We start from the raw sequence: 247,574 nt of genomic DNA, 5'->3' as shown, positions 1-247,574 counted from the left end.
AAATAACTCTATGACTCATGTGACAAATGCTTGGCTGCAACTAGCTGTAGGATAGCGTGGAGTTGGCATGGGTACATTTACAATTGCTTAAGGAGACTTAGAACTTTAGCTCCGGAAGGAGATATGAAAGTGATGTAGTTCATCCTGCATATTTAAGGAATCTGAGGCCCACACCGTAACCCTCTGCCCACATACATGAGTGCAGAATTGTGATTAAAATCATGATCTCTTAACTCCTATTCCAATTATTTTTCTCCAGGCTACTTTCTCTAGACTCAGTTTATAAGTTACTGGAATCTGATGCTTAAAAAAAGAAGATAAGAACACAATGAATTTACATGAAATTTGAGCACCTATGAACTACTTGCCACCTACAGATTTGGAGTTTAAAGTTTATTTATTTTGAGAGACGAGAGCATGGGGAGAGGCAGAGAGGAGCGGGAGAGAGAGGATCCTAAGCAGGCTCCACACTGTCGGCACAGAGTCTGATGGGCTTGAACTCATGAACCATGAGATCATGGACCTGAGCCATAACCAAAAGTCAGACGCTTAACTGACTGAGCCGTCCAGTCACCCTGGATTTGGATTTTAACTTTCTTACTTTTGCAGGCTTTTAACACAAATTTTCAAGCCTCCTGAAAATTTCCCTGAGGAAAGTTTAGAAGCAGCAGACTGAGAGAAAAAAAATATAATCTTGTCCCCCAACCAGGACACCCCTCAGTACCTTACCCAATTTGTCAGGGGTTTAGTCATCTCAAGGTCCTCTAACTTTGAATACTGGTAGCCATTCTTAATTTATTTTCCCTCGTCCTTACTTTTGGCATTCTCCCCCCTTTGGTTCTATTCTTACTCTTACCATTTGTTTCAGACTTTCTATGCTCCAAAGAGAGGATTTATACATTTCTTTCATATAAATTTTAAAGTCTAGATTCTCTGACTATGTAAAAATACAAGTGAGAAATGTATGTATGGAAGATAGGTAAAAGGGATACTTTGTGTTGTTGGGGTCTCTAAAAAAATCTGTTAGCAATCACTTTGTTAAGCACATACACACCTCTGCAGTTAAATTGTTCTCCAGCCTAGCACAGTCTTACTAAACTTTCTGCACTGTGAATGAATTATCCTTTAAAAAAACTTGATAAGTTTATTACTGAATGATTGCATCAACGTATACCAATAAAACATTAACTTTTACACATTGTTTTATGTACTTATCTAAACAGTATTTCACACGCCTTGAAACATTCAATCTTAAAGTCTTAAACTATTTCTTGTTACATTTTAAAAACAGAAAAGCTCTAATTTAACCCATATATAAATAGAAGTTTGATATATGGCAGAGATGGCTCTGCATGCAAGTGGGGAAAAGCACAGAAAGGAATGGCTATTTAATACATTGCTGCTAGGAGAAATGGTTACCACATGGGAAAAAATGAGATTAGATTTCTACATGCATATGGCATCATACATACAAATGAATTTCAGATTAACTCAAGACAAAAGTTTGAATATTAAAAATATATATCCATATGATCTTAGAGTAAGACAGGAATTCTTTTTTTTTTTTTTTAATGTTTATTTCTGAGACAGAGAGAGACAGAGCATGAGCAGGGGAGGGGCAGAGAGAGAGGGAGACAGAATCCGAAGCAGGCTCCAGGCTCAGAGCTGTCAGCACAGAGCCCAACGTGGGGCCCGAACTCACAAATCGTGAGATCATGACCTGAGCTGAAGTTGGTCACTCAACCGACTGAGCCACCAGGCGCCCCAACAGGAATTCTTAAATATGACATAAAAGCACCAACTATAAAGGGAAAACATTGAAAACTTGAACTAAAATTAAGAACTGGTATTCACCAAAAGGCACAACAAGGAATGTTAAGATATTTTATATATAACCCTTCAGCCAAAGACCACAGAGGCCCATGTACTTGAACAAGCTGAGTTCATTACTTACTTAGCAAGGTAGAAGACACACCATTGGTGTCTCAGGAAGAGGATGTTAGAATTTAGGGAAAGGTCTAAGGGAGGGAGAGTTCCCTCTAGACTGAGTCCTTTCAAAAAGCAAGGTTAATTCTATGATTAAAGAAGCAGCTTTCATAGCAATTTCCTAGCAAAAACCTGAGAACAAGCCAAATGTCCATCAGTAGTTATATTCACACAATGATATCACAGAACAGTGAAAATGAATTAATTATATCTATACACTGGATGGATGAGTGAAAAGAATAAATCATATGAGACCCTTAATAAATAATGCCATTTTTATAAAACTTTTATAAAACTAAATCTATTGGTTAAGGATTCCTACATATATGATAAAACTATAAAACCAAGTAGAGGAGAATAAAGGACAATGATTAACTCCTAGGTGAAGCTTGTGCCAATGGGATCCTTTGTGGTAGACAACAGAGCTGATTTCCACATAGACACAGTGCATGATTTAAGATAGAGGTTCTCAGAGTGTGGTCACCTAACCATAGTAACAGTATTATGTGGGAACTTGCTAGAAATGCAAATTCCCAGACCCCATTGCAGGTCTACTGACCCAGAAATTCTGGTAGTGGGACACAGCAATCTGTGTTTTAAGAAGCCCATTAGGTAAATCTGGCCCACACCAAAGTTAGAACCACTAGGCTAGGGCGCCTGGGTGGCTCAGTTGGTTAAGGATCTCACTTCAGCTCAGGTCATGATCTCATGGTTCTTGAGTTCAAGCTCCATGTGGGGCTCTGTGCTGACAGCGCGCAGCCTGGCGCCTGCTTGCGATTCTGTGTCTCCCTCTCTCTCTGCCCCTCCACCACTAATGCTCTCTCTCTTTCTCAAAAATAACATTAAAGGGGCGCCTGGGTGGCGCAGTCGGTTAAGCGTCCGACTTCAGCCAGGTCACGATCTCGCTGTCCGGGAGTTCGAGCCCCGCGTCAGGCTCTGGGCTGATGGCTCAGAGCCTGGAGCCTGTTTCCGATTCTGTGTCTGCCTCCTCTCTGCCCCTCCCCCGTTCATGCTCTGTCTCTCTCTGTCCCAAAAAAATAAACGTCGAAAAAAAAAATTAAAAAAAAAAACATTAAAAATAATAATAATTTAAAAAGAACCACTAGGTTAAATGTTAGGTTTTATTGGTGAAAAGGGAAGCCTACTTACAAAACTAAGGAGAAAAACACAATTTTCCCCATTCTGCCATCATCTCAAGGAGAAGTACGTTGGGGCCAGAGCAATGTGTTGGATCTTCAGTGTGAATTTGCATTATAGGAGAGGAATTCCATCCCCCTGTGGCTCTCCCTTCTTACAGGGCAAACTTAAAAGGAATCTTGTCAGTAGGGAAATCACTGGGGCACTAGTCTTGGTTTAGGTGCAACTATAAGACCTGTCCAAGAAAGTCAACTACCCAGTATCTGGGGACTTGATACTTTGGACTTGACTCATGTGACTTGACTCACATGGGAAACTTTAGTTGGAAGAAAGTAATAGTACCATGGCCACCTGAGTTCATATGCAGTCCTTCTTATGGGGAGACAAGAGATCTAGGCCATATTGTCTGGTTCCCCAAGAAGATACAGAGAGAACACCCAAGATCATTTTTGTTTGATTCTGTTCATTATGTCAGAGCAAGCCATTGGAGAGCACCAAAGAAATTGCCAAGTTATATCTTTCTTTCTCTGTCTCTCTCTAATTTTGGGTGATGGATATACTATTTATGTTATGATTCATAATGTACATATACAAATATATGCATTATTTGGACATGACAAATATATAAAATTAAAGTAAAAAATGTAAAAACTAGCTCTGTGGTAGAGGAGGGTCCCTATTTTCTCCTAACATATTGTGAAGTTCTTAGGGATTGAAAATGTACATTATGAACAATTAAATCTGATTTTTATTCCTAACCTAAAATTAAGTAACTATAATTTGTTTATTTTTGATGGTCAAATTGTCATATTTGGCTATTGGGAAAGGTTGATTATGATTTTTAACACCATCCAGAATTTTAAAAGCCTTTTAAAAATCCTTTATTCTTAGAACAAGATGATTTAGACCCACCTTGAAATTCTGTTTTGTTTTTTTTTAATCTCTAGGAAATGGAATCAGTTATTCTCCAAGAACTCTTAGTGCTTTTTAATGGAGAATACCATTTCAGACCAAAATATAGGCACTAGGTTTTAAATGTATTTGTTATTTTACCATTTTAAATTTGGGCTTTAGGAAAAGACAATGTGGTTGACAATTAGACAAGAATAATAGGTAGAGCTCATGTAGAAAGTATACAGTGACTATTCCTTTCTTTTTGTTTATGGTCCATATATTTCAGATTTACACTTATAGAGTAGAGATCTTGATGATTTTTCCTATTAGATTGTTTTAGCACAATATCAGTTATTTAATTTTTTTAAAGTCTGATCTAATATATAAAGAGCTTGGAAGTTACCATTCCATCCTATGTAAAAAGCTGAACAAAGTAAAAATTCAACAATTCTTCTTAGATCCATAAAAAAGTGAGGTCACAGAGAAAATCACTGCCCCCCCCCAAAAAAAATTGGGATTACAACCAATCAGAAAAGTAACCTCCATGGGAGCCAGTGCCAAGGTAGAAAAACAGGAACGGTAGTTGACAAATTGCCAGAGCTCACCATGGGTAAGCCTCAGACATAAAAACTCCAGGAGGAGCCAGTCATCAGGGAGCCCCTACACTTCTGTGAAATTTTACTTCCTGAAGCTGTACCAGGTTTTCACAGTCAATATCAGAGAAAAATCCCCTTGTGCTCCCAATAGGGGGAGGAGAAAAGGCACCATTTTGAAATAGGCCAAAACATTCTGTTCTTCTTATCAAAGTATGCCCTCAGATGAAACTATTTAACCAGATTCTAACTTGCTGGGGTTTTATCAAAGTTTAACTGACTAGAGGGAAATTTACAGCAGTTAATGCATATGTTAGAGGAGAGAAAGATATAAAATCATTCATGTAAGCTTCTACTTTAGGCAACCAGAAAAACAGGAGTAAAATCTAAGCAGGAAAAAAAAACAAGAATACAAATTGGAGCAAAAAATCAATGAAATTGAAAACAGGAGCTCAATAGAGAAGATCAATAAAACAAAGTTGGTTATTTGAAGAGTAATAAAATTGACAAATCTCAAGCCAGGCTAACTAAGAAAAAACGAGAGAGGACACAAATTACTAATATCAGAAATAAAAGAGAGGATATAATACAGATCCCATGAATATTAAAAAGATAATAAAGGAATACTATCAACAACTCTATGCCTATAACTTTGATAACCTCAATGAAATGGACCAATTCTCTAAGATATAAAACTTACTAGGCCTATATCTATTAAATAAATTGAATCAATAATCCATAATTTTCCCAAACAGAAAGCACCATGCCTAGATGGGATCACTCGTTAATTCTATCAACATGTAAGGAAGAAATTATACCAATTTTCTACAATCTCTTTTATTTTTTAAAGTTTATTTCTTTATTTTGGGAGGGAGAGAGAATGTGAGCAAGGGAGAGAGAGAGAGAAGGAGAGAGGCGATCCCAGGCAGGCTCTGCTCTGTCAACACAGAGCCTGACATGAAGCTCAATCTCGCGAAGCGTGAGATCAGAATCAGAATCAAGAATCAGTCACTTGACTAAGCCACCCAGCACCCCTCTACAATCCCTTTTAGAAGATAGAGCAGAGGTGTACTTAGCTCATTTTGTGAGGCCAGACATACCACCTTCCTAGAAATCTCCAAGGAGCCACAGCCAGCCTTGTACCACGTCTTGAAGTTGGATATTGTTCAACTTTGTTCTTTTCCTTCAGTATTGTCTTGGCTAATTTTGGGTGTTTTACCTCTCCATATAAATGTAGAATCAGTTTGTCAATATTCATAAAATAACTTGCTAGTATTCTGATTAGGATTGCATTGAATCTATAGATCAATTTGGGAAGAAAATAATCAATGCAGTGTAGTCAAAGAAAAATAGTCACAGAAATCAGTGGAACAGAATAGAGAGCCCTGAAATATACCCACATGAATATAGTCAACTGATTTTTTGACAAAGGAGCAAAGGTAATATAATAGAGAAAAGAGTCTTTCCAACAAATGGTCCTGAAACAACTAGACATGCACATGCAAAACAGTGAATCTAAATATAACTATTACACCTCACAAAACTGAACTCAAAATGGATCACAGATTTAAATATAAAATGAAAAACTATAAAACCCTTAGAAAATAACATAGGAGAAAATCTAGATTGCCTTGAGTTTGATGATGACTATTTAGATACACCAAAGGCATAATCCATGAAAGAGAATTGATAGGCTGGGCATAATTAAAAATTAAAAATATCTGCAAAGTGCCTAGGTGGCTCAGTTGGTTAGGCGTCTGACTTTGACTCAGATCATAATCTCATGGGTTCATGAATTCAAGCCCCGCGTTGGACTCTGTGCTGACAGCTCAGAGCCTGGACACCGCTTCAGATTCTGTGTCTCCCTCTCTCTGCCTCTCCCCCACTCATGCTCTGTCTCTCTGTGTCTTCAAAAATGAATAAATGTTAAAAAAAATTTTTTTTAAACTTGGAAGACCAAGTTTACATTTGAAATTCTTAGTCTAGTTGGAATTTTCTGCAGGAATATTGCATAATGAAAGCTTTCCTTGAGGAAAGGGATATACACACAAGAAGTACAGGCCAACCAATGCAATCTTGAGAAAGAAGAACAAAGCTGAAACCATCACACTCCCTAATTTCAAACTACACTGCAAAACTATAGTAATCAAAACAGTATAGTACCAGCATAAACAGACACATAGATCAATGGACCAGAATAGACAGCCCAAATAAAACCATACATATATGGTCAATTAATTTATGATCAAGAATATACAATGGGGAAAGGACAATCTCTTCAATAACTAGTGTTGGGAAAATTGAACAGCCACACATTAGAATGATATTAGATATCACAAAAGAATATTAGACCACTACCTTACACCATAAACAAAAATTAACTCAAAATGGGTTGAATACTTGAATATAAGACCTGAAACTGTAAAACTCCTACAAGAAAACACAGGTGGTAAGTTTCTTGACACTGATATTAACATTGAATTTTTGGATTTTATTCCACAAGCCAAGGCAACAAAAGCAAAAATAAATGAGTGGGACTACATCAAACTAAAAAGCTTCTGCACAGCAAAGGAAACCATCAATAAGATGAAAGGCAAATCACATATCCACATCCAAAATATGTAAATAACTCAGAAACTAATAAAATGAACAATCCAATTAAAAAATGGACAGAATTTCTAAACAGACATTTTCCCAAAGAAGTCATACAAATGAACAACAGGCACATAAGAAGATCTTCAATATCACTAATCATCAGGGAGATGCAAGTCAAAACCACAATGTGATATCACCTCACACCTCTTAGAATGACTGTTATGAAAAGAAAAAAAACAACACAAGAACTAACAAGTGTTGGAGAGGATGTGGAGGAAAAGGAACTTTCATACACTGTTGATGGGAATGCAAACTGGTGCAGCTACTATGGAAAATAATATGCAGGTTCCTAAAAAAATTAAAGATACAATTACCATATGATCCAGCTATACCACTTCTGGGTATTTATCTGAAAAAGAAGAAAATACTAATTTAAAAAAGATATATCACTTTGATGTTTATTACAACACTATTTATATTAGCTAAGATATGGAAAGAACTTAAATGTCCATTGATGGATGAATTGAAAAAGAAGACATGGTATATGTACAGTGGAATACTATTCAGCCATAAAAAAGGAAATTCTTCCATTTGCAACACCACGTGTGGACCTTGACCTTGAGGGTATTATGCTAAGTAAAATAAGTCAGAGAAAGACAAATATTGTATGATTTCATTTATATGAAATGAACACACACACACATGTGTGCGTGTCTCAAACAAAACAAACATAGATACAGAGAACTGTTTGGTGGTTATCAGAAGGGAAGGGAGTGGAAGGTAGGCAAAATGGGTGAAGGGGGTTAATTATATGATAACACATGAACTGGAGTTATTGTGGTGATTGCTTTGTAGTGTATACAAAGATCAAATTATTATATTGTATACTTGAAGCTAATAATGTTATGTATCAATTTTAGCTCTATTAAAAAATAAAGCAGCAGCAGCACAGGCTACCCTTAGCAGGCTTGCCAGAGGAAAGACTCATGATGTTCCTAAAGCATCCGAGGGCTACTGGACAAGGATTACAGATTTGGGGAAGCCCAAACATGGTCTAGAAGAGGGAGCATGGGTGCCAGATGGCACATCCTTCCAACCAACATCTTCTTTGCCCTTTGGAGAAAATGCAGATAGAAGAAGTTCAGAGAAGGATTATCAAAAACAGGGGATTCAGGATCTAAGGTCACGCATTTGGGCAAAAATCACTTATCAATTATTTATTAATTGTTTTAAATCAGGCTAATTGTGTTAGAACCCCAACTCTACTTTTATTAACTGTATGACCTTGAGCAAGTTTCTCAGCCCCCTGAATCTTAGTTACCTCAATCTGTAAAATAGAGGCAATAATATCTATTTGTAGGGTGTTAAGAGGATTAAATAGGATTTTGTGTAAAGTGCTCAATATTGTTTTTATTTAGACATTTGAACAGATCCAGGGCTTTTCTCCTGGACTTCGCCATAAGCATTTTTTTCTGATGCACATCCTGGCATACATGAAATAGCTTTCTACTTGAATAGGAATAATAGTGAAGCTCTTAATATTCCTGAACTGAATGCTATTGACTTTGACAACTATACGTTTGAAAGAGAGTACAAATCCAATCAATCTCCAAGTCTTAAGTATTTCTCAGATCCATCCATGTTTCACTGCTCATTGTCTTAATTTCTTGAGCTATCGGTAGTTACCTAGTAGAAGAGTAACTATATAAGCAACCAAGTACCTTGAAAAGTACCTAATAGAATCTTTTCTTCAAGACTCAAAGATCCTCTACCTTGACTGAAGACCCAGTTTTTTTAATTAATTAATTAATTAATTAATTAATTATTTAGAGATCTAGAGAGAGTGAGAGACACAGAGAGAGACAGAATCCCAAGCAGGCTCTGTGCTGTTAGTGCAGAGCCCAATGCAGGGCTCAAACTCATGAACTGTGAGATCATGACCTGAGCTAAAATCAAGAGTCAGACACTTAACCCAGGTTCCCTTGAAGACCCCATTTCTAACCTGTGGCTTACAGCGGAGACTTCAGGCAAGCATGAGAGAAAAAGAAATACCCTCTTGATGAGACTGATTGGTTGATGCTAAATGAGAATGAGGAGAGTAAACTTGTCTAAGAGGATGCAATACATAACTATTTAATAAGCATTTAATCAATGTTTCCCCAAGGGGGAAAAACATACTGTGGATAGTGAGGACACTGACAAATTATGTTAAGTTCATAATCTCTCAAATATGTTTATATAAGTAGAATTTACCTAAAGGTTGACCTAGAAAAGATTGAATTTTTCTTTTGACAACTCTTTCCATGCAGTTCTTACAATAATGTTGAAACAATTAAGAAATATGAAACATATATGGCAATCCAAAATATTTGGACCTTTTATTTATTTTTTGTAAGATAAAAGAATGAATCCTTGTGACTTCCCAGGGACCTCTTGGAAAAAGATATTTTACATCCAAAAGATGTTTTATTTTATCTTCTTAAATGTTTATTTTATTTTATTGAGAGATAGAGAGAGGCAGAGAGAGAGAGGGAGAATCCCAAACAGGCTTGGCTCAAATCTCACAAACTTCCAGATCATGACCTGAGCTGAAACCAAGAGTCAGGTGCTTTTAAACATCTAAGCCACCCAGGTGCCCCTATCTTAAATTTTTTAAAATCATCTTATGATTAAGCAAGATTTGGGGTGCCTGGGTGGCTCAGTCGGTTAAGCATCCAACTCTTGGTTTCGGCTCAGGTCATGACCTCATGGTTCATGGGTTCTCTGTGCTGACAGTGTGGAGCCTCCTTGAGATTCTCTGTCTCCTTCTCTCTCTGTACCTACCCTGCTCACTCCCTTTCTCAAAAATAAATAACACACACACACACCACACAAACTAAGTAAAATTTGCCAAAATTTTTAACATATTTCATTGCTCCTTTTTAGACTTCTTACCTGTGCATATTATGAACCAAGGCAAATAAAGTTAACTTTCTGCATAACTTCTATAATTTTGCTCATCCATTCATGTTTTTCTTCTATAACATTCTGCATCAAATACTTTAGAATAAAACTACTCTCTTCATGATTACTTGCCAGGATTGCACCTAGGATAGTCTTTATCATTCATATTCACAGAATACAACTTACACTTCACAGAAACTACTGGGAAGAGGCCACTGAGAATTACCTGTCTGTCACATGTAACAAGAATTCAGTGGACCAGTACAGCTCAGAAGTACACATAATATGGTCACACAGTCATCTCTTTCATGCTTGTGAATTTCACAATGACAGGACCCAAAGACAGAACCACTCTCTAACCAAGATAATGCAATCCAAAACTGTATGTATGAAAATTATGCATTTATATTCTAAATTACTTAGAAATTATCAGAGCATCCAAAGATAATTAATTAATTCAATTTAATATAGTTCAAGGTCTTAAAGTTAACATTTAAACTAACACCCTTTTAGAACATAATATATTCCTGATATTAAAATGTTGTTAGAATATAAAGCAATTTGATTAAACAAAATTTTTCATTGTTCCTTATCCTAAATATGTAGGAGTCATGATAGTATATTTAATCAACTCTATACAGAAAATGGTAGGAAGTTCAGATTAATTATTCTCTTCAAGAGAAAACAAATCCACATCTTTAAAAGAATAAAATGTACATTTGTATTTTACTTCACACTAATATCAGGAGGAAGGTATAGCCGGTTTTTAAACCTAAATTATCAAATAAGTCTGATTTGATTGCATGAACTTGATTTCTTATTTTTTTAAAATGGCTCTGAGTTAGCAGCTTCGGTGAGAATAATTTTTTTCTTTAAAATTACCACACTTAAAGTATTAGTTGTTTAGTTTCTTTATTTTGGGAAAAATTTGAAATTATTAGATTTATATTAATGCTTTTTAGTCTCTATAATAAGTTTTCTCACCATTGCCACTTATTGACATGTAGGGCAGACGATTCTTGGTTATGCAGGGCTACCCAGGACCTTGTAAGGTGTTTGGAAGCACACCAAGCCTCTACTCACTGGATGCCAGAAACACCTCCACGTTGTGACAACCAGAAATATCTCTAGACGTTGTCAAATGTCCTCAAGGGAGGAGAAGGGGACAATTGCTCCAAACCAGTCAGAATAGTGCTCCTTTATTTTAAGAGCTTTATAATTTATCAGTACATTCTAGAGGTAGAATTATATCTCACTCACAAAAGCAGAGGTAAAGGTGTTTTTCACTTGTAGATGCACCCAAACACAAGAATATTCCAGCTTCAGTTTGGCAGATTAGTGGTGGGTGTATCTTTAATTTTACAAGAAACTGCCAAACGATTTCAAAAGTACAAATGTTCTGTTCCTACCAGCAGTGTATGAAAGTTTTGGTTACTTTGCATATTTGCCAACCCTTAATAATATTAGCACTATTAAATAAATTTTAGCAAATCTAATAGTTGGTATCTTTTATGCTTTTGAGTTGCATTTCCCTAGTGACTAAAGATGTTAAACATCTTTCCATGTGCTTTTTTGCATTTCACTCTTTTCTAAATTGTCTGTTAATATCTTTTAATATAATTTTTTAAATTGTCTATGTTCCTATTGAATTGTGAGCATGTTTTATATATTTGGATACAAGTCCTTTGTCAGATATGTTTTTCAAATATTTCCTCACATTCTGTGGTTTGGATAAAGCTTAGTTTATCAACTTCTAAGATATTTGAACTTTTTAAAATTTTTTTAATTTTTAATTTTTTAATATGAAATTTATTGTCAAATTGGTTGCCATACAACACCCAGTGCTCATCCCAACAGGTGCCCTCCTCAATGTCAATCACCCACCCTCCTCTCCCTCCCACCTCCCATCGACCCTCAGTTTGTTCTCAGTTTTTAAGAGTCTCTTATGTTTGCCTCCCTCCCTCTGTAACTTTTTCTTCCCCCTTCTCCTCCCCCATGGTCTTCTGTTAAGTTTCTCAGGATCCACAAAAGAGTGAAAACATATGGTATCTGTCTTTCTCTGTATGACTTATTTCACTTAGCATAACACTCTCCATTTCCATCCACATAGCTAAAAAGACCATATTTCATTCTTTCTCACTGCCACGTAGTATTCCATCGTGTATATAAACCACAATTTCTTTATCCATTAATCAGTTGTTGGACATTTAGGCTCTTTCCATAATTTGGCTACTGTTGAAAGTGCTGCTATAAACATTGGGGTACAAGTGCCCCTATGCATCAGCACTCCTCTATCCCTTGGGTAAATTCCTAGCAGTGCTACTGCTGGGTCATAGGGTAGGTCTATTTTTAATTTTTTGAGGAACCTCCACACTGTTTTCCACAGTGGCAGCACCAGTTTGCATTCCCACCAACAGTGCAAGAGGGTTCCCATTTCTCCACATCCTCTCCAGCATCTATTGTCTCCTGATTTGTTCATTTCGGCCACTCTGACTGGCGTGAGGTGATACCTGAGTGTGGTTTTGATTTGTATTTCCCTGATGAGGAGTGACGTTGAGCATCTTTTCATGAGCCTGTTGGCCATCTGGATGTCTTCTTTAGAGAAGTGTCTATTCATGTTTTCTTCCCATTTCTTCACTGGATTATTTGTTTTTTGGGTGTGGAGTTTGGTGAGCTCGTTATAGATTTTGGATACTAGCCCTTTGTCTGATATGTCATTTGCAAATATCTTTTCTCATTCTGTTGGTTGCCTTTTAGTTTTGTTGACTGTTTCCTTTGCAGTGCAGAAGCTTTTTCTCTTCATGAGGTCCCAATAGTTCATTTTTGCTTTCAATTCCCTTGCCTTTGGGGATGTGTCAAGTAAGAAATTTCTGCGGCTGAGGTCAGAGAGGTCTTTTCCTGCTTTCTCCTGTAGTGTTTTGATGGTTTACTGTCTCACATTCAGGTCCTTTATCCATTTTGAGTTAATTTTTGTGAATGGTGTAAGAAAGTGGTCTAGTTTCATTCTTCTGCATGTTGCTGTCCAGTTCTCCCAGCACCATTTGTTAAAGAGACTGTCTTTTTTCCATTGGATATTCTTTCCTGCTTTGTCAAAGATTAGTTGGCCATACTTTTGTGAGTCTAGTTCTGGGGTTTCTATTCTATTCCATTGGTCTATGTGTCTGTTTTTGTGCCAATACCATGCTGTCTTGATGATTACAGCTTTAAGGTAGAGGCTAAAGTCTGGGATTGTGATGCCGCCTGCTTTGGTCTTCCTCTTCAAAATTACTTTGGCTATTCGGGGTCTTTTGTGGTTCCATACAAATTTTAGGATTGTTTGTTCTAGCTTTCGAGAAGAATGCTGGTGCAATTTTGATTGGGATTGCACTGAATGTGTAGATAGCTTTGGGTAGTATTGACATTTTAACAATATTTATTCTTCCAACCCATGAGCACGGAATGTTTTTCCATTTCTTTATATCTTCTTCAATTTCCTTCATAAGCTTTCTATAGTTTCAGCATACAGATCTTGTACATCTTTGGTTAGTTTTAATCCTAGGTATTTTATGCTTCTCGGTGCAATTGTGAATGGGATCCGTTTCTTTATTTGTCTTTCTGTTGCTTCGTTATTCATGTATAAGAATGCAACTGATTTCTGTACATTGATTTTGTATCCTGCGACTTTGCTGAATTCATGTATCAGTTCTAGCAGACTTTTGGTGGAGTCTATCGGATTTTCCATGTATAATATCACGTCCTTTGCAAAAAGTGAAAGCTTAACTTCATCTTTGCCAGTTTTGATGCCTTTGATTTCCTTTTGTTGTCTGATTGCTGATGCTAGCACTTCCAACACTATGTTAAAACAACAGCGGTGAGAGTGGACATCCCTGTCGTGTTCCTCATCTCAGGGAAAAAGCTCTCAGTTTTTCCCCATTGAGGATGATATTAGCTGTGGGCTTTTCATAAATGGCTTTTATGATGTTTAAGTATGTTCCTTCTATCCTGACTTTCTCTAGGGTTTTTATTAAGAAAGGATGCTGAATTTTGTCAAATGCTTTTTCTGCATCGGTTGACAGGATCATATGGTTCTTATCTTTTCTTTTATTAATGTGATGTATCACGTTGATTGATTTGCGAATGTTGAACCAGCCCTGCATCCCAGGAATGAATCCCACTTGATCATGGTGAATAATTATTTATATGCTGTTGAATTCGATTTGCTAGTATCTTATTGAGAATTTTTGCATCCATATTCATCAGGGATATTGGCCTGTAGTTCTCTTTTTTTACTGGGTCTCTGTCTGGTTTAGGAATCAAAGTAATGCTGGCTTCATAGAATGAGTTTGGAAGTTTTCCTTCCCTTTCTATTTTTTGGAACAGCTTGAGAAGGATAGGTATTATCTCTGCTTTAAATGTCTGGTAGAATTCCCCAGGGAAGCCATCTGGCCCTGGACTCTTATTTGTTGGGAGATTTTTGATAACTGCTTCAATTTCTTTGCTGGTTATGGGTCTGTTCAAGCTTTCTATTTCTTCCTGTTAGAGTTTTGGAAGTGTGTGGGTGCTTAGGAATTTGTCCATTTCTTCCAGGTTGTCCAGTTTGTTGGCATGCAATTTTTCATAGTATTCCCTGATAATTGCTTGTATTTCTGAGGGATTGGTTGTAATAATTCCATTTTCATTCATGATTTTATCTATTTGGGTCATCTTCCTCTTCTTTTTGAGAAGCCTGGCTAGAGGTTTATCATTTTTTTTTCCAAAAAACCAACTCTTGGTTTCATTGATCTGCTTTACAGTTTTTTTAGATTCTATATTGTTTATTTCTGCTCTGATCTTTATTATTTCTCTTCTTCTGCTGGGTTTGGGGTGTCTTTGCTGTTCTGCTTCTATTTCCTGTAGGTGTGCTGTTAGATTTTGTATTTGGAATTTTTCTTGTTTCGTGAGATAGGCCTGGATTGCAATGTATTTTTCTTTTAGGATTGCCTTTGCTGCATCCCAAAGCGTTTGGATTGTTGTATTTTAATTTGTTTCCACATATTTTAAAATTTCTTCCTAATTACCTTGTTGACCCATTCATTCTTTAGTAGGTTGTTCTTTAACCTCCATGCTTTTGGAGGTTTTCCAGACTTTTTCCTGTGGTTGATTTCAAACTTCATAGCATTGTGGTCTGAAAGTATGCATGGTATGATCTCAATTCTTGTATACTTATGAAGGGCTGTTTTGTGACCCAGTATGTGATCTATCTTGGAGAAGATTCCATGTGCACTCGAGAAGAAGGTATATTCTGTTGCTTTGGGATGCAGAGTTCTAAATATATCTGTCAGGTCCATCTGATCCAATATATCATTCAGGGCTCTTGTTTCTTTATTGATCGGTGTCTAGATGATATATCCATTGTTGTAAGTGGAGTATTAAAGTCCCCTGCAATGACCACATTCTTATCAATAAGGTTGCTTATGTTTGTGAGTAATTGCTATATATATTTGGGGGCTCCCGTATTCAGCGCATAGACATTTATAATTGTTAGCTTTTCCTGATGGATAGACCCTGTAATTATTATATAATGCCCTTCTTCATCTCTTGTTACAGCCTTTAAAGTCTTGTTTGCCTGATATAACTATGGCTACTCCAGGTTTCTTTTGACTTCCAGTAGCATGGTAGATAGTTCTCCATCCCCTCACTCTCAATCTGAAGGTGTCCTCAGGTCTAAAACGAGTCTCTTGTAGACAGCAAATAGGTCTTGTTTTTTTTTTTTTTATCCATTCTGATATCCTATGTCTTTTGGTTGGAGCATTTAGTCCATTTACATTCAGTGTTATTATTGAAAGATATGGGTTTAGAGTCATCGTGATGTCTGCAGATTTCATGCTTATAGTGATGTCTCTGGTACTTTGTCTCACAGGGTCCCCCTTAGGATCTCTTGTAGGGCTGGTTTAGTGGTGATGAATTCCTTCAGTTTTTGTTTGGGAAGACCTTTATCTTCCCTTCTATTCTGAATGACAGACTTGCTGGATAAAGGATTCTCAGCTGCATATTTTTTCTGTTCATCACATTGAAGATTTCCTGCCATTCCTTTCTGGCATGCCAAGTTTCAGTAGATAGATCTGCCGCTAGTCTTATCGGTCTCCCTTTATATGTTAGAGCATGTTTATCCCCAGCTGCTTTCAGAATTCTCTCTTTATCCTTGTATTTTGCCAGTTTCACTATGATATGTTGTGCAGAAGATGGATTCAAGTTACATCTGAAGGGAGTTCTCTGTGCCTCTTGGATTTCAGTGCCTTTTTCCTTCCCCAGATCAGGGAAGTTCTCAGCTATGATTTGTTCAAGTACACCCTCAGCCCCTTTCTCTCTCTCTTCCTCTTCCGGAATCCCTATTATACGGATATTGTTCTGTTTGATTGCATCACTTAGTTCTCTAATTCTCCCCTCATACTCCTGGATTTTTTTATCTTTTTCTCAGCATCCTCTTTTTCCATAATTTTATCTTCTAATTCACCTATTCTCTCTTCTGCCTCTTCAATCGAGCTGTGGCCACCTCCATTTTATTTTACACCTCATTTATAGCATTTTTTAACTCCTCATGACTGTTTCTTAGTTCCCTGATCTCTGTAGCAATGGATTCTCTGCTGTCCTCTATACTTTTTTCAAGCCCAGCAATTAATTTTATGACTATTATTCTAAATTCTTGTTCCGTTATATTGCTTAAATCATTTTTGATCAATTCGTTAGCTTTCGCTACTTCCTGGAGTTTCTTTTGAGGAGAATTCTTCCGTTTTGTCATTTTGGATGGTCCCTGGAGTGGCGTGGAGCTGCAGGGCACTTCTGTGCTGTCTGGGTAACTTGTGTTGGCTGGTGGGGCTGCAATCAGACCTGATATCTGTCCCCAGCCCACCCCTGGGGCCACAGTCAGACTGGTGTGTACCTTATCTTCCCCTCTCCCAGGGGCAGTGCTCACTGTGGCGTGGTATGGCCCCTGTCGGGCTACTTGCACACTGCCAGGCTTGTGGTGCTGCTTTGATGGGATCTGGCATATTAGCCAGGGTGGATCTGCAAGGTGCACAGGGGTGGGAGGTGCAGGCTTAGCTCACTGTGTCGTTGGTGATCCCCTGCAGAAGGGGCCCTGCAGCACTGGGAGGGAAGCAGGCAGACCCGTTGGAGGGATGGATCCACAGAAGCACAGCATTGGGTTTTTGCGGGGTGCAAGCAAGTTTGGTGACGGGAACTGGTTCCCTTTGGGATTTTGGCTGGGGGATGGGAGATGGAGATGGCTCTGGTCAGCACCTTTGTTCCCTGCCGAGCTGAGCTGTCTTCCAGGGCTCAACACCTCTTCCTCCTGGTGTCCTCTCACCGTCCCGCTCTCCAAGCAGAGCTGTTGACTTATAACATTCCAGATGTTATGTCCTGCTGGCTGTCAGAACTCACACAGTCCAGCTCCTCCGCTTTTGCCAGCCAGACTTTGGGGGCTCTGTCTTGCTGGGCGGGCTGCCCCTCCACCGCCCCCCCCCTCCCGCCAGTCTGTGTAGCGCCCACCACCTACCGCCCTTCCTACCCTTTTCCGTGGGTCACTCGTCTGCGCTTGGCTCCAGAGAGTCCGTTCTGCTAGTCTTCTGGTGGTTTTCTGGGTTATTTAGCCAGATGTGGGTGGAATCTAAGTGACCAGCAGGACGCGGTGAGCCCAGCGTCCTCCTACACCGCCAACTTCTCCAGAATGGATCTTCCTCTTTGATAAACATAGAGCAACATGAGCCTCCTTTCCTGCTTGCTTTGGATGTTATTCTGTGAGATGATATATAGAACAATGATAACCATCTTGCAACCATGAAAGGAAAGCCAAGAGAACCACAGAGAAATCTACATGGTTTCCTGATACTGAGCTGATGAATATACCAGTCCTGGAACCATCTATCTTTAAACTTCATTTTATGTGAAATAACAACATGCTATTGTTTTTGCCACATTTGGTTTAATATTCAAAATAGATCTTGATACATGTTTGTTATTTAACATATAACATATACTTGAGCTATCACTTTTGATACAAATTTCTTTAAAAATCTCACACAATTGCTACTTTTTTCTTCCTGTAGTTGTGTTTTGTTTTATCTATGTTGAAACTCTGTGGTAAGCATATGTATTCATGATTGATCATTTTGGTGGGTCGTTCCTTTTATAATTACAAAACGTTCTCCTTCCTATTAATATTTTTGTCCTTACATATGTTTTTAAAATGTGTAACCAGAAGTAGTTTTCCCAGTTAATTGAGATATGACTGACATATGGCATGGGGTACAACCTGGTGATTTGATATATGTATTGTGAAATGATCACCACAGTAAGTTTAGTTAACATCCATCACCTCACATAGTTACAATTTTTTTCTTATGGTGAGAACTTCTAAGATCTATCCTCTTAGCAACTTTCAAATATATAGTATTGTTAACTTTACTCACTATGCTATATATTACATCACCAGAATTTATTTATCTTATAACTGAAGTTTATACCTTTTGACCCCCTTACCTATTTTGACCCCACCCTTCTACCTCTGGCAACCGCTAATCCAATTTCTGTATCTGTGATGTCAGTTTTTTAGCTTCCACATGAAAGTGATATCATGTGGTATTTGTCCTTCTCTGACTTATTTCACTTAGTCTAATACCCTCAAGTCCACCGATGTTGGTGCAAATGGCAGAATTTCCTTCTCTTTTATGGATGAATAATATTATACTATATTCACATTGTTTGTTTGTTTTTTACCATCCATCCATTGATGGGATACTTAAGTTGTTTCCATGCCTTGGCTATTATAAATAATGCTGCAATGAACATGGGGTTGCAGTTGTCTCCTTGACATAGTCATTTCACTTCCTTTGGATACCCAGAATTGGGATTGCTGGATCATATGTTAGTTCTATTTGTAATTTTTTGAGGAAACTGTAGTGGCTGGACCAGTTGGCATTCCCACCAACAGTGCAAAAGGATTCCCTCTTTCCCACATCCTCACCAACATTTGTTATCTCCTATCTTTTTGATAATAGCCTTACATTATGTTTTGTCTGATACTAACATTGTTATAGTGGCTTCCTTTGATTAGCATTTTCCTGTTATACCTTTTGCTGTTTACTCTTTTCTTTTTAAACTATGTTTTCTGGGGGCGCCTGGGTGGCGCAGTCGGTTAAGCGTCCGACTTCAGCCAGGTCACGATCTCGCGGTCCGTGAGTTCGAGCCCCGCGTCAGGCTCTGGGCTGATGGCTCGGAGCCTGGAGCCTGTTTCCGATTCTGTGTCTCCCTCTCTCTCTGCCCCTCCCCGTTCATGCTCTGTCTCTCTCTGTCCCAAAAATAAATAAACGTTGAAAAAAAAAATTTTTAACTATGTTTTCTGATGACCAAAGGAATACATATTTATTGTTGACAATACTGAGGAGAAAAATCCAGGAAAAAAAAATCCAGGATTATTCCATTTAATCCAGGAATAAACACAGTAACATTTTATAATATTCCAGACAATTATCTCCAGGTGGGTATACATAGACATATAAAATGTTTATTTTAAAAACTAATTGTGATCATTTTGTATGTAACTTTTTAAACTTATTTTTTTTAATTTAACAATTGTCATCATTTCTTCCATTTTTTTAATACAACATGAAGTTTTTTAATTCTTCATAATTTTCATTATAGAGAAAGTCTTACTTTAAAGTATACTTACTTTAAAGTATACAATTATTTAGAATTTGGCTTTTCTACTTCTTAATGAATATCACTGTACATAAACCATTCCTTTGCTTTTGAAATTTCTATGTGTTTCTCTTGTAAAAGTCATTTGGACAAAAAAAAATTCATTGGTCTTATCTGAGAGTGTCATATAGGTGAACTGAATCCATTTACATTTGGTTTTAGGTACATTTTTCTTACTGTTTCTTTTTAGCTGCTTTTCTATCTTCTATTGGCTTGATAAAATTTTCTTTTTTTTTTTTTTTTTAAATTTTTTTTTTTTTTCAACGTTTATTTTATTTTTGGGACAGAGAGAGACAGAGCATGAACGGGGGAGGGGCAGAGAGAGAGGGAGACACAGAATCGGAAACAGGCTCCAGGCTCTGAGCCATCAGCCCAGAGCCCGACGCGGGGCTCGAACTCACAGACCGCAAGATCGTGACCTGGCTGAAGTCGGACGCTTAACCGACTGCGCCACCCAGGCGCCCCTTGATAAAATTTTCTGTATTCTGCTTTGCCCTCTGCTGGTTTAGAAGCTATATTGTACTTATATTCTTTTAATTGTGACTTTTAAATTTACTTAGAAGTTATGACTTTCTAAATACAGAATTCATGGGGTGCCTGGGTGTCTCGGTTGAGTCCAACTCAATTTCTGCTCAGGTCATGATCTCATGGTTGAGAGATTGAGCCCCTTTTAGGGCTCCACAGTGAGCATGAAGCCTGCTTAAGATCCTCTCCCTCCCTCTCTCTCTGCCTTTCCCGTTTGCTTGCATGCATGCATGCACGCTCCTAAACAAACAAATACATAATCCACTATTTTTCTTAAAAAATCTGAAATTATACAGTATCTTTACATGTCTTAAATGAGATAAGGAACTAACATGCCTTAACTACCACTTGAACATCCTCCTGTATGTGATAACTGGGCCACATTTGAAAATCATATTAAGTCTTATATGTCCTTACTGATTTTTTTGGCTCCTTTCTTCCTGATGGACTTTTTTTTTTTTTTTTTGAGAGAGAGAGAAAGTGAGTCGGGGAGAGGTGCAGAGGTAGAGAGGGAGGTAGGGTGGCAGGGAGGGGGAGAGAGAGAGAGAGAGGGAGAATCTTAAGCAGGCCTCACGCTCAGTGCAGCAGAGCCTGACAAGGGGCTAGATCCTGTGACTGTGAAATAATGACCTGAGCCGAAATCAGGGGTCAGACGCTTGACCACTGAGCCACCCAGATGCCCCTCCCCTCTGGACTATTTTAAGCCAGGTGAAGAATCATAAGCATTTCAGTATTCATCTTTTTAAAAATAGGTGTTTTATTAAATAAACACAATGTCATTATTATAACAAAACTAAAATAATCACCAATGTCATATAATCCAATTTCATAGTCACTTTTCCCCAGCTGTGTGTTTTGTTTTTTTTTAATCAAGACCAAACAAGATCCACATTTTACTCCTTCCACTGCTATCTCTGTGGTTATAATCACATCATCTCTCACAGGAATTCATTATAATAGCTTCCTAACTAGTCTTCTTCCTTCAGCTCCCTACCTCTTGAATCTATTTTTCAACACAGCACTCAGAATGATCCTTCTCCCCTGAAAACTCTCCAATAAAAGCCAAAAGCTGTACAATGAACTACAAAGTTCCATATAATCTGGTTTTCTGTTAATTTTTCAACCCCATCTCCTGTCACTTTTCCTCCTGTTCACTCCATTCCAGACACACTGGCCTCCTTGAAATATGAAATGTGCCAAGCATGCTTTCCACAGGGTCATTGTACCTGCTGTTACCTGTGTCTGGAATTCTCTTCCCCAGTTATCTGTGTGATGGTCTCCCTTACTTCTTCAGGTCATTACTTAAGTGTCTTTTAACTGAGCTATTAAAAATTAAGAACTTCCATCTCTTACCCTACCAGCCTGAGCATTCCCTATCATTCTTTTTATTTGTGCATAGCACTTGTTCTCTAACCTACTTTATAGCTTATTTTCTCGTTAGAATAACAACCTCCTAACAATGGTGATTTTTATGTTTCATGTACTGCTATATTTTTAGCATCTAGAACAGTGCCTGACATAAAAAACACTCAACAAATGTTGAGTAAATGAATGAATGTCTACTTACGTTTCATAACTTTAATTTTTATTCTTTAGTCTGCCTTTCAGGTTCCTGTAACATACTTATCTTAAAGTCCTTTTCAGGCTGTTCTAATATCTTCATCTTGAGTGGATTGAAATTTCAAAAAGTATTGGTTGGCTGTTTGTCTTATCATCCAGTTTCTTCATGCATTTTGAAACTTTGATTTACAGTGGGCATATTCTTTAATTTTTTCTTTCTTTCCTCTGGGTTCATCCTTTCTCGAAGTTTTAAGTTGCCTCTGAATTGTGTCCTAGAGACCTCAATTTAGCCAAGTGTTATATACTAATTCACTGTCTCAATTCTTTGATTTTCTATCACCAATTCTTTGGTGATAACTAGTGTCTTTGATGACACCAGTTACTAACTGAGCAAACCTTGGGCCCACATCTTCCTATGAGCTGGAGCCCCACGTATCACCTGGAGGTAGGTTTTGCTGTTTAGCCTCCTTTCACAAGTGGTGGCTGCAGCAATAGAGAGGAATACCAGCTTGGCCTTTACGTAGTGCTCTTTTTGTCCCCTTTTTCACTCTTGTTATTTTTGCCATCAAAAAAAAAAAAAAAAAAGTTTCACCAGAGGATCATCAATTTTATTCAACTTTTTAAAACTAACCTGCTTGTGGCTTTATTATTCCTTTCCTGTTTTTTGTTCCTTTTTTTTTTTTTTTTTTTTTTTTTTTTTTACTATTTTCTTTCTTCTACTTTCCTTACATTTTTAATTTTCTTATCTTCTTGAGATCAACACTTAGTTCATTATATTTGGGGCTTAAAAATTATCTAAAGGTATACATTTCTTTTAAAAAGTACTGTTATTGCATCTTGCAAGCTTTGAAATGTAGTTGCACTTTTAGATCTCACTACCCTGTCAGATTAGAACTTCTGGCTGCAAATTTCTACTCTGGACCTAGAGTCAGGCAGGCTGCTGCTTCAGCATGGTTCAAGGTTTCTCCTATTATTTTTTGCCCTTGGATATGTTTTTTGGTTTTGAACCCAATTTTTTATATTTATCATACTATGCTTCAAACACAGGGGGTGCTTTAGAGCATCCACTCACGATGTTATTTTATAGGAAGTCTCTGTACATCACGTACGTATCTTACAGCACGTAAGATAAACACATTTTTTATTTTTTCCTTCCACTTACTTAAAACTTTTTTAAGTTCTTATTTACTTAAGTAATCTCTACACACAATGTGGGGCTTGAACTCACAACCCTAAGATCAAGAGCCCTACACTCTTCCAACTGAGCTGGCCAGGTGTCCCATCATTCCATAAATTTAAATAGAACTTTCATGCATTCAAATCTTATCTTGATATAATTTTATCTTATTGTCATTCCTATTACCTCGAATATCAAGTTGCATCAACTGACAGATCCACTTGCATCTTTCCATGTAAGTCTAGACACGTAATGGATGTTTCCAGCAAACTTTGGAGGTCTTTTGTAAACTTAATCTTATATTCAGACAAGTTTCTTCTTAATACTGCTACAGGGGTGTTTCTGTTTCAGGGATTGTTAAGCTGTGAGGTTGTAGAGCTCCTCTCCACAACTAATTTTTTATTAACAGAACTTAAGTCCTAATTTGTTAAAATCTAAATAGAGATAGATTATGCTCAGACTTTCTAAGGAAACTCAGGACTCAGTGTTATGTATCAACTTTACAGGGGGAAAATGCATGTAACAAGACCTATCCAAAAATTTGGTTTGGTCCTCAGTATAAAATTAAATTCCTGGTAAATTATAGGCTGTTGTCCTGGTAAGTGTTTCCTGGAACATTTCCTACCCAAAGCCAAGACTTTCATACCTATAACCTAAGATTGTCCTGTTGAAAGTCAAGCACTTAAAAAAAACAGTTGTTTTTCTCTTTGAAAACTAGCTTTATTTAAAAAGAATCTGAAGCATAACACTATAGGAACAAACTTACAATACATATTGTTCAAGAAAGCCTGCCATACATAATTTTACCAATAGTAGGTCTAAATACTGATAAATAACATTCTTTATACAATGCACAAATGACATGTAGTATGAACCCTGAAAAGAATGGCCAACAATAAATGGGCCAACAATACATGGACTTTTTTGAAAGTGGAACTTCTACTTGTCTTACTAATTATCTGCAGAATAAAAAACTAAAATGTGGAAGATAAACTCCTCTTAAATTCTAGCATGGTGCTTAAGGAAGAAAGAAAGGGATCAAAAGCAAGAAATTAAAAGAATCAAAAGAAAAAGATAAATTGGCTTACCACTATTAATAGTAATTATTAAAAATAATTCAGAATTGAGAATTTTTGGTTTAATACTTGGAAGCCCTTAGACAAACTATCCATTATCTACTATATTCAATCAGTTACCAGCCAATTTTGCTTCTCTGAAAACTGTAACCTGTACAAAACCATATAAAGAAAATAAACAATTTGGGGGTAACCTAGTCATTTCATACTTGAAATTTTTCCACAAAGCAATTCCTGAATTAATTAATACTAATACTTCTTAAAACCTCTATGATTTAAATAGAAGCAGACCCATTTCTAAGAGATTGTATGTGAAGGTACCAGGAAAAAATAAATTTCTAACATGTAATTCTAAATTTTTAACCCTCAAAATAGGCCCATGAAAACATTAGGGATTCAAATAAAATATAATGGAATTATGCCACAGTATGGTTATGGTATTTTTTAAAATATTAAGAACTGAATCAGATTTATTGCTATGTCAATCCTATCAATAATTGACAACCAAGTGTACAAAATACACCACACAACAACCAAGCCAAAAATGATGCTGTATAGAGATACCATTAACATAACACAGGTAAACATTTATCTTATAATATACATCACTAATACAGCAAAGCCTTATTCAGGATAGTTTGAATTGATAAAAGTCTAAAAATTTGAATATTTAAAAGATATGCAGTTTAAGCACTCATGAGCATTCTTTTTTTTCTTTTTCTTTCAAGTATATAATTTCAAAAATACAAATTTCCACTGGCCAAGCATTATCAATTACAATTCTTCTGTGTACTTGTTTTAATGGCAAAAGAATGCTTTTGTATTCTCAAATGCTTTACAAAGCTATGTAGTATTCTTAAATGCTTTATAAGCTTCACATTTTTCTAAGATTAAACATTTTTCCTTAAAACCTTATGACTTTTATTAACAATCTTTTCATCAGATAGTACAAAGTAAACACCCTTCAAGTCTTTGTATCAATGGGTTACAAATTCTAAGTAAATTAGAGGAGTTTTATGGTATTATATAGTTTCTTAAAAAATGAAGATTAGCATTTCTACTTATTTTGGTTATGAAGAAGGAATGATATCTTTTTGTTGGAAGATCTCAGACTAGGTTCAAGTCTAGAATAATTTTAATGATATGGGCTAAAAAAAAAAGTCCTAATATGTACCACCAATTAAGATAATAATTCCTTAATGTTATAACTGTAAGAGGAAAACCAAAATTTTCAGAAGTATTATTGTATTATGAGTGTTAGTATTGCTAACACCAAATTTACCGCTCTCTCCATTTCAAACACGGCCATCTACTAATCCACAAATATTGATGTTTCACATACTTCATAGAGTAGCTTAAACATACCAGCGTAAGAAATAATTAGTATAATAGTAATTTTCCTTTGCCATTAGGAATAAATGTTGGACAAAGTCTGGAAACATTTATTTTCCAATTTGAATTACAGTAATTTTGCCACAGACCACAGCATAGTGCATGTGTTACTTTAGACATGCTCTAAGAACAAAACAAAAATTACTGCAAAAATACATGTCACCAATGTGGAACACACTCAGATTTGTATAAAAGTACTGAACTAATATCCCAAAAAGAGGTATATGTAAACAGTACATAAGGAAGAAATAGTTTAATATGAAACAGTCATTTAAGTCACATACCTCATGATAAGAAGCAGGACTTTCTTTATAAAAGATATTTTAACTAACAAGCAACATCATCTATATCATCTACAGAACAAGAAAAGTACAGGTATTTAGAATAAGTTTTAATATAATTGCAAGTAATGTATTTTGACAAACTGACAAAGATGAAGCTTATCTCGGGTTTTTCATTAAAATTTTCAATGAAATACAGGCAGGCCTCTGACGTATTCGTGTCTGGCTTATTGACAGCCATTTTTCATTTCCCCTAGACCATATGTCTTAGGAGATGTTAATGCCAGCCTTAGCCTCCTTACTCCAGGAGTACCTCTAGACTTCCACTACTGTACCAAAGTTGGAAAAATGCAGATGTGACTTCTATACTGCTCTACTGGATAAAGAGAATACAGAAAAGGGGAAGTTACTAAAATGTGGAAATGAGAAGAAACCTCTGAGTTCAAAAGTTGAGGAAACTATGAAAATATCCAAAAACCTAAAGGAATTGGGAAGTACTCTCAAGACAGCATCCATCAATTTGATAAAAATACTGCTTCCTACAGTACTTGAAATGTGGTCATATTGTCTGAAATCTTAGATATTAGATAAAACTTCATTCTGAATAAGCAGTCTTAAAAAAAAATGTTAATCCCACTTTCTTCACTATCTTCATTTGCATCTCGGTGGAAAGCACTTTTTTCCTTAAAATCTAGCCAGCCATAACCACAGAAAGAAATGGGAATTTTGATTGGAGGAAAAATATGGAATTTTGGAGCACCAGGCATCCAGTAAGGGAAGAGGCAAGCTGGCTTATATAGCATTCCACCGGAGGGTTTAGGATGTAAAAGGGCAACTAGGAAACACTAACACCAAGAAACTAAACTTACCTGAATCACATCAGGAAAAAGAAGACCTCTGTTTCTTTCTACCTCCTACACTGATTGGTTCCCTAAAGAAAACAGTGTTCAGCATGATACTATCGCTTAACTACATTATGGTTTAAATAAGCCTTTATGAGCTTTCCTAACAGTCTAATCATCTTATATAATGTTCCAAACCACTATTTACAAATGAACTTTGGGAGCCTGGATGCTCTTAACTGAACTTTTTAATTAAAAAAAATCTAAAATAGCACAAATGTTCATGCATATGAACTCTATACACTATAAAAAAGAAAGAAACTCAAAAATTCTTTAGAGCTCCCTTAGAAAAACCATTACTTACATATTTTTTTTTTTACTATTAAATACAATTACTATAGTATGGACAATAAGTACTAGCACTCTTAATATGTTCAAGACAAACAAGTTTGAAAGAATACTAGATGAAGACTCCTGATACTTATTTGGATGATTAAAGTTAGCAGAATTCATGGTGACCCACACTATTGAGGTTTTTTCCCTACCAGTAGGCAGAGATGGGAGTCTAAAAAAAAAAAAAAAAAAAAAAGATTGAATTTTTTTATTGTTACTCTAAGAAGAATAAGCACTATTACAAGAAAATCTTGCTTTATGTACATAATCTAATTTGGATTAACAAGAATCATAATAGCAGTACTCTAAAAGTATTTCACACCAAAGGAAAAAAACACTGATCACAAATCTAATTCTAAGCACTCTATCTGAAGAATAAATTTCTTTTACAAGCTAAGCCGTTTCAGCAATTAGTGAGTCCAGTAGCATCTAGAAGCAGTGAAATGAATAAAATGTGAGTTCTGAGAAAGGAACTGATGCATTCAAACTATCATGACTAGCTGTCGTGAGACAGCCTAGTTGCTGAGGGTCAGTCAGGTAAATAGACAAAACTTGAGAATGTAAGAGAAACTATGATTTCCTGTTCAATTGTGTGGGGTGTGTATGTGGGTGTGTATCTGTGTATATGTGTGCATGCAAGATGAGGCCTTTCACTGAAAGAAAAGGATTACATAAAAAAACGTGCAATGCTACTGGAAGGCTATTCGACCTATGTACATTTCTTCCTATCAATGAATATTTAAAATGTTTAGGGAAGCTCATCACTTGTCCTAACAAAGCCATAACAATTTGTTTAATAGCCTTATTTGGGTCAAATTGGACAAATTGGTACCTGGCCATTCTTATAGTTCATCATTTTTCCTATCAAAAACTGTCTAGATAATTTTTGACTTAGTGTCATATGGAGACAAATGTGGAACTAGTAAAGAAAAGTACTTCAAAGACATGAAAACATTCATGAAATATGATTTTATAGTTTTTCAGTGACTCACTGTCAGTCAACCATGAGTTTTCTTTTGAATATTTACAGATTCTTATTTAAATAAGGTGCTCTGAAGACCTAAATACTTGAATAAAAATTCAACTGTAAGTTTTTAAAAACAACTACTTGGAAATGGAAAAGAATCTCAATATGAATCAAGTATCTTTATACTAGCTTGGGAGAGGTTACTTCACTTTCACCCAACTACTGAAAGTGTAAGCAACAGATGGCTTAAGAAACCACAAAATCAATTTTAACAATAAGTACAACTCAAGTCCTACCATGAAAAATGTTAACTCCTGAGGACACTGTAAGGTTCTACTCAATATCTAACTGTATTATCATAAAAAATCATGACCCGATGCTAGGAATAAGCATTTAGCATGCAGTGCATCATTTCTTAAAAATCAGCACTTACTAGGATTTCAAGAACATGACTAGATCCTTAAACATTTAAAAAATTGTGTATCTCTAATAAAAACTATAATGTAAGCAAAATGGGATTTTCAAGTATGCTACTGAACACATCAAATGTCAGAGTCAGCCAAAAATACTGCATTTAACCTGCTTCAACTGGTGAAGATGTCACACAGAGGAGTACCTAGTATTAGAATTTATATCATTTCATTTTCTAAAACTGTAAAGATATATATTTTACAACTATATTGAAAATATTTTGTACTCACCTCTAACTAGTCACAGGTAAATGGAGAAAACCTTCTACTACTTTGTACCATATGAAATTGCTGTTTTTGTAGGTCAAAATTAAAACACTGTATTTAAAAAAATAAGTTTTATTCAATCAAAATATGTATGAGTATTAATAACTTTCTAATAAGATATTAAATATTTCATTTTTAAAAAATTTGTCATTTTTTCAGATATATAAATTGTTCAGATCCTCCAATTACTACTTCTTAATTGGAGAACATGTTGTTTCTTAAAAAAAAAGCTTCAAATGATGAAAACGAAGGTAGTTCATTGGATAAAGGTCTGGTGACTACAATGGACATGACGACATTGAATATCCCAATTGAATTAACTTTGCTTTCGCCGGCTTGTGACGTGTGAGGTCAAGTGCTGTCATGTAAAGTGTGGGCTCATGTTTATAACCAAAGTACCTTTCTTGATCAAAATTTTCATGCATAATTTTACTTCCTCAGCATATGTGCTGCTGTCGTTTCACCAGGGTTTAAGCAATAGTAATTATTCTTTTGCAGATCACCTATGGCCTTCAGAACATTTTTGGTCACAACGATGATGGTGCAAGTTTGGGAGCTTCAAAAATATCCAATATTGATAAATTGCCTATCAATTGGTCATATATAGTATCTTTTTTTTTTTTTTTTTTTTGGTCCACAGTTCATGATCCACTCTAAAAATATGTTTCTGCTTTTTTGAATCTTAATGAGTACACCTCCAACTGTCTTCATTCTTGATCATCTCCCAGGAGGATGTTCTTGGATTCATCTTTTCACTTTTCCCAGTCACAGCAGAAGCTCCTGTCTGCTTCAAGGCCTTGAATTGTTGTTTGTGAGTTAGCTCTCACCCTGGCTCTTAATTGGTCTTTAAGATGGATTCTGATCTCCCCTGAGGCCTCATTTTGAATCCAGATTCCCCAGAATAAGATTTTTCAAACCACCACTGAGTGGTGTTCTTTCCCCAGCGGAGCCTTGTAGGCCCAACTTGATATTTACACCTCATTTGCAGTATTGTCCTGGCTTGAAATCATATTAAAAGAAGTATCCATAATTCTTCTGAGGATACTATATTATTTATTTGTCTGGAAAACAATAAGAAAAAACTCAATAATCAAAAGAAATTGAAGAGTGAAGGGCATAACACTGTTACAATTCTAAATAGCACAACCAGAAACATACTTCACTTCAACTCTACTAATTGCAGTCAATTTTCAACTGATCTAGTATTAGCAATTTCATGTGGTACAATCCACAAGTCAATCAACAAATACTTACTGAGCATCTACTATATGCTAACATCTGTCTCTATCTGTACAAACAGATATCTTGGAAGACTGACTGAAAATAGGAAAGTCATTAATTTCAAGGACCCTAGTGGGGGAGAAATCTGGTGTCATACTCTATTATTTTTAAAACATCCATTAAAATGTATGCTTTCTTCCATGTTACAGCTACATATGCTTTTTTGAAAACATATGTCAAATAGATCCTTGAAAATTTTTGAACTGTTTAATGTAATATTGCCAAAGTTCAGCTCTGCAATGTACATTTTTCAATGATTCTAACTTTTAAAAGTCAAAACTTGCCTACATTTGCTATATATTATTTTGAAGCTTCAAGAGGCTTTTATGTTTATGATTAACAACAACAACGACAACTAACATTTATTTGTATAGTACTTTCTAAAGCACCCCCATATACATTATTCTCATTTAAGATAGCAAACAAGACAATACAAAATTTGCACTGGTAATGAAGTAGAATATTAACAAAAACTGAAAGGTAAATAATCTTTTTGTATGTGCATTTAAAAAAATAATGTAAAACATTAAAATCCTGTGTCACTGAGCCTCTGAAATAACACAGGAAAAAAAAATCACTTTAACTAATGCCTGTGATTAGCATCACTGCCCACTGCAGGCGGACCAAAAGTTTCTCGAGTACGCAGTAACTGGACATCTTTGTCAGCCATACAGGTATCACAGCCCCATACTGCTGATGCTCTGCAGTTAGGAGGCCATAAGCTGTTTCAGTCATTCCAGTGCAGATCCGATGAAACCATTTCTGACAAGAGGCTTCACATAAGATGGCATCCTGATCATCATTCACTTCATTTGTACAAATCCCACAAGGATACACTGGTCAGAAGAAGAATGGCCATGACGGCTTGGGTGGAGAGAGGATTATTGCTTTTTTCAGTGGTGCATGCATCTGGGGCACCTCTAGGTTGTCCGCGGCTTATTCTGGTTCCCATTTGCATGGCTGTTATTTGTAGCTTCTGTGGTACTGGAACGGCTATTCTCTTGATTTACTGCACTGTTTCGATTAACATTTTTTAATTCAATATTACTCTGATTCACTGTGTCATCCATATTTAAGTGAGGTGGATGAGCAGAGGAATTTGATTAGTGTTTTTGGTTGCTCCTTGACTAAAGTCTTGTTTTGGGGTGGTGCTTTTGCTTGACCAAAAGTGTTTGGGGGAGGAATAAAAGAATGATTAGATTCTAATGGAGAAGTAAAATTTGAATTATTTCCAGGGACAAAGTTAGATGCCAAGTCAGGGTTAGATACTTGGTTAGTATTCTGTGGAGGAATCTGATTGAAGTTTCAGCAGGATTTTGTCTAAAATGTTGATTAGGCATGTTAACATTCTGACTTAGTGCATTATTATAAGATGGATGTCCAAAGCTTGGATTATCATGTGGCCCAAAGTTAAAGCATGAGGTCGATTAAAACCCATGCCCAAAGGATTCTGAGGAAAATGGGTGTGGCTGATTCCTGAGTGAGTAAGGACCACAGTATGGGGAAGACATTCTTGGAGGAACGTGAGGGTGGCATTCTGAATGTGCTATAGCCTCCAAAGCCAGGATAACCAGGGCCAAGATATGGATTTGATGAAGGTAGTGGTTTATAGGAAATAGTATTATAGTTGTCATCAAATGGATTAGCAGCCACTAGATGGTCAGAGGTTTGGATTCGGTGGTGGAGCATACTCAGACAATGGAGGAAAAGAAGGCCCCTGAAATGAGACTGTAGAGTAAAATACATGTTTGAGCAAAGAAGTCATTAAAATTGTTATCTTAACATGTAAGAACCTAGTTTTAATCAAATTTTCTTGCTATGTCTTATGAAAATTTAATTCATCTGACTTTCAATTCCAAATAAGTTTTATATTTAATTATATTTAATGATTAAAATGTATAGATTTCTTCCATTTAGGAAAGAAAATAAGGCATGCTTTTCTGAGCTCAAATTCATTGTTACTTCAAATTTCAAAGGTATTTATTAACCTTCAAAAGAAGCTTAATTACATAATTTGCATTTAATATGCTTAACTTTAGTTCTAGAATTTTTCACTTAAAATTCTAACTAAAAGTACTGTTACAACCCCCCAAAAAAACCATAAAATTAAGTAACAATAAACAGGCTCTAAGTTTTTTACTGGCTTAACTTCAGGGAAGTAGCTATTAAGTATTCCCCAAGCACTACGCTCTCGGCCTCAGAATGGAAAAATAAACTTCCAGTTTTAGTCACACTGTAATTTTAAGAGGTGGTGGCCAAATGGAAAAAAATAATCCTTACACACAAAATACTTACTTGCAGTCTTAGAATAAAAAGAGTGCTTCAATTTACAGAAGATAAAGCCACAAAAGCCTGTTTTGATAACTATTTATTCAACCACATGTTGTACACAAAAGATGCCTCCCCCATGACTGCTCAATGATACGTACATACTACTAAATTATTATAACAGCTAAATATTGCTTCATGCTAAACCTATGTTCATATATTTTAAATCTTTTACTAAAACTACAGGCATCTGTGCTGTTTAAGTTAGTTTTAAGAATAAACATTTTAATTTGTCTGCCTACACTTCCCTCTTGCAATATCCACTCTAGGCCTATAGGCCAACAATAGCCACTAGTTACAGAATTAAAAAAAAAAAAAATCACTGCAGAATTCACTATTAGGTTACAAATGAGGAGGGGAAAAAAATCCATGACCAAATTTAAATTTACCTCATTAGCCTGATCGTATCAGTGAACAAAAATGGTTATCAAAGAAAATGTCAATTTACCTGTGTATTTGTCTTGCGTTTTTTCTTATCTGGGCTTCCTAGTTGTACACCTGGTCCTCCTAACCCATCCAGTCCACTATCACCACCTAAAAGCAAATAAAATCCAGATAACATTTCCACTTGTAACTGAAATCATTTTATATCTCTCACAGCAATATCTATCATAATTACCTGTTAATATGAGTTCTGTTTTTGTTAGATAAAAGCGATACTAAGTTTTTAAAAAATATCTTTGCTTTTCAAAAAGTCTTCCCCATAATTTCAGTCAGAAACAGTCATTCATCTCTACTCCCATGGTATTTTTTTACTACTCTTTCATTGAGAAACAAAGTCTCCATGCCACTCTTGAATCTTTAGTCATCTGGTTTCCTATCCCTGAAAGCAGCCACTAGTTTTCTGCTGTATCTTTCAAAAGACAATCTAGATAAAATTCCAATATAGAACCTTTTGTGGGTGTACACACACGATGGCAGACGCTCTATACACAATGACACTGTACATTTTCTTTCTACTTGGAAATCATCCCATATCATTACATACTGAACAGCTCCACCCCCTAATAACTCAGTAGTATTTCATAGAATGATTATAATCTAATTCATTGAACTACCCCCCTCCCCATTGATGGATATTTAGGTTGCTCCAAACCTTTGCTGTCTGCAATGAAAATCCATGTATAAATGTCTTAAAATACATGTACAAATCATTCCTAGAACTGGAATTACGGCATTAAAGGAATGTGGCCTTTAATTCTTAAAGGTATTGCTGAAGTACAATGCACATGAGTATTATTTTCTCAACAGTGTATGATCAAGCAAAAGCAAAAGCTTGACTGAATTCAAGAAGTTAAAGTTTATCAACAGATTTTTTTTCCATTAGAAAAACATTTTTTATTATGGAGGATTCTGGGTCATTTAAAAAGTAGACAGAAGAATAAAGTTATGTACATACATATATAGATACACATTTGTAATAGGTTAATAAATAAGTTCAGTGAGGTGACAGACAATTAGAGGAGACCTGCTCACATATGTGGATTCTGAGAAAGAGGTATTTAAACGGGGACCTAAAGGAGGAAAACAAATCTCTGAGTAAAGAGCCTAAGGAAGAGCCTCTAGGCAGAGAACAGCATGTGTCAAGATTCTTAAGTAGAAAGAAGCTTGATGTGTTTGGGAAATTTAAAAGAGGCCAGCGTGTTAAGGGACTCTGGAGAGTGCCACTAGAAAAGGTTAGAGACAGGCAGGGTCCAGATCATTTTAGAGCAGAGTAGACTGTGTTCCACTAAATTCTTATTTGAAGCCCTAATGCACAATATGATGATGTTTAGACATAGGGCCATTGGAAGGTAATGAAGGTTACATCCAGTCAGAGGATCAGGCCCTTATGATGGGATTACTGGCCTTAGGAGAAAGAAGAGTGTGCTTGCAGACCCCCTATGAAGTACAAATACAGGAAAGACCATGTAAGGATATGGGCAAGACGGTGGGCATCTGCAAATGAGAAAGAGAGCACTCATCAGGAAGTGAACTGGCTAGCACCTTGATCTTGGACTTCCAGCCGCCAAACTGTGAGAAAATTAATATCTGTTGTTTAAGCCACCCAGTCTATGATTTTTGTTCTTGTAGACCATGCAGACTAAGACACAAAGCCTTGTAGCTTATGCTAAGGAACCTGAATTTTATCTGAAGAACAGTGGATGATCATTTAAAGGTTTGAGTAGGAAAGTGATATGATTTAAGTTTTAAAAATATTATATTAGCAATTGTGTCAGAATGAATTAGAGATGGGACAGGGGAAAAAGCAGGGAGACCACTATTTTACAATAATAGTTCAGGAAAAGAAATGGTACTTAGCAATAAAGAGAAATCAGTATGTTGGACATAGTCCAACCACCTAAACAAAATGCAAAGCAGATTTCTGTAAGCGCTATTTAGAGAAGTTTAAATACTGTGAAGGTGGAAAACTGACAAACAACAAAATTCAGTAAGGATTCTGGATGTTAAATTAATATTTAATATTAAAAAGCTTTCTTATGTACAAACTAAAACCAGTGAAAAGATACAGCAGAAGAAACGCTTCATTTATAGGAACAAAACTAAACCAAAATGGGTAGCAATAAATTCTAAAAATGTAACAAGATCAGTATGAGTAAAAACTTTCAAAAGTCCTACACTGAGAGACATAGAGGAAGATTTCTAAAAAGTGGGTAGAGTATTCCCTATTCTGGCTAGCCACCTGGAACAAATAACATTTTTCTTTTTACCTCACTTATTATCCCAAACAGCCCTGTTGTGCCCTCCTCAGAGACATCAGCACCAGGTATTTGAGTCTTAGGCCCACAGGTCCACATTCCAAGTCCAGAGGCATTAACTAGCCTAAGCAGTACCCCCATTCTCAGATATCTGAGTTTAACCTCCACAGGACCTCTCCTGTGAATTTATATATCCTAATAATTTCAACTTCTTTCCTTTGTCCCACAGCCTTAGGAATGGTAGCTGTTCCCATAGTTGATATCTCTGTGAAAACTTTAGTAGCCTATTTTTGCCACTTCAGTTTAATGTCTATTAACAATACCTTTTTACTAAATTCTTTCTGTTAAAAACAACTGATATGGCCTGGCTAGACTCTGACTGATACATACACATCTCAAGTCCCACCAGCCAGAAACTGTCATTACTACTAAGTTAACATTATTCCAGACATCTAGCTTATGATCTACCTACCTACTTTTCCTTCTGGGTATACAGAGCAATAGTAATACCTTAGAAAGATAGGATACTGTTTTTTAAATAAAAGCATTAAATTTTAAGTTAATTAGAATTTAACAAAGGAAAAAGAAGTGAAACTAAAGAGTACATTAAAATGTTTCTTTACCATAAGAGAAGTTAAAAACAATTTTTTTTAATGTTTATTTACTTTTGGGGGGGGGTGGGGCGAGCACGCACAAGTAAGGGAGGGACAGAGAAAGAGGGAGACAGAGGATCCCAAGCAGGCTCCATGCTGACAGCCCAAAGTGGGGTTTGAACCCATGAACCCCAAGGTCATGGCCTGAGCTGAAATGAGATGCTTAACCAATTGAGCCACACAGGCGCTCACACAGTAAGTTGTTTTTTTTTTTTTTCAATGTTTATTTTATTTTTGAGACAGAGAGAGAGGGAGGGATCCCTGGGAGCAAAGAGAGAGAGGAGAAACAGAAACTGAAGTAGGCTCCAGGTTATGAGCTGCCTGCATAGAGCTGATGTAGGCTCGAATTCATGAACCATGAGATCAAAACCTGAGCCTACGTTGACAAACGCTTAACCAATTGAGCCACCAGGGTGCCCCTGCAATTCACCTTTAATCTGTTGAATTATCATCCTGTCTTTGAGCTCTCATTTTTTCATTTTTTGTTTTTATTAAGGTCTAGCACTTGAAGTACATGTATTTCCTTCTGTCTTTTAGGTTATAGGTCTTCATCTTCTACATGCTATTTCTTTTTTTTTTGTTTGTTAGTTCATTAGTTTGCTATAGTATGTTTGCACAGTTATGCTTTTTTTTTTGTTTTTTTTTTATGCTTATTATTTTGAGAGAGAGAGAGAAAGAGAGAAAGCATACACGCACATATGTAAGTGGGGGACAGGCAGAGAGAGAATCCTAAGCAGATTCTGCACTGTTGGTGTAGGAGCTCAGTGCAGGGCTCAAACTCATGAACTGTGAGATAATGACCTGAGCTGAAATTGGACGCTTAACCGACTGAGCCACCCAGGTGCCTCTGCTTTTATTTTTATCTTACAATCCTGCTTAGATCTTTTACTTGCTCTGATTTAACATAGGTGACTTTCTGACTTTCTTCTATTGGTTATATGCTATATCTATTGAGATAATCATGTGATTTTTTTTCCCTTTAAATTATTTATTTTAGTGTTCAACTCAAGAATGACATTCCTGAAATAAAGCTACCTTACTCACTTTTATATGTTATCATTTTATATGACTGAACATACTAATATCTTTTTAGAATGCTTGCCTATATTAGTAAGATTAACCTGTTGTGTTTCCTTGGAACATCCAGGTTCTTAATTCTGACTTTTTGTTAAGTGCACATCTACCTAGTTGGGGGGTAGAGTAACCCATTCACATGGGATGGTTTCCCTGTGTTCTCTGATTCAGTGTATTCCTGGAGACTTGTACCAGAGATTAGTCCTTTTTAAAAAAAAAAAACAAAAAACAAAAAAAAAACCACTTTTTGTTTTACCTCATTTTTTCCTTACTGAAAGAATGAGAAGATAAGAGTACTCATTGAATTTGCTTCTCCCCAGACTTGGGGTTATTAGTAAGAATTCTCAAAATTCTGTAAATCATCAGTAGCTTCCAAGGGCAGACAGTGCATTCTGGGCTGTTTCTACTTTTTTGGTTACTAAGAATAATGCTGCTGAATATTTATGTACAAGTTTTTTTTTTTTTTTATATATGAACATGTTTTCAATTATCTGGGGTATATAGCTAGTAATTGAATCACTGGGCTATATGGTATCTCCAAGTCTAATGTTTGAGAACTGCCCAACTGTTTTCCATAGTGGCTGCAATATTATATATTCCCAGGTAAGTCTGAGGGTTCCAATTTCTTCACATCCTCCCCAACACTTATTTCCTGTTGTTTTTTTAAGTACTGTCATTCTAGTGAGCATAAACTAGTATCTCATTGTGGTTTTAATTTGCATTTTCATAATTACTAATGAAGTTGAGCATCTTTTCATGTATTTATTTGATCATTATATATATATATATATATATATATATATATATATATATCTTTTCTTTAAAAAAAATTTTTTTTACACTTATTATTTTTGAGAGACAGACACAGAGCATGAGCAGGGGGAGGAGCAGGGGGGGGGGCGCACAGAAATCTGAAGCACGCTCCAGGCTCCGAGCTGTCAGCACAGAGCCTGACGTGGGGCTTGAACTCACAAATTCCAAGATCATGACCTAGGAAGAAGTCGGACGCTTAACCAACTGAGCCATCCAGGCACCCCTATATATCTTTTCTTTGAAGAAATGACTAGTCCAGTCATTTGTCTATTTTTTAGTTAGGTTATTTATGTTTTTTGTTGTTAAGTTGTAAGAATTTTTTATATACTCTGGATACTAGACTCTTATCAGTTATAAGATTTATAAAAATATTTTCTTCCAATCTGTGGGTTGTCTTTTCACTTTGATAGTGTCCTTTGACACACATATGTTTTTAATTTGATGAACTCTAATTTATTTATTTTTCTTTTGATTGTTTAGATAAAATTAGATTTATATACTTCTAAGGTACTAGTTTGCCTCCCTAAAATCTTATACACATACTGTCTTACTCAGCAGAACACAAAAGACAAAAAGAAAACTTGTGGTTCAAACGAAAGGAACTCCTATATTTAAATTCTTTGATGTGGTAGTAATCCCATTTCAGTAGATGGTATGTAAAGAACTAATAGTGAGATCCAGTCTACGCCTCAAAGTCATTGATTCAAAATCTGATGGTTCAGGAATGACTGAATCTATTACTAATTTATAACTTATTCAGTAACCTATATAAAATGAACTGATGATTACATATTAACAAACTGTATTCACTTTTCTTTAACAGTATATACTGACATGCTGAGCAGGGAAATGTGTTGTTCTCAAATCTGAATACCTAGAAATTTTGATGAGTTTGGTAGGGGAAAAGAATTAGCAATGATTTTAGAGGCCAAATAATAAAGTGGTTATATAAATAAACAAAGGTTCCAACATCAAAGTCCTATACCTCCTAATATCTGTCATGGTTATTTCATTATAACAAAATATAAATAGAAAAATGTAATTCCTAAAATAAAAACAATTACTAATAAATTAATCTCTAATCTCCAATCTAGAATATAAATTAGCACTCACAGCATTAATACTAAATAATTATAATTTTAAAATTAAAATGCTGTAATTTAAAGATGGGAAAAATGTACTCTTAATGGGATCTACCATCTTTGTTCACTTTCCAAAAATTTAGTAATAATTGCTTACGTTCACTGTAAGGAAAGGCTCTGACATTGGCAGTCATTTAAATAAACTTACTATTTTCAATTAATCTGTGAGTAAAATGAACTAAAATTCTTTTTAGAAACTGACTTTTTCTAACATTTCCCTCCATAAAGCAAATCTTCAAGTTCCCATTGGTGTCTGTTGCTCCATTTATTATTCATCTAAAGAGTTAACTACATAACACTTTCAATGGTTCTGACTCTTGGCATTACCCAGGTCCTTCTTGCTGCTACCTGTAATACTGATGGTTCTTCTCTAGGAGTAATCATTATGTTAGATCAGATTCATAGTCATCAGGGCTAATTACAATACAAGCTACCAAGAACTTCCATGATTCTCTTTAAAAATAAAGTGAAAGGTTAGAATCCAGGTTACAGGAAAGTGGTGGTTATTAAGCTAGTCACTTACATTACCCTGAGAACTTTTGGTACCACAACTTTTCTCTAGCTGCTCTACATATTTGCTGCTGCTAATTCTGCAAGGTAAATCATGACTATTCAGTCAGGAGCTGAGAACTGTGGGGTAGAGGACCAAGAAAATGGGAACTGCCAAAGCATATTATTAACACCAGCTACTGTGATACTTTTAATTTGTTAATACCTGAATTTCTTTATCTCATCTCTTAACTCCTACCTGCCCAGTAAACTCTGAATGCACAAGGGGAACAGACTGTGGGAGGATGATGACGAAAATAGAACAAGAAGCCTCTCTCATTTTAAGAAAGCTAAGGAATTTTCTCTCTCTAGATATTATTACATTATCCCACTTAATCTCAAGCAGAATAATTCTCTTACCTCTTTTTACCCTTTAACCCTTTTTTTTAGAGCTGGAAGTTGAAGTTATATGTTCTTTCATAGTCTTACAGGAGAGTCTAATCTGTTAAACAAGGAACTTTTTTCCCCATCTAAAGATTTTACAAATTAAAGATTTTTTTTATATGAAATCCATTTGTAACTGGAGATAAGCAATATGCCTCATAAAGAGTTCAAAGTAATGGTCATAAAAATGCTTACTGGACTGGAGAGAAGAGTGGAAGAACTCAGTGAGGGCTTCAACAGAGACAGAAAATACAAAAAAAAAAAAAAATCAGAGTCGAAGACTACAAAAACTAGAGGGAATCAACAGTAGAGGATGAAGAAGAATGGATCAATAATCTAGAAGACAGGTTAATGGAAAGCACCTAAGATGAATAGCAAAAAGAAAAAACAAACAAACAAAAAATGAAGATAGGTTAAAGGATCTCTTGGGCAACATCAAGTGAACAAACATTTGCATTATAGGGGTCCCCAAAGGAGAAGAGAGAGAAAAAGGGCAGAAAGCTTATTTGAAGAAATAAGAGTTGAAAACTTCCCTAAACTGGGGAAGGAAACAGGCATCCAGGTTCAGGAATCATACAGAATGCTTAACAAGATAAACCCAAGGAGATCCACACAATGACATATAATAATTAAAATGTCAAAGGTTAAAGACAGAGAATTTTAAAAGCAGCAATAGAAGTGAAAATGGTTACACACAAAGGAAATACCACAAGCTATCAGCTGATTTTTCAGCAGAAATTTTGCATGCTAGAAGAGAGTGGCATGATATATTCAAAGTACTGAAAGGAAAAAAACCTACAACCAAGAATACTCTAGCCAGCAAGACTATCATTCAGAATGAAGAGAGACAAACAAAGTTAAGGGAGTTGATCACCACTAAACTAGCCTTCTAAAAGATGTTAAAGTAGTAAAATCAATAGTATCTTAATTAGTTAAGAGGACTCAAAGAATAAAAAGATGTAAAATATAAAAACATATACGTAAAATGGGGAGGGGGGAATAAAAATGAAGTTCTTTTATAAAATGTGTTTGTATTCAAGGCGTCTGGGTGGCTCGGTTGGCTGGGCGTCTGACTTTGGCTCAGGTCCTGATCTCATGGTCCATGAGTTCGAGCCCCGCGTCGGGCTCTGTGCTGACAGCTCGGAGCCTGGAGCCTGTTTCGGATTCTGTGTGTGTCTCTCTCTCTCTGACCCTCACCCGTTCATGCTCTGTCTCTCTCTCTGTCTCAAAAATAAATAAACGTTAAAAAAAAATTAAAAAAAATTAAAAAAATTAAAAAAATGTGTTTGTATTTAACTGACCATGAAATTATTATAGACTACTATATTCTTAGGATGTTATTTACGGACCTCATGGTAACCACAAACCAAAAACCTATAATAGATAAACAAAAAATAAAGAGAAAGAAAGCCAAGTATGACACTGAAGAAAGTCCTCATCACAAGGAAAGAGCAAGAGAAAAAGGAATAAAAAAAACTACAAAAACAACCAGAAATCAATTAACAAAATGGTAGTAAGTATATACTTACAAAACTGTATGTAAATGGTCTAAATACTCCAACAAAAAGACACAGGATAATGGAGTGGATTTAAAAAACAAGACCCTTCTATATGCTGCCTACAAAAGACTCATTTCAGACCTAAAGATACATACAGATTGAAAGTGAAGGGATAGAAAATTAATATTCCAAGCAAATGAAAGCAAAACAAATAAACAAAAAACAGACTTTAAAACAAAGACTGTAACAAAGAACAAAGAGGGGCATTACATAATGACAAAGGACTAATGACAAATTGCATAATGATAAATGATAACTGCAAATATCTATGTGCCCAATATTAGAGCACCTAAATAAGACAAATATTAAAAGGGATAAACTGACAGTAATATAATAATAGTAGGGGACTTTAATACCCCACTTGTATCAATGGATAGATCATCAAGGCAGAAAATTAATAAGGAAACAGTGTCTTTGAACAATACATTAGACGAGATGGACTTAAAGATATATACAAAACATTCCATCCAAAATAACAGAACACACATTCTTTTCAGGGTACAGGGAACATTCACGAGAATAGGTCACATATTAGGCCACAAAACAAGTCTCAATAAATTTAAGACTGAAATCATATCAAGTATCATTTTCAACGACAGTATGAAACTAGGTATCAATTACCAGGAAAAAAAAAACTGGAAAAAGCACAAACATGTGGCAGCTAAACAACATGCTACTAAACAACTAATGGGTCAATGAAGAAATCAAAGAGGAAATAAAAAATACATGGAGCCCAATGGAAATGAAAACATAATGATCCAAAATCCTGGGGACACAGCAAGAGCAGTTCTAAGAAAAGAAATTTATATGGATACAGGCCTACCTCAAGAAATAAGGAAAATCTCAAATAAACAATCTAACCTTATAACCAAAGAGACTGAAAAGAGAAGAACAAACAAATCCCAAACTTAGTACAAGGAATTAAGTAATAAAGATCAGAATGGAAATAAAAATGAAATGGAGGCCAAAAGGAAAGATCAATGAAACCTAGAGCTGGTTCTCTGAAAACGTAAAGCTTACAAAACTTTAGCTAGACTCATCAAAAACAAAACTAAAAAAACAAAACAAAACAAAAAACCCCAAAACAAACAAATAAAAAAGAGAACATCCAAATAAACAAAATCAGAAATGAAAGAGGAGAAGTAACAACCAATACCACAGAAATATAAGGAATTATAAGAGACTACTACAAAAAATTATATGCCAACAAGCTGGACAACCTAGAAGAAATAGATGTTTCCAGAAACTTCCAATCTTCCAAAACTGAATCAAAAGAAACAGAAAATCTGAACACATACCAATTATTAACAATGAAATTGAATTTGTAATCAAAAAACTCCCAAAACACAAAGACCAGGACCAGATGAATTCACAGATGAATTCTACCACATACTTACAGAAGAGTTAACACCTATTCTCCTCACACTATTCCAAAAAATAGAAGAAGGATAGTTTCCAAATACATTCTAAAAGTCCAGCATCATCCTGACACCAACACCAAACACACTACTAAAGAAACCAAGAAACAACTGCAGACCAATATCACCAATGAACACAGATGCAAAATATTAGTAAACTGCATTCAAATACATTAAAAGGATCACTTACCACCATCAACTGGGATTTGTTCTGGGGATGCAAAGATGGTTCAACATCTGCAAAGCAATCAACATGATACACCACACTAACAAAACGAAGGGTAAAAACCACATGATCATCTCAACAGATGCAGAAACAACATGTGACAAAATTCAACATTTGTTCATGATAAAAACCTTCAACAAAGTGGGTTTAGAGGGAACATACCTCAAAATAATAAAGACCACACATAACAAACCCAAAGCTAACATCATACTCAAAGGTGAAAAACTGAGAGCTTTTCCTCTAAGATCAGGAAAAAGACAGGGATGTCCATGCTCAGTGCTTTTATTCACCATTGTATTGGACGTCCCAGCCATAGCAGCCAGACAAGAAAAAGACATAAAAGGCATCCAAACTGGTAAGGAAGAAGTTACACCATCACTATTTGCAGAAAACATGTGATACTATACATAGAAAACCTTGAAAGACTCCACCAAAAAACTATTCGAAGTAATAGATGAATTCAATAAAGTTGCAAGATACAAATTAACACTCAGAAATCAGTTGTGTTCCTATAAACTAGTAACAATTTAGCAGAAAGAGAAATGAAGAAAACAATTCCATTTATAATTATACCAAAAAGAGTAAAACACCAGGAGTAGATTTAATCAAGGAGGTGAAAGACCTTTACTCTGCAAACTATGAAAACACTGTTGAAAAAAATTGAAGATGACACAAACAATTGGAAAGATATTCCATGCTCATGGAATGAAGGCTTAACATTGTTACAATGTCCATACTGCCCAAAGCCATCAACAGATTCAATGCAATCCCTATCAAATGCCAATAGCATTCATTTTTCAGAGAACTAGAATAATTCCAAAGTTTGTATGGAATCACAAAAGACCCCAAAGAGCTGAGCAATCTTGAGTAAGAACAAAGCTGGAGGTATCATAATCCCAGATTTCAAGCTAAACCACAATAGCTGTAGTAATAAAACAATATGGTACTGGCACCAAAATAGACACATAGATCAAAAGAACAAAATAGAAAGCCTAGAAATAAACCCATGCTAATATGGCCAATTAATCTACACAGGACATAAGAATACATAATGGCAAAACGATAGACTCTTCAATAAATAGGGCTGGGAAAACTGCACAGCTACATGAAAAATAATGAAATGGGACCACTTTCTCACACTATACCCAAAAACTAACTTAAAATGGATTAAAGACCTAAATGTGAGACCTAAACCTACAAAACTCCTAAAAGAAAATAGGCAGCAATTTCTCTGCAGCCACAGCAACATTTTTCTAGATATGTCTCCTAAAGCAAGGGAAACAAAAGCAAGAATAAACTATTGGGACTTAACACACTAAAAAGCTTTTGCACAGTGCAGGAAACCATCAACAAAAGGAAAATAAAACCTGCTGAATGGGAGAAGATATATATAATGATTTATTTCATAAGGGTTCAATATCTAAAATATATAAAACACTTATACAACTCAACACTATTAAACCAAATAACCCAATTAAAAAATGGGCAGAATACAAAAATGTTTTTTCAGAGGAGACATACAGACGGCCTACAGACCATGAAAAGATGCTCTACATCACTAATAATCAGAAAACTGCAAATCAAAACCACAATGAGATATCACCTTACACTTGTCAGAATGGTTAATACCAAAGAGACAAGAAATAATAAGTGCCAATGAGGATGTGGAGAAAAAAAGAACTCTTGGGCCCTGCTAGTGGCTGTGCAAATTGGTGCAGCCACTGTGGAAAACACTATGGAGGTTTCTCAAATATTTAAAAATAGAAATACCACAGGATCCAGTAATTCCACTACTGAATGTTTACTCAAAGAAAACAAACAACACTAATTCTAAAAGACATATGCACCCCTAGGTTTATTGCAGCATTATTTACCAAGATATGGAAGCAACTTAAGTGTCTAATGCTGGAGGAACAGATAAAGAAGATGGGATACAAACACACATGCGCACACACAGTGGAATATTACTCAGCAATAAAAAAGAATGAGAGCTTGCCATTTAGGACAGCACATATGGACCTAGAGGGCTTTATGCTAAATGAAATAAGCCAGACAGAAAAAGGCAAATAACCACATTATTTCAATGGACCTAGAGGGCTTTATGCTAAGTGACATAAGCCTGACAGAAAAAGGCAAATACCACGTGATTTCATTTGTATGTGGAATTTAAGAAAACAAACAAACAATAAAAGCAGAAACAGACCCACAAATACAGAGAACTAGTGGTTGGCAGAGGGGAGGGGGATGGGGGGAAAGGAAAAGTGGATGAATGGGAGTGGGAGATACAGGCTTCTAGTTATGGAATGAATAAGGGGGATGAAGTTACAGCATAGGGAATACAAGAAAAAATATCGTAATAGCATTGTATGGTGACAGAAGGTAGCTATACTTGTGGTGAACACAGTATAATGTATACAGCTGTCAAATTACTATGCTGTACACCTGAAACTAATCTAACACTGTTGCCAACTATACTTCAAAAATGTTTTTTACGTATTTTATAATTTTTTCCTTCAAAAACAGATATGCTTCAGGGCGCGTGGGTGGCGCAGTCGGTTAAGCGTCCGACTTCAGCCAGGTCACGATCTCGCGGTCCGTGAGTTCGAGCCCCGCGTCAGGCTCTGGGCTGATGGCTCAGAGCCTGGAGCCTGTTTCCGATTCTGTGTCTCCCTCTCTCTCTGCCCCTCCCCCATTCATGCTCTGTCTCTCTCTGTCCCAAAAATAAATAAATGTTAAAAAAAAAATTAAAAAAAAACAAAAAACAAACAGATATGCTTCAAGAGTAGTTCAAATAAGAATGCATTCTAATATATGTGTATATTGGTTTAAGTACATATACTATGCTGATTAAATGACACAAACCAAGTCTGTCCTTCCCAAAATTTACATGTTGAAATCCTAATCCCCACTTTGATGGTACTTGGTGGTGGGGCCTTTGGAAGGTGATTAGGTCATGAGGGCAGAACCTCTGCCCTCTAGGATGAATGGAATTAATGTCCTTATGAAATAGACCTCAAAGAGCTCCTTTGGTCCTTACATGTTATAACACAATGAGAAGACTGCCCAGGAAATAGGCCCTCACCAGACACAGAATCTGCTGGCACGTTGATCTTGGACTTTCTAGCCTCCAGAATTGTGCCAAATAAATTGCTATTGTTTATAAGCCACTCAGTCTATGGTATTCTGTTACAGCAGCTTGAACTAAGGCAGTGTTTAACATAATGCCTGGCACATGGGGACCCTCAAATACTAGTTTTCATTTTGTTTTCCTTTATTTTTTTAAGTTTATTTATTTTTGAGAGAGAGAGAGAGAGAGCAGGGGAGGGTCAGGGAAAAAAAGAGAGAGAGAATCCCAAGCAGGCTCCAGAACATCAACATGGAGCCTGATTAGGGGCTTGAACCCATGAACCATGAGATCATGATCTGAAGAGAAACCAAGAGTCAGACACTTAACTGACTGAGCCACCGAGGTGCCCCCATTTTGCTTTCCTTTAGACTAAACTATACCATAAGCTCACTTCACTTCAATTTCTACAGTATTTAACAACCTATCAAAATATCTAATATCCAGCATTATCAACACATTCAGTGGACAATATCAGTTTTTCATAACAGCAAAGAAGTTTGGGATGTAATGTCAGTTTATTCCATCATTTACTATGGATGTGAACATCTCAGCTAACAGCTTTACCTTCACCTGCAACATGTACTTCTGTAATACTAGTCTCTACCATGGAATGACAATATTAGGAATTAAGATGTGAAAATAGTATTATAAGACTTTCTCATGCATTTGGTGAAATAGCCTTATATGACTGGAATGAAAGTACCATTATACCCTTTGTGATGCCCAGATCCTGGCATCTTAACCTGAGCATGTAATAAATATTAAATTCTGAAAACCCTCAACATCTGTGATTTAAGATTTTAAATATTTGTGGTTCTTGTACCAACTGTTCTCCCCAAACTAATGATCTTTTTATTGCTGAGGTGCATGAGTTCTAAAGTTGCTAACAAATGTAAAGCTTAGGAGGGTGGGTAAATGGCATTTGTGTACAAAGCTGACTCTATACAATAATGCCGCTAATAATAAACTTATTTTATTAACAAAGTGAACCAAATTTTTAAATTAAAAAATTCAGGAAAAATGGTGAACAAAAATGCAAATATTCATAAAAAATCATGTAATAAACAGTTTGTATATGTCCTTTTTGGCAAAATTATAAAATCTGAAGGGTTTCTGCTTTTTTAATTTTTCTTTTGGTTCAGTCTTCCCTGTAAAGGGAGAGAACCTTCATTTCTGTTGAGTTCATACCCACTCCCAATCAAAACAAGAAAAAATATGCTGTCAGTCTTTTACTTATTGATTAAATATACCTAAAAGTGAGTGCTGATCACATTACTTATATTTTAGAATGTATATTTTAGAATGTATATTCTAGTTCTGATTTTAAAAGTAAACAGATAAAAGTGAACCAGGCAAGGTTTAAAGTGCTTTATGTATATTAACACATTTAATCCTTTAAACAACTCTGTATTTAAATCCTTTAAATAACTCTGTAACCAGTGTTATCCTCATTTTACAGGAAACTGATGCACAGAGTTTAAATAACTTGCCAAGGACCACACAGTTAGTAAACAGGAGAAATGGGATAAGAAACCCAGCAGTCAGAGACAAATGCTGTACTAATTCTCAATATTGCTATTAGCATGTCTACGGAGACTGGGAATAGGAAAGGAGATCCAAAATCACTCTTGACCATGCATTAGGGATACCTTGAAGGTAAAGATGACTTAGACCCCTTGAGTTGCCTGGAATAAGAGTGTTAAAGAGAGAATTATTCATCTTCCCAAGAGGTAACTCCTCCACACCTCTGGGGAAAGCAAACTAGGAAGACTAAATTACCTGAATTTACTGAAACCTCTTTGTTAACATTTATCAAATTAGATTTCAGAAACATCTGTTGAGTTTATTTAAGTGTAGAAATAAAAACAGCAATTGCTCTCTATAAGGATCCCATAATCTAGAAGAAACAATTTTTCTTCCTTTTTTTGAAACTAAATGTAATGAGATAAATACTATGATACAGATGAGCACAGGATGTTGAAGGAACATAAGGAAGTCCCATCTAATAATGACTGAAGGAGGAGTATCAGGAAAGACATCCTGGGAATTTTCTTTTTCTTTTTTAATTTTTTAAATGTTTTTTTAAATTTATTTTTGAGACAGAGAGAGACAGAGCATGAGCGGGGAAGGGGCAGAGAGAGAGGGAGACACAGAATCTGAAGCAGACTCCAGGCTCTGAGCTGTCAGCACAGAGCCTGACCCAGGGCTCGAACTCACAGACTGTGAGATCATGACCTGAGCTGAAGTCGGATGCTTAACCAACTGAGCCACCCAGGCGCCCCCATCCGGGAGTTTTCAACAGAGCTGATGCCTTGAGGATGAGTATTCTATGAAAGGTGGGAAAAAGAGTGGGCAAGCCTAGCAGAAGGAACAGAATGTGCAAAGAAAGTTTTAAAGGCAAAAGAAACCATTACAACATCTACAGACCTGGAGCACAGGAGAGCATTTCATGGAATATGAAGGTTGGAGAATTAAGGGGTAGGCCTGGACCAAATTAAAAACGGTCAATACAAGAAGGCTGGATTTTTATCCAGAGACAATGGGGAACCACTAAAGAATTTTACAGGAGCGCCTGCGTGGCTCAGTCGGTTGAGTCTAACATCTTGTGGTTTGTGGGTTTGAGCCCCGTGTCGGGCTCTGTGCTGACAGCTAAGAGCCTGGAGCCTGTTTCAGATTCTGTGTCTCCCTATCTCTTTGCCCCTCCCCTACTCACACTCTGTCTCTGTCTCAAAAATAAATAAACATTAAAAAAATTAATAATTTTACAAAAAGAGTAACATGAATTGTGTTTTGGAGCACTATGGCAATGGAACACAGTGGGTAAGACTTTTAGCCCTAGAGGTCAGCTCTAGTTTTGCCACTTACCAGCTGGGTAAATTTGAATGTGTTACTTAATCACGTGTTACTTAACCTCTCTGAGCATCAGTTCCTCAACTATGAATGATGATAACATCTAACTCAAAGGGTTATTGAGAGGATTAAGTAAGATGATCCATTTAAACCAGTTAACAAAACTGCTTGGTAAGTACTCAATAGATAGTAGTTATTTATCACCAGTGGTGATTTGGAAAATGGATTTAGAGGGACAAAATAGGAGGCCAGGAAACCAGTGAGAGCTGCTATGATAATAATCAAAGAGATAAAATCTGAACTAAAGGAGTGGTTGTAGAAAGGTCAAAGAGATAGTGGATTCAAAACACCATAAGGACACAGATATTCTAGGACTTTGGGACAGTGCTGGGTGGGAGTGGAAGATGGGTTACTGAATAAATGATGTTCACCAAGATAGGGAAAGCGGGAGAAAGAGCATACTGGACATCTCACAGATAGATACCTTTCAATCAACATGTTAAAAACAAAATTCATTTATCTCCCTCTCATAAATCCACTCCTTTTATATTATCTTTACGGTTTTTCTCTTCTACCTCTCAGGCTACTCCTTCACATTCTGCTTTTCAGGGTCATTTTTCCCTTTTGTCTCCTAAATATTAGCATTCCCCAAGTTGCTTTCCTCAGTGCTTTTCTCTTCTCTCTTTTTACTCTCTCGGGTGAGCTATCTATTCCCAAGGTATCAATTAGTATTCACTTGTTTACTGATAACTTCCAGATCTCTATTTCTGGCTCAGACCACTTCTCTCAGTTCCAAACCATGTATATCCACTGTGTACACTGAAACATCCTGGGGGCATACTCACTTTCCTGATAATCTGCCTGGCCCTTATATGTACCAATTAAAAAAACAAAACAACAAAATCCCCCCAAAATCTTTCTTTTAGACTTTCATTGGCTCTTCCCTTCCATTTTGTGAGTACATAAGTTATGTTTCTTCTCCAATCATAACCCAAACCCTCCATATATTCACTCAACATTTTTTTAGTAAAGTCTACTTTTGTACTTTCATGACATTTCTGTGCTATTATCCCAGCCTAAAACACATCCTAACCCCTCCAATGTCACTGCTAACTCAGGTTAAAAACATTTTATCTGGAATGAATGCCTTAACTTCCTTCTTCATCTCTAGATTTGTCTTTCTTCATTCTTTTTCTTTTTTTCTGTAAGCCTCTTTATTTCGAATCCTGATGTTATTCCCCTTCTCTCCGCTGCAGAGACCTGACTTATGAGAAGGAAGTCTTGTCTGTCTCATCCCCAGCTTCCCACATTGAGTGCCTAGCACATGATACATATTTAAAAACATGTACTGAATGCTTTATTAATGAATTGCCCTCTCTTCTGCTGCTTTTCAGCTTCTTCTCTCTCCCTTTACATTGGGTTCCTCTTTAAGTATACAAATATGCTTAAGCCTTTTTTCAAGGGAAATAAAAAGACACTTTCTCTTGACTTTCTCTCTCTCTAAGCTATTGGCTATGTCTGTTTACCACCTTCCTTAAGTCACATCTTTATCACTTAATTTTTACTACTTTAACATGTGGTTTTCTCTCAAAAGTGCCTTCTTAAAACCACTGCTGATTTTTTGGACCTTTTTCTAATCACCCATCTACTTTGCTGCTCTTTCTACATAACTTCCACAAGGGAATATTCACTGTTTCTTAGAACTCTTCTCCAGGAGGCATTCCTTGATTTCCTTAAAAAGGGTAGGTTATATGTTCCCTTATTTCCTGTAGATGATCACAGTACTTATGTTATTCGTAACTGACTACTACTTGTCAGTCAGTCTCCTGGTCTAAAGATTTCCTGAAGACAGTGTTATGCCTTCTTAATACTCCCACTGTCTGGCACTATGACTGCTCTATAAATATTTGCTGAATACATGAATGGATGTTGTGATCAGATCCACACCCAAGAGTTCCAAGAACACTGCATAATGGGAATGTTGGTTAAAAGTAACATTCTAAGAAAAAAAGGCAGTAAAGTATTATGAGGAGCTATAGACAATCAGAAAGCATAAAGATATGAGTTACTTCATGTATTCACTCATTCATTTATTTGGTATTTACTACAGGGAAAGCAATGAAGGGAGAAACAGAAAGATAACCAAGATATTGTACCTATTTTCATGGATCTTTTTTTAATGTTTATTTATTTTGAGAGAGAAAGAGAGAGTGAGAGAGCACGAGCAGGGGAGGGACAGAGAGAGAGGGAGACACAGAATCTGAAGCAGGCTCCAGGCTTTGAGCTATCAGCACAGAGCCTGATGTAGGGCTCGAACCCACAAGCTGTGAGATCATGACCTGAGCCTAAGTTGGACGCTTAACCAACTGAGCCACCCAGGTGCCCCTCTTTTTTTTTTTTCTTAAAGTTTGTTTATTTATTTTTTGAGAGCCAGCAGCATGAGCAGGGGAGGGGCAGAGAGAGAGAGAGAGAGGGAAAGAGAGAAGCCCAAGCAGGACTTGGGGCTGGATCCCAGGAACCTAATCCCATCAACAATTGTGAGATGACTTGAGCCAAAATCAAGACTCTTAACCAACTGAGCCACCTAGGCGTCTCTCTTCGGGGATCTTTCTTATAATCAAGGGTTGAGGGCTGGGGGAAGAAAAGAACTGGAGTAAGGAGTAAGACACTTTGCCACTAAATAGCAATTCTGAATCTAATATTAAAATATCAGGACAAGTTTGAAGACCACAAATCAGCTTCCTCGGGTGCATTCACCTTTTGAATCTACATCTAACAGCAGCAATTCTCAAACCTTAGTGGGCCTAAGGAACACCAGGGGATCTTGTTAAAGATACAGAAAAATTTCCCTGAAATCCTGATTCTGTGGAGCCAAAAACTTACACTTTTTTTATTAAAATTTTTAAATGTTCATTTATTTTTGAGAGAGAGACAGAGTGTGAGCAGGGGAGGTGCAGAGAGAGAAGGAGACACAGAATCCGAAGCAGGCTCCAGGCTCCGAGCTGTCAGCACAGAGCCCGATGCAGGGCTCGAACTCATGGACCATTGAGATCATGACCTGAGCTGAAGTTGGATGCTCAACTGACTGAGCCACCCAGGCGCTCCCTAAAACTCACATTTTTAATAAGCATCCCAGGGGATATGATACTTTTGGTCTAAAGAATATAATACTGTAAAGTCCTTAGTCATTTATGTTGTCATAATTTTGCCACATCTGAGTTCCATCTATCATATCATTTTCTTAATAATTTCTTCAAACTGAAACTCTGGTGTATGTGTCTTAGCCTTATCCTAAATGAGAAGTTCTATATCTTGTATTTTTTATAATACCCATGAAATAAATACGTAACTATTTAAAAGTCTGTCTGTATACATGAGTGGATGGGAAACAGTTTAAGAAGCATTGCTCACAGTTTATGTTCTGCAAAGACCACATCCTGCATGTAGTCTTAGGATATAAATTACAACAAAAAGTTTCAGGGCAGTGAAGTTCAGCAGAACTGGGCTTCAAAAGAGCTCACGTAGAAATTCTGGTACCTTTTATAAACTAATCCAAAAATGTTTTTAAAATGAATGTTATAGTCACTACAAAGTGACTTATTATAAAAATCCCTCCTCATATTGACTTTTTATTTTAAAAAGTGCTTTGTCTTTTATTCTGGTACTTAACTCGCAGCATATTCTTGAGCTGACACCTGAGCCAACTCCCAACAGCTAAGGCACCAAACTTAAAACCAGTAGCTGAAACAAAATAAAGATGGATCTGTGTTCTTGACCCACAATAAAATACTCATCCATTTTATTTAAAATTACATTTGATTAAGACGGATAATTGAGTTCAAAGGTATAAACTTGAGAGCCCTCTTTCTTTTCCTTCAACCCCAAAGTCATTTATAATAAAAGGCAAAATAATATGGTAAAAATATCAGAGGAATAATTGTATCTCAGAAAGGTCTATTCCTTAAAGTGTTTGGCCACTCAAAACCACAAACAGAAAAGAAAGCTGAAATAGAAAACCTTCACTCAATGAAAGATTGTGCTTATTAGGCCTTAAAAACAATATTCTGCTTTAAATTACATTTTTGCTTAAATGGCTAAGAAAATCAATCTCTACCTAAATATTCGAGCGATGTATTTTGGATACCACATTGGCACTGTGTCACAATCCAGTTCTAGATGTTTAATCTCTAGTCGCATGGAACAAAAACATAGATGAATGACTGTGGTTCTTGATCTCTACATCACTTAAGTCAACTGCAAAATTTACCTTACTACTTTATAAAGCACTGATTTATAAAGCACTTTAACCTGTTTGGATGAAAGGACTATTACAATAGCCTCCTAACTAGCTTCCCTGCTTCAGCCCTTGTTCTCTACAGTCTATTCTCCACAGAGCAGCCAGAGAAACCTGTTGAAAACAGAAGTCAGATCACTCTTATCACCCTTTCTGCTCAGCTCATACTATTCACCTTTTGCTCACTCTCTGCCAGTTACCATAACTTCTTTGCGGTTGCTTGAATACACCAGGCAAATTCCAGACCCAGGGCCTTTGCACTTGCTGTTCTTTTTGCTGAGACTGCTCTTGCCACACATATCCATATGGCTCTGGTTTATCACTTCCTTTGGGTCCTGGTTCAAACATCACCTTCCACATGAGTCCTCTTACACATAATTGATACCTCTCCATCCTCATATGGATTTTCTAACCACTTTACCTGCTTTGTTTTTCTCCAGAGCACTTACTATGTGGTATTCTATATCTCTATCTTTTGTTTATCATCTGTTTACCCCACAAGTGTGTGAGCCCTGGCTGGGTGAAGACTCTTTTTGCTTTGTTCACTGTTAGACCCCAGTGCCAAGAACAGAGCGTAGCACACAGTACGTGTTCAATAAATATTTGCTTAATGAACAAACAGGGCTATTTCAACTTTGGGACTTTCAGCCTTAACCCTATTTTGAGCTGGAAATCAGAGCTGCAGGATATCCCCCAAATTTCCCTCCGGCATTTGGCATCTGTGAACTTACACGCATTATCTTTTGTCTGGTACAGCGTTCCCTCCGATTTCTCTCAGATAGTAAGGCAGCACAAAATTTCCTAACTAGGGTGCAAGGAAGAAGCAAACCAATCACGTATAAAATTGATTTTAGGTGATTCGATTCTTACCCATAAGCCAATAAAGAAAATGCCTTTTGAATTTATATAGTGTCTCCTCTTAAACCCAAGAAAAATAAGCTGTATATTTGTTGCCTGTGAGGGTGGGAAGGGGGGCTGGGAGAGACGCGAAGGCCCGGTACACCTTCCTCAAAGCGTCAACTCTTGAGCAGTCTAACTTACTTTTTGGGGGGTGGGCATCGTCCGTGGTCTCTGCCAGGGGGTGGTTTCTTTCTCACCCTTCGAGGTGCCTATTGTGCTGTCTTGCGAATGAGCTGAGGTAGGAGAGCGGGGTACGGAGGGATGCTGAGTGCGGCTTCAACTGCCGCCTAACACAAAGTCGAGGAGGCGAGGGCTCCGCGCGGGTGTCTAGGGGCGAGCGGGCGCGGGGGCTGAGCGCCCGGAACCGCAGCCTCGGCCCCGGGGCGCAGGCGGGACGCGGGCGGCGCGGAGTTAGGCCCGGACAGAGCCCCGTGGCCTCCCAGCGGCCCGGCACGCGGCCCCCGCGCACCGCACTCACCCCGGTCCCCCCAATCCCGCGCCCTTCCCGGTTACCTCGAACTCTCTTCAGCGAAATGGGATCCTTCTCCTGTTCTGCTGACATTACAGACCGCAAAGCATGACTCCCCCCCAGGCCGCGGGAATTCGGTCTCTTTGATGCTGCGGCGGCGGCTCCTCCTCCTCCTCGCGGGGCCGCTGCGGCTGAGAGGCGAGCCTCCGAGCCGAGGCGCGGCCGAGGGCGGCGGGGACGCTGGCCGACTTTGCAAAGTTTGGGAGGAAGACGAGGCCTCCGGGCGGCCGGGCAGCGTGCGGGGGCTGGCGGGGCTCAGCGGCGGCGGCCGGGAGCGCGGCCTGGGGGCGGCCCCCCGCCCGGGGCCGGCATGTGCGGAGGACGAGTGCGCCGCCGCCGCCTCCTCCCACTCCTTCTTCTTCGCCGCCGCCGCCGCCTCGGGAGCCGCTGACAGGGGAGGCAGGAGGCGGGCGGCCGGGCCCTGGCGGCTCACTCACAGCGCCCTCTGAGGAGGAGGTCTGCGCTCTCGCCGCTCCCGAGTCGCAGACACAAAAGCCCCCAGCCTGGAGACGCCTGCAAAACCCGCTCTGGGGCGGGCGAGGGACGTGGCGCGGCCCCGCGGCTTCCCCGCCCTGAGCTCCCCAGCCCCGCGCGGGGACGGACTTCGGGGGGCGGGGGCCGCTGCCTGGTCCCGCGGCGCCTGCCGCCACCGCCGTCTCGCGCTCCGCCTCGGCCCAGCCCCCACGGCCCGCGCGCGCCTCTCGCTCCGCGCCGGGACTCGCGAGCCCGCGGTCCTCGCAGCCGGGGCGGGCAGTCGCGCGCCGAGGGGCCGCCCCGCCCAGCCCCGCGCCTGGCCTCCCCTGTCGCCCGCCAGGCCCGAGGACGCCCGGCTCTGCGGCCGGCGCGCCCCGGCCGGGCTTCTGCGAGGAAATGGCATCTCCGAACTTCGTCGGAGGCCACAGCGGGCATCTTGGCCTCGCAGCCAGGGATCTGAAAGAGGAACGTACGATCCGAGAAAACTTTATAAGCGGGAGCTGGAGAGTTCTCGGCCGGCTTGTGGAGACCCACATTCCCCGACTCCGTGTCCGTGCTCTGGACACCTGTTTGTTGAATGCCCCAACTTCAAGTTTTAATGACTTGACTCTTCAAGAAAGAGCGTTGAGGAATTTCATACAGCCAAGGAGGGTGGGTAGGAGCGGTGAGAAGGCTGGACCTGATTTAGACGTTACATTTTAGGAGAAGGAGCCCTAGTGTGATTGTACTTTGGATTTGGTCACTGATTCCACATCCATCGGTTGGGCTGTGTGACCTGAGGCAACCTAGGCAACCTCTCTGAGTCTCAGACGTATGATCTTTAAAAGGCGGTGGGGCTGCATCTCTAACGTCTCATCTAGTTGTGACGTTCTTTGACTTTTACAAAACTGTTGTCCCTGTTCGTTGTTAGGTTTTACAGTTATCCTACTAAGGAGAATCTGCAGGCGCAGGCTTTGATCTTCAGTCAGTGAGACACTGGGTTTATTTTGATGTCATAATCACTGAAAAGCACTCATTAATCATGAGAGCTAACCGCAAACAAAAGGAGTCTCATCCTTTTGAGACAAGACCCCTAAAAGTCACTCAACTGCACAAAGAATTTCAGAAAGAAGGTGTAAACATGAAGCTAATGTGTAGTCTTAACAGCTGCATCATGGACAAGCACCATCGCCACAGATTCAGCTTTAAAAGACAGGATATGGTATGTGCAGGAGACAAAATTTACCCTTTCTCTAGTAAGTTTTGAGGAAAATTCGTAATTAGAAGATCCAAACTAGGATAGGCTGAGGAAAATTTTGTACAGAAGGCACATCTAAGGAGAAACTCACCATCCCCTCCCCCCAGCTGGAATGTAAGCTCCATGCAGACAGGAATTTTATCCACTTCACTACTGTATCCTCTGGTACCTGACAATGACTGGCAAGTGTTCAAAATTTTATTGTTGTTGAATGAATGCATGCATGAATAGACAGACTGGAAGTGACCGTAGGATGATGGGATTGACAGAGTTTTGTTCAGTGTGATAAAGCCTAAGCTAGTTGTATGATAAAGCAAATTGGGTCTTACATTCTACCTTGTTGAGAGATGAGCTTTGGAAATATCAGTCAGTATGGAAATGTAGAATTTTTATTACATAAACCTTAGTGCAAGGAGAGTGGTTGAGCAAAATCATTGCTAAGAGATTTTGAATTCTTTATTGTAATTCCCTAAAGCTAGAGACTCAGAAATAGTATGTAAATCAAGAGAAGCAAATTGGCCTTTTTTTAAATGATTCATCAGAAATAAAAAGACCATTTTACTTGGCTATGGATTTTTACATCAATTTGACTTCCAAATTCTGACTACTTAGTTGCTACATACCAGAATTACTTGGAGGGCATTCTGAAATTTCACATTCCCAAACCCCTCCCCAGATTTACTGAGTCAGAATTATTGGGAATGAGGTCTGGAAATCTGTCTTTAGATGCTCTCTTGGTGATTCTTTTTTTTTTTTTTTTTCAACGTTTTTTTAATTTATTTTTGGGACAGAGAGAGACAGAGCATGAATTGGGGAGGGGCAGAGAGAGAGGGAGACACAGAATCGGAAACAGGCTCCAGGCTCCGAGCCATCAGCCCAGAGCCTGACGCGGGGCTCGAACTCACGGACCGTGAGATTGTGACCTGGCTGAAGTCGGACGCTTAACCGACTGCGCCACCCAGGCGCCCCAAAATATATTTTTTTAATGTTTATTTATCTTTGAGGGACAGAGAGACAGAGCACGAGCAGGGGAGGGGCAGAGCAAGAAGGAGACACAGAATCCGAAGAAGGCTCCAGGCTCTGAGCTGTCAGCACAGAGCCCGATGCAGAGCTTGAACTCAAGAACCATGAGATCATGACCTGAGCCGAAGCCAGACGCTTAACCGACTGAGCCACCCAGGTGTCCCTAAAGGAAAAATATTTAAAGAGTCCATCTTAATTTTTATGAAGGATAAATTGGGGTTGAGAGGCAATGAATTGATATTCACACAATGCTAGTGTGCACTTTAACCTAGGAAAGATCCCTAAGTGACCCCATATCAATAGCACCTCTGGTTCTGGAATATGCTCTATCAAAAAATGGTGCCTTCCAAATTTTTGCTATCTTGCCTTTTTAAAAATTTTTTAATGTTTAGTTTTGAGAGAGAGAGAGAGAGACAGAATGTGAGTGGGGGAGAGACAGAGAGAGAGGGAGACACAGAATCCAAAGCAGGCTCCAGGCTCCAAGCTGTCAGCACAGAGTCTGATGCGGGGCTTGAACTCCAGAACCAAGAGATCATGACCTAAGTTGAAGTTAGATGCTTAACTGACTGAGCCACCCAGGCGTCCCGCTATCTTGTTTTAAATGTATATTTATTTTCAAGGCTGTGGAATATGGGGCAGAGTTTAGCTTCAAAATACCCTTGAAGTCATTCTCCTTAACCTCCTACATCCCATCCATAAATTGTATACATTTCATAAATTTTACCTCCTAAATATTTCTGAGATGTATTCTTTCTCTATTCCTGCTGCTACCAACCAATTCCAGCCATGACCATTTATCTCTGTTCTAGACTAATACACTAATCACATAGTAGTTTCTCCCACATTCACCTTAACCTACATTCAGTCCATTTTCTACTCTGTAGACAGAGTGCTCCTTTTTATTTCGAATTTTAGACTCATTATAGGTACAGGGAAGGCCTGTGCATTCTTACCCTGGCCTCCCCCAATGTCAACATCATGTACAACTATAGTACAATATCAAAACCCAGAAACTGACATTGGTACAATCCTAGAGCTTACTTACATTTTACCAGTTATGCATGCACTGATGTGTGTTATGTATGTTTGTGTGCATGTGTAGAGCTCTATGCAATTTTATCACATGTGTAGTCTTGTGTAACCACCACCACAATCAAGATATTTGACGATATCATCACCACAAGACTCCCTGATAGCAAGATTCCCTTGTATTATCCTTTTATGGCTATACCCACCCACTTCCCATCTCTAACTTATCAGTGGCAAGCACAAATCTATTCTGCATTTTTATAATTATGTTATTTCATGAAGGTCACACAAATGAAATCATGCAGTATGTATCATTTTGAGGTTTTTTTTCCACACAACATAATTTCCTTGAATTTCATCCAAGATTGTGTGTGTCAATGTTTTGTTCCTTTTAACTACTTAGTGATATTCTATGGTATGGATATACCACAGTTAAAGCATTCACTCATTGAAAGACTGCATGGGTAATTTCTACTTTTTGGTTAATATGAATAAAACCATTATGAACATTAATGTACAAATTCCTGTGTGAAAATAAGTCTTCATTTTTCTGGGATAAATGCCCAAGAATGCAATCGCTGGGTCGTATGGTTAGTCCATTTTTAGTTTGAAAGTAACTGCCAAACTATTTTCCAGAGTGTGGAGTGCTCTTTTTAAAACACAGAAATCATCCTGTCATCACTTTACATTAAACTCCTCAATGGCTTCCCACTGCTATTATAATTAAGACTAGATTTATTTTTTTTAAAGATGAACTATAAGGCTTATATAATATGATTTCCACTGATTTCTTCAGCCTCATCCTGTACCACTCCCCTTGCTTTTGAAACGCACTGGGCTTTTAAAAATTTCCTTCAACATTCTCCTGCCACAGGGGCTTTGCAAATGTTTCCTCTTTGGAGAATGCTTTTCTCTCTGGTCCTAGTCCAATGAACTCCAACTCTACTTTTTTTTCCCTTGAAGTATTTATCTCCTCATTGAAACCTTCTTATAACCTACCTCAGGTTCTGTTTTTTCATGTTCCTTTCCTTCAACACTTCTCTCAGTCTGAAATTACATATTAATTTCTGTGAATACCTGATTAAATTTTATCTTCACCTCCAGACTCTGAAATTCATCAGAGCCAGGGTTATGTTGATTTTTGCTTATTATTGTCTAGCACATATCAGGTGCTCAATAAGAATTTTTTTAAGTTTATTTATTGATTTTGAGAGAAAGAGAGAGAGTCAGAGAGGGAGGGAGAAAGACAGAATCCCAAGCAAGCTCCACGCTGTTAGCACAGAGCCTGGGCTCCGTCCCATAAACCGTAGCTGAAATCAAGAGTCAGATGCTTAATGGACTGAGCCACCCAGGCACCCCAGTTAACATTATTTTTTGAATGAATGAGTGAACAACATACTAGCAAAGAATTCAATGTCAAAGCCTTAATGTTCCATAATTTTGTTTATCCGTTATCTATTTAAGATGTATTAGCTACTCTAAAGCTGGTAGAAAAAAAGATAATTAACTACTCATGTTCAGGGTGGTCTGCTAAGCAATAGATTCCATTAACCAAATTTCAGATCCATATACAGGTTACATTAATACATTCTGAAATATACGTTACTTCAGCTAAGATTTATTTCTAAATATTTTTATTGGATAAATATTGAAAATTTTAAAAAGTGATTAATAGGCCATTTGTAATTCTTTAAAAATATTAAGGAGGCTTGCAAGTCAAGAAAGGAACAAATGTCTATGTAGGCCTCCAGCTTGATCTTTGTTTGTCGTATGAACCTGACAAGCCTTTTGCAAACAACACCCAAAGACTTTAATTTCACATAACCATCCTAAGAAGGTCTGTGGTACCTTTCCCGGGGCAGACTGGTTAAAAACATTCCTGGTTACGTAGAGGTGCCTCCAGTCAGGCACCTGTTTTTGATCTTTGATTTTAAAGGCAGTTAATCACATGCTTCTTCTGTGACAGCTGATGAAACCAATATGGCAAAGTAATGTGGGATTTTTGCCTTGTTTTGCTCTGTTTCTTACAGCAATGGGAAAAGAGGCAGATTTTTTTCAGGATGTAAATACTGCCAACATAGGCAGACTGCAACACTGTGGGTGCTTGAGAAATTTTTTAAGAGCATGTGGGAATGAGCAATATATGTGCATACTCGTGAATGAAACACAGCAAAGCAGGACTACCTAAGAAACATGACAAATCTTGGTGTTAAAACAACAAACTGTAAATATGGAACAATTGGCATTTTATGAAATATCTTTTAAAAGACAGAAAATGTGCCAATTTTAAGCCTTTTTGTTTTGTATGTGTGTTTGGAAGGAAAGAGTGGGAAAAAGAAGGCAAGGTAATGACAACTTTGTGCAATAACCTTCCTTGGAGTCCCCCCATTTCTTTGTACATTCACATTTTTTATGGAGACACAATTTACATGTTATCAAATTCACTGTTGTAACATGTACAATTCAGTGTATAGTATTTTATTCACTTTTTAGTGTATTTTCGTATATTCAGAGTTGTGCAACCATCACCACTATTTAAATTCACAACATTTTATCACCCCAAAAGGAATAAACTTATTCAATGGATTGCAATATTATTCATTTTTCCATTTTTGACACTCAGTTTGTCCCAGATTTGGCTATGAAGAGCCTTACAGCTGATTCCTGTGGTCTTTTGAACATATCTCATAATTCTTTGAGCACTTCCTTAGTTTCTGACACAAGATGTTCTAGAATCCAGTACTGTCTCTGCCCCGGCCCTGAAATTAGCAGTTTTCCCCCAAGAAGCCTTGATCCCTTTTAGTGGGGAATGATATTTAGAAAATAAACTCTGAGTACTTTGTTTGCTATTGCTACTGAAGTGTCACTGATTATAGGTTATTTTTTTGGGGGGGGGGAGAATGCAATGTCATATAGCTCAACTATATATATTAAATCATGAATGCATATCAATATACATAGATACCTCTAATTCTGAGTCAATTTAATGTGGTTTTCCCCTCTTTGTATTTTTCTTCTCCTACAGTGAGAAGAGTTCCCTGAGTTCCCATATTTATTAGGGCTTTTATTACAAAATAAGCAAAATGTAATAGACATTTCTCTAAAGAAGACATCCAGATGGCCAACAGGCTCATGAAAAGATGCTCAACGTCACTCCTCATCAGGGAAATACAAATCAAAACCACACTCAGATATCACCTCACGCTAGTCAGAGTGGCTAAAATGAACAAATCAGGAGACTATAGATGCTGGCGAGGATGTGGAGAAATGGGAACACTCTTGCACTGTTGGTAGGAATGCAAACTGGTGCAGCCACTCTGGAAAATAGTGTGGAGGTTCCTCAAAAAATTAAAAATAGACCTACCTTATGACCCAGCAATAGCACTGCTAGGAATTTATCCAAGGGATAGAGGAGTGCTGATGCATAGGGGCACTTGTACCCCAATGTTTATAGTAGCACTCTCAACAATAGCCAAATTATGGAAAGAGCCTAAATGTCTATCAACTGATGAATGGATAAAGAAGTTGCGGTTTATATACACAGTGGAATACTACTTGGCAATGAGAAAGAATGAAATATGGCCTTTTGTAGCAACGTGGATGGAACTGGAGAGTGTTATGCGAAGTGAAATAAGTCATACAGAGAAAGAGATAACCATATGTTTTCACTCTTATGTGGATCCTGAGAAACTTAACAGAAGACCATGGGGGAGGGAAGGGGAAAAAAAAGAGAGGGAGGGAGACAAACCATAAGAGACTCTTAAAAACTGAGAATAAACTGAGGGTTGATGGGGAGGTGGGAGGGATGGGAAAGTGGGTGATGGGCATTGAGGAGGGCACCTGTTGGGATGAGCGCTGGGTGTTGTATGGAAACCAATTTGACAATAAATTTCGTATTAAAAAAAACTCAAAAAACAAAATAATCAAAATGTGAAAGCACAGCTTTCATTTATAATTTCAAAATTATATTGACACACACAAATTACAAACACATGCACTCATGTATACATGTACAGACAACTTGAGAGTGTATCATCATTCATTACAATGAATTTTAGCCCTCTTTCCCCAAGATGCAAACCTCACTACTTCTCACTCTACTATTATATTATGGCTTCATTTTTTTGGATGGTAAAATTACTTTGCTTTTTAAGGGTTATAAATTAAAATGTAAATTATGGCTTATAATTAGTTAATACCTAATACAATAGATACTGTAGATAGCTCTTATAAGGCTTGGTTGGAGGGAATTGAGGTAAAAAAGGTTGAGACAGAGAGAGGTAAGGATTGAAGGAAGTCAGGGAGGGTTGAATAATACAAAAAGTAAAAATTTTCTAATTTTCAATTTTCTTTTATGTATGTATTGATCTCAGCATGAATATATGTGTAAACATATGTAGGCAGTATGTATAGTGGTATAGTGTCAGTATATGTATAGTGGTTAACCTTTCTGATTCCTGGATCCAGCTGCCTGATCTCAAATACTGCTTCAATGTATATTAGCTGTATAATGTTGGGAAAGTACTTGGCCTCTCCATGCCTCAGTGTCCTCATCTGCAACAGAGGGACAATAATAAGGTTGTGAGGATTAAATGAATTAATGTACATAAAGTGCTTAGAATAGTGCCTGATACATAGTAAGGGCTATGTAAATGCTTGTTATTATTGTATTTAGTCTCTATTTTCTTACAAAAATAGAATCAACTTATACATACCTGTTATGTGAACTTGATTATATTACATGTTTATTTCCACAACTATGAATAAAGATATGCCTTATTCTTTGCCATGGCATCATCATATTCCATTATATAGATATACTGTAATTTAATTTTTCAGTCTCTATTGATGAGACAGGATGTTTCCATTTTTCCTATTATAAACTGTGCTAAACATTCTTGTACATAAATTTTATTTTCTTGCCAAACTGCCCTGTAAAAAGTAAACTTATATATCCTTCAGTAACTTGTTTTTATTTCCTTCTTCCTAGGGGTCAGTGGTTTTCAATGTTTTTTCTGCTTCCATCCCATCCACAGCCACCGAGAGCATGTCCTGTCATCCAGAATATTTTGCATTAAATGATTCGTAGCAGTTCAATGGTGCAGCAGAGATGCAGAAGCTGCAATTTGTGTCTCAGTGGACTTCCTCCTTCTGTCTTTCCCTTCCTCCTTTCTTTCCTTCCTTTCTTCTCAGAGTAACAGAACTCTGTGTTTAGCTGGGAAAATGTCTGCCTAGAACGAAGACTCTCTTTTCTAGGGTGTCTTGCAGAAAGGTGCAACAGTTGACTAAGATCTGAGCAATGAGATGCAAGTGTCCTTAAAAGTGGGAGCCGTTCCCTTCTTTCCTGTATGTCAGCTGGAACAGGATGTGAATGTAATAATGGTGCTCCAGCAGCCACATATGACCGTAAATGAACTCAAAATGGAACCCATGCATACATGGAGTAAAAAGATAAAGAAAGCCTGCAACCCTAACACTGTTGAATCCCTAACCAGCCTTGCATTGATCACTTCCAGTCTTCCTGACAACAGAGAAGTAAACTTCTGTTTTGTTCAAGTCACTGCTATTTTCAGTTTATCTCTTTCTTCTTGTGAAACTGAATCTTAATAAAGGGTTATATGAGAATCTTGGGGTTGAGGGTTTGAAGGGAAGGTGTTTAGGGATTTGAAAAAGTCTCTTTAGATAAAAATCCCTGATACAGGTCTTGCATATGTCTTTTGCATATTTTTTAAAATTCTGAGTTTTTTAAAAAAAGTTTATTTTTGAGAGAAAGGGAAAGAGAGAGCATGGGGGAGGGGAAGAGAGAGAGAGGAAGAACCCCAAGCGAGCTGTGCACTGTCAGTACAGAGCCTGACTCTGGACTCAGTCCCAAGAACAGTGAGATAATGACCTGAACCGAAATTAAGAGTAGGACGCTTAATTGACTGAGCCACCCAGGCATACCTGTTTTTTTGTTTTGTTTTGTTTTTTTGTTTTTTGTTTTAAGTAAACTTCACGCCCAGTGCAGAGCTCAAGGCAAGGCTTGAACTCACGACCCTGAGATCAAGACCTGAGCTGAGATCGACAGTCGGAGGCTTAATTCACTAAGCCACCTAGGCACCCCTAAAATTCTGTTTTTAATACTTGTTTGCTGCCCTTGTGAACTGGAACATTAAAACATTGTATATTTAAATGGATTCTTGCCTTGTTCAAGCAATAATTTTTAATAAAAAAGGAAGCTACTAAATCTAACATTTGTAAATTTTAAATTTATTGAACTTACTTGGTGCTTTTGGCAAAATTGGGTGTCTATATATAGGAATCTGGTTCTCTAATACACTGTCTTGATTGTGGTTTTATAGTAAATCTTGGTTTATGGTGGTATGAATAGTTGTTTTTTTACCTGCTAGATAATACTCAACAATTTAACCAAACAATAGTTTGTTTAAGTTGTTCTCCTGAGGGACAGGTTATTTCTACATTTTTACCATTATGAATAGTTCTGCCAGGGACAATTTTGTGTTTGTTTTTTGTGCACATGTGCAAGTTTTTTTTTTCTAGAATAGGTGCCTAACAATGCAATTACTAGAAGTTGCCAAAATGCTGTTCAAAGTAATTTCATCAGTTTATATCCTCCTAGAAGAGTATAAGGGATCCTAGAGCTTCCCATCCTTGCCAAGTTATTATTGTCAGCCTTTTCTCATGTATGTCAATATCATGGGTGTGAAGAGTTATTTCATTGTTTTAGATGCATTTCTCTAATTACCAAATGGTTTGTAAGCCATTCGGATTTCCTTTTCTGTGAATTGTCTATTTAGATACCCACGCCCATCTTTCTATTGTGTGGCTTGAAGTTTTCTTATTGCTTTTTTTGAAATTCTTTATATGTCTGGATACCAAACCTGTGAGGTTGATATTTGCACATAGCTTCTTCCAGTACACAGTTTGCTTTTAATTGTGTTTAGGTTATCTTTAGTCATGGAGAGGCTATAAATTTTAATGTAGTTGAATTGTCCATCTTTTAGTTATAGTTTTTGCTTTTAGTTAAGCACATTTTTAAAATACATTTGCCTATCTTGATATAAAAATTTATTTTCTTCTAAAGTTTAACAATTTAGCTGTACTTTTCACAATCTGGTCTTTAAGGCTTTTCCCATTTCTGGCATAAGGTAGGCTTCTACTAATATTACCTTTTTCATATGGAAATTTCTGTGAGAAACCATATTAAGATTTTCGTTTGAACTGCCTTAAATATATAGATTTATTAGGAAGTATTGACATTTTTAAGATAGTGAATATTCCTGTCCATAAACATGTCCTATCTCCTTCTTTAAATAGGTGTTCAAGCATGTCCTTCAATAGAGTTTTGTAATTTTCTCCATGAAAGTGTTATACATATTTGGTATGTTATGTATTTTTTTTAAAGTTTATTTATTTTGAGAGAGAAGAGAGTGTGAGTGGGAGGGGGCGGAGAGAGAGGGAGAGAGAGAAAGAGAATTCCAAGAGAATTCCAGGGGCCCCCTTATGTTATATTCTTAATCCTTAATTTTTGTTGATATAGTAAATTATGCTTTTCTTTAAAATTACACATTCTAGGGGCGCCGAGGTGGCTCAGTCAGTTGAACATCTGACTTCAGCTCAGTTCATGATCTCATGGCTTGTGAATTTGAGGCCTGCACTTTGGATCTTCTGTCTCCTCCTCTCTCTGCACCTTCCCCACTTGTGCTTTCTCTCTCAAAAATAAACATTTTTTTTATTATATAATATAAATAATTTATATATAAGTATAAACGAACACTTAAAAAATTACATGTTCTATGGGCGCATGGGTGGCTCAGTCAGTTGTGCACCCAACTCTTAAAAAAAAATTTTTTTTTAATGTTTATTTTTGAGAAACAGAGTGTGAGTGGGGAAGGAGCAGAGAGAGAGGGAGACACAGAATCCAAAGCAGGTTCCAAGCTCCAAGCTGTCAGCACAGAGCCTGACATGGGGCTTGAACTCACAAACTGCAAGATCATGACCTGAGCTGAAGTCAGACACTTAACTGACTGAGCCACCCTGGTGCCCCCGGTGGCTCACTCTTTATTTTGGCTCAGGTCATGATCTCAGTTTGTGGGATCAAGCCCCACACCAGGCTCTCTGACAACTTGGGGCCTGCTGGGGATTCTCCTTCTCTCTTTCTCAAAAAAAAAAAATAAACATATTTTTTAAAATAAAATAAAATAAAGCTACATGTTCTAGGGGTTTGTTGTTGATATTTAGAAACTCATTTGCACTTTGTATTTTGATCTTATACCCATCAATCTTACTTAACTCCTCTATTTGGACTAATAGTTTGTTTATAGATTTTTCTTGGATTTCCTATGTAGGTGATCACATCATATACACATAATGAGTTTTGTTTCTTCCTTTGCAATCCTACCTACCAACCCATGTGATGTTGTCTAGCTATTATAGTACATTGTTAAATAGAAGTGGTAATGTTTTCAAGGTTCATCAATGTTGTAGCACGTGTCAGAACTCCATTCTTCTTTTATGACTGAAAAATACTCCATTGTATAAATACACCACATTTTATTTATCTGTAGATGGACATAGGTTGTTTCTAACTTTTGGTTATTGTGAATAATGCTGTCAATAAAAATTGGTGTACAAGTATCTGTTTCAGTCCTTGTTTTCATTCTTTTAGGTATACATCTGGCAGTGAAATTCCTAGCTCATATGGTAATTCTATGTTAAGCTTTTTTGAGGAAGCTGAACCATTTTCCAAAGTGGTTGCACCATTTTATGTTCTGACTAGCAGTGTATGAGGGTTCCATATCTTTGTCGGTATTTATTTCCTTTAAAAAATTAAAATTTTTATTATAGCTATCCAAGTAGGAGTGAAGTGGTATTTCATTGTGCTTTTGATTTGCATTTCTCCATTGACTAAGGATGTTGAGCATCTTTTCATATGCTTGTTGGCCATTTGCACATTCCTTTGGAGAAATGTCAACTCCTTTGCCAATGTTTAAGTTGGATTGTTGGTCTTTTTATTGTTGTATTTTAGAAGGTCTTTATATTTTTGCTTTATACAGTCAATGCTGATTTAGATTTATCCACATTTCTCTATGTCTTTGCTCATCATGGCTTTTTGGTAAAAACAGCTTTACTGAGGTATAATTCATATACCATATAACATACCCACTTGAAGGGTATGATTCAATGGTTTTTAGTATATTCACACAGTGGTACAACCACCATCACAATAATTTTAGAACATTTTTGTCACCCCAAAAAGAAACCCTATTCCCACCATCAGTCATGTCCCATTTTCTACAACCTCCAGTCCTGTGCAACCACTAGTATATTTTTGTCTCTATTGATTTACCTATTTTGAACATTCCATATAAATGGAATCACACAATACGTGTGTGATTCCAATATGTGGATTCCAATCCACAATATGTGGGTTTTTTGACTAGCTTCTTTCACTTAGCATGCTTTCAAAATTTATCCTTGTAGGATTTATCAGTACTTCATTCCTTTTTTTAAGTTTATTAGTTTATTTATTTATTCATTTATTTTGGTGGGGGGGAGGCAGAGATAGAGGGAGAGAGAATCCCAAGCAGGCTCTATGTTGCCAACACACAGCCTGACACAGGGCTTGAACCCACAAACTATGAAATCATGACCTAAGCTGAAATCAAGAGTTGGACTGACTGAGCCACACAGGCACTCCAGGACTTCATGCCTTTTTATTGCTGAGTAACAGTTCATTGAATTGATACATCACAATCCATTTATTCATCAGTTGATAGACATTTGGGTTGTTTCCACTTTTCGGCTGTTATGAATAATGCTGCTATGAATATGTCTGTACAAGATTTTGTATTTCCATTTCTATTGGGTATATACCTAGGAGTGAGAATTCTGGGTTAAATGACAACTCATTGTTTAACTGCTAAACTATTTTTCATGATGGCTGCATCATTTTACATATTTACCAGCAGTTATAAGTATTCTAATTTCTCCACATCCTTGCCAAAACTTGTTATTATCTGTCATTTTGATTATAACCATCCTAGTAGATATGGGATGATACCTCATTGTCTTTTTGATTTGTATTTCCAGCTCATCATTGCTTCTTGCTTCTCATATCTTCCTTGTGGATTATATTTCTTTCTTTCTGAAGTATATACTTTACTATTATTAAGCAAGGGTGGTTACATTCAATCTTCATCTAGAATTATGTTTATTTACCTTTAACATTTAAGTGATAGTTTATCTGGGTATAGAACTCCATATTGTAGTTATTTTTCTTTGTAATGTTTTGAAGATACTGTACCACCATCTTCTTGTTTCTTTTATTGTCACTGAGAAATCCTTTCACTGCAATCTGTATCATCTTCCCCCCACCACCTGCCTTTAAGTTCTTCTCTGTATCTTTGTTGTTCTGCAGTTTCACTAAAATGTATTGGTATGGATTTATTTTTATGCTTTTAGATTGAGATTTGTACTTCTTGAATCTGATGATTTCATAAATTACTAATTTTCTCTTTGAATATTGCTTATCCTTCATTCTCTTTAGTCTTTCATTTTAAAGTGGCTATCAGATGTATGTTGGATCTTCTAGGTTTACCTCTGTTTTATATTTCTGTTCATCTCTCTGTGCTGCATCCTGGATAATTTCCTTACATCTATCTTCCAGTTTTAGGCTATTCTTTCACTGTATTTTATGCTGTTTAACATATTTTCAAAAATTCAATGACTGTACCTTTTTATTTCTAGAAATTCTATTCATTTTCTAATATATTTTTTCTGTTATTTCTAGATTTTTAGTGGATTTTCAATATTTCTTAACCTTTTTATTTTTAAAAAAAAATTTTTTTTTCAAATTTTATTTATTTTTGGGACAGAGAGAGACAGAGCATGAACGGGGGAGGGGCAGAGAGAGAGGGAGACACAGAATCGGAAACAGGCTCCAGGCTCTGAGCCATCAGCCCAGAGCCCGACGCGGGGCTCGAACCCACGGACCGCGAGATCGTGACCTGGCTGAAGTCGGACGCTTAACCGACTGCGCCACCCAGGCGCCCCTTAACCTTTTTAAATAAGAAAAAAAACAAAAACAATTTTTAAAAGGAAAAACGATTAACTATTTATTGTTTTTCTAATCACAAAAGTAAATCTAACAACACACTTGTGGATGATGGATATCATGAAAATCCCTTCATGCTCCTACTGGTAGGTGCTTACTGTAACATCTGGGTATTTTCCTCCAGCCTTTTGGGGCATATACCAACAAACTGTTATTTATAAAAATGGGCTTATTCTGAAATATCATTGCATACCTTCATATTTCTTATCTTGTTATATATAGATGTGCCTCTTGTCAAATGGCTGCAGAGTATTTTCATAGTATGGATGTACTATATTTTATTTGAACATTATTGAGGAACATTTAGGCCTTTTTCCAAATTCTTTTTTACTCTTATCAGCCATGTTGCTATGAGAATCCTTGAGTGTTTATATGAGTGCCTGTGCTATCATTTCTGTAGGAGGAGGTCGAAGTGGGATTACTAGTTTGTGGGGTGTATGCATTTAAAACACTATTTAATACTGCCAAACTACTCTTTCAAAGGTGCAGCCAAGTCACCCTCCCTCCAATGGCTAATGAGTGCTCATTTTCCCACATCCTTGCCATCATTGGTTGTTATCAAACATTTTAGTTTTCCCAATCTGCTGGGCAAACATGTTTTTAGTGTCATTTTTAATTGCATTTCCGTGATTGCTGGTGACACAGAACACCTTTTTATTGGCTAGTTTAGTTCTTTCTCTGTGGATTTCTAATCCACTGCCAAATTTTCTCTTCATTTGTCCTTTTTCTTACTGATTTACAGGGTCATTTTGTATATTAGTGATATTTTCTTCCAGTGTCTCACTGGCCTTTTAACTTTGTTTATAGTTGTCTTTTACTGTACAGATGTTTTACATATAAAAAACAGAAACTTTAACCTGAACTAGAACTGTATCTATCTGGATGAGCCCTTAGCTTTTAGGCTACCTACTATTTAGTTCCTGAGGTGATCAGCCATCTGCTGGAAAGGGGAAGTTGTTATTTCCTTGCTGCTATTCAGTAAATGCCCGATGAAAACAATTCTTAGATGCATTAGTTAGGCTCTATTCCTTTTGCTTGGAGTGGACTCTATAATCATCCCATACCAGGATATAAAAGTCATCATTCTATAAAGTGAAAGCATTTATTCTCCATTCCCCAAAAGAAAAAGAAGGTAAAAGGACACATGTTTTCTTTTTCTTTTCTTTTTTATAACTAAGGAAAACTTTTATTTAAACTGTGCAATCAATCAGTATTTAGACAGCAGTTTCATAAACATTTTGGCATTTAAACTTTTACTCATTTTTGGCATGACCTGTAGGATAGTATATAAACTACCCTGGGGAGAGGGGAAATACTAGGCAATATTTACTATGATGCTAGAAAAAGAAAACAAACCCACATTATTAAACAAAATAAGTTTTAAGAAGACATTAAAAAGGTACATTCAAAATCAAGGCAAACATTTGCTTTCTTCATGCAATGGAGTTCACAGAGCTGATCCCCTGAGTCAAGTATAAAATTAAAATAGCTCAGCTCTAGAGTCCATTAGCTAGTCTGCAAATGCTGCCCTTACAAGAAATTGGTATACAGAGTGAAAGGATCCAGAACACCCATAATATGAAATAATATAGCTGGCTCCCACACTTTCATTTAATTCACATCTTTGAAAAAAATAGAAAAAATAGCGCATACACAGACATAAAATTTCGTCCAACAACAGCAACAAACAGACAAACTTAGGTAATATATGCCCTCTACTCTACTGATAGGCTAAGGCAATGTGTGTGTATTCAGGCTTTGCAAATTCCTTTAACAGGCTCAAGTTGCTAATCATCAATCATTTTCATTTGCAAACAGAATAAATAGAATGTGGTAACAGGAATAAGAAGGTTTTAGGTAAAAATTTAAAATATTTTTATTGTTTTAAAGACGGTTCTGTAGAAAAATAAACTTCTGTAGCATAAATTTTTAAGGATGGTTTAGGAGTTAGAACTGTGTCTATATGCCATGAACTACTTACAAGATATAAACGAGTAAATCTGCAAAGATGTTCAGATTCATGATAATCATTAATGCTTCCCAAGAAGCTTTAAAGGTAGACAAGTAATCTACATATAGATGCCAGTAGGTGTTGCCCTCTAGAAAATTCACTCCAAATAGTTTAGAGAACTGTTAAGACGTTTGGTAACCTTGAAAAAGTAGATGTTAGAGAACCCTAAAAGTGCACTTTCTCCTCACCTATCTACCCCCTCTGGGGATATTTGACTCTTTAAAATCTTTAAGAAGCCAAAATATCAAAAAAAAAAAATAAAAGATTTAGAGGAGCAGAGAGACATGGCTGAGGCAAGGCTCAGCCCGGGAAGTCCAGGGACATGATGCACTCTGGAGCCTGCACACTAGCCCCACAGTGGCTCCTGGCCAGAGTTGCCTACCCAGTGTCCTCTTGGGCCCTGGGCGGAACTGGTGAGGGTAGGGAGTTGCTGATGTCAAAAGGAAGGAGGATCCATCAAGCTGCTCTTTGGTGCTGAAGGCCAACTCACAATAACAGCTACAGCTCCCACTCCATAAATAAACTTCCTGTCTTTTTCAAGGATGCATGGCAATGGAACCCAGTCACTGCGCTGTGGGGGAAGCCTGAACCAGCCTATCTGGAGAGACCACATGGATAAGCACAATGGATAGGAACTAAGGTTCCCAGATGACTGTCACCATCAACACCAGATTGGCTGCTATGGCGATTCCTCTACAATCAAGATTCGGAAGCTGTAGGATCCTTATTGACATCTTACCTCATAGTACTCTATGTTCAGTGTAGTAGTCTGGAAGTAAGTTCCCTAGTATATGGTCTAATTTTTAACCAAAAAAGCCTCCACAATAAATGGAAACTGTAAGGAAAGAGAAGCCTGGAGGTCCTTGCTTTAGGTTTGAATTTTGACTATTGCTTGAATACCCAGGATTCCAGGAATGATGTCAGGCATCTAAGGCTAAAATTAAAAATTCATGAGTCCTGTTTTCATGGTCTTTATAAACTAATAGGAATAGAGAAGCATTAAACACAAATATAAATATAAAATGTAAATATAATTTTTTAAAAGTCATATTAAACTGATATTTTAAAAAGCAAGATATTGAATAATTACAGAGGCTATCCAAGTTAAGCTAGGAAGCTCTTTATAGAATGCTTTTCATAAGAAATTTCATTTATGGCAATTCCTGAAAGATATTTAAGTTTAGTAGCTGTGAGGGAATGGGGTACATTCAAACAAGTCTTAATTATCTCTGATGAACTTTTTTACTATGAAAAATCATGTTGTAGAAGAATACTTTTTTCCAGCTTTGTTGATATATAGTTTAAATTATGTAATACATCAGTTTAAAGAGTAAATTTTGATGGAATTTGGTAATTGTATACAGTCATGTAAATAACACCATAATAAAATGTAGAATAATATCATCTTTAAAAAAATGAAAGATTTAAATTGAGGTAGATGATTTCATGTTTAGTACTACTCTCAAAAAGTACTGTCAATTCCCATTTCCTCTTATAGATTTTCCTACATTACAGATGAGTGTTTAAATACTAGTCTTTATCTTTACAACCACTTTTGTCTGTTAGTTTTTGGTGCCTACATAGGCAATGCAAACATTTTTCATTTTAGCATAGGAAAAATGTCATTGAAAAGGCTGACCTGTAAAGGAAAAAAAAATCTGTTAAATGTTTCACACCCTCACAGAAATGACTTTCAGATTACAAGTATTTACACTGGAATTTCCTTTTAAGTTTTCAAAGTACTATTGCTTCCTTCTGCACAACAAATTATCCTCATTTCATGGACAGAGAAGGAACGGAGGTAGGTTAGGAACTTTCTTACTAGCCAATTCTCAAAATGGTAAGTGATTAGAATTTAGGTGCTCCAGTAACTAATACTTGTTCTATTATATGACCCTCCCTCAACTTTGCTCCCTCCTAAATTAGTGTGAAGATTTAATTAGGTTGTAATTCATATAAAAACCACTGACTCTTCAGATCTAGCAAGGAAGGATGATTGGTTACACGCCTGGCTTTTTCCAGTTAATAAATTCCTGTTTGGACACAGGGACTATAGAAAAATCACAAAAGATAAACTTCAATTCTGAATACTTAATATATCAAATGCTTTAATAGATAGGGACTCCAGAAACCATGACTACTCTATTTCTAATGCAACCCTAGGCACAAGCATCAGTTTTCAGGCATAATTTTGGCAAGAGAAATTGAAAGTTTGAACAGAGAAAAGACAGAGGTTAGGAGATGACAGGAGGTGAGTTACAGCTCAGTCTCCTAAATTCCCCTTGTGAATAAATGGACACAACTTAGACTTCTCTCTGTTGGTTGGCTATTACTATGTGGGCAGGCTGTGTTGACACAGTGGAACATACCATGAGCCTTGGTAATTAAATATAATTTCTTAGCTGAGAAAATGTATCCTAGTAGAAATCCTATCTTGGCTAAGCCACTTAACTAGCTGTGATCTTTGGCAAGTTAGATATTTTAAATGTCAGTTTCCTGATCTTTAAAATGGGGGGAAATACTTGTTTTGCAGAATGTAGTAGTTTGTAGAAATGAAGTGTGTGTTTGGCATACTGCAAATGCTCACTAAATCACATTATCTCTTCCTAGAGATTAGAGTCAAAAGCAGCTGACAAATGACCAGCACTCTTGTCCCTACTCAAAATGTCATCATGGTCTCCACCCCATGATGGAGATAGCTTTATCTCCTTAGTTAAGATATACTGAAAATTAAGGTAGAATTAGAAACTCTTTCAAAACTGAAAGAATGCTTCACTTGAATATCCAGGAGTTAGAACCAACTAGAGCTGTGAAATCTAAAGCTTTCCAGGAAAAGGGACAACTGAAATCAAACACAGAGAATAACAAGGAAAATAACATTGCTTAGGATTTGCACATGCTGATAAAGTGAGTGGAAGCTCTTGCTGAGGTTGATGGGAAATCAAGGGGTTACCAAACTTTAAATAAAACAGCTGGTGAAGCTGAAGAAATAAACCTGATTTAAAAGGTAGAAAGGTGGTGGGGTGCCTGGGTGGCTCAGTCAGTTAAAGCTTCTGACTTTGGCTCAGGTTATGATCTTCCAGTCCATGGGTTCCAGCCCCCTGTCAGGCTCTGTCTGTGCTGACAGCTCAGAGCCTGGAGCCTCCTTTCGATTCTGTGTCTCCCTCTCTCTCTGCCCCTCCCCCACTTATTCTCTCTCTTTCTCTCTCTCTCTCTCTCTCTCTCTCTCTCTCAAAAACAAAAATTTTAAAAAAAGGTAGAAAGGCTGCATGTTGTAAATATGCTTTTAGAAGATAATGAATGAACATGAGCATGACCCTGTTCATCTACTGAGTCCCTATGTTTGAGGTCTTTTTCCCCCAACCCTCCCCAAACAACATAATTACTTGAGGGAAAAGCAGAAAGTTCAACTATATGAACACTTATCAAAAATTTCTGATGAACTTCCGTAAGTAAGAGCCAAATACTTAGGAAACTTTCTGTTAAACACACAGAAATGAGATGTTAAACTTACAAAGCACATATTCAAAAAGTTTAAAGCTGAATTGTTTTTTGCAAGTGATCTAGACAGAAAGTTTAATGTGTACATTTGATAAGCTATAATGCAAGGTTTTCATAGCTTTGAACTTTTGAAGATCCCTAAGGGGTACATCAGACTTCCAATTTCTGTAATGCACATTTTGTGTATGAAAATTCTATAGTAATAGTGTAGGCAAAATAATGGCCACTCACAGAAGTGCACACCCAAATCCCTGGACTCTCAACATGTTACCACCATATGTGGCAAAGGGACTTTGCAGATGTGATTAAGTTAAGGATTTGGAGATGGGGAGATTACCCTGGATTATCCAGGTGGACCCAATGTAATCACATGAGTCCTTAAAATTGGAGAACCTTTCTTGGTTAGGGTCAGAAAAGGAGGGATGATGGAATCAGCGTCAGAGTGATGCTACATTGTTGGCTTTGAAGATGGAGGGAAGAGTCCACAGCCTCTACAAGCCAGAAAAAAAAAAACACAAGGAAACAGACCTTGATTTATCCCCTGAGACCTACAGAACTGTAGGTCTGACCTACAGAACTGTAAGATAATAAATTTGTGTTGTTTTAAGGCCATTAACTTTGTGGTAATTTGTTACAGCAGCCTTAAGAAAATACAGCATCTGATAAAAATGCAAGACTGTCATGATCTTAAACACTTTCAAAGGCATAAAAAGGGAAACTGCCTGAGAAGATTAAAGCCTGCAAACATACACATTGCATTAGCCTGTGATCTTATGTCCTGAGCATAAATCAACTTAACACAGAATTCTATGTATGTGTTCTTCTAAACATCAATAAAAGTCACATTTAGACAAGTGGTTGTATATGGTGATCTCCAGAACCCTTTACTCTGTGCTCACAGCCCACAAAAATTATTTTGACTATTAAACCAAAGCAATTTTACCAGAGATCCATGTGAAATATTGTCAGGAACAAAGTTTACAAAATATATGTTTAGTCTTAGAAAGATCATGACTCTTTTCCATATATTTGGAACTTTTTCTTTTACATTCAGTATTAAAAATGTACATTCAATGAAATACAAACATATATGTGAATCACAGTAGCCACCACTCAAGTGGAACCACATCTGGATATTCTTGCATTAAAAACAGACAAAGACACTTTCAATTTCATCTTTTTTTGTGACACTCCTCAAAGGTGTCTTCATATGGACTTGACAAATGATCCTGAGTAGTCAACATGAGCAAGTTTCTGGCAGAAGTCCTTAACAAAGTCTAGACAAACTAATGCAAATCACTGTCATTGTTTCCAATGCTGGCACTGTTCTTGTTTGAAGCAAAGGCAAATAAAGGCATTTCACTGAGCATCTAATTGCCCTGGTGTGCCAAAGCAGATCTTTTATAAGCTACTTAGTGGATAAAGCTGTGTCCTTGCTTTTAGGCTAATCAAAATATAAAACTCCAGATTTCATTTAAAAAATTTTGGTTTCATCTAGGGTTCCCCTAAACTTTGAAATATTAGGCTCCCTTGATGCAGTTAAAATATTTCAGCTTATGGACAACTTTCAACATCTATCAAAGGACGCTCACTTAAACAGTGATATGATTTCTTGGCTTATATAGCTCACTGCTCCCCACAGGTGAGAACATCCCTATTATTAAGGGACTGCTCCAAGCCTCTGAGTTAACCAGGTAATGCTTTAACAAGAGGAAGACTGTACAGGCTAATTCAGGGATTGCCATATGCTCTGGAATGGAAAAACTTGCTGAGATTTCTGTTGACATCTCACACTCAAGGTGATTAGGAAAGTAATCACATCATTTGGCAAAAACATCCTGTGGCTGAATCAGCAGATTTAATGGAAAGTCCCTATGTATGCTATTTGGATACAGACTGGGTTCTGGAGAGACATGTTTGGTTGACATAAAAACAAGAAACAACAGTTTAATGTACAAATAAATGTCTATATGTGGAGATAACCTTAAATATCTTTGGTTTGTTTTTTTTTTAATTTGCTGACAAAAAGTACTTGAATAAAAACACTGATAAATACCAACATAATTGTATTGCTTTTAATTATGTAAACTTAGCCCTTTGATATCTTTTGCTACTTAAAGCTAGATTCCTAACAGCCTCTAAATAAAATTATTTCAAATCTGCTCATCTTTACTTACAGACTAATCTATATATTTTAATGGTCTTTGGTATGAAAATACTGATGAGCAGAATCTTGTAATATTTGGCATAAAAATGGCATGCGTGTGTCAGTACTTACAGCAAGTAAGTCTTTGGAAAAGAAAACAGTTACCATTTGCATATCAGCCCTGTTGGAATGAAATACCACGAAGTAACACCACTATGAGAGATGAGAACCTTCAGGTTTTAGTTACAGTTTCAGACTTAAGACTTCAAAGAAGCTAGCTTTGGCCAAGTAAAAACAAGTCTTTGGTGTATACTAAATATCTTATTCAATGAGACCAAAATATTTATCTTTGGTGAAAAGATTTTCTTTTCTCTCCAACAAGTAGTTTCAACAATTTAAAAATACTTTAATACTGTATATGAAGATTTATTTGCTGAAGAAAAAAAAATTACACTTGAAATTCTTTGGAACTATCTGCTGGTAAAGAACTTATTTTAAATGCTCTGGTAACAATAAGGTAGTTGAAATTACTAGTCTATTTAACTACAACAATCAATATAAACCCTATTATTTTGGGTTAGTAACTACTTACATAAGCTTCATACCTATAGATATTTCTAGTTAATTCAATTTGGGGGGAAATTATAGTCAAATTTTTACCTTCTACTGAAAATTCTTTGGTAACAGGATTATTATGAAAAAAATCTGTATAAGAACAAAATGAAAAGGTGAAAAAAGTAAAAATGTACTGGTAAATAATTAGCAAATAGTTATAGCCTAAAGATCTACAATAACTATGGGCCTATTCATCAAAAGCCAACCAAACAAAATACTTTCCTTAAGGGCTTTCAGATCATCTTTTTAGGCTTTTAAAATGATTCAAATTCATGCAGTCCTGGACATATCTTCCATAACCATAAAGGATGATGTTTCAACTTTAGATTTTATTTGCCTTTTAATGAAAGTTTAAAAAATAAAATGAACTCGTTGTATTCATTAATTTTGGATGCTGATAAAAGTTGGCCCCACATACCTACTTACAAACCAAAAGACACCATACCCTGTCAATTTGCCCATGCTTGCATGAGGCAGCTTAAAAGTAACAAAATGTTCCCTGAGTACAGGAAAAAAATAACACTAGAATAACTTTAAAAGGAGGTAGTATAAAACAGGAGCTATAAAGGCAGGAGCAGCATTTTCCCTTGCCTCAGATTGTTCACCTAAAGCTCTGCTTTTTTTTGTTTTGCCATGAAGCCCAGACTTAGATAACTAAATGGGGACTTTGAATTTAGTTCAGAAGTGATTGCTGGCACGTAATGGTGGTCTGCTTCTGAACACATCCAGTTTGGCACAAAACTACAAACTAAGAAACGAAGAAATGCATCATCAGACAATGGGATAGGAGATGATGGAGGTGGGACTATTATCCAGTAATATTCTTTTGATTTTAGAACACCATTTAGCACAGCCTGTCCCCCACCCCCATAAACCAAAGGTCTCAAGGGAAAAATCCATTAAGATTCCTTTTAAAATGAGGTTCAGAAGTCATTTTCAGATAATGTGAAGAACTACTTATGAAAAAATATATATATGAGGCCCCCTTTCTACACCATGTGTTTAATTCTTTTTCCTCTCCCACTGTTGGGTACCTGGTAGGTAACTAACTCATGACTGAAAGAAGGCCTATTCTAAGTGGCTGAGTAAACAGTTTGCTGATTTCAAACCAGCAAGAGGATTAACTCACTCCTGGAGTTAGCATTCCACATTCACAGCATTGACACTGAAAGAAGATTAAATAGAGTACCAAATTCTCTTAAGAATTCAAGAAAATACAAGAAAGGTGGTAGAGCCCTGAATACTTATCCCTAAACAAAACCTGCATAAGAACAAACTAAAATGCTTTGATAAGATGCTATACATCAAAAACAGTTACTGATAAAATCCAAGAAACTCTTAAGGCAACTTCTTGTATTCCTGTCCTAAATAACTTCATGAATATTAAAAAGGTATAAGGCAAAGAATTTCATAATATAAAACAGAAGGCACTGTTACCATGATAACCTCTAGTTCATTTTATGGTCTACTGTTGTATTTATCTTTATTCTTAAAATTTTATGAAATTTCTTTACCCCCCCTTTTTTTAAAGCCAAGGTGGGATTAAAAACAAAACCAAAAGCCTAACTGATTCTCTTTAAAAATCTGTTTTCTGCATGGAGGTTTACAACTAATTCTGGAAATGTTGAGGATGCTTTGCAAACTACACAGTGCGGCCTTTGGCCAACTGTCAGGCAAAGGGGAAGGGGGAAAAGGCACGGCTCTAGGCAGGCTGAGGTTGGGGTACAGCAGATAAAGCACTCAGACTCTAATGCCCAAAACATAAAGGCCCTTGAAACAATAGTATTCTCTATATGCTACTGAATAGTTCTATTCTCAAAAGAGAGACACTTTCTTTGTTTTGATCATTCATTAAAATCAACAGTCCCACTTTTTCTCTTCTCTGTGGTTTGACAGTCTGCACAGCCAGAGGTATTAAATTATCCAAACCATGCAGATGTCACAGCTTTCTTTAAAAAAATCAGAGCTTCAGATAAACATTCTTACCCATATACCTATATGACTCCTTTGATCACACACACTACACACACAGCAATGAAAACAAAATGCTACTAGGAAGTATCATTGGTTATGTAGCTGAGATAAACTATCACAATAAACGAGGTAACTAAGTTGTCTTCTGAGTTTGCCATCTGGCAAACTGAGGTAGATAGTCAGCAAAGGGGCTTTCAAAAGTCTTCCCTTTGCTCCAGTGATATATTTTATAATCCAGTCAAATATCTTGACTGTCTTTTCACATTGCTGACAAACATTCAAAATACGTGAGTTTAAAAATAAAAAACAAAACACATTCAAAAAAAAAAAAAGCTGAAATACCCAATAAGACATCCAAATTTTCACAAAAGGCTTTGGCTCCCTGTTCATTGTCCTTCGAACAGACTTAAAGGCGAGAATACCTGAACATGGCTCTCTAGATTGGAAAATCATTCTTATCAAAGCGTAGCATGGCCGATGGTGGCTGCAGAACTGACGGGGACATTTGCTCAGCATCTAACGGCACTGCAGGGTCTTCACCCTTCCTCGCTGAGGGATCTCCACCTGAATCACTGCCAGCAAAGGAACTGGAGGTCAGGGGCGTGGTGCTTATAACTGAGGACAGGTGTATCTCATCATTGGACTCGTGGGAGAACCTCCCAGAATCCCCAGTCTCGTGGCTGCCTTCACTATTCGCTGAATGCTCAGTATCAGCTACAACACCAAAGGGTCTTGGGAAGCTGGTTGTCTGACCTGGGGAGCTGGGAGAGTCTTCATCGCTGATTAACACAGTAGTGCCTGGCTGGTAAAAGCAGACCGCTTGAGCAAATCTTCTTTGAGGCTAGACAACAATACATAAGACACTGTCAGTGATGATAGAGTGCTCTTGAAAAATAATATATGGTTTTACATATTCTATATATTTTGAGATAGCAATCTGTTCAAATACATGGGTGAAAGGCCATCATCACAAAGGGATTATCTAAGTCAGTAGTTCCCCACCCAAGTGGCTGTACATCAGAAGTGTCCCAAGGCTTCTTCAGTAATTTTTGATGCATATTCCTGCCCCATCCCTTTCTCCACTGTCCCCCTTTCCCTGCTGAAAACCACAGCTCTGATTACTATTCCAACTGTCACTTCGGTGATCACGCACCATGGATTTCCATAGAGTCATGCTCGAAATTAATAAAATCATATCCAGAGAGAAATGAAAATTAAAGCATTCATTTACATTTCCCTCTCTTTTTAATTATCATTTCATAATACCATGGGTTGCCAAAAATTTTTCTCATTTAGATGGGTTACCTGTTCAACTTTTGTCTTCTTGGAATCTTGGAAAAAAAGCCATTTTTTCTTAGAGTTGTTTTTAATTATAGGACCATAGCTATTAATTATAAGATCAGTTCCTCCCTGGAGAAAAAAAAAAAAGGAGAAAAAGTAAATATTACAGATTTCAGTTTATTTCAGTATATTTCAGTTTATTTCAGTTTATTTCAGTTTAACATGTAATATGTGGCACATAAAATTTTTAAATGTTAAAAGAAAAAACATCAGAGACATCACTGTTTCTTTTTTCACACAAGCAGTACACAACAAATTCAGGGTATTTGTTAGTGATCAAAAAGACGTAATAGATTTATTCTTAAGAGAGATATATAGGGGCGCCTGGGTGGCGCAGTCGGTTAAGCGTCCGACTTCAGCCAGGTCACGATCTCGCAGTCCGTGAGTTCGAGCCCCGCGTCAGGCTCTGGGCTGATGGCTCAGAGCCTGGAGCCTGTTTCCTATTCTGTGTCTCCCTCTCTCTCTGCCCCTCCCCCATTCATGCTCTGTCTCTCTGTCCCAAAAATAAATAAACGTTGAAAAAAAAATTAAAAAAAAAAAAGAGAGAGATATATGCTGAAGTATTTGCTGTGAAGTGTAATAATTCCAAAAATTATTTTCAAACAGTACAGGAAACAAAAATATGAGAAATATACAAGTACGACAAGATACTGACAATTATTTGTACATTCATTACATTATTCTTTCAACCTTTCCACATATTTGGAAAACTTAAAAAGCAGTGGGGAAGAAAAACTGGGTCTGCATATGCTCAACACTGCTCAACAATGGCAATAAATGGAGGGTCAGCTCTTAGGCTAAGCCAAGGGAACTGAGAGATCCATTCTCCAAACTGGCTTCTCTGCTTCATATAGGCCTCCCTCTGTTCTGCCTCTTTCTTTCTTTGAGAAAGTGAGTGGGGGAGGGACAGAGGGAGAGAGAAAAACGGTAAGCAGGCTTCGTACCCTCAGCACAGAGCCCGACAAGGGGCTCCAACCCAGGAATCGTGAGATCATGACATGAGCTGAAATCAAGTCAGACACAACTGACGGAACCACCCAGGAGACGCTCTTTTCACTTTAGATTCTCTCTTTTTCCCCATGTCTTCCTCCCCACACCACTTTTCCTCAGTCCTTTCTCATATCCAGTTCCAAGTTGGTAACAGAACCCCAATGTATTTTAGTACTTCTTTGCTTATTTAGGAGTTTTAGGATCCAATGTTCTAGATTAATTTGTAATGAGTTGAATGGCTTACATGTGTATCAGAAAACACGAGCTAAACCACCAAATTAAACGAATTATTAATAAATTAATAATTAAGTTATTAATTATTAACAAATTAACTAAATTAAAAAGACAAGAGGAGTAGCAAAAATGAATTCATTATTATTTACTCATATATAGCACTGTGCTAGACACAAGGAGGTTGCATCTGTTAAATATAATTGTATAAAATTTAATATCAACATTTCTTGAGTATTACTAGACTTCTGTTATTCTAAATTTTAGGGAAGGGCTGGGAAGAATTTATACTAGGATTTGTCAAACTTTCTCTGTAAAGAGTCAAATAGTAAATATTTTAGATTTTGCAGGCCTTATATGGCCTCTGTCCCATTTTCTTCTCTTCTGTTATATATTTTTTTCAAACTACCCTTTAAAAATGTGAAAAAGATTCTTAGCTGGCGATGGACTGGCTTGGGCGAGGTTATAGTTTGTGGATACCTGATTTATACCACATTGGTTATGAGAGTGTTATAATAATGCATACTAATGTTGCAATGTGACTAAAAATAATTTTCAGTTGGTGTTCCTAATGCTCATCACTGTACTGTTATTACATATAGTGGAAAGGACATGAAGTAACATCCTCCAATGATATTTCTTTACTATATCCAACCTCCTTAGTCTATAAAGGGAAGGATCTTGAGACATCTACTTAGATACTCCATATTTTTAAAAATATTGTTTGTACCTGGAATGTTCTGATGTTCAAGGCAGTTAAAAAAATCAACCAAACTAAGTATAAGAATGGATTAATAAAGGGGCGCCTGGGTGGCTCAGTCGGTTAAGCATCTAATTCTTGACTTTCGCTCAGGTCATGATCTCACGGTTCGTGAGTTCGAGCCCCACACTGGGCTCAGGTTATGATCTCACGATTCCTGAGTTCGAGCCCCACACTGGGCTCTGTGCTATCAGCACAGAGCCTGCTTGGGATTCTGTCTCCCTCTCTCTCTGCTCCTCCCCTGCTTGCTCTTTATCTCTCTCAAAATAAATAAAAATAAACTTAAAAAAAAAGAATGGATTAATAAAAAAACTGCATACCCAGTAAATACAAGGCAGCTCAAATTATAGTATATACAGATTAATGACCCTGGTGTCCTTATCTAAGACATGTTAGTTCCATATAACCACATCTAATCGAATTTATGCTAACTTCTCATTTTTTTCTATATCTCTCTAATCCTTTATACCTTTATCCTTTATCTATCCTTATCTTCTTCTCCCCAAATATTTTATGTAAGGAAAAGGAAACTGTTTTACATTTCTTCAAGTAGAGAATGGATGAAATATGCTCAACATATGATTTTTCAGTAGTAAATTTCACACATAAAGGGAAGACGAACTGAGGGAAGGATTATGCAGCAAATCAGTATCTCAGCTCAGAGTACCTTTGCATCAATAAAGCTGTTTGGCATTATCATTGGCATTAAGGATTCTTCATTTTCTACAGCTCCTTCTAGGTTCTTTCCTACTTCATTTCCACTGGCTAGGGAGGCACTAGTACGAGGTAACTGTTGAGTTCCATTCTGTGCCGTCTTGGAAGCAGATGATTTCCTGAAATATTGCAAGAATAGGAAATCTTCTAATTTCATAGGAGATCTAGACAACTGTACCAAATTTGGTCTACAATCACAACTTCGCAAACAGTGGAGTTCTTCAATGCTTGTTTCTCAAATATCTTTAGAAACAGAGTATTAGATTTTTATCTCCCAACTCACTGCTGCAAACTTTTGTGATTTGAAGAACCTTCTGTATTTCTTTTTGCCCCAATATCTGCTTATATAAAATTACTTTTCACACTTAAGAAAAACCTCAATAGTTACAAAAGTACTATTATTTATTGCATTGATTATATCAAATTTATGTAGAAAATTATAATTTTAAAATTCACACGTTCCCGTTCAGGTCGGCAGATCGTCCATCACACTAACGTAACAATTCAGGTGCCAGTTAATGATGGTAAATTTACCATAGCACTTTTGCAAGATTTAGGTATCACTAAAACAATGTGCAGAAAAATTTTATAAAAAAATTCTTAAAGTGAGAAACCTATACAGCAAAACTAAGCCAGTTAAATATATAAAAGGATGTTAGAATTCTTTAACATAATATGCATTCTGAGTACGTTTTTATGCACAAGTACAAAACTTACAGGGTAAATTCTGATAATCAGTGCTAATGGAGGGAGTCTAGTGATAGGGATTATCCAAAAATAATGTGTATCTGAGTTTGCCTTTTTAAAAAACAGTAAAAAACTTTAGGATAAATAAAAGCAAAAGCCAAAACATAAAAGGTTAGATACAGACAAATTTACTGAATACTGAGGGTTTAGCTCAAGTCGAACTACAAATAAGACTAACAATTTATACAAAGGACAGATCCCTAATTATTGTATTTGTTTTACCCCATGTCTGGAGAATCCCAAACACATGTCCTGTGGAGGAAGTAAGGGAGGAGCTCTCAATGGCAGGCTACTTAAGTGTGAAAATATTCCAGAGAGTAAGGAATCTTCTCAATCAGCACATACATCAGATTAAGTGTGCCATTTTAAAAAAGAAACCAAAGGATGTATTTTGTACTTCTCAAAATAAAAAGGAAATGAGGAAACTAGGGTCTCATTGAATATTTTATTGGTGGGGCACTTGGGTGACTCAGTCGTTAAGCATCTGACTTTGGTTCAGGTCATGATCTCACAGTTTGTGAGTTCAAGCCCCATGTTGGGCTCTATGCTGGCGGTTCAGAACCTGGAGCCTGCTTTGGACTCTGTCTCCCTGTATCTCTGCCTCTAGCCGGCTTGCTCTCTGTCTCTCTGTCTCTGTCTCTCAAAAGTAAATAGACATTAAAAATTTTTTTTCTAAAGAATATTTTATTGGTACAGTTTTTTCAAAGGGCAAAAAAAATAATCTCCTCCCAAAGTGAGCACATCTGTATAGCAATTAAGAACTGAAATAACATTATTTTAAAGTGGAAAATCCCAGTTGCTCCTGAAGGCCCTTGACTTCAATTTGCTTGTTGTGGTTACTGTAATTTAAATGTTTTTTAACCACCTCAAAGTGTCTAGCAATGGAAACACACCTGGCTTTACTTCTGTATATCAGGATGAGAACGCAGATGAGGATGCAGGTCAAGGCTATGCCAACGCCCACAGCAATGCCAGTCATCGATTTCTGGTCCAGATGGTAATACCCTGAATAAACTAGAAGCAGAAACACATACACTCAGAATCAATCAGAAAAATAAATGGTTCCATTTATCATAATTGATAAATGCTTTTCTATAACTTTTCTTCCTCTCATAGGAAAAATTTTTGGCAGTATCTGTGTCTAAGCAGAAAAGTATTACTCTTTTATTGGTCATCTCAAAGATCAGTTTATCTTCCCATAACGAAGATTCCAAATACAAGTTCTAAATACTACATTATTACATGAAACATGAACGCCAGTGCATAACTTACAATGCTGAAAGACACATGGCATATATGTTTCTTGATGAACCAAAGGGTAGCTTTCATGTCATATTACCTTAAAAGCAGATCTTGTATATTAAAGATTAGTTTTCCATGTACATGTTTGCATTTACTTACCAGGGCTCCTCCAACTTTAATGTGCACATGATCACTAGGAGATATGTTAAAATACAGATTCTGATTCACTACACTGGGGGTGGGGCCCATGATTCTGCACATCTAATCTAACAAGCTCTCGGGTGATACTCATGCTGCTAGTCCCTAAACGCTCTGAGTAGCAAGGTATTTGAGAAGTGAATATGAGCCTCGCTCTCCTTTTCCCATGATAAGGTAGCTACCACTGCTACCTCCCTCCAGTGCTTAAAGCTCTGCCCTTTCTCTTTTTTTTCCCTCTCTCCTTCCCTGTCTTTCTCTTCTCTCACCACCTCCCCCACACACCTGCACACACAGCACTAAGGTACTGAATGACTATCCGAGGAGCTACGAGCCCTGTTAAGTTCAGCTGGCATTTCCTCCATTTAAAGCCCCTCCCTCTCCACAGGCCCACTTCCCCAAAGAGGAGGAAAAGAAGGTGGCTTGTCCTGTACCACAGGAGGCCCTGGTTTCCTTCAGGACATGACAATTACCCTGAATGGAGTGAGGGTGTCTCTTTAAAGATATTTCTTCTATTTATTGTTTTTCTGGAGAGAAACAACTTTCTCTCTGGAAAGGCTGTTTTTCTGTGGTAAAAACTCTTAATGAAAACCATGCTTTCAGCTTGAACACCACAACCAGCACTGCTGTTTATTTCCACGAAACCTCTCTGGAAGCCTACTCCCATTAGTCCTCGGGCCGTGTGGCTCCTTTGTCTTGGTGGCTGCACAGCTGGGAAGAGAAGTAACTGGGACACAGTGGTCTGAAAACTGCAGTTAATTCTGAGGTAAAGTTTGTTTACTTCTAGAATGCAGGGAACAGCCATGGAGCAACAACTCAAAGAGCTGAGTGCAGGTTTAGGGGTATGGCCGTGCTAGGAGAGGAAAAACAGTACAGAAGAGCTGAAAAAAAAATACTGTACGTTCTTAAGAAAAATCAGTGACTGTGGCAGAATACAGACCTTTGGCATCAGCAGAATCCAAACGCTTGGGCCTCTGATTTGACTCAGAGGTTTCCTTTGGAAGGACTGCCAGTTCCACAGAATTTGAAAAGGGTCCTTCTCCCACCTCATTTGATGCAGATATCTTGACAATGTACACATTGCCTGCCACCAGGTTTTCTAGCAAAGCCATGGTTATTGCCCCTATAAATATATCAAATTACAAATTTAAGTAAACCTTATTTATCTTTTAAAAAAACACACAACCATGACCCTTTATTTGAAAAATGTTTTCCTGATTATAAAAGTAACACGTTTATTGTAGAACATTTGGAAAATACAGATATAAATAAGGTGACAATCTCCCTTTGTTAACATTTTGGTTTGTGTGTGTGTGTGTGTGTGCGCGCGCGTGCATGCGTGTTCGTGCATACATGCATGCACACTGTACATGTATGAGTACATATTTACTACATGAATTTTTTATATTTTAGAGTTTTCACTTAATGTTGTACCATGCGCACTGCCTCTATATAATCCTTCTCTGTAATTTTGTTTTAGGAGTTTTTTAAAGTTGTATGTATTTTTGTATAGGTTTTTATATAATGTTTTTTATCCCCTCAGATTTTATATATACATAAAATTTGCTCTTTACATACATATGCATACAAACAGCATTAAAAATTCTTTAGAATATTTCAAACATAGAGAGTATTCTAAAGAGAAAAAAAACTCTTTAGAATATTTCAAACAAAGAGAGAATGGTACAATGAACCCAGATTCAACAGTCATAGTTAGATTTTTTAAATCCAATGTGAAAGTCTTTTTTTCTTTTAGAAAAAGGATGTTTAGGGATCCTTTAGGAATGTTTAGGGATGCCTGCCTGGCTTAGTCTGTGGGGCATGTGACTCTTGATCTTGAGGTCGTGAGTGTGAGCCCCACACTGGGTACAGAGATTACTTAAAAAAATAAACAAGTAAAACGGAAAAAAAAGAAATGTTTAAACTATTTATAGTAATCAGTTGTGACAGAGGATCTTGTTCTTACTTCTTAAATTAGAAACAACACAATTATTTTTGAAAGTATGAATATATTTCTCACTCTCTCAATCATTATCTAAAATTTCTTAAAAATAAACAGGAAGGAAAATGCCGAAGTTATGTAGGAACCTCAGAGTGTTGAAGACCTAGATCTCAGATTAACTATCGAAACCACCACTGATATTCTGCTTAGCATCTACTATCCTCCAAAGGAACCATCACTTAAATTTATATATATATATGGTATCAAAAGATCTTTCCTCTGTTGGCATGATGGCTAAGAAGGATTCCTATATGTGTACTGTTATTACTTGTGGGGTCTCTCTGCTCTTGCTCTGCCACTGCACTAAAGTATTTTTTTACAAAAGGGATTCCCACCCTAGGAATTAATTCTAACGTTAATAATGTAGATGTTAAGAGTGTCCAATGAGAAAGTTGTCCCAAGCCTGCACTTGTGGGCTGATATTCACAGGGAACCTAGTTTCCCTAAGATGACTTCATCTCACTTTTTCCCCGACTCAGAGCACCCTTATAATGGGCGATGGGCATTAAGGAGGGCACTTGCTGAGATGAACACTTAAGTGATGAATCACTAGGCTCTACTACTGAAACCAATACTACACTGTATGTTAAATAACTTAAATTCAAATAAATAAATTTAAAAAAATAATAGCTTCAAAGAGCTTATAGCAGTCACCCCCAGGCCAGACCTCACTATTCTCCTACACTTGCTAGAGTATATTTCATTATGCAAGTGAAATGTGGGGTGATCTCAGAGCTCAGGTCATGATTCAGAGGCCACCTCTGAGGTCACATGGTGTGAGGCAGCTGAACCAAGTAGCTACGCGAGGGCTGAACATACTTGTTTTCATGTTCTCTGGTTTCAGCTTGGCCTGAAGACAGTGTGAGCTACATGAGTACCCAACTGTTAAATAAACAAACTGACCCTTATTTAGAATCAGGAAGAGTCTTTCTATGTCTACCATATTCTCAGCCAGGTGAATTAAAAAAAACAAAGATGTATTGTGACAGGTTACAGTTAACTAGAAGGAAAATCATTTCAATTTCTTCACAATAGACATATAAATAGAGTTTTCATTTTAGCACAGAATACTTTACATTAATTTTTTAAAGTGCTTGGAAAAAACCAATCCCTACCTGAAATTAAAAATCTTTTCATTTAAGTTTTATAAACAGATGAGCTGTGTGGACGCGTCCCATGAAAAAATCGTCCTTCACACAAAAAAGGAAACTAACATTCTGGCTGCTTTCTGAAGAACAAAACCGTTTACTCAAAGCAGTTCCCAAATGTTGAAGTGATATGCCTGTCCCTGTATTCTCTCAGCAGACTAGCTCAATCTCAATTAATGTGACTACTCTGGTCCACAGCTGTTCACATGTATCTTAATCTTTAGCTGTTCTGGAGTTTCACAAACCAGACAGTACAATAGCCTCAGTGTTGGATCAATGTTGATCAAATGCTGGCATGCTCCCAACTATGTAATTTGTGACTTGGGGCACATTACTGAACTTTAATTTCCTCATGGGGGCAATAATTCCCACCTCATATAATTATTAGAAAGCATTAAATAAACTACCACTGGCAAGTCTCTGACATAAGTGTATACACTCAATGAAGGGGAGTCTTCTTCCTTACCTCTGACCTTCCCTTCTTTCCTTTCTGGAAGACAGAAATATTTTGCACATTTGAACAGCTTAAGGTGGCTAGCATAATGCTTCATATAATTCTCAGTAAACGCCAACTGAACTTCTATTAAAATATGAAATACCTGTCACCAAAGGAGTGTTCATTTAGGATAAAAAAGCACAGGGAAAGATTTTGAGGCTGGAGAAGCACTCCAGAATGCAGTCTCAGAACTCACTTCTGTCTTCACTAAGTGATTGTTTTCCAGTCCTATAGTTTTAAAGATCACGTACATGGTGATTATTTCTTAGTTATACCACTAACTTTTCCACACCTCTCCCATGAATTTAACCCTCACACTGATTAATCAACCTCTGTACTTGAAAAAACCAAGCCTTTGATTTATCCTATCAATTTTGCTTCTCATTTTTCCTTACACTCCGTATCAATCTGCAGCAAATCTAGCATGCTGTTGTTCCAAATTGTGTTCTTATAGCTTCTTACTACCTTCCTCATGATCACTCCTGTCCAAATGCCCATTAACTCTCACGTGGACAGCTGTATGTCCAATGGTCTCTTCAACTTCTACACTTACCTGCTTATAATCAGTTTTTCAGGTGGTTGCCAGAGTAACCCTTTAAAATTTTTTTTAAGGTTTATTTTTTTTATTTTGAGAGAATTGTGAGTGCGAGTCAGGGAGGGGCAGAGAGAAAAGCGAGAATCCCAAGCAGGCTTTACACTTTTAGTGCAGAGCCCAGTGCAGGGCTCTAACTCATGAATCATGTGATCATGACCTGAGCCAAAATCAGACGCTTAACTAACTGAGCCACACAGGAACCCCCAGAGTAATCCTTTCAAAATGTAAATCTGATCAAAGTCTCCAATGTCTTCCATCTCTCCTAGAATAAAATGTGTGGTCTACAAAGTCCAGCCTATAAGATCTGCCCTTGGTTTCCTTCCCCCTGATCTTCTACTGCTTGCTCTGTCCCTTACTCTAGCCTCTCTGGCCTTCTTGTTCCTCTAACATGCTAAGCACACTTCTGTCTCACGGCCTTTGTACTTCCTCCGATATCCACATGGCTCTGCTCAGATGACTTTTCTTCCAAAAGAACTTAACCTTACTACCTCCATCACTTTGTCTCTTCCCCCCATTGTAGCTTTCTTTATAACATTAGGACATACCTGAACATTTACATATTTGTTTGTGTGTTACCTGAGATATAAGTTTCAATGGGGAAGGAACACTGTTTTGTTCACTGTAGTACGGCCAATGCCTAGAAAAGAGCCTGTCACACAGTAATTCTCTCAGTAAGAATTCATTTAATAAATCATTTTGTTCCTACTATTGGTATTCTATTTGGCAAATGTTGAGTTAAATGGGTTCCTTTACTGAAGGACTTTAATTTCCAGTGTGAATCCCTAATAGGCGGAAATGTTATCTTTATTTAGACCAAATTTATTTATTCATAGAACTTTTTTTTTTTTGAACAAGGGACATCTTGGATAATCTTGGGACACTCACGTTATGAGAAATAGAGTTCAGGAATTGCTATAGTATAGGGCATAATTTCTCAGTGCCTTTTAGATTTTAAAATAATTGACTAGTTTGTGATGATTTACTGCAGATCAGGAAGGTAAAGACTATAATTTCTGAATCACTTTAAATTATACACAAGTATAATTTCATATCACATTTCTGCCCCATCATTTCACCATGTACAATTTTAGCCACAAATATCATCTGGGCATCATGAACATTTTTTTAAATGTTTTCACTAATGGAGAGGACTGGGTCACTCACTCGGTTGAGTGTCCAACTTCAGTTCAAGTCATGATCTTACAGTTCATGGGTTTAAGCTCTGTGTCAGGCTCTGGGCTGACAGCTCAGAGCCTGCAGCCTGCTTTGGAATCTGTGTCTCCCTCTTTCTCTGCCCCTCCCCTGCTCACACTCTATCTCTCTCTCTCTCTCAAAAATAAACATAAAAAAACTTTTTTTAACGTTTTCACTAACGAGAAAATCTTATTCCACTTGGTAATAAATATGTGAGTTAAATATACACATAAAATGTATAATAAAATATGTATAGAAGATTAACAGATATATAGGAAAGAAATACTGATATTTTTCCTCTTCCTTTTCCCTCATCTTTCTATCCTTTTACCTTTTCTGAAAGTTGCCATAATTAGACATGAAAGACCATTTTACATTCTATTTCTTTCTTTAAAAGTCATGTTGTGTTTTTTGCTTTTGGTTTAAAAGGGGTGCCTCAGGGGTGCCTGGGTGCCAACCTCAGTGCGTTGAGTGTCTGACTTCGGCTCAGGTCATGATGTCACAGCTTGGCTCGTGAGTTCGAACCTCGCATCCAGCTCTGTACTGACAGCTCAGACCTGTTTCTGATTCTGGGTCTCCCTTTCTCTCTTCTCCTCCCCCACTCACATTCTGTTTCTCTCTCTCTCTCCCTCAAAAATAAATAAACATTAAAAAAAAATTTTTAAATAAAAGTGGATGACTCAAACCATTTATGTTTTTTGCTCTCAAAAAAATAAATTCAATGTTTTTTTTTACCTATATTATTCATTTTGTCCTCTATGAAATACTAACATTAGCTATAAAAAGGCGTTCTCTATACTTAACAAAGGACAAACGCTTTTTGCTATGAATGTGTCTTAAAATCACAAAAGTAGGATAACGGCAAAAATAGATTTTTTCTCCCATGCATGATTATATAGTTAGAAAGGCTTATATAGATGTAAAAACCTGCAATTACAATCCATTTCACTACTGGGTCATCAGTGAGGCAAAATACTGTTTTCTGAACCTTGTTTGAAACTGACAAATGAATGCAATGAAAGGAACCGAAACAAAATACTGTTTCTTTTTAGCCAGGTACAAATAAAGAGCTAAAGGGAATATGTGCTTCTGTGATAAATTACTTACTTATAAGATTAATTACTTATACATAACACCTCATTAAATCAAGTTTGTCAAATGTGTCAATAAATCATTTTGGAATTAACTAAAACTAAAGTATACATTTAAAGAACACTGTGGTAGCCTGTAAGACTAATAGCCCTAAATAAATGGTGCCTCCGTCTATCCACACCCAAGGGCAGTGCTCTCCCACACTAACTCTGGGCTTGCCTATCTGATTTGCCTTGCCCAGTGGGACATTAGCAAATATGAAACAAGCACAGGCTTGCAAAGCTTTGTACGTGCAGCTTCCTCCCTCTCCTCCTGATGCTGGAACTCTCTCCTGCTGTTTTTAAGCTACCCATACTCTGTTGAAATCATGAGATGATTTTAGTCTCATGAGTGACCTCAGAAGAGACCAAGAGAAAGACTGCCCAGCTGATCCCAGTCCAAATTGCTGACTCACAGAACTGTGAGAAAATAAGATGGCTAATTTTTAAAGTGGTTTGTTAGGAAGCAATAGATCAATTGATACACACATAAAACTGCATTGCTGTCAAGTACTTATTACATTCAAGTTTCTTCAGTGACCAGGAAATCATTACTTAGTGGAGCTTCTACAGAATGAAAAATATGAATATATGACTATTAAAATTCCAACTAAAGTCACCACTTGTTTGTTTTACGTTTGCATAGAGAGTTTTATATTATATCCACACGAGTTTTATATTATATCCACACCTATTTTAATTAGGTAAATACTCCCTTCAAAAGGTAAAATGTATGAAGAAATATAAACACTGTAAAGTGTTTAGAATATGTAGATGGCCAACAAATTTCCTTCTTAAAATCCTTCTTAAGTTTTTAATTGCTTGGCAAGCTGTTCTTTTCCCAGTATGCATGTCTAAATTAAGGAAGTGCCAAAATAATAAAGCTTTACCATTTATGTGATGGCCCATCTGAAAACTGGTATGTGGACTTGTCCAAATGGAAGATTCAAAAATTTAAAAAGGATAGAATGATAAAAGCATGCAGTAAGAATGTTAAACCGTTTTAGAATTTAGTTTTTCTCAGCTAAAAACAAAAAGCAGTGTTACAAAAATTAAATCCAGTGTTCCTATGTCCCATTCAGCTTTTCCCTGTACTTAAGTGGACCCTAGTTATTTATATGGGCCAAGTTATTTGTATGTGGGCCTTTTTAGTAGCTGTATACAGGTCTGCTACCTTCAACCAGGTCTTCTTCCAGCGTTTGCTACTCCAGGGTAAGACACGCCACCACCAGAAATCTAGTAATCATCTGTAACGATTCTCCCTTCCTTACCCCTCTCCTTCTCTACATAAACTACCCAGTCCTGTCAAGTTCTCTTCCCCTGTATCTTTTGACTGTCCTCTCCTTTCCATCTCAATCCTCAGTGATCTCATCCAGGCTTATTGTCTCTTTCCTGGACCACTACAGTCACCTCCTAGTCTCTGCATTACTCTTACCCATTTCTCCTGGACCAAACCCCTTCTATTCACAATATTCAAAAGTGATCTTTCTGGAATGTGAATCACATGCTCATGCTTAAGATATGCTGATGGCTTCCAAATGCTCTCTGAATAAAACCCCAGTGCTTGAGGCTCTGGGGAGCTCAGTCAGTTGAGCTTCCCACTGTTGATCTCAGCTCAGGTTATGATCTCACGGTTGGTGAAATAGAGTGCAGAGCCTGCTTGGGATTCTCTCTCTCCCTCTCTCTGCCCCTTTCCCACTCATGCTTTCTCTCTTAAAATAAAGAAATAAGTAAATAAACATTAAAAAAAAAAAAAGCCCTGGGGAGCCTGGGTGGCTCAGTCAGTTGAGCATCTGACTTAGACTCAGGTCATGATCTCACAGTTCGTGAGTTCGGGCTGACAGCTCAGAGCCTGAAGCCTGCTTTGGATTCTCTGTCTCCCTCTCTCTCTGCCCCTCCCCCACTCATGCTCTGTCTCTCTTTCAAAAATAAATGTTAAAAAAATTTTTTTTGAAAAGCCCAAATCCTTAATAATTTGTTACTTGATAAATATAAATTTAAAATAAACTAGATCCTTCTTTCCGTTTGTTTCCTTATCATCAGTAACCTTACTTTCCATCTTCTTTGAGAATTTAGGATATTTACCTTCTCGGTGTAGGACCTGCCATTCTCCTGCAATCCAGGCCTTCCTGGATGCATACAAGATGGTATAGCGTGTGACCACGGTCTCTGGGCCATCAGGGGGTTTCCAAGAAACCAGAGCAGTGTCATCCTCTATCAAGGTCACTTTTACTCCAACCGGTGGGCCTGCTGGGGCTATGCACACATGTAAAAAATACTGTATTACCAGGATTAAATGGTGATAAACACTCAAATACCCAGTTAATAGATGGATAGTCATGGAAAAGAGTTAGAAAAACTAGAAACCACTATAAAAAAATCTCAGAATCACAGCTATTACAGATCACTAGTGATAAGGGTAAAATACTATCTTTTTTCTTCTTTTTCTGAGAGGTAATTTCATTTTTATAATGTTTAAAACATCATGAAAAAGGATATGGTAGATTCCTAGATGGGGAATTACTGAATCAGAGGGTGTAAGCATGTTTAGGACTTTTGATATTGTTTTGCCAAACTGATAACTAGAAAAGTTTACAATTCCACCAGTAGCAACTGTCCATTAAATATTGAGTCTCATACCCCGTTTAGGTATTGAATTTAAACTACATTTATTACTAAAATGTACAGAATATATATTTAGCTGATCCAGGAAGCCACTGAAGGAAATACTTCTGAGACCAAAATATTTAGTTATTCTCCAAAAAGTTGTGAATCAGTGAGTTTACAGGGCAGACTTTAGACTAATGATTTGTATCTGGGAAAGCAGTAAAGTCTTGGGATTTTAGGTGACCCCAGTTTAATATGAACTAAAAGTATGAAGAGCTGGGTTTTGGTACCACATCACATATGGGAATACAGCCAAAACCACAGTAAAGAGGCCCTATGTTCACTGGAGTAAATGTCCTTCTTTTGTTTCTCTCAGCATAATTAGAACAGAGCCGCAATGGTCCTTATATAGATCATCCATTCCTTTACCTTCATCCTAGAGAAAAGGAAATGCAGTCCCACAGACATGAAATACCTCAGCAAGAGGCACAGGTAAGCTACAGAAATGGTGCTCAGTCAGGGATCACATTCACCGCACTGTGCACATAACCTACCACTCACATTTGCTCTAATGTGGGCTCCTAACATCATTAAATACGCTATTTCCTTCCATTTTTAATTATTTGGGTGCAGTCTTGAATAGCACACCTGATTTTAGAAAATTTAATGTTCCCTAAAGAGAGGGGCTAGACTTAAGCCCATCTACTTGTGCAATACATGCGGTAAGAGGAACTTTTAAAAAAATATATAATAAAAAAAAATAAATTTCAAAAGTTAAGAAACAAAACAAATGCATACAGGTCAACCAAGGTGGCAACAAGGGTAGTATCTTTTTTAAAGCGACACATATATATTTTTACACATTTAGATAACTGTTTTACCTTCTGGAAGCGTAGAATGGTAGACAACAGGGCTCCAGGGACTGGAAAGCTGATCCACATGCAATCGTACAGCAAATTCATATTTGGTGTTGGGTTCTAGACCCTGAACTAACATGTGAGTTTCTGATCTATAATAACGAGCAATGAAGTTGTTAATGCTGGTAGTGCATTGTTTCTAAAAGATTATCAGTATTTCCAGTCAATATAGGTAAAGCATACTGTTCTTATTTATCACCTCATTTTCTTTAAAACAATTTTTTAGCCTAAAAGAGCAATCTCATTTGACTATTAAAATACTACATTTGGTATTATCCTATATAAATTAGCCTACAAGTTGCCTCTCTGAAAGGAAACTAGGAAATTAGCAGTATAGAAACGTCCCAATACAAAATGATTTCCTCTGAAATACTACAAGTCAAATCATTCTTTTTTTAAAGTTTATTTATTTTGAGAGAGAGAGAGCAAGCATGAGTGGGGGGGTAGGGAGGGGCAGGTGGCTGGGGTGGGGGGAGGGGCAGAGAGAGAATCCCAAACAAGCTCTGTGCAGGCAGCCCCTGAGGTGGGGCTCCATCCCATGAACCTTGAGATCATGACCTAAGCTGAAACCAAGTCATACACTTAACTAACTGAGCCAGTCAGGCGCCCCATCAAATCATTCTTTTAAATCATAATGATGGGCATCTTTCTAACTATAACCAAGAAAACAGAATACTCGTTTTATTTTTTGATGCTAGCATAAAAATGGTCTTTTGTTTCTTCCTTTAACTATGCTAACTTTAGCCACTTGAAAGTAATACTAGCTTCTCATCTAATCTTACTGCATGAGGCTGGGGAAACAACAACAAAAAATCATTTACAGAAACTAACTGTCAAAAGATAGTTTTCAGAACTCGATATGGTAAAGATACAAAACTCCCAGCCATTTTATAAGTAAGGGAAGTCCTGAGACAAGTGCTTTCAGGTAAAGCTTAAGCTGGCCGAAGATGGTAAGAAACAAGTATGAGTGGGGAAAAGAGCAAAGAAAAACACTATTAATAGAAGCTACATACGTTTGAAGGTATAGAACCAAAGAAGCGTTCTGCAGGCCGACAGGGTTACAGCGGATGGTGTAGTTAATTATTTGTGCAGTGGTGAATGCAGGCCTCCTCCAGTGCAGGAAGATGGAAGATGAGGTGTTAGCCTTCGCATAGAGATGGTGGGGTGGTGGTGGAGGAGGAACCATGCGATCACGAACAGCTATTGAAAAAGACAATGTTACTTTACTGCATGGCATAATATTACTATAGAAAGTGGCAAAATGATAAAATCATAACTCCCCACAATATAAGTTGGCTGTAAGTCTTTCTTCCACTAAAGTGGTTCATAGATACACCTAGAGATGTATCATTTAATTCTCAGCAACTCTTCCATGAGTTAGAGAAGGAATCAAATATTATCAATACTTAGATTGTAAAACAGAAGCACTGAGAAGTCAAACTACCAGCTTGAAACATCCAGAAGGCCAGCAATGGACTTAAAATTAAACCCAAACCCTCTTCAGTAGCAATAAGCCCTAACAGGTCTTAGCACAAGTAATACTGAACAGAAATTGGAAGAAAATATTAGCCTCAAGGTTAAAGCAGAAGGTATTCAGGGTTATTTTTCCCAGTTAAATTTCTAATGGTCTTTTGCTTGCAAAAGTAAAATAAGTTCTTATAATTAAATACATCTCACTTAAATATTTATTTTGAGCAGGTACTTGCTGAAGATAACTATGTTAGGCACCATGGAAGATGTAAGACCACCAACGATTCCAACTAGTAATGAGACTTAAATCTACAGAAGGAAGAGGAGAAAAAAGACTGTGAACCATACAGAGTTAAAATGTGCTACCATAACTCTTACTTACACACGCATCCTGGAGTGCTGACTGTCTGGTCTGCCTGATAGCCATCTTCTATGTTGTTGTAAGCCAGTAGCCTCACGTGGTATTTTCTTCTGGGGTCTATAAAGAAACTGACAGGTAATAATTTGGTCCAGCCTTCTAGATATCACCAAAGGTTCTAGAACCTTTCTAGATTTTGTTTTAAAAATCTTCTGAATGCCTCACAGTTTGAGATGTTTTTTTCCTTTCCCTATCCTATATAGTGACTCAGCAATTCACCTTAGTATGACCTTGCTAGTGTGACTATTAGTTATTTAAAATTTTACTTAACCTCATTTCAGATAGTAACATTACCACTATTACTCTTCCTCCTCCTCCTCCTCCTCAACTGACCAGAGACAGATTCTTGATTCTAAAAGGCAACCTGATGGATCACTTATAAGAGGTTATGTGACATAGAAGTTTTTTGTTTAGTTACTTGAGGGTGGCTAACTTGAAAGCATGGAAATCAAAGTGAGACTATTTCCCCTCAAAGGTAAGAAGAAATATAATCGTCATCCCTTGATACCTTTAAAAATTTTCATAACCATGCGTTATTTATCTCAATGTGTGCCCTTTCCAGAATCTGATTTTCAAGCTGACCCCTAAATTCACCAAGAAAGAAGAGCTGGAGCTCCCTCTACTGGTGTTCATTCACAGTCACAATATGAAAACCAAATTCCATCCCATGCACAAAAAAACAAAAAAAAATTTCAGGTTTTTGAGGATATAAATGGTTATACATTTTAAGTGATACATTTTAGAACATATTCAAGAAGTTTAATGATACAAATATATTTCAGTATGACTGTTTATTATAACATTTAATTATAGAATACTTACTTGGGACAAAAATAAACACTATTGAGAAATACTGTATTTTTCTCTCCCAGCTTTGTTGAGGTACAGTTAACAAATAGAAGTTGTATATATTTAAGGTATACAACGTGATGCTTGACATATGTATACATTGTGTGAAGTGACTACTACAATTGAACTCATAAACATAGCTATCATCTCACATAGTTACCATTTTGTGTGTGTATGTATATTGAAAACAAGATCTACACTTTTAGTAAATCTCAAGTATATAATACAGTATTGAAAGCTATTATAGTCCCCATGCCGTGATAGTACTTAAGATCTCTAGAACTTATTCACCTTACATAAGTGAAACTTTGCACCCTTGAGCAACATCTACCCATGTCCCCCACCCCTGAGCCCCTGGCAATCACCATTCTACTCCCTGCTTCTATGGGCTCAACTGTTTTGGATTCTGCACATTAGTGAAATCATACAGTAATTGTCTTTCTGTGTCTGGTGTATTTCACTATGCATAATATCCTCTAGGTTCGTTCATGTTGTGCAAATGGCAGAATTTTCTTCTTTTTTTTTAAGGCTGAATAATATTCCATTGTGTACATATGCCATGTTTTCTTTATGCATTCACCTGTCAGAAGACATATAGGTTGTTTTATATTTTGGCTACTGTGAAAAATGCTGCAGTGAACATAGGGGTGCAGCTACCTCTTCCAAGATACTGATTTCATTTCCTTTTGATATATATCCAGAAGTAGGACTGCTGGATCATACAGTAGTTATATTCCTAATTTTAATGTATTCCTATGTAATACTTGTCTAAATTATAATAAACGCAGAAATACATTCTACATTTCATAAGGGAAAAATCATCCCTTATATATATATAAATCCCTTATATACATATACATATATATATATATATATATATATATATATAAAATCCCTTATATATATATAAATATCTCCAATGTGGAAAAACTTATACTAAACGGATAAAAATAATTGTAGAGTGAATTTAAACATTTAAAAATCCAAAAATAAAATGTAAAGTTTATTAAAATTTTCAAAATAATTTAAGAGTTTGTACATTTAAAAACTGATATATTCTAATATTTAATATTAAAATGCATTAAAAGGAGAACAATTTATACAACTTAGAACATTTCTATATTTATTAAAAAGTAGGAAGACTAATATTTGATTATACTAAAAAAATGCTTTTTGAGACATTATCTCATTTGAGTACAACAAAATTCTATAATATATATGTTATTCCCATTCTATAAACCGTGGTACCAAGGTATTGACTAGATGTCCAGGGTTACACAAAGCTAAACTAAGATATTTCTATGACCAAGAACATATAGGGTCCTTTAAATTTACACAAATACATGGACTTTTGTCATAACAGGTTAAGTCTGTCTCCTTAGAATGAATTTTAAAATAGAAATATTTTAAAACATTTTATAAAATAATTGCAGAAAACACAGAAATATATTTGGATTTCATTACTCAATGATTTCCAACATTTAGCACTAAAATTCTAAGATTCAAAGATTTCTGTTCAGATTAATGGCTACTTAATTTTAATCTGTGTTCTTCTTTCCTTCCTCCTAACATACTGCTAAACTCCTTAGTCAACTGAATCCTGAGTGTCATCTTATAAATACTCCCTCTGAAGGGGTACAAATGGAATTCATTTGGCTCTCTGCAGTCTAGTTCTTCAAACATATTTATTGTCTCTACTCAATCAGAAGAGTATCTTTAGGAAAGTCTCCTGGGAGTGGGACACGATGCCAGGAATTAGGAAATACTGAAAAGGAAGGATGGATGAGACAGAGTTTGACTAAAGGAGCTCACATTCTCAAGAAGCCAGACATGGATATGGCCAGCTCTCACAGAAAGCTAATTTTTTTCAAGTATTTATTTATTTTTGAGAGAGAATGAGAGAGACAGAGAATCCCAAGCAGGCTCTGCACTGTCAGCTCAGAGCCCGATGTGGGACTCAAACTCATGAACCACAAGATTACCTGAGCCAAAATCAAGAGTCAGACGCTTAACCAAGTGAGCTATCCAGGGGCCCCACAAAAAGCTGATTTTGATGAGGGTTATGAGTCTGGGTGGAGAGATTAATCTTTTTTTCCATTGTGCCATCAATCAACACTTCATGAATATTTCTCTTCAACGGTTATTTTTAGTCCTAAAATTGATTTCATTTTCCCTTTTTCCTCTTTAAAAAAACAAGCTGCCTACATTAAATTCTAAACCCCAAATTCACCTTTTCTTGTTGATCAGACAGAAGAGGCCTATGTATCCTGAGAAAATGAAAGAAAAGAGTTGCTCCCTGAACACACCCAGCACCTGCACGACCCACTCAGCATAGACTCTATAACCAGCCAGCATGAGGAGGAGCAGTCTTCTTGTGCCCATCTGGAAATCACCAAGTCACCAGAGGAACCATCTCAGTGCTGGGTTCCTTCCCCTGCTCGTTTCCATGAGATCAGGAAAAGGCAAGTTATTAGACTAGCAAACCAACTACATCAGGTGCATGAGATTCCTTTGTATCCACACACACAAAAGTACAAGATCCAGGATAATTTTGCAAACGGTTTTAGCAGAAAAAATTAGAACAGAAGACATACTATGTGGAAAAAAAGAATCTGAGAGAGAAAATCCATTTAATGTTTGTTCACATCTGATCAACTCTTTATGCTTTTCAAAGAATCTCCTTTAAAAAAATAAAAGTGACAGGTTGGGGACCATACTGAGCAGTGGGCCATGTGCATTTGCCATGTGCTCCTGTAAGGCTTTAAGAAATAGGACTCCAACCTCAAAATCTAGTCGCTACATAATTTTGGTTTGTTAATCCAGAGACCCTGGAACAACATGGCCCATTTTTATGCATCATTTGTTAGAAATTTGATGTCATGGACCCAGGGAACCAGAGCCCTCAAATAATAATGTCAAGATGAACATTATCAGGCCATAGAGTTATCAGCTAAGAAAGAAAACAGAGGACACCTACACAATGAAAAAATTAAAGTAAAAAAAAAAACAACACAAAACATCTGTTAGGACCAACTTATTAAATATAGTTAAATGCATAAGTAATATACCTTAGCATAAGTAGCACAAGTACTCAAACTCTACAGTTCTGAAAAGACCCTCCATTGCATAAAGGACAGAGCAGAGACCCAGGATCAACACTGAAATGACACAGAGAACCAGTTTCCAAGGCCTGCTAACGGCCCTTCTCGAGTCAATCATTGCCACATATGTGGTGCTTGGTTACATGAGACTCAGCAGACTTAGGCTATATGTGGTTTAGGGGGAAAACAGCAGAGTCAGGAAGAGCAGCCACAAAGAATAGTACAGGCCTTCCCAAAACCCAGTGAGGGAAAAAGGAGAAAGGGAGAGAGTTGGTCCCATTTGCTTCAAAACTCAACACAAGGGGCATAAAAACCACTCATGAGAGTTAATTCTTAATGGTCTCAGGAGTGATGGCTCAGATAGGTAGTACTTGGATTTATGGTTAACCTTGCTTAAAGATTTAGCAATATATAGAGATGAAAGGTCAAGAAAGAAAGCTCAAATTAACACTAATCTCTAGTGAGTGTCAGCTTAAGTTAACATGACCATGGTCCCAGCCAGAATAACTTGTACCTTTTATTACAAAGTCAACCTTTGGCAGAAAAATGAAGATCTCCTTCCTAAAACATTGTTATGGCTACACCCCTTCTCTTTTCTCCTCTGGCTCTAGGACTTGCCTCACCTTCTTTCCTTTCTGATTCATTCTCACTACCAACCCTTCCACCCTGGTGTGTTTCACATCAGGAGGCATCAGAACCAGAAGTCTGGTCACAGGTATCAAACAAACATTTATCAAGTACCTACTCAAAGTCAGGCACTATACGAAGACTCAAGGATTAGGAAGCCATTTTAATTGCTTTTAATTTCAGTCTACCAGAGTATAGACTGGCAAATGAATATTCTGTATGTATTATTTACTAACCATACAGTCTTGAGCATAGTTTTTAGTTTGCTAAGCCTTGTTATTTTCATTTGGAAAATAGAGATATAATCCCTTACAGGGATTTTAAGAGTCCCAAATGAAATTATGCCTATTAAAAACTCTGTACAGTTCCTGTAATTAGTAAATGTCCAATATTATTGTTGTTATGATAATGAGGAAAGTTGCCCAGGAGAGCAGAAAAGATTCTACCAAGAATGTGGTGCACTTAAACTTGGGAATTCATCTCTGTGAAGGTAAATAAATATACAGGCATGGTCGAGAATCCAGAATGTCAGTAAATTAGCTGTTAGCAAATACTAATGCTGAGCTCCAACTATTCTCTGTCCTCATTAATATTCCCTGGTTTGGGGAGCAGGAAAAGGCTCCAAGTATGTGTCTGACATGTATTTATGATTGAAAGAGTTCTGTTCTGTGTTTATGGTCACTAAGAATGCTTGCTGTTTTGGCAACCATGTCACATGGTATATAACACTCTCAGTTTCAAAACCACCTTCACCCACATCTTTCATGTTAATTTGATACTCTCTCATCTGCTAACAAAGAAACTACCTGATGATATAAATTCTTTGGGAAACAACGTAATAGATTTCTTCCCTAATGGAAGGACAGATTGTTTTATGAAATGGAAATATGGAAGTTTGAGGACAAACATTACGAACAGCAAGCAGATGGAGACAACAAATTCAGTTAATTATAACCAGTTTTAACAATTAGGTATTTACTACCCTCAATGACTACAACTCAGAGCAAGAAAAAAAGTTCAATAAAATGAGATTTGCCATAATGCCAAAATCTTTTAAAGATGTACTAATCAAGGACCTAAAATCCATTCTAAAAGCATATGATTTAACAATAATTGCAAGTTAATGGTATCTTTAGACATCTTAAGTAACCTTCAAAAACTGTGCTATAATATACCCAATTTTCATTGCATACATGTTCCCAAAGACCACGAAACAACAAAAAACTCAGGTCTTCCAGTGCTTTACCTGAATAACTTGCATTTCTCTTCTCTAACACTAGATGGCATCTATGTGCCTATATGGAGAGTGATGGCCCCCACTCATCCAGCTAGCGAAGGTGGAAGCCATTCAGGTACCAGCTAAAACTATGAACGAGCAATTCAAAACAGGTATGCATGATATACGGCTGTTGCTTAAGTTTCACCAAATGAAGGCCTGCATGAAATGCAAGGCAATGAAAAGAAAAAAGAGTGCCTTGGATTAGTATTTGTCATATATATGAATATTTCACATGGAGTTTATAAAACCCTGTGAGCTAGGTTATTGCTTTTGTCACCCAACCTCTATAGAGAAGGATGCTGAGACAAACAGAAGACAACTTTCCTAATGACTCAGCGCTACTTGGAAGCTAAGATACAGTCTAGCACAATCCTGATGGTCTGCGCTGTCAGGCCCAGGCTGCCTGGATTCCAATTCTAACTTGGTCACTACTGTGCAACCTGGGGGAAGTTAATTTCTCTCTGTACCTTGGTTAAAATCACCTGTAAGATAGCTATGATGACAATAACACAATCTACCTCTCGAGGCTGTTAGGAAGAGGAAATAAATTTATTCACAAAGTTTTTACAAGAGTGCCAACGTATAACAATAATGTTATACTGATGAAAACATTAATAGTAATAAAATAATTATTATCAGCAACACATAACTCCAAATCCCTGCTCCCTCTCAGGGAGAAGGGCAGGCTAGCATAGTGATTAAAGGTACAGACTCTGGAACCAGACTACTTGGGTTTGAATTGAGTTTCCTCATCTGTAAAATGGAAATTGAATGGGTTTATATTTGTAAAAAGCTTTTTTTTTTTTTAATTTTTTTTTAACGTTTATTTATTTTGAGACAGAGAGAGACAGAGCATGAACGGGGGAGGGGCAGAGAGAGAGGGAGACACAGAACCGGAAGCAGGCTCCAGGCTCTGAGCCATCAGCCCAGAGCCCGACGCGGGGCTCGAACCCACAGAACGTGAGATCGTGACCTGAGCTGAAGTCGGACGCCCAACCAACTGAGCCACCCAGGCACCCCTGTAAAAAGCTTTTTAAAATGCCTGGCACTTAGTAGATACTTTCCAGTAATAAATAAATAAATGTAGAGGAGAGGGCTGGTTTGAGAATTAGGGGATTTGGATTTTAATCTTTGATTTTGTAGCTGTGTGGCTTCAAAGGCAGTCTCCTGGAACTTGGTATCCTCATCTTTTTTTTTTTTAATGTTTATTTACTTTTGAGAGAGAGAGAGAGAGAGACAGAGTGCAAGTGAGGGAGGGACAGAGAGAGAGGGAGACACAGAATCTGAAGCAGGCTCCAGGCTCTGAACTGTTAGCATAGAGCCCGAGGAGGGGCTTGAACTCAGGAACTGCAAGATCATGACCTGAGCCGAAGTTGGACACTCAACCAGCCGCCCCTCAGTTTCCTCATCTTTAAGATTAGCAAATTAAAATAATCAGTTTGTTTCAAATTTGTTTCCATAGCAGTGTGTTAGGGGAGCTAAGACAAAGGTACAAATAATTATGCAAGACAGGAAAAACTGCTACAAAGAGATCTGTTAAAGCTCTAAGGGAATTCAAAAGAAGGAGAGGTTACTGGTAGTTTTTTTTTTTTTTTTTTTTTTTAGGAGAGGGAGGCTTCACTGAAGAAGTGCATGTGAGGACAATTTAATTTTTATAGTAAGTACAGGGAAGAAGAGAGAAAGGCCAAAGATAGAATATAAGCAAAGGCTCAGGGACAGGAACATGTGGATCAGGGATGAGTAATGGGGAAGAGTTCAATGAAGGGTGCATGAGTGAAAGTCATGTAGAATAGTTAGGCTAAGGGTAGATCTCAGAGAGCTTTGAGAGCCAGGCTAGCCATTGTGGATTTTGTTATACATACACACAAGATGGCTTGACTAAATGGAATTGTTGAAAGAAGGGATTAATGAGAAGGAGTCTGAAAGCTCCCAAGTTTCCAGCCTGTGCTGACCAACAGAAATAGAAGAAGATATGCTTGGAGGAGCCAATGACATGCTGAACCAGAGATGCCAGAGGAACCAAGTGGAGGTGACCAGGGGTGTAGGCTGGAGCAAGTAGTGAGGATGGAGAACGACATTCAGCAGTCATGTACACAGAGGACGGGGTACCAAGGAGAGAAGAGACAGCAGGGACTAGAAACCTAGGTGTGAGATAGGAAGTGGTGTTAAGAAGTCATGAGGAAAACCCGGAAGGTATAATATCACAGGAGTTATGAGAAGAAGATTGGTTGGCAATGTCCAGTGCTATAGAGAAGTCACTGAGGGTAAAAGTGATATCTGGTATTTATGTCGTTTAACAGAGTAAATTCATCAGGAAGGGGTGGGGTTGAGGGGGTAGCAGAAAGGAAGCGGTGGGACGCTGGAGGCACAGCAATAAAAAGCAGAATGTAAGTAAAAATGCATTATCTTCTGATATGCAGTATCATCAGATACTGAAGTATCTTCTGAAAATAAAAATGTTTACAGAGGTATCTAGCTCTATGTGGTAGCAGAATTTTTAGTTATTCTGGTTCTTATATTTCTACCTGCTCAATAATAAATATGAATTTCTTTGGTAATAATAAAACAGTACTTTATATGTATTATCTTAAATGATCTTATAACAGCCTATATATTAAGAATTTTTTTTATAGACAAGGATACCTTCTATGTAAGTAAATTAGCTTTCATTTCAAAATTAACCACTCTTCTATACAGAATATCCAAAAATGTATTTCAAACTTCCCAGATCCTTTAGTATGTTAGAAATAACCAAAACTTGTTTTGATTCTTCAAAATCATCCTTATTAGCATCAATTACTATAGCTTCCATAGCAAAGAGTGGTTGGTTGGTTGGTTTTTAACTTATTTTTGTTGACCTTCAGCTCCAATTCTGCTTCTGGGCCTATTTTCTGAAAAGCCAGGGGCCCTATAATCACTAATGTTTGAGAAGCCAGATACCAAAACATGTTGGAACATGTGTAAATTAAGAGAACACATTCTGACAAATGGCATCGTTTCTTACTGAGTGGCTTCATGACTTAAACCTTTTTTGTGACTCACTTCTGGGTTTTAGGTGATCTTTGAAGTAGGCCCGGATGGGGTGGGTGATATTAATATATATTCAAAGTAGCCAAATACACAGAACAAAAACAGAATAATCAAGAGTTGTAAATATTAAAGAATAAATTAACTTTAAGGAGAAAACATTTAAGAATTCCAGTCTTATCAGATTTTGATCATTGTTCGGTCCTTAAACTTCTCTAAGTACAAAAGGTAAAAATCAACAGACTCACTTAGGAAGTTTCCACACCATACCTTCTTCCAAACACTATGGAGGCCAAGTGTTCTCTGATGGAAGATAAACTCAGACAGTAAAACTGACAGACATCAATTCAAACTTTAGTGTTTTGCTCTAACACTAACATTTCCAGAAGTCTGGTCTCCTGGAAAATGCATAACAGAAAACCATTATTTACAAAGTATTTAGCTGTGGACCAACAGAAGGAGAGAGTGTTGGCGTCATGAAAACCAGGCCTGTTTGCTTGAGCTGTTGTGTTGGTGAGGTTCCAGAAGCCTTCAGAAGAGCCAGGCCAGAGTGGACAAGTCCAGGGTAGATAAATGAAGCGAACACCTGAGGTCAGGACCATGGAAAAACGTTTACCTGACATGAATAAATACACCTCTGACATCATTTCTAAATTTCAAATATGAGTAAGACTTAATGAATTTTATTCCCCATTCTTCTAGGGAAAACTGATCAGGTGGTGGGGAAAATAATTTTCCTGAGACCAAAGGAAGATAAAACAACTTCATCTACTTTGGGATAGTCCCTGTCACTTGGCTCAGTTTAGACATGGAACACATTTGATACAATGTCTTAGGAAAATACAAAGCATTATTTTAAACATCGCCATGCACTACCTTAAATGATTTACGTAAAATACCACTAAAGAAAGCTTTGCTTATGTTAGCCACAACGTGTCACACTTAAGATGGCTTTAGAGTATTAAAAAAGTGTATCAAATAAATTAGACTATATATGCAGAGGTAAGCAGCAATCTGAAAATTTGCTGATGTAAAGTCACTGCATGTGAAGTCTGGAAATGTTGAATTAGGAAATGCTCAGAATAAGTGACAAAGGTGAAATTCTGAAGGATGAAGCCTAGTGTCTGGCCCGATGTACATTTTTAATTTAATCTTTTGTGTTACAAGGTTTTGTGCAGGCCTTTTCAGGGCCATTGTTCCCCTGTGGTCTGACTGGAGAGCCCCTTGGTCTGGCTAGCCAGGGTGACTGCACTGCCCCCAAGCCTGTCCCTCCAACACAATACCCCCCATATAATTATTCAGAGAAGAGGCCAACAGTATGACTGCTGTGACACCTGGGTCGTGGCCTCTGACACAGGATCTGGGGCCAGCCCAAGTCTGGTCCAGCAGCAGAGGAGCAGGAAAAATGCTAAGGGGGATGGGTGGGAAAGGAAAGCAGAGTGAAATACTCTGCTTTAAAATGTGATGTTTAAACACACAGTAACAAAAACACAAATCACATGTGAACAATGTGATTCGCCTTCAAGTTATCCAAACGTTGTTAGGTTTGTACATGTTTCTCCCGTCCGAGAAACTGAGGGAGAAACCCTAGGGACATGAGCCGAGCAGGCCTCTTTCAAGTGGGAATTCTTTGTCTTCTGTCATCAAAGTTAATTCATGGAAAAAGTTAATTCCTGATGGTTAAAACAATGCCTGACAGGAGGGTGCTATACGCGGATTTAAAAACAGAGGTTTTCAGCTAAAAAAAAAAAAAACAACTATAAATTTTACTTTAAGCCTTGATTAAAAATTTCATCCTCCTTTTGTTTATAAACTGAATCTCTGTAAGGCATTGTTAATGATAAACATTTTTCCTATCACATTATAAATTTAAAGGAGTTTTATTATGCTCACTATGCTGAAATGTTGTAAGTCTGCCCTGTGATAATACAGAATATTTGAGTGTAAAATGACACAACAGCAGATGGAGTGGGCACTCCCCCACTCTCCAACCTACCCTGCATGTTCTGGGTAACACCTTTCTGTGGAAGCTGATGGTAGAGTATTTGTCTAAACCTGAAATGACTCAGTGCCTTTTGTTCTGCCCCCCTGAAGGGCCTTAAGACAAATAACACCTCTCACTCCCAGTGAAAACATCCCCTCTCCTACTGAGTGTAGGATAATTTAGAAGAAAGTTCTTTGTACATGACATTTGAGAATCCGTTTCCTACCAAAATAAGTATACCCTATTGATAATCTCTATTTTAAAAACCTCCCCCCGCTCCCCAAAGACTGGGATTGTTTTGCAAAATCCAGAAGCAAATGGCTTTTTCGATCATACTTTGTTCACTAATATTTTGTTCATGTTATTTTCTGAACATGCGATTTCATTTTTATACATCTATCAGGCTTTCAAGACTTCTTGTAACAACTATTTTTCATTTTTGACAAATGCATTACTTGAGGCTGTCTGGATAAGAAATACATGGTGCTGAAGATTCCTACCTGAATGTTGCCATGAACGTTGCTGATTTACATCCAAACCCTGAAAAATGAATCTCCCACAAACACAGTTTTTGATCTTTTATGTTCTTTTCTTATGATACCCCTTTCCCTTTATGAATCCCTGCAGAAGAAAGGCACCTCATTGGTCCAATTTTGCAAGATGAGACAGCAAAGCCACCACATCATCAATTAATGGAATGATGTCAATGGTTGATACTTCCTTTGGGGTGGGGAGGAGAAAAAGGAACACTTCAAAAGACCAGCGGCTTCACGGTCCCCAAATTTATGATAGCTTTATGTGAACAGTACTAACGAGGCTGGTCCTTTAAGTCCTGAATAACTTAAAAATGAATAAAATGGAGGGGCTCCTGCCTGGCTCAGTTGGAGCATGCACCTTTTGGGTTGTGAGTTCAAGCCCCACATTGGGCAGAGAGCTTACATTTTTAAAAAAATTAAAAAAAAAATTTTAATCAATAAAAAGCAGTAATTGCTGATTATAAGAATTTATAAATATAAGATGAAAATGTCTTAGAATGCTAGAGTAGATGCAGTCTCCTAGGACAACTTAAGGGGCTGTAAAATTTACAAATAAAGTTTACTTAAGAAAATGAAACAAATTCCTTTAATCATGTTGCTATTTCTATCCCGAGCAATTCTTATACTAAAAACATCCAAGTACTTGACTTCTGATACTGTACTCGGCTTGGCATTTGTTTAAGTAGCTGCTCTGTCTGCCAGCACACTCACGCTGTCTGTCTCACATACATCACTGCCTTACAAACAATATTTTTATAGACTGACAGAGAGAGCCTATTCATGACAACCAAACTTCCCCTGAAGCCACGAAATAAATTTCCTTCCAGGACTAACATTTCTCTGTTTCACTGTCATGGGCTCGCCATGCCATTTTGACCCTTTTGTGAGGCAACATGAAAATACCATCTATCATCTCCTGAACCACGGCGACTTGGTCGGAGGTGCACAGTTTCATTGCAAAAACATCTGTGGTTTGATAACCATTCCTCCAAATCTCAGCCCTCAGCAGTAAAAAGCATGCTTACAAGATGGGAAGGATGCAGGTAGACAGCTTGAAACCAATCTTAAATTTCTTCTCAAGTGGGAAATGCAAGCCAGCGAAGTATCGGCCTCATCAATCATAGTGATAAAACACAATTGTTATTTATGTATGCCTCCTTTAAAATTCACAAGAAGCACTGTTACAACAATTTATTTAAACTTTGCTGAATGTATCACTCTGAAATCAATGTTAATGTTAGCAGATAAGGGAATTCTGGGAGTTTTTTGATACAAGCGGGTGTAGGTTATTACCATGTTAATTGCCTATAAACAGCCTACTCAAATTTTATATAAGCCTTAAATCTTTCAGGTATTAAGACACTGAAGATCACTGAGGTACTGGAAAGTATTCACTGTATCTTAAAATGGTTTTCAACACATATAATAGAGAATCTCAAACAACTGAGCATACAGAGTTAAATCAAAAGGATTTTCTGATAAATAAAACATTGAACAGAAGATCCAAGGTTTCTTATACTTAATATCTGTTATTTCAAACAATATCTATTGTTTTAACCATGTGCATAGTCATGGTAAACACATCCCTAATTTGGAGAAACTGATTAAAGATTAAAAACAGAATACTGGGCATGTTTTACCTTTTAAATTATTTTTTAAACATTTTGATGATATGCTTTATTATTCTCTTACTTGCATGTGCAAGTAAGTGAACACACACATTTTCTTTTATTGAGCCATCATACTTCACACCTAAATACTTGGACATGCTTCTCCTGAGGGCAAGGACATTCTCTCCTACATAACCATAGTACCATTATTAGGTCCAACAAATTTAACAATAACACGATTTAATCTAATATAGAACTCATTTTTGAATTTCCCCAATTGCTTCCAAAGTGTTCTTTAAAATGCTCCCTTCCCACCAACACAACTGAGAGTCACATACCGCATGTCATTATCTCCTTCATCCAGAATCGCTGCTGTCCTTTTCCTACCTTTCCTAACAAAGACTCTTTTGCAGAATCCAGTGTAGATGTTTTGGAGAATATCTCACAAACAGGGTTTATCTAATTGTTTCCTCATTATTAGATTCAGACTCAATGTTTTCTTTTTTTGGTAAGACTACTGCATCAGATTATGACTTTTTATTAGGACAATAAAAAGAGAAAAGCACATATTTTGAAGATTCTTGAAAGATTTCTAGAAATATCTGATTTTTTTATAAAACAAAAAAGCTTATTCATTTATTTTTTTATGGGTAATTGGGTTTTTTTTATTAGTATTTTAATTTACACCCATGTAGTTAGCATATAGTGCAACCATGATTTCAGGAGTAGATTCCTTAATGCCCCTTACCCATTTAGCCCATCCCCCCTCCCACAACCCCTAGAAATATCTGATACTTTCTATGTAAGTAATGCAAATGCAGATTTCTTTTCTAAAAAAAAATTCTCAATGAGTCACACTGAACTGCCAATTTGTAATATGCACACAGCATGGGAATAAAGCATACAATGAACCAGGGCCACACAAGTGTGCCAGTGAGTCAACGTGGGAAAGAGAATATAATTAATACAATCCCTGTAATTTCTCAGAACAGAAATGTGCATTAGCAAAATGAGAACAAGTGTCTCCTTACTTCTTAAAGTTTCCAGAGGTTTGAAACGTAGTATCAATAGTTTTGTGGAGTCAGAATTGAGGCCCATCTGCCAAGATTTTTCTTCTGAGACAAAAGGTCATTTTATGAAAAGAATGGGAATGTATTCAAGAAAGGGAAACACACTAAAACCACCCTAATTGGCCATCCAGATGGAGAAAGGTGAAAGTTCAAAAAAATTATTTTAATTGTTTCCTCCACTAATATCTCTAGATCATTCAAAACCCTATAACTTGTCAAATGATGCTAGAAGCCACAGGAATCTTCTTTCCTTATTATGTTAGGCCCTTGTCAAGCATAAGTTATATGGTTTTGATACAGATTCATAGAGAATCTCCAACAATTTGAGTATATAGAGTTTTTCTGAAAATACTGCATTTTGGGAATTTAATTAATATATTATTATTTCTTTTTATCAAAAATTTTGTTTTAATGTTTATTCATGTTTGAAGGAAACAGACAGAGTGAGCAAGCAAGCAAGGCTGAGCAGAGGAGGGGCAGAGAGAGGGAGACAGAATCTGAAACAGGCCCCAGGCACAGCCTGTCAGCATAGAGCCTGATGTGGGGCTTGAACTCACCAACTGTGAGATCATGATCTAAGCTGAAGTCACTTAACCAACTAGCCACCCAGGCACCCCTATTACAATTTTCTCTGAAACAGGCTCCAGGCTCTGAGCTGTCAGCACAGAGCCCGATGCGGGGCTCGAACTCACCAACTGTGAGATCATGATCTGAGCTGAAGTCGGACACCTAACCAACTGAGCCACCCAGGTGCCCCTATTACAATTTTCTTCTAATAATTAAAATATCCTATGCCCCATAGCTAGCAGTCTTTGTGGTTTGTTTTGGTTGCCAGGAAGCTCACAGCTAAACTTACAGTTGCATTTCTAGCAACTGTACAGGACCTTATGGCATGCAATAAAGAAGCCAATACCCTGGTTTCATCGGTTTTCCAACTTTTACTTACCTTTGCTCCAATTGATTCACGTAGGTATAGTCAATTAAAAAAATACTGTTTTTTTCTCATTAGGATCAAATATTTGTTACAGAAAATTTATAAAACTCAGACAAGCAGAAAAGAGGAAATAAAAATAAAATATCCTAATACCAGAACCCAGATAGCGCTTTTAACATTAGGTTGTATGTTATTTTCATTCCCCTTTCTATTCATATACACACATACAAAATATTTTTTTTATTTATAGCCTGCTTTTTCCACTTAATATACTGTGAACAAATATTCATGTTATTAAATATTCTTCTAAAATATTCCTTTAAATATCCACATTTATCCAAACTGTATGGATGTACCACAGTTTATCTTACTAAACCTCTGTAGCTGAATATTTAGGTTTTATCCAGTTTATAGCAATTACAAATGACCCTGCAGTGAACATCCTCACGGTTAAATTTTTTTTTAACGTTTATCTTTTGAGAGACAGAGAGAGACAGAGTGAGAGAGGCAGGGGCAGAGAGACAGAGGGAGACACAGAATCTGAGGCAGGCTCCAGGCTCTGAGCTGTCAGCACAGAGCCTGACATGGGACTTGAACTCATGGACTATGAGATCATGACCTGTGCCAAAGTCAGACATTCAATCGAAGGAGCCACCCAGGTGCCCCAAACATCCTCATGGTTAAATGTTTGTGCATGTTCATTATTATTTTATCATGATAGGTGTATACTAACGGAATTACTCTTTTAAGAGTATGCATATTACAGCTCCCTCCTTTAGTGTTACTCAGTCATGCCTAAAAAGTTGTGAATCAATTTACACTTTTACTACTATGAATGTTGCTTAATCCCAAACCCTTACAAACACGGAGCCTTATGTCACCGATTCGTTTTTTTATTTAGTTGAATTTTGTGTTTCTGTACTGAGTCACTCCAAATCTTTCTTCAAAAAAGATACAGGAGATACATACATCTGAAATGATGACTCATTGCTTCTCGGCCTTTTGGCTACGATCAGGTGTGTGAAATAATGACTCTAGATAGATATATTTATACTATCTCCCAGAGAGATGCATACACTGTGGTAATCAGGCAAACTGTGCTGCCTACAGTCTGCACAGGCTTCTTAAGTTATCATTAACATCTTGGCATGCCGAGAAAGCTAAGATGCCATTTTAACCTTCAGCTGAAGCAAGAGTTCTGGTCTCTATATTAAACCAAGGTAAAGATCAGTGGAGTCCGTTATCTTGGCTAATACAAGAGGCCTCCACTTATGTAGGGCAGGCTACGTTGTCTGGGATGTTACCCAAAGTCTTTCAAGATTTCAAATATTTTAAGATATTTGAATACAAATATTTATAAAGAGTAGAAAAATATGTAAAATTTCAATAAACTCTACCAGCATTATGTTATCACACCAGCTTATCCAAATCAACTGATAAATCAGATTCTTTAGATAGTAAGATACTCCAGTATTTAGCCTCTTCTGATGACTTAGTCCATGACTATCATTTATGCTATGCCTTCTTTAATTCTTTCATTATCCCATCAGGGTCCTTCACCCAGTTAAACTGTTATCCTTCAGATACCAATGAAACATCAGTTTGTCAGGGAAATCTACCCTAACCTCCACCCTCATGCTATTTAGTGTCCGCTATAACATGGTCTTATAACTCCCTATGCTTTTCCATCACAGCGCTTACTAAAGCTTGTAATTATGATTTCTGTGGTGATTTGGCTATTTCCTCTTCTAGACTGTATAGCTTTATAACTGGGTAGTTACTTAGAAATACCTGATGCAGTAAGTTAGAACAGTGGTCTCCAAATCTTTTTATTTCACCTTCCAACAGTAAAATATTTTTCTAGCATGCATATTTATAACATATATACCTTTATTTATAACATATACATGTATTACTGTCCTGATATACTATGCATGTTATGAAATAAACACATGCAAATATTTTTAAAGGATAAGCTACCAAAATATTTCCTCCTGTAATGGCCTGTCTTACAGCTCCCATCTACCTTATGGAGTGTGTAATTAGTACAAAGCTTAAAATTTTATTTGCATTAAGTTTTTTTTTTTTTTTTAAAGAACAGGCTTAAAACAAAAACAAAACAAAACCAACAAGTACAATTACAGCTTTACAACTAATTTTTTTTTCTATCCGCCCTGAAGTTTCTTTCATGTGCTAATGGTAGTATTTAAAAAACCTCTTCTCCTTTAACTTACTTAGATCTTTAAGGACCTCACACATTTAAAGACTTTTTACATTCACCAGAAACTTCCACAGTGGTCTGAGGGCTGACAAACAGTATGATTAATGGACAGTATTGATTTAATTTTCTGCAAGAGTTTTCCGTTCTATAAGGAAAATTGTTCCTAATTCACGTCAAACTTTTTGCCATGTTTACAGATTCTTAAAAATAGAATAGAAAGCGTAGTGAAGTTTTTCCTTCATTCAAAAAACACCATTTGAAAGTTCTGGCCTATAAAACAATCAAGAGCTGATCAATGGCTAGGAGTATCTTCCTAAGACCAAGGAAACTGCTTTTATTTGTCACCATTTTAATGAGGTTTTACCAGCACATATTGAAAGGAAACAGGAAATAAAACAGTAAATCAGTTTAATAAAGAAGCTTCAAAACGTAAATACAAAGTGTTGTAGAGAACAATGGGATATTTTACAAGAAAGATACATAAAGATTCAGTATAAAGTTTCTAGTTAAAAACCATTAAACAGATGTCAAAGTCTTTAGATAGTAAATTATTAAGGTTTCTTCAAATGTCTTAGCAAAAGGAACCAAACTAAAATTTCTTTTTCTGGAGACAAAGAGTGGGACTAATTTTGTTCTCTGGGACTTTTTATACTTTGTATCTGAAGAAAAACTTAACATATAAGAGCAAAACAACTACTGATTCTCATTCTCATCCATATTTTGATAATACCTTTAAAAAAAAGAAAGTCTTCTGCTGTTTCGCTTTCCTTAAAGGACAGATATTTCAAATGGAAATTTAATTTAAGGGAGTCAACAGGCAGGGATCTTTGCTGGGTAGAAAAGGAGACGAAGAAGGATGCTTTGCCTAGGGCATCCCTGACTCAAACTATTCTAACATCAGACCCCACACTTAAATGACATGAGACTCAAAACTGGAAACACATCACGAATGGTATTTCACTTTATAGACTAGTAAAAATAAAACAACACACTGCCACTTGAAATAATGGAACTTCCTTATCCTGCTTATTTTCTCCATCTCCACAGGAGCCTTACTTTAGGGCTCTTTTCAGTCAGGCATGTGAAGAGGTCCGCAAGTACTGTAAATCTTTACCCAGACCCAAAGGTCATAGGGTTATCTGTGCTATGTAGTTTTAGGCTAGATGATTTTCTTTACTCTTTTCTTTCTTTCTCCTTTTTTTAAAGCAGGAAAACAAAACAAATGCATATTAATCAGAGCAAGCTAATTTAGGTACTAAAAAAGTTCCTCTTCTACAGATAAACTGCTTTCTCAAGAATCCACTAAATATCAACTTTTCAGGCATTCTACAAAGAGAAACCAGATGTAACAGAGCCCCCCTCCCCACCTCCATTGTCTGCTAGAAAACTTGCCACACAGCTGCTAAAGCAGTAAAACAACTTCAAACCTACAAGCATTTCGTTCTTGGGGGGAATAAAACAACAACAACTTGGCTTTATCTTAAAAAATAAAGGATGGGGGGAGTAGCTGTTTATCAGTTTTGTTCACAAATTACACTGCATTTAAAAACAAGACAGATGTTTTTCACAGAGTGTACATGTTTTAGAGCATTTTGGAAAGCTGATGACTATTCAAGACTAAGAATATAAAAGCCCAGGAAAAATCATCAACATTCTTTTCTCAATTATTTTTAGGGGTTTGATATGGAAAGGTGAACTTTATTATTTTTTTAAAGATTGTAAAAAATATTTAAGAAAATGGAGGCATTTATTGCAGCCTGCCGTCTCTCTCTCTCCAAAATGATCTTTCTAAAGTGAGAAATAAAATTGTTTGGTATAACGTCTCATAGGATGCCATCACTATAATTCTGATACAGTACAATATACAACAAAAGAATAGAAGGCACTGATTCTTTCAGGAGGCACTGTCATTTTAATGCTTTTCACCATCCTCCGAATTTAAGGGGCAAAAATGCAAATTATGGTAGTAGTGCTATTGCATTGTAAAATATCTTCTGTAATTTGTTACAAGATTGAGTTTGGAATTTGCCAACTATACTTCTCCCATGACACAGCAGCAATGATTTACCTGATCTTCTTTGCTTCTTTCTTACTTAAAATTCCTCTCTCTTTTTTTTTTTTTTTGTGGCAAGTAAGAGAAACTGATAAATGTTTAGAACTGCACCAAATTAAGATTCTAAGTATGACCTTATCTATATGGAAACTATACAAAGAATTTCAGTTTCCCAAGGTCTAGGAAGGTGATTTTTAAAAAGAACTGCACTCAAAGTGATTAACACAGAAAATGAGAATGTTCAAAGTTTCACATAGTAAGAGAAATTTCAATGAGATTTGTTGGGTACCTCACTTTCCTGAAAATGACCTAACGTCCTTTGCTTTATAGCTATGCTGACAGAGGTTTCTTCTGCTTAAGTTTTTTTCTCAGTTTCTTTCAAGGCAGCTAAAACCAGAAAGACGCCAGGTCTCTTGGAGCAGGACTGCATCAGTATGCAGCCTTAATTCCAGCTGTACACTGATTCCCCATTTCAGATCTTCTGAAATCTAAACGTATATTAAGCTGCTACAGTAGTATACCAACCTCAACTCAACATGATCGAAACTCGACTCAGTATCTCCCACTTCCCCAAACCTGGTCTTAATCCTGAAAGCCCTACTCCAATTAAAGTTCCATCCACCCAGAGCTCTTGGGAATCATTCCAACCTATTCCTCTCCTTAATCATATTTATAAAGAGCTACTAGTTACTGAGCACTTAGTCTGTACCAATACAATGTGCTGAGGGTTCCACATACACTAGCACATTTAATCCCCAACATCCTAGACATTTACAGCAAATTGAGGATCATGAACGCAGAGTGACTTCACCATGATCACATTCCTGGTGGGTGGGGAGCTAGGACTCAAATTCTGGCCATTTGATCTCAAAACCCAGGCTTCTATTTTAATTTCTAAATGTATATACACTTAAGGTGACCTTTTTTGGTGTACAGTTTTACTTAACAGATGTACAGATTTGTTAACCTCCACCACAATTTGGATACAGAATTCCATCACATCAAGAAACCCTTTTGTGGTTCCCTTTGTAGTTAAATCCTGCCCTAACCTCTACTCTATAGCAATCACTAATCTAATTCTGACTTTTCAAAGATGTCATATAAAGGCAACCATGCAGATTACAACCTTTTGAGACTGGCCTCTTTCACTCAGTATAATGCCATTGAGATTCACCCACAAATTGCTGCAAGCAGCAATATAGTTCATTGCTTTTTATTGCTGCATATTTCAATTGTATGAATATACTGCAGCTTGTTTATCCATTCACCCATTGAAGGACATTGATTGTTTCCAGTATTTGGGGTGTAATGGAGCTACACACTTGTGTATAGGTTTTTGTGTGAACATACATTTTCATGTTTCTAGAGGAAAGACATAGGATGGGACTTCTGAGTCGTATGACACAGACATACTTCACTTAAAAAAAAAGGTACTAAACTGTTTTCCAGAGTGGCTGTACCATTTTGCATTCCTTCAATAAGGCATAGGACTTCCAGGCATCCTGCATCCATGTCAGCACTTGTTATTGGCAGTTTTGGCATTTAAACATTTTTCAGTCATTTTAATAGGCATGTAGTGGTAGCTTATTATAGTTTAAATTGTTAAATTTTCATTTATTTCCCTAAAGGCCAATGATGCTGAATATCTTTTCATAGACCCCTTAGGTGTCACTACTGTATCTGAAGTCCTCCCATCAGGCCATAGGTAGCCATAGGTAACCAGTTAAGTCCTAACTGTTCTACGTCCAAAACAACTTCAGTCTGCCTTATGTCCAATAAAGTACTGCTTTAGCTCACATTCTCACCATCGTAGATTATTTCAACAACCATCATATTGTCTTCTGGCCCTTACTCACTGCATTTTCTACACCTATCCCCAACACTGTCATTACCATTTAGCTTTCTAAAACAAGCCATGTTCTATTCTCATTTAAAAACTTCTGATGGTTCCTCATTGTTTGTGTTGTAGGACAAAGACCAAATCAATTATTAGGGTACACAGGACTCTTAAAACATGGGTCCTGTTTAACTCTATGGCTTCAGTCTCTACACCTCCTACCTATGTAACCCCTGTTTTAGCCATAAAACCACCAACGAGGCTACTTCTTTAATCTTCTTTTTTGTACACTGTAACTTCCTGTAATTGGAATGATTTTCCTCCATTCTTTACTAGGCAAACCACTCTCCATCATATGGTAAAAATTAGCCATTTATCCTTTGTGCTTCTAGAACACTCTGATTATACCTCAATTTTGTCTATTAGCACATTTTCCTATGAATGCTGATAGGTCCTTCATGCTCAGCCTAAATGCTTTAGAAGCAGGCATGCCATTTAATGCTCACATTCTCTGTTCCCAGTACAGGATCTGATACAGAGTATGTGCTTTGAAAAAATATACACTAATTTTTAAATTTTAACAATAATGGAAAATAAACCTAACTTCCACAATTAGGATGGGTAAACTTTATTATGAAAATTTTATGAAACAAGACAGGACAATTACATTGGTATACACAGCAATCTCATGTCATTAAACCAAGTTTTGTGAAATATATATTGTATCAACACTAAAATGAGAAAATTTGCATTTTTAATTAGCTCTATCTTCTAGGCAATGTCTTCAAGAGGTGTTAGGAAAATAAATCACACAAGTCAAAATTGCATGCTATAAAGACGGTTTCAATTTTGTAATTCATTTACTGGTAATTAATTTGCATGAATTTAAAGTTAACTGTGGTCCATTATCAGTAATTTCTAAATTGAGTTCATCTTCTGATTTGTAAGGCCACTGAGCTTCTGTGTCCTAAGCCTGTCCAAAAGAACAACCAAGCAAGCACAGAAGTGTCTTTATCTGAGGCCTATGGAGTTCCATAAAACACTGTACTCACTGTATTCACACAGTGTTAACAAGGGCTTTGTAAACAGTATTGTAGCTCTAAGAGCCTATACTAAAGCTCAATGATAGCAGCTGAATGGACTCAAAAATATTCTTCTTTTGAGTGACCACTAAATGCTCTTGCATTCACACTGTGGCTTCAAAGAACAGTTGATGTTATGGGTTTATGGAATCCATGGCTATATTTCCTTTATTTTCTTGTTCATTTAAAAACACAAAATTTAATTAACTTGGCAATATCACAGTTGCCTAAAATGAAATGTACCAAATCAAGAGTAATTAGGTATTCTGAGGGGGACAGAATACATCATTAGATTTGTGACTGCATGCCTCTTGAGAGCTGACGCAAGCAAAGGAAAGGAGAAATTAAAACACTTTAACACAGTTACAGAACTGACTTAAAGACAAGCATAAACCCAACATCCAAATACCTTCACTTTATAAAACAGTAGGGTATGTGTGTGTGGGTATACACATATACACATGTATATACATGTATATGTATATACATATACATACTTATAGTTATGTTTATATATATAATATACATTTATATATTTTTTATACAGTGATTATAGTTTCCAAGGGTTGAGTATAAACTGATTTAAAACAATAGAACATGCTATTTTCTGAAGAAATCTTTATTATTTGTGTGCATGAAAACTGCCATGTACAATGGGACTGCAGCAAACAGGGAGGGTAGACTTTTGTAGCATCTCTGAACCACAAAGGAAGTGAAAAAGAAAGCTCACAAAAACCTCCTCTTTCAGGGAAGAGGCAGTTCTGAGCTGTTTCACATCTTCCCTCTCCGCGTTAAATTTTACACACTGCAACAGAAGCATATTTCTAAATATAAATCTAATCAGGTCACTTGCTTGCTTAAAATCATTTAGTGTCTTCACACTGCCCTTAGGATAAAGCCCAAATTCCCTCATGTAGCTTACCAGGTACTGGCTTCACTTTGTGCTCATATAATAATACTTCATTTTCTCTGGAACATGGTCCCCCTCACTTCCTGAACAACTCAAGTGAATTTCACCATTCTGTGACCATCTCCTGGGTTCTGTCCTTCCCTCTTTGCAGAGGCAGGTTTACTATGAAGTTGTGAGGCTTAATTTTCAGAACCCTTCACTTGTATGAAGCCTACACTTACAGTGTACAAGGCCATGCACCAACAGTATACTTTTAGATTATTGTTATTTTATTATGTATTTCTTTACTAGTTCCCATATAACCTGTACCTGCCCCTGACCCCTTGCCTAATGAGTCCTACTCATCCTTTAGATTTCAACCTAAATGTTACTTCTTCCTGGAAGCCATTCCCATTCCAGCCCCGAAACAGGTCAGAAACACCTGCCAAATGATGTTACGGAGATCTGATGTCCACTATCAAAAAGTTCATCACACCATATTTTAGATGCTTATTTAATTGTTGGTCTTCCTCCTAGACTCAAATACTATGACCATGTCTACATTATTATGGCAGTACCTAACATTGAGACTATCATATACTAAGCTTGGTAAATATCTAAGAATCAAAGAATGAACTTGTGAATGAGCACTCAGTGGCAGACAAAATGCAGGGAAGAAGCAGCAAAACTGGAAGATTATACCTGAGAATCTGTGATTCATCCACTCCCTGGATGTTTGAGAAGAAATGCATTGACTGAAGGATGATACCCATGAAAGGCCATTTTGTCCCCCATGTAAAAGTCAAAAAGTATGGGGAAATAGGACTAGAAACAAGATATGCAATAAAAAGTGCAGTGAAAGTAGACTTAAGAGAGGCTTAGTGTCAATAACAATTAAAAACTGTAATTGGCCTGCAGCTCCTGGGTGGCTCAGTCGGTTAAGTGTTCAACTTCAGCTCAGGTCATGATTTTGTGGTTCATCAGTTTGAGCCCTGTGTTGGGCTCTGTGCTGACAGTTCAGAGCCTGGAGCCTGCTTCAGATTCTGTCTCCCTCTCTTTCTGCCCCTCCCCTGTTCACACGCTCTCTCTCTCTCTCAAAACTAAATAAACATTAAAAAAACAGTAAAAAACCAAACCAAAACAAAACTGTAACTGGCCAGACAATTAAAAGAGTCAGCAATTTAGGAAACTAGAAGGCACAAAAACAAATTCTGAAAGATTTCCAACAAGAATAACAAACTTAAAGCTAAAAGTTATTAACTTATAAAGAATTGATATCGGCTATTTTGAAAAAAACATACTAGGTCATCTAGACCTAACTTTACCAAGCTTTAATGTGCATACTAAGCACCTAAGAATCCTGTTAAAACTGAGATTCTGATCCAGTAGATCTGGAGAGGGAACAAGGAAGTCTGAAATTCAGCATTTCAATAAACTTCCTGGTTATGCTGCAGATCCTAAGACTGCACTTTGAAGAGCAACCACATTAGAGTCTATACCTGATGAGAAACAAAGGACACCTACCTAAACAGACTCAAACTGAGGAGATGGGGAAACATACAAATGGATGTCAAAAGAAAGCTGGAGTAGCAATATTTACATTGGGCAAAACAGACTTTAAAACAAAGGCTATAACCAGAGTCTACACCTGGAATTGGCAAAATACACTAATATGGTCTGCTGCCTTAGGGTCAGCCTGCCAGTTTAATGGTTTTCATATTTAAAAAAAATTGTTTTTAATTTATTTATTTTGAGAGAGACAGAAACAGCATGAGTGGGGGAGGGGCAGACAGACAAGGAGACAAAGAATCCCAAGCAAGCTCTGTGCTGTCAGCGCAGAGCCCTATGCAAGGCTTGAACATATGAAACCTCAAGATCATAACCTGAACCGAAACCAAGAGCCACATACTTAAACCACTGAGCCACCCAAATACCTGGTTTTTAGACTTTTAAATGCTCAGAAAATAATTTTAATAATACTTAATGATACATCAAAAATACATGAAAGTCAAATTTCAGTGTCCATAAACAAAGTTCTATTGGAATATAACCATATTCATGCATTTATATATTTCTTTTGGCTGCTTTTGTGCTATAGTGGCAGAACTGAATACTTGTGGCAGACCTTATGGTCCACTCTGTATTAGTCTGCTTGGCTATCATAACAAAACAGCACAGACTAGATGGCTTAAAAAACAGAAATTAATTTCTCACAATTCTGGAGACTGAGAAGTCTAAGATCAAGGTCTGGCAGTGTTCAGTTTCTGATGAGAGATCTCTTCCTGACTTGCAGACAGCCACCTTCTCACTAAGTCCTTGCTCACACAGTAGAGAGCTCTTGCTGTTTCTTCCTTTTCTTACAAGGCACCAGCCTATCATAGTAGAGCCCCGCCTAGTTTAACTCTCAACACCTACCCAAAGGCCATATTTCCAAATCCAGTCACATTAAGGGCTAGGGCTTCAACATATGAATTTGATGGGGACATAAATATTCAGTCCACAACACCCACAAGGCCCAAAATATTTACTATCTAGCCCATTACAGAAAAAGCTTGCCTGTCCCTGGTCTAGATCCTTGCTTGTCAAAGTTGGCAAGAATGCAAAGATTTTAGGCCCCACCCAAACCTACTAAATTAAAATCTGCATTTTAACAAGATCTCTGGTATAGATAATAAAGCTCAGGAACCACTGGTTTCCAAATCTAGTGATCATGGTAAATCACATGGAAAAAATATTTTTAAAATACAGATTTCCAGGCTCCACACAAGGAGGAGAACAATTTTTAACAACAATTACAACACCTAACTTTTGTTTAAGACTCTCAATGCAGCTAAGAGCTGTGCTAAACATTATGTGCATTATTTCATTTAATCCTCTTAACGTTCTAAAATAGCTATTATTGGGGCATCTGGGTATCTCAGTTGGTTAAGCATCTGACCCTTGATTTCAGCTCAGGTCATGATCTCATGGTTCAAGTGTTCGAGCCCCTGGCATCAGGCTGTGCACTGACAGTGTGGAGCCTGCTTGGGATTTTCTTTCTCTCCCTCTCTTTCTGCCCTTCCCCCACTCACTCAAAATAAACAAATACACTTAAAATAAAATAGCTATTATTATTATCCCTATCTAAAAGATTAGGCAAATAACCAGGACTTAATTTGTTAATAAGTTACAGAAATTATGTCAGGCAGCAGACATAAAACTTACTTCACCAATACTTTTCTTTCAGCTGTCAGTGCCAAGTGCCTCCTACAATAGAGCATTATAAATGATGTACCATGGGAATGACTGACACCATTTGAAGTTGCAAGAGGATTCCCAGAAGGGTTGAGACTTAAAAGCTAGGCAAGATTTTTCCAAATGCAAAGAGATATATCTACATTTTCATCCAGGAGTATCAAAAATATTTCAGAATGGCAGATAATCTTTCATTCAAGAAAAATTTAAGGAAAGATAACCAGAAGATGCACAGTAATTTCTGTACAGTTCTTACAGTTTCATAAATCTGCATTTTGTTGCAAACTGGCAAATGAAAATATTTCCTTTGTTACTGTCTTGATGTTTTCTTATTAAAATTTTTTAATGTTTATTTATTTTTGAGAGAGTGAGAGAGACAGAGAGATTGAGAGCAGGGCAAGGACAGAAAGAGAGGGAGATACAGAATCTGAAGCAGGCTCCAGGCTCTGAGCTGTCAATACAGAGCCCAACATGGGGCTCAAATCCACAAACTGCAAAATCATGACCTGAAGTCAGATGCTTAACCCACTGAGCTACCCAGGTGCTTCATTACTGTCTTAATATTAACAGTACTTTTTTAATAACAGGATTGTTTAAGAAATGGATGCTCTGTTTCTTTTGCGTTGTTTTTTTTTAATTTTCCAAGTATTAAGGTTCTAAAATTTGAGCTGTGTATCTATCATATTTGGCATGTTCAGATCCCATAAATGATTAACATTTTAAATTAAGAAAAAAAATAGTTGAGTATTTCCTACAGTCAGCATTGAAGTTTCAATGTATTTTGGCTAGATAACAAATTAAACACAATACAAGAAATGGTAACTTAAAAGATATTTAATAGCGAAGTGAAAAACTTTTACCATGCTCCCTTTGTCGTTATTTGTACTCCCATGTTGTCAGTTTTCTGGCCTACATAGCAGGTGGTTCCCAAAATTATTCATGTAAGAAGTCTACTGGCTTCATTTAAATGAGTTTATTTTATAATTCTTTCAAAGAAAGGAATGAAACAGTGAAATCAGATACTGTTCGGAGGAGCCATTTCTATGAAAAGTAGAATTTAACAGTGATAAAGCACAGGAAGAACTGAGAAGAGGCAAAAAATGTGAGGTATGTCCCCAGCGATCTTGCCTGTAGTAAATAACAGCAATAACGTCAATCGAATTTCTACACCAATCCCTAAAAATTATCTGATAACATATAAATGCAAAGTGATCTCACAGAAACCAGTGCTGCTTTATAAAGTCAACACTAATCCAGACAGAATGCTTAATGATGTCTACGTGATTGATAATATGTTACTTTATAAAACAGAAGAATCCTGGCATCTGCAATGACATTTGAGTTGGTAATTGATATGAAGGCACCAAATTATTTGAAATGAATTTATAGGCTAAAAGTCAGTATGGGATACTTGAAACTATACACCATCAGGAAGATTTGTTTATAAAACATGGTTTCTTTTTTTACTCTGTTGCAAGGGGTGCAGTGAGAAAGCTGCTAAACAACCACAATACTAGGATTTTCACCTGTAGCATGTTTCCAAAGATTTTTCTGAGTGTTATCTAAGGCTTCCTTGTGTGTGGGGAATGAGGGAACACAATCTCTAAAAAGACCCTGGCTTGCCTTAAAACGTGACTTCCAGATTTCATACACTCAGTGATTCTAGTTCTCTTCAAAACAAAATCACTATTATAGTAAGGTTCACAATGAACCCTCTCTGATAAAAGTAGTCTCTTTTATGCCACAAAATCTTGTCCTGTCTTAACTAAAGAGACTATAATTCCCTCCAGCTATATGAGTTGGGCTCACCAATGGTAGTTCTTGATCTTCTTTCCTCAGATCTGTAACCACACAACCAAATCCTACTCTGTTATGGCAAACAATAGCATCCAGAAATCTGACTTAATTTTACCATGCTTCCATATAAACTGGCTAAGGTATTCTAAAATTACACTGTTGCCGAGGGACTGTTTCTTTTGCCTCCTACTCCCCTGCATAACCGGGAATTCCGATTTTGGATTTTTCAAAAGAAAGAAAGAAAAAAAAAAAAAAAGATTGAGTTTAGAAGGTGTACAAGGGATCCAGAAGTGTTACTAATGATTTTTGATATTCTGGATCTGTAAAATTGGTGCTAAATCTCATGCTCACTAATCAAGCTTGCTCTGAAGTTTAATAGCAAACATTCTTTGGCAAAGTAGAATCTAAAGATTATCAGTGTTCCAAGTGCTAAATTAACAACAACACCATCTAAATAATAATCTTCCCTTTCCCTCTTAGTATATAAATATTAAAGAATTAAGTTTCTGACAGCTTATGAAAACAGTCTCCTTTGTTATTAGAAACTCTAACTTCAGAATTTAAAGTCAATTTCTGAAATAAACAGACCAAAAAATGGAGCAAATTATTTCAGAAAGTCTATTATCAGGGAACACAAGTGTGCTATTAATTTTGCTTCAGTTTATTGTGTGATAAATTTAACAAATGTTTTAAAATTCTGCTTAAAACTTAGGCAAACATGAAAAGTGCCAAGGGGCAGGGGTGGGGAACAACTAAGTGAAAATAATCACAAGATGCAAAACTTTGAAGAAAATCTCAAACCACAATTTAGAACAAATCACATACACATTAAATGACAAGCTAAATGCTTATTCCCCAACCCCCCAAAACCATTTCTAATTAAAATCAAACTGTATATTTGCAAATCATTAAACTAGAACTAGCAACATCAAAATCTTCCACTAACTCTGCCAATATTTATATGATACTAATAAAGACACGAGAATCTTTTCAACCAATTTAAAAAACAAACATTCCACATCCCTGACTGAGGGATTTGAGGGTTTGAGGGAACTGAGCCTTGAGGGTTTTGAGTAAAATGTTCTAAAACAACTTTCATTACTAAGTACAATTAAATTTAGTTAATCAGAACTTTGGGAGAAAATTGGGAATGTAAATAAAGTTAGTGTCTTTTGATTTAATTCTTTTTGTTTTGAGCAGAGGTCACATTTGTTAAATCTTTTTATTTAGTACGACAATGCCTTACTTAGAAAAATAATTTGTAAATTCTTATTAAATGAATTGAAATACAGAAATTTCTCTTCTTTCTTTCTTTCCTTCCTTCCTTCCTTCCTTCCTTCCTTCCTTCCTTCCTTCTTTCTTTTTCTTTCAGAAACAAAGAACTGTTATGTGTTACCAAGGAGACTGTGTCCCAATAACATACTTTTTAGTTGAAAACTTAATTACCAGAAGCAACAAAAGGATGTGTATTAGGGTATCAGAGAAGGGATTAGTATGAAAATGAAATTTTGAGGCATCAGTTGGCTACTCAAATTGACATGGAATCAGCAAACAGAAGCATTTAAATTTCATTTCCAGCCCCACTTAGTAAATCCAGTTCTAGTTAGAGCATCTTTAATGTACAAAAGCTCTATGAAAGCAAGTATTCACCATGCAAGACACAGATAGGGTTCCCTTAACCTACTGCCCTCTACACACATCACTCTCTGTTAAACAGGCAGCTACTGCCAGATGCTCTTACTAAAAATGGTCACAGATGGTCAGTTGTCCAGTTAACAGAACATACTGCCCTCCCAACAGCCAAAAGTAAGAAGGATGGGAGTGAGAGCTGTTAACACTTGCCTGCTTAGTGGGCTGCACCCACTGAACTTGCTGTGAGCTTGGCTAGGTCCCAACAGTGTCTTTCTAAGGACCCTAGGGCTCTCAGGATCATCTTCAAGGTGATCTGGTCAACAGCTATACAATGCTTGGATCCACACAACTGCCTCTCTGCTAGTCAGCCCTTCTGGTCCTGGCTTGGCACCTCCAGGGGTTGAAACCCACTGTCCTACAACAAAGTCCTACAACTGTGAGACTCCCCTGTTACCCTGCACTGCAGTTAGTCCTACTACTCAGTCAAGTCCATAGTCAGGGCACATGGAGTTATTTTAATAGGCAGGATATCCTGACTATAACAAAATAATTTCCTAGGTTATACATTATAAAGTGTTTTTAAGCTGAACTACTCCAAACAGTATACACAAAGAGGATTTTATAACATAAAAACATAGGCAGTAATATATATGATTTTTTTTAAAACACAGAAGGAAATTAAAGTTCATAGTATTAAAAACTATTATACAGATTACAAAAAACATTTCCACAAAGATCAGTAAGTCACTATATGCACCCATAGAAAATGTTTAAATTTTAGAGCATTACTTTTAATTGACAAAGTTTTAACTGTTTCTCTAAACTTTTCACAAGCAGAACATTACTGTTCTTCCCAATAAATTATTCATTTGTCTAAAATAAATGACTTATATGTTCAAGAAGAATGCTCTATGAACCTATCTTTTGTATCTTCTACTTATTTATATTTCCTTAACAGTGAAAGAACTGAAGGGGCACCTGGGTGACTCGATCAGTTAAACATCTGACTTTAGCTCAGGCCATGATCTCATGTTTTGTGGGCTCGAGTCTGCATTGAGTCCCGTGCAGACAGCTCAGAGCTTGGAGCCTGCATCAGATTCTGTCTCCCTCTCTCTCTGCCCCTCCCTTGCTCACACACTGTCTCTCCCTCAAAAATAAGTAAATATTAAAAAAAAAAAAAAACCTGAAGAAACTTGAGATACTATGATGCATAATTTTTCATCAGCAATTTACCAAATCCTGTTTTAAACTTAGTACAACTTTTCTGAATTAATGATATGAACACAGAAAGGGAGAGCATACTGAATGAGAAGCCATGACTAGAAATAAATGCTCCTAACTTTGATGACAGGTTGGGCTAACGTCATCTCTACATCAGTGGTTTTAAGGAAGGTCACCCTGGAACATACGTAACTTCTCCTCATCATTTATAAAGCTATGTGACAGGAATCAACAGTGAAATTTATTTAAGCAAATGCAGATTAAGTTAAAATCCAAGACAACAAGATTAGAAGCAAAATGCCATCTGGAAAACTATTGCTAAGAAACAGACGATGGGGTCCTATGTCCCTGCCTCTAAAAACAGATTCCCACCATTGCTTCTTACTGCGCTGGGTCTCAGGTCTTACACTGTTTTCACAGTTTGTGCTGTGAGGCCAGAAAAATAAATGGAGCTAACCATAGTGGGATCACCAAGCCTTTTTCCTTTTTGTACTCCAAAAGGTAGTCTGTGACAGGGAAAGCCAGAGGCACTGTAAAATTTCAGTATGTGCAGAAGATGCTATAACAATTTAGTAGGAGTTTAGTTAGTAATCGTAATTAAAGTTGCTGCTTTAACAAATAACTAAGAAATAACTAAGTGTGCAGTTTACGCCTTGAGTATATATCTGTTTATACCCATATATTTATTATAGACACAAATTTCTTTACTTTCCACTAAACATGTTTACATTCTGGAATTCTTCACTCAGCAAAGACAGGATGAACAGAGAATAAAACAGTGTTATCTATATATATATCTATATATCTATATCTATATCTATATATATATATATAGATATAGATATATATATATATTTTGAGAGAGTGAGAGTGAGTGTGGGAAGGGCAGAGAGAGAGAAGGAGAGACAGAGAGAGAATCCCAAGCAGGCTCCGCACTGTCAGTGCAGAGCCCAACTTGGGACTTGAACTGATGAACCTTGAAATCATGACCTGAGTCAAAGTCAGACGCTTAACTGAGCCACTCAGGTGCCACAAAAATGATGTCTTTGAGAACTATGATGAACCCAAAATTAAATGCTTTTTCTCTGGTGTTTCTGTGTTAGAGCTACAAAAATAAATATTTATAATGACATGGGTCATATGTAAGAGCATTATTTTGTACATAATTTAGATAGATTTTACATGGGAAAATAATACACCTACATAGCACTCTCGGGCAATTTCTGAGTTAATCTTAATTCTGACCGTTTGGTGATATTTCCTTTTTACATTCCTATTCTACGTACACCACATACTCACAATAATTTATCAGAGCTCACTCTACTAGAAGTGAACTGTAGAAAGAAAATCAGATGTCCAGAGGTGGGGGAAAGATAGATACCACATTTACCTGACGTTTTGCCAGTTTGCTCACAGTGGTGAGTCAAAGACCAACAGTGACTTAAGCAGTAGGACATACACAGTGATGTAATAAAGGTAATTCTTCTCTTTCCACCAGTACGTCAGTTCTTGTGTCTCTATCCAAAAACTCTTTTCCCAACTGGTCAGAAAAGAAGGAAAAAAGGAAAGTGCAGTATGGGCTCACTCACCTAAACCACTGAGAGTATAGAGAAGGTCACTGGTGTCTAAGAAAATGGGTCCATTTTCCTGCTGCCCTTCTTCTTTGTAGTACAGTTTGTAGCCCTGAATGGCTGCTGTGTCCTCAGCATCTTGCTGCCACTTCACAGAAATGGTGGTACAATTCAGAGGCTCCAAATGTAACTCTGGAGACTTAGGGGCTAGAAAAATTCACCAGAAATATATGTATAAAAAAAATCTGTAATTCGTACAAATACACACAGTTTTAAGCCAACAGTTACAAAATAAGTTCAATTCCACACTTTTATACATATATATATATATACTTTAAAATTTTATTTATTTTGAGAGAAAGAGAGAGAGCATGAGAGGGGGAGGGGCAGAGTGAGAGGGAGACAGAGGATCTGAAGTAGGCTCTGCACTGACAACAGAGAGCCAGATATGGGGCTCCAACTCATGAACAGTGAGATCATGAGCTGAACGGAAGTCAGATGTTCTACTGACAGCCACCCAGGTGCCCCCAAAACAATTACATTTTAACTTTCAAAATTCCACACTGGTATTAAACTTGGAGACCAAATTAGTCAATGAACAACAAAAACCTCAGTCACCTTACATTTCACGTTATTAAACAAACAGGGTGTAGAACTTTCTAGCCTTACGGTCTTTCTATTAAACTGATGATTTAAAAAAAATGGTAATAATATTAATTAGGTCTCTATTAATATTTAACTTTTGGTAATTCAGTTTGATTTGGACCCACCACCCATCTATGAAGACTCTGCTAAGCAAACTAACAGAGTAACCAAAAGTTTCACATGCTACTGAGCTTTAGTAAAATGGGAATACTCAACAAAAAGTTTAAAATTATTTTCAGTTACATCCATGATCTATGGAATATTTTCATTCATAAAACACAATTTAAACATAACTTAGATTTATTTTATTTTTTTTAAAGATTAAAAAAATATTTTTAAAATATTTATTTTTGAGAGAGAAAGAGAGACAGAACAAGAGTGGGGGAGGGGCAGAGAGAGAGAGACAGAATCCGAAGCAGGTTCCAGGCTCTGAGCTGTCAGCACAGTGCCGAATGCAGAACTCAAACTCACGAACCACGAGATCATGACCTGAGCTGAAGTCAGATGCTTAACCGACTGAGCCACCCAGGCTCCCCTAAACATAAGTTAGATTTAAAAAGACCAAAAATACTGTGTTATTTTTCCTCAATAGTTTCTAGAAATTTACCTTTCACACTTGTGGCTTTGGGTGTCCGATGTGAAGTCCACACTGATGACTCTCCCAGCCCCACTCTGGTAGCAGCAGTGATCCGCACCAGGTAGACACTATCAGGTTTCAAGCCCTCCAGAAGGTACTCATGTGTGGTCCCTGGGAGCTCCAGAACTTGGATGGAATTCTCAGTACTGAGGCGGAAAGACAGGCGATACAGGACCACTTGGCCCCGCCGATACTTGGCTGGGATCGGCAGCCAGGAGATGAGGATGTCAGTAGGACTTCGACTTGTCAAACTAATTTCAGGAGGTCTCAAGGGAACTAGTCATACAAGAAGACAGGTTGCTTATGAATATTTAGAATCATTTCTGTCAATCAGCCCACCAGTATTCACTGAATTCTCTTAAGAGCAAGACCTAACATAACAAAGGAGAGATACTTTCAGCCCTAGTGGTCAAGGTTTTCAGTTGAATAGAGATCACAAACCAGAAAAAAGAAGGAAAAATAATGAGAGATGGTCAAGAATAGAGAACCAAAGAAAACAAAATGTCATTAATAGTAAAAGCCCAAGTCCCCACTGTAACTTCATACAAAGTCCTATCTACTCATACAGTTGGCTTCTGATTAATTCTGTGCCTCAATCTCCTAGTGCTTTCCACTTGTTCCCTCCACTCCAGCCCTTAGCAATTTCCATTTCTTCTGTCTAGAGTGCACTTCCCCCATTCATCTGCCTAGCCAACTCCCTCATTTTCACTTCCTTCAGGTTTTCATTCAAATGTCATCTATTCAGTAAGCCCTTCTTGGGTGACTCTGCCTCATCTCAAACCCTCCCAACATTTCATACTCCCCTCTTCTGCTTTTTTCTCCTTCTCTTAGATAGTTATCAATATCCAACATAGCATATAATTATATAATGGATTGTTCATCTTGTTTATTTTGGGGTGTTTTTTTTGAATGTTTATTTGACAGAGAGAGACAGAGAGAGAGAGAGAGAGAGAGCACACACACAAGCTAGTGGGGAAGGGGCAGAGAGAGGGAGACAGAGGATCTGAGGCAGGCTCTATGCTGTCAGCAGAGGGCCCCATGTGGGGCTTGAACTGCGAGATCATGACCTCAGCTGAAATAGGATGCTTAACTGGCTGAGCCACCCAGGTACTCCTCATCTTGTTTATTGTTCTTCTGCCCCTTCTCCCACCAGAAAGTAAGCTCCACGAAACCAGGGACAATTTTTTGTCTCCTTTGTTCACTACTAAGTAACACATAGTAGGTACTCAATGATTATTTGTTGCATGAATGAAATAATAGGTGGAAAAGAGAAAATCAATTAAGCATTTCTGAGTCCTTGATGTGTACGCACTCATGAATTCTGACAAAAACCAAAGGAAGTACTCTGATCATTTCTACTTTATATTGAGGAAATTAAGGGTCAAAGCAGTCAAATCACTTGCTCAAAGTCACACACATTGTTAGTGAAGTAGATGTAGACAGACTGAACAAAGCCCACATTCCTATCCCCCCTACTTTACTATTTCCTACATAACAACAGTTTTTCTGTGACAGGGTTATGTAGGGATTAAATGAGATAATGGAGAGAAGGTTTTTAGAATAGGCAGGGGTAAGCCCTCCACAAGTGTCAGTTCCATCGGCTACACTGCTATGTACCCTACGAGACCCACACATTTCAGTTTGAGATACATGGGCTTACGAAATGGGCAGAAACTCGTGCAGAAACGTGAAAGCCAGTGTCAGAAGTCTCATCTTTTCCAGAGAACAAAATGAAATTTCATTAAATAAAAAAGTTGTAGAGTAAGAAAAGCTTTAAAGGAGAAAAACTTTGAGACTTAACATTCACTGGAACTTACAAGCTTTAACAAGTAGCTTACTATGGTTAAACCTTTCCTTCAAAGACATAGGGAGGAATATACCTCATACACCAAACCCCCCACAAACCCCAGGATAACACCCCCACCAGCCTGTGTTTCACCTTAGATATGCATGTCAGAGGTAAAATGGGAGGAGATAACTAGAGAGGTCATAAGTACTATGATTCACTCTAAAATGAAACAGACTCTTAAATGAAAACAGAACTTGGAATTTAGCACCCAGATCACTAATATTGCTTTCATTTAGTCATACTCTGAATTTATAAACATCTAAACAAGTGGCATTAACAGAGATGTATGTAAGAGATCTGGGACCAAATAAACAAAGGAAAAGATTTGGAAATCATTAATACAAAAAAAGTTTTGAAAATTACAGGTGGACCATTTTGTGAGGATGAGAAACACCTGTAAAGGGAGAACAGTATAATTAGGTATATGTTAAATCATTCCCTTTTCACAGTGAGTGGTACAAAAAGGCCTTCTAGAGCTGCTAAAGAGAGAGATGATGAATCAGAGGGAGAGAATCAGTCTCAGGATTTTCCTAACGGATGAGATTTCCCACCATTGTAAGAATATATGGAGGCCTGCCTTCAAAAGGACTACAACTCAATTTCTAACCCATGATCAGTTAACAAACAACTACTATTACTTTCCTCCCTAAGCAGAATAAACATAGTATATCCAAAAATAAACTAACTGCTGATTTTACGAGAACTTTTTTAACTAATAAGTTACTAAATTTCATAAACTACCCGTTTCAGAAACCCAAGACTTCTGACCTCTTGTCATTATATACACTCAATATATTTACTCATTATATATATATTTATTTATGCCTAGAAAATCTCACATTTTGTTCTACTCAGTTAAAGAAAACTTCCATGGTGAAAAAATATTTTAAAAACTGCAATTTAAACTGGGAAACTTGAAGAAACACAAGAATTTTGTTATCAAAATTTATGTTCTGCATTGTAAGTTATAAAAGCTCTTCACCCATATCCTATTACTGTCAAAAAGTGACAGTCAAATTTGAAATGGCAAACTAGCCTGCTGGTTGCCACCCTTGTTTTGGTTATTTTTTTAACCAAAAAGAGGATATTTTCTCTACTTTAAAACACATTTATTTGTTGAAACTGATTAAACATATTAATGTTCATTCTAGACTCGTGGTTTCTTACCGTCCTCTAAAGTATTCTGCGTCACGTGGTCAGACATCTGGCTGGCTCCCATTGGCATATATGCCACGATGTAGAAAGTGTAATTGCTAGCAGGTTCCAAGTCATCAATAATATAATGAGTTGTGTCATTTCCAATGACTACTTGATACTCTTCATTATTTAAACCTGAATTAAAGAACCAGTGTTTGAAAAAATTATGAATATTCAAAATGAAATTAATAAGACCACTTTCCCTCCCTGGTCCTCCAGTCTTGTCTCTGTTTTCTTTTGTGACCCTTTAAAAAAATATGAATGGGAAGGTCTTAATTTCTAAAAGTAGTTGTTTGAATTTTTCCCTAATAAATCAAACTGAAAATAATTAATCTTTTCTAAACTTCATTGAATATCTAGTCAAAACCCACAGCAGAGACAATGTACAGCAGTAGCACAACAGAGCTTAACACTACAGAATACTGTAGTTCTTAACAATGGAAGTTTTACTTGGGTAAACTCATGGCTTTCTTCTTTTAACCATGAATCTTGGAGAGACAGTAGGAATGTAATGGCTCTGCTCTTTTTAAAAACAAACCAAGCCAAAAGTTGTCCTGCAAAAGATCTCATTTTGGCCCTAGAGATTCTATTAAATTTGACTGACACAAGTTGTTCTTTTTATTTATACTGAAAGCAAAAGATCTAGGAGGCACAGAATGTGCTTCAAAACACTTTGTTCCACAATGAACTTTTTTTTTCCCAAAGGGGAAAAAATTCTCAGCGATTCTTAATAAAATATGCATGGCAAGGTATAGAAAAGAATTTGTCTTTGTGGGATTTAATTCCTACAGAGCCAATCTGTAAAGTGGAACAAGAGCACTGGCAGCTTTGTGAACCGTTCACAGTAAATGCATGTCAACTTCATCAAAACTCTCTAAGGACGAAGGCCCTTCTCCCCACACTGGATTTATAAACAAAACAGAAGGCAAATTCCACTATTAAGTTTTCCCACATTTCTGAATTAACTTGATAGCATTTTAATTAGACAAGATTACAGCCATTTCACAACAGACAGGCTAATGGCTCGTTAATTAGGAACTGCATAGTACGATTTCTGACCTACCAAACAAGGTCCTTGAGTTCGAATTAAAAAGCCTTGTTCTGTCTCTGAATAGACCACTGAGCCGCATGTGGAGGCTCTAATGAAACAACTATAATAGGGAACAAGAGTGGTCTCCACCAAAACCAGCATTCCTTTCACCTTCCTAAATCACTAAGAAGGGAATTAACATACTCCAACATGCTCAGTTAGACTTTCATTCTTCTGGCTACCACAAATCCTGATTTAAATTCAAAATATTCCTTTTCAAAATACTACTTCAAAGTACAAAAAACAAACAACAACAAACCACTTGTTTCTATGGATAATTTTATCATATCATTTTTGGGTGTTGGAATTTGTTTTTAATGTCTATTGCATAAAAGCTAGACTATATGTACAACTAATATTTATGGTTTCTATGAGAAATCAGTAGAGAAATCTCCAGGATTTGTAAGTAGCTTTTCCTTTCCCTTTTTTTGCCAAAGAAAAGAGTAGGATAAAAAAGTTTCAAAAAAAAAAAAAAAAAGAGTTAATAGTTCTGACTAAATATTTTGAGACAGATTTGATTGCTACTTTTATGTACTATAGGACATATCAATAGACAGTGTCCTGTTCAGAGTTTTCTATGTGACTCCAGAAAAATTTCAAAACATATAAAATCAACTTATGGGGATTTGAAAATGTTTATTTCCCCCCTTAAAAATAACATGCTATAGTGACCATAATTCACCATATTATTTTATGAAGCGATTACACCATTGTTCCTATGTAATTGCATACTTGAACTGGTATATTAAGTGTTAAAGAATTTATATCTTGGCTGGAATGAAATTAATTAGTCCACTGTAATGTTTAGCAGGCAGAGCTGGTACTTATTTCTAGACATAAAAACCTTAAACTATACTTACATACACAAAGTATACAATAACAAAAAAATTAGCAAAAATTGATATGCAGGTGATAGAGTGATTATTTAATAAAAGAGATAAATGCCATAGAACTTCAAAAGTATTTTCTGAATTATGTAAGATGTCATTCACACTGAAAACAAATTACTGATGCCCAGTTCCACTTGAAAATAAACTCCTCACATTGCTTACCTTCTGCTTTCATATAGTGCACAGAATAAGCGATGACTTTGTCTGAATTATAAAGTGGCCTCTCCCAAGCTAAAAGGATGGCTGAACTTGACATGGTTTCAGCATGCACATTGTAGGGAGCACTGGGTCTGTCTTCTGACATTACTACGGTCAGTCTGGCTCTAGATAAAATAGATCCTTGGCTGTTTTCAGCCATGCACTGATAAATGGCATCATCTTCAGGAATAATCTGGTTAATTACCAATTTACTGAGGAAAGGAAAAAATATTTTTATGAAAAATTCTAAGAATGATGTAAAACTAAAGTTAAACCGTTGCTAAGTTCACTCTCATTTTAAATGACAGAAGTTACTAAGAACAAAAAACTGAGTCTGTAATCAACTCTACCAAAAACACCTACGAGTTGCTTAAAATCACTCTCATTTTCTGAGTCTACCTAAATAAGTAATAGTGATATCCAAACCCCATTTGTTTTAGGTGATAGACTAATCTCTTTTAAAATTTGGTTTTTATTAAGGAAGTATATTATTCTGTAATAGCATCTAATTTATGTAATATTGCAATGTTACATAAAATTGAAATCAACCAGAATTTTAAAGTTTTGTTAAATATATCACAATGTTATTAGAAGATTCATATTTACACTAATAAAAAAATGAGTTCTTAAAATCATTAAGTTTGAGCTGTGGAAAAACTCCTGGAGATTGTTATTTCCTTCTAATTTTCTCATTTTTGGGGAGAAGGAAAAGAGACCCCCAAAGGGTTAATATACTTGCTATTAACTTATTAGCTAATGGCTTACGAAGACTAGAACCCAGGTCTGAGCAACTGTCCAACACTTATTTCATTATAATCTATCACTTCCATAATCCACATATAAAGTACAAAAGGAGGGGCGCCTGGGTGGCGCAGTCGGTTAAGCGTCCGACTTCAGCCAGGTCACGATCTCGCGGTCCGTGAGTTCGAGCCCCGCGTCGGGCTCTGGGCTGATGGCTCGGAGCCTGGAGCCTGTTTCCGTATCTGTGTCTCCCTCTCTCTCTGCCCCTCCCCCGTTCATGCTCTGTCTCTCTCTGTCCCAAAAATAAATAAACGTTGAAAAAAAAAAAAATTTAAAGTACAAAAGGATATATGGCATGCTGATGTTATCATCTTAATTTCTTATTTATTTTATTTTTAGTTTAAAATACCAAGGTAATTTAAATATTTGATACTACAATCATTTCACATAAAAAATACTAAAGCCATTATATCTTAACTAAAATAGTAGCAAAGTGACATAGCTTACCTGTTGTACATTTTAATTCTACCATTTGAATGTATCTTCCTCCCATTTTTCAACCATGACATTTTGGGTGAAGGGATTCCTTCTGCTTGACATACAAATCGAGCAGTGCCAGCTCGAGGCCTTGTTAAACTTTCTGGCCATTCAACAAATGAAGGAGGAGCTATTTTTAAAGAAAAAAGAAAAGAAAAAAAATTCTGTGTTCCAATGATACCAAGGGTTAAGGAAGAGTACAGCAAATAGCCCAAATCCCATCCTTGAAAATATTTGACATTTGCAGCTTCTTATCTACACTCTACATACATCTATCCAGATGCCTTCTCTCAGCAGTGCTCATGTAGATGTACACTTTCTCCCTATTGAGACCCTCTGTGTAAACACACTAAAAATATGTATACTATAATCCTTCTTAACTAAGCCCAAATATATAGTCACTTGCAAATGCATACAATCAACAGATTAAAATTTTAGGCTGGTGAATGGATATGTGGGTAGGTAAGAAAGAGATAAAAGGGAAGCTTAAACACAAAGGAACATAATGGTATGCAAGCAAACAGGATGATGACTTCAGAATGATAGCTAACATTTTAACATAGGGCTATGTCTCCTAAAATTCATTATTGGATTACAATAGTTCATATAAACCTTCATATCAATGCTACAAAATTCAAGAAAGGAAGAAGTAAGCTATCAATGAAATAGAACAACAACTTCTAAAATACAAGATTCTCCTGATTGCAGAATGAAAAAAGACATACCTAATACAGTTAAAGTTGCCATAGCAACAGTAAAGTTGCGTGTGCCTGGGGTTGTGGCCCGACAAACGTACACTCCAGCATGTTGCAGTCTGACATCAGATATCATGAGATTACCATTTCCAAGTACCCGAGTGTTAAAGACATCAATGGACTTATGATCTATTTCCAAGACAATATTTTAGTTAAACCAATGTAACATATGATCTAAAATTACATCAAAAGATCACCATCTAACCATATCATAAAAAGTATAAAATGTGCTATACAAAAACCTTTTCTCTACACACTGAAATGCCAAAAAGATAAAAGTCACTTAAATGCTAAACGTGTTTGGTATATAAAATAAACATTTTATCAGTTTCATTAGCATGAACGAAGTTTAAAGTCTTTTTTTCCTTGAGAAAACTTACCAAGGCGGCTCCAAGAAATGATTGGTTTAGGATTTCCCGTGGCCACGCATTCCAAAACAACAGTCTGATGAAGAGACGTTGTTATGTTCTGTGGGCCTGCTATAATGGTTGGTGTGTAGAAGGAATTAGACTCTTCAACTTTGGGGAGGAAAAGGCACAACATAAAAGTAAATTATAAATAAGATATAACAAGTGAAACAAGTTAAAATATCTATTCTTAAGTTATTCACTTTTTAAAACATAAATTTATTGAGCTATCACTCACTTAACAAATAATACACCACTTTAACTGATTCAATGATTTTTAGTATTTTTGGAGTTGGGAACTATTACCACAGTCAATTTTAGAACATTTCCATCACCCCAAAAAGAAACACCATACCCATTAGCAATCTCCTCTTCCCACAGCCTAGCAACCACTAATCTTTCTGTCTCTGGATTTGCCTATTCCAGACATTTCATAACAAAGGAACCATATATTATATGGTCTTTTTGTGACTGGTTTCTTTTTACTTAGCAAAATGTTTTCAAGATTCATCCATGTTGCAACATGTACTAGTATTTAACTTCTTTTTATTGAGTAATAATAATAGAGTAAGATTTAATCATATAGATACATCACATTTTATTTATCCATCCTTCAGCTGATAGACATTTAGTTTGTTTCCAGATCATTCACTTTTAATTCAGGTCCAAACATTCATTTAATCCTTTCGCTAATCTTGTTAAGAATTTATGTGACAGTGGGGAGAAGTATGAGAGTGCTTTTGTCTTTAATCTTTCATACCAGGTAGCTAACAGATACTATGTGATATTAAAACATAGCATTAAAAATATAATTTCAGTTTCTTAATGTTTTCCAAAGAGATCTTTAAAAAAATGTTTTTAATGTTTATTTTTGAGAGAGACGGACAGACTGTGAGTGGGGGAGGGGCAGAGAGAGAGGGAGACACAGAATCTGAAGCAGACTCCAGGCTCTGAACTGTCAGCACAGAGCCCAATGCAGGGCTTGAACTCATGAAGAGTGAGATCATGACCTAAGCCAAAGTCAGATGCTTAACCGACTGAGCCACCTAGGTGCCCCTTCCAAAGGAATTTTTTTAACCTTCAAGTATCTTTTAGGAATCCGTGGAAAGTTAACATTCATATGAAGTTCAATAATGTCTTTCATACAGATTTTCTTCCACTATATTCATGTAAACTTAAATTATTTTAAAATAAAAAACTAGCATCTGTGTATAATTCCATTTTAATAAAATACATTTTTTTTCATATTCATCTCTTCAGCTAGTTTCCCTTCTAACTATGTTCATGTATGGCAAAATATATAAAATTATGTTTATTTAATGTTAACAATGGTTATTTCTGGATACTAGAATTGGGGGGATATTTTGGGGGGATATTTTTAACTTCTATCTTCGTACTTTTTTACATTGTTTAATGTAAAACTTTTTATTTTGTACTCTTATAGACAATACTCTTTATAATATGCATGTATTATTTTTACAAATGCAAATTATAATTTTTCTTAAATCAACAAAAAAAAGCCAAACTGGAAACAAATATATCTTTATTGACAATGGACAATTTTGGTGGAAATGGATAATTGTTTTTATCTTTTTTGCATTTTACATTTTAAAAACAAAAGTGAAATATTTACAGAACAAATATTCATTCTTTCTTAAAGATGTTGATATAACATAAAACAAGCATTACTGTGAAAGAAGAGGTGCCTAATAGGGGTAAAAATGACAATTTCCGACTAAACTACAATAACCTAAATGAAATTAAAGTACTACTTTATGGCATACTATTACAGCCAGAGAAGGAAAATTAATAGCTGGGTCAATAAATCTGAAATAACTTCTGTGCTGTACCTGGAATCACTGTTAGAGAGGCCTCCATACTTTTACGTCTATGGGCCACAGTAGCAGCAACACAACGATAATTTCCAGCATCCCTTTGGCCAACATCATAGATCTGCAATACTCCTGTTGGTAGGGCTGTTATCCTGTTATGAGAAGAAAGATGATTAAATTCTTTGTAGAATTCATCTCTTAACATGTATTCTATGATTAAGATTTAATATATTCAACCTTTTTAAAGTACCAGATGCAATAGTTTCAAGACCCTTAAAAATATTAGCTTGATTCTTTTGTTTTCATTTGGGTCACTACAGTTCTCTAAAAGCATAAATAATTATGTGGTATGTGGTCTGTGAAATCTATCAGTCTAATTTTACAGAGTTACATTTGACATTATAGCTTATACAACTGATGGTCTAACGCTTAGTACAATTTTTTCAAATCTTGATTTCTTGCCTATAAATATACATGCATTCTCCAAGGTACACCTGAATGTAAATTTAAGAAAAAACTTTCTTGAATAACTTCTTTCAACTCAATACCCTACCATTTTAGCAAGCGATCTTTATCTGCTTTGGAATACTGCTACTCATTAGGACAGGAATCAAACTTTTTGAAGTTGCTACTAAGTTCTTGATCCTTAAACCTCAACTACCTTCAGAGCACAAGTACGTGTGCACATGTGCATATGTGTGTGTGTGTAGTGGAGACAGGGAAGTGGAAGGTGGAGACAGAAGTGGGCAGCTATCAGGGCATACATAGGAGACCCCTAGAGTAGTATTACTATTGGCAGCAGTGAAGGTCTAATTTAGTTTCCTAAAACCTTGAGCTATAAACCAGTGGTCTTTTGGTTGGAAAAGATGTTTGAGGAAAGCAACAAAGCAGTAAGATAGGTTATGTGAATTATGACCTAAACCAAAAAACAGAACTTATTTTCCATGTGTCAGAGACTGATGATCTAATTCTTTGCCTCAGTCTGAAATGTATTTAAGAAGTTGGTAATTGCTACTGTAATTGAAAATAAGCTCCGTAATGGTCTTTCCCCATACAAGTCTCATGACATCTTCATTACTCCTGTATCATCTCCAAAGACAAAAGCTGAATTTACCTGTCCAAAGTTACAGGTAGGGTTGTCCGATTGAATTCCCATGTTATGACTGCAGGAGGGTTTGAAGAAATCTTGCATGCAAATCTAGCAACTCCACCTTCATGGACCTCAGTAGAAACTGGCTGAACTTCAAATGCAGAAATAGCTATAAGACAAAGTTTGACAAATTTAGAGTAAGTACATTCACTATTATACCGTACAGTACTTGGAAATAACATCATGCTAGATATTATGTATCAGACTTGAACTCTTGCCCAGACATAAGACCAACACAACGAGCTCAAAGAAAATTTAGGGAATAATTTTGGAAAAAACACTGGCAGTTGCCTAGCTCAGGGAATCTGGTCTTTCCAGGATGAGATTCTCAAGAAACTTGCGACCTATGTGGAGAAAAAATATAACCACAGCAAAAACAAACACTTAATAATGATATGTAATCACATACCAAACTGTGTGGTACAAACTTGCAATACTACTGTATTTCAGAGAAGAGGGAAATCAAAACAGACAGACCAGACAAGCAAAAACTATTTGTAGGGATTTGTTTTAGATTAAGTTTTGAAGACTCATTTCAGATTGGAGGGGGAAAATAAAGACATTCCAGGTAAAAGGAAGAACATGAAAGCAAGCACAGAAGTAAGAAATGTGTAGCCTGTGTTCACAGGATTGTAAGGAAACAGCCAGGACTAACTACTGTAGAATATTTCAGATTAAGTGTTCATGGAAAAGTAGAAGGTGACTACAGATAAAGAAGATTTATACCATGGCACAAATGAAGACATCACTGAAAATTTTTGAGCAAAGGACAGTAGTAATCCTGATAATAGCAGTATGAGGAAAATCAATCAGGCACTGCTACACAGGATAGAGTGAAAAAAGGAGAGCCTCAAGTCAAAACACCAACAGGCTGCTTAAATAGGAAGGACAGAATTGGGTGTGGCTGTAAGAATGGTGAGGCTCTACAGATATCTTAATGGAAACAAAACGTGGTTCTCATTGGACACAGACAGGTCACTGTGTGTTTGGAGTCAAATGAGGTTGGTATCGATGGAGCTGAATGAGAAAGGATAGAAATAAAGCAAATGGTATGTGTGCTTGATGAATAAAAGGTAGAGAGACTTAACAGGCTATTTTTAGCCTCATATCTCTTCCCAAGTGGAGATAAATCTCTAAGTGTTGATATTTCTAGAGATAATTCTTTGTCATTCTAAGCAAGCCTCCAGAAGCTGGTCATCTGTCTCCATGGTTTTATACTTTGATAGAGTCCAGACTCCAGGTAACAGTGTGGTTTTCCTTCCCTTTACTATATTCTAGGGCATAAATAAAGGGAGGGCCTCAATGATGGTGTTACTCCCCCTCCACAGACTCCAGTTAAAAAAAATAGATAAGCCTTTATAGTTTATCAACAAAGTGAGAAGTTATGAAGAAAAGCAGAGGGAATAAGGTCTACATAACTTATCCTTCATTAGATTGGAAGGGGAAAAAGTGATGGAAGACTACAAATTCTGCATCAATCTGCAAACAGATCACAACACTTGAGAGGTAAAACACGAAGCCAGTGAATAATGGTGAAAATATTCTTAGGAACATCTACTTCCAAAAAGCAGAGTGGGGGTAGAGTAATACTTTATGTGTGTATATAAGAAAAAATTTCTGCTTCCTCAAGAATGATTCTGAAACTGCTATTGTCAGTGGATAACTGAAAAAGTCAAAACTATTTTCATGACCACCATCATCTGTCTCTTGTACTCTTATTTCTAGAGCATACAGTGTTTTCCAGAAACTGCATGTAATATCAAGGGATGATATTGCAACAGACTCAGTGCAGAAGGAGATCTGTGTGAGAATCCAGCTGTCTACTATCAAATTAATTAAAGAGATTTGCACAAATGCAAAACAATGCTACCCCCTCAACATTTTCTGCTTTGGAAAACAGTTATGTTTCATTAAATGTGAGATGTTAATACGTAATAGATCAGTGCTTTCATTTTTAAATTAATGAAATTTCTTAAATTTCACAGTTTTAATATCTAATAAGACGTCTCAATAGATATAACCTACATAAATGCTCTTTGGGGTCTTCAATGAGTTTTAAGAGCATAAAGAGACTAAAATTTTTGAGAACCACTATCAAGAACATCGAACTCTAAATATCAATATAGTTTTTCTTTTTACTCGCCTCTATAATCACTTTCTAGGATGTTAATCTACTTACAAACATTTTCTGTATCAGACCTATGGTCCACCTACTGAACAATCAGGAAATAGATATTTATCTTCAAAGTTATCAGGTTTGCAATAGAATAGCCCAATTTCTTGGTAACAATGTAAGCTTATCTTTCTATAAGTAACTAAACTTTTGTTGAATACATTCAGAGCGGGAATTAGGACCTGTTTCCATAAATATAATGCCTGATTTATGAAGCATTAATTTCTCTTACTGATCCCATATTTACCTTTTTCATGTATGAAGGGGTGAGTTTTAATTCTGGTTGTAATTCATAATCCAGAGTATATTCAACTTACATACTTCAAAGTGGGAAATTTATCTTAATTTCCAGTCTTTACCACTCTACACTGAAATATCTAATACAGCTTAATTTTTCTTCATAAAGTAGTTGTTCCTTCAGCCCTATCTATTTGACTTCTTCTATTACTCCAAAAAAAAAAAAAAATCAAGTACCTGATTCAGTATGTTTTATCTCATCTCTCTATCTGATTTCTCTCCATCCCTAGAAGTCCTCTCTCTTTTTTTTTTTTTTTTTTTTTGTGGGACAGAGAGAGACAGAGCATGAACGGGGGAGGGGCAGAGAGAGAGGGAGACACAGAATCGGAAACAGGCTCCAGGCTCTGAGCCATCAGCCCAGAGCCTGACGCGGGGCTCGAACCCACGGACCGCGAGATCGTGACCTGGCTCAAGTCGGACGCTCAACCGACTGCGCCACCCAGGCGCCCCTAAAAGTCCTCTCTTTGATCCAGGACCCTATCATCTCCTGCCTGGAAGTACTGTAGGCACCTCTTAGGTGGTACCTCTTGTACCAGCAGAGTTACCTCCAGAATGATAGTCAAAAAATACAAATTTGATTTGTGTGGCTAATGAATTAATTAGTCCCTGCAAAATTTCTTAAAAAAATTTTTTTTAATGTTTATTCATTTTTTGATAGAGAGACAGAGCATGAGTGGGGGAGGGGCAGAGAGAGAGGGAGACACAGAATCGGAAGCAGGCTCCAGGCTCTGAACTGACAGCACAGAGCCCGACGTGGGGCTCGAACTCACAGACCATGAGATCATGACCTGAACTGAAGTCGGATGCCTAACCAGGCATCCAGGCATCCTAATCCCTGCAAAATTTCTTGCCTCAATCACTTACAGTTTTGTTCCATGAGTACTGAACTACTAATTCTCTGAATATACCATGATATTTCACACCTCTAAGCCCTCTACAAGCATATCCTTCTCTCTGAAATATCCGAGGTCCCTCTGTCCACCTGATGAAATCCTAACATCATTTATAGCCTAGTTCACTTGTCCCATCCTTTGGGGAGTTGCTACAATCATTTTCTCTGCAACTTCTGTACACTGCAGACCTCTGCTGTTACTTTTATCCCACAGTAATATAGCCACTTGTTCACAATTTTTCTCCCCTTCTACACTAGGAACTCATCAAGGGCTAGCAATGGGTCATATTCTTTGAAAGATCCCTTAAGGCAGTGAATGGCAGACTCAGCATTAAAATAATACTTGTTCAACTAAACTTATACATATTTTTTCTCCAATTATATTAGGTCTTTAAACACAGTAACCAGAAATGTAAGAAGTTTCCAAATTATACTTTTTATAATTTTTTTATTTGCTATAATTCCAAATGGTGTCCAATATTTTAGTGGCATTATCTTTAAACAGTCTGATCCTCCTCTATTAAAAGATTTCTATGAAGATCAAATAAGCCAATAAGTGGAGGCTCTTAAGACTTTTTATAAATGCTATGATTATTGAGTTTAATAAAGATAATCATTCTTTTGCCTTGAGTATTTCCCTCCAACCACTTAAGCACTTGAGTGTTGTTTTCTACCCTAGATCTCAACTAATCAAACAATACAATCCCTCTGAATCTTTTTTTTTTTTTTTGAGTAGCTCCCTGCTTTTTACCCCAGATGCATTAGTCTCTGAAACCCTTAAGATTTTTATGATGAAAATTGAACTAACTTTGCACTATAGGTCAAATATGCTAAAACTCTGGAGTCAGCAAATTCCAAGAGCTAAAAGCTAAATGAATGCATCATTTGACTCAGTAAGGGTATTTCTTTTGGGGAAAGTGTGGAAGAACAGCTTTATTGAGGTATAATCACAAAGCATGTAATTTACATACCATTCAATTCACTCACTTTAAAGAGTACAATTCAATGGTTTTTGGTACATTCAGAGTCTGCAACCATCCTCATAATCAATTTTAGACTATTTTCATCATCCCAAAGTGGAATCTCATTATCCTTTACTTATCACTCCCTAATCTACCCACTCCCTCCCTCCTCCAGCCCTAGGGAATCACTAATCTACTTTCCTCCACAGCTTTGTTGCATTGACACTGACATACAACATTTTGTACAATGTGATTATTCAATATACATATATACTGGGAAATGATGACCACAAGAAGCTAAGTTAACATATCCATCAAGTAAGGGTATTTTTTTTTTTAAGTTTATTCATTTATTCTGAGAAAGACAGAAAGAGAGAGGGGGAGGGGCAGAGAGAGAGAGAATCCCAACAGCCTCTGTGCTACCAGTGTAGAGCCCAACTCGGGGGTCCCACTCATGAACCAGGAGATTAAGACCTGAGCTGAAAAATCAAGAGGCAGACACCTAACTGAATGAGCTCACTCTGGTTCTTAGGTAAGGCCTCAAGCAAGTATAAAATTTTTTTAAATCCCCCTAGACACCTTTATATTTTAACATTTCTAACTTTCTGGTCCCTTTTGAAAATTCAACGTGCTGGCAAAATGATTTTTCCCAATGAAGACCAAGTCTCATCAGTATCTCTGAGACTAAAGAAAAAGGCATTTGTGATACAAAAATAAATTGCCATTCTTCTGTTTGTAATTCCTCCCTCTGGGCATCAACTCCATTTTCTTCCCTCACCTCTGGGAATCTGATGTATCTGCCTTCTCTCTCTCTCTCTCTCTCCCCTGCATATTCAAATTCTTCTCCTGGATCCTTCCATCAAGCCTATAAAAGTGATTAAGTTTTTCAAAACCTCAAAACACAAAAAACAAAACTCCAGATCTCTCTTTATGGCATGTATCCCTCTGGCAGCTAGCCACTCTCTTCCCCAAGGGGTCAAAACTTTTCTAAAGAGTAGTTTATTCTCGTTACCTCCCCTTCTTCCTCTCTGACTTTATTCCTCAAACATCTAAAATCTGTCTTCTTCTGTATTATTTTACTGAAACAGTGTCTAGGACATTGCACACTTATTTCTTACACACTTACTTTTTTTTCAGTTTATTTTTTTGAGACAGCACAAGCAGGGGAGGGGCAGAGAGGGAGAATCGCAAGCAGGCTCCGCACTGTCAGCACAGAGCCTGACGCTGACGCAGGCTCGAACTCACAAAACTATGAGATCACAACCTGAGCTGAAATCAAGAGTCAGACACTCAACCTACTGAGCCACCTAGGCACCCCTCTAACACATTTTCTTATCTCTTCATTTCTCAGATTCCTCCTTCCAGTCTCCTTTTTCAAGGGTGCTCCCTTCTCTGCCCTTCCCTCCAGAGATTCTCTGTCCTTTTTTCTCTCCAGATTCTCCTTGGGTGATCTCATCCACATTCAGTTTTCAGTGACATCCATCTCTTGCTGTGAATTCCCCCAAATACATCTCCATCTTGGATCACCATCCCAGAGCTTCATATTCGTGGCTTCAATCGCTACTAGGCATCTTTGCTTATAATTTATAAAAGGCACTAATCATCAAGTTCAAAATGAAATCATCATCTTTCCTCCAAGCCTTCATCTCTACCTCAGTCGGTCACACCAGTATCCAGATACTCACCTGAGCTAGACACTACTAACTCCTTGTGCATTTTCATTCACTTTTTCCCACTGATCTTAATTCCTAAACACATGTCAAATCCACTCCTGTGTTCTTCTCCCAATGTCTCTCACTGGAACCACTATAAAAATCTCTTATCTGGTTTCCTTACTCCCATTTTTCCTCTTCCCTGCTTCAAAAACACCCTCTAGATGTACACAATTGTTTGATGTGGCCACACTGGGCTCACAAGCAGCTTCCATCTATTAATTTGAAAGGCTTCGATAGGTCAACCCAATACTGCTAAAACCAAAAAAAGAATAATCTCATAAAAAATGTGATTCCAGTTTTAAATGTTGTCAAAAAGCACTGTGCCTTAGAAACCCCTCCTTCTAAGTCTTTAAACTGCTTAGCCTAATTATTAGAAAAATTGAATGTATATATCCTTGCTACATTAAAAGGAATAAATAGCTTTCTTTATGCCAACTACATATTTTTAATTCTTTTTGGCTGAGCACATTCTCAATAAACAGACTCAATGGCTCTCTTTTGCAAAAAAGAAAAAAAAAAAGTAGTTTGGGGCATCTGGGTAGCTCAGTCGGTTGAGCTCAGGTCATGATCTCACGGTTCCCCACATCTGGCTTGCTGCTATCAGCACAGAGCCTGCTTTGGATCCTCTGTCCCCCTCTTTTTCTGCCCCTCCCTCTCTCTCTCTCAAAAAAATAAACATTAAAAAGAAAAGTTAGTCTGGCACCAATTACCCCAAACCAACTGTTTATATGGTAAGCAGGCAACAGTATTTAAATAGTCATTTTTTTTTTAATTTTTTTTTCAACGTTTATTTATTTTTGGGACAGAGAGAGACAGAGCATGAACGGGGGAGGGGCAGAGAGAGAGGGAGACACAGAATCGGAAACAGGCTCCAGGCTCTGAGCCATCAGCCCAGAGCCCGACGCGGGGCTCGAACTCACGGAGTGTGAGATCGTGACCTGAGCTGAAGTCGGACGCTTAACCGACTGCGCCACCCAGGTGCCCCTAAATAGTCATTCTTAAGTAGTTATGCATAAAAAACACTGAATATCTCTATTAGACACACATTATAACTATGACACAAAGTGGTTAATTTCCACAAGTCATATAATATCAATCTCATTATCTGAACAATCACACCATTCATTTAGCTTGTAGTTAACTCATGCTGGTAGGCTTTGAGTCATGCAATTATACATAAAATAATGGGCCATATTAGCTGTCTCCCCAGTCCAGGAAAGGATTTTACTTACACTTATTTTAGAAAAATTTTAGGCTAGTAATCTATTCTAAGTTTTTCATTCATTCAACAAATATTTATTCAGTGTATAGTATATTAATTATACTTATTTTAGAAAAATTTTAGGCTAGAAATCTCTTATAAATCCATTCATTCATTCAACAAATATTTATTCAGTGTCTAGAATATTCTAGGTGCTGACGATCCAATAATAAACAAAACCAACAGAGGTACGACCCTCAGGGATCTTTATCTAGCGATGCAGTAAGGCATTTAACAAAATTACTATGCAAGTATATAACTTCAAATTGTGAGAAATGCCTTTATGGAAAAGTACCAAGAATTATGAAAGCACATAACAGATTATAATAAGAATAAAAATAACAATAGCTTAACATTTTAATGCCAGGTAATGCTTTAAGTACATTATATATTCCAATTTATTTAAACCCCATAACTAGGAAGGAAAAAAAAAAGAGGTTAGAGTGGGAGAGAGCCAAAGCATAAGAGACTCTTAAAAACTGAGAACAAACTGAGGGTTGATGGGGGGTGGGAGGGAGGGGAGGGTGGGTGATGGTTATTGAGGAGGGCACCTTTTGGGATGAGCACTGGGTGTTGTATGGAAACCAATTTGACAATAAATTTCATATATTGAAAATAAATAAATAAATAAATAAACCCCATAACTATTATTATCCCAAATTTTAGTCGAACAAACTGAAGCACAGGGAGATTAAGCAACTTACTCAAGGTTCTGCAGCTATTAAGTAGTGAGACTGAGATCTAAATCCAGGTAACCTCCATAGACCCTTATGTGAATTCTCTTATGAGTACAAGTTTGAAATCCTCAAGATTTTTGTTGAATATAAAAAACATTGGTTCTGTATCCAAGCAGTTCTGCTGCTCTGGTATAAGTTAATATGCATAGACTTTCTAGTTCGATAAGAGTATGTGTTAAAATCCTAAATTTCCAAAACAGAGTAACTTCTGTATACTAGGATTCTGAAGCTATGGCTCTCATCTTGAACAGGAGTTCCTGTTTCTAGGAACTCATTAGGATAAGAGAGACAGGAATGCATGTAAATCGAATCACACTAATTCAGTCTAATATTTATTTAGGAATAAAATATATTTTTAAAAAATCTATTTAAAGGGAGCCTGGATGGCTCATTCGGTTGAGCATCTGACTTTGGCTCAGGTCATGATCTCATGGTTCATGAGTTAGAGCGCCACATCAGGTGGGAAGGCCCACAGCCCGTTCAGGGTCAGTGCAAAGGCTGTTTCAGATCCTCTGTCCCCTTCTCTCTCTGCCCCTTCCCAGCTGGCACTGTGTCTCTCAAAAATAAACATTTAAAAAAATCTATTTAAAAAAGTTTACCTAATGGGAATGTTAGTGATTCCTGTATCATTATTGTCCTACTTCTAAGCTCACATATGTTTGATCATCAGAAAGCCAAGTACCTGGAGACTACTATTAGAATAGTAGACAGGAGACCAGCTATGGTTCTGAATGATGCAAGAGACTGTGGAATGGAAAGGAGGGCACACATAAGAGATGATGATGTACACCAAACAACATGATTTGGCCATAAGGTGTTCAGGGGAAAAAGAGGGAAAGATACAAATGGTTGAGGTTTCTGGCCTATGTACCTGGAAGGCTGGGGTATATAGTATGGTGTCTGCACAGGGAACACAGAAGAGGAGCTCAGACAGACTGCTGAATCACCATTATAGACTCTCATTTCCTCAAAATGAGAAAAAACCGGACATATTAAGGAAGTCTAGGAAACTATAAAATTAGGCCAGGGATTAATATAAACTCTCAAGTATCTATCCATCCTGATTTCTTTTTAATTTTTTAAATGCTTATTTATTTTTGAGAGACAGAGAGAGATAGAGCACGAACAAGGAAGGGGCAGAGAGAGAAGACGACACAGAATCTGAAACAGGCTCCAGGCTGTCAGCACAGAGCCTGATGCAGGGCTCGAACTTATGAACTGTGAGATCATGACCTGAGCCGAAATAGGACGCTTAACCGACTGAGCCACCCAAGAGCCCCTATACAGCCTAATTTTTTAATTAATGGTTCAGATGTCAGGCTGTCATTAATGTTTGAAGAAAAACATCGTTGAGTTTTTAAAACAGCAGCCTATAAAAAAGCAACATATAAAATGTAAAATTAGCAGAGGAAAGAATTTCTGACTTATGAAGCTCTGTTGGGATGAGCCTAGGAAACACAATGTTTACTGCTCTTCCAGTTTAACTTATTCTCATTTCTTGATGATAGAAGTTAAGGCATTAGAAAACCAAAGTAGAGGATATGAAGACTAAGGCAGAAGCTTAGCCTTAGCTGGTTTACAGAAAATCAGGAATAAATTCCAGTACATTACAGGGCATAATGTAGGCAGATAGAGGGAGGTAGTACCACAGTACAGCCTTGCAGGTAAGGGTGCCCATACTGAAATCTATAGCTCTGGGTTAAAGTCATAGCCTTGATCTCATGTTCATGTGCTGCGTGCCCTTGAGAAGTTATTCAACCTCAAGCTTCAGTATCCCTCAGTAAGATGGAGATAATATCTTATGAGAATATTATAAAAATATTAAATTATATGCACATATATATATGTGTACATATATGCACAGAGAACAACATGAGCATATGCTCAGGCACTGCTTGGTACCTAGTAAATCCCAATAGTGGTGCTGGAGGTGGGCACAGTAGGATGCCCTGCTACGAATACACTGCTTTTACTTTCAGGACGATGACTTCAAGGAAGGCAAACAAAAGATGTCAGTGACCTTATACAATAAAAATAAACGTTAAAGTCCTAACAGAGGCAGAGGTATTCTAAGATTTAAAATTCTTCTGTTCTTGGGGCGCCTGGGTCCCTCGGTCAGTTGAGCGTTCGACTTCAGCTCAGGTCATGGTCTCACAGCTTGTGAGTTCCAGCCCCGCATTGGGCTCTGTGCTGACAGCCCAGAGCCTGGAGCCTGCTTTGGATTTTGTGTCTCCCTCTCTCTCTCTCTCTCTGCCCCTCCCCCACTCACACTCTGTCTCTCTCTCTCTCTCTCAAAAAATAAACAAACATTTAAAAATAAATAAATAAATAAATAAATAAATAAAATTCTTCTGTTCTTTTCTACTCAGCCAGACTACGTAGGCTTTATGTAAAGGAAAATAAAATGAGGAGAAACAAACAATCTTCCCATTTTTTCATGTGCACACATAAAAATTTCAATGATGAAATAATAGGGGAAGATAATCTATAGTAATTCAGATTCAGATCTGTAGTGGTAGAATTATGTAAGATGATTTTTTTTGTGCTTATATTTTTCCTACAAGACACATAGCTAAGAAAAAGTAATATTTTAAAATAAATTTTATATGCCTACATGGGGCATGAAATGAAGAGTTTGCATAAATTTTCTACTGTTGCTCCACTACTTGATAAAATCTCTCATCTTTAATTTTTATCTGCCTTCTTTTTAGTACTTTGAATTTCCCTTTCTTTGGGCAGGTATCACCTACAATCTATGGATGCTCAATTCTCTCCCCAACCAGGGCCCTCAACCTGAGAATTACAAGAAAAAGAACATCTGAAAATGGCTCCTTTTCAATAAAATACAAGTTGCATAGAATTTTACATGAAAACTTAGAAACTTTACCATATGAATCATCTCTATCATGACAGTTTTAAACTTTGTTTTCCAGTTTTTATTTTGCTTTTTTTAAAGGGGGGTTTTAATTGAGTAAATAAATGTCCTTTAAATGAATGCTAGATCCCCCTAAAACTTTAGTTCACAAACTATTTTCAGCATTGTCAAAGCATTTTGCACTTCTTTAATGTTCTTATGCAAATCTCGGCTTTTGCCTTGATATGGACTTTGTTTCTGCCAGTTAGGTATGATTTTACAAGTCTACAGCTTCCTTGTGAAACCTGACCTCTTTCTTCCCTCCACAGCCAGTGCTAACATAAACCAAGAGCCCCACAAGAAGTCATTAAAGCAGTGCTGTTAAGAGGCCAGAGCTCTATAAAATACGTAAGAAATGCGGTCTCAAGAAACATGCGCCATTCTCAAAAACAATCTTGCAAACACAATAAATGTAAGTGCCTATTTTATTTGTGACTTCCTCCTCTCCACCTGTCTACTTAAGCATTTGCTTCTATGATTTATAGTCAGAAAAAAAAAAGGATCAAAGACGCTAAAAGGACAAGTTCTTCAAATCTTTATTTGAACAGAAAGGAACATACAGACGTTTCTACATGGGAAATGTAGGACTACAATATTAAATTAGTGTGCCATTCATGTTTCTAGAAGGTTGCAATGAATAAAATACTTAACACAAGTTGATTTTAAAACCAACCAAAAATTATGAAAATACAGTCTTGAAATGATAAACAGTATTTTTTTTAAGAGAAGGAGGGGAAGGGGCTTAGGGAGGGAGGGGTACGGGGAAGGGGAGAGGGAGAGGGAGAGGAAGAGGAAGAGGAAGGGTGAAGGAGGGAGGGGAAGGAAGAGGGAGAATCTTAGGCAGGCTCCATGCTCAGTGTGGAGCCAGACATGGGGCTCAATCCCACAACCCTGGGATTATGACCTGAGCTGAAATCAAGAATTAGTCACTCAACTGAGCAACCCAGGCACCCCAGCCATACAGCAATTTAAAATAAGTTCACAGAGGGGCACCTGGGTGGCTCAGTCAGTTAAGTGTCTCACTTCCGCTCAGGTCATGATCTCTCGGTTCACGAGTTCAATGCGTCGGGTTCTATTCTGACAGCTCAGAGCCTGGAGCCTGCTTCGGATTCTGTGTGTGTGTGTCTCTCTCTCTGCCCCTACCCCACTCATGCTATGTCTCTCTCTCTCTCAAAAACAAATAAAAACATTAAAAAAAATTTTTTTAAATAAATTCATAAACTATTCTCTAATTTAAAACAAAAACCATCACTTTCTTCTGTAAATCCCATTTAAAATATTCTTTTACTAAAAGAAAACATTTCAGTCAGTCAGAATCTTGCTGCAGGGTTTATACCAGTGGTCCTAACACTGTGGATCAGCCAGGGTTCTGAGGCCTCAGACAGTCAAGGACTGCACCAGTTGCTACTGCCACACCCCCTCCTTGGGGAGTCCTGAATGGCCGGGAAACATGGCCAGTAGTCACGTTCCAGTGCCCCTATACTGTCTTCATGGGTCTAAGTCACCAATCAGTAGCTCTAGGGACATTTTTATGCTCATGAAGAATACTGGGAGATTCCCCTCTCAGACTCTCAAATGTGCACAATTTCCAAGTCCATCATGGAGTGTATACAGATTAAAGTTTATTTCTATGACACTGGCTTTCAAATCATGCATTTGTCTATTCCAGACTTTACTAATCAAAACATAGTTGTAACTTCTTATTTCATTTGGTTCAATTCATTTTGAGTCTTCAAACCTGAAGACTGACCTGAAATTGAACAGGATGTAAACCTAGAGACCTGATCCATTGTTTAATCAAAGTATCAGGGTAACTAATGCTTTACCTACTGAGGCAAAAACCAACCAAGGTACAAGTTTCAAACAGAAGTTGAAAATTTATTGTATCCTTAAGACTAGGCAAGAGACTGGGGCGCCTGGGTGGCTCAGTCGGTTAAGTGTCCGACTTAAGCTCAGGTCACGATCTCATGGGTCATGGGTACCAGCCCCACATTGGGCTCTGTGCTGACAGCTTCGGATTCTGTGTCTCCCTCTCTCTCTCTCTGCCCCTCCACTCACGCTCTGTCTCTCTCTCAAAAATAAATAAACATTAAAAAAAATTAAAAAAAAAGACTATGTAAGAGACTACTTGTACTTTTTAGGAAGTGTTTTTATAGGAAAAAATCGATTTTAATAAAAATAATATAATGCAAGACAGATGCACTCATTCATTTTTTTAAAATGTTTATTTATTTATTTTGAAAGAGAGAGACAGTGCACGCATGAGCCACACAGGGGCAGAGAGAGAGAGGGAGAGACAGAATCCCAAGCAGGCTCCACACTGTCAGCTCAGAGCCTGACACAGGGCATGAACTCATGAACTGTGAGATCATGACAGGAGTCAGATCAGGAGTCAGATGCTAAATCAGGAGTCAGATGCTTAACTGACTGAGCCACTCAGGCATCCCCAGATGCACTCATTCTATGTCTTGGGTGTCAACCTCTTTTTTTCAGCTGTACTGAGTATAAAATAGCTATTCTATAAATGTTTTATTACCTGACTTCTAGTCAATTTAGTATCCTGATGGAATCTGTAGCAATTCTGAGACCTAGCTGCTAAGAGGTTTATCTTTGCTTTTCAAAGGAAATGTTTAGCCAAAATAAGTGTCAAAATAAATACAAACAAAATAAAGGCTAGAAACTTTATAACAAGGGTGGAATGCAAGGACTTTCAGAAATAGACCCCCATGTAAAGTTCCCAGAATGGATTATTTTCCAGTATATTCCTACTGTATCCATGTTAAAAGACACCTTTAATAACACCCGTGAACTCTTTGTTGTTTTTTTTTTTTATATTTTATCAATTTTGTCTTGCCAAACACCAGATATGACTCTTTCAAGATTCAAGTTTTTGCCTGGAAAGAGTGCCTCAAAGCTCTTCAAGTTCCTTTCTGTCAGATGGGCCACTCAACAGTTTTCTTATCAATAACTGGTTTTAGGAATTCTCTAACTTTCCAATTTATTCAGGTCCCCAACCACTTAAACCCTAGGCTATATAAACTTAAGTTCAGACAATATGTCTTGTAGGTCTGTATGTTGCTAGGGGCCAGAACAGTGCCCTGCATACAACAGGCAGTGAATAAAGATTTCTTGACTGAACTCAATGAACCATGTCACCATCTCTCTCCTATTTACAACAGAACACTCCCTGAGAAGATTAAGGTAATTTTTGCTATAGCATTCCCTACTGTATAACCCTGAGCAAATTACTCTTCCTAAACATATGTGGTTATGTTGGGGCACCTGGCTGACTCAGTCAGTAGATCATGCAACTCTTGATCTGGGGGTCATAAGTTTGAGGCATTGAGCGTGGAGATTACTTTAAAAAAATCTTTAAAAAATGTGGTTATGGGGGCGCCTGGGTGGCGCAGTCGGTTAAGCGTCCGACTTCAGCCAGGTCACGATCTTGCAGTCCGGGAGTTCGAGCCCCGCGTCAGGCTCTGGGCTGATGGCTCAGAGCCTGGAGCCTGTTTCCGATTCTGTGTCTCCCTCTCTCTCTGCCCCTCCCCCGTTCATGCTCTGTCTCTCTGTGTCCCAAAAATAAAAATAAACGTTGAAAAAAAAAAATTAAAAAAAAAATGTGGTTATGTAAAAGAGGGTTCTTAAAAGCATTTTTATGGATTACATAAGGTAATGCATGTAGAACACTCAGCATAGTGCCCATAACATTAAAGACACTCAATGTCTTTAGCTATTTCTACTATTTTATTGGACAAAAATTTTCTTCCTTATCACCTAAAAATCCCTCCCTCTTCACCTTGTTTTTCTCCCTTCACTCCTGGTTCTGAGGAAGAAGTAACCATTTCAATCTGTGCCAAGATGACCTGACCCTGATGATCATCTCTGGGCCCCTATTCCATTTATTATTTCCATTTTCTTGCATTACCCCCTCATTACTAGTTTCTTCCTGACTATAAACATATCTTCCCATTCTAAAAAGTAGTAGAGAACTCAAGTCAAGCCAACATGCAATACATCTCTTTTCTGTCACTGTCATTCTTCTGGAATTGCTCCATCCACCTAATTCTTCACTTCTGCTGGGTGGGGTGGCATGGTACAGGGTGGGGATGAAGAAGAGAGAGGGAGAACAGCCATAGGTATAGAGTCGACCCTTGAACAACAGAGGTTTTAGGGGCACTGAGTCCCCAGGTACACTAAAAAATGTACATGTAACTTTTAACTTCCTTACTTAACTACTACAAACTACTAATAGCCAACTGCTGACTAGAAGCCTTACAGATTACATAGTCAATTAACATATATTTTGTATGTTATATATATCATACACTGTGTTCTTACAACAAAGCTAGAGAGAAAGTGTTAAGAAAACTGTAAGAGAAAATACATTTACAGTATTATACTGTATTTATTGAAAAATCGCTGTATAAGCAGACCCACACAGTTCACATTCATATTGTTCAAGGGTCAACTGTATTTATATGCAAGGCTCAGGAGCCTCCTTGGGAATGAAATTTCTCTTAAGAGTAGTAGTAGTAGTGCTCAAAGATTTAGTTTAAAAACAACTGACCAGTTTAGGTTAGGAGTGTGTCAGAATTCATGGCCACCTGACTCAAATTAGGCAAGCCATCAGGACCCCTGAATCTGTGCACATAAAGGAGAAGGTGAAAAGGGAGAGGGAGATGCATTCGGACTGCTGGCTAAAACTTCTGAAAGTGTTTTTAATTTTTTTTTTTACATTTATTTATTTCTGAGAGACAGAGTACAAGTAGGGGAGGGGCAGAGACAGAAGGAGATACAGAATCTGCAGCAGGCTCCAGGCTTTGAGCTGTCAGCACAGAGCTTGATGTGGGGCTCAAACTCAACAAACCGTGAGATCATGACCTGAGCCGAAGTCAGACACTCAACTGACAGAGCCACCCAAGCGTCCCAAAACTTCTGAAAGTTTTAACAAGATTATAAGGGGTAGAGAACACAGGCATGCCCACCATTTGGGGTTATGACAGTAAGCTGGAATGGGGCACAGCAAATATAGTTTATGCACTAGGCCTGACCGGAAAACACCTGGAGAAAGAAACCATAAGCCTCACTTGAGGAGGATACTCAACAAAAGAAAGAAGAGGCTGCTGACTCTCCCAGGATCCTGAGCACAAAAACTGAACTAAACTGGAGCTGACTGAAAATTTACCTCTCCCACAGACCCTTTTTAACTTTTCATAATTCAAGATCCTGCTTTTACTACCATTTACTCATACTGTAATGCCTAGTGTGTCCCCATAGAGATGCCGGGCATATCTGTATATATCTGATACATGGGGATCAATTTTCATCTTAGAGAAAAAACTCGAATTGTTGACTTTGTGTTGTCCAGGCACTAGCATAGTCCCCTTGCTCTTCAGTTTCTTCCCGCTCTCCTCCTTCTGTCCCTCTCTCTCACTTTCTCTTCCCAAATTTCCATATTCCTGTGTCTCTGGCAGGCATTTTGGTAAAATAACTGTGGCCTGAACTGGAAACTCCAGTTTCCATGACTGGAGATGGAAACACAGGGACAGAGTCAAGAGACATTTGGGAAATGGAACCAGTATGACCAGAACTTAGTAGCAAATGTTCCAACAGTGCAAATTAACAAACATTCTCATAATACACTGCTATTGACAGTACAATATCAAAAAAAGTAAATGTGTAACAATGAACAAAAATGCCTAAGGATGCTATTATATCTTCAATTAATGGAACTCAGCCCTTAAAATGACTATGTTATTACCTGGGGAAAAGTTTGTGATATGCTAAGAGAAAAAAAGATACAAAACTGTATTGACAACTGTCTCATGACTGCTCAAGTAGAGAGCTGGAATCCAGTCTTACAACTTCTTTTATTCTTTTTTTTTTTTTTTTTAATTTTTTTTTCAACATTTTTATTTATTTTTGGGACAGAGAGAGACAGAGCATGAACAGGGGAGGGGCAGAGAGAGAGGGAGACACAGAATCGGAAACAGGCTCCAGGCTCCGAGCCATCAGCCCAGAGCCTGACGCGGGGCTCGAACTCACGGACCGCGAGATCGTGACCTGGCTGAAGTCGGACGCTTAACCGACTGCGCCACCCAGGCGCCCCAACTTCTTTTATTCTTAATAAAATATGAACAGGTGAACCAAAGCTCTTTTTTTGCAGGCATCTAAGAGTTAGGACTTGACAACAATGCTGGGCTTATTGAGCATTGGCTGATGTTGATGCAGACAGAGTGAATTAAAAGATATGAGACCAGGGGGGCCTGGGTGGCTCAGTTGGTTAAGCATCCAACTTAGGCTCAGGTCATGATCTCACAGTTTGTGAGTTTGAGCCCCACATTAGGCTCTGTGCTGACAGCTCAGAGCCTGAAGCTTGCTTCAGATTCTGTGTCTCCTCTCTCTCTGCCCCTCCTCACTCATGCTCTGTCTCTCTCTCTCAAAAATAAATAAACATTAAAAAAAAATTTTTTTAAAGATGTGAGACCATATGACTGAAAAAAGCAAAAAATTAATCAAAGACATTTTATTATCTTTGAAAAACTTAAGATCAGCTCAATGAGAACTCAAAGTTTTTAGTTACAGCAAAGGTTAATTGCTTTAGGAGAGAAGCAAGACTGAGGCATGGAATTTTATTTATTGGTTGACTGAATAAATGAATGCATATGTAGGTAGTTGCTATAAATGTGTAATAAACCTTTTTTAGTAATAAAAACCTATGTAAAAGTTGCTTCTTGTTGTTCAACTTTCAAGAATATGGGGCAAAAAAGAATACGGTAAAAGATTCCAAACTAGTTGGAAGGCTGAATGATTTTCTTAGTCTCAAAGGTCCCTTCCATGACACTATTATTCCAGCAGCAGAAGCCAAATCTCTGACACAGAGATAGCTGTGACACAAAGAGAGATCCTGGAGTCAGGAGCTCTAAGTTCTGGTCTTGGCTCACTTACCCACTGCCTTTAACATGCATATATCAGAATCCCTTGAAGTAGGGCCATCTACGTCACAGGTTCTTTCGAGGAGGGAATAAGATTGCAGTCATGAGTGTCTTATATGCCCCACACCAGGGCTCCTGAGCTGGGGTATGTATGGACCTTAGCTATGGGGCAAAAAGCAGAGCAAATTGAGAAACAGGACTGGACTGAGGTCAGGGACCTGTATTCTTCCCAAGCTCTATTATAAATGATCTGTATGACCTGTCAAAAGTAAGCTCTCTTCAGTTCTCGGTGTCCTCATACTCCAAATGGTAGTGTTCTTCCCCACTCATTCATCGACTCTGACCCCCAGGCTGGGTGCTGGACTGCAAAGAATGAACCCAGCTGCCAAGAGCTGGGTATGGCAGAGACGGGAGTCCATGGGCATGACTGTTTACGGCTACTCAGGTTTCTTGTAGGGAATCTGAACATGTGCCATAATTAGATTGTGGTGATGGCTGCCCAAGTAAATATACAAAATATTTTTTTCATCATATACTTTAAGTGGGTGAATTGAATATCAATAAAGCTTATTTTTTAAAAAGAATAAACCTGGTAGTGTTCTTCTCAGCCATCACTGCCATTCCTTCCACTCCTAAAGGACCTTTCCAGAGCCATAGTGCAGTGTGCTCTGATCCATCTTCGAACTTGAAAACATAGCATTCCTGGAGCTAACAGAGATTGCTGGTCTAGCTATAGCTATCATAGCCATAAAAAAAGACCCAACATGGATGATCTTAATCCTCAATGATATGTTCTAAGCCATCCATATTTTTCAATGGCAAGCTTACTAAGACTGAGGCTTAATTGTTAAACAGAGGGCTCCTTTTGGTAGGTTTCCCCTACTTTTCCACTTTCTGGCACTCCTTCCAATGCAAACTCTCAGCAAAGGGACAAGTATCATTAACTTCATTAACTTGGCATCTGTCTCCTAAATATGTAAGGAGCTCAAGAGCCAGGAATTAGCAGTAATTTCAATGGGCCTAAAAGTCACAGTGCTTTAGATATAACTGCCCATCATGAAATATCTACTGATATGAAATTAACTCATAGTTAGCTGTGATAGTAATGTGCTTTGCGTGCAAATGGAAGACTTAGAGACTATGAGTGACTTAAAATCAGTCCAAATTTTTTTAATTTTTTAAAATATTTACTTATTTTTATTTATTTATTTTTACATTTATTCATTTTTGAGAGACAGATTGAGACAGAGCACAAGTGGGGGAGGGGCAGAGAGAGAGGGAGACACAGAATCTGATGCAGGCTCCAGGCTCTGAGCTGTCAGCACAGAGCTCGACGCAGGGCTCAAACTCACAAACCGCGAGATCATGACCTGAGCCAAAGTCAGGTGCTTAACCGACTGAGCCACACAGGCATGCCTTAAATTATTTATTTATTTTTAGAGAGAGACAGAGACAGAGACAGAGCATGAGTGAGGGAGGGGCAGAGAGAGAGGGAGACACAGAATCTGAAGCAGGCTCCAGGCTCCACACTGACAGCACAGAGCCCAGTCCGGGGCTCAAACCCACCAACTGCGAGATCATGCCCTGAGCCAAAGTTGGATGCTTAACTGACTCAGCCTCATGGCATCCCAATCCAAATTTTCTTGTACTAAATATTTACAGCATCATTATTTTACATTCTTGAGTTCTAGTAATATAAGCAGGCAGGACATACTTACATCTGTGCATAAAGAGATGTATCATAAAGCACAAGAATGTGCTGGGACTTGGGATGCCTGGGTGGCTGAGTGGGTTAATTGTCTGACTTCCACTCAGATCATGATCTCAGTGGTTTGTGAGTTTGAGTCCGACATCAGGCTCTGTGCTGTCAGCCTCAGCAAAGAGCCTGCTTCGGATCCTGTGTCCCCTACTCTCTCTGTCCCTCCACTGCTCATGCTCTCTCTCTCTCTCAAAAAATAAATAAAAAATTTTTAATAAAAAAGAGTAACAAATTTGGAGGACTTGCATGACTTGATTTAAAGACACAATTTCCAGAATGACGATAAAGCTATGATAAAGGCAAAGAAGAGATTGATAGATCAATGGAACAGAAGAGCACAGAAATAAACCAATACAAATATGTCAATTGATTTTTTACAAAGTTACAAGAACAATTCAATAAAGGATGGTCTTTTCAACAAATAGTGCCTGAACAATTAAACATCCATATACAAAAAAACTAATCTTGACCTATACTTTACACCTTATGTAAAAATTAACTCAAAATGGGTCACAGACCTCAACATGAAGCATAAAACTATAAAACTCTTAGAAGGAAACATCAAAAAATCTCTGTAACCCTGGGTTAGGCAAAGTGTTCTTAGATATGACACCAGAAGCACAACCCACAAAAGGAAAAAATTGATCAGACTTGATCAAAACAAAACAAAAAAACTTCTGCTCTTGAAAAAAAAAAAAAAAAACAACCAGTAGAATGAAAAGACAAGCCATAAACTGGGACAGAAAATTTACAAATCACATATCTGACAAAGTATTTGTATCCAGGACATATAAAGAACTCTTGAAATTCAATTATTAGGAAATAACCACTTAAAAGGGGGGTAAAATATGTGAACAGATACTTTACCAAAGAAGATGTATGGAAAGCAACTAAATAAAACAGATAATCAACCTTATTAGTTACAATCACAGGCAAGTGCAAATTGAAACCACAATGAGACACCACACTACACACCTAATAGAATGGGTCACATGAAAAAACACTGAAAATACCAAGTACTGTTGAGGATGTGGAACACCTGCTGGTGGGAATACAAACTGGTAAGGTCACTTTGGAAAATAACTTGGCAGTTTCTTAAAAGATAAACACTTACCACATGCACTTACAGTGTTGTCATCTTTAAATGTTTACTCAAGAGAAATGAAAACATATGTCCACACAAAAGGCTTTACAAGAAAGGTTACAGAAGCTTTATTTATAATAGCCCCAAACTGTAAACAAGCCAAACATCCTTCAATCGGTGGATGGATAAATCTATACAATGGAATACTACCCAGCAGTAAAAAGGAGCAAGTTATTGACATGCTCAACAACCAAGAAAAATCTCAAATGCATTAGGCTAAGGGAAAGAAGCAAAACCTAAAAGGCTATATACAGTATAATTTCATTTGTATGACATTCTGGAAAATGCAAGATCACGTGGCTGTAGGAGTCAAGGGAAGGGGGAAAGTATGACTACACAGGCAGTGAGAGAATGTTTGAGGGTGATGAAACTATTCTGTATCCTGATTGTGGTGACGGTTACATGGCTAGGCATATGTCAAAACTAACAGAACTATGGACCCAATAAAGTAAGCTTAATTTTTTTAAGTATGTAAATTAAAAAATAAAATTTAACAAAGGCTATGTTCTTTACAAAACAGAAAGGCTTTTAATTTTCTAGTTACTCTTAATAAAGAATTATAAAATAAGCAAGATGATAGCACACATACATTTTACAAGCCAACCCCTGCAGACCATCTGCACTTCTTGCGTGAGGTTACACCTGATTTTCCCAAGTACAGAATTCTTTCAGACTCCCAGGATCTTGGAGTATGCTGTCTATTCCATTATTTTCTCAGCTCTACTTTCTGCCCCTACCCACAGGACAAGTCCCATGTCTTTTCATCTTTGTATTCCAGACACAGCACACATAGACAAAAAAGGCACTCAATAGATACCTGATAAATAAATGGGTAAGATATGCCCTAGGGTACATGTACATTCAGTTCTCTCACCATCTCCATCATCTGGAGTCTATAGTATAATGTATGCATAACAACAATCTGAAGGACCACATGATTCTGAAACTAAGTTTACAAGATCTTTAGAATACTACAGATGAAAAGCATACACAAAAGTATTTATCTTAATAAACAGAAATGGATCTCTGCCCCTGAGGAACAGGAGGAGTAAGAAACCTAGCACTCTCCTATTCCTCTTCCTATGGAAATAATAGGAAAGCAGTCACACCTCTGCTGAGAGGCTAGAAGAATGGGGAGTAAGTAAGGCATTACACACACATGTGTGAACACACACACACACACACACACACACACACGTGCGCACGCGCACCTAAAAAACAAGCCATTCCTGAGCAGCCCAGCACAGCCCTCTGCCTTGATGCCAGGAGTACACTGCAGGATTGCCATTTCGGCAGGGACCTTTCACAGGCTGCTGACCCAGCATATACTGCAGAAGTCTGTCAGTTCCCAGGGCCCCTGGCATGCTGAGCCCATCCTAGGAAGTCTCGTAATAGTGAGCCTGATACAGATTCCATCAGATAAAGCTTAAATTATTTAGAGAGAGGTCCTAGAACCAACTGGTTTGATCCAAAGAACCTGTATTTCTCCTGCTCCAAAGAACATGAGAAATAGATTTTCTAGAGTGGGGACAGGGTTTTGGAACTCATGTTTGATCAAGACCGCTGAACATTTGAGAACTCCTTCAGGATTAAACTGGACCACCGAATGCTAAAACAAAGGTGTGCTGTCTTGCACACATATTTGTGTCACAGCCATACTTCTAGTCTCCTAAAGCAGAGGTGGAAAGAGTTACATGGAATGATGGTTGGCAATGCTGAAGCCACAACGACTTTTCCTGACATCCTCAGCCACAGCTGAAGTACAGTTCTCTTTACCTACACCCTGGCCTATGTTCTAGTGGATTGATGGTGTCCATCCTCAAGAGATCAGTGCTAACTAGAGAGTGACAGGCAACTAGGGTGGCTTCTCAGGACCAGATCGTAAGAACACAAGAAGTAGATATAGAAATGTGATGCTATAATAGAAAGGGTCTGTCCTGGTAGAAATTTAAGGACGAGATTAGGAACAAGGAAATTCACACACCCAAGCAAAACAAATAGGAGCAGTCTGCCAATAGGAAAAATGCAAGGAAATAAAAAGTTTTCTGTTTTTATTAAATTGTTAAACCATCATACAATTACTACCAATACTCCTTGTCTTCTTTTTTAGAACTGATATAATGAAAATAAGCCACTATTCACTTTGCCTTCTACCTTTCCCAACTACTACGTAATCTTGAGTTTGAATTTTTTTTTTTTAAATAATCAGTCTCCATATGGTACTCTCATAATCTAGACAGAATCCTGTTAGTTGGGAGTAAAATCTGATCTTACTTTGAAAGACGTCCCCAACTGGGATATTTGTCTTCTCAAATTATCTGTCTTCCCAGCAACAGTGTGTGGTCACAGAAGCGTATGAGACATGCTAATGCATTTATCAAGTGATTATTCTTGGCCCCTTTGCTGGCAAAAACAAGCAGGAAACAGCACAGAAAAAACATGTCTAGTAAGCCACATCATCCAGCTTCAAAGCTATTCAACTTGTGTGGCTCTTATGGATTCAAGGGGAAGAGAAAAAGCGCCGTTGCTTTGTCTTCACCAAGACCACTTCCCCTTCAGCCGTTTGCCAAGTGTTTGCCTTATATTCCCTAATCCCAGAGATGCCTTTCTTATGCCTTGTTGTCATTCCATAAAGAATTAGTTCTGCTTAATAGCTCAACTGTGCAGGAAGAACATTCCATGCAATTTTACACTTTGCATCAGTCAGAGAAACAGAAGGATCAAGAAACCATTAACAAGAGTGAGGTTTTGTAACAAAACTCATGTCACTTAGCAACGTCATCCATGTAGAAATTTATAATGAGAAAGATATAAAATCCATCAAAATTACAGCAGAAATGTTTCTACGAGGATTATTTTTACTTTTCAAAATGATTATCTCATTTAATGTAATTCAAGAGCTTCAATACATTAAATTATTATTTTTTTTTACAAACTTTACAGTATTCTTTCCCACAGTGGTTCTATATATTGCTTTCTTAGATTATAAAAGGCTTGGTTTTCCTTTCTCTTCCTCTTAATAACTTTACACTCCAAGGATATTTAGTAAGTGCCTGCTATGCAGTACAATTTGTTACAGTTTATGTAATCACTGTTTATTCCACCAAGTAAATGTTCTATATATGACACTCAATTTACAAACTGGGAATCAACCACTCTGAAATAACTGGATATCTCTTTTTTTTTTTTTTTAATTTTTTTTTTCAACGTTTATTTATTTTTGGGACAGAGAGAGACAGAGCATGAACGGGCGAGGGGCAGAGAGAGAGGGAGACACAGAATCACAAACAGGCTCCAGGCTCTGAGCCATCAGCCCAGAGCCCGACGCGGGGCTCGAACTCACAGACCGCGAGATCGTGACCTGGCTGAAGTCGGACGCTTAACCGACTGCGCCACCCAGGCGCCCCTGGATATCTCTTTAATCTCCTAATATCTATTAAAGACAAAGGCTATTTAATTAACAACAGAAAAAAATGTATATACACACACACCCTCATACACATACATCAGATAAACTTGTTAAAGTGAATTTACAAAGTGGACCTTGAGTTCTAAGCTACCTGTCCACAACATAATGAAGTCTTTTAATAATATTGTAGCTTACATTTTATTAGGCTTGACACATAGCCCTAAAGGGAAGAAGAGAGAGTTAATTTACTACATGTCTCATATATACTACCTCATTTCATACTTTTAAAAACCTTAACAGATAAGTAACATTACCGTCACTTGTGGGTAGGGAAATACATTCTGGGAGGTGAAGCCACTTGTTCAGGGTCATAGAATTAGTAAATAGTGGAGTCAAGATTCAAAATGGTGTTATTGGTTTTTTTTAATTACACTCAAGCTCCAGCCCTAGAGAAGGAGTTCCCCCCAACACCCCGCCAGCACTTTAGAGCAGTAATGCTTGTCTCATCTTGTGAATCTACTCTCCCATGCATAAGGACAGTTTCGCTCTCTCCTGTTTTCTCTCCTTTAAACATCCCTAGTAGCGGCAACAAAAACATATTTCTCCAACCTTCCAGTTGACTAAATATTCATCATTCCCCAAGTTTTATCAATGAGGGCTTTAAAATCTTCTGTTAACAGTTTTTTCTCCCTCTTTCTACCTATTTGTGACTAACATCAATTTTTTTCATGTTTATTTATTTTTGTGAGAGACAAAGACAGCATGAGAAGGGGAAGGGAAGAGAGAGGGGGACAGAGGATCTGAAGTAGGCTCTGTGTGGACAGCAGAATGACAGCAGAGAGCCCAATGTGGGGCTTGAACTCACAAACATCATGACCTGAGCAAGAGTTGGACACTTAACCAACTAAACAACCGAGGTGCCCCTGACCAACATCAATTTAATTGTAAAATTATTTATTCAAAATTCTGTATTACTCTCCAATATGGAGTTTCTTGGTTACCCCCAAATAATCCACTTGCCATTCTTGAAAAAACACTCAGAATTCAAGCACTATTAAGTCCCTCCTGGAAAAGCAAACCCCTGACAGGATGCTACAATGATCCCCAGCCATCAAATCAAGACTGAGATTCAGGGAAGGCTTTGCAGGGGAGGTGAGTGTGGTTGAGAGTTGAAGGACCAGTAAGCAGCAACAGAATATGAAGAGTGGTCCAGGCAGAAGGTAGAGCATGGATGGAGGCACAGGGCAATGAGAGAGTACAACACATTAAGAGAACTGAAATTCCACATAGTGGGAATGTGAGGTGTATAGAAGAACCAAAGGGTGATGATAAAGGATGGAGAGAAGGTGATAAAGGATGGAGAGAAGTTGTTAAAGGATGCAGGCACCAGATGAGCAGAGGCCAGATGATGAAAAGCCTTGCCTATTTATGCTCTAATTCTTTGTTACTCTAAGTGACCAGCCTTTAATTTGTTTGATCTGCAGTATATCAGGCTCCACCTCTGGCTTACCACATCCAATCAGCAGTTTTGACAGATGTCCAGGTAACTTATATGCACTTTAAAATTTGAGAAGCACACCTCTAACCATTTAGGTTGCATTCTGAAGGGAATGAGAAGCTACTGAAATACTGGAAGCAAAAGATATACATGATCAAATTTGAAAGCCATATGTAAAGCTAATTATGAGTAAATACAAATGCAAATGTGGGTTTTTTTTATGGTTTACTTGCTATTGGATTCTTCTATTTGAGAATGATTGTTTCATAAAAGTGCTTACTACTTTTCTACTCTCTGTTTCTATGGTTGCTAGGACCTAGAGGTGAGGGAAATAGAGAGAGGCTGGTAAAAGGGTACAAACTTTCAACTACAGGACTAATGAGGTCTAAGGATCTAATTAAAATATTTTGGCTATGGGGTGCCTGAGTGGCTCAGTAGATTGAGCGTCCGACTTCTGCTTGAGTCATGAACTCGTGGCTTGTGGGTTCCAGCCCCTCGTCAGGCTCTGTGCTGACAGCTCAGAGCCTGGAGCCTACTTTGGATTCTGTGTCTCCCTCTCTCTCTGCTCCTCCCCCCACTCATGCTCTGTCTGTATCTCTCTCTTCTTCAAAAATAAATAAACATTTGGGGCGCCTGGGTGGCGCAGTCGGTTAAGCGTCTGACTTCAGCCAGGTCACGATCTCGCGGTCCGTGAGTTCGAGCCCCGCGTCAGGCTCTGGGCTGATGGCTCAGAGCCTGGAGCCTGTTTCCGATTCTGTGTCTCCCTTTCTCTCTGCTCCTCCCCCCACTCATGCTCTGTCTCTCTCTGTCCCAAAAATAAATAAACGTTGAAAAAAAAATTAAAAAAAAACAACAAAAATAAACATTAAAAAAAATTTAAATATTTTGACTACAGTTGGTAACACAGAGTTGAATAATTGATATTTACTAATAGAACTTAAATGTTTTCATACATACACAAAATAATAAGTTTAAGGTGACAGATACGTTAATTAACTAGAAGACGGGAATCCTTTTACAATGCATACATATATCAAATCACCACGACGTATACTTTAAATACCTTACAATTTTATATGTCAATTATATCTCAATAAAGCTGAATATTTTAAAAAAGTTTTCCTTATCTATACAGAGGTTCCTAATGATACGGGGAACATACAAGGTTACCTCAAACACCAAGAATGTTTAAATTAAGCATGCCTAATCATATCCAACTAGCGATTTAAATCAAATTTATATAATCAAATTCCCTAAGCTGTTTCATCAACTCTAAGCTGTTGTATAAACAGCTTACTCTTATTTTACCTGTTAAAGGCCTTTGGATTATTTGCATAGGGGTGATACCGACTATATATGCTGCTCATAGATAATTTTTTTTTTAATGTTTATTTATTTTTGAGACAGAGACAGAGCATGAGCAGGGAAGGGGCAGAGAGAGAGGGAAACACAGGATGTGAAGCAGGCTCCAGGCTCTGAGCTGTCAGCACAGAGCCCGACGCGGGGCTTGAACTCACGGACTGTGAGATCATGACCTGAGCCGAAGTCGGATCCTTAACCGACTGAGCCACCCAGGCACCCCATAGATAATTTTTTAAATGAGCAAAGCATACATTCTCCTAGAAATTTTTGCTAAATCATATACATCCTTCAGCTCAATAGAATAAAAGCAGAGAATTCTGGACCACAGCCATACAGAAATCCCCTATAATGTGTTAAATAAGCCAAATCAAAACAATGCATGGTTTACAGGAACGGGCTGAACGAGACTTGTAGCTCATATTTCATCTGCTGTCAAGTGTCACATTCATTCAAGGAGAGGAAAGTGAACTGATAAAATCTGCTTTTTAATGCTTGTTATTGGTAATATAGAGAGCCACACACCCTGACTTTTTCTTTGATGGCATATAATGAATGTCATTGAAAAGATTCTGTACTTAAAGAAACATGACCCTACTAAAAAAGATGAATGAAACTGATTTTCTTCATAACAACAGTAAAAATGTAGTCATGTGTGTTTGAACATGTAATGCCTCTTTTATAGTATCCCAGAAATTATGATACTTGTACCCATATTCAGTCCTCATAACCACCTGATCCAAGATTGATATCCCCAAAGGATCATGACTTTGCTATGAATAAAACTGCATTCAGAACCAATTGGAAAGCTGGATACCCCAACTTTGTGTAGAGCACTATTCACAGCCTAATGTAAATGTGGCTCAACAGAGACCTTGATTATCAAGTAACTGGCATCAAGTAACTGGAAAGATTTTTGAAAACATCTCAATGCTTGGAGGCCACAAAGGTAGTATTTTTCAAGTGTTTTCAAGTAAAAAACAAAGAGAAGGAGAGCAGGAATGAATGGTGCAAATAAACAGAAACAAAATTTAAAAACAAAGAAACAAATCACTGGTCTACCAATCACTACTAAACAGTCATGACAACAGCTTCCAGTACATTTCTGTTTGGTGACAAAGCACTGTAGCTGGCTCTACTAATAAATATGCTTAACCAGGATTATTTCAAAGTAATCCCTGCTGGGGCTGTGAAATAAATTTTTTAAAAATTACCTGGGAAATCTAATGAGTAGTTAGTAGAATTACAGATTTTCTTAAGGTCTGTAAGAACTTACTGATAGTTACAATTTCTTCATGACTATAATTACGGAAGTGAAGGATGAAATTCAACAGTATCAAGGGGGCCAATAACAAAGTATTTGTATATTGAGTGGAAAAAAGAACCAAACAAGTTAAATACCAATATAAAGTGCAATCTATTTAACAGGATTACAACAACCACTTTGGAAACAGCTTGGCAGTTTCTTAAAAAGTTAAGCATGTATCTACTATACAACCTAGCCATTTTACTAGCAGGTATCCAGCCAGGAGAAATGAACTCATCATTCACACAAAGATTTGTATATGGCAGCTTTAACAGCTCCAAACTGAGGGAAAATAGCCTCAGTATCCATTAACAAATGAATAAACAAACAGTGGTATACCTACACAATGGAATACTGCTCAACAACAAAGGTGAACTATTGATATTTACACAACATGGGTGAATCTCAAAATATGTATGCTGGATGAAAGAATCCAGACAAACAAAACAGTATATATATTATGATTCTATTTGCATAACATTTCTGACAGTAACAGAAAGCACATCAGTGGTTGTCTGTGGATGGGGAGGAAGGATGGATAACAAAGAGCATGAGAAAACTTTTCGGAGTGATGAGTATATTCATTATCTTCACTGTGGTAATGGTTTCATCTGACCATACAAATGTCAAATTCACCAAATTGTGTACTTTAAATATGTATAGTCTATTGTGCAATCATATCTCAATAAAGTTTTATAATTTTTTTAATGTTTTTATTTATTTTTGAAAGACAGAGAACGAGTGGGGGAGGGACAGAGAGAGGGAGACACAGAATCCAAAGCAGGCTTCAGGCTCTGAGCTGTCAGCACAGAGCCCGACACGGGGCTTGAACTCACAAACCATGAGATCCTGACCTGAGCCGAAGTCAGATGCTTAACTGACTGAGCCACCCAGGCACCCCATCAATAAAGTTTTAAAAGACTGATGAAAAAATAACAATCCTGTGTGTATGGACATACATATGTTTGTAAACATATAGAAAAAGTCCTGGAAGAATCTACATAACCATTAAGGATGACTATCTCCAGAGGAACCCAGCACTTAATTTATTCTCCAGTATTGCAATCTATTTAATCTATTACTAAGCATGTATTACTTCAGTAACTTCAAAAATAAAAATAAATAATCTGGGGTGCCTGGGTGGCTCAGTCAGTTGAGCACCTGGCTTTGGCTCAGGTCATGATCTCAAGGTTTATGAGTTTGAGCCCCACACATTGGGCTCCCTGCTGTCAGCGCAGAGCCCACTTCATATCCTCTGTCCCCCTCTCTCTACCCCTCCCCTACTCATGCTCTCTCTCAAAAATAAAAATAGAGCATTTTTTTAAAATAAAAAATAAAAATAGAAATAGAAATCAGTATCCTCAAAAGCCTTTAAAAGTTCCAGAAAGCCCTATTCAAAATCACAAACATCTCCACCAATCTCTGCATGCTCAACTGTTAAATATTATTTCTTACCAGTTTTAATGATAACCTATTTGACACCAATTATAGTAACGCTATTAAATATTTTTAATTATATATTTACAATTTATTAGCTACTACTTAAGTTAAACAGGTCTGTTTGCAAACTAATTGTTATTTGTAGCACTTTTTTTCCTCATGGAAAGTGTTCTCTAACTCCCAACCACTAAAATCATTCATATTTAGTGTCTCTGATACTCATACTTGAAAGATGTGGATCTGGAGTTCTGTCTTTAAAAGCCTCATTTTCTGAAATTTCGGGTTGTAATTAGAGTGTAATATTCTACAATTTAATATTTTCTTGGTTAGGATATTTACTTTAGGTATACTTAAATACTTTTAATTTGTCCTTAAATCACTCTTCTATTCTCAACAGATGTAAAGGTCTTCTCTAAGCTAAAATGTTACACCTCTTTCAATGCATTTAGTTGATTTCTGATCAATTTAAATAGATTATCTACTCAAAATGATCAATTAAAAATATATTAAACCCCCAAATTTTATCTAAGACACAGTGAGAGACAGAAGGAAAGTGAAACTTCATACCTGCCCTTAGAAGACTAGAAGACTTGTCTCTTCCCCTCTAAAAGGCTATATAGCAGATATGTTTGTTTGTTTGTTTTTTGAGAGAGAGAGAGAGAATATCTCAAGAGGGCTCTATACTTAGAGTGGAGCCTGATGTAGGGCTGGATCCCACGACCCTGGGATCATGACCTGAGTCGAAATCAAGAGTCTGATGCTCAACCAACTGAGCCATCTTGGTGCCCTGCAGATATGTTTTTTTTAAAAACACAAATAAACAAAAACACATCTTATGGTGACCATCATGACCACAATGATGGACCAAATGAATTCTCCATCCTCAGCTGATTTGGACTCCGTAATATCTACAACAGTAGAATTTCTGCATTTGGAGACTTCATTCCTTTTTGATTCTCAGGTCACTATCTTCTCTCACTACTTCCTTAACACACTTTGATGACTCCTCTTTGTTCACCCACTCTGTAAGTATAAGGCTATGTCTTCAGTCCTCTGATCTTTGCACACTACCTCTTTCTTTAGCAACTCCATCAACTTCTGGCACCCAGTATGTTTACAACTGCTAAATCTATATATTTCTAGACCTTAACTTTTCTCTTGGAAAACATTCAATTCTACTAACATGGTCAGATGTCTCCATCTAGATGTCCCAAAGATACCTAAAGTTTGGTATGATAGGACTAAACTCATTCTCCTTCTCACTCATTCGTATTCTTTCCCTCTTTCTTCCTCTCCCCAACGCCTAACACTTTCTTTTTGCCTCACTACCCCCATCTTCCTTTCCAATCCAATTTAATCATCCAAAAACACAAGCCATTAATCTTCAAGTTATCTTCAAGGGTAGAAATCACCAAACCTTCATTCCCACACTTTCTTGTATATCCTATCCATCTGTAATACTGACTGCAAAAGTAGCTAGAATTCACTCTTCTATATCCATGCTCTTTCCAATGTAACACTGTTGCTCCTTCCCACCTCTCAAATCTGGGCTACCCTTGAGACTTGCTTTGGCCAACAGAATGGGACAGAAGTAGCAGCTCACTAATTCTATGCCAGAGCCTTGAGAAGCCTTGTGTGATTTCCCTCACTCTCTTGGAACTTGCCACAGACACGTGAACAAACTCACAAGAGCTTGCTGGATAATGAAAGACATGTGGTCCAATCTCTCCCATCACTCCAACCAAAAAGCAGCCATGTGGGGTTGAGATCATCCCAGACCAGACAGCACCCCTTCTCCCAGAAGACCTGCCAGCTGATTGAAGATATATAGGTGAGTTCAGCTGAGATCAGCTAATCCTGGCTTGTCTCGGCAGAGCCACCTAATCTTATAAGACTTGTAAGCAGTAATATATACTTACAGTTTTTTTTTTAATTTTTTTTTCAACGTTTATTTATTTTTGGGACAGAGAGAGACAGAGCATGAACAGGGGAGGGGCAGAGAGAGAGGGAGACACAGAATCGGAAACAGGCTCCAGGCTCTGAGCCATCAGCCCAGAGCCCGACGCGGGGCTCGAACTCACGGACCGCGAGATCGTGACCTGGCTGAAGTCGGACGCTTAACCGACTGCGCCACCCAGGCGCCCCTATACTTACAGTTTTAAGTCACCATGTTTAAGAGTAGTTTATTATGCAATGATAACTAACTGATACACTTTCTTTTCTGCTCTCATGATTATTGTCCTAACTCATGCATCCATTTCTGAGCTGGCTATTTGGAAAGGCCTCATAATTGGTCCCCTAATTTTTCCTCTCACCCTATAATCAGTCATGTATATATGTGTATTATAAAAATAATTTTAGTAACTACATGTATCTATGTATACAGTGAGTCCTTGAACAACACAGGTTTGACTTGAGTCAGTCCACTTATCTGTGGACTTTTTTCAATAAATCCACTGGAAAATTTGAAAGATATTTGTGAAAATTTGAAAAAACTCAGACACATCATGTAGCCTAGAAATATTTTAAAGATTATGAAGAAGGTATGTCAAGAAGACATAAAATATATGTAGATGCTAGTCTATTTTATCACTTACTACCATAAAATATATACAAACCTATCATAAAAGTGAAAACCTATCTAAACTTATGCAAACACTCACAGGCCATACGTGGCACCATTTGCAGTTGGGAGAAATGTAAACAAACATAAAGATGCAGTGTTAAATCATAACTGCATAAGGTTAACTGTACTACATACTGTACTACTGCAATAATTTTATAGCCACGTCCTATTGTTATTGTGGTGAGTCCAAGTGTTGCCAAGTATCCATTCAAAACGTGATACTGGGGTACTTGGTGGCTCAGTTTGTTAGGTATCAAACTCTTGATTTCAGCTCAGTCATGATCTCATGGTTCATGAGTTTGAGCCCCTCACTGGGCTCCGTGCTGACAGTCCAAAGCCTGCTTGGGATGCTCTCTCTTGCTCTCTCTCTGCCCCTCCTGTGCATGCTTTCTTTTCTCTCAAAATTAAAAAAAAAATAATGTGATACTAATCACCTCCACATGAGCAGTTCATCTCTCCAATAAATTGCATATGGTGGTAAAAAGTGATCTCCCGTGTTCTTGCTATCAGTAGTTAAGTTTTGGGGGAGTCCAAAGTTATACGTAGAGTTCTGACTGTGCAGGGGTTAGGTGCATAGGCACTGTTCAAGGATCAACTGTGGGTGCATGTATGTACATAAAAAAAAATTTGCTCAACAAATGTAGATATAAGTAAAAACTGTCAAACAAGTAGATGACAACACTCACCAGAGAAGAGAGAGATTACAGTGAGATGAAATGGTAAAGAAAAGGGCAAATGATTCTGGATATAGGATTTGGATTGGGTCAAATTAAAATGGAGCAATAAAGGCATTCCCAGGCCTCAAAGTCACCTCGTCAATCACACAACTGCATCCTAGCCTTTTGAATAAAATGAATAAGCTCACATATAATCTTCTTTTTCCCTACATTGATAAGTCTTTGACATAAGAATGTGAACTCTAGAGGGTTAATGAATCAATCACTAGCAACCCACACTATGGTCAAGATGGTGAAATGAAATGCTTGGTCAGAGTTCACTGACCACTGGTCAAAGACAGACAAAGACTCCTGTCTCAAATAATAGCTTTAGTCTTCAGAGAGAGAGAAACTTATTTTCTGTACCAGAACACAGCTTTGCTGTGTGTCTTGACCAAATCCACAAATCTCAGGTGGATTTGCTTTTTTGGGTTATTATTACAGCTAACTAAAAAGCAGCTGATTTAACTCCTAATTGTTCATCCAGTATGATCATTAAGACAACCAAAATAATGATGCATGATCTGGTTATTATAATTGTGCTACCTCCCAAATTGAATTAACCATGTGGCAATCTGATTGATAATTCAAAGGCCATGCTGAATTAACTTAAGCCAATTTGGTGCCAAGCACAGATATGGTTTTGACTTTTCATATACCAGGGCAAATATTATTTCAGTTATTAGCAGCCTTTTATAACATAAAATTTAATGCAAATTTATTTTTAAGACTCGAAAGTAAGAGAAATAGTAAAAAGACAGTTAAAATTTAAAAATTAGCTGTTAAATAATTCAAGCAAACAAAACATTTATGGCAATATAAGATAATTTAATTTCAGAAGGCCACTAATAGGGCACTTTATCTCTGACAAAATAGGGAAATTTATTAAAAAAAATTTTTTTTAATGTTTATTTATTTTTGAGAAAGAGAGAGAGAAAAAATGAACACGGAGGAGTGGCAGAAAGAGAAGAGACACAGAATCCTAAGCAGGCTCCAGGCTCTGAGCTGTCAGCACAGAGCCTGATGCAGGCTTGAACTCATGAAGTGTGAGATCATGACCTGAGCAGAAGTAGGATGCTCAACCAACTGAGACACTCAGATGCCCCTAGGGAAAAATGTATTTTAAACGACCCTGCTAAAGACTGTTTGTATTCAAACTATTTCAAGCATATAGAAGAGTAATACAATAAACACTCATGTATATTCCACCAAACTTTATCAAATGTTAACACCTTTTCATATTTATTTCAGAATTTTTTTTTAGAATATAAAACATTACAGATTTGGTTGAAGCTTCCTGTATATCTCTCTCTGATCTGATCTTATTCCTTCCCTCTCCAGAAGTAAATACTATCCTGAACTTAGTGTTTGTTAAGTCCCATGGATATTTTATACTTTTACTAAATATCTATGTATTCATAAACAAAATTTGTACTGTTCTGCATACTTTCAATCTATATACAAAGACATCATAGTCTATTCTGTAATTTACTTTTATGTTCAACTGTTGTTGGTTTTTTTGCCACTTATCCACATTGATATATATATAACTTAATTAATGATTTTAACTAATTAACTTCACTGTATATAGTACCCCACAATTTACTGGCCACTTTCTTATTGATGGACATGTAAGTTGTTTCCAACTTTCCATTATCACAAAGGATGCTTTATGGGGGATTTTTATATATGTCTCCTTATGTACACAGACATGGATTCTTCTATGACATATTCCTAGAAATGAAATTGGTATGTCAAAGGGCATATGTATCTTAAATTTTTCCAGATTTTGTCAAGTTGCTTTCTAAAATAGCTCCACCAATTTAGATCACCATCAGCTTTTTTTTGCCATTATTTGCAAATATATATTTTAACAATGCATATTTATATGCAATATACTGTATATTCATATACTTTTGTCAATCTAGTGGATATAAAACAGTATCTTAATTTTTTTTTCATTTCCCTGATTACAAGTGAGCTAATAAGCATAGTTTCCTATGTTTAACAGCTACTTAAGTTTTCTCTTCTATGAACTGCCTCCAGTTACTATTCTTTTCTACTAGGATGTTTGCTTTTTTATTGATTTGTAGGGCTTCTTTATATATCTGATTACTTATCGTTTGTTATTTAGATTTACTGCACCATACTTTAATTCAGCTTGTGTCTTGTCATGTCATTCCTGATTTATATTGTCTTTCTGAAATTCAGAAGTTAAAAAAATTTTAAATTTATTAATGTTTTTCTTCATTGTTCAAATTTTTTAAAATTATTTTTAAATTCTTCCTGATCCAGAATTAGGTATAAGCCTAAAATGCAGGCCACTTAACCCTCTACGATTCTGTTTTGGCTTCCACAGATGTCTCTCTTGTTTTTGAGCCAGGATATCTTTTTAGTTTTCTATTCTTATGTTTTACTTATAATTGTTAGGTATTTGGCACAGAGAGAATATATCAAAGCATAAACTCACTGCCTTATCTTTTTTTTAATGGAGAAAAGGCTTTTAGGTAAGGTTAAATTTCTAAACAAAGACGATTTCCCTTGCTTGTGCATCACATAAGATTTGAAATATTAACTTGATCATTTCAGGTGTCATGATGTAATCCAGATTGTAACTACTCAACCCTCTTAACCACTTACACTTTAAAAACAAACATACACAAAATATCTATAAGAGATAATACACATTTTTCTACCAAAAAATGTTATTTATGCACTGAAATTGAGCAGCAGTTTATTAAACGTACATGTAAACATCTTTTGATGTTACTGAAGTTAACATTTACAAACAATCCTTAAAAATTTCTGTGTTTAATGAATTCAAATGGCAACCCCACAGGGGAACTTTTGAGAAATAGCCATTTACAAAGTTTTTTAACCTCTCAGGAGCAGAACTTTATAGTACACAGAGAAGATATTCTAATAATCATATTGAATACAATCATAATTTTTCTTTTAACGTAATAATTTATCTCTTATTTATTCAAATAGTACAACATATTAACACCAAAAACATTTAATAAAATATCAGCTGTCTTGATATTCATTTTATTTAAAAAGGAACTATTAAGTAATGTACCTATTGTTTAATTGAGGCTACAGTGACAAGCTTACACTGAAACAAAATGCTATCATCCAAAGACCTCAGTGCCAAAGCTTTCACATTTGTTCCCTAATGAATTAGTTTTCAATATGCCCATGGCAAAATTTTAAGAAAATAAATCTGAAGTTTCAGGCTAATCAAGAGATTTTCCACTTGCCTTCGGGAATAAGAACACTTTCTCTAAATAATCCCAACTATGTTTTTAATCTTATTGATTCACTGATTCTATACACAAAGCTATTAGACTATTAGGAATTCCAGCCCTTATCCCTAAAAGCAAGAGCATGGAGTTAGGAGCTAACTTGGGGACTTGAGAGTATTTGAAGCATTTGTAAAAGTGACCTTAGGGCAACTCCAAGCCCTAAAGGATGCTTTCAGTGTTTGCAAAAGCAGCAGGAAGTTCCTAATCCCTTTTTCCTTAAAAGAAGAGATAAATGTCTTTGATTTGGGATCAAAACATCCAGGGTCCTCTGGAATTATAGTCTTTAAAAAAACCTCTGAGTACTAAGGATCCTAACTAGAGGTCTGGGGGTGGGGGGTGGGGGTAGGGGTGGATTTAAAATTTTAATATTGATTTTAAGTTTTAAAAGGGTTAATCTTTAAACTAAAAAGGCAGTGAAAGAAACTCAAAAAGGAATTTAACTACTATTTGTTTGGTCTATTAATTAATACCAACTCCAAGTAAGAGAAAACCTGAGAGAGAAAACAAACAATTCATTTCTTTCTGAATTGGCACATGTTGGAGAAGGCACAGGTAAATTACCCAATAAGTGCATGGCTATTAAAATGCTTAAAATTTTTTCACATTAACTCATTCTTTTCAGATACCACCCAGAGGCAATCAAATAGACAATCAGAGTATAGCACTTTCCTTGAAAAGAAGTATTATTTACCAATTCATAAATGAATTTAGATTGAGGATCAGCTGATTGTCCAAATACAATTTTTTATCAATCATAACATCCCAGTTTGTTGTTAACTAAGACTGAGCTTTCATCATGGCTGAAGGACAGTTACTCTGCCAACTACAGAACCTTCCCCTTCCTCCCTAATCCACCTGACTAAACTCATAGTTAGTGCTTATAGTTGCCTCAGGAGCAAGGAGTCATTGAAGAGGTCTTAGACTACCAAGCCTGTTTCAATAGGATGCTGCAACATCTTCATAATATGGAAATTACTTTCAAGTTAAGTGCTGAGAAGATGTAATCTTCAAGAATACAATATAATCTAGTTTTTTTTTTCCCAAAAGACCAGACCACTACAAGACAAATGTTACTTCTAGTCCTTTGTTTCTTTTTGTATCTACCTAAGCAAAACATACAAAGATATGAAGAATTCTTACAATTATAATTGCTGAATTCATCACAGCATAGAAAAGTTATTTCACAAAAATACATATAATAAAAATACACAGTGTGTGTGTATATACGTATACATATATACATAAATGTATATATATACATATATATATATATTTATAAAACTTGATAGTCCCTAAAACTCAGGCTGTGATTATGAAATTAAAAGAGTTTTTCAGGAGTGCATGGGTGGCTCACTGTGTGGGGCCTCCGACTCTTGATTTCAGCTCAGGTCATGATCCCAGTGCGATTTCTCTGTGCTAACCATGGAACCTGCTTAAGATTCTCTCCCTCTCCCTGTACCCTTCAACCCTGCTTGTGCTCTCTCTCTAAAATAAAGAAGTAAATAAACAAGCAAATAAATAAATAAATAAATACACACACGGTTTTCATTTTCAAATGGGATTCACATCCTCACATGCAAACTGATCTGTAATATATGGTAAAACATGTGGTGTCAGCCACAACTGAATAAACAAAACAACTTAATAAAAAGTAGAAAATCCAGCCATTGTTGCAAAGGCGTTAGTTACATGACACAATTCAGTGACAGAAACATCCAAATCCCTAACTCTTTAATAGTCCATCCTAATGTCATAGAAACCTGGCTTTTACAGGGAAGTAGACAATGTATGTATTTAAAATAGGTGCATTTTTCTAACTTATTTCAAACAGAATGCTTTAACTAAGAATATAAATGACATTTCACAAGAAACTGTATACACAAGAAGGCATGTTACAATAAATCATTTCCTATTGAAAACTGTCAAAATCTAGGTAAAGTACAATATTATCCTGCAGTGGAATTCTACTAGTAGTTAATGATTTTACAAAGCCTTACAGAGTAAAGGCTCTCTCCTGCTGATTTATGAGACGTTTCTTTCAACCATGCTTCTCCAGTAATTCTATGCAAGGGAGAAAAAGCAAAACGCCACAGTGAAGGTTTCTGGGATTTGCCATCTAAAAGCTTTTATTCTTCCAAAGAAAGAAAGTTATGACCTTTGACACTGTGCTATGGTGCTGAAGAAACTTCTCATAAATGTATGTTAGTAATGAAGCAGAAATCAATAATTTCATTTAATCTAGTGAATTATTATGTAGTGGGGCACTATATGTTTGAAGAACCAAATGTCCTTATCTCACTAACGACACACCTATGTTGCTGTTTCATTAAGATGAAAGTTTCTCTCTTATATTTTTAAAAATCATCATAATTTTCACTATATATGAAAATGTCCAGCATTTTAAAGTTAACAGGAATCTTTTTTTTCTTAAAACAATCTTGTAAAAATTCATCCAAGTTTTTAATGCAATATCTTCATTTGACCTTCTCAAACATGGATTTGAGACTCAAATTACTTTTCATAAATAATTTTACACATGCACACATAATTGGTTTTACAAACATACACACTTTTAAGCCACTATATTAGTTGGATTGCTTATTAAAATTGAGTAACTGAACTGCTTAGAAAGTCATAGTCCCAAAAACACCAAAAACAAGGGTTGGGGGATTGACTGTTTTCCTTATTTTAACGGACTTTAATAAAATATTTCTAATATTTACAGGTTAATTAGAAATGGTTGCATTTGTCATACCACATCAACATTATCTGCAAAGTTAATGTTAGAAGGTAAAATAAACAACAGGAAAGCTTGTTTCTTTACCGTTTATTTATTTTTTTGGGACAGAGAGAGACAGAGCATGAATGGGGAGCGGCATAGAGAGAGGGAGACACAGAATCGGAAACAGGCTCCAGGCTCTGAGCCATCAGCCCAGAGCCCGACGCGGGGCTTGAACTCACGGACCACGAGATCGTGACCTGGCTGAAGTCGGACGCTTAACCGACTGTGCCACCCAGGCGCCCCTTGTTTCTTTAAAAATCAAGCTCTCCCTCTCAAGCTGAAGACCTGATAGGCTAAAATTTTAGAAGTACCATACATATTTTGAAGGAATTTAATAGATGGAATCCAGAATTTTAATAAACAATGAATGCTTATTAATAGTTTCATATATTCATTGATTGTTATTTGTGAAGACTATGTTCCCCAAGGCAGAACTGTACATATGTAACAGTTACTTCAGATAAAAGTTATTTCAGTAGCAATTTAACCATTTTTTACACTAAATTTTCTGATAATAACCATGACATTCATAAGTTTCAGGAAAAGATAAAATGGTATTAGTTTGCTAAGTCATAGCACAGTAGTATTATTTCTAATTTCTAATTATTTCTATTTCTAATTTCTACAATGTTGGACAATATTAAAACAATGAGAAATTACCTTGCTGTTAAGTTTCAGGCAAAATTCTGTGTCCCTAAAAACTCTACCTGTCTTCCCTCTAAGACTTTAATGACCTATTAAGTGCCTCATACAAAGATTATTTTTCAAATCTTATCTTATTGAAACTCTTTGCTGCATCTGATGTTGTTTCATAAGCTCTATGAAACTTCTCCCTTGGCTTCTGTGATTTAGTACTCTCCTGGTTTTCCACCTACTCTCCTGACAATTGCTTTGGTGTCTGCTGATAGACCATGGTTCTTGCACTGCACACTCATCCTGCTCAAAATCACCCACGAGTTAAACTCCTCTTAATAACTGGTGATGCTCAACTCAGTATCTTTATGCCATGCCCCTCCTGACTCCCAACTGTTCTTTTGGACCACCTGCTAACCAGTTCCATCTAGACATGTCACAGACACCTACAATGAGCATTTTCCATGGCAAACTCATAACCTTGATCCCTGTATTAGTTCCTCTTCCTGTGTTTTCTACTTTAGTCGGTGGCCCACCATTCACCAGGTTACCCAAACTAGAAATACTGACATCATCCCAAACTTCTTCCTCTCCCTTACTCCCCACATCTAGTGAGTACTGCCAATTTTTAATCCTAATTATAACCTAAAGTCTCTCTCTTTCCTTCATCCCCTTATCACTGCTCCAGTCCAGGCCCTTATAAGCTTTCACCCTGCTGCTATCACAGCCTCCAACCTGCCTCTAGCCCTGTTCACCTGACTTCTGTCTTCCTCCCAGACTCTAGTAGGATCTAAAAAACTGACCAATCCAATCCTCTGCAGCTCATCATTCATGGATTAAATTGCAAGTTCCTTAAAATGATAATATGGTATATAATGAGTCTCCTTGAGTGGATCCTGCCCACATCTCCAACTGCATTTCTGGCTACTATTTCCTTGAAATTACTCTCCAGCAACACCAAAAAGCTTATTATTCCACACATACCATGTTGTTTCTCACTATTGTAACTTACTGACCTATGCACCCCCCTCATTTAACTAAAATCTAGTTTTCCTTTAAATTTTAGCTTAGACATCACTTCCACAAGCACCTGTTCTTAAGTGCCCCTCACTCTCTATCCCAGACTCGGAGATGCATAAGGAAGTATTTAGAGGTGAAGTGTTATGACGTCTGTCACTTTTTTAGAAAGAAGGATGAAGTAAATGTGGCAAATGTTAATTAACAGCTGGGAATCTAGGTGAAAGATATTCTGCTGTTCATTTTATCCTTCCACTTCTCTGTAGATCTGAAAATTTTCGACATAAAAAGTTGGGGAAAATAATATCACATATATAACTCTGCTAGGAGCACACTCTACTACTGCACAACCATACTATATTAGTTATTACTTATGTATGAATTCCTTTCCCTCCTTAACTAATCAGTGAAGTCAGAGACTGATTTTTATTAACCGCAGCATTCTCAGGACCTAGCAGAGTAGGCTTTCAATAAATATATGTCAAAGAAATGAATGATAGTCCTAAATCATAAATAAGCCTAAACACAAAATTCTCAATCAGCAAGTATTTTAGTGCCTACAACATACCAAGTATTTTGGGGCTCTGGAAGTAGAAGGATGTATCACTTAAGGTCACTGAAAAATCCCATTAACTAACATGGGGACTAGATAATAAAGAAAGACAGAAATGCAGTTAGGAGGAATGATGAAAACTAAAATGAAGAGAGCTAGGATTATACAGAGAAGTGAACTTAGGTAGTTAGGAACTAAGTCCTCAAACATCAGGCATGTCGTTTAGAAGGTACAAAGAGATTCTTTAAGGCTCCATCCTTATTTCATTCCTTACAAAACAGTAGACAGGGAACATAGAGGCTCTCTCCCACTTAAAAACACCTAGAAATGCTGCACAGAACATATTCAAAACAATATCACCACCACTAACGAAATTTCAAGGTCAAGGTCAGAGTAGTAAACTCTGGCCTGGTGTCATGATGCTCCAGATGTGGCTACAGGCTTCTGGAAAGAGGAAGTGCTATTGTTCCATCACAACATAACTAATGGAGACTTGAAGTTGGGATCTTGACCATGCTTAGACAAAGGGTCAGTAGAAAAACTCACTGACCAGCCAGATTAGCAATCAGGAGGCTTTATTACTGATGAGAAAAAATGTTTACCATGACAAATATAAACCCCTGGCCTATACCACAGAATTGTGTAAAATGTAAATGTATACAACTAATGTAGAGCAGCAAAGAATTAACACCACAATTGGTTTGTGACCAGTGGAACATTGGGGCACCAAACAGAAACAAATACTTCCATAATATAGGATACAGTAAGCCTTACCGAAGATGAGGTCATAATCAAAAATTAAAAATCACATAAGGAAACAATCTGCCATAAGGGAAAATTACCAGACACGAAAAGGAGGCTGACACCTCAAGAACTTGAGGTAATAGCACAGTTGAAGGAAATTGTAAGATAATAAAAATACTTAAAATCATGAAAGAAAAGACAAAATCATCAGCAATGAATAAGATCTTGTTCCTCAGATGCTCAAACTTTAAAATGAAAATAATAGTATCTATCACATAAAATTATAATAAGGATTAGATAAATACACATAAAGTGCATAGAAAATGATCCTCCCCCCACACAGTTGCTATTATCTATTATTATCTGGCATTAAATGTTAGATGCCACATGATTTAATTCATAAGTGGAATTTAAGAAACAAAGCAGGGGCGCCTGGGTGGCACAGTCGGTTAAGCGTCCGACTTCAGCCAGGTCACGATCTCGCGGTCCGTGAGTTCGAGCCCCGCGTCAGGCTCTGGGCTGATGGCTCAGAGCCTGGAGCCTGTTTCCGATTCTGTGTCTCCCTCTCTCTCTGCCCCTCCCCCGTTCATGCTCTGTCTCTCTCTGTCCCAAAAATAAATAAACGTTGAAAAAAAAAAATTTAAAATAAAAAAAAAAGAAACAAAGCAAATAATCATAGAGGGAAATAGAGAAGGGAAAACCAAGAAATAGACTCTTAACTATACAGAACAAACTGACGGTTACCAGAGCGGAGGTGGGTTGGGGATAGATTAAATAGGTGATGGGGATTAAGGAATGCACTTATTTTGATGGGCACCAGATGTTGTATGTATGTGCTGAATCACTAAACTGTACACCTGAAACTAGTATTACACTGTTAACTAACTTGGAATTTAAATGAAAACTTAAAAAAAAATAAAAGCCAAAGGGAAGAAAATACAGATATGCAAAAAAAAAAAAAAAAAAGGATATGTGAACAGAGCCTAAGAGACATGTGGGACCCCACTGTGCAGGCCATAATATGCACTGTGAGGCTTCTATTACCAATAATCACGCCCCGGATAAACCTCATTGACTACAATACTGCCACTGTGCAAAGCTGCACTGTGAGAGTTCTACAAGGAGGAGAGAAGGAGAGAAAGAGAGAATAGACAGAATATTTGAAGAAATAATGACTGAAAACTTCACAAATTTGATGAAAGAAGTGAATTTACCAAACAAAATTCAATGAATTTTAGTAGGATAAATTAAAGAGATCCACAAAGAAATACTTATAATCAAACTACTGCAAGAAAAAAAGAGAATCTTGAAAACAGCAAAAGAAACTCGTCACATCTTACTTTTCCTCAATAAGAGTAACAGCTGATTTCTCATCAGAGACCATGGGGGCTGGATGACATATTTAAAGAGACATAAAAAACTGTGAAACAGGGACTCCATACCCAAATTGTCCTTCAGAAATGAGGGAGATATTAAGAATTCCCAGATAAACAAATGCTAAGGCAGCTTATCCCACTAGACTTGCCCTACAAGAAATGCTAAAGTGAGTCCTTCAGGTTGAAATGAAAGGACAGTAGATGGTAATTCAAAGCCATATGAAGAAATAAAGATCTCCAATAAATGTAACTAAATAGGGAAATATTACAGTCAACAATATTCTATTTTTTGGGTTGTACCTCCACTTTTATTTCCTACATAATTTAAAGACAAATGTACAAAAATAATTACAAATCTCTATCACTGGGCACACAAGTATAAAGATGTAATGTATCACAGTAACATAAAAGGAGAGACTGAACTTCACAGGAGAATGAAATTAAAGTAGCATCAATTCAAACTAGATTGTTAAGATACAGAATATTAAGTGTAATCTCTGTGGTAACCACAAAGAAAACCTAAATATATACACCAAAAGAAATGAGAAGGCAGTCACAATGGTTCACTAACCAAAATCAACTAAAACCAAAAAGAATGTAGTAGTGGAAGAAAGGAGGGACAAAAAGGTACAAGATGTACAGAAATAAACAGCAACATGTCAGAAATCCTTCTTTATAAGTAAATATATTAAATGTAAACGGATTAAAGTCTCCATCAAAAGGTAGAGGCTGGAAGACTGGATTAAAAAACCCAGGATCTAACTACATGCTGTCTACAAGAGATTGATTTTATAGCCAATGACATAAATCGGATGAGAGTGAAAGGATGGGAAAAGATATTCCATGCAAATGATAACTCAAAGAGAGCTGGTGGCTGTACTAATAGCAGACAAAATAGATTTTAAGTAAAACACCATTACAAGAGACAAAGGAGGATATTACATACTAATAAAAGGGTCAATTCATCAAGAACATACAACAATTCTAAACATATGTGCACCAAACAACAGAGTTGATCCATGTATATATAAAGCCATACATGTATAAAAATATAAAATATATATAATATATGTTATATATATATATATATAAAATATATCAAACACTGACAGAATTGAGGGAAAAATAAATAGTTCTATAATAATAGTTGGACACTTCAGCACAGCACATTCAACAATGGATAAAACATCTAGACAGAACAATATGGAAATAGAGGACTTGAACAATACTGTACACTAACTAGACTTAATAGACATATAAAGACACTCTACCCAGTAAGAGAAGAACACAAATTCTCAAGTATACATAGAACATTCTCCAGGACAGACCAAATGGTCCCAATACATTTTTAAAGATTAAATTCATACAAGGTATCTTCTCCAATTACAAGCACAGAAGGAAAACTGGAAAACTCACATGCCAAGTGGAAATTAAACAACACACTATTAATCAATGGGTCAAGGAAGAAATATTAAGAAGAAATTTCAGTTTTTTTTAATGTTTATTTTTTTGACAGAGAGAGCGAGCGAGCAAGCCGGGGAAGGGCAGAGAGAGAGGGAGAGAGGGAAAGAGAGAAAGAGAAATCCCAAGCAGACTCTGCACTGTCAGCACAGAACCCAATGCAGGGCTCAAACTCATGAACCATGAGACCATAACCTGAGCCAAAACTGAGACTTAGACGACTGAGCCACCCAGGTGTCCCAATAAGAAGAAATTTTTAAAAAGAAGAAAAAAAATTCTTTGAGACAAATGAAAATGACAATACAACACACCAAAACTTATGGAGTTTTGGTGGAAGCAGTGCTCAGAAGATCTGTAGCTGTAAATGCTTACATTAAATAAGAAACAAGTCTCAAACCAATAACCTTAACTACATCTTTAAGAATGAGAAAAAATAAAACTAAACCCAAAGCTAACAGAAGGAAGAAAAGAATAAAGATTAGAATGGAGATAAATAAAATAGAGGCTATAAAAACAACAAAGACAATCAACAGGAACAACTGGTTCTTTGAAAAGATGAACAAAATTGACAAATAGTGAGCTAGACTGACAAAGAAAAAAAAAGAAGCAATAAAGAAGCAAAAATGGGGACATTAGTACCAACTTTACAAAAAAAAAGATTATAAGACAATATCATGAACAACTGTACACCTATAATTTAGATAAACTATATGAATGTACAAATTCTAAAAACATACAAATTATCTAGATGACTCAAAAATTAAAAATCACAATAGCCTTATAATGAGTAATGACACTGAACCAGTAATCAAAAGCCTCCCAACTAAAAAAAGTCCAGGACCAAATGGCTTCATTATTTAAATTAGAATTAACACAAATGTTCACAAACTCTCGCAACAAAGAGGAAAGAACTCTTCCTAACTCATTCTATGAGCCCAACTCTAATGTCAAGGCCAGATATACATCACAAGAAAATTACAGACATCTTTATAAATATAGATGCAAAATCTCAAGAAACTATTAGCAAACAATCTAGTATCATATTTAAAAGACTGTATTGACCAAGTGAGATTTATTCCAGTGACATTTATCCCAGGAATTCAAGGTAGTTCAACAGAAAAAAAAATCAATATACAACATTAACAGAACAAGGAAAGAAACTCTATGATCACTGCAACTGACACTGAAAAAGCACGTGAAAAAATCCAACACCTTTCCATCATACAATACCTAGAAAACTAGAAATATAAAGGAACTTCCTTACCATGATAAATGGATTTTATGGGAAATCCATGGCTAACACCATACTCAATGGTGAAACACAGAAAGCTTTTCATATATATATGAAAATATGTACATATATGTAATACATATATATATACATATATGTATTTTTTAGAAACCAGTTACCCAGTTTGCTTTCTCTTAGACTCTGAGTAGCAGATAATCATTCTTCCACACGGCAAGTGAGGTAATAGAATTTTAAGAGGTTAACATGACCAAGATTTTTGAGAGCAGAAGGAAACTTACACTGAGGCTCCATATTCCAGTTGAATGTTATTTCTACAACTCCTACCAAAAAGTAATGAAAACCTGAGGTTACTGGAAACCTAGCCTCTTTTACAAAAATACCCATACACTAAAACTCTACCACCACCCAATTCAGGTACAAAATGCAAACATCTGATTTACTTGACAGGTGATATTTTCCACTTGGTAAGAGTTACAAGACTTCTGACAAGTTCTGCAAAACTGTTTGAGGTAAGCCTTGTTATTAACCTGTATGTACCACACATAAGTACTTTCCCATCAGATGCTGCAGTTTTTGCAGTGATAACAGCCATATTTTTGCTTTAGGACCAGGAAGTGCAGACTATTCAACACTGTACTAGAAGTTCTAGCCAGCGGAATTAGATAAGAAAAATATATAAGAGGAATCCAAACCAGAAAAAAAAAAAAAAAAGTAAAATTATATCGTTCACAGATAACATGATTCTATATATGGAAAATTCCAAAGAACCAACAAGACAGCTACTAAAGCTAATAAATGTATTCAGACGAGTTATGGGGTATGAGATCAACACACATAAAGCCATTGTGCTTACACACACCAGCAGTCAACTATTCCATTTTACAGAAGCATCTTAAAGAATAAAATACCTAGGAATAAATTTCATTAAAAAGGTGAAAGATTTGCAGACTGAAAACTATGAAACACTGCTGAATGAAAATAAAGACCTGAATACATGGACTTTTTCAATAATATGTTGTTGTTAATTAATTATAATTAATATTATTGAGATATCAGTATTACCCAAGTTTTCTACACATTCAAAGCAATCCAAATCAAAATTCTAAGATTCTTTTATGCAGAAATGGGAAGCCAATCATAAAATTCGTAGACTTGCAGGGGGCTATGAACAGTCAAAATAGTCTTAAGAAAGACCAAATTTGGAATATTCACGTTTCCTAATTTAAAACTTACTTCACACTGCAATAATCAAAATAGTATGGTACTGGCATAAAGGCAGACATACAGACCAACAGAATAGAAGCAAGAGTCCAAAAATAAATCCTACATGTCTGTGGCTAATAGATTTCAACAAAGGTGCCAAGTCCATTCAATAAGGAATGAATAGGGATGCCTGGGTCATGCAGTCGGTTAAGTGGCCAACTCTTGATTTCTGCTTGGGTCGTGATCTCATGGGTCATGGGATCAAGCTCTGCATCCAGCTTTGTGCTGAGCATGGAGCCTGCTTAAGATTCTCTCTCTCTCCTTCTGCCCCTTTCCCTTGCTTGTGCTCTCTTAATAAAAAAATAATAATAAAAACAAGGGATGAATAGTCTCTTCAGTGAACAGTGCTGGGACAACTGGATTTCCACATGCAAAAGTGTGAAGTTGGATTCCTACCACTGGATTTGGCAATGGATTCTTGGGTATAACAAAGCATAAGCAACAAAAGAAAAAATAAATTGGATTTAATAAAAATTAAAAACTTTGTGCATCAAAGGACATTAACCAGAAAGTGATAAAAAAAGTGAAAGGACAAAATACAGAATTGGAGAAAATATTTGCAAATCATAAAAGTGATAAGGATTTAATATCCAGAATATGTAAAACAAACAAAAACTACTACAACCCAACAACAAAAAATCAACAACCTACTTTTAAAAAAGGGCAGTAGAGGGGCGCCTGGGTGGCGCAGTCGGTTAAGCGTCCGACTTCAGCCAGGTCACGATCTCGCGGTCCGTGAGTTCGAGCCCCGCGTCAGGCTCTGGGCTGATGGCTCAGAGCCTGGAGCCTGTTTCTGATTCTGTGTCTCCCTCTCTCTCTGCCCCTCCCCCGTTCATGCTCTGTCTCTCTCTGTCCCAAAAATAAATAAACGTTGAAAAAAAAAATAAAAATAAAAAAGGGCAGTAGATACTTCTCCAAAAAAAAAAATTTACATGGGGCGCCTGGGTGGCGCAGTCGGTTAAGCGTCCGACTTCAGCCAGGTCACGATCTCGCGGTCCGTGAGTTCGAGCCCCGCATCGGGCTCTGGGCTGATGGCTCAGAGCCTGGAGCCTGTTTCGGATTCTGCGTCTCCCCCTCTCTCTGCCCCTCCCCCGTTCATGCTCTGTCTCTCTCTGTCCCAAAAATAAATAAACGTTGAAAAAAAAAATTAAAAAAAAAAAATTTACAAATGGCCAATAAATACACGAAAAGATCACTAGTCATTAGTGAAATGCAAATCAAAGCCACAATGAGATAACACTTCACATTTACTATAGGATAATGATAATAATAATAATAAGGAAAATAACAAGTATTGGTGAGGCCATGGAAAAACTAAATCCCTTACACATTAGTGGTGGGAATATAAAATGGTGCAGGGACTATGGAAAACTGTTAGGTGGCTCCCCAAAAGGTTAAATGTAGAATTACCATATAATCTAGCAATTCCACTCCTAGGCATACGCCCAAAAGAAGTGAAAACAGGGACTCAGATAATTGTATGCCCATGTTCACTGCAGAATTCCTTACAAAAGCTAAAAGAAGGAACAATCCAATTGTTCATCAACAGATGACTAGACTAATATAATGTGGTGCATCATACAATGGAATCTTATTCAACCATGAGAATGAAGTACTGATACATGCTACAACATGGATGAACCTTGAAAATATTATGCTAAGTGAAAGAAACCAGACACAAAACTCCACAAACTGTACAATTCTATTTTTATGATACATCCAGAATAGGCAAACCCAGAGAGAGAAATTAGATTAGTGGTTCCAGGGTATAGGTGAAGGGACAACCGGGAGGTGTGGGGTTTCTTTTTGGGGTGATGAATATATTCTTGAATTAGACAGTGGTGACAGATGCATAAAACCCAAAGAATAATAAACACTTTCAGAAGGTGAAATTTGTGATCTATGCATTCTAGCTCAATAAAACTGCTACTAAAAAAATTTCCATGCTACACATAGGCTATCACTATGCCCATCTTTCCAGGAGATAATAATAATGACACATAATCAACCATTTATTTAAATCTCAACCTTTTTTTTCTTTTTTAAGTGTGTGTTTATTTTGAGAGAGAGGGAGTGTGTGTGTGAGAGAGACAGAGAGCAGGGGAGAGAGAGAGAGAAGAGAAGGAGAGAGAGAATCCCAAGTAGGCTCCACACTGTCAGCACAGAGCGCAACTCAGGGCTGGATCTCACAAACCATGAGATCATGACCTGAGCTGAAATCAAAAGTCAGATACTTAACCAATTGAGCCACCCAGACACCCCAAATCTCAACCTTTTGACTATGAAAGAGCCTCACTCCATTGGAGGTTATTTAAAAATACATTGAAAACCACTGCTTTAGCTCAAACTTCCATTTGTACAAATATATCAACAACTGCCAAACTTCTAAAAGGACTGGACGTCAATCTCACTGCACTGAGGTTATACACAGGAAAAGAAATTCCATGAAGCGTTACAGGACATTTTAAATAGAAACACATTAGTGATTTTATTTCAAAATTGCCTATTTACTACATCACCATCAACAACAAAACCTTATACAAATACAATAGTAAAGGGTGAGTTGTGCATTGATAGTCATACTTTTCTTTTTTTGAGAGAGTGTGGTGTGTGAGCAGGGGAGGGGCAGAGAGAGAGGGGGACAGAGGATCCACAACGGGCTCTGCACGACAGCAGTGAGCCCAATGGGGGAGCTCAAACTCAGGAACCAAGAGATCTTGATCTAAGCAGAAGTCAAATGCTCAAATGACTCAGCCGTTCGGGCACCCCAAGTCATACTTTGTTTTTTTCAGTCATACTTAAAAAAAAAAGTTTATTTATTTATTTTTGAGAGAAAGAGGACACACAAGCACAAAAGAGCGTGAGCAGGGGAGGGGCAGAGAGACAAGGGGAGAGAGAGTATCTCAAGCAGGCCCCATGCTGTCAACACAGAGCCAGATGGAGCTGGATCTCATGAACCACAAGATAAAGACCTGAGACTAAACCAAGAGTTGAACACTTCACCAACTAAGCCATCCAGGCACCCCAAAGTCATACTTTCAAAATAAATATTAAGAAATTAAAGAAGTGTCTTTAATCTCAGGGTCAGCTCCATTACCATTCTCTTTTCTATATTCCAGACTAGATGAAATATATTTGAATATAGAAGGATACATTTCCACATAATACATAGGATACAATTTTTTAAAAATGTTTACTTATTTTTGAGAGACAGAGCAAGAACAGGAGAGGGGAGGGAGAGAGAGGGAGACACAGAATCCAAAGCAGGCTCCAGGCTCTGAGCTGTCAGCACAGAGCCCGACACAGGGCTCAAACCCATGATCCGTGAGATCATGACCTGAGCCAAAGTCGGAACGCTTAACCAACTGAGCCACACAGGCATCCCAGAAAATCTTTAACTTAAACACTGCAAATTCATGACTAGACTCTAAGCAAACCTGAGCTCTGGTCCCACATCTAGCATCTGTACCCCTGGGCAAGGTACTCCTTCCAACTTTATAATCCTTATTGGCGAAATAGAAATTTCTATGACTACAAGTTTGATCTTAACTCATGTTGAAGGAACGCTAAATGATACCGCAAGACAAATTAGGGAGCAAGGACTTTCTACTGACTATAGGTTTCAGAAAATCTTATCTCTTCAAAATGCTCATGGCCAGTATCTTAACAAGTCTTTAAAAGTTTGGAAATCAGTAGAAAAATAATAATGTATTTTCTTTTGGTCTTTCATTCCATTTTTTAAAAATGTCATTCCCTTCTGAAAATTGTTTAACAGGGCAAAACTTCTGATTGTCAGCTTCTTTTTGTCCTGAGAAGAGTCAATTCTAGTATAAGAAATCAGTCACTTCTCTACTGACCAACTGTGGATTCACTTGTAATTTCTCAGTGTACCATTTCCTAAGCAGTAAAATTCTCTCCCTAAATATCACAGCTTCCAAGCAGACATCTGGTGGACTGAAAATTAAACTTAAATTTCACCAAGTTCCTCCTACTGGTATACTATCTTTCATATATTATCACAGATTTCTAAAAATGTGGCAAATCATCCAGGTAAAGATCCTTGCAGGTTTTGAAGAAATCGTATTCCATCACTGGGATAACTTTAATAATATTCTGGTGAAACTTTTTGGTAATCTTGCTGCTTTACTGAGGTTGATCCCTCAAGTAAAATTATGATAAAAGTATTACTAGGACAGCATGGAACATATAAAAATGAGCTTTATTTAACATATAAAACATATGTTAAGCATGTTTCTTGAATACATAAAAAATGAGCTTTATTTTTAAAACCAGTAAATATATTTAACTGTTAAAATTATTTTTAAAAAGTTGTCATCTCTCTTTTAAAAAGAAATACCAAAACAGCAATACCAACATCAAAGCATTTTTTTCTTATTATGTGTTCACTTTGAGGTCAATATTTTAATTGGAGTTACTTTAAATCCAATCAGAGGGACTCAAGCTAACTCAGTTTGAAGGCTGGGGGGAAAATTAAACCTTATCATTCTTAATAGGAATTGGTGGTGGGTGGGAGGAGAGAGCATAATCTATTTCTACTAAAACACTAATATACTAGCAAAGCTGTTAAGATGAAACTAGCACTATTTTTTTTTAAAACAGAGTCAATAAATATCAGAATACACTATTGTTAGCAAAACCAGACACATTTGTGAAGTTACATCTTTCATATACTATGCCAACCTTCAAAGGGCCCAACTATTCTGAACTGCCCACTGCCAAAGTAACTTATTTTTCTATAAAATAAATACTTAAAAATAGTACTTAAAATAGTACTATTAAAAATAGTACTTAAAAATAGTACTAATTCAAATGAATCAGTATTGGTTTAAGACTCCCCCCACCCACCAAAACAGATTCCCCTATGATTCATGGCAAGACTATGAATTCTTAAAAGTACTAAGTTAAATAATGGTCAAGCTGTTTTAATTTTCTCTCAATGACTTAAATCATTCTCTTACAATGTATGATTGGACTCAGTCTTGTAAAAAATATAATTTATTGGCCATTTACTTAGAATTACAATAACCGAATTACAAAAATAAGAGTACTGTGTTACTCAACATCCATCCCCCCCCCTCCTTTTTTTCCCCCCAACTACCCAGTTTTACATATAGACAGGTAGGGATCAGAATGATTAAGTGATTTGTCTACAGTCATATAAGTCACCAGCAATGGAGAAGAAATAAATGATTGGTTCTTTGGTCTTTTGTCCTTCTGCTTTTCCACCACTGCTCTGAGCAACTGAACTGAAAAATATAGCAGCAGGGGGACACTTGGGTGGGTAGTCAGTTAAGCATCTGACTCTTGATTTCAGCTCAGGTCATGATCTCACGGTTCGTGGGATTGAGCCCTGTGGCGCGCTCTGCACTGATAGCATGGAGCCTGCTTGGGATTTTCTCTCTCTCAAAAATAAGTACATAAATATTAAAAAAATAAAGTTAGAACCAAGCTTGCTTGGTTCATTTCAAATCTATAGCAGCATTAAGAATATTTACAAGTTATTGGCACCTGTCAACTTCATAGTTTCTTTATGAAATGACTACAAGAATAAGAAAACAAGAACTGAAGAACACTAAAATTCTATTTTGACATGAATACTATTTTCCTTAAACATAAGGGAATGTGCATTTTTCTCTTCTAATTTGAACTGATGATTTGTTCTACTCCAAGCACTTTTTTTGGAGTAGAACACCCAAAGCTAATGTTCAGCCATCCTTGCTCAGCACTAGAGCCACTCATGAAAAGATTATGCTCCCTCCTTCATCCATCTCAATGGCCACTTGGGCAACCAGTGGCTACTGGCCCTACAGCTGACCAACTGCATACAGCAATATTAACTAGCGTAAATAGCTAACCAAAACGAAAGCCAAACACAAAGAGTGATACTTTGAGAAAGATGCAGAGTATGAAATCCCCACCCACTGCTATTAAGTAATAATCTAAAACAAGTACTTCATAATAACCACTCAAAAATTGCCTGCAACTTTCTGTGTGCTAGTTAACATACTATAGTGTCTACTTATTTTCCCTTTACTTACCCTTGATTCCCTCTCAAGACACTACCATCTTTACATCATTATCTAGAGAAAGTTAAATGGTTTCTGCCCAAAGTCAGTCTCTGGTACTGTTGAGTCAGCTGAAAAGATTTCTGTTCACCATTCACTCAAAGAACCACCTACCACACAGCAAATGTTATTCTCTGGGCTGTTAACCTCATACAGTTTTACTTGTGTCCATGCAGATCATCACAAAAGATGTTTTTTTAATATTTACCACACATGGAGATTTATCGTATTTTTTCAACTACTATGCCCAGCACATCAAGAAAATAAAATGCACTGAATAAACAGGGTTCACTGCAATTTGCATTTACTCTTTAACTAGATATCCTCAAGAAAAGATCTAAATACTACAATCAAAATGAATGGACCTATAGAAGAGTGAAGTCTTAATAGCAGGCTTAAATGTACCTTGTGTGAATAAGGAATGGAGAGACGACATCACTCATACTCAGACAAAAAATGACCCAAACACATTTTTCTTAATCAAGCTTCCTTCACAATACTTAAAAATAGTAACTACTTCTTCAATCAATAAATTTAGCGCTGTTAACACCCAAAAAAAGTATATTATCAAGCATAAAACAGACACCATTAAAATAAGTAATGGCCCAGTATCACTTGGAAAGTTTTCCACCTCTGTCAGAAACATCAGTAGTTCTCAACCAGGGGTGGTTTTGCTTCCCACAACGCGTTTTTTGGTTTTCACAACTGGGAAGGGGTGCTGCTGGCATCTGGTATGCACAGACCAGGGATGCTGATGTACATCCTACACTGCGTAAGGCAGCTTCCGCAATGAAGAATTACCTAGCCCCAAATGTCAATCGCACCAAAGCTGAGAAACCCTGAGAAATGCAATCCACAGGAAATACAGTATCTTTTTTGTTGTTATTGTTTTTTAAGGTTGGTGGAGTGAAAGATCCATTTTGAGTAGTACCAAAAAGACCACAAAAAAATACAAAGGCCATTGTGGACGATCACTCCAAAAGAATATGATTTAGAGAAAGTAGTCTATATAAAGCAGCATCATTAAAAAACACACACACAAAAACGATCACACTATTCTAAACTGGGATTTACTATCATTTCATAAAGTGAATCTTTAAAAGAAAATTTCCCTTCCATCGGTCCCTTAGAAATAAGCCCAGTGAGGATACAAGTTTGAAACCAGAACCCTGATAATGATTGTATTCTCCAATAGTCACTTGATTAATCCAATCACAAATGCTAAAGCAATACATACATACATATACATACACAAATACACACAAACATGCATAAAGGGCAAACCCTCCAGAAACTGAAAGAATAAACATTTTTAAGTCATGCCTTTTGCTCAGCCTATAAGAATTTTGCTTTTAAAGCTCATCAAAAGCAGTTTCTGAGAACCAGAGGTGAAAAAAAGAAAAAAGGAATGTAAAAGTCAGGAAAGTATTTGTCAGATTAGTGTCAGAGACCTTTGTGAGGATGACACCTTTATTCTCTGCAATACGTATCCCTGGAGCGATTCACTTGGCTACAGAATTACAGCCACTGAAGGTAAGTTAGTACATTTTTACCTTTTTTGCAACTGTTGGCTGTGAGTCTGCTATGTGCAGACTATCATGTTAAGGCAACTGCCAATATGTATTGTTCAGTGATCACAACTGTGTCTTCTTCTTACTCTCTTATTTACCAAATTTAAATGATGATTTTAAAAAATGCTTTACTAAAGAGTCTGGACAATCAGAAGTATTAAAATAGTCTTGACTGAAAGTGACAACTTAAGCTGGGGTACAATTTTTAAGTTTTCTCTTAAAACATCTCCATAACCACAGCTGTTCTTAAAATTCAAGTATGATCCTCAACAAAATGTCCAACATTATTGATTATTTTTCATATAAATAGAAAATGCCAATTTAGTATATGTGCTGCCAAAGTGAGCACAGAAAATGCCAATTGAAAGTAATCAATCCTAAGTGAGCAAATCTGCCTATGAGAGAGAAAAATCACCTCTCAAAATTGTAGCTAGGAATATTAGGCTTTTCAAAAAAGTAACCTCAAATACATTTATTTATTAATTGAAATACTCCTTCAACCTAACACCTTGCTTAAAAGATTTGGTTGTTTTTTGTGTTTTGTTTGTTTTTTTGTTGTTGTTCTTTGGTTTTTTGGTGTTCTTTTAAATTGCTTTGGACTCCATCAATAGGCCCAGCTGTTAAATTCAGGAGCAATGACAACAAATCCCTTGGCAAACAACAGCTGAGAGTGAGACCCTTTCTTTAGAATAATCAGAGATAGCTGACAAAAGAGGGCATACCAAATGCCCTCGCAAAATTCCATTAAGAGGCTGGACAGAAATAAAATAAACAAACTTATATACATCTTAAAGCAAATCATAATTATACCCCTTAATGGATCCTGCTTGGTTATAAAATTTTAAATCCAACAACTTTGAACAACAGTGAGATAGTGTTACAGGTTTCTGAAGATGAGAAATGATCCTCACTAATCAAGTGCAAAGTGGGAAAAACTGGTTCCATTACCCAGAGATTATCAGGTACCTGATAAACCTTTTAAGTAGACAGACTTAAAGAACTAAGTGTCATCGTATATAAGCCTGTAGAACTCTATGTGCTTTTACTTCTCTGATTGAAGCAATTTTAAGATGGTCAAATTTTAAGTTAAACATACACTTCTGAACTATCACCGCTTCTCTTTAAAGACGTCGGATCCCAGAAAGCATCATGTAAACCTTACCTACAGTGTTGGTAGATTGGTCTCTCTCAATACCTCAGTTCTGTCTTATTTTTCTGAAATCAAATGACTTTTACTTTTGCTACTACTCTTGAATTAGAGCTTGAAGTGAATTGCACACATGTAAGAGAAGCTCTACCCTTTACAGCACCTACAAATCTCAATAAAAAGTAACAATGTAGCAAAAAGCTTCATCTTGGGTTCCTGATCATTAATAAAATCCAAAATGTAGGCTAACACTCTCCCAGGGCTTATCTTTCTCTTTTCAACCACCCACCTTTTTTTTTTTTTAATGTGAATCATTAAATGTTCTCAATATGTCTGAACTCATTTCAACATCAACTTTGGGTTATAATTTATGTATTACTCTTCAAAACAGAAATCACACTCATAGAACAGTTTTTCATTAATCTAACAAGAACAACACCAAAAAACCTCTCAAGTGTCATCTCCATTTAAATTGAAGTGATAAACATTTTATCCATGGAAAACAAACTACATCCTTTTAAAAGAAATCACTATTGCCATGTAAAGGTATAGAAACAGACCATCTTCCCCCTCCTCCACCCCAACTTTGTAGATGCCAAAACTAACCTCAAAATTTTGAAAAAAAAAAATCATAAAGTTACAACACTATGGTCTTCCAGCTACAAATACTCACTTTAAAAATTATTTTTCACCCATGTGAACAGTCCTGAAATACCTAAGAAATATAAACCAGCTTTATGTTCTCTTTCCCTCTATCCAAAGACTTCAATTTCCACCTTTTATGGAAAGGAAATAAACAACTAGCTTCCTGTTCAATCACTAGCTTACAGCCAGTCTTTTACACATCACAGAACACAACCCGCCTCCTCCTTTACTTCTCTCAAATGTCTCTTCTCTTATCTTCATTTAAACTTGTTGAAATATGAGACCATTTTACAACACTAATGCTTTCCTATGAAATTTATCTTACTTTAATGTTAAGAATGCAAGAAACATCAAAATGCCCACAGATTATTTCTTACTACTAAAATATTTAAATTAAGTTATTTAGAGTGAAGATTTAGCACCCGTGAAAGTGAAAATTCGATTTGCCAAAAGCTAAAAACACTGCAATTTATAGGAAACCGCTTAATCCTCTGTTCTTGCTTTGCATACAACCAGAAAAAGGGCCTCCCACACATTCCCCTTTCTATTCTAATTTCATGAAAATGTAAAACAGCTAAAATGCCTATCCATAAAAAGGATTATCTTTTTAAAAAACCTAAATATTACTTTAACCCTATACTTTCCTTTAAAAATGGGATGCCTTAGAAAAACTAAGTTAGACAAATTCTTTTGTGCTTGGATGAACAACAGGAAAGCAAGCCTCCAGGCCTTTGGGGAGGAACCTTGTCCCTGCAGCCAGCTCTGATGTGCTTGGGAGATAAGGCTCCATAGTGACACTTAAGGAAAGGCCTGTTCACATTTGAATTTCTGCATTCCTCAAGAACAATTCATGGCAATAACTAACTTTGCAGAAGAGCTACATGAAAGCTTTGGCCAATGAATGAGGGTCATCTGCTCTTTATCACAAGGGTAAACCTCATCCTGGCCAGTTTCTAACCTTTTAACCCTGTGAATTCCTAATTTACACATGAATAATGGAATTCTTGCCTAGAGTGCAACTTTCAGCTTCTAGTTCCTAAGTTTAGAAACCAAGACTTGATTGCCCGTGTGTTAAAAATCTAAACTTGTGCAGATTAAAGTTTTAGAGTTTCAGACGCTGTATTATTACCCTTCTGAGCCAAAAGATATGCTTTGCTGACAAATCTTTGATTAGAAAATAAAAAGAACACACTTGCACCCTGCTGCTATCAATAACTAGGAGAACTAGCTTAAAAAAAAAAAAAGCAAAACAGAATGTCCATTTAATGCCTATCCTCTTCCTGTTTAATATGTATAACGTCTTTACTCTGAACATAGGATAAAGTCATTTGAGCCCACATCATTGGACATTGCTTCTTAAATATCAAAACTAACTTTGTGAATTCAGAATCTCTAAGAAGTCTCAAATTTCTAAAGGGAAATCTAAAACCACTATGCATGCATTAATTTTAAATCTGTAATACTGAATGCAATGTCCTAGCAAAATACCTCCGCAGAGTTAAATAAAATGTGTGCCTATGAAGTGTGGTCCCTGTAACTGACTACAGTTGACATTTAACAGCAAAGCAAAGTTCTACACAGTTTCACTAGAAAGGTTTTTTCCCCCTATTCATTATATGAAAACAACCTCACTACAACAGCTTTCAAAATGATTCACATCTAATATTTATTATCCATTATTTTTTACAAAGTTACAAAAATCAAAAGATGCTCAAAAAGCCAGCACTAAATTTGTTTCACTGTTAATAACACTCACTATGCTATTCAGACTTCAAAGCTGTGTGTGTGTTCAAGGTATTTCTCGGTGCCCTAGAATTTTTTTTTTGTCAGGCTTCTAAGGAGGTCCTGGAAATAGTGTGTGGTCATGATAAATGCTTCATCCTTTCAAGGCCCATCTGCCTCCCTCCACCTTTCTATCCTGTTCCTCTCCTCTCCAGGAAAGAAATACAAGCTACAGCTCCTGGGGATGAAACATTTTCCACAACACTGAAAAGGTGAAAAATTTACAACTCAATAGAACAACTTTATGTTACACAAAAATTAAATCAACCAAACATAAGCATAAAAAGCACATTGTCCTGAAAACAGCACAGTACAGAAAAAAACATCACTCGACAACAAAATGATTACTGGCCACTGATTATGGAAAACAAAAGAGAAAGTTTATCAGAAATTCTGAGCTTTTTGCTACTCTGGGGAGGGGCTAAAATTAGAAACTCTTCTACTTTTCTGACATATTTCAATATAAACATACTTGCTTGCAACTTATTTTCTACAGTTAATCATTACTGCACAAGTAAAATAAATACTAATACAACGGTAGCATATACATTATCATACACTATAATGGCATAGTGAGTCACCTAGAAAACCCCTGCCAATACCTCCCTAAATTTCAACTGTGTAGGCCCTGAAGAAACTAATTCCTTAAGATTAAGTTTTTATCTTAAGAGCTCCCTCTTCCTATTGTTCATCCTGTAAATGATCAATTTGTTGGTGTAGCACAAAATCTATCTTTTGTGGATCAACAAAAGAATGTAGCTAGGATGCCTGTAAAAACTGTTTTTAAGATACAGTTGTTATTTTAAGATTTACACTGCCTATTGTCATTTTGAGTGCTGCATGTTAGATCCCCTGAGAAGGTGGAAAGCCTCAGTGGGAACAAGGAGATCCCCGTCTATCCTACACCCATCTTTACACCCAACATTATCAGGTCAGACACCAACCACTGGATCACTTGGACAAATGGCTGATCTGATGGGGCTGTTCATACAAAGGAAATCATTAGACAGCAAACTTTATGACAACTGGAATAAAGGGGGCAAGATCTGGTTTAAATCCATTAAGCATAATATGGAAATGGCCTTAACCTCTTTCTTTCCCAGCAGAAAAAGACTAGGAATGCTTCAAAGGCTTGAGAATTACTGGCCAATGCCCTCTCTACAATTAAAAAGCAACATGAGTGATCTTAAAGCACTCGGAGAAATGGAAGGTTGGGCTTTAAGAAAGATTTAGCACTCAAGGGCCATCTACGAAGCAGGAAGATTTGCTTGTGATTTTTAAATTTTAATTATTAATTTACGAAAGATGAGATTTTAGAACTTTTGCTGTTTTAGCCAAACTTTTACAACCAACTCTTCCCATAATGTCAAACACTTAAATTTATATAAAGCCACTTCTACAGACTTAGGTGTTCTAAACCTAACCTGACTTTTGTTCTTAATCACTCATCCAAATTTATTTATTTTTTCTCAAATTTTTCTGCATGCTTTAGTTAGCATCAACTACTGCTCCAGGTAATTGTTAATGTTTGTGTGATTTTCAGGGTTAGCACATAGTGTATCAAAAATATCATCAAAATGTAGCCATGAAAAGTGTCAAACAACGAAGAATTTAAATACTTACTTGACAACGTAAGATGTGCTTTTTGACTAAGAATGGCTCCATATTTGTTCACTGCCAAGCACTGATAAAATCCTTCATCAGACTGCTCTCCTCGTTTGCCTTCCACTTCACTGATGTATAACGAGCCGTTAGACAGGACCTGGATCCGTTTATTTTCAGACACTTTTGCTCCATTTTTCAACCATGTGACCTTAATGGGAACTTCTCCATGAGCCTGGCAATCTAAAACGACTGGGTCCTTTCTTGTGACAGTTACATCCTGTGGTTCTTTTATAAAAAACAGTTCACTAAAGCACCACACTCCTATAAGGAAAAAGGGGGGGCATATCCAGAATTATAGGTATAAAATCATTTCTTAACACACAATGGTAACACACGTATGCAGGGTGTAACATGACAAAGTTTAACAAACCACATTAGTTACCTTATAAATACCTTAATAAACCAATCTAAGCTTCAGCAAACCTTTTCAACAAATCAGAAAATCACCTTTTACATCCACTCTAAAAGCATAGGGAAGATTTCATGATCTTCTCTGCCTTGTAAGAATCGTGTTCTCAAGTTCCTTGCTAGAGTATCAAAATCATCAGGAAAGCACAAGCTGTTTGCTACTTTTACAAGCTTGTCAAAAAGATCTTGAACAGAGTAAGTCGTAAAAGTCTAATTTTACAAGAAATCATTAGCAAAACTCCAACTCTGTGAACAAGCAAGTTTATTTCCTTGTCCCTTGAAGTGTTTTGGACCCCTTGGCACCTACTCCTTTGGGAAGTACGTTTATCTTTTGTGACAAATTACAAGTTTGCATCTTTATATCTGTCCTTTTACAGCAAAGACTCTATCTCCTCTCCTTGAAAGAGAACCATTTACTTACTATCTGCAGAGTAAGGTAGGTATTTAATGGACAGTCAACTTTGAAATATTGGTAACTCTTGGTGATTGTACTCAGGGGGTGATCGGATTAGAAAACTTTTATTTCTTTTTATTCTTTCTTTCTTTCTTTCTTTCTTTCTTTCTTTCTTTCCTTCTTTCTTTTTTTTTTTTAGAACCACCAACTGCTGGAAAAAAGTGCGTGACTAATTGGTCCTAACAGTCTAACAGGGATAGGAGATTGCTTAATCAACCAATACACATTTTTATGAGAAGAGGAAAGGCTTCATCCTAAGCATACAAACTGTCCCTGCCAGGAGAAGGCATGCAATGACCACCTAATACCCTGTCACCTCTTGCATTCGGTGCAAAGGCCAGCTAAAGTCTGGCATATTGCTTGGGGAGTGTTAGGAGTTTGGGGACATTCAATCTTCCTTCTGATGTTCTGAATCCATGATTACAAATTCCCGGGATTGATCTGTTTCTCATCAAGGCAGGTCCTCGGAAAACTTACAGACTAGTCACGCTCCCACGCTACGGCTGCGGACCTCTAACGTATGCCTGGGATTACTCGAGCGACCCTAACAGCCCGGCGCTTCGAGGACCGCTCCGGAAGGCGCCCATTGTGTTTCCGAGTCACATCTGACTTTGATCCTTTTTTCGTGTTAACAAAAACTAATTCGTCCAGAGAAGAGGAAAGTCGGGGGGTTTGTAACCTGTACCCGTTCTCCTGAACATCTCTCCTCCCCGTCTCCTGCAACCACCACATCCACTTTACATTTTTATCTCTTTGAGGGTAAACCAACACAGACACAAACGAGAAAAATTAGTTCATCCAAGTTTGCACAAGGCTAACCTGGAGTTTGGAGGAATCTTCACGTTCGTACACACTTCAGGCCCTGCCCCAAAACACCTGGCTACAAGGGGTGGGGTGTGTGTGTGGGGGGGGGGGACTCTTTAAATACCTTCCTCCCCTCCAGAGCAGAAATCAGCCACGCACCTTCCAACCCTCTTGTCTTTCCAATTCCACCCCTCCTGTCTCCTCCTCTCTTGATCTGGATCCTGGAAAATGGGGGCACTCGGGGCGCTGACCTGGACGCTGAGTTCACCCATTTTTTCCCCTAGCCCTAAAACGTGGAGGAAACCCCACTGCAAAAAGGGGAAGCCGCGAGAAACCGCGGCGCCCCCTGCGTGGCAAGGCTGCCACTAAGGAAACAATATAAATAAAGCCACGTGCGCCGCGGCGGCCCGGTCGGGCGGCGCGGAACTGCGGCTGGTAGCGGACGCTGGGACGCGGCCGGAGCCCGGACAATGGCGCGAGGAGAAAGGGGGATGAGTGGACAGCGGGCGCCACGGCCCTGCAGCCTGCGGCTCAGGGAGCGCTGCGAGGAGGGGCGTGTGCCAGGAGAGTCGCCCACAGCTCTGCCCGCGCGCCCCCGCAGCGCCCACGAGCCGCTCGCGCCTCCAACAGGGGCTCCCGACTGGCTGCAGGGAGCGGGCAGGATCCGGTGGTCAGCGCACCGCGGAGGACCCCGCCGCTCCCCCAACACCCCCCACCCCCCGCCCCGGTTTCCTCTTTCTCCAGCCCACTCGCGCCTGCTCCAACCCCACAGGCGCAGAGACACGCAAAAGAAAGCGCTCCCACCTGGACCGGAGCCGAGGAGCAGCAGGAGCAGGAGCGCGCGGAGAAGCATCCCTGGCGGTCGCAGCCCGGCGAGGGGTCGCAGAGAAGGCGCCATTCAGCTGGGCTGCGCGGGCATGCTCCCCGGCCGCCCTGCAGCCGCTGTCCTCCTGCCGGCCCCCGCCTCCGGGCTCTCCCCGCGCCGCGGCTGGACGCGCGCAGCCTAGCTTCCCGCTCGGGGTCCGGCGTGGCGTGGCACTGCGCGGCCGGCGGCGGGTGTCTGTGGTCTCGGCGAGGCCGGCGCACGGACACCCGCTCGCGGGAGGCGGGGGGGGGGACCCGAGAGTCCGGCCTGGGGGCGGAGTGAGGCGGCGGCTGGAGGGGGCGGGGGCGGCGGAGTGGACAGCGCCGCCGCTGCCGGCCTGGGACTACTTTCTACATCTGGCCCCTGGTCTGGGGACCGCGAGGTCGGTGCGGCCGGCGGATGGAGACGGCAGGAGGGGGTCAGTGGCGGCCCTGTCGCTGCCCCGCGGGGAGGGGGCGGGCCCCGCCGGACAATGCACCTGGGGGTCAAGCCCCGGCTGAGGGTCTCCGGCCGCGGCCCCGCCCCCCTGCCTGCCCGCCACCGTCGAAGACAGAGCCACAAAGGCCAAGCCTCGAGGTCCGGCCATCCTCCGGGGCCCCTCTCCCGCCCGCTTGTTTAGGATTCGGGGAAAGAGGAGGCGGGTGGGGGGAGGGATGGTGTTGAGAGACGTGGAAAGGCCGGAGACTTTTCCCCTGATGGCCCCCTGCCCATCCCCCTCCTTCCCTCACACGCCGAGGCCCTGTGGAGGGAAAACTGACTATTCCCACTTCGGAGATTTGTTAGCTCGACTGGAGGCATCTCCGGGTGCTAAGCCCCATTTGGGGTTTTACCCTCCCTGCCCCCATCAGATGCAGCACTGGCTTAAAACATCTCAGAAGAGTACCCTGAAATGAATAATTAACCTTTTAGGGAGACGTTTTACTATCTCAAGTTAGTCAAGTCCTTTAATTCGTGAGAACGGTGAATACAAAAGGCCTGTCCTAAAAGTTGAGACGAGATCAAGAGATTTCTAGATTCTCTGGGCTTGCCTTGGGGGACTAGGCTTTCCATAGACTACCTGGTTAGAAGTTAAATGACCAGGAAAGACACAAATATTATTAATCTGTTCACATCTCTTAGAATTAAGGATAACAAGAGGAGTTAAAAGGTACATTTAAAAATGTAATCAGGTTGCTAAACATATGTGGATCATAGAGAGCATTTCCATGTGGATTAGCACTTGCTAATCCAAAATTAAATCTGTGGCACATGATGAGGGCACAGGCTAAAAGCTAACCTTAATGAAATCTGCAGGCAGAAATCTAGCTTTTGTCACTAAGACACCAACACACTGCCTATAGCATGTTCCCCAAATCCTCCTTATGAAAAAAAGGGGGCGGAGGAGGATCAACAGTTTTAGAACATCTGCTGGGAGGGCAGCACTACCTTCCCCGGAAGCTTTCTATAATAAGGATCAGCCTGTTTAACAATTTTTAACCCGTGTAAAACAGTAATACCCTTGACTATACTGCCTCCAAAACCTAACTAATAATTTAGATGAATTTAGAACTATTTCTAAGCATCAGAGTAAAGGCTCATGGAAAGGGAAAAGTGTTTAGAGGTAATAAAACGAAATACTTGCAAGGATGTTTTAAATATCTGAAATTTACACAAATTTACATGATAACTGTGTGTGGCTAAATTGTCTAATTGTATGACATTCTTCCTTTTGACTCCCCCTTCTCCCAGTTTCCTTTCAATTGACCCCAAGTGCTCATATTTCCTGCATAAGAATTGCTAATAAGATGCTTTTATACTCTCTTTCTTGACTAAATCAGAAGTATAAAGGCTGGGGGTGGGGAGAGATAAGCTAAAAAGCAGGGGGAGAACTTTTTTTTTAAAAAAACTGCCACTTTGCCTTCCTTTTAACATTTTAATTTATCATAGAGCCCTTTGATTCTTATAGGATGGCTTTGCACCTTGAGTTGCATTGGAGAAGAACATAGCATTGCATCCAATATGAAATAAAATATGTGATATGTGTAACACACACACACAATGTAATGAGATTGAACAACCCTATGAAACTTTTCTGATATATTTACTGTCCCGTGTTAGGTGGTAATAAACTTACTCTGATGATGTAATTATAGTATATTATGTAAAATTTGCAGAATACCCAAGATCACTCATTAGTTAGTTGTAGCTGGGAGTCAGAATTCATGTGCTTTGATTTGTTTGTTGCCCTTTCTACTATATAATCCTTTCTGCCTTTAAACTTTTTTTTCTTTTTCTTTTCTTCCTACTTTTTTTTTTGTTTTGTTTTTTAACACCTATTTCTGTTGGCTTCAGAATTTATAGCATAATTCTTTAAATAACACAGTACATGTCTTCTCAGACAGGTACATTTTCCTTCCTGTATAACACTTGTCTTATATCACGTACCAGGCTGCATATACTACTTAAGGGCTTCTTACAGAGTTCTCGAGTGCTCCACAGATTCCAGCACAGTACCTTGCATTGATGAAAAACATGCTTTTTGCTGTCTCGCAGACTAGAGTTCAAATTTCAGCATTACATAGACAAGTCATTTATTGTTTCAGATTTCATCTATTTAAGGGAAATAAGTATAATACCAATGGGCTGCTGTGATATAATCCATGGAAAGTAACTGTGCATAGCTCCAAAAATGATTGTAATTATTATTTAGTAAGTAAATATTCCCACTAGTGATTAATCTTTGTCCTTTCAAAGTGGGCTTAATTTTTGAATATTCAAGTTTTTAAGAGTCAAATCTGATTAATTTGTTTGGTGATTATACTGATGGCGACTCCAGTGACTTCCTTCAAAAGTTCCTAAATTTGTCCCAAAAGAGATAGGAAGTGCCTTGGTATTTAATCTCCCAAAGTTTCCTGCTTGAAGGATAAATCTCGTTGAGATAAACAACTACCTTTTGCTCTCACATTCTGAAACAAGAACAATTATTTTCAGGCTGAAAAGAGTAGAGCCAAATATTTGAGAACTGAAACATGAGGGTAAGTCAAAAAAAAAAAAAAAAAAAGGATTGGTGTTTCAGTAAGTAAATTCAAGTCAGCTGGCCCAACTTTGGTGGTGGGGGAGAGGGGGGAATCACGTAACTTTGCCCATCAAATTATGGAGTTATACCAAATGATCTTTAAACCCTCTGATGTCTGCATATTTTCTGATTCCATGAAATCCTAGTACCATTTATGTATGTTTATGAAGCATAGAGAATGAGAAAAGACAGCAAAAGTCTATAGTTGTTCAACTTTTAACAAATATTTATTCAGCTCCTACTATGTTGATTAGAAGACCAGGCCTGGGATAATGATCACATGCTATGATTGTCTCATGATTTTAGAAATCACTCAGTGCTGATGAGCTTAATTTTTGCCATTAGAAACATTCTGAAATGGACTATCTTATTATTTTTAATGTTTATTTTTGAGAGAGAAAAAGAGAGTGTGAGTGGGGGAGGAGCTGAGAGAGGGAGACACAGAATCCGAAGCAGGCTCCAGTCTCCAAGCTGTCATCAGTCGGCACAGAACCCGACACAGGGCCGGAACCCACGAACCGCGAGATCATGACCTTAGCCAAAGTTGGACGCTTAAGTGACTGAGCCACCCAGGTACCCCATGAAATGGACTATGTTAAGAGAGAGTGGTAACTATTTGTGGAATTATAAAATGGTGTAGCTGCTATGGAAAATGGTATTGAGTTTCCTTAAAAAATTAAAAATAGAACTTATAATATGATCCAGGAATCCTACTTTCAGGGATGTATCAAAAGAATTGAAAATAGGATCTTGAGGAATTATTTGCACACCCACATTCATTGCAGCGTTATTCACAATAGCCAAGCTGTGGCAGCAACCAAAATGTGCATCAACAGATAAATGGAAAAAGAAAATGTAGTACATACATATATATGTGATGGAATATTTTTCAGCCCTAAAAAAGAAGTCCTGTCATATGCTACAACATGGATGAACCCTGAAGACATTATGCTAGGTGAAATAAGCCAATCATGAAAAGACAAATAATGCATGATTCCACTAATATGAGGTATATAAAATAACCAAACGGGGGTGTCTGGCTGGCTTAGTTAGTGGAGCATGTGAGGCTTGATCTCAGGGTCATGAGTTTGAACCCCACATTGAGTATAGAGATTCCTAAAAGTAAATTTAAAAAAAAAAACTGTAAAGTAATCAAACTCATAGAAACAGAAAGAGGAATGATGGTTGCCAGGGGCTAGAGGAGGAGGAAATGGAGTTGTGGTTCAATAGGCATGAAGTTTCAGTTACATAAGATAAAAATGTTCTAGAGATCTGTTATACATATAGTTAACAGTATTTTACTTCTCACTTAAAATTGTTAAGAATAAATTTATATTATGTGGGGGTATTTTTACGACAATAAAAAAAGTGAGGGTTGTAAATGCATAAGGGAGGCAGTGGTGGTGACAAGGCAGAAGCCCACATTTGCTAAGAATACATATATCAAGGTAGGTCAAGAAAAAAGGAAAAGTAAAACACATCTTGATTTCAACAAGATATCTGAGCACCCATATCTCATGATATTGGAAAAATGCTAGTTGGATATTAAAAGGGATTATGCAAAATCACATTTGTTTGAAGATCTACTCATTCCTACTCAAGGGCTCCATGTTGTCAGCTTTCTCCCAGAAATCTTTTAAAATCTGTCTCCACTCAATATCTCCTGTCACTGGCCATGTTTTAGCTCTCAGTACCTCTCACCTGAGCCATTGCAGTAGAATGGGCTCTCAAAAGACTTCTCCTAACTCTTCCAATCTTTCCATGTTCCAATTCATTTGTATGGTGACTACCAGGTTAACTTGCCTGTGATCAAGTTTTTCTTCTGATCAAAAAACTTTCACTGCCCCCTCGTTGCCTGTAAAAACCACAGTGTTCATTAAATAACAAATGCCTTAATCCTAATGGCCCCCTGATCTGGCCTCAGCCTACCATTACAACTTTAGAGCCAATCTTTTCTTAAATGTATTCAACATTCAGGCCAAAGTGAAACTTCTGATGATTACCTAATAGCACTTGAGTTGCCCTGACTATGAGCCTTTGCAGAACCTCTTCCCTGAACCTAGAGTACTTTCTTTACCCTCACCCCCATCCGGTATTGAGAGACTTCTAAATTTTATCTATATTTTCAGGCACAGCACAGATGTTATTTTGTCTTAAACCTTATGGTATTTTTGTGGCATGTAACTTATACATACTTAATCACTAATATTTTGAGGGCACAAATTATATCTGATTCATCTTTGTGTTCCTTAAAGTGAGAAAGACACTGACTTGCAGTTAAGAGGAACTGAATAGATATTTGTTCACTGAAGAAATAATACATTACTATACTGAAATATTAATTAAATAGATGGAAAGCAATTGAAAGACAGTTCTTGGAGAGACTAGTGTAAAGTCCAGTATTTGGAAATGAACTTTTCTAGTCTACATTTACTATCATTGGCTTGGATTAAAATACAGAGGACATATTTATGTGATTTTGTATGTAAAACAATGCATAACCAATAAGTTGCTTGATAGAATGAAAAGTTTTCTATACTTCATAGTTGTCTCACATGGAAACTAAGAAAAGAGGTCCTGGGGGACTCTTTGGTGAAGATTTGTTGCTAGTTATTAGTTACTGGAGCAGAAGAGTGGAAACAGGAGCCAGGAGTAACTCATAAGGCACCAGCACTGAAGTGGTCATTCCAGGGCAGGAAAGGGGAGGTGATCAAGGGTTTGTGACAAAAGAGAGCACAAGACATTTAGAACTGAATCCAAGAGCACTGGACATCCCCTTGGATATATACCAGCAATGAGAAAACTCTTAAAGGAACTGCTGAGGACTGACCATATTCATTCATTTAGCAAAGTACAGAGGATTCGGTGTGTTCTAGGCACTGATAGATGTCGCAGATAAGAACAGTTACAAGAAAAGTATGTAGATACTGAATATTGTGATAAAGTGCAATATTTGGGATAATTTGAGAGCAGAGTTTAAGAAATGTATACCCCTACAGGGAGATGAAATGGGAAGGAAGGGAGCATGCTACCGAGAAGTATGAAGGATCTCAGATTTTACTCTGCTAACAGGTTAGCCTGCTACCATGTTGTGAATACTGGTAAAAGGCACAAAATTCCTGTCAGAGATGAAGGACAGTTTATTACTCATGGCAATAGCAGAAGCCAAAGTACCAGCAATTTTGCATCAGTTCCCTAAGCCACAAACTCCACAGGGCTGTATAAACAGGACCAAATGTCACCTGCATATACAGTAGGTTGTATTACAGAGGAATCCTAAACTTAAGAAACCCAAACCTCAGGACATCTGGGTGGCTCAGTCGGTTAAGTGTCTGACTTTGGCCCAGGTCATGATCTCGTGGTCTGTGAGTTCAAGCCCCACATAGGGCTCTCTGTTGTCAGCCCAGAGCCTGCTTGGGGTCCTCTGTGCCCCTCGCTCTCTGCCCCTCCCCCACTGGTTCTCTCTATCTCTCAAAATAAATAAATAAACTTTGAAAAAAAGTAAAACTGTCTTCCAAGAAAATTTAAGTATATTAAAAAAAAAAAAAAGAAACCCAAATCTTATAATGGGCAGTAAGCATGCCTCTCCTTTATCCCAGAGAGACACTCTGTCTTCCTCAGCTATTTACTATACCAACATCCTTGAAGAGACAGGCCAGAACCAAGTGTAGGTGGTGTCTCTCTTGCAAGCTGTCCTCTCTTGTGCAGAAATGTGAGAGAACCATGAAGAATTTTCTCCCAACACATGCTTCACATAGGAGCTGATATCTGTGGTGAATGTTGAGGATGAGCAGAAGTTTTCTAGTTGGACTGGATTGTGGCTAGCCTTCCAGGGAGAAAAGTATGAATATGGCATTGAAGTATGCAAGTTTAAGATATATTCAGGAAACCATAGGTAGGTCTTTCAATTGCCACAGTGGTGAGTGGAGGGAAGAGAGGCAGGGCCATGTCCAAAGAGGCCTCATGCCATGCTAAGGAGCTTGAACTTGCAGGCCATGATTTCCCAAAGGCTGCCCTTTGGACAGTTGCCTGTAGTACACTCTTTGCTATCCACTCTGTGCCAGGCACTTTAGCAATTTTATCTCACTCAATCTTCATAACTAGATAGGCTTGGTAATGCTATCCTCATTTTGCAGAAGAGCAGAGGCTCAGGGAGGTTAAGTAGCTTAGTCTGGTTCACACAGCATGTACACGACACAAACATGATGCTCCCCCAAGTCTACTTGACTCAGATCCTCAGTCATAGAACTCTGAGTGTCCTGTGAAAAGTTGGAGAGAGAGACAAGTGGTAGCAGAAGGTGGACAGATAGAACTATTAACAGATTCTACCAAGATAATTTTTTTTTTTTGTAAGTAGGCTTCACACCCAGTGCGGGCTTGAATTTATGACCCTGAGATCAAGACCTGAGCTGAGGTCAAGAGTTGGACTCCTAGCCAGCTGAGCCACCCAGATGCCCCACAAGATAATTTTTATTAGCCAGGAGTTGCTTCTATATTTCATATGTTCTGAAATGACACCGCTCACTGGTTCTTGCTGGCACACTTTCCATTCTCCTATCACTGTCTAAGACTACCACCTGTTTTTCTCCTTTGCATGGACCAGCAAACCACAGACAACTGGTAGAGCTGGGCTATGTATGGTGGGTGAGAAACATTTCTCTTGTTTTTTAAACAGCATGGAACTTAACTGAGATAAACACAAACTCCTATTTTTTGGTTAGTTTAATTGCATTTGATGGACAGGAGTCAGAGTTGGGTATGAGGAACCTGACGCGCCTGCAGTTTGTGAGAAAAGACTTGCAGATATTGACCACGACTGAGCCAACAATGTGTATGGTTGCAATCATGCTAATGCAAACCTGTGATGTGTTCATACATGTATAGTGTCCATGACAAGGAAGGTGTAGTTTTACTACATGCCACTTTGTTCATATTACATGCATCTCTGAATATCACATTTTAAAAGGCAAAGTGTGACACATAGGCAGAGAATAACCAAGAGTATGAAATGTTTGGAAGCCAAAATAATAATATTAGCAAAAAAGGAATAGCTAATCCCATTTTACAGAGGAGGACACAGACCTAGAGAGGTTAAGAAAGTTGCTCAGGGCCATACAACCAGTAAGTGATAAAGCAGAATTCAAATGTAGGTTAGTTCAATCCATGCTTTATTGTTTCGTGTGTATTTGTTTCTTTAACCAACACCAAGAGTGATATATCATTGGATTCACACTTGTCTTTGATCCTGTTCAAAAGTCTATGGAGAATGGATTTAACACCAGCTGAATTTTTGTTTCAGGAGTTCTCCTGCAAAGCATCTAAGAAATAGCAACCAAATTCCTGCATGCATGAAAACATGGTGATGGGATGCCTACACATAACTTTTGGTGTATAAAACTTAATTATTCCCTCCTCTTTACCAATGTGCTTGTATACAAGTTCTATTCCTACGCCACTTGATACAACTGAAGGAGAGGAAAGAAAAAAATTAGGAAATTAGAAATTTGAGGATGCTGAAGAGGACTGCAGTGGAGATCTATAAAGCAAGAGCAATAGGGAGGGGTGGAAAACTGTTTAGACCAAAGAAATAAAAATTGTGGAATAAATTCACAACGTGACTATGGGATTTAGAAATTCCCCACCTTTTGGAATGGCCTGGGTGGCTCAGTCGGTGAAGTGTCCTACTTTGGCTCAGGTCATGATCTCACAGTTTGTGAGTTCGAGCCCCACATCGGGTTCTGTGCTGACAGCCTAGATCTTGGAGCCTGTCTCTCCCTCTCTGTCCCTCCCCTGCTCATGCTCTGTATTTCTCTCTCTCAAAGAAAATAAATAAAGATTAAAAAAAATAGCATGTTATCTAAAAAAAATAATAAATTAATAAATTAATAAAGATTAAAAAAAATTTAGAAATTCCCCACCTTCTAAACTGCCCTGTTGCTGATCTCCTGACACTGAAGAGGTGTCTGTTCTTAAGCTCTGTTTGGTGGATAAGAAAAAGAAAAGTGGTGGTGAGGGAGGGAACACTGTGTTCTAAGATATTGGCCCCAACACCTTCATGCTTCATTAGAGGCACTCCAGGAGTCCAAAGGGACTTGAGCTCTCCATTTCTAGACACACCCATGCTAAGCTTTTATTTAGTACATTCATAAATCTTTTATGACTGTTCTCAAGCAGCACACCATGCCTCAACACCTTCATATAGCACCTAGCAAAGTGCTTTGCACACAGTGGACCAGGGGGTCCCCACATTTTCAAAAGGAGGAATAAATTACTTTTCACTTTGTCTCCTGATGAGTGGAGCAGTGCCGATAATCTGCAGTCCATTGTTGGTATGTATGTGATGGGGCTGATGTGGAAATAGGCAGAGTTCACAATTAGAAGCCTCTAAATTGTGTCCACCCAACTCCCAACTCATCTGGCCAGTATTTCAAGCCCCAGGTTTCAAGAAACACCAAGCTCTCTCCACTCCTTGCCATGGGAAATGTTGATAACACACACACACAGATGTGGTGGCAATTTCTAGCCCATAATTCACTGAGTTATGTTTTATGAACCAATGATTTTTTTTTAAGATTTTTTTTTTAAGTAAGCTCTACACACAATATGGGGCTCGAACCCACAACGCTGAGATCAAGAGTCACATGCCCCACCGACTGAGCCAGCCAGGCACTCCTGAACCAATAATTTTCTTGATTAACTCCTGAAGGACCTCTGTAAGTTGGTAAGTTAATGTTTCATTGAAAGTGCACTTTATATCAGTGGGAAACTTCAAGTCTGTCACTATATATTGGCTTGCTATTTCTCCTGCTTCTATTGTAAATAATAACATTGGTAGTATTTAGTAATTGCTGTTTACTGCCTACTGGGTGGTCATAGTTCACCATCTCTATCTAGGAGCTCATAAACCTATAGATCCTTGACTAAGGCACATGTTTTCAGCTAACAGACATACATTTCTATTTCCCTAGTTTGTAAACTGTGTGGCTATCATTGCCAAGGGATATATACTATGAGAAGGTGATTAAAGGAGAATAGTTGTTTTTTGTTTTTTTTTTTTAATGTTTATTTATCTTTGAGAGACAGAAAGAGAGCACGAGCAGGGGAGGGGCAGAGCGAGAGGGAGACACAGAATCCGAAGCAGGCTCCAGGCTCCAAGCTGTCAGCACAGAGCCTGATGCGGGCCGGAACTCACGAACCGTGAGATCATGACCTGAGCTGAAGCCAGATGCTGGGCTGACTGAGCCACCGAGGTGCCCCCAGGAAAATAGTTTTAATAATTATAATTATAGACATAGAATTTTTTTAAAGTTGTATAAGATTTACAGAGATTTTTGGATAACTGAAAAGTGTTTTTTAGATCTCTTGGCTTTCAGAGTTAGAGAAGAAAAGGTAAATACATGGGGGGATATGTATAAACAAACAAGTAGATTATAATTATTTTGCTATGGCTAACATTTTTCAAAAAATTTATATTCTTCAAGTTCACATTTCTCATTAAGATAACTAAGACTGATGACTTAACAAGCTACTAGTTGCCCTATATTTTTAAAAATACTGTCTATTGGGAGCACCTGGGTGGCTTAGTCGGTTAAGCAACCAAATTTGGCTCAGGTTATGATCTCGGGGCTCGTGAGTTCAAACCCCTCATCAGGCTCTGATCCTCTGTCTCCCTCTGTCTCTGCTCCTCCCCTGCTCACTCTCTCTCTCTCTCAAAAATAAGTAAACATTAAAAAATAACAAAATAAATAAAAATACTGTTTATCAATAAATATTCATTTTGTAACATAAAGCAACTTTCTTATGTAGCATTTTTGGTCATAACATAACTGTGAACAAAGACCTAGTAGTGTGATATGCTTTCAGTTTCCAAAATGAAAATGTACGAGTATATATTTTGGGAGTGGTAGGTATGACTAACCACAGGTGCTGACAAAAGTTGATCTTCCTTAATTATGTATATTTTAAGAATTTGGAGAAACTTTAATTTTAAAGCTTAGTTCTTCAAGTTGCCCTTAGGTTTAATGTCCACTAAGAAATCATATCCCCATTTGTACCAGTCACATCCCTTTGATCACTGAATGGCAGCAGCTAAGGTGGGATGGTACCCTGGATACTTACTTTCAGTTCAAAGCTCTTGCTCTAGTGAAGGAGTGTTAATTTCTTCAGACTTCACAGCAGTCCCTTCACAGCCTTTTTGAGTGCAAGGAATCCTTTTCTGAGTCCCAAAGAGGTTATCACCTTAAATGTTGGGAAGGAGGAGGTACAGCCCTCTCCCTTTCCTCTTCCTTCGCCTCTTCTTAAAGAGTCTTACCTGGGTGGCTCAGTTGGTTAAGCCTCCAACTTCTGCTCAGGTCATGGTCTCGAGGTTTGTAAATTCAAGCCCTGCATCAGGCTCTGTGCTGACAGCTCAGAGCCTGGAGACTTCTTTGCATTCTGTGTCTCCCTCTCTCTCTGCCCCTCCCCCAGTCACCCTTTGTCTCTCTGTCTCTGTCTCTCTCTTTCAAAGATAAATAAACATTAAAAAAACAAACAAATTTTACTTAGTGCAAGGGCATCCCAACTAAAAACTTGCTATGTGTTTTTCAAGGCTGCCCTATTTCCTAATAAGATGGAGGGAAACAGAAGAACAGGGACAAAGAGATATGAGGCCTTCCCTGGCCACCCCATCTAAGAGAGGTGTCTGCCCCCCTCCCCCTGTCTTCTCGGTCTCCTTACCCAGTCCAGCATTATGGCATATATTTATTTGTGATTTATTTCCTATTTCTTCCACTGGAAGACTTTATCTGGTTTATAGCAAGTAGATGATTTTCTGGCATATAGTGGGCATTCAGTCTCTATTAAATGAATGAATTATTTTGGAGATAGAAACAATTCACATGTTGATAGTTTAATATTAATGTCAGGAGAATATTTTTGAATGTTAACTGTTTGAAATAAACTTTTTCTCTGAGTTGAAATTCTATTATGGCAATATAAGGGGCGGCTTGGTGGCTCAGTCAGTTAAGCGTCCTACTTCGGCTCAGATCATGATCTCACAGTTCATGAGTTCAAGGCCCGCATCAGGCTCTGTGCTCATAGCTTGGGCCTGGAGCCTGCTTCAAATTCTGTTCCCTCTCTCTCTGCCCCTCCCCTGCTCATGCTCTGTCTCTCAAAAATAAATAAATGTTACAAAAATTTTTTTAAATGCTCTTTTTGGAGACACGTGGGTGGCTCAGGCAGTTAAGCCTCTGACTCTTGATTTTGGCTCAGATCACGATCTCACAGTCATGGGATTGAGCCCCATTGAGCTCTGTGCTGAGCGTCGAGCCTGCTTAAGACTCCCTCCCTCCCTCTCCCTAAGGCTTCCCCTGCTTGAGTGCTCTCTCTCTCAAAATAAATAAACATTAAAAAAAAAAAAGACTAAACTACTTTTTTAAATGCTCTTTTTGAGGAATTTCTTTCTAGAGTTATCTTAATCAGTTTTGGTCTAACTGGGCAAACACATACTGTCTATTCAGGCACTCTGGTGGATTGCTGGATGCTGAGAAATCAAGATGAAATTACACAGCCCCAACCCTCATGAAGCTCATATCATAACTGTGGAGACAGACATATAAACAAATGCTGATAAGGCTCTGTGATCCCTGCCCTAACAGCAGTATGTATTCTGTGCTGGAAGGACTTGGCTGGATAGGAACATGTTTAAGTGAGGGAAAAGACAATTCAAGATGGGATATAACTTAGGATGCCTGGGTGGCTCAGTCAGTTGAGGTGTCTGACTTTTTTTTTTTTTAATGTTTATTTTTATTTTTGAGAGACAGAAAGAGCGTGAGCGAGGGAGGGCAGAGAGAGAGGGAGACATAGAATCTGAAGCAAGGTCCAGGCTCTGAGCTGTTGGCACAGACCCCGACACAGGGCTTGAACTCATGAACCTTGAAATCATGACCGGAACTGAAGTCAGACACTTAACAGATTGAACCACCCAGGCGATTGAGCGATTGATTTCAGCTTAGGGCATGATCTCAGGGTCCTGGGATTGAGCCTGGCCTCGGGGCTCCATGCTGAGTGTGGAGCTTGCTTAAGATTCTTCCTCTCTCTCCCTCTGCCCCCCACCCCACTTGCGCACTCTCCCTGGGGGAAAAAAAAAAGATAGGATATAATTTAAAATATTAATTTAAATGTTATTAAAGTAATACATGTTCATAGAGTAAAAAGTCATGATGCAAATGAGCAGTTCAGTGCATCTTGCCCCTCCTGGCCAGAGCCTCCCTCTCCCTACTCCATTCTAGGCTGGTGACTGTATCAGCCTGCTGCACAGCCGTTGTCCTGGGCCTCTCCTTCCCAGCTCTCCAGAGTTGGAGCCGTGTTTCCTGGATCCCATGTCATCTTCTTTCTTGCATGTTCCTTTATTTTGCTAAAGCATATCCTATAGTAGATTTCCAAAAAAGGGTGCTTGGGAGGTGTTATTTGAATCCTTGAATATCTGAAAATGCATGTTTCACTCTTTGTGCTTGATTGACAGTATGGCAAGATACAGAATTCTTGAATGAAAATCATCATCCTGAGGTGTCTGGCTGGCTCAGTCGGTAGAGCACACGACTGGATCTACGGGTTGTGAGTTCAAGCCCCATGTTGGGTGTAGAGATTACTTAAAAATAAGATCTTTAAAAAAGTAAAATCATCGCCCTTTAAAACTTTAAAGGCATCTACTGTCTTCTGGCATCATTTTGCATTGAGGAGGCCTATTAACCATTCTGACTTCTAATTCTTTGAGTGTGGGTTTCTTTTTTCCTTCCCCTGTGGATGTTTTTAGGATCTCTCTTTCTCAAAGGTGTTCTGAAATTTCATCATCATATGCCTTGATAAGGGTTATTTTTCATTCATCATTCTAACAAGCAGTGGGGTCTGAGTTGTAAATTTCTTGAGAGTAACAATTTTACTGACTTTTATTAGTGTGCAATAAAAGGGACAGAGGTAGAGGGAAGGAGAGAATTCCAAGCAGACTCCACACTCAGTGCACAGCCCGACATGGAGCTCAATTCCACGACCCTGAGATCATGACCTAAGCTGAAATCAAGAGTCAGATTCTTAACCAAGTCAGCCACCCAGGCTCCCCAAATCTTTGTCAGATCTTAACAAAGGATTCTACCATAAGCTTCATCTATCTATCTATCTTTCTATCTATCTATCTATCTATCTATCTATCTATCATTTTATGGATCTACCTATCTATATCATCTATTTTATAGAGGTGTATAAAATATATGTTAATTTATATATATTTTTATTTTATATATTTATTTATATTTTAATTTATACATTATATGGTGTTCATGTATATGATAGATATATATTATGTATAATCTTAGTATATAATGTTTCCTGCAGGTGTCTTGGATTTTATCTTATCTGGAAGTTATTTCTTATTTTAGCAACATGTGTCATCTGGAGAGGCCAGAAATTTTCAAACCCACTAATTCTGGAGATCTTTTTGTTTAAAAGTCCTTTTTTTTTTTTTTTTTCTTCTCCTCTCATGTTTTGCCTGAGGTAGCAAGAGGAAACTGGGTGGCCCCTTCAACACTCAGCCTAGAAATATCTTTAGCTAGATCACTTAGTTCATTAGATATATTTATTACTTTCCTGCTACTATAGGTAACAGTGTTACTGAAATTTCTGCCATTATATAACAAGGATTACCTTTCCCCCAGGTCCCAGTAAAATTTTCCTAGCTTTCATTTAAGACCCCACTGTCTTCCTCCTCAGAGGCCACGAGGCTTCAATGGACAGTCTCTTTAGAGCCCTTTAGGCTTTTACTAATTCTCTCATTAAAGTCTTTCTAGTTTCTTCCCATGTGGTTCCAAATTTCTCTCATATTCTAAGTTTTTATTGTTAGCAGTCCACTTTGGGGCATCAACTTCTTTACTGGTTACCTATTAATGCATAACATATTAACCTCAACTCAGTGTCCTAAAATAATAGTAGATGTGTTTTGTCTTTATAGTATCTGTCAATTATTTTCTATGGCTGCTGTAACAAATCACCACATTGCAATGACCTAAAACAACACAGATTTATTATCTTATAGTTCTGTAGTTCTGAATTCTACAACAGGTCTGCCTGGACAAACACGAGGGTGTCTTGTTGGCAGGATTGTCTTTCTTGGTGGATGCTCTGGGGAGAATCTGTTTTCTTGCACATTCCAGCTTCTAGAGGCCACCACATTCCTTCTCTCATGCCCCTTTCTCCATTTTTGAATCCAGCCTAGTGGTTGAATTCTCAAACACTGCTTCACTCTGACCTCTTCTGCCTTCCTCTTCCACATTGAAGGAGATGTGTGATTACAGTGGGTCCACATGGATAATACAGGATAATATCCCTTTTTTAAAGTCAGAACTTTAATTCCATCTTCTACCTTGATTCCCCTTTGCTATGTGATATGACATATTCACAGGTTCTGGGAATTGTGACATGGACATCTCGGAGAGGGGGTCATAATTCTATTACAGTGGCTTAGAAATTCTGGTGCATCTTAACTGAGGGTCTCTCGTGAGGTTGCAGTCAAGATGTCAGCTGGTCTTGGTAGATGCACGTCTCAGGTAACTCATCAAGTTGATGTTGGTTCTTGGTGAAAGGCCTCTGTTCCTCCCAACATGGGGCTCTCTTCTATTGCTTACAAATCCTCAAAACATGACTAATGACTTCCCCTAGAGTGAATGATCCAAGAAAGCAAAGCAGAAATGGCAATGTTTTATGAGCTAGCTCCAGAAGTCACACACCAATACTTCCATCATATCCTATACATGACACAGACTAACTCTGATACAATGTCAGAGGGACTATATAGGATGTGAATACCAGAAAGTGAGGCTAATTGGGTCCATACTGGGGGCAGGCGACCACCCTGCCACACCCTTCATATGAAATCCTTTCTGACCATTCCACCATACTCCTGTGTGCTTTTTTGCCCTCTTTGGATTCACACTACCCTTTATTTCACTCATTTGTTTACCGGTTAGTTCCACTTTCCCTCATTCTGCACTCATTGAAGTTCAGGGTTATGCTTTATTTGGTTCTGAATTCTACATCTGGAACAGTATGGTTGAATTAAATTTAGTTGAGGAAAGAAGGTCTGAGAACCAGAACTTGGAAGCAAACTCTGCTCTTATAGGGAAACTTGCTGAATTTGGATGGTACCTTTTTTGAATTTGAAGACTAGCCAGAGAGAATCTTGAGATAGTGAATCCCTTGAGTAATAAGACATCTTTACAGTAAATGTGAGGAACTGGAGGGCTGGAGACTAAGTATAAATTATTTTGATTGCTCTCTTGTCTTGAAAAAAAATAGAAACTTGATAACTATGCTGAAAACCTGCAGTCTTTTTTTTTTTTTTAAGTTTATTTTTATTTTGAGAGAGAGCGGGTGGGGGAGAGGCAGAGAGAGAGGGAGAGAGAATCCTAAGCAGGCACCATGCTGTCAGTGTGGAGCCCAACTCGGGCCTTGATCCCAGAAACTGTAAGGTCATGACCTGAGCCGAAATCAAGAGTTGGACATTCATCCAACTGAGCCACCCAGTTCCCCTCTGCCCCCACTGCTGCAGTCTTTTTACTTGTCTATTTGCACATGGAGATTCGTCACTTGACCGTGTGATGAGAATAATTAAGGATGGTTGTTTGCCTTATTTAGGTCACCTATTCTTTCTCTCCAAGCATCTCTGTACACGAGAGGCTACTGACAATTCCTCCAAAGACAAGACTTATTTGAACCCCTAAAATTTAAGTTTCCAGTCATCCTGTGTTCTCTCATTAAATAGCAGCATGATCATTTACACGGGCACACACTGTGTTAGTTCTGTGAGCATCCATATGAAATGTACTCAGTTTTCCAAACTGTGTACTAATCTAGACTCTTTAGAGAATTTTGTGTTAGTGAAAATTATTGTAGCATCCTGTGTTGGTGAAAATGGTTTCAAACTAGACAGCCTAGAAGCCAAAGAGACTTTTGGTTAATATGAATTGAAAGGAAAGAATCTGCCAGTTTCTGGCCAAAAGGTGACCCCTGTAAAGACATATTTGTTAGTTGTGAGTGACAGAGGTTGCAGAGCCAGCCAGGATCCTTTCTAAAGTGTTAAGCTGACCTTAGGTAACAAGGTCAGGAGGTCAGTAGAGGTCAGGATTGGTTGAGGAGAACTCTTTGCCTTTTGTGGAGAGCTTTTAAAGGCTTCAGCTTTCTGTCCCTCCCTCTCTTCTTTCTGGCCTCTCCCTGCATGGCTGTTTTCTAAAAGCCAACATGATTTGAAAACTGACCCACTGACTGACCTTTCCAGCCTAGAGGCACATGGACAACCAGATGCTGGGGTTCAAGCCTCTTTCTGTTTGGCAGAGTAACCAAAATGATGAAGACTGGGCATGGGGAATCTCCTACCCATCATGCTGTAAGAATTGTTTAGTGATGGTATGGTTTCCAGGCCTTGGCATTATTTCCCTTCAGCTTCTCTAAGATTTTATTTATTTATTTATTTATTTATTTATTTATTTATTTATTTTTGAAAGAGACAGAGGCAGCATAAGCAGGGGAGGGGCAGAGAGAGAAAGAGAGAGACAGACAGACAGAATCCCAAGTAGGCTTCACACTGTCAGCACAGAGCCCTTCACAGGGCTCAAACCCACAAACTGGGAGATCATGATCTGAGCCGAAATCAAGATTCAGATGCTTAACTGAGACACCCAAGCACCCCTATGATTGGAAGTTTGAATCAGTGCATTTGATGATCTTGAGCAAGTTGTTCAATCATTTTGGGACTCATTTTTTTCTCATCAACAAAATGAGAAAGTTGGACTGCAAGATATATTCTTGCTTCTTAATTTGTTAGTCTACATAGTTAAAACACCCATGTTTTTTGTTTCTGATTAGTAAGGAATTAGAAACAGGCCATGTTCTGTTTTCTATAATATTTCTCCAGGAATGAAGGCACTAGATTGCTCTTGTTCTTGCAGACTATTCTCTATATATAATGGTTTATATTCTGGAAAGTAGAGTAAAACATTTTGGGCAGCTATCTCAAGTACTAACTCTGCTTTCAACCCTAAACTACTTAAGAACTTTAATATAAGCTTCTAAGACTTTGCACATAGTGGAACGTCTGGGTGGGTCAGTCAGTTAAGCATCCAACTTCAGCTCAGGTCATGATCTCATGTTTTCTGGGTTCAAGCCCCACTTTGGGCTCTCTGCTGTCAGTGTAGAGTCTGGAGCCTGTTTCAGATTCTGTGTCTCCCTCTCTTTCTCTGCCCCTCTCCCACTAGTGCTCTGCCTCTCTCTCTCTCTCTCTCTTTCAAAAATAAAAATAAACATTAAAAAACTTTGCATATGGTGTATGTTCAGCATATGGTTGTATTGGTTTCTTTAGTTCTAACTGTATATTACTTATGTAGTACTTGGGACAATGATTTCTTATTAAAGACACATTGTCTTTTCCACTTCTGAACCTTTTAAAGCACATTTGGGCATACATCTTTTAAAGAGAGAAATCCAGTGATTTGTTCACCTATACCTTAACAGATTCAGGGACATCTTGTCTTCATTAATCTCTCTCCATCAATTTGAAAAGGAAATCAGCAAGGCCTCACCATGAATTCTCTCTACTTCTTCACTTCCTCTTTACCTTTCTTTGGAAAGTCTGCTGGAATATGGGTCTAACTTTTGAATATTTTCTAGGCTTCCAGCTACAGTGACCTCAGCTCCCTGAAACCACAGTTGGCTACAGCATCAGGGTGCCCCCAGATGAGGCTGCTCCAATTGTTGGAAGTCCTGAGCCTCCCACCACCCCCCCCAAAAAAAAAACCTGCCACAACTCCCCTCCACGCCGCCAATTCCCATGGTGTTTGCCTGTTGAGGGCTCAGGCAGGCATTCGGGCAGGGCAGTTCTGGCTGCCAGATGCTCAACTAGTTCCTTCCGCCTCCATTTTAGGAGAAAATAACCAGGGGAAGAAGAGGAAATGATTGTGTTAATGATCATGGCCTCACAAAAATCTAGTGTACATGCTGGAGGAACAGAACATGGGAAGGAAAGGCCTTGAGCACCTGATTAAGAAATTTGAATTCGCTTCTATCTGATTCAGCAAACATTTATGAGTAAAATTCTGTAATGTGAGCAATGTGGATGCATAAGACACATGAGAAGTATAAGATATGGATCCACCACTCAGTGGAAGAGGGAGAAAAATATATACAGAACTTACGTACAACCACATAAAGACACAGACGCAACACTCACAGGAATAGAGGGAAGGGAGTCATTCTCATGGGAGGACTTCCGGAAGGCTTCATGTAGGAGGTAGTTATTTAGCCTGGTCTTAAAGAGTGGGTATAATTTAATGAACAGATTTTGCTGGGGGAGGTGCAGGTAGGGTAGAGGTCAGGGAGGATATTCCAGGGAGAAGGAAGAGAAAGCAGCTTGAAATAAATCCCAGAGGAGGCAGCAAATGTCGAGAGGCATACAGGTAGGAATTAGTGAGTAGCTTCTTGAGCAATTAAATAGTAGTGTGAAATCATATTGGGGAAGAAAAATGTGAAATTATTATTACCGGATGGAGAGCAGGATGGAAATTTAAAGACAAGATCACTTAGGAGGTTTAAAACAATTTTTTGTCAAGAAAAAATAATATATGTACATGGCAAAAACACTTTGGATCATATAGAATATGTTGGGAAAAAAAAATCTTAGTAGTTATTTAGACACTATTGGGATGAGGATAGAGGTTGGAGAAGAGAAGATAATCTCCTGCGTGGGATAACACTTCTGATATTTGGGATTATTTAGGGATAAAGAAGATAATTTCCATAAAAAGCTTCCTACTATGACAAATCCCTAAATGATAGTTGCTATTATTGTTTAAAACTTTTTATGATGTTCATTGCTATTGTTATAGTTATAGGAAAAATGAGACTTGAAAGTGTTTGGCCCTGGGAAGAGAGGCAGGAAAGCATCAAACATGACCTTACGGATTTAGAGAATGCAGGTGTTGGCTCATTAGGAGTGAGGCCCAGATCTGGGACATATAGTCCCCTACAGACCCTTCCCTTCGGGTTATGCTCTAAGTGTAACCAACTTCTTCAATAGAAATCACTATTGTTTCACTATCAACTTCCTACCCATCTCTTTCTAAGCCTGCACCCATGCCAACCCCTTCCTTATGACTTTCCCCTCCTGTCAGTCAGAATGCACCTCTGTGTACTTACAACACGTTGCTTGCACTTTGAATATGTACATATTCGCATATCTGCCTACCCCAGTGTCCTCTTGTGGGTACCTTGCGATTAATGGGTGCCGAAGAAGCATCTACTGAAATAAAATGTGGCTTGGGGCACCTGGGTGGCTCAGTGGGTTCAGCATCCAACTTCAACTCAGGTCATAATCTCACGGTTTGTGGGTTCTGGCTCCACATCAGGCTCTCTGCTGTCAGTGCAGAACCCGCTTCAGATCCAGTGTCCCCCTTTCTCTGCCCCTCCCCCATGTGAGTGTGCTTTCTTAAAAATTAAACAAAACAAAACGTGTTTTTAAAAATGTGACACATCGTGAGTTTAAAGTTAACTATAGTTGAATTTTTAATGTAGATAGTGGGGATAGCCTCAAACCCCAACTGTGTAAAAGTAAAAGTAAATTTACATTTTTATAAGTCATTTTTCTTAGGGTCACACAAATTTATGGGGTCTCTCCTGCTTTCCCCTGGAACTAGGTATAATTCCTGGAGGACTCAAAGAACCATTTTGTTTTGAGTCTTCCATCTACACAGCTCATGTAGTGTCCCTCATGCCTTGATTCTGTCTTCTCTGTGCCCTTCAGGCTCAAAGGAGCTCATTCTACACCCTGGTGCTGTGTGGGGCCAGGCAGCTGCTCAGACCCTCTCTGGGCTGTGCTGCCTCTTGGGTCTACCAGAGGACCAGGACATGAGTGTCCTTTGCTCTCAGCTTCTGGAAACCTATCCACAGTTTCTGTTGTCATTTACCACTCCCACTCCCCAGGCCAATTTAAAAGAGGCAGACAGGTCAAAATCTATGCTTTTTCAGGAAGCTATCTGCTAATGATTTTTATCACTGCCTGCCTCCCCAAACTGGACTCTCCTTCTTCCAAAGCAGAAAATCTTCATCTTGGTTTAAGAGTGGGAAGACTTGCTCTGATGTCAAAAGTTTTTCCTACCCTTATTAAGGCACTGGATATGTTCTGGCCTAGCTGCCCTATTAAGGCAAGAGTGGAGGTTGTAACAGGAAATACTGGGGCAGGAGAATCTTTAATATTTCAACCACACAAGCATCTGGCAATGTGGGGCTCCTGGTAGAGAAAAGAGAACCAGCAACGTAGATCTGGGAATCAAAAACATACAGTGGTGATAATAGAAACTGAGAGTGAATCCGTTTTCTCCATATGTGTTTTAAGGAGAAAAAGAGAAATCAATCAAGTCATTTTTTGAATTAAGCACTGTGCTAATTATCCCTAAGGGACAGACAGGAAGCTTGCAATTTACTTATAAGAAGCTTTTGCCATGTGGCCCCAGGGCCTCTCTGTAGCCTTTTCCCACCACTGCCTTCCTTGACCACCGGCTTCTCAGCCCCACCCTTTGCCAGTCTGTTCCCAGAGGCTGGAATGCCTGTGAGGCTCTCTCCCTTCTTCCCCCCGGGCCGTCAAACTCATCCTTAAATAAGATCAAATGTCTTCTCTTGAAAGTTTTCCTGATGCCTGCAGTAGGATTCTCCCGTAGCTTTCTCTCCAGGCCGAGTTATACCAGCAACCACTGATCTGGAGAATAGGTGAGGGCAGGGGACCGAGTCTATTCCCAGCAGCTAGCACAGTGCTTGGCACATGGTAGGTACTTAGTGAATATTTGTTGACTGGAGGAATTATATATACATTCAAAGGAATTACATATATATTCAAATGTACGTTATTTATTCAAAATAAGAAAGACGTTTGAACAGTTAACAATAGTAACAGTAAACACTTGTTGTATGTTCTAAATATGGTTCCAAGCCCTTTACCTTCAGTCTTATTTAGTCCGAGCCACAGTCCTATGAAATAAGCACAACTTTTATTTCCTGAACCTGAGCCGAAATCAAGACCCTGTGATCAGTGACAAGATCACTTTCAATTTGGAAAATCTGTGACATAAGTCAGGGGTGTGACTAAAATGCAATGTGTGCCAGTGGTGGAAGTGACAAGAGCAGGGCTTGGGGTGGAGAAAGGTGTTCTGAAAGCCAATGCGAAGGGAAAGGCCCAACCGGGCTCACCTCCTTTCCCAGAAGTAGTCTGTGTCTTCCCTCCTCATGGAAGAAGCGGCTGAAATGCCTCCCTTTCCTCCACCAAACACCTTCCACACAATTCCTTCAGAAAGACACTTTCTGGAGTTTCTGTACTCTCTTTGCCTTTTTAAAGACTGTACCATGTGCTACTCACTCGTACTGCCTGTCCCTGGCTACAGGATGGAAGCTGGGGACAATCTGCTAATAATGTGTTCTATTGATGCAGCCCCAGCCAGCCAGTCTTAGGGGCTGAGAGAGTGGTGGGGCCCCTCTGAGATGGTACAGGGTGGTCGATGGCCAGAGCTAAGCAGGCTGTGGGGTGAAGAAATGGATCTCCATCTCCTTTTGTCCCCTCAGTGTCCACACATCCAGTCCATGAATCCTGCCCATTCTTCTTCCCACAAACCTTGTGTCTCTCTCCCCTCTTTCCCTCTACCTCTATCTAGTTTTTGTATTAAGTACTTGTTTGGCTTGGTACAGTTGTCCTCTTTCCAGTTCATCTTACGCCAAGCCGTCAGATTTATTATAATCACAAGTCTGGTCCCACACAGCAAGAGCCCCAGCCTTCAGACTGATCCCCTTCTTTGTCCTTCATGACAAGGAATACATTGTCATTTCCTCCTGTGTCCAGGGCCACCACCCCACCCCATCTGTATCTGTTGAAATCCTCTCAGACCTAGTTTGAATGTCAAGGGTTTTATAAAGCTTTCCCAAATATCCACAGTCACACTTAATTCTCCATGGCACATTTTGTTTGGTGCCTCTGCTTGAGCAGAAGATCACAACCAAACTTGAGTTTAGTATTATTTTTGTAAATCTGCTTCCAGCAGGTGATGAGTCCCATGAAAATAGGAATCCTATGTTTCATATTTCTCACAGAGGCTGGTGTACAATCTTCAGTGAGTGAGCACTGGGTAGCTATTGAATGTGTGAAAGAATGGAGACATGCACACAGGTAGAAAGCATGTAGAAACTAGAATATGTTCCATGGGGTTGAGCAACATGAGCCAACAATGGCTGCCTTAAGCTAATAATGGGAACATATAGTGCCAATTTTGCTGAGTCACATGGGATGTGCCAGATGAAAGTAGTGACTTCTGTAGAGTTTTCTGCTCCTGAGCTTCCACTCTGGAACACTGTGTTTGTCTGTATCCTCCCACTCTTCAACTTTGTGGGGGAGGGGGTTGTCCTATGACCTCAGTTCTCTGGAGGATTTAAGAAGAGTTATCAATTCTCGGTTTGTTGAGCCTTTGTGTATGTGTGGATGGGAGTGATGACCTCCAAGTTCTTTACATATGGGACCAGAAACTGGAAGTCTCTGTGGGGTCTACTTTGGATTAAGAAAGAAACAGATGACTCTAGTTTGAGAAGAAGAGAACCCAGGGAGTCTCTGGGTACTTGTGAAGTGGAAGTTGGTCTCTCAAGAGTCCCTCCACGGTTGTGATTTAGTGTCAACAACTTCCAGGCTCGTCATCTCTCCCCTCCATACCTAACCTTCTAGGAAGGGACACTACGGGGAATTAGCCACCCCTGGATCAATCAGCTATGGCCAAGGTCACCGGGGTCACTCCTCAGAGGAGTCTTTGTGAGCCTTACAGAATCACAAGAAGCATCTACCTCACAGTCAGAGATCCCTGTTTGAAAAGTTTGGCAGAAGAGAGAAGAGGGAAGAGGAAAGAACAAATTAGCCTCTGGAGGAAGCAAATGTTGGGTAAGAAGAACTATTACTGTCCAATCCCGAAAAGTTGGAAAATTTGTTTTTAAAAAAATGTCACTGTTGTTGGATACCTGGGTGGCTCAGTTGGTTGAGTGTTTGACTCTCGTTTTCAGCTCAGGTCATGATCTCATAGTTAGGGAGTTCAAGCCCCACATCGGGCTCTGTGCTGATAGCACAGAACCTGCTTGGGATTCTTTTCCTCCCTCTCTCCTCCTCTCTCTCTCTCTCTTTCAATAAATGAAAAACAAACAAACTTTAAAAAATGTTACTGTTACCCTTAGGACAGTATTCTGGAGACTGGAGAGGTGGAGGCTTAAGTGGCAAAAGCCTACATAACAAAGAAATAGATCTTAAACCCGCTGATTTGGGTCATATATTTGAAGAACCAACTTTTTGGAAAGAGAAAATAGGGTGACAGTTGGAAGGAGGCTATAAATTACGAGGACTGTTCTCTTCTCATGTTGGTGGAAACAGGAGGATGTGATTGAAATTGAGTCCTTAGGATCGGGGGAGAGAGGTGGGGGTCAGGTAAGCAAAGGTGAGGATGGAGAGGTGCAGTCTCAGGGGTGGGGCATGGTCATGCATGGCATGGAACATTGTGTTTGTCTGTATCCTCCCACTCTTACTGCAGTAATGGCAGCTTCTGAAAGCAAATTTGCCCTTGGAAGGATTTTATGTATTTTTTTAGAGAGAGAGAGTGCATGCGAGCAGGGGAGAGGGGCAAAGGGAGAGACTGAGAGAGAAAATCTCCAGCATGAAGCCTGATGTGGGGCTCGAACCCATGAACCCTGAGATCATGACCTGAGCCAAAATTGAGAGTTGGCACTCAACTGACTTAGCCACCCAGATGCCCGAATCCTGGTGTGATTTTAAAGAGTAAAGAAGGAATCAGAGCCAGAGCTTAGGTGGCAGTTATGATGTGTGCAAATACAGGAAGGACATCCCTCTCCCTCTGAGACCACAGGGAAGACAGAGTTTAGCTGTAAAGGTAGGCAATATGGGCACAAGCAGGGTGGGGTGGAGCTGTGCACATCGCAGCAGCCTGACACTTTGATCAGTTATCTTATTTCTTTCAAGATGGATATTTTCCTGAATAAGTTTTCTAGGGCTGCTATAACAACATTTCACAAACTGGCTATCTGAAACAATAGAAATTTACTGTCCCACAGTCCAGGAGCCTAGAAGTCTGAATACAGATGTTGGTCGACTGGTTCATTCCGAGGATGAGAAGGAAAACCTGTTCCAGGCCTCTCTCCCAGCTTCTGGTGGTTTGCTGACAGTCTTTGGTATCCCTGGCTTATAGATGCATCTCTCCAGTCTCTGTCTTCACCTTTGCATGGCCCATCTTCTTGTAAGGACACTAATCATATTGGATTAGGGGGCCATCCTACTCTAGTGTGGCATCACCTTAATTAATTACATTTGCAGCTAGCCTATTTCCATATAAGGTCATATTCTGAGTTATGGGTTGTATTCTGAATCAATGTATTTATTTTTCATGGTGGTGGGGGACACATTCAACCAATAACAGCTCCCATGTTACAAATCAGCAGACTGAGGCTCAGAGAGGCTAAATGCATTGCCCATGGTCACCTAGCTAGTGAGTCAGAATCAGGATTTGAACCATGTCTCTCTAACTCTAAGACTGAGAGAAAGAGAAGGTTAACAGCAGTCACTGTAGGACACTGATCTTGAGAAGTCACAGGAGGGTTACTGGCAAAAGGCCAGGCTCAATCCAACTGGAGGACATAAAATTGTCTGGGTGGGTCTTCATAGTTGGATGTCAATTGATACATTGTACTAATTCACAATATTTATGCATGTTAGGATGGGAATGGTAGTATTAGAATTCGAGAAGTCCTGCTCCAAATTTCAAGGAAAAGCGTGTGAGTACTATTTCTAGAATAGAATGTCAGAAATAAAGTAATGACAATAGCAATAACTAATTCTCCCACAACTCTTTACAATGTATATAGGGTGTTCACCCAGTGCAGTGCCTGTGGCCATCCTTAATTTACTGACAAGGGAAGTAAGGCACAGAAAAAGTAAATACATGGCTTACCTGGCACCTCCCAGCTGGTGTGGAGAGGAATGGCCAAGGTTCGATCATGTTCTCTTTTCACTGAATCCTGTTGGCTATCTTGTCCACAGAGATGAGGGCTGAAGCAGTGAGAGAACTGGGAGACATGGCTAAGAGAGAGCATATCCTAGAGAAAAAAGAGAAGAAGGACAAAGCCATGGTTGACACAATCAAAGGAACAATGGATCACACAGGGCAGAATCACAGAATCAAGGGGAAAAGAGGGGGTGCTGAACAGCATCACATGCTTGGGGGAGATCAAGAGAATGAAGCTGGAGAAAATGTCATTGGATTTGGAAATAAGCAGTTCACCGGTAACCTCTTCAAGCTCTCAGGAAGGCAGTGAGAGGAAGCTGGGGTGCAGGGGTGGGGTAGAGGAAATGGGATGATGAGTGGCTCCATTTTTCATCCAGAAAGGTTGGCAGGGAAAGGGAAGAGAGAACAGGATCGTAGCTGGAGGGCACAGCAGGACCCAGCAAAGGTTTTTCCAAGGGGGAGGCAGGGGGACCTGTGCATGTCTGGAATACATCTGATTTCAAGGCTTGCCTCTGCTTCCAGATGTGCGACAGTCCATACAATAACATCTCCATCCGTCAGCTGAGCTGTAGTCCTGCTCTCACGAAGGCTTCCACGTTTACTAACGTATGCTGTTAATTTTGTCTGCCTCGTGGTGGACAGTATATTGCCTGGCACTTGTCAAAGGATTCCTTGCACTTGATTTATATCTACATTACCAATCGGTAGCATTGATTGCATACTGACCAAGAGCTCAGTTTCTGAAGTGAGACAGACCTGGTGCTACTAGCTATGCAGCCTTGGGCCAGTTAATATCCCTTAACCTCCATTTCCTCATCTGGAAATCAGGGATCATATCTATCACAGAGTATTTTCAGTAGCATTAAAAGAGCTAATCCATGCATTGTGCTTAACACAATGCCTGGAACATAAAAGCTCTATACATGCACGGCAACTATTAGTAGTCTTGGGTGAAGCAGTAAAAGCAATACTGCTACTGTCTTGTCCTTAAAATCAAAGTGGGGCATTTGTTTTTACTTTTTGCACCTCCACAGGGTACAGTGATTGCTCACAATCTCCTCTTACCCAGGATCTCCTTTAGATCAGAGACTGAGGGTGCTGAACTGGCTATACTCCACACCAGAACAGACCCCTCCCCCACTCATTCCTGTGCTATCAGGTCAGTCTGTGTGTGGGAAAAGAGATCTGAGTCCTTTTCAAACAGATCTGGGATGAAGGGGGGAGGGGAAGGAAAGAGGAGAGAAGTAAAGACACCAAATGAAACTCTTTGATCTAAAAAAAATACCCCCCCCCCACACACACACGAACACATTTGGTTTTTCTCTATCCAGTCTGTGTCCAAAAACCTTCTTTTCTGAGGCCTCAGAGACAAAGAACATTACTGAGCATATCTATTTTTATAGGTATTAAAAACTGTAAAATCTAGATAAACCATCACAGTTCCTTCTTGGCCTATAAAATCATGAATGTATTAGGTGCTTGCGAGAATCACAGAATTGTAAGAAACGTTTTTAACTTTTAGGAAACCTATCCATTTGGGGGAATGGATGGGGTGAGGGGTAGTGGGATGAAGAAAGGGCAGGCCTGCCGAATAGCCGCCGCAGGCCAGACTGCCCCAGAACCCAGACAAATATAAACAAATATCCATGCCCACTGTGACTTTCTTTCAAGTTTTCCCGGCTCTTCACAAATACCACTTCCCCTTTGATCAGAGTTTCTTCTGAAGACAAGGGGGAAAGATGGAACAAGGCTTCCTGCTGCTCTCACCCCATTTTATCTCATTGAGACCCACTGCTGATTAGGAGAAGGCCACTTGGCCAAGGAGCCCACACATCTCTGCTCCTGGAATGTGCTCGCTACAGTACTCTTGCTGTCACGGGAAGAGTGATTACCTCTCCGGAGTGTGAAGATAAACAGATTTCTCTGTCTGCAAAGCCTGTTCCCAGCACCACCTACCCACCCCTGCTCTGGAAGGACCCTTGTGGCCATCCCCCTGCTTTAAAAACAACCCCAAAGTATGACTGCTCGGCCCCTGGACTCTGTACAGTCACATATTATTGTCATCTCAGGGTCCCTGGGGAGCGGGTGTGCTTTGCACGGGCTGCTGCTATTTGGGGGGAGGCAATATCAAGTCAAACTTGTTCAAAAATAGGTGAGCAAACAAAAAAAGGGAGAAAGGAGTATTAACACGGTAGTTCTCTGATGTTACAAGTGCCACCTGAGAATGGCTGGTAGAATTTCTTTCTAGGGTCTTACACGGATGTTGCCAAAATTTCTCTGGGACTTCCTGTTCCTATTATTTTGCAGCTGTTTGGGGACCCAGGTCTTCATGGTGGCCACCTCATCCTCCACCAGAAAAGGAGACTTTTCTGAAGCCCCGGTGCATCCTCTTTGTTCATTTGCTGTGATTCAGTAGCAGGTGGGGGTGGGAGTGGAGAGCGATTACTTCTGGAAGCAACTCAAATAGTCATGTACTACATACTTACAATAGTTCAGTGAAGATGTGACATGTGAGTATTCTCACCAGTGAATAATTGTGGGAGGTGGGAGTGAGCAGGGAGCAGTGTGGTTACAAGAAGCTGTGGGCCTGCTCTCAAAATATTTCTTCCTGTTCACTGCAAGAGCAATCGTCTTTGTTGTCAGGACGATGACAGTTACCTACTGGCATGATTTGCAAGCCCGGATTTAGCTTTTCAAAGTGAAGGCTCCCCCATAAATCGAAGGAGGAAACACTGTCTCCTAATGCATTCACACATGCAAATCTCACGTCTGGTGGTGGGACTGAAAGCTCAGAAAAGCACAGCCCTCGGGCCAGGTAGGAATTTTAAACCGATAACCTTCGCATAATAGCCAATTGGGTCAATAATCCCCCAGCAGCAGGTAACAAAGGCTGCTTGATGAGTTGCAGACAGAGCCCCCTGCCAGAGGCCCCTAATGGTCAGAAGTGCATTCCCTGGTGTCTTCGTGCTTTTGTCCTAGAAAAACCTCTCCAGGCTCCATTGGTTCCCTTCTGGCGCCAGCTTTCCAGGCAGGTGAGGGAGGGAGGGAGCCCCAGAGAAGATGCTTCCCTCGCCTCTGGGTTCCCTCTCTTTCTGGCAGAAAAGCAGTGTGCAGAAGCCCAGGCAGAGGAGGAAGGGAAGGAGGTGAATCTGACTCCATCTTCTGCTTAGAGTTTGGGGGCTGAGTTGCTTGGCAATGGGCAAAAGCATGTCCCAAAGATGGAAAATATTTAGTTCTCCCAACTTGGCTCCTCAGGGTAGGAAGGATAGTGAGTTTTGGGGGCTTGGGACCCCATCGCCTCGGGCCCCTAAGAAAGGAGCAGTTTTCCATCTGGTCTCAGGCAAGAGAAGACAGGGCCCACCCCTAGCCAAAGATTAAGGTGTGAAAACTCAGCTCTGGACCTTTTGTGTGTGTGTGTGTGTGTGTGTGTGTGTGTGTGTGTGTGTGTGTGTGTGTCTCCTCCCTCTCTCATCAGTTATTCCACACCCAGCACCCCAGCTTGTACTCATGCCCCAGGTCTCCGCTTGAATCCATCTCCTTTCTGAGGTCACTCTCTTCTCTTGCCCCTTCTTTAATCTCTTGATTCCTTCATATGCTCTGTCCGATTTGCAATGTTTGTATACTTGTCTCCCTCTAGACCTTAGGGCCCTTGAGGTCAGGATGATGTCTGTCCTGCTTGCCGGCTTTGCGTGTAGCAGCATCTCATAGAGTGCTGAATTAATGGAGAAATGAATAAATGCATCACACCCAGGATATCTCCAAAGTGTTCCTTCCATTGTGCAAAAATGTCTCCTTACTCTTCAACCCACAGTCAGAGAGGGTCTTCTAAGTGTTGGGTGCTCTTGTGGAGGACAAAGAAAACAGAGGCTAATGTGTACCACACATACTGTGTGCCAGACGCTCTGCTGAACACTTTTCATGTACTCATCTAGACATCACAACTCTGTAAAGTAAGCGTAATCCTAACAATTCCCATTTCTCAGAAAAGGTAATTGAGGTTAGGTGGCTTGCCTGAGATCACACAGCTAGAAAGTGGCAGAGGGGGGATTAGGACCCTAGTTGTACTGTCTCATCATTCCCTAACAGCAAATGGGGGCCTCCTCCCTAAAGGTCATGTTCAGAGGTGGAAGGAGGCTCCAGTGTACATTACTAGATGAGCAAGGAAATTTTAGGTAAAACATACATACACATTTGCTTGGAAGAGCTGGTTCCTATCTCTTTTTTGAGTAGGCTGGCATAAGTCAGAATGGCAAATAGTTTGAGTAGCCCCTTTCAGAAATCCCTTTACATCGGACTTTATTTTTAAGAGAAAGGCAACATTCATGATAATTCACAATAAGGTGTAAAAAGCAAATGGCTTAATTTACCTTTCTAACTTGCAGAAAGGAGCTGTTGTACTAACAAATGGTTGACTTTAGGAGTGACCATGCACTATCTGTGGTATGCTGATGGATGTGGACATTGCACACTGGGAGGGAGTGTGGAAGAAAGTAGAGGTGGGCAGAGGATGAGTGGAGGGTCTTAACAGCCAATGAGGTATAAATGCTCTGTTGAGTCTTAGGAAACCTTTGGAAGTTTTTGAACTAAAAAATGTCCATTCGCTTATTCATTCAATTGAACAAAATTGTAGCCACGGGTACTACCATGAAGAATAAGCAAATTCCTGGCCTGTGTACTCTCTTACAGTGGTAGAGGAGACAAGTATATAAACAAATAACCACACACCAGTTGGACAAGTATGTTAACAGCTCTGCTCAAGCACAGGATGGAGGGCTCACTCTGTGGGAGAAGTGAGGACTGGGCCTTCCAGGAAGGCTTCCTGGAGAAAGAGACATTGGAAGTAGGTCTTAAGAGATGAACAGATGTTCACTAGGTAGAGACTGAATTTTAAGTGTGAGAGTGGAAGCAGGTGGAGGACCACAAAAGGACATTTCAGGCAGAGGGAAAAGCATTATTAGCCAAGGCCCAGATGTAGAAAATAGCAAAGAAGGCCAGTCTTTCGAGGTTTCGATACAACGTATTTTGGAGAAATAGAGGTAGAGAAATGGAAATAATGGTAATATGAAAAAGAAAAGAGGTCAGTAAAGCTGTTGGGAGCTGATGGTAAGGGCCTTGCCTGTCTGCACTGGAGTTTGAAGCTAATCCCAGCATTTTTCCCATTGCTTCCAAAGGAACACCAGTGCCCCTTGGGATGACAGTACACATTCCAGTTTGAAGGGGGCCTGTGGTCTGTCATCTAAAATGCTAATTTAAGGAATCCTTGGGTTTGACAAAGTTCATTTCATTTCATTTCCTGAATTTTCAGTCTTTAATGTATTCTGAGAGTTTGTGGGTTTTGTTTGTTTTGTTTTGTTTTAGCATGAAACACAATGTTTTGTTGTATAGGACACAAATATTTTTGTAAGATTTGATAAGTCTTTGTGCTGTATTAGTCAGGGTTCTCCAGAGAAACAGGGCCAATAGGATTTGTGTGCGTACAAACACACAAATCAATCAATCAATCGATCTATCTATCCATCTAGAGATATTAACTGAACTTAAGGAATTGGCTTACACAATTGTGGGGGCTGCCAAGTCTGAAATTTGCAGAGCTAGCCAGCAGGTTGGAAATTCAGGCAGGAGTTGAAGTCTTGAGTCTGTAGGCAGGATTCCTTCCTCTTCTGGGTACCTCAGTCTTTTTTCTTAAGGCCTTCAACTGATTGGATGAGGCTCATTCCCTAGGTAATGCTGAGCTAGACCATCCTCCACTATCTTCTTTCACATAGGTTCCTTTTCTTTAGGCTCAACACAGGCCCGATCAAGCTGAGGGGCAATAAAATCATAAGACAGCTTATGATTAGGTACCAGTTGCAAGTATAGAGAAAAGTTCCCTAACCACAGAAGACAGTGCAGTGATTGTGCAATGAGGGCAGGGAAGACTTCAGAAAGTAGGCTGGAAACCAAATTGGGCCTACTTAGTGAGAACTCTGCCCCATCAGATGCTTGGAATAACCATGGTGACTATTTCCAGAGTGACTGCTGGGTGCCAAGCACTGTACCCAGCAGTTCACACATATCTTCTTCATGGTCCACGAGGGCAATGAACACAGCTCTTTTGTTCACTGCTGTATCCTTGATGTCTAGAATGGTTTCTTGCACATAGTGACTGCTCCATAAATGTCTACATAATACCTGAGAGGCAGACATTTTTATTTCTATTTCATAGTGGAGGGATTTAGGGTGAGAAAGAGAAAGCGACCTGCCAAAGCCATGATGGTAGATTCAGGACTCAGACCCAGGTTCTGCTGACCTGGGACTCTCACTCTTAACTATTCTACTGCATTGTAAACATCTGGGCATTAAAGAGGGCAGTGCCCAATACCTACAGCTTGTACACTGGAATTAATGCTAGGACATACGTACTCTGTACTGTGGAAAATTAAATCGAATAATCGAAAGAGTTCAGGGTAATTCTTACCTTCTTCTGAAAACTACCCCTCAGCATGGCCACATTGGGGATTCTCAATCCCCTGGCCCCTTTTAGTGCTGTATCACACAGTGGGCATGTAGTTGCTACTCAACAATTATTTAAATATGTGTTTGTTCTTTCCATACTGCTCATTTTAATTGCATTTTTTGAATTGCTATTTAACTTTGTTGCTTATATCTACTTGTCCCACCTAGATTACAAGCTAGGTCTCTGCTGTCAGGGTTATTCTCTATCTTACCCCTCAACTGTACCCAGGCCAGGGCTGAGTACGTTGCGGGACTTTACTAGGTATAACATGAGTGGAAAAGCTTGTTATAAAACTCTCCACAGGCAGTGTTTTCATAGTTACCCAAGGTCTCTTCTTTTCACAATTCTTTCAGTTGGTCCTTTTGTATGACCCTAGACTAGAGGCTGAGTGGGATGGGTGGGTGAGAAAAAGCCTGGTTCCTGCCCTCCAAGGGTACATAGCAGGTGCCACAGATGTGGTTATAAATACCTTAACTCAAAATAGAAAGAAAGAGATAGTTCCATTAGAGAAGCACAGATAAAGCTTAGTACGGCATGTTAGGGCAGGAAGAGATTGTTTCCAGCTGTTGAGATCAGGGAAGATGGCTTCCGGGATGTTCACTGTCTTATGCCACTCACCCCCATCAAAGAGAGGTGACCTCGGAAGACTTCAAAGGATACTGCTGACTGAGTGGATGACTAAGAACTGGAGAGCCAAGCCTGTCTGTGCCCCTTGGAGTACTTTTGCATTTACTATTTACTGCAAAGTGGAAGTCTGTTTTAAAGACTTGAGTTGGCTGGAGACAGCTCAGAGAGAAGAGGATGGAGCCACAACCCCTGCCTTTGGTAATCAAGTCAGAGGCAATTTGGGGAAGAGAAGTTTATCAAGAGGGGCGAGAGCAGAAGCTAGGCAGCAAGGGCATTGATCACTTGGGAAAGTATAACAAGGAAATGGAGACATCCATGCATTTATTCAGCAAATATTTGAGTGCCAACTATATGCCAGGCACTAGGATAGATGCTGGGGATACAGAAATATGCAAAACACATGTCCCTACATTTCAGGACTAGCAGCCCGAGTCCTCTTCCTTCAAGACGAATGGAGAAATGTTATATGTCAGTTATAACTCAATCTTTAAAAAAGGAAGACTGCAGGTGCCGTGAGAACTAAGAGGGTAGCACCACCAAGTAGTTGAGGGAAGGTGTGTTTTGTTTTATTGTTTGGTATAAAGGTGAGAGAGCCCCGGGTATGGTCTCAGGCAGAGGGGAGACAGAGATGAGGAGTTCAGAAACGCCATGGGGAGAGGGGTAACTAAGAAAGCAAAATCCTAGAGGGGATGTGTGAAATCATGCCAGCATTGTGCTAAGCACATCTTGGGAATGATCTCATTGGAGCCTCACGATAACCCTATTAGGCAGTCATTATTAGAGATGAGGAAGCTGACGTGCAAGGTCACATAGCAAGTGGGCTGAAACAGAGATGGGAAGCCAGGTTCAACTGCAAAAGCCAGGCTCTTGAGAACTTCACTGCTTTGAGGGGTTGTGGCCAAGACGACATTCAACTGAATCTAAAACTTGCTTCAGCTGGTGGTCATTGCAACGTTTCCCAGTCCTCTGGTCAATGTTTCCCTGAGCCTTTTGCAGTTTTGAGCAGTCTAGCATGGGGAGGGTATCATCTCTCCCCACTTCAGGCTGCTCCAAGTCCATCTGCAATAATGTTCTGGTGTAGTCAGCCTGCTACCGTGGCTGACCACTCCTTCCTCGCCTCAGGCCCCCACTGCATCACTCTTGGGTGCTATTGGTATTTCCTTTGGCCTATCCCGGCACCCATTTTCCCAGCCTCCTCATTCAGTCTCTCTGTTCCCACTCAGCCCAGTGCAGGCTGTCCTAACTTAAAGCAGTGCTTAGCACACAGTAAGTGCTGTAGAAGTGATCGACAAGAAACATCCTTCGCTTCTAAAGCAACCAGCTTACCTAGAATATCATAAAAGCACAGGGCTTCTCAAACCTAGATTTCAACTTTCCTTCTAGCACATAGAAGCAGTATGACTCAGAACAGGTTACTCATTCTGTCTGAACCTGTTTCCTCATCTAAGGACTGGGATAACACAAACTTCTTCATACACTGTAATAAGCATTAAGTGAGATAATTCATATCATCTGTTAAATGGCTCCCTCATAGTGTGTTTCTAATAAATGTTGGTTTATTCCCACCTCACATGCATTTTAATAAAACACTACCCCTCTCAAGAGCCTGTAGGGTTGATCCCCTAATCCTTAATTCGACACTGTGGGAAAGGAAGAAAATAAGACCTACAGCACCTTCCAGTTTGCCAGAAATCTGTCTGGGTTTACTTTTCAAAATAGAAAACTCTACCTTTCATAAAGGCATTCATACACCGTAAGCATGACTTTAAAGCAAGCAAGAGAAAATAATTGCCTTTTGCAAGGACTGGGTGTACTATTGATGACATTTTTAAAAAACCACTGCAGAATCTTCTAATGGAGTTCATTTGTTGGTGGCGTCATGAGATGCCTGGTAAATTTTAGAGTAGATCTCATTAATTAGACCAGAAGAAAGCTGTAACGTCAACAGGCAGGTTCTCTTTCCATAAGTAACAACAGATGAAACCATGATAATGCTCTCACCCACATGCCACCTGCTCCCATTCTGCAGCTGGTGCGGGGGCAAGAGCAGGAGGGAATGTTCTGGGATATACCACCCCCTGTCTTCCCAACCCAGTGAAACAACAATCCTCAATGACATCTACACAGCACTGTAGAACCATCATTCTGACATCCCACTGCTCATTCTACCTTTAAAATCTTGAGAGACCAGAAAGATGTGGTCACTTCTTTACAACGCACTTGGTTAGTAATGAAGAAAAATGACTTTATCTAACAAGATCTACACTGCCATCAGTGAGACTTGACGATGCTCTGTGATGTGATTTCTCTAGCAATCTAAAATAATCAGTTTAGCTCTAATAAAAGACACTAGTGAGGAAACTGTTCTTCCCGTACCACTTTTGTTTATTTATTTATTTATTTATTTTTTGCCATAAACTAGGAATCATAATTGTCTTTTTTTGGATGATAAAGAAAATCTTGCATAGGGTCTGAAAGTAATTTTTTCTTCTTCATAGCAGATACATTCTAAATTTTCTGCTGAGGCTGGTACCAGAGAAGAAAGTTTTGACAACCTAACATTCAAAAGGTCAAAACCAATCCACAGGATAATTTGATTTAGCCCACTAATTTTCCAGCCTCCAGCCAAATAAATGTTTAGAGCTTGCACGTGTAAAACAGGGCAAGCTAGAAGCAATGGCCAATTCATCCAGTTATATCTTCACTTCCTAAATTTTAAAATTATTTACTTAGGAGGGAAAAGGCAAGATAGCTATTTGAATGTTAACTATTTCACAAAAAACAATCTACTGTTCTTTTTCTCTCCCCCTCTCTTCTTTTCCGTCTCCTTCTCCCCTTCCTCTGTTTCTTTAACTCTTGAGAAAATTAAAAGGGTGGAAGAGAGTTAGGGAATTTTCATCTTAAATTCACTTTACATATCCAGCACTGGCCTTGGGCAAAATTAGGAATTTGCTCTGTTGGCTGTAAGTCCTTTTCCTGTCCTGCTCTCACGGCACAAGACTGATCCTGTTCATAGTAACCCAAGAAGACTAGAAAACCACATTTTCTGGGCCACTCCAGCCTGACTGCTGCCAGAGATCTGAGGCTGCAGAATTCTATCTGTGATCTCCTACGTGGCATTTAAACAATTGCCAGCATAAGTGGCCATTTGTGCCCTTGGAATAGCATGCAAATGGCCAATGGTAGGTGCAATTCAACAGCACGTGCTTAGTATCTGCAGTTTTGCTGTTGAGCAATGGTGAAGGTGGCTCCATGAGAGTTCTCTATTTATCTCTTCCCTAAATACTGGTGACTGTCCAAAGGAAGGCAAATTTGATATGCCAGGAACAAGAACGGAAAATCTAGTCACATTTGGGAAACATCGGCACCATCATTTTAAAAGTCAGTTTAGAGGCATTTGTTAAGGAGGCCAGTTTTCAGGCTCCTTGTCAAAGCTAAGGGGAAATAAACAAATGGTCAGCCCACGTCTCTGCTGGAAAAGTGAATTAGTGGTGCCACCTCCTGGCAGAGACCACCTCCTGGTGAAGGCTGGGAAAACATGGCAGCCATTTTGTTTTGGGCACCAGAAAGTTCAGAGCTGGAAGAAATCACAGGGCTTGTTCTAGTCCAACCCACGAGAAGAAATTGAGACCTGGAAAAGTGACATCAAATCAGTGGCAGAGCAGAGACAGAGGAACTAAATGAACCACATCTGTTGAATCCATACCAAGGGTTGAACACTGCACAAAGCACATTACATGCTCACAACAACTCTATAAGGAAGATACTCTTCTCTTCCATTTTCCAAGTAAGAGCAGTGAGGGCCAGAAAGGCTCAAATGACAACTAATCAATGACTGAGCACCCCACTACCTTTCTGGATCTTCCTAGTCGCCTTTCAGATATCTGGACATCACATGGGACAGATATTAAGCCCAGGCTCCAGTGTATCTGGAAAAAATGCTGCCACTGAACTACACAGATTGTCCTGTTCACTGATTCTGAGAACCTGAATGGAAACAGGCTGTTTCCATTGTGTGGAGCTGGGGGGAGAGAGGAGGATCCTGGGAGTGGTGGGATGGGATCTGCAGAAGGCAAGTGGTTCCTGAGATGTCAATCAGTAAATAACATTCATCAGGTACCATATTCTCTCCATGAGTTTTTCATACATATCAGACCAGCTTCTTATTTGGACAATATGTTTCCTGTATGGAACACAGTAGAAACTAAGCAGATACTTGTTAAATGAATTGTTCCAAAAGGAAATTTGGAGAGCTCTCTATTCAGTGCTGTAACCCTCCTTCTCTACCTCTTACTCCTTCCTTCTCTTCATCCTCCTCCTCTTTCTCCTCCTCCTCCACCTCCCTCCACACACAAACTCCTCTCCAGTTCCTTATTCAACTTGATATCTCCGGGAAACTCAGTATTTTCAATAAGTGCATATCATTAAAATTATTCCTGTCGAAACTGTCATCCAACAATTGCACTCCCTGATTTTTTTTTTAAGTAATCTCTACCCCCAACATGGGGCTTGAACTCATGACCCCAAGATCAAGAGTCACATGCTCTACTGACTGAGCCAGCCAGGCACCCCTCCCTGATCCTCCTTCTAACCCCTTGGGCAGCATAGGACCTATCTAGGTTGTCTTCTATACAATAGTGGTGAAGTTTCCAACCAGGCTCTTCCCCTTTAAGTTAAAATATCCTTGGTTTGTTTTATGGTTTCTAAACAAGGCCCCCTCTTCTCTGGTCACATTGTGTCCCCAGAACCCCATCCAGCCTCTGGGCAGATCAGCTCCTGAGGAGTAGGACTTCCTTCTCTTGTTTAAGCTCAGGAACACCCAGGCCCAACCGTGGCTACCCTTGGACTTGTTATGTGAGAAAAGCAAACCTGTAATGCCAGCTCTCTGCTGCTTGCAGCTCAATACTTTCCTAACTGATGTGTAAGTACCTGCTTCATACCTGGCTCTGTGCTGGCTATATTACTAACGCCATCTCCAGTCACTGGGAGAATTCACTAACTGTGCCCCTTCCCCAGATTGCCACCTGTAAAACAAGGGATCTGGACCTGGTCACCTCTGTGGTCCTTTTGGTCTCAGATGCCAACTCTATTGGCAGAACCACCAATAGTCCTTAGTGCCTACACTGGACTCCAAAAGCAGTGCTGGCATTTTTCTTCAATGATTTACAGTCATAACTATTTGTTTTGCATAATATTTTCCTTCCTGGAAATACTTTTCATAATTGCTCTTTTGGAAGAGAGAAAGAACAGGGTTTTGCAGAATCTGTTCCTGCTGAGTTGGAGAATCCTTAATATTCCAAATCATCTCTCCCCTCGTCATCCATTCCTCAGGACAGTGCAGAAACAAGTACCCCAGACATCAGCCACCATCACCTCTGCTCTCAGAGGGAGAAGTGGGGGGGGGGTGGCAAGGGCTGTGATGTGGGCTGTTGCCCACTGGCCACCAGGCCCCAGCGAGACAGACTACGTGGAGCATGCTGATTCCTGACTGGCCCAGTTCAGCACTGGCCACTAACTAGCGCCAGAACTAGGCCTCTGTGTGTCCACCTGTATGATGGGGGTGGTAATGAGTTCTGCTTAGCCTGCCCTGTGAGGTTGCTCTGAAGGGTTAATGAATATTTTCGAACATCGTGAAGAGGCTGTACATGTCAGGATCAATGTAAGATATTGATAGCTGTTCTTTCCATATGATGATGATGTTTATAACCAGCATTATTATCATTGTTTGTTACAATTCAGAGTTAATTGATGTGGAATGTTGTCTTTACCCCAAATATCTACATGTGGCTAGAACATGCATTTATTTGTGCACTTACAGCATTTATCAGACCAAAGCGTATGTGGCGTTTAGATCACTTAATTACTCTGGGACAAGAAGCGTTTTCTCTACTTCTGAAGGGGAAAAGCACCCCCGCAGAGTGAGTGACAGTTGCCTAGCTATGGCTGGTAAAGACACCAGTATTTCTGATTTCTACTTCTAAATCTCTGAAAACCGACAGAAGGGTTAAGGCTGAAATTCTAATTCAAGCTCAGCTTCAGGGCTTGTGGCCACCACTGTGTTCTCCAGTTCCCCTGTGGGTAATGGAGGCAGGAACTGCTCCAGTGGCTGCCACCGCATGGGAATAATCATCAAAAGGGAAAAGAGACAAAAATATTTTAATTGCCTTGTAACCTCTCCTTAGCTGTGAAACAAGGTGGCCTTTACAGCAGCCCCCCAGAGAGACTAAACACTGGGCCTGGACTGTTTTGAATGGAAAGCTATAAAATCCAAGCATTTAAAAAGAGTGTTACTCTGTAATCACCGCTGCTATTTATAGAGCTTGGCCTGCTCCACAGGCTTAGGGCCGCACAGAGAGCACCTCATGGCATTGGTCTTTACCAGCTGACCTGGCTGAGACTGGGGGTGATGTCCTGGTGGGACCTGCAGTTGGAGAAAGTCTGTGATATGACAGCCACTCACACGAGGTTCCCAGGGAAGAGAACCAGAGCTTGAATCCAGGCTGGAGACTTGTGCTGCACCAAGCCAAACCGGGAGGAAGGTGAGCAGACCAGCTGATCCCACCATCTTTCCCCTCTCTCACAGACAAAACTCTTGGAAGCTAGGATTATTCTCTTGGAAAAATACTTAATTTTTCAAAATGTTTATTTATTTATTTGGAGACAGAGAGAGACAGAGACAGCGAGAGAGCGCTAGTGCAAGCAGGGGAGGGGTAGAGAAAGGGGGAGAGAGAGAATCCCAAGCATGCTCCACACTGTCAGCGTATGGCGGACTCTATCTTACGAACCGTGAGATCATGACCTGAGCAAAAATCAAGAGTTGGATGCTCAACGGACTGAGCCACCCAGGAGCCCCTTTAAACTTTTTTTTTTTTTTTTTTTTTTTTAAATTAGAAGTTCTCTACTACCAAAGTAGAACATCTCTAGAGTTGTCTGGATTCTAGCATTTCGGGACCATCCAGTGGACAACTGCCTTCCTGCTCAGTCACCTGCAAGATGACAGGCCTCTCCCATTCATACAATTTCTTAATCCCTCATTCTTAAACATGAACAGAAATCCAAGGGTCACCAGACAGTTGGTTTAAATTACGTAAACGAAAAAACTAAACAACAGAAAAATTGACTCCAGAGGAAACAAAGGTGATTCAGGAAACAGACTTAAAAAAAAAAATCTGTAAATAATATCCTCAGAAAAATGTGAGGTGATACCATGTCCTTAAAACAAGAACAGAATGCTATTCACAAAAGGAAAAAATATAAGAAGGGGGTCTTGGAAATTAAAAAATGATTGCTGAGATAGATATGTAATAGAGATTATAGAAATATAGATTTTAGAATATAGAAATATAGGAAATCTCCAAAATAGTAAAATAAAACCAACCCACAGACACAAAAATAAGACACTAAGACACACACACAAAACCCCACAAAAACATTAAATATCAGAGAGAAAAAGAAAAGACATAGAAGACCAATCAAGGAGGTCTAAACTCCTCACTTCTGAATTTTAGAAAAAGGAACCAAGAATATGGAAGGGAAGAAATTATGACAGAATTTAAGAAAAGTGTCTGATGCTGAATGACATTACAATGTCAATGAGTGACACTGCAATTAAAATGGCCCACTAAGTACCCTGTAAATTAAAAAAAAAAATGATTTACATATTCATACCGAGACAGAACATGAAAGTTCACAATACTGAGACTGAAGAATATTCTAAATGCTTCAGGGGAGACTAAAACAGAATATCCATCAAAAAACAAGAATCAGAGTGGCAATAGCAAAAGTAAATGCTAGAAGACAATGGGACAAAGACCTTACAATTCTAAGGGAAAAAGATCTTCAACATTTGTGTACCCAACAAAACTGTCACTTGAATATGAGGGTAAAACCAAAGCATTTTCAGGCAAGTAAGGACTGAACCTATTTAATTCAAAACTTTTTTTTTTTTTAAGTTTATTCATTTGTTTTGAGAGAGAGAGAATCCCAACCAGGCTCTGCACTCTCTGCACTGAGCTCAAACTCACAAACCTCAAGATCATGACCTGAGTCAGCTGCCTAACTGACTGACACACCCAGGCACCCCATTAAAAAAAAAACAACTGTTCTTATGAATTTACCTAAGGATATGCTCTCGAAAATGGAGGGAGCAAGTTGAGTAAGATATAAAACCTAGGAAATAGTGTAGCCAATCTAGGAGGGACTCAAGGTTTATCCCAGAGATTCCTTGTGTAAATAGTCCCCACCTGAGCAGGAAGCCAAGCATCCCAGAAAGGAGGTCTCTGGGAAAAAGGGAACTTAATAGAATACTTAAGTCATGAAGAATTTGGAAATAATTGGAAATATGATAAAGACAATTGGCAGAAGAAACAAAAAAGAAAGCTAATGAGAAATTCCAGGAAAACAGAAACCTGAGCAGAAAAAAGAGAAACTTTAATTATAGTGTGTACACTATGTAAATTAGTATGAACATTATTTACCTGGTCATAACAATATGACTGTTGCTTACTAGTTTTCAGCTGCTGGACTTAACCAATAGGTACTACAAGGAAGACTAAATGATGGTTTCAGAACAAAACGTAACTATTATGATTCTTCAAAATGGAAACCTCAAAGTCAGATGAACAGGATTAAGAGAAAGGAAGAAGACAACTGGAAGAAAAAGTAGGGGTGCTGATATGAAGCCAATAATATTGTTTATAGTAGATGAAAGGAGAGAATAAGGTATCTTTTTTTCAAAGCTTTTTTTACGTTAATTCCAATATGTTAACATAAGGTGTTATATTAAATGTATCATTTTCACTTAAAGTTATGAAACTGGGTGTCTTAGTCTGTTTGGCTGCTGTAACAAAATGCCACAGACTGGGTGGATTATAAAAAGCAGAAAGTTATTTCTCC

At 38.0% G+C, this 247,574-nt stretch overlaps 2 protein-coding genes and 1 long non-coding RNA gene across 3 annotated transcripts; all 3 read right to left on the bottom strand.

Moving 5' to 3' along the window:
• Positions 1-25,631: 25,631 nt before the first annotated feature.
• LOC115515896 lies at positions 25,632-30,407 on the bottom strand. Its single transcript, XR_003969436.1, has 2 exons — positions 28,777-30,407; positions 25,632-27,280 (listed from the first exon to the last, which is right to left on the bottom strand). It is a non-coding gene; the product is annotated as an uncharacterized LOC115515896 (long non-coding RNA).
• Positions 30,408-30,410: 3 nt separating this feature from the next.
• Positions 30,411-54,781, bottom strand: PYGO1 (pygopus family PHD finger 1). The gene is given in 14 exon segments (XM_030318127.1): positions 30,411-30,792; positions 30,795-30,935; positions 30,938-30,976; positions 30,979-31,021; positions 31,023-31,195; positions 31,198-31,239; positions 31,242-31,400; positions 31,403-31,510; positions 31,513-31,552; positions 31,554-31,622; positions 31,624-31,758; positions 31,760-31,810; positions 32,870-32,955; positions 54,623-54,781. Coding segments are annotated over 14 exon segments (1,251 nt in total). The 5' UTR covers positions 54,672-54,781; the 3' UTR covers positions 30,411-30,676.
• Positions 54,782-80,141: 25,360 nt separating this feature from the next.
• Positions 80,142-205,432, bottom strand: PRTG (protogenin). The gene is made up of 20 exons (XM_030320260.1): positions 205,339-205,432; positions 202,827-203,129; positions 142,408-142,552; positions 141,312-141,445; positions 139,435-139,572; positions 139,025-139,183; positions 138,270-138,429; positions 136,986-137,233; positions 134,814-134,978; positions 131,768-132,073; positions 130,534-130,722; positions 97,926-98,021; positions 97,087-97,273; positions 96,038-96,165; positions 94,635-94,805; positions 86,925-87,107; positions 85,441-85,561; positions 83,754-83,919; positions 81,070-81,174; positions 80,142-80,605 (listed from the first exon to the last, which is right to left on the bottom strand). The coding sequence occupies exons 1-20, from the start codon at positions 205,430-205,432 to the stop codon at positions 80,201-80,203; spliced, it is 3,603 nt and encodes a 1,200-aa protein (XP_030176120.1). The 3' UTR covers positions 80,142-80,200.
• Positions 205,433-247,574: the final 42,142 nt, after the last annotated feature.

This window comes from Lynx canadensis, chromosome B3, assembly GCF_007474595.2.
Source record: "Lynx canadensis isolate LIC74 chromosome B3, mLynCan4.pri.v2, whole genome shotgun sequence".
NCBI classification, from domain to species: Eukaryota; Metazoa; Chordata; class Mammalia; order Carnivora; family Felidae; genus Lynx; species Lynx canadensis.
Note: the sequence above shows the minus strand (reverse complement) of the source record. Positions and strands in the feature narration are given on the sequence as shown.

Excerpts from the sequence above, each read along its gene's own strand:
- PRTG (XM_030320260.1), bottom strand. The coding sequence starts at position 205,432 with ATGGCGCCTTCTCTGCGACCCCTCGCCGGGCTGCGACCGCCAGGGATG. Across the intron at positions 142,553-202,826 it reads AGCACATCTTACGTTGTCAA|CTATTTCTGCATTTGAAGTT; the intron begins GTAAGTATTTAA and ends TTTGTCTTATAG. Across the intron at positions 137,234-138,269 it reads AGAATTAAAATGTACAACAG|TAAATTGGTAATTAACCAGA; the intron begins GTAAGCTATGTC and ends TCCTTTCCTCAG.